General features: G+C 39.2%; 6 protein-coding genes across 7 annotated transcripts; 1 reads left to right on the top strand and 5 right to left on the bottom strand.

Annotated features, from left to right (window-relative positions):
- Positions 1 to 475: 475 nt before the first annotated feature.
- Positions 476 to 12790, bottom strand: cers3b (ceramide synthase 3b). The gene is made up of 13 exons (XM_020934726.2): positions 12652 to 12790; positions 12450 to 12532; positions 11770 to 11819; positions 10529 to 10708; positions 8209 to 8326; positions 5772 to 5890; positions 4189 to 4246; positions 4007 to 4057; positions 3844 to 3936; positions 2864 to 2992; positions 2258 to 2364; positions 2025 to 2178; positions 476 to 1551 (listed from the first exon to the last, which is right to left on the bottom strand). Exons 4-13 carry the CDS (start codon positions 10699 to 10701, stop codon positions 1429 to 1431), a joined length of 1125 nt encoding a protein of 374 aa, XP_020790385.1. The 5' UTR covers positions 10702 to 10708; positions 11770 to 11819; positions 12450 to 12532; positions 12652 to 12790; the 3' UTR covers positions 476 to 1428.
- Positions 12791 to 13864: 1074 nt separating this feature from the next.
- LOC110169185 (anoctamin-1) lies at positions 13865 to 42264 on the bottom strand. The gene is made up of 28 exons (XM_055155422.1): positions 42116 to 42264; positions 39326 to 39489; positions 37980 to 38276; positions 34893 to 34988; positions 34051 to 34223; positions 32822 to 32876; positions 32693 to 32744; positions 32562 to 32617; positions 32423 to 32470; positions 31883 to 31947; positions 31671 to 31805; positions 29475 to 29635; positions 28695 to 28777; positions 27518 to 27529; positions 26694 to 26768; positions 26224 to 26277; positions 24856 to 24930; positions 24163 to 24364; positions 22694 to 22805; positions 22555 to 22612; positions 21740 to 21840; positions 18738 to 18901; positions 18143 to 18295; positions 16926 to 16978; positions 16179 to 16357; positions 15405 to 15510; positions 14640 to 15162; positions 13865 to 14509 (listed from the first exon to the last, which is right to left on the bottom strand). Exons 2-28 carry the CDS (start codon positions 39449 to 39451, stop codon positions 13881 to 13883), a joined length of 3843 nt encoding a protein of 1280 aa, XP_055011397.1. The 5' UTR covers positions 39452 to 39489; positions 42116 to 42264; the 3' UTR covers positions 13865 to 13880.
- Positions 42265 to 53006: 10742 nt separating this feature from the next.
- On the bottom strand, positions 53007 to 137146 carry igf1ra (insulin-like growth factor 1a receptor). Its single transcript, XM_055155615.1, is given in 22 exon segments — positions 53007 to 53490; positions 57935 to 58069; positions 59037 to 59166; positions 59716 to 59875; positions 61321 to 61425; positions 62138 to 62367; positions 62641 to 62711; positions 64016 to 64115; positions 64195 to 64360; positions 64982 to 65124; positions 65681 to 65946; positions 69649 to 69856; positions 70502 to 70669; positions 71512 to 71741; positions 72066 to 72192; positions 72780 to 72988; positions 76479 to 76623; positions 78897 to 79033; positions 80785 to 81068; positions 81071 to 81105; positions 121967 to 122515; positions 136198 to 137146. Coding segments are annotated over 22 exon segments (4176 nt in total). The 5' UTR covers positions 136292 to 137146.
- Positions 137147 to 142158: 5012 nt separating this feature from the next.
- Positions 142159 to 146137, bottom strand: cfap161 (cilia and flagella associated protein 161). The gene is made up of 8 exons (XM_020934700.2): positions 146032 to 146137; positions 145224 to 145313; positions 144637 to 144854; positions 143957 to 144038; positions 143806 to 143841; positions 143584 to 143706; positions 142641 to 142714; positions 142159 to 142525 (listed from the first exon to the last, which is right to left on the bottom strand). The coding sequence occupies exons 1-8, from the start codon at positions 146095 to 146097 to the stop codon at positions 142273 to 142275; spliced, it is 942 nt and encodes a 313-aa protein (XP_020790359.2). The 5' UTR covers positions 146098 to 146137; the 3' UTR covers positions 142159 to 142272.
- A 7652-nt stretch (positions 146138 to 153789) lies between these two features.
- synm (synemin, intermediate filament protein) lies at positions 153790 to 169912 on the top strand. Its single transcript, XM_020934699.2, has 6 exons — positions 153790 to 154313; positions 154864 to 155215; positions 160032 to 160156; positions 162698 to 162774; positions 163708 to 164951; positions 166590 to 169912. The coding sequence occupies exons 1-6, from the start codon at positions 153853 to 153855 to the stop codon at positions 167145 to 167147; spliced, it is 2817 nt and encodes a 938-aa protein (XP_020790358.2). The 5' UTR covers positions 153790 to 153852; the 3' UTR covers positions 167148 to 169912.
- A 95-nt stretch (positions 169913 to 170007) lies between these two features.
- Positions 170008 to 194739, bottom strand: ttc23 (tetratricopeptide repeat domain 23). 2 transcript variants are annotated; one of them, XM_055155956.1, is made up of 11 exons: positions 194323 to 194739; positions 192911 to 193059; positions 192374 to 192497; positions 192174 to 192312; positions 191210 to 191335; positions 183300 to 183471; positions 181512 to 181620; positions 180519 to 180646; positions 177318 to 177467; positions 171567 to 171649; positions 170008 to 170751 (listed from the first exon to the last, which is right to left on the bottom strand). In XM_055155956.1, exons 2-11 carry the CDS (start codon positions 193049 to 193051, stop codon positions 170664 to 170666), a joined length of 1260 nt encoding a protein of 419 aa, XP_055011931.1. In that variant the 5' UTR covers positions 193052 to 193059; positions 194323 to 194739; the 3' UTR covers positions 170008 to 170663. The 2 variants fall into 2 exon arrangements, with proteins under 2 accessions (XP_055011931.1, XP_055011932.1); XM_055155957.1 differs by having other exon boundaries at positions 192374 to 192479.
- Positions 194740 to 243793: the final 49054 nt, after the last annotated feature.

Genomic DNA, 243793 nt, shown 5'->3' with positions numbered 1-243793 from the left:
AGCCTTACAGCTACTCACAGTGGGAAAAGAGTAACCAAATTTTTTTTTAAGAGTACAGTTTCTTCAATAAGGAGTATGCTGCTAGAAAAGTACTCTTAAAAGTACTTTAAAAGTAAAAAAAAAATTTATCTGAGTAAATGTAAGTGTAACTGAGTACTACACACCTCCTCATTCCACAATTACATATGTTCATCCCCTCAACCCACCCACCAGCAAACACAAATAAGACCAGTCTAACAGTCCTCAAGTCATTTTTCTCAATTAAATAGAAAAGGGATATCTGGATGGGCCCTTTGCAGTTAGAAACGGCTCTGTGTACTCATAAAACATGTGTATGTTAAAATTACTACCTGGAATCCACTAGGTTAATAAAAAGAATGGTTTCTTTCTGGATCTGAACGTCTTTTGATTCTGAAAATATAATATATGCATCAGACTTGAATCTTTTAGCCCCAAGCGAGCCAGAAGTGCTGAGTCAGATGAAATCAAGGCAAAATGTACAGTTACACCTTTGCCTATCCATTCTCATTTTGGTCTAAGAAGTTAGTTACTTCTTATACTAACAGACCTGCCTCTTCTTTGCCCTTTAGTTTTCCAGGTACTGCCAAGTTTAGCAGCTCTATTTAAAATGTGGTTAAAGTCACAACAATCCTTTTTTATGTTTACGTACTCCCCAAAAATGTTACTGTCATCTGATTTCTGGGGTTATCAGATTACTTAAATTACATGTAAATAACAACATCTGAATGATTTTCTGTCCATGTAAATTGAGGCTTCCCGATGTCATATTGTTTCCACAGTGTTCATGGTGGGCTCCAGTAACACCTGCATCTCTCCATACAGTGCCTACTTTGCATAGGCAAATACCATACAAAAGCAACCACTACAACAGCTGACACCTGTAAGACAAAATCTATTTATTTATCACTCTAAATCTCCCATTTTAAACTCTCTTCAATACTTGTGGAGACATCCATGTACTTCACATTTTACAACTTGAAATGCTAAGTGTATTCAGTCATGATTGCAGTGCATAAAAAGCCTGGTATTGTCCCTGTGTCCTCTGCTGACAACAGTGGGGATTATGAGGCAGTTAAAAGAATGCTAAAAATACTAACAGGAAATGATTAGTAGCAAAGGTAGTTTGTTGGAATGATTGGAGAAAGTCCAGGAGGAGGGGAGAGGTAGTGTGGTAAACTGGTGGCCAAGTAGATGTCAAAATGCACACCTTAATTTGCAGGATTACTCAAATATAAGCAAACAGAACTGTTGATTTTGAGGTTACAACCTTCAAACATGGTTAAACATCAGGTAGCGTCATATGGCACCTTTAAAATAGTTTGCTGTCAGCTTCCTTCATATGTAGTGGTTATTTTACATGATATGGCAGTTCTTATATAAAGAATGTGTGCAGTGGTCCATGTGGGATCAGTGTCCAGTGGCTCGGCCCCGGGGCCCGGAGCCGTTTATGTGCCTGGGTTTGTGATTTATCTCTTTGGATGGGTCGCTGCCATCCTCCTCCTCAGCATCGCTTCTGTCATCCCCTTCCAACTACAAAACACAAACACAATACAATCAGACAAATGTCTCTCTGACCACTCTGGATTTTTACAGAAGTGAGTAGTTAGTTAGTGCATAAATGTTGTGTTTAAGCTCTGAACAAGAATCAAAATCAACCTAGAAAACAATAAGTATTTAAAGATGCACTGTAACTTTTCTCGTGGAGGCTCTACTACTTGCTTGTCTCTATGGAGATGGTATAGCTTTGTCTGAACTTATCTATCATCTTGGAGAAAAGCAGGTGCTGTCACCAGGCTGAGTTACAAGTCAGATCTGTGTGTGTTTGAGAAAAAAAATACTTGTAATTGAATAAATGCATGACACATATGTTTATTGCTATTCCAGGCCAAGCTATAACATCTCTATGTAGATAAAAAAGTTACACAGTGCACCTTTAATGGCTCTATATCATACCTTTTGTGATTGAGTAAACAGTGCCATTACAATAGGTGTAATAGTCTCACCGTGCTGAACAGTGCCTTGTAGAGCATGCGATAGATGAGCACAGCCCAGTATATGTGCAGCCCCTGCAGCACCACTAACATGAAGTTAAAGAAGTAGTACCCGAAGAAGGGAGGGTACAGCTCCAAAGGGTACACCCAGGTGCAGTGGATCAGCCTGGGGGACAGAAAGCTCATTTAGAAACTGTGTCAAACATTCACCAGTGTTAAGTATTTTTCATAACTGTTAGACTTACCAAAATGGAAAAATGACAAGTCGACTTAGCGTAAACAGAGCTGTAAACACCACAAATATGACATTAGCCGCCTTGTTCCTATTGGCGTAGTTGACCACTTTTGCAAACTGAAAAAAAGAAAGGACTTAAGAGAGTTGAAAAAAATATAACAATTCTCAAATTTCTACTAAAGGTTGATTCTTTGTGCCAAAAGTTGCAAGATGTATTATGTAACTTTTCTCATGGGGGGTCTACCACTTGCTTGTATCAGTATAAGCAGGAGTAAAAAAGAAAAAAAGAGTGCAGTCTGCAGTGTTGACACATGAGAGAACTGTGTCACCTCAAGCGCTGTGAGATCGATAAATAAAGCCTCTTGTAGGTACAACATTTGGTGTCGTCACATAAAAATGGCTGCCAAAACCTTTGTAATATACTAAAAAGTACATCCCCAAAAATCTTTTTCTCAGATATCAGAGCTCCCTTTCTAAGTATTCTATCAAGTCAGTATAATAGTCTAAACCCAGCTGCATGTCAGGGTATATCAGAGTTATGATCCCTCCAGCTCAGATTTGCATACGTTACCTGTGTGTAACTTGACCAGCCTCACCTCTCTGTGCTAACACTCACCTCCAGCAGAATATCGGCCGAGTCGTGCACAGCCATCACCAGAGTCCCAATGCGGATGTAGTTGGAGATCCAGGAGAAGCTCAGGAGGGTCAGCGTGGCTATGTGGTGGATCACCTGCTCATTAAAGTCCTACAGGAAAAGCATAACAATGATCAAGTGAATAATAAGGATTTTAAGCTCTGTAAATTAAAGCTTTCAAGTGGAGCGTTCACTTCCTGAATAATTTAAAACTTTAGGCTTTTATTAAATTCATTTTCATGCACACAAAGCTTGTTTGACATATACAGCAACAACACAGCACAACAAACACAGACACATTAAAATAGACATTACAATACACTCAGCAGCTTTGGAGTTGTATCAGAACAAGTATAAGACCACACAGACTAGTAAACGCCCATGGACCACTGCATAGCCTACCTGGACGACTGAGGTATATATAGATAAGATACTGTATATAAAAATTAAGTACTATGATGGCATTCTTAGTGTTTAAATAAAATGGTCCCATTTCTCTACCTTCATAGCACTTTACATCAAGGAACCATTCACCCATTAACACACCCATTCATAGACCAGTGTATGCAGACATTGGGGACAAGGTGGGTTAAGTGTCTTGCCCAAGGACACAACAACAGCATTCATCTGTGGGAGCTAGAATCACACCGCCAACCTGTGGGGTGGGTGAATCTGACCGCTCAACCATTGATGTTTTCGAGTGTGGTATTTGAACTTCCAACCTTTGGATCAGTGAACAAACACTCTACCAACTGCACTACTGTGTTTTTATTATAGTCATGGTATCAGAATCAGTATTGAGTATCAAGTCTATTTCTTAGTAGTGAGTTTGAAATTTTTGTATTGTGACAATACTACTACCAATACATATCATATATTCTTGTACTCTACATAATGATAAATCAATACACGGATAAAAGCTCAAACCTTTATGTATATGCCTCTTGTGGGAGTTGACTTACTTTTCTTTTAACGTCAAAGGTGAGGCTGAGCAGCAGGGAGAAGTAAAATCCCATCTCACAGTAATAATACCAGTACTGTGAGGGCAGCAGGGACTGGAGAGACACAATAGGACGTCAGCTCATGTTATCACAGGGACACAGCGCAGAGACACAGACTACAGACCTGTTTGGGAAAGCCAGCCCACACCTTCCTCAGGTCATACACCCAGGGTTTCTGAAAAGACAAAAAATGATTCAAAGTGGTGAGAATAGGAAGTAATCTGATATATAATGGCCCATATATCAACTAGCAACAAGAGTAAAAAAACTGAGAGGCCGAAAGTGAACAGCCATAGTTGAACTTACATCATAGAGAGCGAGCACACCTCCAACAAAAGCACAGAAATAAAAAGCACATCTCCAGCTGTAACAGATAAAACATACTGTCATCATGCATATATAGGTAATATTTAATCCTATATTTGATCTATGGGAATGCTGAGTGATGATGCCACTTCTGGGTCCAACCAGCCATTTCACAGCTGATCTCTAGCCGTGCCTTTTATCCAACAAGAGGCATTTAACTTTCAAAAACAACTGTTTAACCATAAATTGTATCAAATGTTTAAATAATTTAGTAATAAACCACCTGTGTGATTATCAGTATATCAGTATATCTATAACTAGCTGTCACTGCTTAGTTTAGCCTAGCTCCTTACCTCAATCTCATACACTTTTTGTCTTTTAACATAAATTGTAAAAGTTAATTATTGTAAAATGTTCACTGTTTTCAATCTGCTGTCGTGCCTTGGACCTAGAAGTGACGTCACACTTAACAACTCTTTATTCAACAAAATGATAGTACTATAGTACAATTACTTTAAAAAATTGCATATTTTATAGAACTTAAAGCACCACTATGTAAAGTTTCTACAGAGATGATTACCACCTGCTTACTTGACTGAAATTAGTAATACATATTTTGCATTTATTCAATTACAGTTGTTTTCATTGCAAATAGAAAAAATGGCCCTGTGGCATTACTTGCTTGTCTCAGTGGAGACAGATGAAGCAGAAACAAGCAGGTGACAGATCCTCCACAGAAAATATCAACAGTGCACCTGTAATTAGGGCAGTTTTCAAATTCCCAAAAAGAAAGGAAATCTTGTAGTAATCTATACAATGTCTGGTAACTATTTCTAATATGCATGTAGCAGTATATTTGGTGCTTTCTTTGTCACTAGTCATGCTGCTGAGAATGAGGTAACCTGGCAGTTTTCTAATGATCTGTAATGTCTTCAATGTCTGTATGTCAGTAACTTATTTTATATAATTCTAGAATCAGAAAACAACACGTCTGGGTTTAGGTGACTGTCAGTCCATAGGTCTATAGGCCTATTGTTCATTTGCAAATGTTTATGTTTAAGTTCAAGCGCCTAGTCATTGATGAATGACCAAGTGCAACATTTGAGTTTTTTTCCTCATATGAAAATATCAGTGATATATTGGAAGCAGGCTCTTGTCCATGAAGGAACATGATATCACTTTACAGAATATGAAAGAAAATAAACGAGGTTATCTTGTACAATTAGTATCTCACAATCTATGAGTTGGTTTTGTATGAAATGATGTAGTACAATGTGAACGCCTAACCCGGCTCATACCAGATTTATATGTATTGTCTCTGGATTGAGTTCTAAACATCAGTCTGGGATGGCTCTCACTGAAAGTGATCCAGGCCTATCGGGACATTCAAACTAATACTCCAAGCTGGTTAAAGCGGCAGAAGAGTGGAACAAACTGAAAAATCAATTTTGTTACATTCAGTTGAGAGAAAAGCACAGGCATCTTACTCATCCACAAATGTACAAAGTAAGTGCTTCCCTCTGCTTTGTGAACTCACAAATAGCATGAGAATTCATCTTGCTGCCCTCTTGCCTCAGGCTTACCTAGCCTCAGAGAACCTCTTGCGCAGTCCGGGCCGGTCCTGGTTCCTCCTCCTCCTGAACCAAAACTGGACCTTCCTCTCAGACCAGCTGCTCTTCTTACATAGAGACAGCACCTCCACCTGACAGGGGCAAACAGCTGTTAATCAAACTGTGAGAGCAACTATGAGCTCTGCGCTGGTTAAAATAACTGGAATTCATAACATGATTTAATTAATTTGATTATAAATGTAATACACATTGAGCAGAGTAGAAAGATAATCATATTTGAGAAAAATGCTACCCATATTTTGATATTACTAGTAAATTTTTAAAAATCAAATCTAAAATCTAGTACATCTGAAGAATAGCCCATGGTGCAATTTGAAAATTCAAATTATGTCTTGAGGTAAGGTGCATTTAAATACATTTGCCACAGATTAAAATTAAAAGTACAACTTAGAACTAACTGGTTTCAAAATATTTCTCACGCAGGACAGAAAATTATGGTATAAAAAAAACTAAATATTATGTATATAAATATATATACATATATATATAAATGTCCCAAAGTGACAAATACATTTATTTAATTTTTCATTTCATATTTCAAGATAAATTATCAACCAGTAAGGTTTTTTAAAAGGCCCTTGAGTAGTACAAAAAAAACCCCAAAAAACATGGCAACCTGGCAGTAAACATAAGTCAGATACACAGGCTTGCTATGATAACACATTTTGAAGCATGGTATATTGCTGTGTGATAAATGATAATACTGAAATTACTTTATGAAACAAAGCAGGATCCCAGTAATCCAGTTTTTAAATATACTGTATCATTAAAAGACATGAGCTGCAACAAATAAATAGCACTAGGATATGACCATAGAAGTTATTTATTCTACTATCTACAGCCTTGTTACATAAAAATAACAAAAGTCTCCACATTATTGCAAAGAAATTGTCACAAAACACTTTCATACACTTCCAGTCAAACGTTTGGACCCAATTTTTACATTTATGTTTCTACTTTATTTCCATGATTGTTTTCATTGTAGATTCTCACTTGAAGGCATCAAAACTATGAATGACACAAGGAATGTAGTAAACAAAATATTATCTCAAAATAACTCCAAACTTGCTTTTGATTTTAGTTTGTTAAAAATAGCGTTTACCCTTTGTTTTGAACCCCCGTTTCCACTTTTGGCTTTACTCGACCCAGACAAGGAACAAATGTAAGGTGAAAACCATTTCCAGAGACTTCAACAAAAAACTGCTTTAGAAAAGGCCCAGGCTTTGCAGACTTAAGCAAAGGGTGGCTATGTTGAGCATTTGAAAAAATAAAAAAAATAAATATATATAAATATATATATATATATATATATATATATATATATATTATATATATAATTTTATTTTTTTTTAGCCGAGAAACTTCTTTACTTCATAAATGTTTATATCTTCCATCATGAATTTGATGTCTTCTCTAAGTATATAAAATGTAGAAAGTAGTAAAAACAGAAACAAGCGCAATCAGAGATAGCAACCTGGTCCCCCATGAGGCATTGGTGGGGGCAGTTCATCACCATGGAAGTCAGCTTATGAGGAGCCCAGCCCATATTACATGATCGTTTTATGCACAATGCAGTGTGTCTAGCTGTACAGTGCCCATGATCATTTATATGATACTGGTCACACATGAGAATGTCTGTGTTTACTAACGTATAACAAAAATGTAATTTTTCATGATTTCCGTATATGTTAGTTCTGTGACTGTAAATCAGTGTGTTGTGTATCACCAGAAAAAGAAGAAATGTTAATTATTTTAGTTCCAATTAGAATTTTAACGGCAAACACTGAAAGAGAAAGGAACTGTTATAATTGGTGATTATCTCGAAAACTATTAATATTTTAGTTTAGGGGTTATGACCAAAAACACATATTTGACCTTTGTTACCTTAACCTTCAAGTGACCTTGACCTGTAACATCCAGTGTACTCCGGTAATGTGTGTACCAACTTGTGTGATGATTGGGTGAATATTTTAGGCCGCAGAGGTTCCGAAATTAGTGAAATTGCCAATCCTTTATAATAGTGTGACCTTTCAATTGACCTGTGTGACCTCAAATGACCTCGGATTATCATCAAACTTTGTTTTGCGGCATCGGGCGTGGGGGCTTGACCCACGTACCAAATTTGGTGACAATCGGTCCATAAATGGCGGAATTATCGCGGGTGGTCTGACACACAGACACACAGACATACAGGGTGAATACAAACCCTGGTCAATCTTTCGAGGACCAGGTAAAAAACATTGAAAAACAGGGTGTGTTTAAACTTTTGATTGGTAGTGTATATCGAATGATAAATCAATCTAGTAATTATCGTGACAGGTCTTCACATCATTCTCACTCATTTCCCTTTTCATAATGTAGTGTTGTCTTTACATTGTAGACTGCAGACCTGTGAGGGGAACCTGGTCCTGGTGCAGTAGTATTCCTCCAGCACTGGGTGAGGCTCTGCAGAGACTCGTGCTTTGTCTCTCACTCCCCAAGCATTAGCCAACGGTGCAGCCACGAACCTGCCACAAAACACATGGACACAAGGATCCCATTGTAAGAACAGCGGGAAGAGCAGCCAAAAATGTCTGCTTGTCTCCATGGAGATGTTCTTGCTTTGCCTGGAAAGTTATTGGTTAAAGTCCAAAGTATATGAAATTAAACCTATCTGTCTCCAAGGGAACAAGCAGATGATGTCATTAATAAGTTACAGGTCAGATCTGTGGAGAGGCAACCCTACTTACAGTAAGAATGCATGTTTTTCAAGGTATTTTTGAGCAATATAAACATCTGTAAATAAACAAATACAAAAAATATGTATAAGTCTAACGGAATACTGGGATCTTCCATCAAACAGTTACATAGTACAGTTTTAATTAAGAGATTTGCACATATATAACTAATAATATGGTAACAAGTAAAAGTATCTGGTGATAAAGCTACTACTAAGAACAAGTGGGTAACTGTTTGGAATTGAAGCTTGTTATAGTGTTGATAAGAATGTTTACATGAGACAAATTTGCTTGGTGTAGTTGTAAAAAATAAACTATAAATAGAGAACATAAAATAATACTTTTTTACATTTTACTAATAGGGCTATTCTGTTTGGGCATTGTTGAATTAAGAATCAAGAGAAGTAAAAAGTCATGTGCTAAAAATACTACAAGTAAACAGTGAATGCCACTCATGACCACCTCCTGTGCTTTCCTAATCTAAAGCTTTGAAAGAATGCAATAAAGGCTTATCTACTTACAGTGGCGATAAAACTCTGTAAAACACGCTAATACTTCAAAATAATAATACAGAAATACAGTATAACTAAACTAATCTTGGAAAGAAATGTTACAAAAAAACCCCAAAACAAAATAACTGGACTGGAATAAATGGACACTTTTAAAATGTCAACTTTGAACTGAATTTTTACTTCTCCAACCTGTAGCTCTCCATTCCCTTCCAAGTAGCTTGCCAAGTGATTTCGGAATTGTACTATTGTGCTGAATAACAAAAATGTGGTTAATTACATGCCTATTACTATTATACATGTGTCAGTTTAAAGCCCAACTGTGTGCACTAATGAATGGACAATGGTTTATGTTTTATCGGCATCCAATTGTTCCCGAAGGCTCACCCTCTTTCTTAAAATCGTCTCAATTTCTTGTGGCACTGAGTAGCTCTCTGGCATTTTTGTTTTGTAAAGTAGCTCACAGGAAGAAAAAGGTTGGAGATCCCTGACATAGTATGACAAATCTACAGTACACGTACACTTCATTAAAAAGAGTAGTTAATGATGTAAGTAATTGCTACCTCTCTGTTTACTCATAAGCTCCAGACGCTGACTCCCTCGTTAGTGGCAGCTTGTGCAATGCTATTTCTGCAACTCCCAGCACACCCACACCTCCTCTTTCTTAGTCATGTCTCATCTCTCAAGCAGGATGCTAACCAGGAGAAGGTTCATGCTACCTAGTAAATCCTTGGTCTCATCTGAGCTCTGAAGCTCAGCAGGGCTGGGCCTGCAAAGTGCTTGGGTGGGAGACCACTGGGAATACCAGGTGCCACAGTGGCTCTAGTGGTCATTACTGTCATTACAGTTTTTTTCAATTGTTTAAGCACATTTTTTTGAAACTTGTATTTGAACAGAGGCACAGGTGGTGAAAACATTTGGAACATTTCTCATCAGTTCACACAATTCTCAGGCTCTTTCTCACAACATTTGACACAACTCTCATTCAAAAGTATTCATGTGTTTTTATTCCCCAACATCTTTCAGTTTTCTTCAGCATAAATATGTAAATCTACTTTGCAATTGGTAATGTGTACAGTTATACTTCACATACAATACAGACAGGTCTAGACAAAAAAGCACAGCTTTTCCAGCTTTTCATCTGTGTAATGCACAAACTGCACTAGATCAGTGATTCTCTATGGTCACTGAGAGAAGAACTAAAACTTCCAAGATGCACTGGCAAATGAAAGAAAGAGCACGAGTTTGAGAGGTTTGATGGTAAAACTTGCTTTTGGGAGATGATTGATCAGTTTTGAATGTAAAACTGCATTTTACTGAGATAATATAATAGTATTTTGTGTGAACTATTTTGCAAATGTCAATTTTCAACTGATAAATGTGCCAAGAGATTGAAAAAAACTGTAATTTAGGTTGTCTTACAGGTTGCCATAAGTCTGCAATGCTGCAAGGCGTTATTACTTCAGGGAGAATGGTGCCGTACCTCTCAAATAGGTATCGAAGCAGCAGCATGCCCAGGGCGAATGGGAGGATGTGGTAGAGCTGAGAGGCTTTGGCGTACACTCTGTCCTCTGTGTCCTCCAGATCTGACCACGACACGTTCACTGGTAACCACAGCCGCTCCCACCAGAGCCACTCCTGCACTGTCTGCAACATGCTGCTGCTGTTGGGGGACAGAACATCATATTACATATTAAAAGTGAACTATGCCACTTCTGGAGCATATACACAGTATAACAGTGGAGACAGGCAGGTGACGCCACCAGTCCAAGTTATAAGTCAGACTTGTGAAGAGGCAACCTCGCTCACAGTAAGATTGCGTGTTTTTCTAGTTAGTTTTGAGCAGTTAGAATACTTGAGGCTAAGTTTAAGATATACTTTTCCCCATAGGGAAATTTGTCCTCATTCTTCAATGTCACTGAGGCAACCTGTCAGTAACGATGCTGCAGTGTGGCGCCCGGGACTCATCTCCAGATCTTAGCTGGAGGATTTAGCTATTGTGCATGTTTTGAGTTAATGGGGGGAAGGAAAATGTCCAGAGGGAACCCACCCAAACACAGGGAGAATGTGCAAACTCCACACACAAAGGCCTTGGGTGATGTGAGAGTTGAACCCTGAACCATTTTGCTGTGAAGGTGTAATTTTGTTTATTCATTTATTGTTTATTTATTTAAGTGAAACAGCATACATTAATGGAGAGCAAGTGCTGTAAATACACTAGGCCACTCAAGGCAAAGAAATATCATCTCCATGGAAACAAGTAGGTGGTGCATCCCCTACTTAAAAACTGACATAGTACATCTTTAATGTAATTTTGTTACAATGGTTGTAGTTAGAAAGAAGAAAATAAAATGGAATTCTTATTAATTTATTTTTTATTACTTTTAAATAAAAAATAGCTGTATAGGTTTTGCAATTATGCTTCAAAAATATTTCTTTCTAAATGAAAAAAAAATTGACACGCTGAACTTCATGACAAAATTAAACTTGAGCTCCATTAGTAACACACATCGCCCATGACAATATATATCAAAGGGCGTTGCAGATAAGTGCCTTGACACCACAGATAAGTCCTCTCCTCTGGTGGACTCTGCCCAATGGAGTGATAAACTATTTTTGTCCAAACATCATGAAAATCTAACAATCTCTCTTTGAGACGGATAAACTGTGAGTGTATTTCATTGTGCGGTGGGTTCATAAGACAGAATGGGAAAGCTCACATACCTGCAGGCAGTCTTGACAAGTTGCAACAAAGGGGAGAGGAGCTGGGAATCCTGAGTAAGAATGTTAGACTGTATTAAAACACACATCCGCTATAAATGAGTAATAAGTAAAGTATTACACAATAAATATTTTGTTTTTTCAAATTGAATATGATACGTTCGTGGTGGTTCAACATTTAAAGTTTTTCAATTTGGTAATTTCTTTGAAAAACAGAAAATTTTGCTATATCTGGTAGGTTTGTCAAAAGTATCAAAAATCATATACTAGTCAATACTAAAACTAGTATTGAAACTAGATACTTATTTGAAGTATTGATACTAAAAAGTCACATCAAGAGGATAGAAATGAACCTTTCCTGAATAGCTTGAGTATGAGACCACATATACTTATAGGGATATATATATAGGGATTACACAGGTATAAAACCATGTGGTAAAATAAAAGAAAGTGCTATGATTTGATGTCCAGAATCACATTCATTCTATTCTATTGTCTAAATAAAAAAGTGTTTTTATTATCATTGTGGTATCAGAATCGGTATTGAGTATCAATTCCATTCCTTAGTATTGAAATCGAGTTTGAAAGTTTAGTATCGTAGCAACACAAATATTACCCCCTGCAATCCAAATTAAATTATGAAATTAAAAGCAACATAATCATTTCAAATCGCTTTGCCTTACCTTGCTAATAATCTTGTTTGTAACCTTGTAGTTGTTCTGGCTGTCCCCTGCCCGCTTCCTGCTTTATCTAATGAGTGTCCATTCTTTGTAGGGCACATGAAACACACACAGGCAGAGCAAATATTGACTCGCGTCCTAGCTTAGCTCTTCTCCAAATCTGCATCATGAGAAAAGCTATTAGCCGCAACGTAACACTGCTCACCTGGATAGCAAATGATCCCACCCTCTCATTCTCTTTGCACAGATGATCACTCCTTCACAGTTGGAAAAAAAACAAACTTTTGAATTCTATAGCTGTGGTTGTTTAAGGAAAGAAACAAGTCATCTGAGAATAGGATTTAGTGTGCAACCTCACCTGCGAGAATTCACTTGGAATGCTGGGAAGCCCCCACAAAGCACCCATTCAGAGGGAGGAAGGGGGGAGGAGCCAGCAGAGGTCCTGGGGTATAAACAGCAGCACAGGGGAGAGTAGACAAATGTTTACAAATGGTCTAAAGACACAACTGTAATGCAATCGTCAGAGTAAACATGGACTGAACTAAAAAAGTGCTGTTCAAATGAGAGGTGGTAATAAACCAGGAAATATGCAAATGATCTGTTAATATTAACTCATTTAGGGTTAATATTAACAGTGTTGAAAGAGGATGTGTGTTAGTACTACTATCTACAGTAGAGGGCAATAAAAGCACACAGACAGTGAACCAATGCAATGTGGAAGTAGTCAGTTAACCATGGCTAAGGATCAGGTCATTATCTGATTATTAAATGTCATATAAACAGTTAATACGATGTGAGTAATCTGATTTCTTTCTGATAGTTCACACCTGTGCAGGTTATGGCAAAGAAAATTAGACAAAGAAAAGGGCAAACTAATGAGGCAAAGACAATACAACAGTTCCTATACAACAGTTCTTCTAAAAATCCACTGATTTACTGACACATGTCACCAGATGCGTTTCAGATTTCTCCACACACTGAAAATAAGATCTAATTATTGGATTACCTGATTATTATACTTTATACTGATCTTCCCATGTAAATGTACCCACTTAGAATCAAAAATATTGAGTTTTATTTATTTTGTACATTATACATACTTTATATATCAAAAAACCATAGTCAAACAGAGCAGCGATCTATTTGATGCTTTGTAAATTGTAATAAATGTATCAGTCTCCTCTGTTCTACAAGGCAGAGCTGTAGCATAAGAGCATTAACATTACAAAGCAGTAAAACCAACACATGTTCACATGATCATGTACAGAGAGGTTTAGTGGGCGTGGCCCACACAATCTCAGCTCAGTCTGACAGTTCTGATAATCTCAGAGCTGAGCAGGTACAGGACCCCGCCCATCTCCTGTATGAGAGTCAGTCTGACAGTCCTGACAGCCCTAGAGGAGGTACAGGACCCCCCCACCTCTAGTATGCCTATCAAACAGGGGTGTTGCGCTTCAGTTCACTGGGAGAGGGGGGCACACACTCTCCCAGTGAGGATAAGCTGGTAGAATGAGTGGGTCTGGTGCAATGCTCCTCTGGCCCTGGCGGTCTCTGTCGGGGAGGGAGAGTGGAGCAGCGGCCCTTAGCCCTGGAGCGTGGGGCCTGGGGTGGGGGTCCTTTCAAACAGAACAGTTCAGTGGAGCCTCTGGTCTGGAGGGGGCCAGAGCTTGGGGACCTCGAGGCCTGCTCTGGGGCTTGTGTTGGTGTGGACACTGGGCCCAGTGGGAGCAAAGGAGTAGGGGTCTGCTGCAGCCTAGAGAGGCTGCTGGAGAGGCTGCTGGAGTAGGTGGGCCGGGGCAGGCTGTAACACGCCTGAACCCCTTGGTGGCGGGAAGGCAGGGTGGAGCAGCGACCCTTTGCTCGTGGAGGAGGAGGGTGGATCAAGGTGTAGGGTTTCCAGTCAGAGGTGTCAGATGGTGAACTGGAGGGCTGCAGACTGTGGGATGAGTTGGATTTAGATGGGACATGAACAGGGGACTGGGGCTCACTCTGGGGCTCACTCTGGAGCTGCTGAGTGGAGGCTGAGTGAGGAGGCTCTGCTGTGCTGGACAAAGGCGGTTCATCTGCAGGACAACAACAACTGATATTAACACAAATTTCAATAAACTTATACATTCAGTTTATACATTCACTCATTATAAATTGGAACATAAGGGCATTATAGAAGTGTATTTATGCCATATTCCACCTTACCTGACATACCCAGCTCTGTCATCAGAGCATCTAGATCCACTGTTCCAGCCTCAGGGTTTTCTGTACTCTCGTCTTCTTCCCTCTCTGTATGCTCTTTCTCTTGCTCCTTTGTCTCCTCACAATCCTGTGTTTGGTCCTCTTCTCTGTTTCTTCCAGTGTCTTGCTCTATTGTACTGTCCTGTGATGGCTCCGTGTGACCTGGCTGCTCCTCTGCTGCTTCAGCGAATGACTTGACTATGTCTGGGTCACTGTCTGATGGGTGGATGTAGTCATTGCCAAAGCTCAGTGTGTCCTCCTCCAGCACGTTCTCGTCCTCCTGGTCTTCAGCTGGAGGCTCTATAATCACATGGATGTTGGGCATGGACCCTGGGGAGAGCCTGGGGCTGCGGTCGCGCGCCTCTTTATCGTGGTTCACCAGAAACTCCATCAGCATCATGTTCTCCTTCTTCAGCTGGTCCCGGAGTGAGCGTGGCACATCGGGAATGATCCACGCCACCACCAGGCTCAGGAACATGGCAAGGTTCTGGGCAGAAAACAGTGGAGGTTTTGCAAGCTGTATAGTAAAAAAATAGGAGACTGTATGGAACTTGGGAAAGTCAAAAAAACAAATTAGAAAAATCCACCATGTTTATGTAAAATAGACCACAATGTCCACTGAAAATGCATTTGCTTAAACAACATTAAAAAGTAAACAAAAGAGCTGTGGGGCAACCCAATAACCTACCTAAGAACTTAAGTTGTTGTTGTTCCAGGATGTGTTCTTACCTGGAAGAAAATTACAAAGGCGAGTTTGGCAGCCAGCATTGCCCAGTACTGTTTAGAGAAGGTGTATGCTTCAGGTGCCCAAGGAGGGTCTCTGTAGTCCTTATACCTGAGAGACAAGTTGCACAGCTTCAGTACTAGGGCTGCAAAATTTAGCAGAACTGTCTCAAAATCACAATTTGAATGGGCGACATTAGCAAACCCAAAGGCTGCAATTTCTGAAGTGACATAATGTCCTACACACACAAGACCAAAATCTCCTGTCTTATTTTGCATACAAAATGCTAACCCTGTAGATTAGATCTGTACAAACATGTTGTGAAATATATGTGATTAGTTTTTGCTTATATTTCAGTCTTTCCAGCATTTTTTTCTTGACGCGTTTAAATGTGTTGAAACATTAATTGCAAATCTAATCGCAATTGCAGTGCTTGTCAGAAAAATAGCAATTAGATATTTTTCTCAAATCATTCAGCCCTATTCAGTGCACCTATCCAGCCAAATACTAGCTTTAACTTTATGAGCCACCTGAGGTCCAACTGGTATTTACTTACTGTATTACTATATTACATTATTACAAAGCATTTATTACAGTATTACAAACAAACAAATTACAAACTTATTCAACACTTTCCTAATGGATTCGTAGCATGATGAGTTTCTAAGCACTCATTACAACTTTCAGAGACCAGAGCAGAGTTTTGCTAACAACAACTAGCATGACAACAGGGCAACAGCTTTGCTTTACCAGGTTTGCTAAAGACAGACACTTCTCACCTGCACATGGACACTCCGGTGACCAGAGTGGAGGTGGGAGCAGATCCTGGGGCAAAGTTGCTGACGTTGAAGTAGGACAGCGAGTGCTCGGTGTAGCCCGCCATAGTGCCATTCACACTGTACATGTACTGGTACACCATCCGCGGCACAAACTCAGATGTGAAGGAGATCACAAACGCCTGGCACACAACACATCTGTCAGTAAAGTACTGGTAGGGAATGAGGATTAGCAGACTACAGAATGGTGCTGAAACCAAACTTAATAAAAAGAATACAATTGTAATAGTACTGTATAGTGTATATGTTACTAATTTCGTATGATGTACCCGAATTAAAGACCTAAACTCTAACTACAACCACATTTCAAATAGAGCTGCTAAACTGGGCAGTGCCTGGAGGACTAAGGAGTGAGGTTGGCAGAGGGGCGGGGTCTGAAAGTATTATAAGCAACAGTGTGATTGGTCTAACAGGTGTCCACACTTTAAACCCCGCCCCTGCAGGCAGGTGTTTGTAATCATAAACACCTGGCAATCAGGGCAGTCCTATGTGATGTCACATAGTACTTGAAATTGCAGTGGCAGTATGCACTCAAATTTTGACAATATTGAACACAAAGCTTCAAATTTACATAGTTTGCACTAAAAATGCCAAGAACAGGAATAGTAAACAATGCTATTAAAACACAAAGAACACAATTTTGTGGCAAAATTAAGGCTAAACTAAGGCTACACCAACACACATGCTTACATTGGTAATAACAGCAAATTTGCTTATTCCACTCAGAATGTGGTACCAAATCCCTGAGATGCCATGGAAAAAAGAAAGTGGGAAATATGCAGTTATGTAGGACAGTGGAAAGCAAGAGAGAAACATATAGAAGGAGACCTGTTAATGCTTTAATATAGGACTTTTTAAAATATGTTTGCACTTCATTAATGACTTCAAATAATTAGACTAAAGAGTCAGCCATTGCAACTTTCTGGGCTCATGCTCACAACAAATCATTTTTTTGTCAAATTTGATGGTGATCCAATTTATTTATTTATTTAGCTCAGTGGGACAGTGTATATTAATAAACATTACAATAATGTAAATGTACCCAAATTAGCCAAAAAGCTAGTTTTTATCAACACTCCCCCTTGCCAGATGGTAATAGGCTCCCTAAAAGTTAATACATTCATGTAAAAATCAAAAAGCTTGTTCATAAAAATGAGGGGAATAATTTCTCTCAACTATCAAATAAATGAAAAATAATGATAACTGACACAAAATCACCACAATCTATAGATTTCCCTATTGATTGCATTTTGCTTTGTCATGAAATATCCAAAAGGTAAATTCACAACTGTTAAACCATCTGAAACCCCTCAATAGGCCACTCCCTGGCTTTAACTGTGTTGAACAGTTGAAACAAAGCCATTTAGCCCATTAAAGACATACTAACTTGATAATATATATATTTTTTTTAATCACTTTATTTTTATTGTATTTGAACATAACAGGAAAATATAAAAAAGAGGATAATAATAATAATAATAATAATAATAATAATAATAATAATAATAAAAGGAAATAAAAACAGAAACAGAAGCCTAGGTGACACTTGAATATTCTACTTTTGCATATGTAATGTCAATTTTTCCCATTTCTTATTCATTTGTGTCTCTTGCAATCTCAGTCTATGAGTTATTTTTTCCATTAGATACATGTCTTTTATTGTAGATGTCCACTGATCCTTTGAAGGCACAGAAGTTGTGCCCCAGTTCCTGGTTATTGATTTTTTGGCAGCTAATGACATGACTTTGAAAAGATATATATCACTTTGGTGAATAATGTTTTCTGAGAAGTTGCAAAGATAGACCAGTTCAGGCGACAAAGGGGAACTTGATAATAATTTTAAAGTCCACAATGCTATTCATGTCTCCTTTAAACACACGCATGCATAAACAGTGTAGTGGCCATACCTATGTCCTTACACCGGACTGCGTCTGGCCGGCGGATCTCCGTCACAAACTTGGAGGCATCCAGTCGGATTTCAATGACGTTGTTGAGCAGAGCTAAGGCTGGAGCCAGAGGGAAGGAGGCCACGAAAAGAGACACAAACCCGAACTGGATAACTGGATACACAGAGGGAATAAAAATGTGACCATGACCATGACCATTTTGTTCTAAACGATACGAGAATATTCAAGAGGAGATGTCTTCTGCATTAGACAGCTACAAATAGAGTGCTACAAATAAGTGGCTATGACTGGAACGTCTCAAGTAAGTCACACTTGTCACACTTTCTGATCCAATTCCAGACCCCCCCGCATTCAAACAGAATGTATGAGGGACTGGCTGATCAGGCAAGAGAAGACTGTAGTGCAAAGAGGAGATCTTGACTTGAGATTCACATTCAGGAGTACCTAAACAAAGGATTAGACATTTGTGCAGGTTATGGGCATGTTGTACAGGCAGAGTAAGGGTTAGGATAAGGGTCTTGAGTTGGTTTAAAAAAATTTGAGTATGCAAAGCTGTGTGTATATAGGATCATAGAAAGAGTTGTATTGGACCCACTCATCTCCATGTACTCGGGGGTGACTCCCTCGTATGGCTCCAGCGTGTGGTCCTTGTGGTACTGCTGCTTTGGTCTTTTGCCCTCCGCCTCATTCTCCTCCTCCTCTGCTGCTTTCCTCGCCCCCTTCTGCTCCTGGAATGATCTGTACATCTTCTTCATTTTGCTGCATGTACAGAAATCATAATCAGTGAGAAATCAGTGATTGGTGTAGTGTATTATAAGAAAACATTTTATGCTTTTTGGGGTATTTAGTAATCAACTATAACATATACATCATGATTTTATATTTTGTTCATTGCAAGCTGCAATATTGATCTAAAACAGCTTGATAATAGAAACAAGACCACTGACTTCTGTAAAACGTCATAGCAACATTTCACTGGAACAAGTAGCATATTTTTATTTATCTGGTGTGCTATTTAACACTTTTGAAACCTACATCCTACAACCTACAGTTGACACTGTGACTAAAATTTTAGAATAATCACAATGGGTGAAGAGAAAGGGGGTAGGTGAAAACAGACATTTTCTGAGCACTCAAGCCTCAGATTAGAACAATACAGGATTACTAAAACACGCAGGAATCAATCAAAATGCTAGTCAGGCTGGCGCCACCTAGTGCTGTCGCTCATTTTCATTTTTCTCCAGCGACTAGGTCAGGAATCAGAATACATTAGATGGTTTGCAAGAACCCCGGAAGTGTGAGTTCAGGCACCAGCTAATCAGCGAAGAGCCATATATTCTGTGTTGGCAACGATTCTTGAGATCGACAATTTAAAACTGGAACAAAGAGAATGTTTGGTGAATTTTATCAAGGGGACATTATTGCCTTTCTTCCTATGGGATTTGGGAAAAGCTTAATATACCAGTTAGCCCCGTTAGTGGTGCATTACATACATCACGACCAAATAGCAGTGACTGGTTAAAAGGAAAAAAGCACCCGCCTACTGTCGAACGAATTCTAACGCTGCAAAATCCGTGTATCATTCGTTCATTCGTTTTTCAATATAAAACCAAAAATAAGAAAACGAAAAAAACAACAGTTTTCTTCATTATTTGTCTCTAAAACCAAAATGAAAAAACGGATAATGATTTGTTTTTTCAGTTTTCGATTTTGTGTTTAAATGAAGAATGGAAAAAACGGATAACGGCCGTTTCCTGTTTACGTGACTTCCGTGACTGCGATGCCAAACTTTTGCACCGGGTACGGACTGAACTAGGATTGATCCAGGTCCGAGACCAGACCGGGACTAGAGCGGGACCAGAGCGGGACCAGACCAGGACCAGAGCGGGACTGGGGCGGACTCCAAGCTTTGACTCTGAGCCTCCGTGGGTCCAAGCCTCAGCTTCGAGCTCCAGCCCTGCTGTGGGCTCTGAGCCTCCGGTCTGGTCTCGGTCTTGTCTCGGTCTTGTCTCTGTCTCAGGCCCGCTCTGGTCCCGGTCTGGTCCCAGTCTCAGTAGCGCTCTGGTCCCGGTCTGATCCCGGACCTGGTCCATTTGAACCAAAAGCTCTTAGTTCGGTTCGTTTTCGTTGGTGTGAAAGCGTCAGTTGGATGCTTTGCTCCACCTCAGAACCAGCCGCGGTTCTTGAGCGCGGAGGACTGGAGAATCAGTGTATCATTCGTTCATTCGTTTTTCAATATAAAACCAAAAATAAGAAAACGAAAAAACAACAGTTTTCTTCGCTATTTGTCTCCAAAACCAAAATGAAAAAACAGATAATGATTTGTTTTTTCAGTTTTCGATTTTGTGTTTAAATGAAGAATGGAAAAAACGGATAACGGCCATTTCCCGTTTACGTGACTTCCGTGACTGCGATGCCGGACTTTTGCACCGCATACGGACTGAATCAGGACGGATCCAGGTCCGAGACCAGACCGAGACAGAGCTGCTCTGGTCCTCCGCGCTCAAAAACCGCGGCTGGTTCCGAGGTGGTGCAAAGCATCCGACTGACGCATTCACACCAATGAAAATGAATCGAACTAAGAGCTTTTGGTTCAAATGGACCAGGTCCGGGACCAGACCGGGACCAAAGCGCTACTGAGACTGGGACCAGACCGGGACCAGAGCGGGCCTGAGACCGAGACCGAGACAAGACCAGGACCAGACCAGGACCAGACCGGAGGCTCAGAGCCCACGGCAGGGCCGGAGCTCGAAGCTGAGGCTCGGACCCTGTGGAGGCTCGGAGTCAAAGCTCGGAGTCCGCCCTGGTCCCGCTCTGGTCCCTGTCTGGTCCCGGTCCACAGCGCATTCTCACTTTCCCCGCACGGAACCAGCACGGAGACGATGACATGGAACCGCTCGGACTGCTGGTCTCGGTCTCAGTTCTGCTCTGATCCCGCTCTGGTCCCGGTGTGGTCCCGGTCTCAGTCCCGCTCTGGTCCTGGTCTGGTCTCGGACCTGGATCAGTCCTGGTTCAGTCCGTACGCGGTGCAAAAGTTCAGCATCGCAATCACGGAAGTCACATAAACGGGAAACGGCCGTTATCCGTTTTTTCCATTCTTCATTTAAACACAAAATCGAAAACTGAAAAAACGAATCATTATCCGTTTTTTCATTTTGGTTTTGGAGATAAATAATGAAGAAAATTGTTGTTTTTTCGTTTTCTTATTTTTGGTTTTATATTGAAAAACGAATGAACGAATGATGCACGGATTCTGCAAGGTCAGATGGTTTCCACGAAGTGAAACCAGCTGGTGAATCAAGCTATCAAAATGCAACTATTGAAGATAATGATGAGGGAACACTATAATAACATGGTTAAAAGCTCATAATGGTTGATTTAACATATTTTTCCACTTTAAGGATTTAACAAAAATATGCAATATTGGCCTATTGCAATAAAGTAAAAATGTTACATGACAAAAGCTGGAGTTTAGAGGATACTAATGGCAAAACATGGGTTTAAAAGTGTTGCAGCAGCATGACAAATTAATGTAACTAAATTAAAATGAAAACTATAAATAATTTGTACCAGTGATAAACTGGTGTATAAACTTACGGTATGAGGATCTCAAAGATGTTGTTCTGGATAAGCTGTTTCCCGAGCATGATCATACTGAGCTGGATGCACAGCTCAATCAAACAGCCTGGAGGGGCACACTAAGACACAGGACATGGATTCAGTCATAAGTGCGCAATCAGAGGCATAGACAGAGGTGTTCAGAACTCCAACACCCACCTCTTCATCCCTTCCATACCTCACTGACCATGTTCAGCTGCACCGCCCCTCCCGCTGCATCTGATCAGATGACTCAATCCTCCTCACTCCCACAGTTAAATCAAAGCACTGGACCTTGGGGGGATTGAGCCTACAGAACTCTCTCACATCTTCAAAAAACAGCTCAAAACACACCTTTTCCTCATAGCCTATAACCCCCACACATGACTGCTTTCTCTTGTTTTGTCTGTCCTGGCCTTGTTTTAGTGTTACATTATTGTAAAGTGTCTTTGAGTTACTGTGAAAAGCGCTATAAAAAAACTGTTTTAATTTTTTTCAAATTTTTGTATCTATTCTAGATTTTTTGTAGATTTTTAAAAAGTTTTGTCCTTCCAATTACAATCAGATGTAATGTCTAGAGTACTCTTACTTTTAGTAACTTCTAAAAGTACTTCAAAATAATATTACTCAGAGAACCTAAAGTTAAAAATAAAATAATGCACTTTTGAACATTACAAAGGAAGAGACCACAAAAAATAAATGTAGTGGGTAGTAGAAGGGTAGTATTCAGTTACTTTTATTTGTTGTGGTCTCTTCCTTTGAAATGTTAAAATTAATTATTTTCAGCTTCACAATACAATATGAATCCAACTCACCTCCTCCATGCGATAATCACCAAAAGCGTAAACATAATCACCAGGGCGCCCAGAAAACCTGATTGATAAAAAAGGTTATTAAAAAATACACATTGCTGCAACCACATCTGTCCACCAGGGGGAGAGCTAGAGCACATACCTGCCCTTAAAGAAGGCCACATAGAAAATCGGTGCAAATGCGTTCATGGATTTGAGGAAAAAGGACTTAAAGATGAGACGCTCTTCAAACTCTTCCTTTGTCCTGGGGATTTCTGTGGTAATAAAAACACAACAAGCCTGTTTACACTACAGTACCTCTTAACAGAGTCCACATGTATCTATGCATCTACTCGAAAAAGTAAGGGTCTGTGAAACAACACTTGTGTGAAAGCTAATTCCAGTAAAAGCCTTGTCAAATCCCTGCCCAAATAGGTTTCCTATTATTTTAACAGTGTATCGTTGTGGTATTGTCACTTTATTAAAACTGTATGATTTCAAATTGATCTAGATTAATTTACACTTATCATAAAGTATCTTTACAATATCTACGATAGCAAACAAAGCCATCTACTTTGGTTGTTGGTAAAATCTACCTGTCACTCACTCAAAGCCTTTCTGGAGGCTGACCAATAAGAGGAGTTTGTGTTTGAGAAATGAGCATAGAGCTGTACTGACAGAGAAGCTCTGAATAATCATATGAATAAAAATGCTATAAATAATGATATTATCAAAAAAGTTTATCAAAATCAGACCATAATTTTTCATTTTTTTCCAGTGCTTGGGTGCCTATCCAACATTACGTTATTTTTTTTTGGTATTTTGTGGTGTTCTATGCAATTATCAAATTGCAAATGCTGCAATTATTTACATAATAGAGTGTCATCTACAAAGATTAAAATCACTTTTACAGAAAAAAAAACTGTACCAAAGTTTAGACCTCTACAGACATGTTCTGAAATGCATGAGATTCTTTTTTATTTTGAGCCCTCTCTCAAACATGAATGCTTCTATAGTGGTTTACTATAGTGGCCACAACGGATGGAGAGAAATACTCTGCTTATGAGAGAAACAGAAAATGGCCAACTGACTATAAACTACAGCGGAAACAAATTATTGTTACGGTATTGTGGCTTTTATTTTATTATATTCATATACTGTGTTTAGAAATAATATAAATATTGCTGTACAACGTTGTACAGCGATATTTAGCGGTGTGTCTCTCCATTGAGCTGTTACACTGAGAGCACTCCCTGCAGGTTTGAACCACTTCTTTATGCAGCGTTTTTGGTTTGCAGGTGTTTTCTTGGTTTTCATCATTTTTAGCTTTGCATCATTTCTCTATTTGCATTTGATGATGATACATTTGTCTTTGGTCCTTGCAGCATGTTTTTTTCAACTGCAACATGTTCTTTGTTTGTACCTCATTTAAACTTGTGTTTGAGTTTGTGAATTTGCATCGTTTTTGTACTTAAAGCTATTTTCTCTAACTGAGGCACATTGGGCTGTTGCGGTGCATTTGGCCTCCATCAGCCATCGTAGTTTACAAAGTGCACTGTGCGAGGAATCCTACTTATTAAAGATACATATATCAATGGCTGATCTAATGTCAGTCCTACATTATGACAGTACCTAGCTCTGTCAGCCAGACTGCGATGGCTCCGTACACCTCCTCAAGCACCAGGACCACCAGCATGTTGACCACAATCCCAGTGGTGGTGACCGTCATGCGGACACTGGCTTTGGCCTCAGGGTCTGGGTTCATGGACCACACACTCAGCATACAGATCCGGTACACAGCCACGCCCACAACCGCAGAGAAGGTCACCAGGATCTGAGCAACATATCAACATTTAATGATTCACAACGCAACGCTGTAGAATCCCTATAGTTTAAACTGAGCGTGACAAGTCAAATTTATACAATCGAATTTGCTTTTTAAATATCAGATTGCTGATTTGTTGACCTGAAGCTCTGACAATAGCTTCAAAAAATGGTTCCACTATTCAACCCCAAAGACATGATTGTTGTCAGTTAAAAGGACTTTAAGCCAGAAGATTAATATTACAAGTTTGTGGAGCACTCTGAGTTGAACATATATCAATGGCTCTTGCTGAAAGCAATTCGGAAAAGGTGGAACTTCATGACGATTCTTTGTATCTGATTAGCCAAAGTGTTTCAAACAGAGAAACAAGGTGAATATTAACTCCAGAAGGTGAACACAACCTATTGTGGATATATACATAGCTACACTGATAACAATAAATGTATTTTTTCTATGTTTGGGCAGTGATGATGACACGGGACTTAAAGTATTCTCCATACCAAAAAAATGAACGTGGACACATTGATGAGGTATCCACACAGATGATCTTCAATGTTCAGTGACTCAACCTCTTGCTGTAGAAAGAAGTCAGAAAGATACAGATATTGAAGGCATAGACATATTATAGAATTGTAAAGCATTTGTATCAGGCAAATCAGCAAGTAAAGCTGCTGCCCTGTTAGCATGCTCAAGAGAGTCCAGTTGCAGTTGCTGTGTGGAGCAGAGTGTTGGCATTGAATTTAATTATTTCCATGGAGAGCAGGTGGTGCCACCAGGCCAAGTTACAGGTCAGATCTGTGGAAAGGCAATCCTACCCCCAGTTGATATTTGCAGTGACATCACGCTGGGGGTGTTCTAAATGTGTGTCTATATAGCAGAATGCTCAGCAGTTAACATGGTGACACTATGCACACATTAGCAAACACTGCAAAAAAACTAAAACAAAATGTTTTTACACAACAAATTTTCAGGAGCCTGTGATCAATACAAGTGTTTATGGTTCTGTTTAGATGTCTGATTTTCAACAAAAAGTTGAGAATGAAACTGTTGGCTAATGCCAGCTGGCTTGCCACTGTCATTTTAGTCAGGAATGTATATTTCTCATTTTTCAGCAACAATGAATAAACTCTTCAACAGGAGTTAAGCAATAAACCTTTAAAATAGTTAAGATGTATGAAATAACTATAAGAGTAATGCCTTAATCATGAGAGTGGGGCTCAGGTAATTCTGCTGTGTACGAACATGTATTTAATCCATTTAAACCTCACATGTCAGCACACATACAGTAAATATGGTGGTGTCTTGCTTTATGTCGACACAGAGAGGTGTGATCCCCCCTCCCTCTTCATCCTTCTCTTCCTCCTCTTCTCTCTATCCATGTGTAACCAGGGCTAATCTCACCAGGTAAGCTGCTTTGGACTCAACTACTGCCTGTAGAAGCAGGGGTTCAACTGCATGTGACGTGCTCACAAACAACAGTATGGTGTGCAGAGAGAGAGATCTAGGATCATTAAAATGATTTAGGAAAGGTATTTACATTTAGTAGAAAATGTTAGCATTCTGTAATTATCTTAACACAAAGAGCCTATATTATGTAAATTTCTGATCTATGCTCAATAATATCTTTAAAAACATGCATTCTTGCTGTGATTGAGGTTGTCTCTCCACAGATCTGACCTATAGCTTGGTCTGACCTTTGCTGCAATATGGAGTCAAATAATAAAATCCAGAAATGCACCTTTATATGATGTGTAATTTGAGAACTGATTTTAGTGCTTAGTCACAGTGTCCAGTGTCTAGTGTGGTTGACCTGAGTGGACCCTGGTATGTTTGGGGACAGCCCTCCCCAAACCATCACATTGTCGTACCTGAAGGAAGAGCATTCGATCTGTCTCACCATCCAGCTCATATGCATTTTTCACCTGTAACATACAATTAACACAACAATTAATATAACATAACAATTAAAATATGTAATATTTAACATAACTATTAAAATCTGTCACATTCAAACAGCTGGGGACCCTTTAAAATAGTCATCATCAGAATTACAGAATGGAGGCGACTAGAGGCAAAATTATGTAAACTTTAATACATTTTTAATGATCAACTGACATCAGATCTAAATGATGTTGTTCTCTCTTTATAACAGTAAATAAGCAAGAAAATTTCCAAGGTAGAAATGACAGTTATATATTTGACGACACGAAGCCTTATCACTATTTCTCCTTTGGAATTATTCCCTGCATTCCAGGATTTAGAATGTATTTGTTTACAAACTTCAAAGGGATCTATATAATGATACTTTTCCAAAGAGCTTAGAGGAGGTCCTACTAACCTTTTCTTTGGTCTGAGCTTTCATCTTGTCTCTTTTCTCCTGCAAAGCTGACTCGTACTCTGGCCTCAGCTCCTCCTAAAACACCACACACAAGCATGGTTATATTCATAAGCAACATTAGCTGCAACAATTCACATGTACAGAAGAAGCTGGTAACAAATAGATGTTACTAGCACATTCATGTTCTGTAGTGGACAAATGATCAGTTTGGTGAAGTTTTAACAAACGTTGAATTTGCGCTATTTATGTAAAAGTTTGCTAGACTCAAAAATTCCTATGATGTGTTGTGATTTGAGGCTGAATAAAATAAATAGAATTGTACGAATTGAACAACAAAATGCATTATTTAAGCATTCGTATGTGAATGAACTACTGTTAAATTAATGTGGATTTGCAGTTTGTTTTGTAGTTATTATAAAATGGTGATTTTATAATAACTACACCTTAATTAGCCTAATTAATGTATGCACAAAAACGTATAATATTCATACTGATGAATGAAGCTTAGTAACTACTTTAAGCCAAATGTAACGTTTCAGCAAAATAATTTACCTTAGAAAGAATCTTTACTTTTATGTCTTTACTGAGAGTGGGCTTGCATCTTCACAAGCCCTATTTGACCTGGAGGAGGGTCTCCTCCTGCTAATGCTACTATTTGTTCATTATGAATTAAGGCTTTGTTCATGGTTTACTAAGGCTATTAAAAGTGCAGTTATTATTAAGTGTTGCTTTGTGTTTTCTTATAAGGCGTTCAATTAAACCTGATGTTATGGTTATTATAACATTCCACTATTATTAAGTAGCACTGGATAGAGGATACATACCTGCACACGCTCCTATAGACCGCAGCATTTACAAACACACACAAAAAGAGAGAGTTCAGTTCATTAGATGTATGCTGCTGTATACCTCCTTTACCCCCCTCCTCCTGCCCAGTGTTTTCAGAACAGGCCTATCCCATTAAAGGCCCGGCCATAAGTCTGAGGCTGCACTATTTGAGTGTTTGTGTTTGTCTATATCAGGCACAGGGGGCTAAGACATGAGCCATAATCTCCAGTGCAATCTAAAGAAGCCCTCCATAACCAACTCCAGCGCAGGTCAAAAGGTTGTCTCACCCTACATGACCACAGACCTCAAACACACTTTTAGAATGCCACATGGCTAAGATTATGTTGTGTTATTGTTGGAATATATATCATTTTTGTTCTGGTGGGTGTCCAACTGGCAACCCTCCAGTCCGAAGGTAGATGCTTGGCCCTTGCCCCACTGTTATCCACAAGGTAATTTTTTCTGCTTTTCTTTCATATGTCTGATTGACAGGCCCTATATTACACAAAATGGACTCTTGTGAGCTTTAAGCCATGTTATCATGTTGTACGTCATCAAAAACAGGAGCTGTGTTTTGTTTCATTCACACGTATGAACAATCCTTTATTATTAGTCTGTTTACATCTCCAAAGCTGAAAATGCTCTGTTCCACCTTGTGGTGTCAAAAATTGGCAGTTAACAAGGGAAGTTAACAGCTACTTTTTACCTTTAGTTCAGTAGAGACTGGTAATTCCGGGGCTGAAATTATCCAAATAATTCTAGTGAAGGTGTATGGAGATACACCTTCATAAACAAAAAAAATAGTGGAGCACTTTCTGTGTTATCATATGACATTACAGGGTGAGTGAGCCTAAATATGCAGGGCTTGCGTGTTAAACACTTCTGAATGAATAAGAGCACAACTCCAGGTATGTTTCTGATGAGAAAACAACATCATAACAGAGATCACAAAACAGCGTAATATGGGCCCTTTAAACATTATCCGTCTGCCATGTTTGCATTTTAAATAGACATTTTATAAAAACACACATACATATTTCTGCTCTGGTGTTATTAAATTGTGCAGATATGTATTCAGACATACTGGAGATGAAATATACTGTACTGAAAATATTTGACAAGCTCATTTGAACTGCACCATCTACAGTCAGCTGTTCGTGTGACCCAGCTCACCTCCTCATCCTGCATACTGGTCAGGTCCCAGGCATGTTTCAGATACATCTGACGCCTTTTCCAGTGCTCCAGGAAGCATGCAGCTACAAGGAAAACAACATCATTGTGGTCAAATATTTCCCCTTTTACTGTAAACTAGTACACAATAAAAGGACTATCATTTATGTCCTGACTGATCAAAAATTAGTGAGTACACCCATAAACCCTGCCTGTTCTTCCCCATGCACTTAAATGCCTCTCCTTGTAGGATTGAACTGTACTCTGTGAGTATAATCAGGTGTGTTTCTGCTGTTTTGGAAAATCCCCCCAATCATGTTCATATGCATTTTAGACACTACTAAACTGCTAAACTAGGCCAGAGATTTGGTTTTCCTGGCTCACAAACATGCACAATTTCACAAATGTTGCAATCGTGGTGAAAAGGCAGAAGATTATTTAAGGTTTTTGGCTTTTAAATTTCTTTTATGTTGACTATTTTTAAACAGGCCTATTTAGAGTATACCTAGTCTTAGAATAAATTATGTAAATATATTCACAATATGTCTGTCAGATTAAATTTGATCATATTTACAATAATCTTAATAATAACCTATGCAGATTTATCTGTATTTTCCCAGCTAGACAAGTCTCTCAACACACTACAGTAGCCTAGCCTTTGTTAGGTGATAACATTCGGTGGTGGACAGCTCTCTCTCTGTCCATCTCTGTTTTGCTGTAATATTGAGGAGTACTTCTGCTATGGGACCAGCTGAGAAGTGAGACAGTGTAAGTGATGCCTACCCCACAGAGACATGAAGATGGCGAAGAGGACGGTGGCTCCATTGTCAAATAGGTACGTGGCTCTGGCCAAAGAGCACACAGAGCTGAGCTGCCAGTAGTCACAGACGCCATCACACAGAGGACACATAGTGATGTTCAGCTTGTCATTACAGGTCTCCTCACTGTCAGAGCAGAGGGAAGAGCCAAAGAATTGAATGAACATGCACAGGATATTGAGGGAGGTGCTATGACGTACTAAGTAAGTACTAAGAACTGGGGCTCCTCTTATGTCTGGAATTAGTACCACAGTGTACATTATAAAAGCAGCATCTCAATTTTCATTCCTCTCTTTTGAGGAATTTCCCTAAGACCTATTTCAAATGAGCATTGTTCTAGGCGGGATACAGAGATTTAACATATTGTAGATGTAGGCTGGTGCTGGACCATGAAGTGCTTTAAAGTGATTAAAAGAACTTTAGACCCTTCTACAAGACACATGTTTAGAATTGTTATTATAACATGCTATCACATTAATTTGAATAGGATAAATAAAAACATTCATTTTGATGAAGACAACACAGACAATTGCCAATTGCCAATGAATAACAACAGTCACTATCTAACTTCCAGCTCCAGTTTCTAAACCTCATTAATGTGTGCAAGATTTGAGGTGCTTTGATGAAATAAAACAAATATTTTACTGTCAAATTGTTATGATTCGCTATACACTTTTGGTGCATATTTGTCCAGTATAAAGTAGGGCCCGACTGATATTGATTTTTTTGCAGCCGATATGATACCGATAAAATGGGAGTTGGAGGTGCCGATAGCCAATATATTTATATATTTATTTATATATTTAGTGATGTACAAATTCACTGTAAATCTTTAACAGATTACAAAACTTAGGTCTGGCTCTATTGGATTTTAAATTGGGTTTGTTTAGGCAAAATTTACTGTTATTCTAAATCTTTACAGTCATATTTAAGGACAGTAGGTCGGTCTTATGGCATTTTTCCATGACTTTCTAATCTGTAAAAAAAGTCAAAACTACCGCTATCAGCCTTTAGCGGTAAATGTGTATGGTGTAGCGGTAATTACTTATATGCGGAAATGGTGATCATGCACGCCTCTTTTCACAGCTCATTTACACATCAATGCAGGTCCAGTAATGTGCGTACAGCCACTGTAGTCACTTTACACTAAGCCAGTGGAAGAGAAAACAGCACGTTTATGTGTGGTAGCTACACCAACTAAAAGCTAACCAGTGAGAAAGAGTGAAAAGTAGCTCCAAAACCAGCACATTTGCAACACTCCCCGCTCACACAGGGACCTCTCAGATCACAAGTCTTCACAAATAAGTGTACATTTAATCTTGACTCAAAACAATCATCTATAAAAATATTATAATCCAGCATGTTGACAGCAGCTGTGTGTGTGTCTTCTGTCTGTGGAGACAGTCCTTTGTTCTCCACACTCGCACTGTGATAAAACGAGCAGTAATTTTGGCCGAAATTGCACTAAAGTTCACTTTTATTTATAGTCAATATCGCTGATCAGACTCAAGAGCATTTAAAGCAGGCCTCAGTGTTTTGCACATGGATCTATGGCTGCGTGCAGGTGTAAACACACGCACGTGAGTGACGTGACTCTGGGGGTGTGTTCAGGGGCAGTATGACATCACAGACACGAAGAAATTACTCTGCAGATAAATACTGATGCGGCGGCACATATTAGGACATTTATCTGTAAATTGGACATAATATAGAGAATCTATGCTTTATAATGAGGTATAACATGCCTACGTAAACTATCAGCCCATATCGGCAAGATGAAGGCCAATAGCCAATATGTCTCCAAGTGCCCAGATCAGCCGATAATATCGGACAACCAATATATCGGTCAGGCCATTGTATAAAACTAGATCAAAGAAAGGTTTAATATTGAGTCAATAGCACGTATGCTATGCTAATTCCAGTGATAACTGCTAACTTTTAATAAATACTTTGAAAACAACTACTACTGCAAACTGACAGAATAACTAACTCTAAAGCAAGATAAAATCTTTTCCAAATGTATCATATTGTTAAAGAACAAGAACTGCAACAAATACAAAACTAAATGCAACACTTAATAACACTTAAGATCTTCAGCGGAAGAGGTAGCAGAGGCAACAGTGGCTATGAAAGGCAGGTGCCATGAGTTATGAGGACTGACCTGGGAATGTTGGAGTCCACAGTAAAGATGCCATAGAGGAAGACGATGATGCCGAGCAGTGAGGGAGGGATGAGGAGCTGAGTATATACTCCCAGCCATGCAAAGTATAGGCCAATCTGCTCTCCAAAGTATTTTCTGTCACACACACAAATACAGGACTGTGTTTCAAAGTCCTTAGCCAGTTCTGTCAGTTTAGACTTGTTGCTAAGTACCTGATCAGATCCACAGGCTGGTATTTGTACATTACTCCATAGTTGGCCCATTCTTCATGGAGAATCTGAGAGACAGTTAGAAAAAAATTATTTCTAACACTGCGAATACAAGACACGTTTTCAAGGATAAGGGCTGGAGAAAAAAAAGACACAAAGTTGCACAACAACAACTAAAAAAAAATATTGTCTAGGTGACATGCCCTGAACAAGTTTTGAGAATGTGGAAGGAGCCTAGTTCTCCTATACTAAAAATGTGATAATAGACACTGCTGAATGTGAAAACATTTTGGGGAATGAATGCGATTGGGACGGTTTTTGTTTATTTGTGTCTGCATCAGTTTAGATGTTGTAAATACTATGCATTTTATGTTTATTTGGTCTGTACCCATCACTGGTTTTGTTTTTTCATTTTTAATGTCAAAGAAAAACACAAACATTTGAATTATAAAAAAAAGGCTGTTCTAGGGAATGTTACTGCTATATTGCTTTGTAAAATTCTCATCTTTGTCAATATTGTCAAACACGGTTTGGTGATCTCACCTGTCTGTCATTGCGCTGGTCCCTGCGCCCCCTCCTGGTGAATGACCCCTGTATAAAACAGTACAGTGAATGGTCCTGTGTAAAACATTAAACAGCGAGCTAACAGCTGATCCCCACACACAATCTTGTTCAAACTTACGTCATGTAGAGGGAAGGCAGACTCATATACTCCTCGAGCCAGTAATGATTGGATACCTGTGGAGAAGACCAAAACAAGTTACTATAAATGAGACATTACAAATGCTTTAGCAGTGACAAATCTGTTCTTACCAGTGGTTTGGCAAGTTTGTGTACAAGTAATACGAGAAATGATCTCAGCCACCTTAAAAAGAGGAAAGACTTGTTATTACTGGATATTACCAAATGTGTGAAAAACAAAGGGAAAAGCTTTGTACGTACTATTCTGCTGCGCGTGGCGTTGTCAAAGAGGGTCTCTGTAGATTTGATGTCATACCTGTAACAGAAGACAGAGCAGTAATAGTATGCACTGTGTAAACAGACTAGATTTTTTGTTTCATGACATTTAATTTATTTCTTTGATAAACTTTTTTTTTTTTTTTTTTACCTTGAAACGAAAGGTGAACAATGTAACTTTTCTGGTGGAGTGTACACTACCTCCTTACATATTTATTTAGCATTTTTTTAACTACACACATTTTATTGCTATAAATATATTATAAATATATTGGGAGGAGGTACAGGAGCCTCCGTCCCTGCACCACCAGACTCACTAACAGCTTCATCCACCAGGCTGTCAGGATGCTGATCTCTCTCCCCTCTCTAACCACCAGGCAGCCAGGAAGCTAAGAATCTGCGTTTCCCCAAAGAAGAAAAGTTAGACTTTTCCATTTATAAATATTATTATTATTTATTTAGAAGACTGGGAGTGAGGGACACGATTTCAATAATTCATATGTTTCATATGAAAATTGACTGTAATCTTTCTGAATTGAATTGAACTGAATTAAAAACACCGACTCTTATTGTGGGTAGGATTGCCTCTCCACAGATTTGACCTGTAACTTGCCTTCCTTCATTAAAATATGTAATGCTATACTACAGAACATTATAAAGCAAAGAACATCTCCATGAAGACCAGAAAAGTTACACTTTACACCTTTACAATATATTTTTGAATGATGTCATGCTTAATAATCAAGCCAAATGATCTAAATACTAAACTAAATGGATCTATTCTATATTAATATATACAGGTATTATTAGCCATGTTAAATGAACTGTATGTAGCCTTTGCTTTAACAGTTTTAAAAAAGTTACTACAATCACAACTGAACTTGGGTTACCAGTGCCTGAACCTGTAGATAGAGGAAACATAGATTTTCTCATTCTCAGTACATGGACAGGCCATGCCTCAGGCTGCATTAGCACTGATTAATGTTTGGTTGCATTTGCTGTAGTTTAGGTAGTGACGATTCAGATCAGAATAACTTTTTTTAACCAACTGGATTTCAGCATTGAAACTGGCAACCCATGTAAGAGACTCATGAAAGGCTCATTCTGCTTTCTGATTGTAAAATTGTCTTGATAACCAAGACACCATGTCCAGTATTTTTTGTAATTAAGAGTAATAATAAACAATACAATTGTTATCAGGTAACGCCACTCACAGGTGGAGCTTGTCCCTGATGAAGGCGTGTTTGAGGGTCTTAAAGCGGATGCGGGTCTGGGGGTCTCTCTGGATCTCCAGGTCAGGGACATCCGGTTGGAATGGAGTAGACATTTTGGCTATAATGTAATCCCACACACCAGCGATACCTGTGCGCTTACGCAAGTCACACTTCTACTCAAAACAAACAAAAGTATATTAATTTAATACATTTAGATTTCTAAAGTCACAATATAATCATAAGAAGTAAATATTGTGAGAGTAATAATGAGAATTCTAGAAGGAAAAAGAATAATCTTTTTTTTTTCAAGTTCACCCAAATATAAAGTGCTTTTTACATGACTTCATAAACATTGATTGGTCACATACTGAAGACTGCTGATCTATTGGCAGGACTACAACTAACTAGTCAAACAATTATTTCTATTTTACATCTAGACTTTTTGAATACATTTTCAACTGAAATATGGTGCCTGAGCATGAAGACCATTTATGAATAATTCTAATAATTATTATTGAAATCAGGAATTGTTTATTCTTGTGATTCCTTATATAGTCCAGATAATGATTATGATTATCAAAATACAATTTTTTTTTTTTTTTTTCTTTTCTTCTTTAGTCAATTAATTGTTGCAGTCCAATTTATTAGATAATCTGACATAGAGATAATAATAAATAATTATAAATCTCTGAGGTTTCTTGTCACAATCAAACATGTATATGATTCTGTATCATGATAAACAAACACATTATGAAAACATATACAGACAAAAGCATGTATTTATTTTTCCGACATTCTGTGAAAAGTTAAGCTGATTAAGGTCACTTTAAGTAGGTCCTGACCTTTTTGACAGCAACTTTAATCTTCTGGAGTTCTGCCTCGCGGCTGAGGAGGGGCCAGGGGATGTGCAGGCGCAGGAACCTGATGCCATGTGCCCTCTGTGACAAACAACACAGCACCATACAATGCATGGGATAATAATACTTTGTTATGTGATTGTGTAAATATATAGGCATATAACGCTCTTCTATTTCCATTTTTACTCACGAGTCCGCTCAAAAAGACAAATCTGATGGGCTCACAGAGACTGGGCTAGCAGTTAAAATATTGATAAATATATTGGCCAATATTGAAACTGATATATCACCCGCCCTATCTCTTTATACCAGTTCTGAGACACAAGTCCCACAAGATGAGACATGAGATCAGGTCCACAAGAAATTTCCCTATAATAATATGATAAATGAATTGTGTTGATGAGTTCATAAATTTGGACAAGTATTATTTTAATATCTTTTAAATTTTAAATTGCACAAGGGAACATTCTTGTGGTAATTTTATGTTGTTAGCTCATGTCCCATCTCTAAGTTGTCACAAATCACATCAAAATAACAATTTGAGTTGAAGCATAATTCATAATGAACAAATTGTTTATTAAAATGTTTAGTAATTACTATGTATTGCATGAATAATACAAGTTATTGTGAATGCTTTTAGGTTATTAAAAGTGTATAGATGTGTTACCATGTTCTGTAATTCACGGTATTCTTATATTGGATTCAGTTCATATTTTAGTCTTCAAATGTCACTGCTCCTGGAGTTATTTACGATGTGCACTCTGAACAGAATCCTACTTTTTAAAGATAAATCACAAATGAAATCGCAACCAAAACACTTACACAAAAATTACAGTTAGATATTTTTTTTCCAAAATCATGCAGCCCTAAACAGTATGTAAATTGTCACTTTGCCTTATGAGTGCTTGACCTGAGATGCTCCTCTAAAGCTGTAAGTACGCTCTTATATAGTAAGTGCTCAATCCTATTAATTCAAAACCAGGCAGCAGCGACCAACAGAAGCCCAAAAGACCACACATGACACATACATAACAAATACTATCCCTGTACCATGAAGTCTGGGTGTGCAGAACTCTGTTAGTCAAACTAATGTTGCAGTAGCGTTGTCATGATGCTAAAATTTTAAACTAGATTTCAAGTAATAGACTTTATAATACTGACACTCAACCAATACTGATTACACGGTAGAAAGCGATTTTCAACATTAAATCATAGTACTTTCTTTTATTACTATGTGGCCTTATAGAGTATATGTGTAATCCCTCAGTTGTTCCATGGGCGTATACTAGTCTATGTGCTCTTATACATGTTCTGATATAGCTCAAGATCATTCTAAAGCTGTTCAGGAAAGGTTCATTTCTGTCCTGTGATTTGTCCTTAGTCAAGTAAGTATCTGCTAGTAGTTTCAATAACAGTTTTAGTAGTTATTTCTTTACTGGTTTGGCAACCCTATAGCCTTGTTTCCAAAGGACTGGTACAAGGCGGAACGGTGTGGAACCTGAATGTTTCCACTGAGTAAAGAGATCCGTACTGCCCCCTTTTTGGGGTCCAAAGTGGACCGCTGGAGGTACTACCTTCCAAAGCAGTCTGGAATGATTGAGACCTGAGACCAGCTCATAGGGGGTGGTGCTAGTCATGCCTCCACGCAGTCATTGGATGACCACCAGCATGCCAATAGTGATGCACGCATGGCAACAAGTAAATAGTGTGAATCATATTAACTGTTTTTTAACAATGGTGCAGAAGCACTTACAGGTAAAACAGAAGAGTTGAAGGAACAGCATGAAACTTACATCCACTCAAAAATGTCCAGTCTCCAATGCGGGGCTTTTACAGTGTCTGCAGTGTTGCAGTATGAGGTGTTATTATGAGCTCGGGGCTGAGACTGAACTATCACATGTTACCACAATGCAAATAATGAATATAGAAGATGTTTTATCACAATGTAAAAGAGACATGTTTTAATCCATTTTCTCATCTTCCAAAGTTGGAAGAAAATATAAAGCCAAAAATATTCATTATTAACCAATTGTGTTTCATCATTTCAGCAGTAAAATCACACGAAAAGCACTTGCACACTGACTAAAAAAACAGTGTTTAAGGACATAACAGCAACAGCAGTCGTAGTAGTAATAGTTGAGTGTTTACTACAGAATACTACATCTTGGTGAAGGTTCTGTAATCTGGCCTTTAGCTTCACACAATCTTAAGCCTGAACCAAAACAGAGTGATTTGAAATGCCGACATGCCACAAACACACATACACAGGGCACTGAGTGATCCATCCTCTCTAATGCAATGCTCTCTCTAATGCTCTACGATTGACTGGTTGGGAAAAATCTGTAATTACGATTTTATTTGACAAGCATTGTGATTAGATTTACAATTTGTTTTTAAATTAGGATTATGTTTAAAGTTCGCATTTTAAACACCAATAGAAGAATTGAAAAAAACACTAAAATATGAACAAAGTAATACAAGAATCACGCTTCAGAAAATGTTTGAACAGATCTAAACTACAGGGTTAACAGTTTTTATGCAGAATAAAACAGGAAATGTTGTTGTTTATGGAGGAAATTATGGTACTTCAAAAATAATGGCCTTGTGATTTGCAAATTGTGTTTATTCAGATTACGATTTCAATTTGATTGCAATTAATCTTGCAGCTAAGGCCGTCAAAAGTATACAAAATCAGATACTAGTCAATACTAAAATTTGTTTAAAACTAGATACTCAATGGGTCAGGTCAATACTAAAAAAGTCACATTCACAGGACACAAGTGAACCTTTCCTGAATAGCTTTACAATGAGCTTGTGCTGTATCAGATAAGTGTAAGGCCACAGACTGGTACACATGGATCTGAATGACTGAGGAATTACACAGATATAAGGGCACATGGCAATATAAAAGAAAGTAAAATCATATTCTGTTGTGTTGAGTTTAGGATCTATTCCTTTGTATCAGGATCAAGTTTGAAATGTTAGTATTATGACAACACTACTTTCAGCTCTGCGTAGAACAGTATCTGGTCTATAGACATACAGATTACAGTGCTCCCGTGGCTCCCTCACCTCCTTGTCCCTCTCCAGTTGCAGCCCAGCTTCCACTAGTTGAGCCTCAAACTCCTCCCTCATGAGCACCTTCTCCTCCTCCGTCAGCCTCTGCTCTTCCGGGTCAACCGTGGTGGCACATTCTCCGGACTCCCCCTCATCAGACCTGGTGCCCGGGAAGGGGATGCTGCCATTGGACGCGATGGACAGGCGTGACTTGGATGCTCGTCTCTTCTTGCACTTGAAGGACAGGACGTAGTCCACTTTACGCTTCCCATCAGCAAAATAGAGCCCCGGGCCCAACTCAATGCCTGTCACCTATCAACACATACATGTACTTTACATTTACTCTTTGTTTAGTTTGGGTTTACTGTCTTTTTTGTATTTTGTCTACTTTCCTGATTTTCCCTTTATAACGGGGGACAATTTAGATGCTTTAGGTTTACTCAAAGAAGCATGCATTAAAAATAACTACCTTTAAAATGTATTATTCACACGGAAACACACAGGAAAAACAGGGCAACCACAACATTACGAAGAGGGTTAATCACAGAATGATTCATTCATTCAAGACTTGAAATGTCCATTGGATTTGGTCTTATTCCAGTGGCAAAGGATAGTAGCTCAGCTGCTCTTGCTATGACCATATATCAATTCTTGTTCACACACATGCCAAATACTGAACCACTTTCACCTCATAACCCTAAAGTCTGATAAACTCAGTAAACACTTTCCTAAATGTAAAATATAGCGAAAAAAAGAATGGGCTGCAATAAATAATAAATAGCAGAATGTATCTATAATGAGTCATGGTATTGAAAAACAACAAAACATTCCCCATTCATGCAAAAAAAAAAGTACCTAAAATATTGTTCCATCCTATCATATATTAAACGATACATCAATATACTGTAGTTTACTGGGGCAAATTTACTGATCTCCAGAATGCAGCTAAGGTGTGCACACTGGCCCAAGCTCACTCTCAGATCGAAAGCTCTTTTACTTTCACTCATCAGTGTCAGTGTGAAACTCACATAGCCTCCCAGGACCTAGCGTCCACATATGTGGACATATATGTCCAACAAATTTTGGGTTGTTTAGGCACTTAATAAATAGTTTTTGCAAATCACTATTAAATTTTGACTTTAGTGAGTTCCATCAAAATGATTAAAACATAAAATGAATGTTTTATATTTCATATGTGGACATATAAATATAAAATATAATAAAAATATAATTCTCTAATGCTCTATATTTTTGCACACATCAGGTCCCAATCAATCCAAATAACAAAAGAGAAATCAAGCATACCATGCAAGAGTTCAGGTCCTTGGAGGTTTTAATTAAACCCACAGCACAGTGCTTACCGGAGGAGGGGAGTTGCTCCGGTCTGAAGAGGGGAGGGTATCTCCATTAGTTAAGTCAATCCCGATCCCAGACAGAGAGCGGGCCAGAGACACTAGCGTGGACGAGGGGAGGGGGGGGTCACTCATGGTTGACACAGGACAATGCTCTTTTACGTTTCATCCCTCTGTGAACAAAGGCAAACATCATGACAACACTGTGGCACATTCATAATCGTGTATTTTGAAAGCATATTTAAATATTTTCAGGTGATGCTGTGAAGCTGCGTATTAAATAATCAATAAAGGGACTTCCTAACTTGAAAAATGTTTGTTTATGATATATGATATTTATGATTGGTCTTTTGATTATGCCCTTTCACAGCAATTATCAGTCAAAGTGAATATGTCTGCCAGTCTACTAGGACAGTCATGGACTCAAATACTTCAGACTTTCCTTCCTGGATGGTAATACTAGTTGTGAGGTATACATAATGATAAAAACTAATCATTCACTCAGATATACTGTAAAAAAGTGCTGTCTACATCTAATATAATGCATTCCAGCATGTGAGACTTAGTATTAAGGAAGGATGTCATAACTTACATCATATCACACATTTTACCATGATATATCTGTGACATTTTTGCTACTTAGTCAAATTTAGTTTTCATTCCAGGAAACTGCAGTGCCTTAAATTACATTTGATGTAACTCTGGTCAGACTCAAATACTGTACATCTTAAGCCTGTGCTTACATGTCTCTGTGGTCATGGAGCCAACATGAAAATAGAGAAAATGTGTCCGGTAGTTCAAAAGTTCAGTTACAATGTTTACTCTGTATCAGATGATCCCGTCTTATCAGGGTCAGACACAAAAACACAGCAGTAGAGATCTACTTTAAATGTCCCTACTGAGAAGGTTTAGTGATTTGCCTACTAAAATGGGCATAGGCAAGTAAGATTACTATTATGTACTTTGAGTAAGAGAACTGAAGTATTTGGGGAAGAGAGTAATTGCAAGAGTAACTAACTAGATAATAATTAGATACAAAGTCAGATTTATACTTTGAACTTAATTTAATTGAGAGGACATTATATTAAATCATAATCTGGTATTTTCAAAAACCACGAGGGGGTTGCAAATAACACAAATTTTCAAATAATTTCATATTGTCATCTTATGTCACTTGTAGACGTACTCACAGTGGGAAGAGGAACCAAAATTTTACTCAAATAAGAGAACTTAGCACTGTCAAATGTATTGACAGTGTCAAGTGGGAATAAAAGTATGGTGTCTGAAAAGTACAGTACTTGAATATTTGCAACTGAGTACTAACTATATATTTCCCAAGTCTAGCTGTAGCTGAACTGTGGTTTTCTCTAGTGAATATTTAATCTTACTTATTTCCTTGTTCAATTGTGCAATTACACTATGTAACTGTTCTGATGGGTAGTTTGCCTCCTGATTATCTCCATGGGAGTAGATAACTTTAATGCCATTCTATGGAGTATCTTCATAAGACAGAAATGTTAATGTAGCTTTAACACATTAAGAAATATTGTTTGGCATGTATTAAATGAAGTGAGCAGTTCATTACTTATTTGTAAACATTATTTAAAAATGTACGCTCTGTGCCCAGCCTTCTGTCCAGTCACACTGGGTTAGGTGAAAATGGAAAAAGAAGATGAATGAATACAAGAGTGATAGAGAACAAGGCCCTATTATACTTCTACACAACTCTTTGCAAAAGGTCTAATGAAGGCTTTCTAATTAACCAAACTGACACTGTTGCTGTTAGGCTTCCTTGGCAGTAGACATACCTGTCTGCTGCATGTTTGTACACAGACAGTGCTAGTCATAGTGCAGTTTCTATGTGGAGCTTAGCATTGTGTAAGCCAGCTAACAGCCAGGGTCAGGAGTACCCTCACAGCGGGCAGAGGGTAACAAGGGAGAAGATTATACACCGCTAATTATAACTACAGCCTCTTTTACTCCATACGGTTGTTTTGGAAATACAAAAAAATTATAATAATAAAAATACAATTATATTTAATAGACTGAATAAATCAGATAAAAAAATACAAATAAGACAAAATTGACAAATAACGGTATGAAGTGATAATTCTACATTTGGAGGTAAAGTTGAAAGTTTAATCTCGTTTTGTGCGGTACTTGAAAGTGTAGTAGCTCCGGGCAAGCATGTTTGCTTGTCCTTTGTGTTACTTTTTCATCTTTAAACAGGGTAGAAAAAAAAAACGTATTTTTAACCTATAATGCATTTTTGTGTTCTGGTCATTTACAAGCCTGTTGTTTTAAGTGTATTTTGTCTAAAGGAAAAAAATATTCCACCCTTTAGCGTTAACGGGTATCAAACTGGTCCAAAGTTGAGACACTTGGGACAGTTTTTTTTTATAATAACTGAGACAAATCAGTGGTTTTAGATCAGTCCACTAGGACACGAGACACAGAGTCCAAAACAAGTACTGTAGGTAGGCTACTGTACTGTATACCTACCTACAAGTATTTCACATTATTTTCTGTTGTGAAACAAAGTTTAACCTGGTATTCCCACTTCTCCATTTGAACTAATTAATCCCAGACAGGTGTCATCTGGAGCGGCTTAGCCCACTGTACAAACTCTGCTCAATGACATACATCGGAGCGCAGATGGCGAGGAAGTGGAAAGTGTCTGAGCCTAATCGTCAAGCGCAGAGCTAGCAAAACAACCATCTTAATAATTAAACTTGGTCTGCGCAGCTATAACTCCACGTGCGCGCGTTAACTGAAGTAAAAGTGAAATATGTACTGTACCAGAGCTCTGGAGTAGTTGAGGCTTTTGCAGGAGCATGGATCGCGGCTGGAACATGGATGGACAGGCACCCTCTTTCTCAAACGGGAGGACGCTAACGAGCTGAGCAATGATCCGAGCGCGCCCCCGTGAGAAGAAGGATTAGTGCGCGCCACACGGAGACACGGCTAATTCCCACCCACCTCCTGAACACAGCAGCGTCCACACTGCGGACATGTCCACACACATCTCCGGGCTCACCCCCCGACCATGGTGTAGTACAGTCAAGGACTGGAGGAAACTCATAAAACAGGCTATGTAGGCTTATGTAGTTAAATCATTTTTGCAAACACTCTCATCTCAACTTTACAGTGGAAAAACTTATTATTTTGCTAGGCCTGTATTTTCCGTTTTGAATCACTTTTTTTTCATTTTTTTTTAAACATAGGTATTTTACTCTGTGGTTCACTATGTACCTGCAGGGGCCATGACATGAACGACCAGAACACAACAGTCTACAGTTAGATTAGATCAGACATGTCAAACTCAGACCCGGGGGCCAAATTTGGCCCGCGATATAATTATATTTGGTCTTCGAGATTATATTAAATATGTATTAGAGCTTGCCCGCCGGCCATAGAGACATTATTTATTTAAAATGTTGTTATTATTTTTATATTACACTTCTTCTGGATTCAATGTTTAAGCAAAACTATTATTAAACATTGATTTGAATATGAAAATGTTTAACATTGCATATCTCGAAAGAAGAGAAAACATGCAGATGTTGAAGAAATTTTTCAATAAATATTTAGTTTGGCCCACGATTTAGTCCCAGTTTAAAATTTCGGCCCTCTGTAAATTTGAGTTTGACACCCCTGGTTTAGACACAAACATCAAAATAACAAATCAGCCTTGCAAACTCTGACTCCTCCAGATGTACACCTTAGGCCTCTTCAATATGTTACTTAAATAACTGTGAGTAGTAGTAGTGTAAGTCATTACAGCCTGTGATACTAGTCTGACTTACTCCAGCTACAATTTAAAGGGTGTTTAACATTGGGAGATTTCAGACTCTTCTGACGAGGACCACCAGGGTGAGTTTTACCACCTTCAACCACTCCCATCATCCCCTTTCTTGATTGATTTTGTGATTAATTGATTTTAAAAAAGGAGTAGATTGAAGTTAAGGAATACTATGTAGGGTTTCATAAAACAAAAATACTTACGATAAAAACATAACCTTTTCTTGTTGAGTTAACTGTCATTTTTATTCTGAATTTGAATCTCAGTTCTGCAGTTTTACAGAAATTCCTGCATATTGCACCTTATACTTTCTGGGCATAGGAGGATCAGAGGTGAGAGTGAAAAAGCAAGAATTATTATATAGGATTTCATAAAAAACTTTGATGTATGACAAAATGCAACGTTTTGTCATTGATTATATTTTAACTGAATAATTGTTAACTATCTAAATTATAATACTATAATACATATGACACGTAATTGGGCCCCAGGTTAGTTTGTATTGAAAAAGTGGGGTACTACAGTCTGCCAGAATTTGCGTTTACTTTAAACTTGTGATTTTTCTTTGCATAGGAGGGTTAGAGGTGTTTTATAGTATTACTACTGTAGTACAACTACACATCAAATTCAAGAGTGTTAATTCAACTCATATATTGTTAATTTTAACACTTTTACCATGTAATATGGGGTCCACAGTAAAATGAGTTAAAACTAAAATTTTCAAAGTGAAGACGGCTCAACACTGGTAAAGTAATGTAAAAACACTCCTCATAGTTGAATTTGACACTTATAAAGATTTTATTTTTTTTACACTAGTAAGAAAGTAAGTCTTTATTTATATAGCGCTTTCCACAGACATTTTTGTCACAAAGACGCTTTACAGAGCATTATTCAGCGTTATTCATTCACTCTATACCTGCTGATGGTAAGCTACTATTGTAGCCACAGCTGCCCTGGGGCAGACTGATAGAAGCGCCTGCCATGCCAATCACTGCCATCAGTCCCTCCGACCACCACCATCACTCACGTACACACCACTTTCATACTTCCTTTTAACTTTACATTTAATTTGAGGAGAGAGCCGCTGTAAAACCATGTTAAAAAAAAACATGTAAAAAACATGTAAAACCCAGACAACAGGTGACAACAATGAAATAAACGTAGGAGGCATTATTTGACCACCAACATTTTTGTATTTATCACTTGAAGTAGCTCATAAAAAGCTCATAACTGTCCTAAGTCATCGTGTTACATACACTGAGTGTAGGGCAGGCCTGTCACAAGCATTACAATGACCTCATGTATTAGGACCTCATACATTTACTTGAGTCACTATTTACAGATATTGTGCTTTCTTCCCACTGGACATGAGTACTATTTCATGTTTCATTCTAACAATTGCATTAACTTTAAATGACAAATCAGATGTTTCGTCCAGTTACTTTTAGCTTAAGTTACTTGAGGAGTAGTGTCTCCGAATACTTTTACTCGTAGCTACTTAACACATTTTTTGGACTTCTGCTTTTTACTTAGACTTGAGAAATATATTTTTTAAGTAATGTTACTCTTAATTTAGTACAATTTGTGGCTATTTTACCTAATTTTCATGGACATCAGTGATGGCAACATTGACTGTCACAGGTAAGTTAGTTAGCTTACTACTACTTAATACTACTACTAATTAAATTAACTGTAGAGTGTCCTACAAAGGTAAAGTAATCTGACCCGGGGCAGATGTATGTAACTTTTCTGATGGGTGTCTGCTACCTGCTTGTCTCCATGGAGATTATTCCTTTAAACTGGAAACTTCAACTGTTATATATAAACGTATCTATCATATTTATGTCTGTTTTAAGCGCTCAAAATTACTGTGAAATACATTGATTCTAATAAAACAATCTTTATTTATGCAGCACTCTGTGTCAGAGTCAAATAATCAAATCAACATGTAACCAGGGTCACTGGTCCTCTAGAACCCTCAGAACGTGATGCATGATTCATAAACGGGGGTGGAGCCATGTCCCCTTCACTGGTCCACTATCAACAAACCTGGAATACAGGTACTTTTAGTTAACAACTACAACTTAACAACCACAAATCTATGCAGTTAGGCTATGGACTGTATTCATAATGGTTCTTTTAAATGAGTAAGTACATTTAATTCAGTAATATAATTCTCTGTGTGCTGAGAGTTGTCTCCATCTAGTGGACAATGTGCAGAATGATTAGAGTCATACCTGGAGCTTCAGCAGGACAGGCACTCATCACTTCCATCTTGTATTTGATTAAATAGCACTGTCCAAAATATTGATGAGTTTTGGAGTTTACAGTTTAGTCCTCTTCTAGTCTTGGTCAGTCCTAATTTAGTCTTGGTCTAGTCCTGATTTAATCCTGGTCTTGTCCTGGTTTGGTCCTGGTGTAGACCTAGACCTAGTATAACCCTACAATGAAATCTCTAAATGACAGATCTATTCATCTGATATTACCGATGACATTAGTTGTATTAGTTAGTAGTACTCTCCCTAAATAAGGAATAACAAATAAATGTTTTAATGGAAAAAAACAATCTTATTAATTTATTCATGAGTTGAGAAAATAAATAAATAAATGAATACAGCAAGTTGTGTAAACCACATTTGAAGATGGAGGCTCAAAATCCCCCACCTTCTCTATTTGAAATAGTTCAGGCCTCAGGTACAGAAGAGTATAAATAAACACAGTATTATGGATTATCATAAAAATAATTGCTTTTCTCAAGGCCACAGCGTCCAGAGATCTAGGAATGCAAATAATAATGCACTGCAAAACAGCAGTTGAATAGAATAGTTTATTGCAGTCAAGGCATGGTGGCGTCATTTGTACTCTTAAGGCGGGCAACAGCATGGAGAGTTAGCATAGGGTATGAAAGATGAAGAAAATATGTTAAAGTTTGTTAGTTAAAGTAATATATTTTTCATGTTAGACTCCTAAACTCCTCATAGTCCTATATAATCAGTTTCTTTCATAAATGCTCTGTTCCATGCTTATTGTCCCCAAGTGAAAGTTATCTTACAAAATGATGTTTACTTTACATTATAGAAGTGATCAGACTTGGACCTACTTGAAAATCACTATCCAGTGGTTATGGTTTAGCTTTCAATAGAAGAATTAATGTTTGTTCTTTATTATAAATATTAGTGTTGTGCATATAATAGTAGCTGTAATTAGTAAGTTAGAGATCTTATATTCAACCTGCAGCCTGCTTGTCATATTCCCTGGAATTCACAGTATAGCATTAAACCTATCTACCAGTCAGGTGATCATCAGGTCAAGTAACAGGTCACATCTGTAGAATGCATCTATGTCTTTGTGTGTGTGTTTTTTGTTTTTGTTTTGTTTTTTACATTAAAAGCTTCTATCTTGCATTTACTATTGGCAAGGTAAATGCCATACTGGAACCTTATGTTGTCATATCTGTCTTACCAATTAAGCAAAAATCTCAATTAGCAGATGGATATTTGGTTACAGAAGCGAAGTGGTGTATTCTGTTCATACCTCGCAAATTTTATCTTCTTGTGTTTTGCTCTAGTTTAAATTTTGCATCTAGTTTATTTACCATCATGGGACCCAGCACCTGGAGACATGACAGTACGACAGTGTTATCGTTTCCACTCTACTGCAGTCTAGTGTGGTTATGCTTCCGCTGTAAGGAAGTATTATACCTCTGATGACGCAGGCTAAGATGAACCCTCAGTACAGTTTAGAAATGGAATTTCTCTTACACTAATAAATATAATTTCTATTTAAATTTCTACAAAGTCTCTTCTGTTCAACTGCAACTGCTGCAACTCATCGGCTTTTATTTATTGGAGCGCAATCAAATAAATTGCATATTGCACAGAATCTCATTAAAGTTGCACTATATAACTTTTTTCCTCTGGAGGGTGTGCCACCTGTATGTCTCCATGTTATTGTTGACCATTGCTTGGAATGTTTCACAGAATTAAACTTAACGATCTCCATGCAGGTGACATAAACAGGCCAACTCTAGGTCAGATTTGCGGAGAAGCGACCTCACTCACAGAAACGATGCACGTTTTTCAAGGTATTTTTGACCAATAAAAACTATAAATTAATAACTCCAAGATAGATTTAATGGCATACAGCAGAAAATTTCAGGCAAAACTGTAGTCAAAAATGTACTACTAAAGTCTACTAAAATCAGTTACTTATCCAAAGTGTGAAATAGGTGTAATATTATCTGTATAGTAGAGCTAGTTGTAGACAGAGGTGGGTAGTACTTAATTACAACTGCTCAGTTACATTTACATACTTTTTAAATGAATTGGCCTCTTCAGAGTAATTTTCTAGCAGCATACTTGTAGTCCTACTTGAGTGTTTTCTTTTAAGTAACTGCAATAAAGATCTACAAGTCTACAAGTGACAAAAAGCTTTATGTTGGTAATGTGAAATCATTTGTGTTATATTTAATGTTTTTACTTCCAATTACATAAGCTTTAAATTATAAATCAAATGTTACGTCTTACTCTTAGTTACTCTTTAAGTTACACTTACTTGAGAAATTTCTTGGACCACTACCTTATACTGCTACTTGAGAAATATTTGGATAATTTATTTTGAACATGACTCTGGCTTCTCTACCAGTGAAAAGATGCTAAATAATAATGAACATCCCCCATTCATGACACCAAAAAAGGTACATAGAAAAATCCAACTTTATGCTGAATCAAGGGCTGTTTATACAGTGATTGAAACTGATATCACAAAAAAGGAAAAATTAAAAAATAAATAAATAACACTCCTACAGAAAGAAAACTTCAAAAGAAAAGGAAATAATAATAATATAATAACAATAATAATATAAGAATCATCATAACCAAGCAACATTTGTCCAAAACAGAAATAGTGAGGCGATCCTTCAGCGCGTGTCCAGCCGGGGTTAAGACCATTGTTTGAAATGTGTTCCCTTCTACGAATAGCCGTCCTCTTTTTGGTTTTCAAAAACACACATTAAACGATAAGAAGAACAGACAAAGACAGAGAGTGCCTGGGTTTGGTGGTTAAGGCAGAGGCAGCAGACCAAACAAGAACTGCAGAGCCAACAGTGAAAACAAGGGGCAGCGTAGTGGGTTTACATGAGGAGGGATGAGAGTCAGCGAGAAAGTTCCATTTTGGGAAAGTTATTAAAAAACAGTGCCAAAAGTACATATAACATTGAGTAGTGGAATTATTATTACTATTATTTAAATTACTGTTGTACTTTTAGCTCAGTTGTTTCCAAGTGTGACTTCTTCTTCACAACATTTTTTAACTGGATTAAAAAGGACAAATGTAACATTTGTGAATAAGGACCACATATTAAAGGCTTGCCATTTTCAATGCTGAAATCCACTGGGTTTAAACCTAAAAGGGCTCTCTGATCTGGATGGTCACTACCTAAACCTAACCCTGCAGCCAATAATCAGTGCTATTGCAGCCTCAGCAGCTCAGTGAGTGATTTCTGGAGATTCTAAGCTTTCACATGAGGCATGGTCTGTACATATACTGAGAATGAGAAAACCCGCATGTGTCCTCTATGTGCAGGTCAACCCAGCTCCTGTTGTGATTCTAGTACCTTTTTTTAAAGCTGCAAGAGCCCACACTACATACAATTCTTAACTTAACAGTGAAGGTGCTTAATTATATCTGTTAACATTCAGTTATGAACTATCTTCTCCCCATTTAACTAGTTTTCATTAGCATTATTTGCAGCTGATGCTTTTGTACATTCACTCTAATCTTAAAAGCAATAATTAGCATAACAGCTACCACTTACCAACTAATATGTGGTCCCTAAACTAGGCTGAAGTGTTTATGTTTTAACCTTTTTATTACTTACTTTCTACATAGTTTGACTTGGGATTCTGATAAAATATGTATTATTATTTTTAAATAAATTGGGTTTTAGAAATTCATAAGCAGATGTTTTCCGCTCCTCAGTAAGGTCCCAGAATGTCACTTTAGATACTCTTGATATTCTCAGCCCTCAGTGTTTATAGTTTATACTATGAGGAGGCACTAGAGGGGTGCAATACTTTGCTCTGAAAAGGAGGGGGCGGTAACACAGATGTAGAGGGCATAAATGGGAGATTACAGTTCTATGTATTCTTCTTATGAGGAACTAAGAAGAGAACAAGAGAAGGCATTGATGAGGAGACAGGTTATTGGGTAGGACACATAGGACATAGACTACTGTCAATGGGTAAGACACTGGGCGGAGGGGTAGGAGATAGGAGAGGAGGCAGGCGGGAGGAGGGCAGGTGTGGGCTGTAAGCGGAGCAAAACGTGGCAGATTTCAGTCTTCTTTTAAATTCAGGATGTTTTTAAAGTGGCACTAAACACTAAATCCACTTTGTTTCGTTACTGGGTATATGGTGTTTTAATATTTCAACTGCTCCTAGTTTTGGCAACTTAGGTGCAAACTAGGTACATTTGCAGCTTTCTGGTCCAAAAAGTCTAAATCCAAATATTGATGCCTTCAGGAACTTCCACAGTTACTAAGTACTAGATGATATCACGAAAAACTGTACCTCTAGACCACGACCCTCCTCCTCTCTCACTCTCTTCAGTCCTCCAGGTACTGCCCAGTGAAAGAGCTCTAGTTGAAATGTGGTTGTGGGTGGAGTTTATGTGTTTAGTTCCACTTTAAAATGTGCATTAGTTACAAAATTTGGGTTTTAAAACATAATTACAAATCTAATGTCACCCATAAATAGGACGAGCACCTGACCCTCTTTTGGTTATCTCACTCACCCACTGTCAGAACCAACATATTTAGAGAATGCTTCACTTATCAGTTAATGCCACATAATTTTAAAAAGTGAGATTTCCATAGAAAACATTATCTTTTTTCTCAAAGAAACCAAGACTTTTTGGGTGGACTGTCTTTCAGGGTCGTAATCTATTCAAATCTCATTCAGTGCCATACAGTTGATAAAACTGAAAACCATATAGTGTTATTGCAGTTATTATCTTAAAGTGCATATGTCAGGTTAGTTAGATTACCAACTACTTCTACTAACTACCATTTCCGTGTTGATGACATAAGTAGATATATTCCATATTTGTGCCACATAACTGATGTAAAATCATGATAAATATTTACCACAGATACTATCCTACCAAACCATGTCATTATTAGAAAAACATGAAAACCTGTCATATGCACTTTAAGTTCGTCTCTCCATCACATTCAGTAACCCTCTTTTTCTACAACTTGAGGTGATCACCCTACTCATAAATAATTATAAATCTAGAAATGTTTCCATAATTGTTCATATGTGATTCATACAATACGTAATTCATTTCATACCTAGTTTTGCTCCTGTAATAATTAACCCACAGCCAGGGCAATACCAGAGGAGACCAGTGAGGGGCGATGGTGAGAATGCACAGAGAAAGCAAAAAGCTTTGACTTTGACCTGAGATCGAACTGCACCTAGAGGGGCTATGCTAGGCGCTAACGCTAACAAGTACAAAATTTAAAAAAGGGTGCCGAAAGTACACGCTTGCACTTTGAGCTAAGGTGTCCATTCCAAATAATAATTATAATATTAACATTAAAAATAATATCAGACATCCACAAGACATGTAAAGGAACTTTTCATCACAAAACGAAAGGCTTTGACATAATTTTGGGGCAACAGAAAAAAAAAAAAAAATTCAATATTTTCTATAAACAGGTATAAGAAAATGAACTAGTGGAGACTGATAGCAAACCTGAAGAGTTTCTTTGTAACATCCAAAAAGAGTAAAAAAATCATAAAATAGCAGCTTTGTTCTGTACAGACATAGAGGCAAACATTTTCTGAAAAAGTTTACAAAAGTGACCAACCAAATGATGTGTATAAAAAGCGCCACGCAGTCTAAACCTGCACAGGCGTATAGAATAGAATAAATCACGTGAAATGTACTAGAGAGGCCTTTCCAAACAGAGCCGCCATATTGGAAAGGTAACATGTCTTTCCTTCTGGGTTGGAACAGTGGTCTATTTGGTTCAGGCTAGTCTTCATCAGCACAAAGATGGAGGGTGGGCTAAAAACAGAGGTGATGTGTCCCTTGATTGTAATATTCAGTCATTTGTAGATAAATGTAGACAGAATAAAGGCTGTGATGCAGAGATGATTAGATAGAGCTAATAGGGCTAATATTCTGAAGAGGGGCAGACACGAGAGTTGGGGAAACGTCTGGGGAGAGGGAGGTACAGGTCACTATGCATAATTGTTATTTTTAGCTAAAAAATGTTTGCAATGGGTTGAAACATGGATGGGTCTAGGCATGAACTGCTGAAAAATATTATTGCAAGATTTTTTTTTGTCTCTTTTGACAAATGGTAAATGAAGGTCTTTAGTCGATTAATCGGTTAATGGTGTCTTAGTCAATCAAAGTTTGTATTAGTCGACTAAGATAAGCATTTATATGGGATAACAGTGAGAGAGTTAGCTGAAGATTTGGTATTCTTTGGTATTTATATGTAAAAAGGCAGATTCATCTCATAATTCACAAGTATAATCTGTCTTTATATAAATACATTGTTTCCTAGTACTTTTTTGCATAAATAGTAATTTCTGCTTGAACTCCCATGCAGGTGTAGTCTTGTGAGTGCAGTTTGGGTCAGATGCATAGATACGGAATAGTTTTGAGAGCTTCAGCCACAATTACCTGCAGTAAAAGGCCTCACCTGCTGAAAGGAGGTTAGTTATTTTTAATCAATTGTGTTCCAATATTAAGGGCACTGGGTATATGAAATTCTAATATAAATTTAATTCTCAAAAAAATAAAAATAAAAATCTGTATATTAAATCTGAGTATTAGAGGATCAGAGTATATTTCGTATTGTGGACACTGGCCTGTATCTGGATATTGTATCATAAAGTTCTCAGCAATATCCAATCATTTGTACCATTCTGTTAAAATTCAACCAACCTGCGATCTATCTGTTATTGCGTAATACCTCACAATTGTATTATCTAGCATTGTTTCAGTTCAAATCCATCTCATCTCTGAATCACAGCCTTGAAGCGCCATTTAAATCTGTACAAAGGAATTAGCAAAAAAAAAAAAAAAAATCAAACATTTTAAAAACAGATTTGGCAACAGTTTGGCAGATGCAGACTCTCTCATTGACCAATAGAAAGGCTTAGTTTGAGGCAACTTTTCAGCTCGTACAACAGTCACGACCTATTGGAAAGTCAGAGCCGCGCCAGTCAGGAAAGTGCTCTTCTGTTAGGGTGCACTGGCGGATATGTGTCTGTAGGGGGGACTGGCAGATATGTGTTTTGTAAAAAGATTTCAGTTTCTTTCATAAAGTCTCAGAACGGGCTGCACAAGGAGTCCCCAGTGTCAAGTGTGAAATCAAAACAACACGGAGGAGTGGAAATCAGCCCGCCTGATGCGTACCGCCAGCTTTGGAGATGAGGCTCTGGATACCCTGTATGAGTTTTTGTTTCCAAGATGCGCCTAAGACACTGCAAATATCTATATCTATATGAATTCAAATAGCAAAATTCAGAAGCTTGATTTGAGAAGTTTAGACTAGTTTAGATTTAAAATATTTGAAAGTAAAATACAAGAGTTTTGTGTTTTTAATATAAACTACAAAATAATACCCCAAACAAACCAGAAATTTAGGAATTTAGAACTAAGTGCAACCAAATCAAATTCAGCATCAGAAATTTCAGAGGAAAAAAAAAAAGGATTATAAAAAATATATAATTACTATGAAAATTGGCTATATTTTTCAGAAATCTTTTAAAACCAACTAAATAATCTAAAATTGAACTTGTAAAAATTACTCAAATCAAATTCGTGAATTCATTTGAACCCATACAGATATCCGTTGCCGTGACATCAGCATGCGGAGGACTGGGGCAGGGGCAGCGTGCGTTCGTTCTTGCGGCCTCCGTTCATGTGCGCATATGGCTGCAGCTCATCAAAGTTCGGCCGCAGTACCACCACCGGCCCATTGGCGGAGAGCTGTCCCGACTGTTTGTCCGGGGACGCGGCTGGGCTCTGGGGGGTGGCGGAGGAGGGCGTTGGGGGGGTCCCGGCTCCTAACAGTGGGGTGCTGGGGCTCTGCTGTCCCGTGGAGGGAGTGGAGCAGGGTGTGGGTGGGTGCTGGTGGGTGGAGGAGGGGTCCAGGGGGATGTTCTCCATGGTCTCCACGTCCATGTGCTCCAGCTCCTCGGTGTCGGGGGGCTTGTTATCCTCGCTGTAGAAGAAGCTCACGTCCCTGAAAGGGGGCTCCATCTCCTCCTTGATGCTGCTGATGATCTCCAGGAAGGACGGGCGCATTTTGGGGTTGTACTGCCAGCACATGCGCATCAGCTCGAATCTGGGACATAGGCAAAAACAGCATGTTAAATTAAAGGCACTGTATCTGATTTTCACTGTATTAAAAAACTTGAAAAACAGAACTAGTTTTAAACAGTCCTTAATTACCAATTACCAAACTTAAGGATTCTGAGGTTCCTAATTATTCACTGCAATGAAATTATAAGCACTTTTAACAATTCAAAATTACAATAAAGTCAGATGTCACAACTTCTTGTTAAATTGATATTTGTAAACATAATGTAATGTAAACCTGATTCATGTTGACTCTCCTATTTACAGAAAACAGTTTGCCTGAGCAGCTAGCCCCTCCTACATCCAGTTCAAATACAAAAGCTAACTTGGGATGGTCCAATCACAGCGGTTAATTTGTAACACACAACAACAAAATATATAATTTGTATATATAATATAAATAAATAGTAAATAATTTCACCACACAAAAATGAGAGTTTAGTGCTTTGATTATGCTTGCACTCAGTTTCTCAGGCCTCTGCATTATTTTTTTTTGCCTTTGTTAGCCTCTATACTTGTTTTTACCCAAATGGACCATGCATCTCTCTGTTTGGTTAATCCACTTGTCAAACATCCCCTGTAAATTTGGGGAGACAGGACATAGTTCCAGACCCCCATGTCTTTGTAAAGTATAGTCAAAGTGTGTGGTTTTGTTAACAGCAGTAAACAACCCGTTCTTGTTCCATCCAGCAGAGGGCAGAAGACACTAAAGAACTGAACCACTCCTGTTTATTTGACCTCATTTCAGAATCAACAGCTTTCACACAAGTACAACATCCCACTGTTATTTGTTATTAGGACATCAATTTTCTATTTTTTATTCAATCTTTAAAAAGTTTGTGCATCAAAGATTAAATATTGTTAGAAGTTTAGTTTTGACTTTGAGGTGTACATGTACCACTTCAGACAAAAGGTGCATTCACAAGCGGCAACATTATGATCATGTCCAAACTAGGTCTAAACAGCTAAACAGGAACTAAACAATAAAAAAGACCCAAGTACCAGAAGAACCAACACAACACTATAATAACTATAATAAATCTGTTGTAAATTAAAGCATCAATAAAACAGAATTTACTGCAGTGTCAAATTCTTACAATATAGAAATCTTCTCGAGACTGTGCTATTACCATGGGGCATTCGCATGTGCTCAGCAGTCAAGCTCCTATAAAGGTGCACTATGTAACTTGTGTGAAACAAAATATTGTTTGTTCAACAAAAACATTTTGAGTTTAAGAATAAAAAATAAGATGGAAAATGAATAATCGATCATATCGTCAAGGTTTTTTTTTTTTTTGATATTCCCAGATCTGACCTGGAGCTTGCCCTTATGGCATGATCTGTTTGTGTCCATGGTGAGATTAATGATATATACTGTAAAACATTCTTGTAAAACATGCACATTATCTTGACGCTTGATTTCAGTATATCCAAATACCTTCACATAGGACTAAGGACCCCCCCCACACACACTCACACACTGTATCCAGGACATAACACAAGGCTGCCATGGCAACGCACGCTTGTGTCTGCTCAACAACGCTCTGCGTCTGCCTTTTAGGTGAGCTCAGCCATGGAGATAGACAAGAGAGAGAGGGAAGGATAGAGGAAATAAAGGAGAGAGGGACTAAGAGAAAAGAGAGGGAGGAGAAGGGGAGGTAAGGGAAGAGGAGCAAAAGAAGTGACAGATAGACATGGAGGGGTGAGGTGTAGCAAGATCAGGAAGAGAAGGAGAGAGAGAGAGAAAGAAAGGAGGGGAAGAGAGGAAGGAGAGAGGGAAAAGAGAAAGAGGGGGAGAGAGACGGAGAGAAAAGAGGGAGCAGAGAGAGTGGGATGCCTTCTCATTGAGGTCAGAGAGGGACTGGACAAATGCACTGACATGGACAGTCTGCTCTCCGCCTCCACAGACCTTCAAAGACAGATGAGGCTACTTAAGGTCATCGCAGCATTGGTCTTAAAATAATGTATGAGTAAAAAAGTAAAACGACTCTGTGAACAAGTCTAAAAGAGTCCCTGTGCCCTCTGCTGGCAAGAAGGGGAAGTGTTAAGCAATTTATACAAGGTTAAACAGCTTAGCTGCTGGTCAGACAAGAGCACATGGTTTAAGAAAAACTTGGAAAACCACTACATGCATACTTTTACTGAAGCAACTTGGCACAAACAGATCATGACTGACATCACATCCTACATAAGTCAAAATTATCTCAAGTTTATCAAAGGTGTGTGGAGCAGCACTGGCTACCAAACGATTATCAATTAATGCCTCAACATTGTAGAATCTCTAGAATTTATAGGTGTATTGTGTAACTTTTCTGGTGGAGGGTCTGTCTACTGTTTTTCTCCATGAAGATATTTTTGCTTTGACTGGAATGTTTCACAGTATTGTATGTTTCTAAGTATTTTTGAGCTATTAAAATTCCTGTAATTGAATAAATGTAAGGTAGATGTGTTTAATGTCATACTGTGGAACATTTCAGGCAAAGCAAGGGCAAATCCATAAGAAACAAGCAGGTCGCAGACTCCCAACCAAAAAGTAACACAGTGTACCTTTAAACTGAGCTGAAGGACAGGTCAGAATTAAATGGTGGAATTTCCTGTTTAACTGTCAGAGTGCAGATTTGTTATGATTAGTATCTGTAATTCCTTGGCCTAGGCACATAAAGCAAAACGTTTTCAATGTTCAATGTTTTCTCTGATGTCTTATTCATATGCATAGGTGTGACTGTTAGATGTGATAGTATTATGTCAAGTGATATGTCAAGTTTGTGCTGCGAATCCTAAACAAGTAATGAGGTTCAATATTTGTGGATCAGACAGAATATTTCTTTCAAAAATATATCTCCTAGAGTGTTATAATGCTGGGACATTACAACATTCTCTCAGTAATAATTCTATAATAATACTGAATACTAATGGGGACAGTTAAAATTCATGTTGTTCAAATGCAGATTTTGCTGTGATACATTGAGTTTGTGCGTCTAGTCATTCATGGTTAATTGGTGAATTTCATAGCAAAATACTGTCTGAAAAGCACTAATACACACATGCCCTCCATTTCAAACTATGACACACTTAAATCCTAGAACATAAACGTGAACCACCACTGAACTACTGAAACACTTTCTAAAATAAGAATTAAATAAACAAAACCCAGCCCAAGTATGCCATAGGTAAAGAAACAAAATCACAAAACCATTAACACCTTTGCCAATCTGTTTGCTTCATAAATCACAATTGAAGACACATTCCTGTGGCGTGTGCACTTGCTTGGTTGACCATACTGCCCTCCTCTTGCCCTTGTAGACAGCTGGAATGAACAGCATCTGGGCCTGTCCCACTCCAGCCAGGGCCTCCCATCTATGGGCCGTCACAGGGGACACTCACAGGGGCCTACAGCAGGGGCCCGTGCTGACGTCAGAGCCCCTTTTAAAAGCATGACGTGAATGTGAGCCCTGGTCTTGGCTCGGCCTCAGCTCACATCACATGATAGCGCACATTCGCACCAGAATAGACCAGAGCCTGAGTACTAGCGAGGCCAGAGTTGTGTAAGCGGTCCTGGGTAACAATGTGTCTGCAGGGGGCCCGACATAGGAGGCCAGGGGAGGGTTTCTCAATCAGTGGGACAAGCACAGTTTGTGTTAAAGTGCCTTTACCATTAAATTACCATTTAATTTCTTCTTGTTGAGATCAGTTGTAGAGTATTGCAAATGCAGATAACTGAGAAAAAAATTACTGAAAGACGGCCATTTCACGAAGCATTATATCTGGTACTAACTACAGAAATTACAAAATGGTTCACTATGATCATTGCTAAGAATCATGGGAAGCAACTGCCTGACACAAGATTAGACATCTGATTCTCTGTCATGGTGCATTTTCAATAGTGAGAAGAAAGCACTATGAGGTTAGACATTGATAAGAAGTGTGCAGAAACAGCTACATGACACTATCACTATCACAGCAGCAGAAAGGACTGAGCAGCAGTTCACACAAATATGTTTCATGTCATGGTTTACCAGCAGGTACAGGTCCTTTAAGAAAATAAACGATTTGCTTTGAACTATTGAAACTACGCAAGTACAGGACCAGATGTTGCAAGAAAATACTGTTCAAACATTCTGTCTCAAATACTATTTATTACAATTTTTCAAAAGTTTAATTTATTCAACTTTTATTACAACACAACACAACATTCTGCAGCAACAGTACTTTAGGTGGTAGAGTGAGCCTTTTTCTGTACCTGCCATTTTTGATTCATTGGGCAGGACATTTTGCACATAAATAAATGTAAATAAATGAACAACTTTAAGCTCTTTGAAAACCTTGCAAAGCAATCCTTACAATTGTTATTATTTTTGTCCCTTGAACTTTTGCACTATTCTTATTTTGGAGTATTTGGGGTATACACAAGTGGGAGGAGGTGTACTTACAGCATGTCGGGGCAGTTGTCGGGCTTGTCCAGCAGGCCGCCCTCCATGACGAAGCGCAGGACCTGCTCATTGGACATGCCCTGGTACGGCTGCTCCGCTAACGTTGCAATCTCCCATAACACCACGCCAAAGGACCTGTGACCGGACACACCAAATGTCAGCTAGTACATACAGCAGAACTTGTTTAAATAACTAAGATAGAACCAATTTTCTCTTTGAATTGAATTTGTTGAGGCAAAAAAAATCATAATGTAATTTTTAGTGTTAGTGTGAGAAATAAATATAACTGTATTAGAGGCACTGTAGACCGTAGATTTTTATAAAAATGTGAAAAACAGAACTAGTTCATTTTAAACAGTTTGCAGTGGTCCAAACTTCCCCCTCACTTACTTTATGCATTCTGAAAATCCTAAATATTCACCACAATGAGTTTATAAGTGCTTTTTACAACTCTCAGAATATACTGTTCACTTCTTGATAATCAGACAATAAAGTGCTTTATAATTACGAGTAGACAGCAGGGATGTCACAATAACTGAAATATCAAGATATCGTATTGTCAAATATTTCACAATAATACTGTGGGCTGTCACAATATATCGAATTACAAAATCCTTTGCTTAAATGCATTGTTTTATAGTAGCACTAGCTAATAAACATCGGGAACTACATTTCATTTCAGCTCAGACAACATGAAGAAATATGTTTTTACTTGAATTCTTGGGATTATGACAGTAATAATTCACATCAAAATCTTGTCAGGGTATTTTAAAAGTAAAACGTGTCCTATCTACAATTATATCAGCGTCTCCAAAACATCACAATAAATATTGTACTGTGAGATGCATATCATGATAATATCATACAGAGAGCTTTGGATATCGTTACATCCCTAATAGACAGTACACAGCCGACTTATTATGACCTGCTTATACAATATATCTGTACTGAGGCAAAACCCATTTTGCTCAAACACATGGAAAAAAAAAAATCAACTTGCATTGTGGTTTATTATTTTGCTAAAAGATGGTTGCTTCTAATAGTATTCTAATTGTAGATAGTCATTACTAGAAATAGTAGCAGCACAATAGTGTGAACTTACCACACGTCGGACATGGTGGTGAAGACTCCGTCCTTCAGAGACTCAGGGGACATCCAGCGCACAGGCAGCAGACCCTTTCCACCCTTTCTGTAGTAGTCTGTCTCGTAAATGTCTCTTGTCATGCCAAAATCTGTGGAACAACAAAAACAGAGAGGTTGTAGCGAGGGACTCTATATAAATGAATACTGTTAGATTAAAGCTGAAGTGGTTGTGACTCAATGGTAGATTCTAGCTCTGGTCAGTGCATGTTGTGACTTTTGGCAAGAGACTTTACCTGGACAGCATTTGTGTCTGGGTCTGATAAGTACTTAGATGTGAGACCACTGGAAATACCAGGTGCCACAGTGGGGAGCCAGTGGCAAAAACTTTCAAAAAAGGCATTTCACCTACCTTGCCTAATATGAATGTGGTGTGTGTGTGAGTGTTGGTGGTGGTCAGAGGGGATGGTGCAGATTGGCAGCCTTGTTCCCATCAGTCTGTCCCAAGGCAGCTGTGGTTAGAATAGTTCCTTGCCACCACCGAGTGAGGAATGAATGATTAATGCATGATATTGTAAAGCATTGAATAAGACTCATGAACTATATACAAGTGTCTTCTTTAACCCCTTTCACGGCTAGCCACGGCATAACATCTAATCCAGTTTTGATATGTCATATTTCTGTCCTTTAAGAAGTCCTACCTCCTATCTTGACCGTGAAGTCCTCTGCCACCATGCAGTTGCGTGCTGCCAGGTCACGGTGCACAAACTTATTGGCATTCAGATAAGCCATGCCATCTGCGATTTCTCCCGCCATCTGAATCATCTTCTTTAGAGGAGGCAGCACCTGTGTGGTGGAGTTCTGACAAGAGCAGAGGTGGGAGAGGTCAGAATTTGGATTTTCTTTGTATGACTATGACAAGTGACAGTGTCACTTCTTATTTGTCTGTAAAGCGTCTTTGAGTGTCCAAAAAAGTGCTATATAAGTCTGATGTATTATTATTGTTATTAAATAATGCTTCAAAGAGGAAACAACAGACTTAACATCAGATTATAAATGGGAACTTAAAGGTGCTGTACCTGATTTTTACTTCTGTGTTTAAAACATGAAAAACAGAAATAGACTTGTGCTGGTCCAAAGTTATTCCTCACCTTATGCATTCCACGCATTCAAATTATTCACTGCAATCAGTTCATAAGCGTTTTTCACAACTCTCAAAGACCAGAGGCGAGTTTTGCTGTCATGGTAATGCTAACAACAATTAGTAAACCAATGCACACTTCCTGATAATCGCACTATAAAACATTTTATATCTCTACTGGGACAAGACCATTTTTGCTCAAATACAAGTGAAAAATCACGTACAGGGTCTTTAACTAAGAATAAACTTGAGCTAGATCAGAACTAAACCAGGGCAAGAATAAGACTGAACCAAGTCTACCACAGGACTAAGCAAGGCTTAAACCTAGAATAAACCAACCATTTTATGTTCAATAATGCTGTAAACAGCCATCAGATATATGGAAAGTAGCTTACATGGAAGGTAACTTTCTTAAATTTACCACTTACAACTTAAAAAAAAAGTGTATTAAAGCAATTTTATATTGGTATTGAAAAAAAAAAAGAATCTATGGCGCCAAATGTTGACCAAAGTGTTCTGAATGAAGACTCAGAACACGTTAACATCTTGTCCTAGTCCTTGATTGTATTGTTTTATTTTTCCCATAGCTACATGTGGCCTTGGCCTGGTCTCAGTCTGGTCTCTGGACACTCACATCCTGTTACAATGGCCTTGGCTACAACATGCTTCATTATCTACAGAGGAATACAATGAACTCAGTGTGTTCTAGCTCACATTTGATACATAAAAAAAGAGTCCTGTGTTTTTGGTTTCAGAGGTTGACACAAATTGTTTTAAAATTTTTGCCATTTTGCTTTTCTTAAAGGGCCTATACTGTGCTATTTTCTGATCTATGTTATAATGTGTCTTCGTCAAAAACACACCTGGAGTTTTGTTTCATTCAAACATGTTTAACACACAAACCCTGTATACTTAGGTTAAGTTCTCTCAAACTGAGACTTGTGATGTCAATCATGTGGTAATACAGGAAGTGCTCTATATGCCTTCACTGGTATCATTTGGATAATTTCATACCTTGAATTGCAAAATAGCTGTTAACTTGAAAATCAAATCGCTTTATGACATCACAAGGTGGAACAGAGCATTTTGAGCTTTGGAGATGTAGATGCAGGGTATGGAAGGGTATAGTAGGGTATAGTTTAAGTCTATGGTATAGAATACTCACTGGTTTTCGTAGAGAGCGCAGGTGGCTCTTGAGGTCTCCTCGGGTCATCAGCTCCATGATGACCAGAGTGGGCTGTCCCTGTGACACCACACCCAGCAGCCGCACCTGACCAATCACAGAGCAGATCAGTCACAACACATGATTTTGACTGACAATCCTCTCAAAGCTGCAGTCATCCCTCTTGCTAGTGTACCTTTTCCTATCACACTTTTTTCTTCCACTCAAGTTTTTATGAATATGCTGTAATCTAACACTGAACAGAGTGTATCACAGCTTCTTCAGCAATGACCTTTTGTGGCTTTCTCCTTGTGGAAGGTGTCAATAACTGTCTTCTGGACATCTGTCCAGTCCACAACCTTCAGCAGGATAGTATAGTCCACTGACCCAGACTGAGAGACCATTTAAAGGTTCAGGAAACCTTTGCGTGTGTTTTCAGTTAATTAGCTGATTAGGGTGTGACACCATGACTTCCCAATATTCAGCTTTTTCACACTATTCTAATTTTCTGAGACACATGAAATAAAGGCTTGAAAGCTTCACTCTATGGGTCATGAATCTATACAATATATGGGCTTGAATTTCTGAAAATAGTAACAAAAATATTGAACTTTTTCCATGATATTCTATTTTATTTTTGATGGACTAGTACATCATGTTCTAGAGTCTAAACTCTGGGAAGCAAGGGGGACAATTACAACTGTCAATACAACTTTTGGAAATGTATAACCAAAACAGAAAATCTATATGTTGCTCTATTTGTATGACATGACATACACTCCACATACTAACAGTAGAATATCCTTAGCTTGTCTCTTACCACGTGATGACAGTTGAACTCCTTCATGACCGAAGCTTCATTCAAAAACTCGATCCTCTCCCTCATGCTGGCTGTCTCATTCACCGTTTTGATGGCCACCCTGGTCTCTGGCTCGTCCTTGACCACCCCCTTGGCCGTGCCCTCGTACACCATACCGAAGGAGCCCTGGCCCAACTCACGGTGCATGCTGATCTTCTCCCGTGCCACCTCCCACTCGTCCGGCACATACACTGTCATGCACACAAGCGCACCTTCAGGTCAGTACAGGCAGCACGGGGGAGAAGAGTAAAAGTAGGACTAAACGCCTGCATGATGTCATCTAGTACTTGAAATTGCAGAGGCCACTGGAGGCAGCACACACTTAAGATTTTGACTGTTTTTGAACAAAGTAGTAGTAGATAACAGTAGATAATACTATTACAACACCAGGTACACAGTTTAGTAGCAAAAATAGATTGATCTTGTTTAGTTCCACTTTAAAAGGCGGATGCATTAGATCTTACTCTCGGCTGCACTGAAGTACTCTGGGTTCACAGAGGTGTACAGGACTCCGTTGCCAAGGCGATCGTTGTTCCTGTGGGGAGAAGCACTCTGGGTTAGGAATGGTATGAAACTGAATGGCATACATGTCGTAATAAAAAATACACATAATTACTTTTAGGCATTTAAAACACTGTAAAAAAAACTGTAAATTGATAGGATAAATATGGTAGGATATAGATTTTTTAAACATATACTGTATATATAATTTTATTTATTCCAAAACTTGCCGGAGGTCTGGTCAAGACAGATTAAGAAAATAAAGTTGGAGAATGAAATAACTGTGTCATGGTGGGCGTGTATCAGTGGTGAGGAAAGTGGGGGTAGATCGGAGCAAAGACCTTGAATGAGTATAAATATTACTGAAACATGAATAAATAACTTAAGAGAAGAGAAAACAACTGTGACATGGTTAAAAGCTCTGAAAAGTTGATAGGTCTTTAAAAATCTATATATCTATATATGCAGCTTTGAACTCAATTCTTTTTAACAAATCTATTCACATCTATGAGTAATCCTGCACAGTTCTTCAAGAGAATCCCAAACACCTTCCACCATATCTTGGCATTGTCTAGCTTTCCGACCTACATAACACAACCAACAAACATGAATTCTAACAGATATTGTTTTTAGCTTGAGCGTCTCTCATCTCTCGAGGTTTGTCTCTCAGCCAAACTTTATTTGATCGAGAGACCATAATCATTCAGGGCCATAAGGGGCACTTTCTCATCTGTGCTGGTACACAAAATGTACCAACAAAGACGAACGACCAATAGTGGACTTCAGTCTGCCGTACATCTCCATCTAAAAGCCTCAGGCCACTCCTTTGAGGATAGTGAGGTACAGATCTTAGGCAGAGAAAAACATTGGTTTGAAAGGAGTTAAAGAAGCTATTTTTGTTAGGAAAGACAATGCATCTTTGTACAGGAATGGGGGAAACAGACACCATCTATCTCCTGTTTACAACTCCATCCTCAAACTGAAATCAAAACAAGGAAAGAAAACAATAGTGATAGCCAGGTCAGGCCCAGAGGTGTGAAAGCACCTCTTATGGCCCTGAATGATTATGCTAATAAGACCCCACACTCAGTGCAAGTTCAACAGGCCTAGCTAACTAACAGAAACTATAAACAAGTAGGTGTGTTAGTTTTAGAGTTGTTTCATTGTAGTTAGCTCCTCCCTTCAAGCAGATATAAGGAAGTGTCCACCAGGATTCCGACCAGAAATGAAGAAGCAGCTTGGATGAGCTGCGAAACGTATTTGACCAAATAAACTTTTGTACAGTTGACAGACTGAATTTCTCCTTTTGCCATTTATCAGAGCTGTGCCTTCAATCACCTCTTCTTGCTCATGTAGAAGACCCCGGTGATGATGGCTGCGATGATCAGAGTCACTATGATGGGCAGGATGATTACCAGGTACAGCTTCTGGATGTCCCCTGTTCACAAGACCAGCACATATGAGTGTAAACATGTTTGTGACCACAGAGAGGATACTGCCTGATAAGGGGTGCTCACGTTTGGGAGGGGGCACATAGAAGGACACACTCTCTGTCCATGACCCGTTCCCAGCCAGAGATGTGGCTCGGACTCGGACAGAATAGTTTCCCGGGCCCAGCAGGGAGAGGCGTGCCCCCCTGTGGATGCGGTAGTGCTGTTGTGACACACACTCATGCTTCTCAGGCTGCAACACAGGAGAGACAGTATATCGGACTCTATTCATCTTTATGCATCAGTTATCTGTATTAATTTATCTTCTGGGTATTTTACAATGACTTATCTTAGCATGTGTTGAATTTTTGGTTACTGGCACAGCAATAAAGCTTAATGTGATTGTGATTTTTAATAAATGCGTGAAAGCCAACTCCATGAAACCAGTCCTACTAGTCAAATGAACAAAACTGTGACCTGATCGGGCTGAGGCCAAAATGCATATAACATCACATGCTATTTTATTTACCCATTCACATTTAACTGCATATTTTAACAGTAATGTATGTCATGTGTATTAGTCACATAATGCAGCAATATCATTAACTAAAGAAACAACTTTTTTCATATACAATATATATAAATGTGTCTAAAACTGATGTTAACTTGAAACAAGTTTCAACTCTCCCCTCTCTGTCAGACATGACAGTGAGTGCATGTGGTTGTTGCTCTGAACTCGAGGCCCAGTCTGTACTTGTCAGTATAAAACTTTCTCTCCTCTCCAGTAAGGCATAACAAGGTGTATATGTAATAGTCCCAGTCTCCTTCTATGTATGTATGTAACTGAGTGTATGTATGTGTTTGTTGCTCTGACCTCAGGGCCCAGTCTGTACTTGATGTCATACACCAGCACCAGTCCGTTGGGTGAGACGGGTTCAGGCCAGTGCAGCAGCACACTGCCCTCCGCCTTATCATCCATCTGCACCTGCACGCGCCCGGGGATGTCATCTGCCTTCTCTGTTTCACAACACAGATACCAGTGAATCCACAGCACTAACTCCATATGCACATCCATACATGTATTATAATGTAATGTAATGTTATGGAGGGTACAGTGGGAGAATTACTTAAATTTGCAGAAAAAAGTACTGCCTATGATTCTTCAGATAGTTTCAACAGAAGGCCTGTGGACTAACAAAAATGGTTTAAGGGCTACATTTAGCTCCTGGGCCATGGTTTGGATACTTGACTAAGTATTCATACAATGAAGGTCTGACTGACACCATTTTAGAAAACTCTTGATACTGCCTGATTTCATCTTGTTTTATCTGAATTTTTTTTTTACTTTTCATATGTAGCAAAAGTCTTATTATCAGTTTGTGATTCTATAATTGTATTCTGTATTTTGTCTTGATAAGAATTTTCAAAGCATTAGAAAGCAAATTGTAACAATAAAAAAGATAAAACTAACTATTATTGCTATAAAATTGATCTAAACTAGTCAAACTATAGAAAAATAAATGAATATACTGAATTTAAGCCATTTTAAACAAGCTTAACAGTGTGCTCTTACCTGCTGGTTTGGTCCTGGCGAACACAAAGTCGGAGGCGCTACAGCGGCTCACCTCCTCGTTGCAGGCGTGCACATCTATCCTGTACAGGGTGAAGGGGCGCAAGTGAAAGATGTCCAGGTACTCTGAGGTACTTTTGTCCTCTGAGAACAGGTACTCTCTGACAGGTGGTAGGCCCTCTGTGCTGTTGTCCCCCACACCCAAAGACACGTTAGCCTGTGTGCTGTTAGCCACACCGAAGACATCTCTACGGCGACGGTCTGGAGGTCTGAAACACACATTAGTTTAAGTTTAACTTTATTCAGGTTGATGACATTTTGTTGGTCACTTCAGCGTTTTATATAGTCTCTAGTCAATTATAAAACAGTTTGCAGGACTGTATCTCTGACACAGTGAAAAATAAAGCAGTTTGTCACAAGCTAAAAACATGTCTACTTGTAATTATCTGGCTGAGCTGCTCAAAGTTTGGTGAAGATTTATGGACATTAAAAACCACAAAAGAAGACCAAGGATTAGGATGACTGGATTTTATTTTAGTATCAGGAAGTGCACATAAGCATGCTAGTTGTTGTAACTTTACCATCACGGCAAAACTGCGCTCTTGTCTCTGAAAGTTGTGAAAACTGCTTACAGTCTTCCCTGGGTAAACTTTGAGTATTTCCATAGTACTGATCACAAGTGGAACTGTCCCCAGACTCAGTCTTAAATGCAGAAGTCTATGTGTCTCGTAGGAGCGGGCGGAGGGATATTGCTCCCGGTGGTGTAGTGAGGAGTGATGAGGTCAGACAGATCAGTGGACACACACAGATACATACAAATGCACTGGGCGCGTTTTCCACCACAATGTTACTGGACTGGAAAAGAGGACAGCCAGACAGAAAATGGTTAAATATAAAAATAATAAGCAAGTTTTCTTGGCTAGACAGTCTGAGAGCAGTGACAGCGACCTACATTTTATGTAACTGCCATACACAAGGAGAAGCAAAGATGTAACGCTCACAGCATAAGTCTCTACTGAATGGAAGGGCATCTGACCTAGGCCTACATGGTGATGGCTAGATAGACTGACACTACATCCAAACTTTGTCAAGGTGGGTGAAGTGTTTAGCGTAAGGATACAACAACAGTATTCATTGGTCAAACCTTTGGGTAAATTGGGTACGAGGTAGGGTTGTTAAAAGTTGAAAATTGAAAATCAGATCCTAAGTAATACTGAAAGTATGGTATTGTCAAAATTAGATACTCAATTCAGCATATATTGATAGTTAAAAAAAAAAACTTCACATTCATAGAGTAAGACTTTAGAATGAGCTTTCTGTAGAACCTACATAGAACATAGACCAGTACATGCCCAGGACCACTGTGGAACCTACCTGGATTACACAGATATAAGGCCACATGGGAATATAAAAGAAAGTACTATGATTTAATGTTGTAAGGGACATTCTTTTGTCTGAATAAAGAGTGTTTTTTATAGTCATTGTGATATCGGTATTGAGTATCGAGTTTATTCCTTCAAATCTGAAATTTTAGTATCATGACAACATTAGTAGTACATGGGTTAATGCAATCTATCTGAAGTTCAAATCTTGAACACAGAAGGAGCAGTGCAGGAAACACAAATGTTCAAATCATTTCATATTGTCAACATGAAGCTTTTGTCATTTGCAGACTTACTCACAGTGGGAAAATCATAACCAAAACTTAGTTTTCAATAAAAATATTATTCAAGTAAGAGTACAAGTCTGCTTCTAGAAAAGTACAATTTCTTTAAAAAAGTGAATATAAGTAAGAGTACTACCTTCTTCTGCTACTGTAAGACTATTAGTGAAAACCACTATAGACACCGTCCTCTGATGTGTTGCTCAGAGACAGTGGGTCCTGTGGTGTGGAGGAGACCTGATCCCCCAGTCCAACACAGGGACCGTGGGAAAGCCCAATCGCACAAGTACACTAACACACTAACACGCTAACATGCTAACATTCTTGTGTGACAGACAGAAGAGGAGCCGTTGTAAAAGCCAAAGCCTATCAGTGAAAAGTGAAATCAGCTAGGGGTTTTCAGATGGTTAGAAGAGTAGACTTTAGCTGCACTCAAACAGTAGGTGGAGGCCCAGATGTTAGTAACTTTAGAAAGTCAAATATCTTAGTAAGCCTCTTTTTGTGTATCATAGCAAAACATCTGATCCAAGGATCGGAAGATCATCATACAATGATCAACCGAGAGATTAGAAATGTAAGCATGCTGATATGGTACATAATATGTACATGTAATTTTACAGAGCACCCAGTTTTGTAGGATGCAGTTATATCCCTTGTCTAAGTAAATGTCGGACAATACATAGAAAAAACCTGACTCTTACTTGGCCCAGAAGAGGGCTTGTCCTGCTTGTTTCTATAGAAATGTAAACTTTATCTAACTTCATGAAGAATGTTACTAAGTATGATTTTAACTTTCTGTTTCCATGGAATCATGAAAGCCACTTTCCACCCCAAGAAACTCCCGCACTGTACCTTTAATCTTAATCTTAACACAATTAACATAGGCATCTGATGTCATCAACATTCCCTGGGGATTAAAAATTTATCTAATCTTGGTTTTAACTAAATCTAACCATAAATAACTGACTTACCTGGAACTTAAACAGGTGAGCCGATTTTGTAGTGTTAAACACATAAAAAGTTTATCCAGTTAATCACATTTTTTCCTAAACAGAATCGAGAAAATGAACACTGGCTTCTGAATGTGTTGTTTTTGTATTTTTTCTTGAATTTGCAGACAAACTTTTTTGACATTGTTGGCTAATGTGTGTGCATTGTGTCTCCCTGGTAACTGCTGAACATTCCACCATAGAGATACATATTTAACACCCCCAGAGTGGTATCACCAAAAAGTATCAATAAGATGAAAAGAAAATATGAACGAACATACACAAACCACTGAGCACACATCTCTGTCAACTACGTAATTAACACTCACCCCTCCAGAAGAAGGTTCTGGGTGTGAGTCCAGGATCAGACCAGATCAAAATTGAGTTTACAAGATCTGCCTGGGTGTTTTTTTTTTGTGGCTTCTACAATCACCACAAACCATACAATAATGTTTCTGCAAGGTACCATGACAACCTAGTTTAGTATTAGCACTGAAATATGGATGACATTCAGATGACAATCTTATTTCTAACTCACAAACTGAGAAGTACTGAGAGACACTAGAGCAGTGATCAAAAACACCCAAATCAAACCCACTTATCTACTCTGCTCACCACGCCCTCCTTCAGGTCATCTCCAGGATTACACCCTCCCCTGGGCACTATAAGGCTGCTGTGGTTTTATTAAAAAATCATTAAAAACATATAGACCATGACATTTGCACACAGGAGAGAGATCATGAGAGGAGGGGCCGATATGGATATGATTACAATGGAAAGTTATGATTTATTTTTCTTATTGATACTGTAATATTTGGAGCTGCCAAGTGGATCACATGACAAAGATCATATTACTGATAACAAAAGCTCCATATTTTAATAAACAATTGGCGTACATTTGTAGCCCTATTTGTATGTGAAAATTGTATTTTAAACTAGGGTTGAAAATCAGATACTAATCAATATTAAAACTAGTACAAAAACTAGATATTAACTTGAGCGGCTATCAATGCTAAAAAAAAAAAAAAAAAAAATCACGTTCACAGGACAGAAACAGATTTTTCGTGAAAACCTATAGAGGGATTTTGAGCTGTATCAGAACAAGTAAAATGACGACTAAGGGATAACACAAATATAAGTCCACATGGCAATATAAAAGAAAGTACTACGATTTAATGTTGAAAGTAACACTCTATTGTCTAATAAAGTGTTTGTTATCATCATGGTATCACAATAGCTACTGAGTAACAGTACTAGAAATCAAGTTTGAAATGTTATTATCGTGACAAAACCAATGTGGAGCCATGTTGGTGTTGTACCTTTGATAGAAGATGGCATTATGGAGGAAGTTCTCAAACATCTTGAGGAAGAAGCGGTTGGCCTTCTCGCGGTCCTTCTCCTCCTGGGTTTTCGGGCAGCCACAGCACGGGCCCTTCTCACCCTCTGCTGCGTCTGACTTGGTGGGTTTGGTGTTCTCCTCCTGTTCGGTCAGGCCGTTTGCCGGGACGCGGATGGGGGTCTTTAGTTCTGTGTAACAAAAAAGCAAGATTACTGACTTACTAGATTTTTTTCTTCACTCACCTGTATATGTGTATTTCTTGCCCCAGAACAGAAATATTGTATAAGCAGCTCTTGAGGTCAACATAAGTCGACTATGTGCTGTCTGTATCTAATAAAAAATTTTCTTATTGTTGGATAATCAAGGAAATGCGTGTTGGCATGCTAGTTGTTGTTAGTTTTGGCATCACAGCAAAACTCTTCTCTGGTATCTGAGACCTGTGAAAGTGCTTATAAACTGATTGAGGTGAATAATTAGGATGCTTGGAGTGCATTAAGTACATGAGGAATAACACCGCTGAAAACCATTTAAAATGAACTAGCTCTGTTTTTCACATTTTTAAGATGGTAAAAATCAAGTACACTCTAATGTATGTGAGTGTGTCAGTGAACATATTGAAAAAATATAATCATTAGCAATGTTATTATTGTCAGCATGTGGCAAAAAAATAGATAGACTGACATGCTTTCATGTGAGGCATGGTCTGTCCATATACTGAGAATGAGAAAAACTTGTATGTGTATCTGCAGGTTAAGGCATTTGATATTTGAATCTCTCCTAACATGTCTTCTTTAGCCTGTTCACTATGGTGTGTGTGTGGTGGGGGAGCAGACCTTTGGAGCAGTAGTTGTGTAGGTAGAGTTCGCGGTCTTCATGCTGTTGCTGCCAGCGCACCAGGTAGTAGCTCAGGTTCCCGTTGGGGAAGGCCGGGGGCAGCCACTTCACCAGGAGACGGGTGGAGGAGTTAGCGTAGGCATGGGTTTCTTTAGGCATCGACGGCACTGCAATCACAAAGGAGGTTGTTGTTTACGTTAGCCCTCTAACAGGAAGAATTAAAACAGGGTATGAATGCAAATAGAAAACAATAAAAAAAATATTGTGTCATTGTGTCACTGGGCAAAATATGTAACCTGGTGTAAGAAAGGATAAACTGTTATTTAAAGATCCTATTCAGCAAAATGCAGCCATTTTATAATGCTGTTACCTCCTCAAAAATATACCAAGAGTTGTGTTTCGTTTCATTCACACATTTGAGTAATTATGCAGTATTTGTCTGTCTGCATCTTCAATGTTCAATATGCTCTCTGATATTATGTAGTGGTAGTTTTAAGGTTAACATCTATTTTTAGCCTTAACTGAACTAGTTTAGTCTACAATACACTTGAATAACCTTCAGCTGTTGCTTTTATTTTGAAGCTTTTTTTGTTTTACATCTTGTACAGATGAGATCGTCACAGAAAGTCTAACATCTGCTGGTGCACCAAGGAGTGAAGCAGATTCAATGTGGCTAAAACAATAGCTGTAACATCAAAGTTTGGCAAATCCAGGGCTAAAATGATCAAAATTATTCCTGTGAAGGTGTATGGATTTTAAAAACACAGCAGAGAACTTTCTGTATTACCACTTAATGACATCACAAGCTGGAACAGGGTGTTTTCATTTTGAGAGAGCACAGAATAAAATGCAGGATTTTATGAATAAAACAAAACATAGCTCCATCCCTGTTCATGATAAGGAAAATTTATAACATAAATAAAAAATAATGTCATATATATTAACTTGTAACTTGTTTTGAATGCCTAATAAAAGTAAAAAAGAACATATTAGTTAGTGGTGTACTGACTGGAGGGGCGTGTGCGGATGTAGACGATGTGGCTCTTGGCCCCTGGGAGGCGGTCTGCCTGCAGAGTGATGCCCTTCACAAAGATGGCGTATTGGGTCCAGGGCTTGAGCTGCTGCAGAGTCACTTTAGGGTCATCGCTCTGGTCACCAGGGAGATCCACATCCACCATGTTCCAGCTGTTAGAGCCACATCCGTCCAGCCCATCAAACTCTGTGATATTCTGGAAAGGACTGAAGAAGACACATGTAAGAGGATGGAAGGATGGACAGTATCAGTTTATGTAGAAAGTAAACTACCAGTAGAATGTTTGGATACACCTTTTCAAGGAATACCAAAAGCACAAAGAAATGATCAGTGTAAAAGGTGTTTATCTAAAATAAATCTAAACCATTAGTTATTTTTAGTTTATATATTTTGCTTACAAGATTCTATATGTGTCATTCATAGCTTTTATGCTTTCAGTGATAATGTACAATGTAAATAATCATGGAAATAAACATAAGTAAAAAGTGTGTCCAAAGGTTTGACAGGTAGTGTATGTAGGGACGCCGTACGCTTCTTTGTAGTAGACGACGAAGTTGACGTGGTCTGAGTAGTTGTGAGGTCGATAGTGCTCCCAGCTCAGCCAGATGGTGTAGCTTGTGGTGTGGTTGGCCTTGAACTTCAGAATGTGGCTTTCACCTGTGGACAAAACATGAGAGTTACATCAGGCCTGGATGGTGAGTCCATAAGCAGAGGAGCTGTACTGGAAGGACATTTAGACATTGGCCTTGTGTTCAGGTATGTGTTTTGTTACCAGACAGAGGCTTTAGTGCAAGTTTGAAGAATATGCTTTATATGCGCTGTATTATCACTGCACTGAATGTGGTTACTTTTATCAATGAATGACACAACAAATTGTTATAAACATGAATTCCACACCAGCTAATGAAAACACTGTGCAGGTTTGTGAAATCGTAGTGTATTGTTTTCTTTCATGCTTTTGCATATTAATGGAAATTTTCATATGGAAGCATGGGTGATGTAGGATTGTAGGCTGAGTCTTGGACAGGATCGTACTCCTAAACATAAGAAGGTTTGAACATGCATAAAAGCCTCTCTTTAACATAATATTATATTAATTTTGTTCATTTTTAGTAACAGTTCACATCAGAAAAACTGTTCTGTTTTGGTGTCTTCACTGTGATATGAGCTTTTACAATGACATATGCATTTATATGTAGGACATATGGTTTAGCAGTGTTAGAGTAGTGTGGTACATTACTCACAGCTGGCTCTCTGTCCGTTGTTGTGGAAGTCGCTCTCCTCTTGCTTGACCGTGATGCCTGTGCGCTCCACCATCTTGTGGATCTCGGACATACACAGTTTGGGGTTCATGCGGAAGAAGAGGCGCCCCGACTGGATGGTCAGGTTGTGCTGTGTCCAGTTCCACAGGTACTGCAGGTTCATGTTGTTAATAGCTGAAAATGCATACATGCTGGGGGAGAAAGCGAGAGAGAGACAATACATTATAGTCACATTTCTTCTTCAGTAAGGGGTGGGCAATACATCAATACAAAACTTAAACTGATTGCCATCTACTTTTCTGTTCCCACTTCTCTCATTGGTCAGCTTCTCTAATGTTCTGAATGAGTGACAGGTGAATTTAATGAATCACAGCAATGGCTGAACACTCAGAGGAAACAGACAGATTTATTTATTTGAGGCAAATAAATGTACCTGAATTATATTTGATGAGATATTTCTTGCCATATTGTCCACCCCTAATATCAGATGTATTGTAAGTATTTATGGTACTTAGAGATACATATGGAAGTAAAGAGCTTTGTAAAATATAAAAAAAATAGGTAATAAAATAAATAAATAAATACATACAAATAAATGCAATTTGGTATTGCAAACATAAAACATAATGTTGATTTTAAATACATGTATACTTTATGTCATCTATTTTTTTACAACATAAATGCAGTGTTCTGTTTTAGTAGTAGTAGTAGTAGTAATAATAATAATAATAATAATAATAATAATAATGCATTTTATTTAAAGGCGCATTTCTGGGCACAAAATTTAGTTAAGGAGAATCTTTTAAAGGTCCTATATTACACAAAATTCACTCATGAGCTTTTAGACATGCTAGACTGCTGTTACATTTGAGTAACGCTTTATTATTAGTTGAATGCTCTGTTCCACGTCATTGTGTCATAAATGGCTAAAATTATCCAAATGATTCCAGTGAACATGTATGGAGTTTCAAAACACAATGAAGCATGTCCTGTGCTCACAGACTGCACATAGACTGTATAAAGAAGCAGACTAAGAGAGTGTGATGCCACCCATAGAATTCGGCTCCTCTCAAATGAAGCTCGCGATGCTAATAGTTACGTGGGTGAATTTGGAGCCAGGCTCAATATGAGGAATAGGATTTTTTTTTTAACAGACAAAATAGCAAAATAAAAACACTAAACACATAGATCGGGTTAATACAAACAAAATGACAAGTCTCAGCAGTTGTAAAGAGAGGGGCCACAATATTCCAATGCAAGTGAATGGGAGCCGGGGTCAATAGGAGATGGAAGCACCGGCATTCAAACTTCATATTTGACACGCGGCGGCTAGTGTGTTAGCTATCCATTTATACGGGCCATTTAAAATCCAATTATTTGTTTTGGATTCACATAAAAGAACTGAAAGGGAAATGGTTGCGTCACTGATTTACTTAAAGTCAATATTTACTTTTTTGTAGTAGAGGCATCAACCTTATTTTGACCTTATTTTTTTGCAGTTAACAAAACTAATTAAAACCAAATTTCAATGTCTTCATATTTCCTCATTGAATAATATGTGTTTCATTACAGCAAGATGATGTCAGTGCATTCCTTGATATCCAGTTCATGTGACAAGTGACATTTGAAAGGACATGTGCTGTACTACACCTCCATATTAAATACATGCCTTCCTTATGGGCATTCCTCGGGTGTAACCTAAGCCTGGGAGAGAGCGGGGAGACGGGCACTGGCTTTCCCATGACCCCTGCCTCTGACCGACAGCCAAAAGTCAGGCTCGTATCTGAATGAGCTGCTGATCCAGGCTAACAGGACACTGATAGCACAACACTATCTGTTTAGCTAACTTATCAGGCTGCACTCTTGAGATGAAACAGTCATGTGTAAAGTGCACCGTGCTTAAATGATTTATATTTCATTTATCATTTAAAGTGCATGCGGCAAGTTTTCATAATTATGACTCCGCGTGATGAGACAGTTCCTGTGGTAAATATCTAGCATAGTTTTACATCAGTTAAGTTTGTGGAAAACAAAGTTTGAAAAGAAAAGTACAAAAGTAGTGCTGAGTAAAAAAAACACAATACTTCTACCTCTATGTCATCATTACGGAAAATTCCTTCCAAAATGCAGAGACGATTGTACATACAAGGAAGTCAGTTTTCTGAGAGTTAAACAATGATCCAACTGTCTAATCATCACTATTGTGTAATTTAGACAAGTTTTGGCCCTTGCTTAGATTGTGGTTGCTAGGTAACCAAGATCTAAACTTCACCAAATTGAAATAAAAAGAAAGAACATAGCAACTCTTAAATATAATTATTACATAATGTTTTTGTGAAATTCATATTTCAACCTGTCATATGCACTTAAATAGCCTATTATTTTATTTCTAGGATGTATCTATATTATTTTATTTAGTATAAATAAATAAAATTGCACAATAGAAGAGAAACATTTTCATGGGAAATTCTTTGTATTATTCATGCAGCTTTGAGTTTAGGAATGACAAAAGCATATAAGCGACATAAATACATAAGGCTACTCCATTATTTTAAAACAAAAATCATAATCATGAATATGATTTGAGTCATTCCAAACATTTTGTTATTTTGAAAATACCATAATTATCAATTATATAGTTTGTAGCTGCAAACTTATATGAACAGGCTTTTTTGAACACCTTTTGGACATGCTTTGATATAAAAGATACTCAATTCAATTCAGAATTCTTTATCAATTTTAGCTCTGATAGTCAATTTTAATTTAATTTAATAATTAAATTTGTTTTGCCACCAAAACACAAGGTGGGCCAAGACACAATTCCAACTCCAATGGACAATAGGAGAAAAGGTTCGAAGCTAGTTGAGTATTCACGCCCAAGTATGCCAGAGCAAGCTGGAGAAACCAAGACAGCCAAGCCCCAAGGAACTGTCTCCCAAAGGAGAGGAGGAAAAGAGACAGAAGACAAAAGAAACACCAACTTACAGCCATTGTGTAGGCACCTTCAGCAACATCCAACCCTGAGCTGAATGGATCGTCAATTCAGCCCAAAGCTATCAAACCAAAGAGTGGAGGTTTGAAGCTACCATTTGACAAACCAAAAGTAGAAATGTCTAAAAGAATGTGTTGCCTCCACTGGCTACTGCTATTTCAAGTACTACACAGGACTGTCCTGCTTACAGCCAGGAGTTTGTAATCACAAAAGCAAGAGCAATAAGCAATTGCGAAGCTTGAAGTGTGGATACACATTATTCACACTGTTCCACCTGTCCTCAATAAATTTACAGTATGAACATTACTTTGGCAGCGAAAATGTAAAATTCGAATTAAATTATTTGAATAGTGAACTCAACTCTAATGATCTAAAAAAATGAATAACCATGATTACTTAGGTCATAATGGACATCTCACCTACTTTAATAATTTTTCACATAGAAGCAGAGGAAGAAGAGAAGAAAAGAATTTTAATAATTTGTAATGTTTTGTATTTCACAGTTTGTCTTTCAAAACAGATAAACAGGTTTTTGTTTAAATGTTTGTCTTTCATACACTTACAATTTTTATAAATTGAATGTTTTAAATAATGACATTTTTTAATCAATGTATTTATTTATTTTGTATTAATATATTTGTTGTCTACTCTACTACCAACATAAAAAGTAGTGGTGAAAGAGGACATACTTGTCCATGAGTTGGTGTCCGTTGATGTAGCGCAGGCTCTTGAGGAAGGAGAGAGAGTCCAGAGTGTGGGAGTGTCGGATCCTCACGTAGCCTGTCACCGTCTGGATCAGGCCCATGAAGCTCTCCAGCTCCAACGCAATGTTGTCTACGAAAGAGAGACAATCTATATCAGCATATGTCAAGGATTCTATGGAGGTAACCAACATCCAGCAGTTTATAACATCTATACATGTAAATAAGAGTAGGACTGTGTCACATGTTTCACCAATTAATTTCTTGAAATATTTGGTTTATATGTATGTGTAACTGCCAGGGATAAAATTACATTAGCATTACTGTCATTTTGTAATATGAAAATCTCAAAATATTGCTTTGTTGCAGTGGAAATTATTCAATATTTGTCTACACTGTCCATTTGAGTCCACTAAAGTTTCAAGCTAGTTTGTCATTTTTATTTTATCAAGAAAAAGTTAATCTCCATTAAATAAAATATAGTTTATAAAAATTTAACTTGACTTGAAATGCTATCTGAAAAAAAATCTCATCCTCATACCACAATTAAGTGGTTAATCAGATAGACATTAGAATATGATCAATATTAAAGGTCCTATACTATGCAAACCTGACACCTCTGCCAAAACATACACAGGGTTGTGTTTTGTTTCATTAATTTCATTTTATTTACTGCTTGAGTAATCTTGCATTATTAGTCTGTCTACATCTCCAGCGCTGAAAATGTTCTGATCCACTTTGTGATGTCATGAAGTGGTACTTCAAGTTAACAGCTAATTTTGTTCAGTAGAGACTGGCAATTCCAGGTCTGAAATTATCCACATAATTATGCTGAAGGTGTATGGAGAAAAACACAGTACAGTCAGGTACTTCCTGCATTATCACATGACATGACAACATGGAACAGAGTTTCAGAGAAGAACAACTAAATATGCAGGAGTTGTGTGTTAAACATTTGTGAATTAAACAAAACAACTCCAGGTATGTTTTTGATGAGGAAACAACATTATAAAATAGTTCAGTAAAAATGCCCTTTAGCAACTTCTTTACCTCTGATGAAAAACATAGAAAATCTGGTCAGCTGACAGAACCAGTTGTAATGTATGGCCTAACCCAGACTGATTCCATACGTCCCCTCAGACAGTCTCTTAATGCTCACATCCACAGGCCTCATATGCATGGATTATGCTCTGATCCAGCCCGCGGAGTGAGAGCTTACACTGTAATGTGATAATTGGGTTAGCCTAAAGGGGCTGGAGGTCCTGGTGGTTCTGTTGCCCTCTCTCTACCTCCCAGCAGCAGCTCTCAGCGGCCTCCAACCACATCCACCACAAGTGAACAGAGAAGGGCTGATTTCCAACCATATCCACAAGCGTTTAGAGATATTGTATGGTGAGATACCCTATACTTAATATAAAGTAGTGAATTTAAAGGGCCCATATTACACTATTTTCTGATCTCTGATAAAATGTTGTTACCTCATCAAGAAACATGGAGTTCTATTTTGTTTCATTCACACGAATCCTGCATATTTAGGCATATATATACAGGAAGTGCTCCACTGTGTTTTTAAAAGTCATACACCTTCACTAGAATCATTTGGATGATTTCAGCCCTGGAATTGCCATTCAGCCCTGGAATTGCCAAAAAGGTAAAAAGTAGCTGTTAACTTGAAAACTACAACTTCATGACATCACAAGTTGGAATAGAGATGTCGACAGACTAACAATAAAGGATTACTCAAACATGTGAATGAAACAAAAGACAACTCCAGGTATGTATTCAATGAGGTAACAACATTAGAATATAACATTGCAGGCTTATATATTTACTGAACCACGTTCCAACTCATTTGTATTAAGACATTTCATTCATATTTTGTGTGTGCTTGATCGTTACCTCCGCCAAGGAGGTTATGTTTTTGCCGGCGTTTGTCTGTCTGTTTGTTTGTTTGTTTGTTTGTCTGTTAGCAACATAACTCAAAAAGTTATGGACCGATTTTGATGAAATTTTCAGGATTTGTTGGAAATGTGAAAAGGAAGAAGTGATTTCATTTTGGGGGTGATCCTGAAGAAATCCTGGATTCTGGATCACTTTGAAATTTTTGTTAACATTGTGGTAAATGGGGCCAAAAATTTTGTTTCTCAATATCTCGGTTAATTATTGACCAAACCCCATGAAATTTGACTCAGGGATGGACAATGGGATCCTCTTTCATATTCCAAATTGAAAGACACGAGACAAATATTTATGGAAAACACAATTAATATGAGGGGGACTGTAGTCCTTGGCGGAGGTCTGCACTCTCTGAGTGCTTTTCTAGTGTTCTGTGTGTTATTATTATTGTTAAAACTCCCAGGAAGTTGAGTTGTTTGGATGGTGTGTATGTGTAGGGGTGGTACTTACTTCCATGGCGAATGTTGATGTCCAGGTTGCCTTCAATAATTGTGCAGTCTTTGAGGGACTGGGCAGTGTCCACAGAGTCGATAACCGCTGATGGACAATGCTTATCGCATGGGCCGTTACACGCACTGCACAGCGTCCTGCACACACAAACGGACATGGTAAAATTATATAAAATGATATGATTTGGGTTCAGTGCTGAAATCCAGTTGGTTTAAACTTAAAAGGCCTCTCTCTGATCTGAATGGTCACTACCCAAACCTCAGCACCTTCAGCCAATCAGTGCTAGTGCAGCCTCTGCAGCTCAGTGAATACTGGAGGTTCTGAGCTTTCACATGAGACATGGCCTGTCCATATACTGAAAAAAAAACTTGTATGTGTGCAGTGCAAGCTACAAATAGTTAATTTCATGGTGTACTGTGTAACTTTTTGGTGGAGGGTCCGCCACCTGTCCCTTTGGAGATGTAAATGCTTTCCTTGAATGAAAATAAACTTGGTTATCACAGTGGGGACAAGTGAGACAAGTGAGGCATGCCTGCATATAGTATGAATTTTATTTTATTTTTTTTCAGTGTATTTTTCAGCTACAAAACACCTGTAATTGAATACATGCAAGGCAGTTTTGTTTACTGCCATACTGAGAACATTCCATGCAAAGAAATAACATCTCCATGGAGACAAGCAAGCAGCTGGCAATCCACTTTAGAAGTTACATAGTGCACCTTTAAAAATTTAATCATGTGAAGAGTCATGGTCAAAGCAACAGCAGATCATACGTTACACAACCCTATAAGTTTGCTGATATCAAATGAATGTATCTTAACTGATCAGGTTTGAACTGAAAAATTCACATTGACATTCTGCACGCACATATGTCCCACTAACCATCTGCTCCTTATAAAGCCAGCTAAATAGTTCATCTGATGTTTAAAAACGTATTCTAGAGCCAATTTCCCATACTACTTAGACCTCAGTGTACAAATACATGAAGAATGCATGTTTTTTTCAGTGCAGTTTGGGTTGTGCCTGAACTTTCCCTCGGCCCACTCCTCATTCCAGACTGATAAGTTCACTGCACACACAAGGTGCTTGGGTCTTTCCTGGGCCTTTAGTCTGCACTGTTCCCACCTCCGGGACTGCACTGGAGACAGAATACTGAGAGCCTTATAAAATCAGACAGATAAACTACGGACAAGTCGAGTAGAACAAGGCTTTCTGAGGAGAGAAGGTCTGATCAAGTTTAGGTCAAGAATAGGCTTGTCAAAGAACAATCACACATTTTGAAGTGTGATATACTGCTACAAAAACATCACAATATTTTTGAACCTGTGAACATGACAGGTTAGGCTACTCATTTCACTAAAATATAGTTAAATTTGCCTAGTCTTTTATTAAATTTGGTGACATTTATAATTTTACTGATTGGACAGATGTGGCTTATGCAGAGGTAATTCCATAACTTACCAAGCTATAAGATTGTAAACAAGGGCCAAATTTAATCTAATTTATGATTTATAATGAATTTTCATATGCAAAAACTTTTTGATGTTGTAATGTTAGTAGACATGAACAGACTCATAGTAATAAAAGAGACATTTACAAAACAGCTCCTGTGTTTATGGTGAGTCGGGATGATGAGTGAGTTATGGTGAGACAGGATAATGACATGGTTACAACAGTTATCAGAAAGCAGCTTTGTGTTCTGTTAAAGGGTCACATCTAAGAGAGGAGGACCTAGATCAGTGTGAAAGTTTTCTCTGTATCTGGGTGGGTGTCCTTTGGGTTCTCCAGTCTCCCCATCAAAGCAAGCTAATCCTCCAGCTAGGTACTCCCCGCTCAGAAAGTCATGTTATCACAAAATCTGCTCATATTGCGTGTTATAGCCTCTTACCGGTCAGAATCGTTGCGCGTGAAGCCTGATGGGCAGTCAAGCATGCACTCCCCATCATGGATGACAAAGTGGGCGTCCCCAGGCAGGTGGGCGTGGGTACACTGCTCCAGCGTCATGCACCTCCAGCCTTCAAACATGTAGGTGTCTGGGGGGCACTGAGGCACACAGCGGCCCTCGTACTGGTAGTGCAAGCAGGCAGAGCAGGCCCTGTCATTGTGGGGCTCCCAGCAGCTGCCCAGGCACTGGCTGTGACAGCACTCGCCCCGCTGTGACAGCACTCGCCCCGGTCTGTGCAGGCGTGTTTACACTGCTCCGGGCACACTGCAACAAAGAGACACAGACAGGTTAGTCACTGTGAAAAGGATTATGTTCATAGACAGCCTGTGAGTTTATGGAAATACAGAAATCCATATGCATTGCAGGCACACAACTAGTGTCTCTAGTCTCTTTTGTAGCCACAGCTGCCCTGGGGCACATTGAGGGAAGTGAGGCTGTTGCTCCTCCAATCCCAACAAACCAAACACACACACCACATTCAATCAAGGTGGCGAAGTGGCTTGCCTAAGGACACAACAATATGCACTGGTCCAAGTGGAGTTTGAACTTTTGAGCCACATGAGCCAAGGCTGTGGTTGTTATTCCATCATAAATCATTAGGTTTACACCACAGACTGTACAAAAAGTGGACTAAGCGAGTGTGACATCACCCACAGTGTTCAGCGCCGCTCAAATGAAGCTCGCAATACTAGCGGTGAATGCAGAGCCAGACTCTATATTATGAATGGGATTTTTAACAGGCAAAATAGATGGAAAAAAAAACACATGTAGAGTGAGTTAATACGAACATTTTAAGACCCCAAGGATCACTGCAGCAGTTACATAGAGAGGGGAAACAGTATACCAATGTAAATCAATGGGAGCCAGGGTCAGAAGAAGCAGGAAGCGCCCGCATGCGAACCCTATATTTGGAAGGTGGTGGCTAGTGTGTTAACTATGTCCATTTATATATACAGTTGTTGTCTGATTATAATGTGATTTCTGAGTCTACATACAGTTTAAATCAAACCATGATTAGTGAGTGGGGCTAAGGCACTTCAGAGGTGTCAAGTATTGCATTAGCACTCAAATCAGGCATGTCTATACAAAAATGGTCAAAAAGATACAAAGTATTTATTAAAAAAAAAATCTAAACATGAATCAAAACCAAACATTATCTACATCTACACTTTTGTAGTTCACTTTTTATGCAACAGTACCATTACACCTAAACACAGTAAAGCAGTAAACTTGTTCCTCATGAGTTGTGACCAAAACAAAGAAGCCTAGAGCGTGTGAACATACATGAGGAACAGACCTCCAGAGCTCTGTGTGGAAGTACAGGTTTATTCTAAAATCCATCTGCGCTCTTTGTTTGGGGCTGAGTGAGGACAATATGTGTTTACTGTTCAGGGGGTCACAGAGGAGGAGAGTCCACTGAGTCCTGTGCGCTCAGGAGAGGCAGGGCGCCATGGCAACAGCCTCCCGCTCCCTACGACTGGAGAATGATACTAGTTGGTCTGGTTGTGTTATGTTTATTTTTATGGACAGATATGGATTTTAAAAATTAATTTAATTTTAATAAAATAATTATTTGAATTCATGTCCTTAAGATGACCAAATCTGACTTAGTTTATTCTTAAATTTAGTTAGGGGTTTGTTCAAGTTCAACCTTGCTGGTTTAGTCCTTGTTTAGTCCTAGTTTAGATCTGGTTTAGACCTGGTTTGGGTCTCTACGTTAGATCTGGCAATAGACTTGGTTTAATCCTTGTTTAGTCCTAGTTAAAACCTGGTTTAATCCTAGTATAGATCTTCTAGTCAAAGTTTAGGCGTTGTTTATTCTTAGATTTGTCCTGGTTTGGTTTTCAAATCCATTTACACATCCTGTATGAAGGTAGGAGTAGCACTTTAGCCATGTACAAGTACCCTGAGTATGACCTCAGTCAGTGTGAGGTGTTTGGAATCTGACCAAAAGGGGGCAGCCAAAGCAAACTGTACACTCATTTATTTGGATCAAGTTCTCTCTCTCCTCTATATCTCCCCTCTCTCTCTCACTCTCTCGCTCCTGTCTCTCTCTCCTCTTCTTTACTCTCTCCTTCTTTCTCTTTTTCCTGTCTTTCTCTTGCTCCTCTCTCTTCTCTTTTCTTTTTTCTTTTCTCTTCTCTCTCTTCTGCAGCATTTTAACAGATTCCTCAATGAAGAGACATTCCAAACATGTGTTCTTTTGCCAGCAGACAGAGGAGGGAGGGAGAGAGGGAGAAGAGAAGAAAGATAGAGGAGCAAAGACAGGAAAAAAGAGGGAAGAGGAGAGAGGAGGAGAGAGAGCCATATAAGTCTGCTTGTTTTCAGGGGGCGACCATACAACTTCAGTATCAAGCCTCAGATCAGCACTATTTATAGAAGAGCTCAGTCCACAGACTGCCTGTAGTCCAGGTTTAATCCAGGTCTAATCCAGGTCTAGTCCAGATTTAGTGCAGGTCTAGTCCAGGTCTAGTCCTTGTCTACTCGTAGTCTCGTTCAGGTCTAATCCAAGCCTAATCCAAGTCTAATTCAGACTGGGAATGGATTAGACCTGTAATATAATTACTTACAATAAAAGGTTAAACAATAATGGTCACAAATCTAATTAGTGATGTTCTGGACTGGATCATTGTTGTTTTCACTCATAATAATGCACAATCCCCCAAAAAACTGTAAGCAATTTTAGTACTTATGCTGATATCATTGTTAACTGCAATTTTCTGGGTCATGGTCATCATGACACAAAATTTCATCATTGTCCCATGCCCGGCTATCCACCAAATCCTCCACAAATACAAGTCAAACAGCCACATTAGCCTCGATCTTGCATTTGTAGCTCATGCAAAATGCTAGGAACTGATTAGAGTAGAAAATCAGAAAATAATTTTTGAAATAATCTTGAAATTTTGGTCTACTCATATTTTGTTGCAACAACTACAAGTAGGGACCAAAACAAGTATATTGTAATAGAAGTCAACTATATATTTTTTTGGTTTTCTAATTGTAGATTTATTGAGAACTAGGCCTATCATGATAGATACTACATCAGCTTATCGTTCAATACATGACAGATGGAACAATACTACTTTGGGGTCATTATACATTAAGGGAATTTTTCCTTAGCACTAGTGGGGAACTTTTTGTAATTTTTGCTGTTCTACAATAAGATTTAAGGTAAGGCAGGCTGAATGAATAAGTTCTATGACTCATTATAGATACTAATTTATTTATTTATTGCTTTTTTTTTTTTAACAATACTGCACATGTTGAATAGTCTTTTGGGATAGTCCTGTTTTAGGGTTACTGTGTCAGTGTCATAAATTAGCTTCAATATTATCGTCTATATTCTCTTCAGCAATATATCATACTTAAAAATGTGATATTGTGACAGGCCTGTTCAGAACTATTATTTAAGAGGATCACTTTCACTTTCAGGTATCAAAATAATTACATAACAGGGACATGGCATTTATACAGTCTGTTTATACAGATGTGGGATTTCTTCAACCCCCGTTCCCCCCCAGCATCTCAACAACCATGCAAACCAAAACTTGATGCCATTTAACTTCCGCTCTCCCTCACTCTCCCTCTCTTCCTTTCTCTCTCCATCCCTCCATCCCAGTCCTGACACTATGAGAGGAATCCCCAGAATGTTCCGGGGCCACAGACGCCTCAAAGCGGAGAATGTTAATCCTTCGTTCCGCTGCAGATCCACAAAACAACTCGAGGAACCAGCACTGAAACCCGAGAGCACTCTGACATGTTAGCTTTAGCAGCTAACAGATGCTAACAGACGCTAATAAACAGAGACAATGGGATTCTATAATGTTGCACGTGCATTATACAGGATAGAGGTTTAGTCCTCAATCTGCGTTTAGATTTTGTCCTGGTTTGGTCCAGTTGGTTATTCTTATTAAATCTGATAGAGTCTGGCTTTAATCCCGGTTTAGCACAAATTTAGCCCTATTTTACTATTTTACCAGTCTAGTTTTAGTCCAGGTTTAGGCCAGGTTTCCTTATCTCTTTTGTGCTGTACTGCTGAATTTCTGGTTTACTGTTGATTTTAGACCTGCTTTAGTCCTGGTTATCTTGGCTTAGTTCATGTCTAGTCTTTTTTTTTTATTCTGTCTTTGTTTTGAATTGGTTCAGACATGTTTTAGTCCTGGTTTAGTCCAAGTTAACATCTAGTTTACTCCTTACTTAGTTTATTCCTACTTAATATGTCCTAGTTTAGTCTTAGTTCAGCCCTGGTTTAGTTCTGGTTTAGTCCTAGTCAAGTCTCAGTTTAAACCTGGTTTATTCCAAGTTAGTTAGTCCTGGTTTAGTCCTAGTTCTATCCATGTTTAATCTAAGTTAAGATCTAGTTTATGCACGATTTAGTCCATCTCAATGTGTCCTAGTTTAGCACTAGTTTCACTCTTGATTAGTCCAAATTAAGTACTAGTTTACCCCTAGTTCAGTCCTGGTTTAGTTCTGTTTTAGTCCTAGTCAAGTCTTAGTTTAGTCCTGGCTAAGTCCTAGTCAAGTCTTAGTTTAGGCCTGGTTTATTCCAAGTTAGTTAGTCTTGGTTTAGTCCTAGTTCTATCTGTGTTTAATCCAAGATAAGATCTAGTTTATGCACAATTTAATCCAACATAATATGTCCTAGTTTAGCCCTAGTTTCACCCTTGATTAGTCCAAATTAACTACTAGTTTAGTCCTGCTTTAATCCTGGTTAAGTCCATGCACTCATTGTAAACACAGTAGATAGACCCTTAATAGTCCCCCTCTGTGTGTCCTTTTGTGTCTCCTAAGTGAGGCTACACAAGAACAAGATGGCTCCTTTCCCCCTGTCTGCAGAATGGACCCTTATGGCCCTTGAGTGTACATGAGTGAGAGAGTGTGAATGAGGGAAGTACATTTAGATAGAACATAAGTGAATCAAACCAAGTGCTCATGACGCAGAAGGAGCCAGAGTTATGTCCTTCTGTTTACAATGAGCAGAAGTGTGCATTCAAACCACAGCTCAAGATTTGACTTTATAAAAACTATTCTCTACAAAGAAACTGTGGTGTGGAATTTACACATTTTTAGCAATACAAAGCCTGAAAAGAGACAAGAAATATTAATAAGAAAATATTTTTGGATTGGATATTTCTTTTTGTCTTGTATTTTCAAAGTTTGGAAGCTGTCCTAACCACTTGTACTCAGCTATCTGTTTTAACTCAATGACCTACTCTAAAGTTGTGTTTCAACTTTAGAGCAGGCTTTTTGTGTAGAGATGGGACAAGATCTCGTGCCACAAGACAAAATTGCTACAAGACATACATGCTGAAAATGATCTTACAATGAAAATGACCATGCTGAAAATGATCTTGTGAGATTTTTTCTCCATGTTTTTACATTTGGATTGAATAAAAAGTTAAGTACTGGTGCGATACATTTTTTGAGAAGCTGTAGTCACAAAAAGAAATTAAAAATGGTGAGAATAAAATTAGGAACTTCTTTGAACAATTTATTTATAGTAAATAACATGTCTTGTTTGTCTCATTCTTGTAGATCCAGTATCGTGTCTCATTTCGTCTTGTGGTAACTGTATCTCGTCTCAACCCTACTATTGTACATTAAATATAGTTGTTATTTTATTATTAAGGACTTAAGGCAAACTATAGAACACAATGCAAATGAGGATCCATTATAGCATTGTGGATATAGAATGAATGGGTATAGCAGTGTGGGAATAATGAGGCTTTCTGTAAATTCTGTAAGTTCTGACAATTAAAAAAGTAATAAAATAAATAAAAAAAAATATTTTAAATTAAATCTGTACGGCAGGTAAGATAGCTAATACTAATCTTTTCTTCATTTAATTGTTAACTAATTACTACAGCTTTCCAGAACTCTCATAGCCTTTTACTAGCCTCAATTGCAGTTACCGGAACTGTCCCTGCTGGTCATGTTTTCCCCTTAACTCGTGGTGCGTGCCAATGGAAAAGCCGTGCTTAATCACCATGGTAACACCCCCCCACACCCCTCCCACCCCCCTCCCTCCCCCCGCACAGGCCTCTACAGTCTGCGGCCCTGGCGCTCGGGAGCAGAGACACTTGTTTACCGTCTCGGCTCCAGACTCAATAACATGTCACTCACGGGGATTAGGACCCGCCCCCCATTCTCCTCCGCTCTCCCATTGGCCGACGGCTCGGAGCTCCCAGACAAACAGCCCCGCCTCCCCTTCTCCTCCTTCTCCTCCCCCCTCTGAGTGTGTGGAAAATAATGAATGATTTCCCTGCGCTGTCTGTCAGGCTGACGGGCACAGGGAAATCCACTCTCACCGACATTTTGACACCATATTAACTCTGGCTCACTTAGGGTTTATAGTGTAAGGCATTCTGACAGTATAAAACCTGTCTTTACTCTATTACCTTGTCAATTCATATTATTCCATGCTAAGAAAAAATGTTAGGAAAGATTTAGTAATATGAATATCTAAAAGAATGGTTGGTGTTGGAGATAGATCAACTAAACACAGTCCTGCACCAAGAATTTTTGGGGAATTAACATGAAGAGACTGTAAACAAGAACCTAAACCAGGACTGAACAAGGGTTAAACCAGGTCTAAACCAGGTCTAAATCAAGACTAAAGCCAGAACTAAAGCCAGGACTAAAGCCAGGACTAAAGCCACGACTAAAGCCAGGACTAAAGCCAGGACTGAACAATCAAATCTAAAGAAGAATTAAACCATTACTGAACAAGGGTTAAACCAGGTCTAAACCAGGACTAAACCAGGACTAAAGCCAGGACTGAACAATCACATCTAAAGAAGAACTAAACAAGGACTGAACAAGGGTTAAACCAGGCCAAAACCAGGACTTAACTAAGACTATATCCAACATTTATTTACATATATAATACATTAAATGAGTTAAATTCCAAAGTAACCACTCAGAATGTATATGTCCTGTGTAGGTCAGTGGTAGAGTCTCACTGGATATTGTGAGGTCTTGTTCAAAACTATAGACAAAATACTCAAATTTCAGTACTATGTCTTTCTATCTTTACTCTTGTTGCTCAGATATACAAATCGAGTCTTCTGTAATTATAGGCTACATGCAATCCAGGTTAAGATCAGGTGTCGAACCAGCTAGTCACTCAGCCAGCACCTCCCAGACATTTCCCATTACTATCCTAAAGGCTCCACTTTAGGTAGAACATTTCTCGGTCCATCTCTGCTTCTTGTCCACATAGTAGAAGTCTCTCTCCATTCTCATACGATTGAATTAAATTGAGCGTGCTCCTCTGCACTCTCCTCAACTCAATGGTTGGGTTTATGTTACTGCAGACAGACGGACAGACTGAGAGAAAGAAAGAAAAAAGAGAAAGAGATACAAATAGAGACAAACGGACAGAGAGAGAGACCTACAAAGAGGGACAGAAAGAAAGAGACAGACAAGCAGAGAAAGAGTGATACACAGAGCAAAAAAGAGAGACAGGCAGAGATAGAGAGACAGACAGGGAGTGAAAGAGACACAAAGAGAGAGACAGACAGACAGACAGAGAGAGAGAGAGAAATGAGAGAAAGAGAGAGAGAGAAATGAGAGAGAAAAAGAGAGAGGGAGACAGAGGGAGAGAGAGAGACACAGAGACAGGGACACACAGAGAGAGAGAGACACTGAGAGGGTGAGATAGTGAAATAGAGAGAGAAAGAGAGAGAGACAGAGAGACCAAATGAGATTGACAGGCAGACAGAGAGAGAAAGATACAGGGAGTGAAAGAGAGACAGACAGAGAGAGATGGAGAGAAAAATAGACAGGCAGACAGATGAAAGAGAAAAAGAGAGAGGGAGACAGACTGACAGACAGGGACAAAGAGAGACAAATGGAGATAGAAAGGTAGAGAGAAAGAGAGAGCGGGAGACCGAGGGAGAGACAGAGAAACAGAGGCAGTGACAAGAGAGAGACTGAGAGACAGCGAGAGACAGCGAGAGACAGCGAGAGAGAGACAGGCAGAGAGAAAGAGAGAGAGGGAGAGACAGAGAAACACAGGGAAAGAGAGAGAGACCAAGACAGAGACAGACAGAGAGAAAGAGAGAGGGGGAGACACAGGGAGAGACAGACAAACAAAGAGAGAGAGAGAGAAACAGAGACAGAGAAAGACAGACAGAGAAAAACACACAGAGATCAAGACAGACCGACCAGAGAAGCCGCCCCTCAGACCAACTATTGTTTTAGCCATGACCCCAGATGCACGCTCCTATCCTCTCACTCACTGTCTTCACACTAACATCTCGTGATGAAGCTTTATCAGAGGGGAATACAAGAAGTCTGTGTGGCTCCACAGAGCAGCATTCACAACACAATAGAAACATGTATTATTCAGAGTGAACTTCTTACCTGGAACCCTCCACTCAGAGAAACAGACTTTTCACTATTGACAATTAGATGTGGATGATACTGACAAAAACATCTTTATCTATATCTATTGCTGGCATTACTCAGGTGGTATCTGGGCAATCTATCAAAAAATTACCAAAACACATCTGTAAATCGCTTGGTTGGGGTTAATTTGCAAAAAGTGAATCAACAGTCAAACTAAACAGAATTTTTTGAAATGTTAAGACTACACTTTTTTCAAGTTTGCATAAATCTAAACAGCAACTACAATTTTGTATATTTTTTCTATCTCTCCCATCTCTAACTACAATCGTAAAGTGATTAACCATGATATTTTCTTAAAAATATTTTTAAAATATATTTAATTTTAAACAATTTGCACTGGTTATTCCTTTTTCCTCACTTTATTAGCACTACTCACTATGAAGGTGCACTTTTCACAACTTCCTCACGCCAGAGTGGAGTTCACTAAACACTAACAACAACTAGCATGCTAACCAGCCTGACTTCCTGGTTCAGCTGCAGAACTCTTGCCCCTCCATAGAATGTTTTGGGGCTGACTGCTGAGTAGGGCTATGGTGTTTTTCTCACCGCTATTTGCTGTGTTCAGGCATGTGTGGTATTTCCCCTCACACAATCACGCAAATACACACAAACACACACACACACACACAAACTATCTCTGTGGCAGAGCTGGAGTGGCTTGTTTTTGTTGATATTGTTGTATGTTGTTGTTCACTGTTGTTGAAGTCATTGGTCATTGTTGTGTGTTGCTGTTGTTGTTTGTTGTGTGATATTGTTTACATTGGTGATGATGTTGTTGCTGTTGTGGTCGAAGTTGTTATATGCTGTTGCTCATTGTTGTGCATTACTGTTTCTCGTTATCCTGTGTTGTTGCTGTTGTTGTGTGTTATTGTTGATGTTGTTGTTACCGTTGTGCGCTGCTGTTGTTGTGTTTGATGTTCTATGTTATTATACGCTATTGCTTGTTGTTGTCTTGCTGTTGTTTGTTGTTTTATATTGTTATGTGTTATTTGTTGACCTTCCTGTTTGTTGTTGGTTTTGTGGTTGTTGTTGTAGTTGTTTGCTCTTGTGTGTTGCTAGGGATGCACAATCTGTGTTTATCATTTATGGTACAAATTTCGATACTTCTAAATACCCGGCGATACGCGATACCAACCAACACCAGTGTGGAAGCTGAAAACAGCATTTATTTTCTTCAAATAAAAAATAAAATAAGACTAAACTGATCCAAATATGTAGCCGTTATCTCTCAAGTAACCACCGAACAGCTTTGTATACATATAACTCTGACAAGTAGTTTTATTTTATCAAATTATATGCCCAACCAGGATATTGGTGAAACAGATGAGGAAGACGATATTTGATTTAGCAATTTTTTCAGGATACCAATAATAGATTGGTGCATCATTAGTTGCTGCTTTCTGTTGTTGTTGTCATTGCTGTTTATTGTGGTGGTTGTTGTGAGTTTTTGTTGTGTGCGGTTGAGCAAGAGCAAAGCAGATGTACGCACTGGGGTATACATGTGAGAACACTTTAGTTCACTCAGACTTCCTCACAGGGGCATTAGGATTTCATGACAACCTTAGATCAGAATACAAGCACAAAGCAGTCCTCTTGAAACAATTAGACATGTACACAGTATGGGTTTTGTTAGGAATGTGAGGGATAGCAATAGCCTACAACAAATCATGGGACTGTTAAGTTTAAGGTTACATTACTGTCTGTAGTGAAATCTATCTCTGATGGACCTATGCTTCAATACTCTTCTGTATAAGTTACCACCTAGCAACATGCCAGATCTGCTTTGCGCTGTCTATGCAAATATCCAAACTGCAGTATAGATATAGGCCTACAGTACATTTACAACTAATGACAAAACGGCATTGCGCTTTCCCTGGTATGAGAAGGTTGCGTCCCACCTAGTCTAAAAGGCAAGATTTTTACTTGCGTTGTTTTTTGTTTTTTTAAAATCTATGTTATAATGTTGTTTCCTTATCACAAACATACCTGGAGTTTTGGTTTGTTTTGTTTCATTGACACACGTTTAACACACAAACACCGCATATTTAGGCTGAGTTCTTCTCTCAAATAGAAAACACTACTCACCACCACTGTGATGTCATACGGTTATACAGGAAGTGCTCCACTGTGTTTTTAAATTCCATACATCTTCACTTGAATCATTTGGATAATTTCAGACCTGGAATTGCCAATCTCTACAAAACTAAAGGTAAAAGGAGCTTTTAAATTGAAAACAACCTCTTCATGATATCACAAGGTGGGTATCACAAACATGTGTGAATGAAACAAGACAAAACAGGTATGTTTTTGATGAGATAGCAACATTATAAACATGACTAAAAGCTCACAAGAGTAAATTTTGTATAATATAGTACATTTAAGATGTGGGCTGTGCAGTTGATTACATTTTAATTGAGGCTGGGTCATTTCTAATAGTCAAAGATCATCTCTGGTGTACAGCCAATCCTCTGTCAGGAAAAGTGTGTGGTTTTCAGCAGTTGACTTTGGAGGAAAAATTTGCCTATTTGCTGTGTTTAATGGGAGTGACCAGCCATGAGCTGTCAGACCTCAAGGCGCATGTGTCCAGATGGGTTAGGTTGACCTCCACTAGATCAGACAGACTGTCCCAGAGCCTGTCCCAGAGAATGTCCACAGCTTCATCCAGCCAACTGGGGCAGAGGTCTTCTAGTGTCGGACCAAAGATTTCAACACATGTCATAAATATTAGGTTCATACTTTGGAGAAAACAGGCTACACTTGAAGATAGTGTTGCAATATTAATCTAAATAGAATCGAAATTTGAATGGATATGATTAGCAAATCGCCAAGTTTGCAATTTCTGAAGTACCATCATTTACTCCACAAACAAAATATCCCTTTTTATTCTGCCAAAAACTGCTAACCATGCAGATCTGTTCTGATGTGCTTCTTGTCAGTTTAGAATTCAGTCTTGCCATTATTTTTCTCTGGATGTGTTTAAAATGTGTACTTTGAACAGAATCTTATTAAAACAGAAATCGCAAATCTATCCTAAGATATTTAGTTCAGCCCAACTCGAAGACACTCAAGTCTCTATATTTCACATAGAATTACATTTTCTTGCATCTTGTTTATGAACTGCTACTACTGCTACCACTCAAATACTACTGCTACCGCTACTACTGTTACTCCTGCTGCTGCTACTGCTAGTACTCAAAAACATTCAAATTCAAATACTTCCATTACTACTATTGTTATAGTGTCCTTAGAGGCGCAGACTGTAGAGCCCACACTAGCATGCACGTTCTGGTGGTTTCAGTAGGCCCTGCAGATTCCGGGTTTGTTTTGGTTGTATTTTTTCTCCTCCTCAGGTTTTCTGGAGTTTCCTTTATGCAAAGGTATGGCAGTCTAAAAATAGCGTCCTTCCCAGATTTGCCTCATTAACGCGGCATGTTTCCTGGCACTCTCTGGCACCCCAGCCTGTCTCTGGTCTTTGGCTGAAGGTAGTGACAACATGCTCAAGTCCTGATCCAACAATGAGGACTGCACGAAGCAGCGTTAGACCTGGTTTAGTTGTGGTTTAGTCCCTATTTCGGGTCCTGGTTTAGGATTGGTTTAGACATACTTGAAGTCTGGGTAATTTGTCAAGTTTTTGGTGCTCTCAGATCAAAGCCTGGTTAAGACATTGTTTAATTCCTCATATCTTAAGTCCTGGTTGAGTCCAAATTATGTTTTCGTCTTTGTCTAGTCCTGCTGGTATAGTTCTGGTCTAGTCTTGAGCTAGTCATTGTTTAGTCCTGGTCTAGTCTGAGTCAAGTCCTGATCTATTTCTGCTTTTGTCCTGGTTTAGTCCTAGTGTAGTCCCGGTCTAGTCTGCGTCAAGTCCTGCTCTAGTCCTGGTTTAGTCAGCGGTCCAAATTAGTTTATCCTGGTTTGGTCTTGCAGCTCTGATCTGGTCCCAAATGAGACCTGATGAAGTTGATACTTGCTTTAGACCTGGTTTAGACCTCTCTTAGACCTAGTTTAGTCCTGTTTTAGTCGAGGCAGGCAAACTGACTGCATGTGTTGTTCATAACGCTGTGCAGAAGTATGTGCGTTCAAAGTAAACAATCTGCTCCTATTTTGGTCGGGACCTAGGACCAGTGCAGTGGGCTGTGCTCAGGCCTGTTTCACTGCAGTGGTACGGTCCGGGCGCGTTTGGTACTTTCCACTCAGATGCCCTGGTACTGATTACAATAAACCAGAGGAACGTAACCGCTGTACAAGATGGAATGAGCTGAAAATGTGTCTAAATGCAAGACACTTTTGATGTACAGGCAGGCTAGGACACAAACTAATTACAAATACTGACCGTATTGTAACTGATATTTTTAATTTTTATTTATTATTTTTTAATAGATATTTTTTAGTAGATTTTTAAACTTAAACTAAACTGAGTAAAATTCTAGCATGTAATTGTAAATTCAAATCTTAAAAGTTACTGGGTTACTGTACAAATCTCTCACCTCTGTCTCTGCTCCTCTCTAAATCTTAAAACACACATCACCTGTCCTGATGGAGTGTTCCACAGGAGCTGGGTAATTCATCAAATTAATTTGATGATTTCATGTTATTAATAACTGAGATTTTGAAATTTTGCTGAATCATGAAATCAAGGGTTATTATGAAGTTTATTCATGAATTTCTTACTTGCAAAGCAGAGTTATTATGGAATTACACAATTTGGCATTGTAAAGCAATCTACATAAATGTAATTGAAGGCAGTTTACAATTTCTTAAATAATAGGATCTGATAAGAATGAAAATATAAAGTACTTCCACTATTTTGAAAAAGAAAAAAAAAATCATTATCGATTTTGTTTTGTCGGCCATATCGCCCCGCCCTGTTCCACAGTATGGCATTAAACACAACTATCTACAAAGAGACAACAGGTGACACCAACAGGCCAAGTTACAAGTCAAATCTGTGGACAGATCAGCCCGCAAGTATGACTGTTGTGTGTTTAATGCCATACTGTGGAGAATTCCAGGAAAAGCAACAGGATCTCCATGGAGATCAAGTTACGTAGATCACCTGCACATGCAATAGTCAGTGAACAAAATGTACTGTGACAGTTTTATCTTCTATTGTTTTGTCCATTCCTGACATTTCAGGGCTTGCTCAGTTGGAGCTTTGTAATAATTGTATTTAAATGAAAAAATAATAAAGAAAATAAAGAAAACATTTCAATGTAGTAACATAATTTTGCATAAATTTCCTTTAAAAAAAAAAAAAAAAAAAAAAAGGAAGAAAAAACAAACACAACACACAAGCTGTAAGTCCTATAAGCTATAATGTCCAGCGGTTAGCTATTAGTCGGCCCCTCTCATGTCCCTCTCTTTTACATGTCTGCACTGTGCGGTGTGGAAACAGGGGTCAGAGGTCAGGGCGATGGAGCGTGACAGCTGACGGCCCTTAAACGCACCCCTTAAACGCACCGCCCGGCCCTGCGCTCTCATTGGCCAGCAGTGACGTAATGGCTTTAACCCTGGAGCGAGGGCGGAGAGTTCACCTCTTCTTCTCCACTTCAGAGAGTCAACAACACTATACATGCCGTCTTTGTGAACCTTTTACGGAACTCCAGCACAACTGGTGGCCATGTTGGACCAAGAGGGAGAGTTAGGGAGGGAGAAGAGGTGGCAGAATAGCCAAAAACTGTACTAAAGTAAGAATAATGTTACTTCAAGATTATACTTCTACTTGAGTAATATTAAGTAGAGGAAGAAAAATAATCAAGTAAGAGTAAAAGTATTTGGGAAATTACTACTCAAGTCAGAGTAACTTAAAAAGTAACTGTCAGGACACAACATATGATTTATAATTTAATTTAGTTAAAGTTTAAATTTCAAGTTAATGCAATTGGAAGGACAAAACATTAAATGATACACAAAATCAAAGGATAAACACAAAAATGAAAGAAACTAACTCATAACTGAAGGAACAGGGTGAGAAACACAAATATTCAAATCATTTCATATTGTCAACAAGCTTTTGTCACTTGCAGACTTACTTACAGTGGGAAGAGTAAAAGTACAGTTATTTACACAAGTACAGTTATTTCAATAAAAAATATTACTTAAGCAAGAGTAAAAGTATGCTGCTAGAAAATTTCTGTAAAAAAGTTACTCAAATAAATGTATCTGAGTAATACCCACCTGATAACAATTTATGACATTATTACTAAAATAATAAAGCTTGCCAATTCAAAATCTAAAAATTTTAATTAATTTGAGCATATGTTGATAAATATCTTAAAGTGAAAAAGGATTGTTAAAAAAATAAAATAAAAATACTAATTTGAAGTATCGTGAAAAATACCACACAGTGTAAAATTTGAAAATGAGTAAATAAATACATTTTTTAAAAATACATATAAAAAATGCATTATCATTGTGGTATTTAAATCAGCATCAAGTCCTTTCCTTACTATCAAAATTATAATATAGTACTGTAAATATAAAGTTAGCAAAAAGTTTAAATTAATCAGGTTAACAAAACGTTCCTCACAGTAGAGCAAATAAAAATAGATCAATGGTCAAATGATTGGGGAAAGAACGAAAGAAGAAGAGTGTGGAGGGACAGATGGAGGGAGGGATAAACCATAGGGATGTCCTGATACTTTGTGTGTGGCATGTGGAGTGTCTTCTTGAGTGTGTGGGACCATCCACACGACATCAGACACAGCCAGAGGACACAGCTCCACCAGGACAAGACATCATATTCAAATTCATATGTAAAAATTGTTTCAAATGCAAAAGAGTTGGCTGAATATGTCATATGGCGGGGTCTGCTCTCTGTGTGGCGGGAGGGGAGTGGTCCTCATGGCACCCCACATACACACAAACAGATTAGCATTAGCAGGATTACAGCAAGAGTTGCACGCATAACTCACAACAAATGTCAACAACAACATCGGTGTCAAGGATTCAGGGGACGACTACACTACTATTACTGCTACTGCTACTACTGCTAATACTACTACTAATGCTACTACTATTAGCCGACTACTACAACTACAACTACTACTATTGCTTGTGATTGTACAACACACACATGTAAACAAATGACATCTGAAATAGCCGCAGAGGTAATGAGTAAGGTTAACACACTTTTCCAGCACATTTCCAAACAGCAGATAAGCATGTGTGTGTATAATGTGTACACAGTGATAAGAAGGCCTTTATGACAGACATAGACTACAGCACACTACTGTCTGACAGATAGGATCCATGCGGACCAGGTTTTAAGCTATTTGAAATAATGAAGCAGTGTCTGGTATTACACATGGTTGATATATGGTTGTTTATGTCAAAATGTGTTGTTTCCAGGGTTTGCGGAGTAAAGATATCAATTATACAGTTCAAGATGATAAGGATCTGATCATCTTTCAGTGTTGTAGTACTCCTAAAGTGAGCATAAAAGAGAATTTGTATTAATCAACTAACAATTTTGTTTAGATTATATGGATTTATATGGGACAGCAGCAGGAAGGAGAAGTTAGAGAGAGTGAGTTGAAGATTTGGGAGTGAATCATAAGTTTAATCTGCCCTTTTACAAATAATTACACCTACAGTCAAGTACTTTTCTATACTACGCTTGTTTTTGCAAGAACCTTGTGCAGGAGTAGTCACTCTTGTGAGTGCAGTTTGGGTCAGACACAGAGATATGTAATAGTTTTGAGAGCTTTTGTTTTACCCCCTTTCACCCCTAGATCAAAAGGACGAGTGAATCTATACGGTATTAATTGTTAACACATATCACCATGTAACCTTTTATATTCATCAAAAACAACATGTTTAATAAAGTTCACTTTTGTTTTTGTCACTTTGAGTTCCCATTGGTCCAGTCACAATCAGCGTACATCCCACTAATGAAACTACTGCACACTGGGTCTATTATACTATACTGTTTTGTATCATGATTTTGTATTTATTTGAAAAATGGCTGTGTGGAAGGGATTTTAAGATAGAAAGCTCCAAAAAGCTGATTTTGCATAATACCCCCTCTTTAAACAATCATTCACAGCTGCAAGGTAAATACAACTTTTGCAATATTCTCAACTAACATTTGAATCCATAACACCAAATCTGAGCCATGAATTTGCATGGCCAGAAGCACCTTGCCTGTTATGACCAGCATGCAGAGAAACTCCTCTCTGCTGTGTGGTGCGAGGGCACAGGGGACACATGCCAGCACTGAGGCCGAGAGAGGACCACAGAGGAGCAGAGGAAGTACTCAGCCCCCTCTGGGTCAAACTTGAGACTTCCAGAGACGAGCGAAACTAAACACCCACTCTCGCTGCCCATAACAGACAATAGGGCCCATTGTACAAAGCGCTGGTAAACTTCACAGCCGGGGACGCACTCTCAAAACATGTCCCTGTGTCCCCCTGTCCTCTCCAGAGCTGTGTGGGGAAATACTTAGAGGAGAAAGGGGTAAAAATATGCCCCTGTGTTCCTCTAAGGAATAGACTCGATACTCAATACTGATTCCGATACCACAATGATAAATAAAATGCACTCTTCCTTTAGACAATAGAATGCAATTTTCAACATTAAATGATAGTACTTTCTTTTATATTACCATGTGACCTTATATCTGTGTATCTCAGTCATCCAGATAGGTTCCATAGTGGTCCATGGGCTTATACTAGTCCATGTACTCTTATACTTGTTCTGATACAGCTCAAGATCATTTTAAAGCTATTCAGAAGAGGTTCATTTGTGTCCTGTGAATGTGACCTTTTTAGTGTTGATACTTGTTCAAATGAGTATCTAGTTTCAATACTAGTTTTAGTATCAATCAGTGTCTGATTGTGTGTGAGTGTGGACTGTTAAATCCCAAATGATAATAGTAATTCAGTTTTTGTTTTTTCAGTTATTAGTTTTTTTTGCTAATTATAATGACACAAAAGTATCTTCTTATTCAGAGAGTCCCTCCATGTTTTTGTGTGGAACCGTTAGACCTCACCAGATGCACCAAGCCGTGAGAGCGCCAGGTCACCAGCAGGGGGCCTTCACTCTAGTCATGCAGCACAGATCAGATTAGAGCAAAATACACTGCCCTTACTCTGTCCTCCTCTCATGCCAGCTCAGGTTTACTTTGAGTTTTTACTATTTCAGGACAACATAACTTCGGTATCCCATATTTTACATACATAGTATGAAGTACACATTTTTGACACTATAAAATCAAAACAATATGTATGCCCCATTTTAAAGAGAGGGTACTATGCACTGTTTGGTACATCCTCAAAAACATTCCTGAAGAGGTTTTAGAAGTCATCCATACATGTTTGAGAAATCTAATATTCTCTCCTAGGCCCTATTCAAACCCTCCATACGATTAGCAGTACAACTCTGTCCAAAGCTCTGCCCACAAGTCTACGTCACCCATGCCCCACATGGCAATTCTCCATAAATACATGACAGCAGGATACAAACCAATACACTACAACTTCACAAACCTGATGTGCAGTAGTTTTATCAGTGATAGCACCCTGAAATGGATATAGCATTTTCTGAATAGGACATAGCATTTTCAGATATGTTATATGTTAGCAATTAATATCCCCACAGAAGTGTAATAAAACCTCTTCAAGTCATGAAATGTACAAATAAAAGGATTTCATTTTGTTCTCTAATATAAATAACACATGTAGTTATTTAATAAGAAAATTTTAAAAATACAGGCAATACATTGCAATGTAAACCTTAATTATTAACATTATTAAAATCACATAAATGTTTAGTACAGCAAGAGTAACAATGGCATCTTCTTTCATCACAGAGCAGCTGACAGGCTGAGTGTGAGAGTGGCCTCTGCGTCAAAGCTGATGTCAGACACTCACTTAGAGACAGCACACTTGTACTGTACGTCAGCCTCTTGTACTGTCCTCTCTAAACCTGCATTCCTCTATAAACAAACACACACACACACACACATTACAACACATACACAACGCAAGCACACATCAGGAGCAGGCCTTTTGTGCAGGCCAAACCAGTGTAACGTCACGATACGACAATTAAATTCACTACTCAATTTTGATATTAAGGAATAGTCTCCATCTTTCTTCAGACAACGGAATGTGATTTTCAATATTAACTCTTAGTACTTTCTTTTGTATTACCATGTGGCTTACATCTGTGTAATCCTTCAGTCATCCAGGTAGGTTGAAAAGTGGTCCATGGGCGTATACTAGTCTATGTGCTCTTATACTTGTTCTGATACAGCTCAAGATCATTCTAAAGCTGTTCAGGAAAGTTTCATTTCTGTCCTGTGATTACTACTTTTTTTTTTTTTATAATCGATACCTGTACAAATGAGTATCTAGTTGCGATACTAGTTTTAGTATTCAGTAATATCTGATTTCTGATACCCTAGTACCTACGGACATTCACAGTAGAAATAACCTGTCACACACAGTGCAGCTCCCATCACTGAGGTTAGATTTTTCGACAGACTTTTTAAAACAATGTATTCTTTATTCTTTTCTTCGCCAGGGAGGAGCCCATCATGGGTAGTTCAAAATAATGGAATACTCTGTCTTGTGAAAATAACTTTATGAATAACAAATAACAAAGAAATATTGTGCTATGCTATCGTCTGCACACAGGCTACAGGGATGTAGCATTGAGGTGGCAGGTTGTCGGTTGAATTCCCAGCAGAGACGTGAAATAAAACATGTCATTGCGTTTGATATAAATCCATGTTCTCAGTTCCGATTGGCCACTCACCAGGAGGAGGAGGGGCAGCAGAGCGAGAGGGGAGGAGTCATTCTACAAGCCTACGTGCAACAGGACAGAGCAGTCATCCCCAAATACAGTCAAAACATGGCATTCTACAGTGGTGAAATACAAAAACGTGACATTACTGTAAAAGTATGTAAGCAATTTTTCCCATGTATTTGAGCAAAATGTGTCTTGCCCCATTACAAATAGTCAAAATAAGTCCACTTTGTTATGTCTGCATCTAATGAGTAAGCTTTTTATTGTCCAATGATCAGGAAGTACCAGTTAGCATGCTAGTTGTTGCTTTCTGACAGGAAAACTCTGACTCAAGAATTGTGGAAAGAGCTTATGGCCTCATCATGTTGAATAATTAGGATGCTTAAAATGAACAAGTTGTATTTTTCAAGTAAAAATCAGGTACCACGCCTTTTCTTTTTATTTATTATTGACTCATGTGACTTTTACAGTAGTTTTGAGCTTGAGGTATATGTCAGTCAAACGTGAGGAGGCTTAATGGGCTTAAGATGGACAAGACTGCCCACTGCTCTGTGTCTGCTTGAGCAGCTGTCTGTGGGTCTGACTGGGACACGCACACACACAATCTTACACACACAAGAAACACCCCAAAACAGAGAACTGCACCATCGTCCCACCAACTGCCAACTGTAATCCAACAACAAGCAACCAACTGGAAAGGCTAAACAAGGACACAATCTGAGGCTACAAAGATGATCATCAGATCTGTGGAGAGGTGACCCCTCTCACAGTAACTATGCAGGTTTTCTATGGTATCTGCGGCAATAATAAACACTTCAAGTTTAATGCCATACTGTAAAAAACTTCAGGCAAACCAATAACATATCCATGGAGGCAAGCGGGCAGTGGACCCCTTGCCAGAAAAGTTACACAGTGCACCTGTAAATGTGTAATTGCTAAAGGAACTGTATGTAGTCTGTGCTCTTACAGTTTAAAAGTTTACTACAATTACAACTGAACCTGGGTTGCCAGTGCCAACACCCTGGATTTCAGCATTAAACTTGGCAGCTCAAATGAGAGATCCATGTGAGGCTCATTCTGCATTCTGATTGGCTAATCGTCTTGAGAACCAGAACACCAAATGAAAACATAACTTAGCAACTTGGCCATCATGTTTTTGTAGAATAAATCAGCATTATAATTTACTGTTATCAGTAATACAAGCTTTATTTGATTTGAACATGTTACCTCATATCTCGGGGACATAGGTCGCATTTCTGAAATTTGAAATCAAAATCTTATATACATTTCCTTTAAGGCGGTATGTGTTCTATGAGTTCTTAAGCCTGTGATTGGTTAACATCTATAGTAGAATGTATTATTACCCTCGTCATTGGTCAATCCACTTAACCCTTTATAAGACTCACAAGAATGTTGTACAAATATGTGATTAGGCTCTAAGGCTAAAGGCACATTCTCCACAGGATCATCCCCCTGGCATTTCACAGCCACAAATTCTCTGAAATTAGTGGTACTAGTACTCTACTACATAAGGAATTTAGACACAAAATACAAAATTGCAAATATCTGCTATATAGTTATAATTTAAGACACCAGTGGATCACTATGTTATAATTTGGACAATTTAAATTGCAATATTGATATAAAATGACTTAAAAAAGAAAGAAGGCCACTAATTTCCGCATTAGAAAACTACGCTGCCCAGTGGGAGCTCACATCGCTGCAAACGTCATCATAACACAAAGACGTGCAACTATCGACATCTCTTATGGATAGCTGCACATCACTCCAGGAAGCCACAGATTTTTTTTCATTTGTACCTAAATTAAACCACAACACAGCCACAACAACAGCCAAATCCTACTCTTATCACAGAAATTTTAGAGTGAAGTAAGTACATCACAACACAGAGAGGGGCAGAAGAGAGCAAGAAAAGAGGAGAAAGGGGGAGAGGAGCAAGAACGACAACAGAGGAGAGGATTCATGGTGAAAAAAAAGAGAAAAATGCAAGTGCTCTAAACAACCATATACAGCTTTGCCTTGTCCCAGTCTACAGCACACCAAAAAAGCAAATAGGTGTGAATGGGGCTAAGAGATGTTCAGGGGCTGCTAGTAATTTAGGATTAGCACTAACACTTTGCAGACATCCGAGGAACTGCGTCACTCACAAGTTATTTGCTCTCTGCAGCACAAATAAACAAATTAAGTCGTTTTTAATTTCACATTTAACATAGCAGACTAAAACAATGAAACGTGTTATATTTGGAGGTATTAGGTCGTATATTGCACAAAATTGATTCTAGTGAGATTTTAGCCATGTTAGAATGTTGTTACCTCATCAAAAATACAACCGCTTTAGTGTTTAGTTTCATTCATACATGTTTGAATAATCCTTTATTATAGTCTGTCTACATCTCCAAAGCTCAAAATGTTCTGCTCCACTTTATGTTATGTAGTGGTAGTTTTCAAGTTGACAGCAGCCTTTTAACATTTGTTAAATTGAGATCGGCAATTCCAGGGCTGAAATCATCCAAATGATTCTAGTGAAGGTGTATGGAGTTTAAAAACACAGCGGAGCACTTCCTGTATTACTGCATGATTTCACAAGGTGGAACGGAATGCTTTTAGTTTGAGAGTGTGTGTTAAATGTGTGCGAATGAAACAAAACAGAACTCCAGGTTTTTGATGAGGTAACAACATTATAACATAGATCAGAAAATAGAGTAATATGGACACTAAATGCAGGGTTCAGAACAACAGTTAGCATAGCAGACGTGACATCACCAGAGAATAGCCACAGTGAGACAGTAAATGAGACGCAGCAGCCAATACAGTCTACCAATGCCCTCCTGCCCCCCTCCTCCCCCTATTTCTCTTCCTCTCTCTCTCCTCCTCCTCCTCTTCCTCCTCAGCATTGCTCTATCTATCTCCCCATTGGTCTAATGAAGTCAGGAATTTTATAACTTTATAACTCCTCTCTAAAGCCTTGTTTCCACTGGTTCGCTTTAGAGTGGATCGGCAAGGATAAGGTGTGGCTACACAAGAAACGAGATGATTGGACCAGAGAGAAAAGCAGATATAAAAGGAAAATAACAATCTCACACCAAACGCTGACCTGATCTTCTGATAAATTACCTTATTTCCAGTTATGGCAAGTTATGTTAAGCCTATATGCTTCAGAAAACAAAGATAGCACGTTTCCAGCAGCTGTTTCCTGCTTATCGATGCATGGCACATTCTGATATTTCCAGAGCATAATGATTCTAACATGAGCCAAACCCAATGCATAAAGAGATGTGAAAATGTGCCTTAGATTTGCAGAGAAGTAAAATAAATGCAGAAAAAAATTGTTGATAAACCAGAAGTAGTTTTGTGTTTACGCTAGCTTCAGCCACAAACGTGAAACTACTAATGGTCTTTCTGTGAATTGCTGAGATCGCCCCATAATTATGAGTATAATTTAGATATGATTTAGATTGTTTATTCAGAAAACATGAGTTATGTTTGGGTGACGTCAGTGTATCACGGAGTAGAGCTCTGCCCCTGGACCTGGAGCTCAGAGCATGGAAACACAACCGGGCTGGAGGGAGCCGCACCAAACAGACCCACTCCAAGGCCCCAAGAGAACCGTGCCAGTGGAAAAGAGGCTTAATGCTTTTGAACTACCGCTGTTGTGTTTACTGTGTATGAAGCAGGACCCCTGCACTGGCACATAGGTTCCCCATGAGTGTCTGCTCTAAAGAATTATGTATAGAGCAGAGTTTACACAGCGGAGATGTTGAGATTTGAGTCAGTCCCTCATGGCTTTGATCTGGTCAGTGGCAGATATTTAGCAGGCTGGACAATCAGTCTTCATTCAGCAATATGAGGCTCTGAGTGAAAGGGGCAAATCAAAATTAGCCAAATAGCAGGATGTTGGCAAACCTAGTCAGTGGATTGAATCGGAAAACTCTCAGTGGAAGGGCAGCACATGCCATATCAGTTCAGTTCAGTTTCTGCAATCTAAGCATTATTAAATATTTGATTAAAGACATCGTATGAACATTCTAATAACCCAGAATCAGGTGGGGCAGTGGCTCATTGGTTAGTGCTATGGAGAATGTAGGGCACCTTTCCGTCACTCTGCCCTCGGGCAGCTACGGCTACAGCTAATAATAACGTAATGTAAGGAAATTGTGTGTACAGTGTTTGAGGGCGTCTGTGAAGAGATGCCCAAAGCAAACCTAATCAGGACCCATCCGCTGTAAACCTCCTGCTCCGAGAATCTGGAAGTGTTTTTATAAACTGGAAACTTCTCCCCAAATGTCGGTGGGTTCAGATGGAGAGCAGGGACAAAGGAGCCCATTGTAATGAGAGGAGCCGAGCTAAACAGGGACGCAGTTCGCATGGGTGGTGCATCTAAACAGTGCCTTGAATGTTACACAGTAGAGCATTAAGCGATTTTTACAGTCTTAAACACGTGAAAAATATAACTTGCTCATTTTATAGAGAGGTCCAAAGTTTTTCCTCACTTTCTTAACACATTCCAAGCAAGTATTCACCACGATGAATTTCTAAGTGCATTTCAGAACAGCTGTAAGACTAAGCTATTTTCTGATCTCTGGTACAATGTTGTTTCTTCATCAAAACAGAGAGACTAATGAACAGACTAATGATACGGGATTATTCATGTGTGACTGAAACAAAACAGGTATGTTTTTGAAGAGGTACCAACATGCTAACATGGCCTAAAGGCTGCTCACAAGAGTCAATTTAGCATAATATAGGACCCTTAAACCCTGATTCCGGAGCTCCTGTCCTCCTAGTACAGCTGGACGGTCTGGAGATCATTAGCAGAAGGAGGACGTCCCACAGGTCTGTCTCTGTGAGCAGAGGTGTGAGACTGCTTTGATCAGGACTGTGTCTCCTGCACATGTTCATGTGTCCCCCTAGAATTCTGTCCCCCTGTTTGTCCTCCTGCACCACTGTCCCTCCATGCTCCTTTCACACATGTCCTCTTCTCTATATTGACGCTTTACAGCTGATGTCATCAACAAACAATTTCTCTTAACTGATATTTTGAAACTGATTCATCACATACTTGATCCCAGTATTGATATCAGCGCAGTATTATTTACACAGTGAAATGAAAAAGTTACACAAGTGTTCTGCAGCCAGCCTTGAAATGTTTTTGAAAATCACCACCCATTTTATCCCTGAAGCTAACACGCACTAGATACGGCTGCCGATACTACTCCAGATAAGAACAGATAGCTTTGTAAACACTTTGTTTTGCTTGGCACGCTTTAAGACGCTGTTGTGGCATGACATTTCAAAACAACCTGCCAATTTAGCACGCTCCTGGATCAGTACGGCGAAGTGAGTCAACATTTGGGTCATAGAGTTCGGAATACGCTAACATCCAATTAGCAACAGTAGACACAGTTAGCTTAAGTCACCGCGCAGGCTAGAAATGTTGGCAGTGTTTGTAACTTGGCCACGACACAGTGCAAACAGCTCAATATTATTGATGTGTGCGTGTGTGTGCATGTGTGTGTGTCTGGTATCCTGGGGAATACCACAAAAGGATCGGCGCTGAAGAAGTCACAGTCCTGGTTTGGTGTACTGTCTGCTGACATAACATGGGAGTAACACAGAAACACACTGTAGTTAAAGTATTTCTTAGGAAGAAACTTACTCAGTTCTTACTTGATGATTCCTAGGTCTGCCACAAAAACTAATTCTGAAGTGTGATATATTGCTGAAGAAAATATAGACAATAAACAATACCAACTCATGCGGCTGACACAGTAAACCTAAAATAGCAATAAGGAATGAAACAATAATTAGTTTGTATCCAAGAAGAAAAAAGTAAGTAGAAGTAGAAGTTACTTGGTCAACCCTAAAATGTTCCAATTTTATAGTACTACAAGCACTAAGAAAATGCATATGTAATACATATTGAGCCTCAAAAATACTTCTTCAACTTTCACATCGATATAGTAATTATCATGATAGACCTAATGATTCCTGGGACTAAACCTGGGACTAAACCTGGGACTAAACCAGGGACTAAACCAGGGACTAAACCAGGGACTAAAGTAGGACTAACCCTGATAATACACCAGTGACTAAACCAGAACTAAACTAGAAAAGCACTCAGAGAGCGCAGACCTCTGCCAAGGACTACCCCCATTTTTTATATAAATTGCGATAAAATCAGTCTTCTGGATCAGATCCGGATCAGCCTTTGGAATATGAAAGAGGATCCCATTGTCCATCCCTGAGTCAAATTTCATGGGGTTTGGTCAATAATTAACCGAGATATTGAGAAACAAAATTTTTGGCCCCATTTACCACAATGTTAACTAAAATTTCAAAGTGATCCAGAATCCAGGATTTCTTCCGGATCACCCCCAAAATGAAATCAGTTCTTCCTTTTCACATTTCCAACAAATCCTGAAAATTTCATCAAAATCGGTCCATAACTTTTTGAGTTATGTTGCTAACAGACAAACAAACAAACAAACAAACAAACAGACAAACGCCGGCAAAAACATAACCTCCTTGGCGGAGGTAACCAGGACTAATATTACCCTGGGACTAAAACTGGGACTTAATGAGATGGTACAATATGGTTGTTAGGTTACATTGTGAAATCTTAAATATAATAATCTTAACTGTGTTTTAGTAAAATTAGTAGTCCAACCTGTCATAGTCACTTTAACAATGTCCAAACCAACTAAGTTGCACAATAGTTATGATTAGATTAATAAAAACAAATTACAACTCCTTGAAGGTTTAAACTGCCAGAAAAATGTGTTCATTGTGCATGAATGTATTTTGTGGCATTTTAGATTTCACAGCTACTTCCTGTGTTTTGTACTCATCTTTTATCCACAAACTGCCACTCAACTGATGCAAAACTATGATAAATATCTACCACAGGTACCAAGCCAAGTCAGAATTAGAAAAACATGAAGCCTATCTGCATCGTCAAAGCTCAAAATGTTCCACCTTGAGATGTCATGCAATGGTAGTTTTCAAAATAACAGCTTACTTTCACCTTCAGTGGTGAAGGTTTATGGAGTTTAAAAACACAGTGGAGCACTTTCTGGATTAGCACATGACATCACACGGTGGAAGAACACAGTGTTTTCAGATTGAGAGAAGAACTCAGCCTAAATATGCAGGTTTGTGTATTAAACAAAGAGTGAATGAAACAAAACACATCTCCAGGTCCATTTGTGATGACAAAGCAACATCACAACATAGATCACATCTTGGGCACTGTAAATGAGGTGAAAAGTCATTAAATTACATTAACTTCAGTCTGACCTGAGGAGTCTGTTGTCTTGTCTACGTAAACCGGAGGCTGTTGTCAGATTCCCGGGGTTTTCCTGAATGCATCTCCCCCCTCCCCCCGGCCCCACACACACACAGGAAGCACATAATAGCAGATATTACACAGGAGGTGAGTGGAATGCACAACAGGCCCATGTACAAGCAGCTACACGCCTGCACCGGGACACGCTACAGGGACACAGGACAAAGACGTGTTTACCTGTGGGGCTGGAGACAATGGAGGACATTTGGGGATACTTCTGGGTAGGGCTGGGAGATTTGTGAAAAATATCTAATTGCTAATCTTTAAGACGAGCATTGTGATTGCGATTAGGTTTGATAATAATAGGATTCTGTTCAAAGTTCACATTTTAAACGGCTGAAATTTCAACTGACAAACAAATACGAGAATCGCATTTCTGGACATGTTTGTACAGATCTGAACTACAGGGTTAGTGGTAGAGATCCGCCGATATGTTTTTTTCATGGTCACTGCCGATACCGATTGTTTAGAATACAGAGCAACCGACAGCCGATGAGCTCTGCCGATATTTTGGGGCCGATATTTTATATATATATTTTTTTATTTTACCCAAATTTACTACAAACTCCCTCTAAGTGCTTTTTTTTACCACAAATCTATAAGAGAGCACTGTAGTCTCGTTTTATGCCGTTATCTCTTTGTATTGAAGATGATAAAATAAAGCTTTGGGTGTATTTTTAGGCATGATTTTGACCAAAACAATATATCAGCCCGTGCTGGAGATTTAAGATACTGGCATTGGATATCGGCACTGATCCTGAAAACATGCTGGATCAGATATCAGCTTCTAAATATTGGTTCTGCTGATATACTTTGGTTTACTAGTCAGTTTTGTCTTATTTTCTTTTAAAGGAGATAAATTCTGTTTTCAGTCTATGCACCAGTATCGGCTGATATCCGGTATTGACACGATACTTAAAGCCATATGAGAGTCGGTATCAGAATTGAAAAAAGTTGGAGTGGTGCATCCCTAGTTAGCAGTTGTTATGCAGTGTTAGAAAGGATATTTTGTTGTTTGTGGAGGAAAGTATGGTAGTTCAAAAATCACAGACTTGGTCATTTGTGTTCATTCAAATTGCAATAATCTTAGCCCTACGTTTGACTACCTCTGTGTTCATATTTCACATTTTATGGGCTTAGATGTTCCATACAGCTGCTGCTCCCTTATCAAAAGCAAAGCAGGGTGGTGTTTTGATTCATTCATGTGTGAGTAATCCTGCATGCTGGGGCAGATAATGCACTGATCAACTGGTTTATGTCATGTGGTCTTAGCCCTGGTTTTCCGTGCAGAGCTCCTCTATGGAACCCACCTTCAACACACTACATTATCCCCTGCATCTAATGTTTTAACCTTACTTAAAATGTGTCACTCTTTTTGCCAGCAGTGGATGATTCAAGCCAAAATTTCAATTAGCTAGACTGTCTATTATCTATATACTTTATATTTGGGCTACATTACATTACATTAACCTGATAGTGTTGTTGCCTAGGTAATGAATAACTTTAGACGATTGGAAACCGTTCAAAATGAGCTAGTTTTGTTTTTCATGTTTTTAAGACAGTAAAATCAGATACAACGCCTTTAAGGGATCAAATCTGTTTGAACTCACATTGAGCTTCAAGGGGAAAGTTCATGGTTTGGCTAACTAAAAATAATACTTTGATTACATTTTACACAACCAAACAGATTACTCAAAGCACAGCTTGGGTCATTGTGTAACTATAACTAAACCAAACACTCTGAGTGCACCGTTGAGACCAGTTTAAAGCTGAGTCACGGTGCGTCACTTTTCACAGAACCACCACATCTGATGAGCTACACTTAGATTAACATGTATGTGGATCCTGGAAGTCCTGATTTAGCAAAGCTTAGCATACACCGGTTTATATTGGCAGATGTCACAATAATCCTCTATGACTAACAAAGTATTTACTCACTTTAATTGGTTTGTCATTTAAATCGATATCCCGAGGCAATGTCGTTTAAATGATGACACTCATTTGTTGATCAATAAAACTGAAACTAAATAAATGCTAAATTGTTATGTGACATCACACCTCGTAGAATTTTCACTGAACCTCATGTTAAACCAATGGAGACTTTAAGATACTAAATACTAGACTTAGCGTTAATTCAAAAGTATTCAGACACTATAAATGGGAAATGGTCATATTTTTATATAGCACTTGTTCACCTTCAAAACACTCAAAGCGCTTTACATCAAGGGGCCAGTCACCGTCACTCACCGTTATGGGATGAATATTTTAAAAATGTATTTAGTTACAAAACACGGAATACCTGCTTCAAAATGTATTTTGTAACTGTGCAATTCTGTAACATGGGCCAATCAGAGTGCTGTATTCTGATGACTTAAAATAATCTGACACAGAGTTTCATTTAAATTATACGGTAAACACGCAATGTAGAATTAAAAACAGATTTATATTTGTTTCACTGTTTGTTCTGCATTTCCTGGCACTAACGAGTAATACAAGTGCTTTCTATTTTTCTGTACAGTTTTAAAACTAAATTGTGTAGTACCACCATATATTCATTTGATTTTAGAAAAGTAATTATATTCAGTATCCCATCAAGTGAAAAAGAACCGGAATACTCAAAATATGTACAGTATTTTTGGTACACGCAGTCAGTTACTTCCCAACACTGCACACACATATTCACACACCAATGTACGCAGAAACTGGGGGCAAACTGGGTTAAGTGCTTTGCCAAAGGACACAATGACAGCATTTGACATCACATTGCCAACCTGTGCGTCAGTGGATCTGTCCACTCAAAAAATTATGTTTTATGTCGAGAGTGGAACTCAAACCACCAACCTTCGAATCAGTGGACAAACACTCTAATTGAGCAACAGAATGATTTATTTAAGTGACCCAGCAGTTTGTCACATTGTTCCCCCACACTTTCTTTAAATTTTTACCCTTGTTTTGGCTATTATATCTGTATGAGTGTTCTGTACTGCTGCCACAAACATGGCAGATTTTAGCGTTCCTTCCCAAACTCTACAATATCCCCTTGAAGATAAGCAGGAGGCAGAACCACTAGAAAAATTATACTGCAAAATATTATTTAAAAAAAATTTAAATTATAAATAAAAATATAGCAGCCACAACAAAAATTATTTAAATTTAATATGAATTAGAGAAACTACTCTTATTGGTTTATATATGGCACTACAGTCACAGTTGCTTGACCTTTGACAGTAGAAGTCCCTTCTACTTTCTGTTTAAATCCAGAAGGGACTGGAACCGGACACCTCCTCTTGAAACTTCTCTAATCATTCAGAACTAACTTCTTTTACCTGAGATAATTAATAGTTTGGTGGTTTGACTAAGCAAATCCATACTGTCTCTTAGTACTTAATGTTGTTTTTTTCTCCATCTCTTTCATTGGTTAATCCACCTGTCAGTCACACCCTGTAAAATTGGGGAGACAGGATACGGCTCCAGACCTACTCATCTTTGTAAAGTTTTGTCAAAGTGTGTGGTTCTGGTTGGTCAGGTAACACAGCTGAACCATTCTCAGGTCATGTTCGTGAAAAATGAAATATTAATTCTAAATACCTTCCCTCTAACAAGCTAGATGAAGTATAATGAACAAAAGAGCAAGGACACAAGGACACAAAGAGGCAAGGAGAGAGAAGAGGACACTGCTGCCAGAGGAGTAGCTAAAGTTCATTGGGGTCACACAATCTCAGCCGCTGTGTCTCCTTGTTGCTATTTGCTAACGTGTTTATCATTAGACTTCCGCTTAACTTCACTCCACTGCTCCTTTTAAGCGTGGAAAAGCTAGCGTTGTGGTTGACTTGAAGATGGTTGACAGATGCGGCGAGTGGGTGCTAGCGCTTTGTGTACATTATGCACGAAAGACGGATCCGGCAGGTCTCAGCGTGTCATCTCTGTTAGCTGTCTGCTCCTTTTTGCACGTGTTAGCTTAATGACGAGATCAAAGCGCAGCTCTCATAAACTTACAAAGGATATCTGATGAATGAAAACAAAGATGGCGCTGCCTTCAAGTCTCGTCAAAATCACAGCGTCTCCTCTAATAAATCTTCAGCGCTATTGTAGGCTACTGAGAAATTTCTGTTGATTTAAATTCTGCTAAAACCCTGTTCTAAGCCTGACCCTGAAGCCACCAAACCTTAGCCAAATACCTGTCCATAAACTTGACCCTAATCCTGATCCTAATCCAAGTCCTAATCCAAACCCGACACTTGATTTTTACATGGTCAGAAAATGCACAAAAATGCCCATTCACACCCAAGCCAATTGAAAATGAAGTTTATTTTTAATGTTTTGTCTGGAAAAATCAAGTTTAAAAGTGCAATGCGTAACTTTTCTGATGGAGTGTCCGTACATAATTGTCTCTATGGAGATGTCATGGCTTTGCATGGCAGGTTGAACAGTATGGCATTACAGTTAAACACGCTGCATTCATAAGATTAAACGGGTGTTGTATTGCTCAAAAATATCTTTAAAGATAAGTATTTTTATTGATAGTGGGGTCACCTCTCCACAGATTTGACCTGTAACTTGGCCTGGTGCTGTCACTGGCTTGTCTCCATGAAGATGTACATGTTTAATGCCATACTGTGGAAGAATCCAGGCAAACTAATAACATCATCACAGAAACAAAGCAGGTGACGGACTCTCCACCAGAAAAGTTGCACCTTTAAAAAAAAAAAAAAATACCAACACTCATACAGTAACAACAACAATTCAAATGTGAAAAGAACCCATTAAGATGAGCTCCTCTCCTCCAGGCTGCACTCTGCACTGGCCCTGCCTGCACAGGACATCAGATTATTGGGTGCAGAAGTGGCACACAGGGTGAGCTGAGGTGACCGCTACACTTTGGCACTGTTTTCTGGGCCTGACCGCGGCGTAGGCACACAGCATGATGCAACCGGATCACCACCGGATTTGGGATTCTACCAAAACTGCTTCCGCTTACAAAACTTGCCTGGACCAAAGCTGGACTTAAAACACATTCTATGGGAATAATATAAGAATAACTAATTCAGGAAATTTACTGAACTGGTTACAACATTTTACTTGCTGTACAAAAATTGTTAGCTTAATCTTTGCACATGTCTGCAGCTTTTCATTATAATTTTTTTTTACGTTACTGTAACTGAGAAGATATTTGTTTAATTGTACTTTTTTGATAGCCCTAATATTTACAAACTCACACAACAGCATCTCCACTATCATCTACTGACCAAAAATGCAGTTAAAATTGTGATTAAAAGAAACTTGCACATTAAGTAGTGTTTTTCATATGCATTTTTTACTTTCACTTAAGTACGAACTTATCAGCAGTATTTATACTTGTAATTAGGTACATTTACAGCCACTTATAATAGGGCCGAAAATCACAGGGTCCCTTACGATTCGATACGATACACAGTTCACAATAAGATATTATCACGATACGGTAATAAATTAAATAACTGATAAATTGCGCATGATACTCTGTGATATATTGCTGTTTTTTAAGAACCAAATCCATTTTAGCAACAGTAAGTCTTTGTTAAACCACTACCTTTGCAAACTTAATATGAAATATGTCTATTTTAATCATCAAAACCAAGAATTTGTCAAGTGTATGGCATAAAGACGCTTGGTGGTGGTCTAAGTGAGTGACCTATGGGAGGAATGTAGCAGAGGGCAGGAGGAGGGGGTGTACAAAGGTCAGGCACTTGTCTGTTTACCATGGCTCACTTTAAAGAGATATCCAGAAAATGGCATGTGGTTATCCAAGAAGTCCATTTCAGAAGTGGTAACCGGGGGTGGAGATACTTGCCTTTACAGTAATACTTCATTAAGTACATGGAATTTTTAAAGGGCTCATATTACACTATTTTCTGATCTATGTTGGAGTTGTGTTTTGTTTCATTCACACATGTTTAACACACAAATCCTACAGATTTAGGCTGAGTTTTTCACTCAAACTGAAGTCACTCTTTTCTACCTTGTGACTGTTATGTGGTAATATAGGAAGTGCTCCATTGTGTATTTAAATTCCATCCTTCACTAGAATCATTAGAATAATTTCAGCCTTAACTCCAGAGGGCATCAAATGTTTGAAGAACAGAGAAGATTGGCGACGTTTAGCAATAAAACAAGTATTTTCATTTTGATGTAAATTACTAAATAAATATTAGATCACAAAAAGTTCACAGATCCAGTCTAGATGCTTCATAATACAATTCCACAATAACACCGAATAGTTGAACGACAGCTAAGACAAATATCCCTAATTCTCAATCACTACAGCAATGTATATGACCCCATGTACTTCTCATAGTACTTAAACACTACACGCTTTGTTTGTACTTCGCTGGTGATGCTCCGCTCCTCTTCCTCTTTTCCCACACCCCCCTGCGCCGACGATGAGCCCGCGTTTGGCACTCCTCTGCTGGGACAAGGGCATGAATGAAGCGCCCTGGCCTGGTGCCCGAGAGCCTGTGTGTGGAATGGGGGGAGGAGGAGGGAGGCAGAGAGAGAGGAGGAGAGGGGAGGAGGAGGGGGGGGCGGATGTGAGCGGAGAATCACTGGCCGCGGAGCCTGCTTCCTGCCCCCAGAGCCACGGATACGAGCTGTTAGCGCTTAAGAGCTTCCGACCGGTCTGGGAGCACGGGCCACGGGAGAAACACCAGATAGTGGGGCCATTTGTAAGAGGAACAAAGGAATACAACAAAATGCCTATAGATTCTAAAGACTGAATGGTGGCTTTGGAAAATGAGCTGATCAGAGGCATGTCTTTAAAGGAACTGTATGTAGCCTGCACTCTTACAGTTTAGAAATAATACTATTACCACAACTGAACCTGGGTTGCCAGAGTCTTAACCTGCAGATAGAGGACACATACAAGTTTTTCTCATTTTCAGTATATGGATACCCCATGCCTCATGTGAAAGCTCAAAACCTCCAGAATTTCCTGACTGAGCTGCAGAGGCTGCACTAGCACTGATAAATTATTAGCTGCAGTGATGATTCAAATCAGACAGAGCATCTTTAGATTTAAACCAACTGGATTTCTACACTGAAAATGGCAACTCAAATTTGTGAGTAAATAATAAATTATAACAAACAACTTAGTTGTCAGGTCGCCTTGATTTAAAAAATCTTGATGGGAGATTTTTCCCATGTATTTCCCATGTATGCAAAATGTGTCTTCTCCCCGTACAGGTATTGCTCTTGAGGTCAATATAAGTCTGCTGTGTATTGCCTGCATCTAATTACAAAGTGTTTTATTTTCTGATCATCAGGAGTGCAGTCTATTTGTTTTTAGCTTTACTGTCACAACAAAGCTTTACCATATCTCACAGTTGTGAGAAGTGCTAATCATCATGGTGAATACTTAGGATTCTCAGAATGCTTACGTAAGGAATAACTCTGCTCTGGACCTCAACAGTTTGTTGAGGTCCAGAGCAGAGAACTAGTTCTGTTTTTCTTACACCTGTCTCCAGTTATCTTTTTTGCTACTTATTTAGAATGTATTATTACCATTTATTATTACCTTTTTTATTACCATGCCAAATTATTCCTCTTTGTCATTATATTACTGTAATTTCTGGAATATAAGCCGCTACTTTTTTCTCACACTTTGAACCCTGTGTGTTGTACAACGATGCATCTAATATATGGATGGATTATTTGTTTGGCACATAATCCATTCATATATATGGTCTATGGTTTGGCACCACAGCGGAGTGCAGAAAGCGCTGCTGTCTGTGCGGTTAACACATTGATCTAGGGTTAACATGAAGGTGCAGTGTTAGCTAAAAATAAAATAAGTTAAGTTAAGTTATAATAAATTAAATTAACATTAGTGAGGGGGATACATCTGCTTATGAGTTAAATTGAATGAGTGCGTAAATGATGAGAAGAAACGTCCAATTTCAGCAGCCAGACATCCCCTCATACCTGATCAACACAACTAACCTAGACCCTGGGAGAGCCTGAAATCTGCTGAAATCCTATAAGACACTGACATGATACAAACAGGACAACGCTCTTTCTGCAGGAGACATGCACAGCAGAGCCCAGGGAGAGACAGGAATGCTCCGAGGAAGGTGTTCATTTGATTGTGTTTTGAACAGTTATTTTGCGCTTCATACACACACCCTCCTCATGAAAAATACACAAAGAAATGCAGATGATGCAGCTTCTAAGTTAAAGGCGATTGATGTGGCTGTGGAAGACGAAAATCGAGCTGCTGCATGTGAGCTCGGCATCAGTGAGTTGATGGTGAGACTTTGGCGACAGCAGCGTGACAAACTAGCTCAATGCAAAAAAACGACAAAAGCTTTCAGAGGCAATAAAAGCAGATGGTCTGAACTTGAAAACGTTCTGAAAGACATGGACACCTGCAGCTTATATTCAGGTGCGGCCTATATATGTATAATTTTTTAAATTTCGTTAAAATTTTGTTGATGCGGCTTATATTCAGGTGCACTCAATAGTCCAGAAATTACAGTATACTGCGATGAGTGAGCTACTCTGTCCAAATAATTTCCCTTGTGGATCAAGAAAGTTTGTCCAAGTTTGTGTAAGTTTTTCATGTTTTTAAGACTCTAAGAATCAGGTACAGCTCCTTTAATTTACATTTGCCTGCAAACCTAACCTTGACGATAAATGTCTTGCAATATAAATGTTGCAATGACTGTTACCATGAAAACTATCATTTTACACCAGATGCACAACCTAAATATACCGTTTTTGTATCAAGCATTTAGTCTTGACATACCACAGTAAATAAGGAGCTGATGACCCCAAAATCTAGGCTAACCACATTAGTGACACTGGCCTCTTGTACTGTAACTACTGTATATATACACATGTGTGTAGCCTATAGCTTGGCCTGCAGTTCCCCTCTTTATCCCTCACCCCTGCTCTGACTAAGCTCGCAGGAATTTATACCTTCTATACTTAAAGGGGCAGGCGCATTCCACGGCTCGCACGCACGCGCCCCCACGCACACGCCCCTTTAAGCAAGTACGCAAATCACAAACAGTCTGCGGACGCCATTTTCTATGACCGCCCGGTGACAGGAGAAATAGTGTACAGCACAGGGAGGGGAGGGAGGAGCAGGAGGTGGTGAGGGGTATTCAAGTTCTGGCATCAGATTCATTTGTATTTCGTAGTTTACATTTGCGGTCCACCAACTATAAGCAAAAGCAAGCATGGATTTCTACAGTGTTAAAATGCTAATACAATAAAGCCAGGTCATTCCAACAAAAATAAATGCCAAGGTTTGCATAATTAATGAACAAATAAGAAAATCTTTTATGAATTGTGCCTTAAAGGTGTTAAGTGACACTGTGTAACTTTTCAGATGGAGGGTCTCCCACCTGCTGTTCTCCATGGAGATGTAATTGCTTCATGTGAAATATTTCATTTCGTATGGCATTAAGCCTTCATCATCATGGAGACCAAACCAGTGGTCAGATCTGTGGAGAGGCAACCCCACTCACAGTCAGAATGCCAGTTTTTGTAGGTATTTTTGAGCTAAAAAAATGTAATTGAATAAATGTAAGGTAGATCTGTTTATTGTCATATCATGGAACATTTGAAGCAGAGTAATGACATATCCATAGAAACAAGAAGGTGACGGACCCCCAACTGAAAAGTTACATAGTGCACCTTTAATAAAGCATGAACAAAGACTTCAATTCATAATGAACAGATTTTATTAAGATTAAGAATATTTAAGGCTTAGAGAGTACTTAGAAACCAAATCCCTAACTCCTTTAAGTAGTTACTAAGCTTGAATTATTCTTAAAGACACACTTTTTAGCCAAAAACAAAAATTAAGGCATGTTTTTTTTTTCATTTTGGTTGTCTTTATTGCTGAAAAATATAGAAAAAAATGTGACCTTGTGGGCTTGCATCTCCCCAAACATGACACTCTTTCCATGGAAATGTTGTTCCTTTATCTATAATCTTCCAGAGTATGGCAGACAACATCTAGCCCCACTGAGAATGTTCTGAAGTATGATTTTAAGTTTTTATTTCCATGCAATCACACAGGTGACGTGCCATCTCCAGAAAGTTACATACTATATCTAGAGAGGGAGAGAGAGGGAGAGAGGGAGAGAGAGGGAGAGAGAGGGAGAGAGAGAGGAGAGAGAGAGAGAGAGAGAGAGAGAGAGAGAGAGAGAGAGAGAGAGAGAGAGAGAGAGAGAGAGAGAGAGAGAGAGAGAGAGAGAGAGACAGAGACAGAGACAGAGAGAGGTGAAGGGGGGGATAAGAGGGGAGGGGGAGTGCAGTAAACAGAGGTCCAGCCGGTGAGTCTGCGGTCACATTCCTCCGGTTAATGTGTCCTCAGGTTAGACACACCTGCAGTCCCTCCCTTCCTTTGAAAAGTATATGTAAATAAGTAGTAGCTGCTAGTATTTGAATGTTTGTGAATGAAGAATTCAGTCAATCAGGTGCACCTTTTTTTTTTTAACAACTACAGACAAATACTATGCACTACCCAAAGGACAAAAAAATATCCTGTCCATTTGACCCATCCGTCAGTGTCACTGGGGCATCTGTTCAGAAGTTGTGGCTGTGCAGAATCTTTTAGTATCTGATTTTTGATACTTTTGACAACAGTGATTATGATGAGAAGAGTTTTGAATGATAGACAGATGTTGACCCAGAGCCTGGATGTGCGGAAACATTAAGATATGTTCTGTTGGCTAAAATTAGACATGTGAGTAATTGATTAGTGTAGCTGTAAAAGATTATGTACTTGGGCTCGTGTACTTAGTCTCACTGATTTGATTTGCACATCCAGAATGGGCTCCTATCAGAATGATTTTCAGCTTTCACATGGGACGATTTAAAGGTCACTCAATGTCTAAAAAGTCATGGGACTGAAAAGACTTCAAGTTGTTCATTTCACTTCATCAGAACAGAGGCGCAGTACTCTGTACACAAAAAGTTTTAAGTTGACAATGTGAAATGATTTGAATATTTGTTTCTTGCAACTCTCCTTCAGATATAATTAATTTTCACTTGAGTTTTTCCCTTTGAAAATACCAGATTCTGTGCATTATACATAGACTGTAGATATACATGGACATAGCTAACCTGTTAGCCACTGCATTCCAAAAAGGAAGTGAGTATGGGCATGCTTCCGACTTCATGGTCTCTGGGTCCAATTAACCTTCTATGGAAAAATACTTTCACCCCTCTCTCTAACTGCTGGTGTCAGTCCCATCATTTTGGTCTTAAAATGTTGGTTTTAACCCGCTCTAGATGAACCTTGTGTTTTTATTTAGATTTTTGTCCACAAATCAACATATGAACACTAATAACAGACAAAACAGGTGTCTCAGGAAGAGAGGAGGAGGAGGGGAAGAGGAGGAGAGGAGGGTGTCTGATGGGGTTTGCCACTGTTCACTCTGCAGTTTGTGTACTTAACATTTGGGTGACATTTCCCCTCAAAGGCCCTCCCCCTTCCTTGCTCCAGCCCACCCCTTCTCCTTTAGCCCCTCCCCTGGCCTTTACCCTCACACACTTACGCATTTATATTTTTCTTTGGTGTTTCTGAGTTTTTATTTTTTATTTTTTGAGCTTTCTACCATGTTATAATGTTGTTCCCACATCAAAAACACACATGAAAATTTTTTAGATGGATTCATTCATGTTTGAGTAATTTAGCGTTGTCTTGGCACGATTTGAACCCTCCTTACTTTCAGCTGCAAGATTCTGTGCAATGCTTAGTCTACAAGCCTACATCACCCATGCTCCCATATGACAATTTTCCATGAATATACTGTACACAGCACCTTGGCAAACCTGATGCAATGTGCAGTAGTTTCTGATTGTGTTGTGATGTCACTATGAAAGGGGAGTGACTTAGCGTGGGGAGCAAAGGGAGGGGGGACCCAAACCGAAATACGTTGTTTTTAACTACTTCCAAAAAGTTTTCCGAGTTATATAATTTGAATGAAGACCACTGGAATTCCTTGGCTGATTTTTTGGTTTGGGATTTTTTGTTGTATTGTTTTTAGAAAGCATTCCAATAAGCGTATGACCCAGTATGGAAAAAATAAAAAATATAAAATTAGCTATTACTACTATACACTACTGTGAAGTGGATTCCTCAATGTACCTTCTTGTGTCCTTCTAGTCCAGCTTATCTAAGGTTGGAGGTAGGATGAAGGAGGTAGGAGCTAGGAAGTAGGAGCTAAGACGTTGGAGAGAGGCGGTGGTGGGGGGGGCTTGTTTGTTGTCGCCCTGTGAAGTCAGGAAGCCCCCGGAGGCAGCAGTGAGTAGTGCGCGCAGACAGACATGTACTGTGGTGTAATTAGAGAGAGAGAAAACCGCTCCTCGCCCGCCCGCCCCTTCACCAACATCTGTACTGCACGAAAACAAGGCAATTATGCAGCAGGGGGAGAGGAAGGAGGGAGAGAGAGAGAAGGAAAGAAGGAGAGAAGGAGAGAGACAGAGGGCAAGAGAGAAGAGAGGGAGAAAAAGAGAGTAGAGATTGGAAGAGAGGAGATAGAGGGCCAGAGGGAGAGAGGAGAGAAGGAGGGAGTGAAAGAGAGGAGGGATGGGGAGAGAGCAGGGAAAGGAGAAAGAAAGTGAGAGAGAAGAGGGACAGGGAAAGAGCGAAGGAATAAAGAAAACAAGGAAAGGAAGGATCATAGTCTTTGAAGAAAACAAACCAAAGAATAGTGCTTGCACAGATCCAGGAAGTAAACACAAAAAAGATGAAAAAAAAAAAAAAATGTAACAAAACGACAACATAAAACACTATAAGGCAGACTTATTTTGACCTCAAGAGCTGCTTATACAATCTATCTGTACGGGGGCAAGTTACAATTTGCTCAAAGTTTAGCTCCAGTTCAGTGAACCAGTCTTCCACATATTCCCATCTCAAGTGTATGTAAGTGTATGCAAACACATGAGGAATGTGCTTAAGCAAATGCAAGGAGCCTAGTCCGTTCACCTGAAGGAAATCTCAGCAAGAACATAGTGACCATAGCAACATCATGAATATGGAACTTTTTAGTCCTGGTCTATCCTTATCCAGGTTTTGTGCCGGTTGAGTTAAGAGCCAATGAGTTCAGAGTAGTACTGATGTAGTCTGTGTCTGTAGTAGGGCTGGGTATCATTAAGAAGTTGCCGACACGATACATACCTCGATATGTAGGCCACGATACAATACATCTCGATATAGTGCACTTTCGATTCGATAAAGAATAAAGACTAAATCGTTAATCGGCTATGATACTAAAAGTCCTTGTTAAACCACTTCTTGTGCAAAGTTCATATGAAACACACCCATTTATCATCAAAACAGTGAAAATGTCAAATGTGTTGCATAAATGAGTTTTCTTCCTCTCAACAAGTAACAATACTGTAGCACTGTAACAAAATAATTTAGTAAAATACAACAAAAAATACTCTTGGCGATAGATCGATACAGCAGCAGACAATATCAATAGTGTATCATCACATTAAATGATATGATATATCGATATGTTGATATTTTTGCACACCCCTAGTCTGTAGTGTAGTCTAGGTTTAGTCCTGGTTAGTACAACTACAAATGTTTTTGGATTTTAGCTCCAACAGCAGGTGTTATACCCAGAACTCGACAGACCATAGTTTTTGGACCAGACAACTGTGTCCCGCAATACACAACAAAACACTCTGCACAACAACCAATAATCAGCTCTTATATCATTCTGCCCAACAATGCCAAAATACACAGAAGCATAACTAGCATGATGTTTAAGATTAATGACACACCTATTTGGCCATGTGATTGCAAATGTTACAGGGAAATTTGTGCTGTATACAAAATGAGAACATAAGAATATTAGTTAAACGATCCCTGGCTAGTACTACAATCACAACTGAACCAGTGTTGCCAATGCCTTAATCTGCAAATAGAAGACACATGCAAGTTTTTTCTCAATCTCAATATGTGGACAGGCCATGTCTCACGTGAAAGCTCAAAACGTCCAGAATTCCCTCACTGAGCTGCAGAGGCTGCACTAGCACTGATTAAATGTTTGGCTGCAGGAGCTGGGGTTTAGGTAGTGACCATTCAGATCAGAGAGAGGCATTTTATGTTTAAAACAACTGGATTTCAGCATTGAAACTGGCAACACAAATGAAAGACTCATGTGAGGCTCATTATGCTTTCCGATTGCATAATCTTCTTGAGAACCAAAACACGCAATTATAACATAAACAACTTGACCATCATGTCCAATGTTTTGTACTTAAGGATAAATCAGCATTACAGTTGTTATTAGTAAAAACTATATTTGATTTGAATATGTTTATCTGGGGACAATGAACACTGGTCATGTTTATGGAAATCTAAATCTTACAGTCCCTTCAGAGGATAAAGCATGAAAAATTGTGACTCGATGATCCACAGACAGGCTAAATAGCAGACAAAAGTATAATATACAATATCTGCCTGACACTGTGCATTTTGTCCACTCCTAACTCAAACCTAAAATTAATACATTTAATTTAAATAACTTTAAACTTCATGTTCTCCTTGAGAAAGCAGGCAAAATTGCTGACCACTGCACATCCTCTTACCTTTCTGACAGTGGTTGGAAGTCCAGCAGCGATAGTTGAAGTTGTCCAGACCGGTCCTCTTGCAGATGGGGCTGTCCTCCATGACGGCCAGGCACATGTTGTCACACTCTTCAGGGTCCTTGTTCCCGTTGATAATGTTGTTGCTCTCCTCCTCCATGATCTGAGACCAGTCCAGCGAGTCCACGTAGCACAACTCATTGTTCTTCTCCACGCGGATGGCTCCTCGTGTGATGTTCCTTAGGTTGTACAGGCCGATGTCCTTCAGGCTGGTCATCTCGTAGATCACCAGGGCATAGTTGTAGAAGAGGTTGCGCCCGCGGATGACGGTGAGGTTGGGGAACAGGCTGCTCAGGGTGGTCAGTCCGGACACGCGGAACAAGAGGAGGTAGTCTGTGATCATGGTGAGTTTGGGGAAGCTGAGGGACCGTAGCTCCTCCTGGTTGGTGTTGGAGATGAGGAGGATCTGCAGGTATCCCTCCACCACAGTGCAGTTCTCCAGGCGCTGCAGCTCCGTGATGTCATTCCGGATGTCAATGCTCGGAGCGCAAACTGGAACACAGGAGAGGAGAGTGGTTAGGGGGTGTGAGGCAGGGGAGGTACTACTTTTTAATACAATTGTCTTTTATTTCAGGCATTATACTTTTAATCCTACTTGAGAAATCATTTTGACAGTGTAGCAGTACTCTTACTTGAGTAACAGTTTTGGTTACTCTTCCTACTGTGAGTAAGTTTACAAGTGACAAAAGCTTTATGTAGACAATAGGAAATGATTTGAGCATTTGTGTTTCTTGCACTGCTCCTTCAGTTATGATTTAGTGTCTATCCTTTGAAAATACCAGATTTCATGCATTATTTAAAGCAACTGTTTGTAGCCTGCGCTCTACATTTAAAAAAAAAAAAAAAAGTACTGCAATCACAACTGAACCTGCCAGTGCCTTAACCTGCAGATAGAGGACACATACACACTCAGTGTTGGGAAGGTTACTTTTAAAATGTAATCCCCTACAGATTACAGATTACACACCCCAAAATGTAGTTTGTAACGTAATCCATTAAATTACTTAAAGTGAGTAACGTAATCTGATTACTTTGGATTACTTGATATTGTCATGTTTTTTTAAACGACATGAATGTAGCAACCACATCCTGAAAATTCTTGTTTGTTGTCTTCAAATTGTCTGAGCCCAAGTCTCCATGAATAAGCAACTGTTTGCTGTAGAGAAACAAAGACCATGATATCTTAATATAAGAGGTTTTGTCTGATCAGCTTTTCCTTCACCATATTAAAAAATATTATTGATAGAGAAATAATTTTTTATATGAGATCACCTTAAATTATGTCAACCTACTGTTAGGTGTCATGTTGTTTAGACCTGGTTTAGTCCTGGTTTAGTCCAGGTTTAGTCCTGATTTTTAGACCTGTTTAACTCCTGATTTTAGACCTGGTCTAGACCAGGTCTAAACCAGGTCTAAACCAGGTCTTTAGTTCTGGTTTAGTCGTGGTTTAGTCCTAGTTTAAACCTGGTTCAGTCCTGCTTTAGTCCTGGTTTAGTCCTGGATTAGTTCTGGTTTAGTCCTGGTGTTAGTTCTGGTTTAGAGGCGCACAGGAGGAAGCGCGGTTTACGCGAGAAAACACGGTCCACACGCGGCGCACGAGACGGCGGTGTCCGCGCTGTAACTACGGAAGGAGACGTGGTCCGCGGGTTCTCAGGTTGATGACGATGATGAAGGTGTGTGTTTGTGTGTGTTTGTGTTTGTGTGCGTTTGTGTGCACGTCCACTCATGTCGCAGGTCACTATAGGACAGTAGTGCAGATATTATGAGTCTATGCAGGTTGTTTTCACCAGTGCCAGTAGCTCCTGTTTCACATTTAAGTTGTAGGCGATTTTATATATATATATATATTTTTTTTTATATATGTATATCTCACATCGGGAGAAGAATTTCTTTTTTACCACTGCACTGCTGCTTCCACTGTGTGACTGACACCGCCAACTTTAACATGACGTTTCCATCGGTCTTATTGCGCGCGTTCTGTTTGGGTTTCCGGCAATGAGTGAAATTACCGAAATAAAAAAATAAATAAATGCGAGGTAGCACAAAATGTGAAAACAGGAAAATACCGCCTTGTAATCCACTTATTTCAGCAAAGTAACTGTAATCCAATTACCACTCATTGAAACAGTAACTATAACGGAATACAGTTACTCATAATTTGTACTCTGATTACGTAACGGCGGTACATGTAATCCGTTACTCCCCAACACTGTACACACTCTTCTCTTTTCTCATCCTTCTGCTTATATCCAGATTTAAACCAACTGGATTTAACAATATCCAACAGAACATTTTAAAATAATTCCTAAATGAATGCATTGCTCTGTGGGGAAGTGAAGACTGACATACCATATAATTCCATTTGAATTTGAAACAATACTCAGGCCTCTGGATAAATGTGTATTTGTACTCTCACCTTCCTATAGATTAGCATGTTAAGATTTCCATTATACTAATCTCCTTTGCACTATTTAATCCTGTTAGCTGTGATTGTACTAGAGGCATTTGGTGATTGCCTCTTTGATACACTCACAATGCAACTCAGTGACAAAAATAACTAGTTGCTTTTGAGTTACACTTTATAATAACACTGTGTATTGGAATGCCTGTTTTTTTATCAGCAGAATAACTTTGCTCAGGGTCAGAGGAGGTAAGTATGTGACATTACACCGGAGGGATCTGTTATTTCATTTCACATCACATTTTTTCTTTGTGAAATTGTATTGTGATCACCTTAAATAACCCGGGCATTTGAACACACACTCCAAACCGCAGCACCAGCGCGTCCCCGCACTCCAATAAAAGACATGTATTATTAATTCTAATTAAGTGGAGAGCACTTGAGGGAGCAGCAGATTCACATCGTGTTTGGCTATTAGCGCTGTAAACACAATCCCAAGGTAAACATCAGTGTACGGTAGTTTCACCTGACTGCAGAGAGAAACTAGGGGTGGGCTGATATGGATAGTTTGAGGTGATTCCGATATCTGCAGTTTGGTCTACTCTTGTGGCCAATAACTGATATTGACTTTAGATTTTAGTAAAGATCACACATTTACTTTTCACTCTTATCTGGAATAGCTTGTTGCATGATGTTCCTTTCTTCCATAGTTGCTTAAGAGTCTGTTCAAAAAGATAAATCTGATGCACTGAGGACAAACTCAAAATGACATCTTACAGAGAAAGGGGCAGTGCCAAAAGAATATCGATATCGAATATAATTATCAGTTGATACCGATAGTGACAAATCTGTATCAATAACAGTCGACACTGGAGCCAAAAAGAAACAGAAGGCACTAAGGGTTGGGCAAAATGGCAACAAATATTGATATAGTGATCAATCTCAATTTTCTTAGATGATTTCATTTTTTAATTTTCAAAAATAAAACAAAAATGTCTTTAAATAGTGATTTGAAGTACTGTAGAAGCCTTTAAAAAGGGGTATAAAGCATTATGTTTTAAAAGTTACAGAGCTTGAACTATGCATTCAATTTTGTTTGTTTTTATTTTTCTTTTGTCATTTTATACAGTAAGTCATAAGTGAAATTGTAAACGCAAACTTGCTGTTAATGCGCTGCTTTTCCTTCTCGGAATTCTATCATTGTTTAACAGGGTTAGGCATGATAAGTACTTTTTACTTTATAGCCTAAACTCTTTCAGACATGATCCACGAGGCTGTAGTCTATGTTTTTTGTAGTGCTGCAAAATGACCGAATGAACTACTACTATTACTACTATTTTAGCTCTGCAAAATTAATCACAATCAAATCAAAATTATAATTTGAATGGCCTCAATTAGTAAATTGCAAAAGCTGTAATTTTTGCAAAGTGCCATAATTTCCTCCACAAACAACATAATCTCCTGTCTTATTCTAACCCTGTAGTTTTGTCCGAGCATGTTCTCAAATGGGATTACAGTATTAGTTTGTAGGTTCTTATTTCTTTAAAACCTCTGGATGTTCCAAATAGTGCATTTTGCATAATACCTCCTCTAATGATTATGAAATGGTCTTATAAAGCCGTTTTCAGGCTTTCATGTTACTGTTCAATGCATTTTTTATTCACTCCTCACACAGTCACACTCAACAGTGCCAAGACATTTTTGTGGCCACAGCTGCCAGGGGGCAAACGGACAAGGCTATGGTGCCCATTTTGCAACCATCATAAATCATTTACTCAAACACTCATACTTATGGTTGTAAAATGTATTGCTCAAGGACACAAGAATGGTATGAATTGACAAGAGTGGAATTCAAAATGCCAAACAATTATAGGACTTCTGCTCTATCACCTGAACCACAGTCACTAAAAGACACAAGAAGAGGGCATAACCTAATACAGTTTTTGGTGTTTTCCACATTTTAACATTATTCAAAGCGATAGCAAGTGAATTACCAACAGAAATGACAAAACACTTGATTTAAAACTGTGTTGACCAAAAGCCAGTGGCATATGAGCTCCTTGGTTAAACCTGTTAAGTGCTTACACAGGCTTAGCTGTTCACCGCAACACGAACCGATCAACTGCCCTGTGCAGAGGAGAGAACTACAGAACTATTATACAAATTACAAAAAAGAAGAGAATGTACATTTAATTACAAATCTATGACATAAATCTAAATATTTATAGGTGCTTTGTGGAATCCTGGTGGGAGATTGCTTTGCCTGAAATATTATACAGCTTTTAACTTCTCTATTTCCGAGGGCGGACTGGCATACAGGGATATTGGGGATTTCCCCGATGGGATGCTGGGTCAGTGGGCAGTACTGCAGTCCAGACAGCTCATGCTGGGACTCGAGCCTCTCCATGTGCAGCAGAAACTATTCTCTATCTGTGTCTAGTATAATGGCATAATGTTGGTGATAGTGTTTACCACATGAGTTTTAAACATGAGCTCAGACATCCTGCCAAAAGTGTGTGCAAAAGTGTGGTGTTAAGGAGCACTGCTGTCACTGTGGTGTTCACGGGCCTCTTAAGACCACTAATGTGACTCTGGTGTGAGCTTCACAGGCAATGCACTCTAGGTCCTACAGGGGGACTCTGATTTTTAAAAGTACAGAATTTAATTTTGATTTCTGCCAATCATTATAATTAAAAAAAACAACAACATTTAATTGCAATTAAAAACAATACTTTATTAAAAATAGCCAAACTCTTATAAATAATTGGGCTCTGCATAATAATGATACAGGTCAATAAAATCAGGCCAGTAAAAATACCACCAAGTACTATTAGGACAAATCTAAAAATCTGTTTTGAAATCCCTCCAGTTATATTCAAATCAAATTACACAAAATACTAAATTAGTAAGGTTAGCCGACTGATAATATCGAACTGACATTAAAGAAAATGAATGGACATTTAAACCGAAGGGGCATAAGACCGCAATCCCACAGGGGCTCATCCAGCCAAAGTCCAAGGACGATTTCTTCTTTCAGTCTTGCCCTGTCTATCTTCATGGAGACAGCTATCACATACAGTATGCATGTTTTAAGGTATTTTTTCAGCAATAAAAATATCAGTACTGAAAAAAACAAAATAGACTAGTTCAATGTCACTGTGGAACATTTTAGACAAAACAATAACATCTCCTTAGAGAAAAGCAGGTGGCAAGAGAAGCCAGGCTCAAGTATACACCGTTCCCACAGCTCCCATACAGATGTGCAGATGGAGCTCCGCCCACAGCAAACAGGAAGCCCCAAATAAGGAGTGTGTTTACTAACAAGCTCTTATGGCCATCTCACGCTCACTCAGAAGGTCCTTGCACAAATGCCAGAGTTGCACTGAGTTTGAGCTTGCTCTGTTTTTGTCCTTGGATCAGATAGACAAATTAAAGCTACATTTTACTCTTCTGGACCAGTACAAAAGAGCAATTATATTCCACTGAGGAGTAAGGAACAACTAATCATGAAAAACTGCATGTTGTCCACAGTACTGACAATAGAATATGATTTTCAACATATAATAATATAGCACTTTCTTTTATATTATCATGTGCCCTTATATCTGTGTAATCCCTCATCCAGGTACCATAGTGGTCCATGGGTGTACTGTGTACTATATGTGCTCTTATACTTGTTCTCATACAACTCAAGATCATTCTAAAGCTGTTCAGAAGAGTTTCATTTCACCTCTGTGAATATGTGACTTTTTTAGTATCAATACCTGCTCAAATGAGTATCTAGCTTTGTGATTAGTTTTATAGCAAACAGTGTCTGATTTTCAATACTTTTGACAACTCTAGTTTATAGAACACAATAGTAAGCTTGACGTTCATGAAAGACTATACAGAATAAAGATAACAGTTGTTATCAACTCATAAAAAGTGTTATTTGCTTTTAACATTGACATTAACATTTGACATGCTTGAGAATTTTTCATACAGCCATAAGACCATAGATTTTTAATTTTATGACTTGTATTACTTGAAAATAGTGTTTAGTATTTAGAGAACTTACAAAAGAACTCAACAGTTTCAACAGCATCCTGATTGTTTTAGTTATTTGTCCTTCCCTTCACTACAAAACCTGTGTTAGGATCACTGACAATCGCCCTGCTGCTATGTTGTCTTTTCTAAATGCCTGACTCCACACAGTTACCAGCAGGAGGCAGCAGATATCTTATCCAAGCATTCCCAGTGAGATACAACTTCCTAACCAAAAACACATTCTATTCTAACATGTGAAACACAAATACCAAAACGGAAACAAAGTTACTTAAAGTAGAGGTCATGACAATGATAAAATTTTAAAGTGCGCTATGTAACTTTTCTGATGGGGCTGCGACCTGGAATGTTTCCAATTCACAGTATCATTAAACTATCTACATAAAACATATATCTCTGTGGACACAAGCAGCGCAGCCACCAGGCCAAGTTACGGGTCAGATCTGTTGAGAGATGACCCTGAACACAGTAAGAAAGAATGCATATTTTCTTGTGTCTTACCCAAGTACAGACAACAATATTTACAGCTCCTGGGGTAAAAATAAGTCAACTACGTACTGTCTGCATCTAATTATAAGCATATTTTTGTCCAATAATAAAGAAGCGCAAATTAGCATGCGAGTTGCGCCTTTACCGTGACTGCAAAACTCTGAAAAGTGCTTATAAGTTTATAACCGTGACTAATTGGGATGCTTCGGAATGCTTATGGTAAGTGAGGAAGAACTTCATGTTTTCAAGACAGTAAAAACCAGGTACAACACCTTTAACACCATACTATAGAAGACTTCAATCAACGCAACAACACATGGCAGTTCCTTCCCCGGAAAAGTTACACAACTCACCTTTTAACTTTCGGCATAGTTTGACCTCCATTTTGAGTGCGTTTGTTTACGCGCTCGAACCCTAGCTCCTCCCCAGGTTAAAATTGTCACTCTAAAAATAGCCCCAGCCGCAGTTGTATTGTTTTAGCGTTGGACCGGCTCTAAATCGTCACGTTTGGCTCTTCCCTGCTCCAGATTTAGAACGGAAACTATCAGTCGGCCCTGTGTACTGTTTGGGATGGCCTCAGGGTCCCTAGCGAGTCATTGGTCTGCTACTGCCTTTGTTTCATTCACAAATTTCTACTCCACAGACAGGGGGAGGGGAGGAGAGACGGAGAGACGAAAGGGAGAGATGGGAGGGGGGGTAAACAAAGAGTAATTTGTGTGTTAGTAAAAAGAGAAATCCTAGGACACACTTCCTGATGGGGGCGTGAAGAGGCCTGGGAGAAAAGGAGGGGGAAGGAGAGAGAGAGAGAGAGGGAAGAGAGAGAGGAGAGAGAGAGAGAGGGGGGGGGGGAGAGAAACGCAGAGAAGTATATAGAATTACATACAAACTTCTGGTAAACTTTTGAATGAGCTGGGGATTTCTTTCACACCAGTATGACAACTATGACAACTATAGCCTAAATTGTACCTTATTTATTTCACACGTTTTTCACTTCTAAATAAAGCAAGACTACACATGTACGTAAGCGCAAGCAGTTTGGTTACTAGGAAACAAAATTCTGTTTAACTTCTAAAAAACACTTTGAATGTGTGAAAACTTTGTGGTGTTTTAGGTAAATCCCTTGAAACTAAAATAAATGTGACTTTACATGACATGACTTTACATAAAAAAATTGTCATCCATCTCTCTGGAACTGCTGCAATGAGCCTCATCTTTTTGGTCTTAAAATGTTTGTATTAACCTTCACATGATTCTGCTGTTTTCATTTCAATATTTTGTCTGTAAATAAATTCCTCTTCCTAATACAGGAAACACATTTGCCCCTATAACTGCTAGCCTTGGGAGCTTCATTGGACTGGAGTTGAGCTCTATGGGTAATGTCACAGTCCCTTAGATGACTTCTTTACACAGTCTATGGCAGTTAATCTCCCCAAATTCAAACTGACAGGTGGATTAGCCAATCAGGGACACGTATGGTCCCTTTGTATCGAAATAAATATGGCTGCTTATGACGAAAAAGGAAACATACCACAGCGAACTGAAAAACATGGCAGATTTCTTCAGAATCAATGAGCGAAGCACTAGGGCTGGGTATTATTAAGAAGTTGTCGATACCATACAGTGCACTTTTGAGTCAATACAATATATTTCACATTGATTTGATATGGTTCAATAAAAAATAATGGCTAAATTATGACTGTGATTCTAAAAGTAAACTTCTTGTTCAAAATGAATATGAAACACACCCATCTTAATCACCAAAACAGTGAATGTCAAATACGTCGCAAAAAACAAGCAACAAATCTATAGCGCTGTAACAAAATAATTTTGTAAAATAGACAAAAAAATACTCTTGGTGATATAGCGAGACAGCAACCCACAATATCGATGCTGTATCCTCACATTAAACAATACCATATATCAATATTTTGATATTTTTGCACACCCCTACGAAGCACTAAAGTAATTTTGTTTGTTAATGATGGGTGACCAATGAGCTCTTTCCTTCACACATGTTCCTGAAATAAACAAATCTGACTGCGATCATCTGGCTTCATTTTGGATTTGCCAATACAATAATAATATTCTAATGATAATACAACAATAATATGTTAATACAAACACAACTAATACAATTTGCCACCCATTTACACTGCTCTAATGAAACCACCAGGGTCAGGAACCAAAACTTCAACTGAGATAAGATATGACACATTGCCTCATGCCACACACCAAGTAGGTGCTGCTTTAAATGTGTCATGGGGTACTCTGTGTGGAGTTTGCATGTTCTCCCCATGTCTGGGTGGTTTCCTCCAGGAATAATCCCTCAGCTAAGGTACTCACGATCTCTCTTCTCCACTTTCTATTTACCTTCTCTGTCTCTAGCTATCTTCACTTCCCTTTCTCTCTCTTTCCTCTCCCTCTCCCTCTCCCATGCTGAGTAAACAGAGTTGGACACCTGATGCCCTCCCTCCCTCTCTCATATTGATGATTGATAAACTCTGGCCTCTTAGAGAATGCCGGTGCTGTCCTGCTCCAGAGCAAACAGAGCAGCACATTAATGCGTTTACTCAGATAAGCGCCACACTTTATTTACACCTGCGCTAAACAATATTACAAATATAAAGGCCATTCTCTCCACTCCATTCATTTGTGTATGTACGCCCGGTAAAATACCCACTTAAAGTTCACCTGACCTGACTCTGCAGAGTTAAAGCCCGTTTCACATGGTCAGTAAACTGAGAATAATCCTGTGTGTAATATTAAACATTTTCAATAACACATGTCATACCACAACTTCATCGAAACAATTGTAGTGTTTTAAAAGGGGGGCTAGTTTACATCTATGAGATATTAACTGCTAACACATCTCTCTCCAACTATCTAAGGATAGAGGGATGGAGGTAAAGGTTAAGGTACTGTCCCCGTAGGAGACGTATCTCAGTGATCTTGTTGCCAGGCTTGGTCAGGACTACCTTAGCTGGAGGATTTTACTTATGGTGCATGTTTTGGGTTGATGGGGAAAACCGGAGTGCCTGGAGGAAACACATCCATACATGGGAAGAACATGCAAACTCGACACAAAAAGGCCCAGGTGACCCATGGATTGAACCCGGAACCTTCTTCCGGGACAGAGATGATTCAGTCTGTAGTCCACTGACACACTTTCTTCACTGACTCAGCCTGACGTGTGCTGATGTATCAGACAACACAGCACCCATGAGGGACAGACAGGGAGGGAGGAGGGACGGAGATGGAGGGACAAGGTAAAAGGATGGAAATAGAAGGACAGAGATGGAGGTATAGAGAAGTGGATGAAGGGATGGATAAGAAGGGATAGAGATGGAGTAATAGAAGAGGCACGAAGGACTGGAGGGATGTAGATGGAGGAACTGAGATGAGGGATGGAAAACCAGGCTAACCAGCTCTGTGGTAACTAAATCCATAACACGGTTGATAAAAGTCCAAAAAGCACATTTAGAACTTACAATTTCTCTCTTATCTTATCTTATGATATATTTGGTAGCATCACGGCACTTCGTGGGTAGTACTAGTAGGCAAGTACTGTAGCAGTACCAGCCAGGCCGTCTCCCTCTGCAGTGACCCCCCCACCCCAGGGCCCGCAGGTTACACGGGTGGGCTTATGATGAGTTTCGATTATCCACTCCACCATTCAACATTCCCAAAGCTCTGTCTCCCATTCACAGACCCAGAGTGGAGCAGTGTACCCGTCTGACCTGCTCTCCCAACCCACTCGATAATAACTATGGGACTATTTTTAACCAATGAAATAATACAAACGCTGAGTGACATGGTCTATATAAAACTCTTATCTCTCTATCAACAAACAGTCGGATTCCCACATGGTTTATTTTAGAAAAGGCTATTCTCAAACGCGCGATGTGCCTGTTCAAAAAGTGTGGGCGCATTCCACGGATTCCTTTCACTACTGCAGAGAGGAGGTGGCTGATTGGACAGTGGTTAAAGTGGGAAAGATATGTCATGTGTGTCAGATGCCCTCCCTGTGTCTTCATGGGGTCTTATTGTAAAAGCTGCTAATCATGTAGTTTAGACATTCACAAACATGTTCTGAAATGTCACTATGGGTCAGATGCCCTCCCTCTTTCTCTATGGGGTCTTATTCTGTGTAAAAGCTTTTAACCCTGTAGTTTAGGCTTCTATAAACATGTTCTGAAATGTGCCTGTGTGTCAGATGCCCTCCCTGTGTCTCCATGGGGTCTTATTCTGTATACAAGCTCCCAACTCTGTAGTTTAGGCTTCTATAAACATGTTCTGAAATGCGTGGGATTCTTGTATTAGTTTAGGATTAACAGTTAAGATTTCAGTCTTCTCTCAAATCTTGTTAAGATGTTAAATGTCCTGTACCTGATTTTTATTTGAGCAAAATGACTCTGTCCCAGGCACTCCAGATATATTGTATAAACACTTCCTGAGGTCAAAATAAGTCAGCTGTGCACTTACAAAGCGTTTTATTGTCCGGCACTTATTAAGTGTGTATTGAATTGTTATTCACTATGGCAACAGTCCTCATTTTTCATCACTCTGAAACCCATAGATAAGCACAAGTCCTAACAGAAGTTCTAAGATAATAGATGTGGTATCTGTCCACAAAACAAACCTAAACCTGGACTAAACAGGATTCAACTGGGGCCAATGTGGATTAAACCAGGACTAGACCTGCTTATATCTAAACATTGACTAAACCAGGTCTTAAACCAAGTCTTAAAGGTGCTGTTCTAATACCTGTCTTAAAAACGTAAAAAACAGGACTCGTTCATTTCAAATGGTTTGCAGTGGTCCAAAATTATTCTTCACTTACCTTATGCATTCCAAGCCTGTTAATTATTCACCTCAATGAGTTCATAAGTACTTTTTGCTGTTACTTTAAAGCAAACAGCAACAAGCATGCTAATAGCACACTTCCTTATTATCAGACAATGAAAGGCTTTATAATTGGATGCAGACAGTACACAGCAGACTTATTTTGACCTCAAGAGCTGCTTATGCAATATTTCTGAACTGGGGCAAGACATATTTTGCTAAAATACAAGGGAAAGAATCGAGTAGAGCGCCTTTAAGTAGGACAGAAGTAGACTGGCCCCTATGCACTCTCCTGGCCTGTAGAGCGTGTCGGGCCCCTGCTCCTGTGAGGGCAGCAGTCACAGTCTGTCACTCAGCCAGAGGAAGCTGTCTGAGACCGGAGATCCATGTGCTGTGTTCTGGCTAGTGTTGTCACGATACTAACATTTCAAACTCATCTTCAATACTAAAGAATAGACTCAATACTGATTTTGATACCGAAAAGCTCTTTTAGGCATAATGTAATTTTCAACAATAGTATTTGTGCCATTCAGACTTTCTTTTATACTATCATGTGGCCTTATATCTGTATAAAAACCCTCAGCTGTCCAGGTGGGTTCCATTGTGGTCCATGGTCATATATAAGTCAAGGTCTTCTACTTTTTTTGATGCAGCTCAAGATCATTCTTAAGCTATTCTGGAAAAGTTAACTTCTGTCCTGTAAATGTGACTTTTTTAAAAATATTGATACCTGCTCAAATGAGTACCAAGTTTGGATACTAGTTTTAACATTGATTAGGATTGTTAGAGTAACTGTTGTATACAGAAAACAAAGTAAAACGTATATCTCAAATATATATCAAAAAATATCTCAATCTTTAACATTTTGTCTTTCACTTGTCTCTTTACCATTTTAGTTTGCTCTTTATGTTTTCCTTGTTAAAATATAAAACATTTACATGACATTTATATAATCTGATTACTCCAGAAATCAGATAATGATCAGATATTGGTGTGCATCTAAACATAGCTGATGTCACGGCATGTGCATAGGAATAATCTGGATTTTAATCAACTTTAAAAAGGGATAATTTAAGATAACTTTGCCAATGTGGATGTATTAACTGACAGCGCATTTATTCTAGAAATGTCAGTGCAAGAGAAATCAGCTGTCAGAACAAGTTAGGATAAAGTCACAGTGTTTCAAGCCAGTACTATCAACTGTAAAATCTCCTGGATGGGAGTTGAAACATCTTGATTGCAAAATCCCTGTCGAGATGACCACTGTTGTAACTGTCTCTACACTGAATCTGGACGAATGAGGGATTCGAAGTATCAAAAAATAATGCTGCAATTTATATTTTTTATTTAATTCATATATATTTAGATATTTATTTATACATTTCTATTATTTATATATTATTTTATATTTTGTCTGCTGGATTACATCAACACCAAAACATTACAATAATTACTATAGGATATATATTACAATAGTTAAGTGTACATTTTATTCTGCTTGGGTAATATATTGGGTTATATTAAGTTTTTAATGTATATTTATGACATTTTAAATTTAACCAAAACAGTTTGTTCAAATGGCAAGTGTCTGCCAATACATACTAGGCAAAAATAATCTATAAAACGAGCGAAACAAGTTTTTTGACCATTAATACTTTATAAATTGATTATGGTATTTTTTGTTTTGTTTTACATATACATTCATGAGCAAAGCATCCCTATAACTTTATTTTTTAACTTGGACAATTTGTACAAGATTCTGCACAAGTTTACTTTGCACTGAAATATACCCAGTCGTGAAGGACTGAATAGATATGCATGTTTTTACATTTTTAAAGCGCCATATAATGTAACATAATAGGTAGGCTGCATTTAAAAAAATATAGCAACCTTTGTTTTTCTACTGTTGGTTCATTCTAGCACTTTAGACCAGTCTGATAAAGTAAAATCCTATACTCAAAAGAGTGTGCCGTTCTCAGTAAAGCAATCCTGTACGTGCGTGAGAACACTGCTGGCGACTCGCTCACTCCCGAATGCAAAATGGCCACATGGTCGTAGTAACCTTCATCTGTGATCTCCCGATCCCTCCGCAGCTCTCCATTACAAACGTTACGCACACGAAAAATACATTTCACAAATATTTAGTTGTATTAAACTGCTCAGCACCGACGTTTACGTTATACGACGAGACTGAATGTTCTAGACCTAGTTTTGAAGGATCGTGTCCACCTCCGCCACGAAGAAGCCTACCACATGGTCCTGTAGCATCCCAGGGTACATGCAATCCACGCTTTAGCCGTCAACAAGCACGGCAGCGTCATTTTAATAAATATGTGAAGATTTTCGATCAACTCTGAAACCTTTCACGCTATAAACTCATATTAAAATTATTACTTACTCTCGCCATATGATGTCAAAACGCACAAGCTGGAGATGGAGAGGAGGAAGCCCCAAAACACCGTCTGGGTGTACACCGGTGCGCCAGCTTTCATGTTCCTTTGCGTAACTCCCACGTAAAATGTATAGAATTATAAAAAATGTATAAATCCAGGTATCGATTTGAGATTAAAAAATAAAGATCCAATGCGTTAAAAAATGTTACTCTCCGCTGGTAGCCTCCGAAATCGCGTGAGACAATTCCAACTAAAACAGGCTATATAAATTAATCTACGAACTAACTGTGGCAAAAAATGAGAAAAATAAGAGATATAAAAAAACAAAAACAGTCTGCTATTTTTGCCAATCGCTGCATGCTCGGGCTGCTATGCCACACGAGCCCGTTTTTCTGGACAAATAGTGATAATCTGCGTCGTCCGTCTCCATCTCGTAATTCCAAATAACAGCACTATGTCCTGTCCTTTTTTATTTTTTGAGGACAACTTCCTAAAAGGTTAATAGCCAGTGAGGAGCCCCATACACGCGAGCCAGTGTTGGGGAAAAGGGGGAGGTGGGGGCGAGGAAAGCCAGCTACACAGGGGTGGTGGCTGGGAACCTCAAAAATGAATGATAAAAGCACCAGGTTACACGCTTTAAATCCAAAGTGCCCAGTCGTTATAGAGGCGGTGCGTAGTAAGTGATCCGAACCAGGCCGGGCTGCTCCGTGCTGTGCCGAAAACAAAACCAGACTTCTGCCACGCAATAGAATGGGTCTCTCCAGCTAAACGCGAAGCCGGGGAGGGAGAGGAGACGTGTGCTGGTCCTAAAGGCAAACACTACCATCCGCCGTCAAGTCTGCTGAGGTTTTTCTCCGCGTAAAAAGTAGAAAAACAAAGCCAGCTGTAGCCCGTACTCCCAAGGCTATCCGACGGTGGCTCGCCCTCGCTCGGTGTCCGCTCCTCCGTGGAATCTGTGCCGTAAACAGAGTCGGCTTCGCTCACTCAAACGCGCAGGGTCCGGATAAGGTGGCGGGCAGAGGAGAGAAAAACCCGGGCTGGATCAGGAGCGAAGAAGCGGTATTACGCGCGCCTTACGCACACTCTGATTGGCTCGCTGACTGTCGTTATTCAGCCATAAGCTTTGTATTGTTTTTAGTTATTCTAGCCTACGTGCGTTGAATTAAAATATCTCGAAATGAATAAACATTTTAGTGCATTAACACGGTGAATTCGAATCGACGCTTTTATTTGCATTTTAATAAAGCCACAGCATACTAGTGTAACTTTTTTGTCAAAAATATCTCCACAAGCCTGACTGTATGCACTAACCTTTCTGATGATTTTATGTAACCTTCCTGATGGGAATTACGCCGCCTGCTTTTCTCCATGGAGAGGTAATCGCCTTTTGTGAGGAATATTCCACTGTATGGCATTTAATATATTGTATGAGTATTTTGTTACAGGTATTCTTATTGGAAAACATTCTAGCCAAAAACAGCTTCATGGAGACACGCATATAACAAGTGTACAACTAGAAAAGTTACTTGCGTTTTTAAATCAGACATTAGACACTGGACAGGCATATTGTTTTCTGTAAAGTATTATCCATAGTGGTGGTTGTCAAACAAATAAACACACACACACACAAAATGTATTAGCAGTTTCGACCTATTTTCAATCTTAAGTTCAATCAGATATCAAAAAGAGTCTCACACGAGTCTCTCATTTGGGTTAGTTTCAATGATGAAATCGAGTTGGTTTAAAATCATTTAGGCGACTAAAAAGGTGGCGTGGCAAAAGCTCACGAAACTATTTTGTATCTCTTTGTATCTTACCCAAACTGCACAGACTATTCCTGCACGGGAGTTCAGCAAAAACTATTTATGCAGAAAAAGTACCAGGAAACAAAGTAAGATAGATTAAACCTGTGAGTCATAAGTTGAATCTGTTTTTATATATAAATAACAAGGAATACCAAATTTTCATCTAACTCACTCCCTAGCTTCTCTTTTCTGCTGTTGTCCCATATAAATCTTTCCGGTAAAAGGATTAGTACAGTACATTAGGACTAATACACATTTTGGTTGACTTCACTGACTGATTAATCAACTAGGACTAGAACCCTAATTTAAACCTAAAATACCTCTCTCTGATCTGAATGGTCACTTCCCAAAACCCCAGCTCCTGCAGACAATCATAAATCAGTGCTAGTGCAGCCTCTGCAGCTCAGGGAGGGAATTTTGGAGGTTCTGAGCTTTCATATGAGGCCTGGTCTGTACATATACAGAGAATAAGAAAAACCTGTATGTGTCCTCTATCTGTAGGTTAAGGCACTGACAGCACAGGTTTAGTTGTGATTGTACAATTTTTTTATAAACCGTAAGAGGGCATTCTACATACAGTTCTTTTAACTACCTCCAAAACATAAACTTTAGCCTTTTTAACATACATTATTTATTTGAGGTGCAGTGACTGTACACTCAAGAAGCAGAAGATAGCTGGTTTTATTCCCACTTTACCACTTAATGTTGTGGTGTCAGTGAGCAGGACACTTGATCCGCATTGCCCAGGTGCTTTTCAGACATATAAGACAAGGCTGCTGAGTGCTTAGTTTGTACATGATATGAGACAGTTGAAGAGCCACTTCACATCACCATTGTGCTGTTTACAAAAGTTTAACACATTCTTTTCAAGACATCCAAACAACCTCTGCTGTGGATGGCTAAATATATAGCCACTCATATATATATATATATATATATATATATATATATATATATATATATATATATATATATATATATATATATATATATATATATATATACACACACACACACACACACACACACAAACATTTCTGGTTTGGTCCTGAATAAAAGGTATTGGTGGTGAGCTCACAATAAGGCTACCTATTTAAAAGGCCATATATGCACCTGTGATATACTAAATGAAAGATAATTTGAATGCCATACATTCCCAGAAAGTAATAACATCCCCATGAAGACAAGCATATAGCAGTTCCCCTATTAGAAAAGTTTTTTTTTTACTGCAGCTACTTCAGACAAAACCTACAAGCAATATATGCACAGTGTTGCATACTTAGACTATAATAGTTTTTTGCTAATTAAAAGTAAAACTCTGCCTTTGTAAATTAGAAGTCATCAATGAAATTATGTGCAAAGCAAATGGTTGGAATGCAATTTGTTATCCAAATAAATGAATTTTAAAAAATCAGCACACTTGTTTATGACTAAGTTAACTTTAAAACTGTAAAAATAAAATTCCTTTAACATTTTTCTTTGTTTAGGTTATAAATAAGCCATAAAGAATCGTAGAGTAAGCAGACTTGAACCGTTGCTGCTGCGTGGGAAGCCTGCACGAAGCTGTGTCTGTGTGTGTGTCTAGGTGCGTGTCTGTCTGTGTGTGTCTGTGTGTGTGTGTCTATGTGTGTGTCAGTATGTGTCTGTGTGTCTGTGTCTGTCCTGTGTGTGTGTCAGTATGTGTCTGTGTGTCTGTGTCTGTCTGTGCCTGTCTGTCTGTGTCTGTCTGTCTGTGTGTGTTTCTATGTGTCTGTGTCTGTTGTGTGTGTTGTGTGTGTGTGTGTGTGTCTGTGTGTGCGTGTCTGTGTGTGTGTATGTGTGTCTGTGCTGTGGCAGACGCTCTACTCACACATCGTCATTGGGCCGGTGGAAAGCCTGAAGTGGATCCGGAGTGGGGACCGACACAACGGACGGGACCGAGCCTGGTTTATCCCGTGTACCGCACTGCAGCCAGCAACCGGGAGTCAGGACAACAGCAGGGGAGAGGAGGCTGTGAAGAATATGTGTAGTCTTTAAATATTACAGATACAAGTAAAGACATCAGATTAACTACTGCTAGAGTAAAAAAGTATCTGGGGAATGTCAGAATGTTGTTACCTCGTCACAAACATACCTGGAGTTGTGTTTTGTTTCATTCACACATGTTTGAGTAACTCTTTATTATTAGTCTGTCTGCATCTCCAAAACTCACAGTGCAGCACCTTTTACATTTAATTCAGTAAAGATAAAAGATAAAACACAACTCCAGCTAGCTTGTGATAAAGAAACAACATTAAAACGTAGATCAGAAAATAGTACAACATAGGCCATTTAAGTAAAAAAAAATATGTGGTACAAGTGTAAATTAATGGTGTACTTCAAGAGTAAAAAGTAAAAGTATTTGGGACAGATTTTGAGATCTATTAAAGTCTTAAATGTAGGTTAGTGATAATGATGAAGAATTGTGCTGAGGTTTGTTCCACAGCAACAATTGATTCGATTTCGTAATTTTTATTTATTATTTTATTTTTATTTTTTTACATTTTTTGTAGGCCTTTGTTTTTGTTTGCTTAAACTATTAACGTACTAAAACCCCTCAGCCTAAAAAAAAAGTAAAATTAAAAAGTATCCACTTTTAAAACTTAAAACTTAAGTATGAATCTTTGTTTTGTTTTGCTTTCTTTTTTTTTTTTTTTTTTTACGGTTAGGTTATCTGACAGTACGTATGTGTTGTAATGTAGAGTACAGTTAACCTGTGCAGATCCAGCGAGGTCACGTCAGTTCATTTTGTATCCGTTTGTATTTGGCTCCATCTAGAGGTGAATACGGAAAACTACACATGAATCCAAAAGTGTTATAATGGGTTTAGCAATAGTTATATAGCCTCCAAAATGGCTTTTCTTTTAGTACATTTATAGTGTTGCAAATCTGTTAATTAATTCCTATATAATTTATAAATTTATATGTGTATGATTATTAATAGGGCTAGATGAGTTGAAAGTAGGATTCTGTTCAGAGAGGATATCTGACACACACGGGCATTTCAGAAGATGTTTACAGAAGTCTAAACTACAGGAGTACAACAAGTTTTTCCTATCAACATTTTGACATTCTCTAATCTAAATAAATGCAGCCTTTGCAATTTTTACAACTCAGCCTACACTTTTGATTTGGTTGTGATTAATTGTACCATTATTATTACTATCCATTTGAAATATATCATTACATTATTTATCATAGCAGTGGTTTAAATTCTCATTTCTAACACTGGGCACATTTACACGTTCAGTCGAAACCAGATCACTAGAGTAATCAGAACTGTCCTCTGATTACTTAAGAGTTCTTTTACACCAAGTTACATTATATTTGAAAAAAAGTTGACATATAATACAAACAGCTTGCATTAATTTATGTTTAATTAGAAAAGGAAAATTTGCACAAGCTCTCAACACAAATGAAGCTGCGTTTTCTTGCCAAAATGGCTTGAAGCACAGGCATGTATTACTTTGATCCGGAAAGTACCATAACTATTCTGAATATCACCAAATGAAAGAGTAACTGTACCTGGATACTCCAAATTTGTATTCTGAATATGTATTTTTGATGCATTTATTGTATTTAATTACTGACTGTATTTGGAAGACAAAATACAAAACAACTCTTTCAATCTTTCATTTTTATTTTTTATACCACATTAGTTGGCCCCTTATGCATCTTTTTCCTTGTCAAAACCTGCACGACTGTGAACAATCAGAGAGAAATCAGATTACTCCCATCACAGTAACTGTTTACATACTCTATGTAACAATATACACTACCAGTCAAAATTCTGGACACACTCTTAAGTGTTTTTTTTTCTGTTTGTTTGTTTTTTTACACTACCTTCTACATTTCATATACATGCAGAAGACATCAAATATACACTGCCAGATATATGGAATTTTGTTGCAAAGAAGAAGACTCAACTAAATACTTTTCATATTTTATATTCAAATCCTAAATCTGTCCACCCTCTGCTTTGTTGACAGTGCTGCAAACCCAACTGTGCTTTGACACTGTCAAGAAATGCAAGGCAGAGATCAAATCAAAGGGTGTTTTTTTTTTTTTTTTTTTTTTAGATATTGTGAGTGTATTGTTTGTTTGCTACATTCCACATGTGTCCAAACTATAATAATCATCCAATTTGTGGTGTATATGGAACATAGTTTAGCATATTTTTTCAATATGCTCAATTTATCAGTCAATCAATATCATTCAAATGTCTCTTTCACTTTTTGATATGATTTTGCTCTGTGTTCAGACTCCACTGTTTCTCTGCTGAAGACCTCCCACACTCGGGGCAGGTTGTTCGGGTGGTTGATGGTCGCTCGGGGCAGAGTGCTGAGGCAGTTGTTGGGGCAGTTCTTGGTCACTGGGGTGGTTGAACAGCACTAGCCCCTCCTGTCCCGGGTCAGAGGTACAGATCCACCAGTGGTTGTTTTCCTCTTCAGCTTTATGAGAGTCCAGGAAGGTGTGTGCTGTCAGCTCAAACTCCCTCCCATATATGGTCCTGTGAGGAGGCAGGGGCAGGGGGAGGTTGTGGGTCAAATGCCGATCTTATGTGAGGAGATTAGGCAGAGGTTTCACTGTACATGTCAGTAGCATGAGTAGCATGTGTGATTTACCAAAGCACATGGTCTCCCAGAACTGCAAGGGCCTGGTTTGTCTTACAGTGGATGATTAGCACCTTAGCGTTAGCCTGGAGGAGAGCCAATGAAGTAATTAAACACAGAAATACGTTTTGGCCCTAGGTAACAGTAACGTCTACCCATGCCATATCCAAAGGTAGGTAGAGTAGTCAAAAATATACTCATGTAAGAGCAATGTTACTTCAACATAACATAATATCACTCAAGTAGAAGTACATTGTAGTAATAGTAGAAATTACAAAATTAATAAGTAAGAATAAAAAGGTGTTTGGGAAAACTACTTTAAAAGTAACTATCTGGACATAACATTTGATTTATAATTTGTAAGGACAAAACATGAAATAATGCACAAAATCCGGTAATTTCAAAGGATAGAAAATGGGACAAACTAAATCATATTTGAAGAGCTGCAAGAAACACAAATGTTCAGATCATTTAATATTTTTGTCAAGCTTTTGTCATTTGTAGAAAACTTTCTCAATTAAGAGCACTGTTACTTCAATAAAGAAAAATACTCAAAAAGAAGTAAAAGTGTGCTGCTAAAAAAGTACCATACTCTGAAAAGGACAATTCTTTTAAAAGTTACTCCAGTAAATGTAACTAAATAAATATAGCTAAGTTCTACTCACTTTTGGTCATATCTGCTGCCCGTGTCCAACCAGGAAGTAAAATTATTAACAAAATTATTAAACCAGAAAAGCCTGGGCAAGATTCTAAATAAAATCTAAAATGTAATGATGTAATCTATGTTTGAGTGAAATGTGTAGTCTACCATGGTGGTTGAGGGAGCCAATGGTGCAGACTACACTCAGACTCATGATTGTTTTTGTAAGAAAACCACAAAGGTATTTAAAAATTTAAGTAACAGAAAAATCAAATGTGTAGGAACCAAATACTAGTGTGCTGTCTGTAGACTCACAGGTACAGGCAGGCCCTCATGCTCCAGCCGCTCCTGAGGGTCAAAGTGCACGACTTTCCACCATGACAGAAACGAACCCTGTGTCTCCAGGCTCACCTCCTGAAGGCGGGACTTCTTTGCACACTACACAGTCAGGAAATACACAGGAATTATACACAGGTCAATGCAGCTATAGTTTTAGATGTGTAGGACAATATCAAGTAGTATGACAAGTACAAGTACCTTTTGAAAGGTGCTGATGTCACTGGTAAGGAAAAGCTGAGGAGGAAAACAAAGGGCAGATGAATATATATTATTTATCAAATTATTTATGATGAGAAAATGTATAAATGCTTCATAGTACAAAGTAAAGAGTGTCTGTGCTGTTACTTACTCCTCCTGCAAAACCGCTGGTGGTTCTCAGGGCAAAGCTTTGCTCATAGTGAAGACTTGTGCCATCGAAGCTTCCATCCACACTACAGATAAAAAATATGAATAATATCAGTCATAGACACCTTAAAGTAGACCTGGGTATACTGTGGCCCGTTACATTAGTGAAGAAGAAATGTTTATGAGCAGTGATGATTTCGGCCCAGTCCTACACCCATATGTGGCACAACAGAGTGACAGACATCATAAGGTACAAGGTGCTTTTGAAAGAATAAATCAACATATTGCTTTCAGTGATGCTAGTTTAAGTGGTAGGTGCTTATACATCTAACGATACAGTGCACTATCTTGCATTTATTCAGTTACAGGTGTTTACTGTGTGCACCTTGACAGTCCATAGATCTGACTTTTAACTTGCCTGACGGCCACAATATTGCTAAGTTCCAGTTCTGTATTTTTGTACTTTTCCTCTTGATGTTTTTCCACAAACTGTCACTTATCTGATGTAAAACTATGATACATATTGACCCCAGGTACTATCCCACCAAACAAAGTCAAATTTAGAAAAACATGAATACCTGTCATATGCACTTTAACTATATTTAGTACCCGAGATATGAATACCAGTAAATACATACACTATGCACATACACTACAAAGGCTTATACATTATGCAGTACTGACCTGGTGATGACAAAAGCAGTGCGTGTGCAGGGCTGTAGTGCTGGCCCTGCACTAACCTCACAAGGGGGCAGCAGACCTGGAGTAGGCTCTCTGGTCAGCCGGGACACCTCTGCGTTTAGACTGACCGCGGTGCACTGTCTCACAGCACTGCCCATGTTAACCAGCATCACCGCGTCCCCGAAGTGCACACCGCCATCTCTGGACACGGACAGAGGCACCTGCACGAGGACAGGGGGACAGTGAGAGAAATTCAGTGAGCTTTATTTCTATATCACATTTATAAGCAAAGACTGCTTCCAAAGTGCTGCACATATAGAAATAAAACATCGACAATCTAATACAATAAAAACATAAAAACAATAGAGTAAAACCAGTGAAATAGACCCATATGAATAAAAAATCAAATCAGTAAAACAAAACAATAAAATACAACAGAGGATCACACAACTCACAGGGTGTTAAAAGTCAGAGAGTAAAACTGGTAAAAGAAAGAAACATGGGAACAGAGAACAAGGGGGCAGGGGGACAGGTGTCAGGCCTCTACATGTACACTCTGTTAGACATTCTGGAGGCAAAGTGACATTTACCGGTCTGAGAATGTGCTCCTTTAACAGTTGAGTTCTCTGCCCAGCCAGCTCTCCCCGCTCCTTTTTCTCCAGATACTCTTTCAAAGCATCCTGTGGAAGTATAACTGAACTCATCAAACTCATATTTATATAATACAACAAAAATATAAGTTACCTATTTACTAATTTAAACTTTTGCTTTTCTTTCATGTCTGCACCACCAGTTTGTCTTTACTCCTGAAAAGTGCTCTTTAGTCTATGTGACTCTTAACTTTTCTTTTCTGTCTTTTCTGTCACATGGAGACAAGCAGATGACACCACCAGGCGAAGTTACAGATTATCTGTCTTACAGATCTGTGGAGTGGTGAACCTGCTCACACTAAGAATGCATGGTTTTTCAAGGCATTTTTTTTTTTTTTTAGCAAATTGGTTTAATGCAATACTGTGAGACATTCTAGGGAAAAGAAATGACATCTCCATGGAGATGTGCGAACAGCACAACCCCACCTGAAAAGTTACTGCACTTGCTATTTCTTTTGACTGAATTAATTTCTCATTATGTCATTGTCATTGAAGAAAAGTGAACAAAAGTAGACAAGCAGCAGCAGTAGTAGTAACAGTAATTGTAGTAATAGTTAGTAGTGGTAGTAGTAGACCTATAGTTTATTTTTAATATTTATTCATTTTTATGTAGGCTAAAAATGTATCTTTTTGTAAACATATGAGGACCCAGTTAGTTAGCTAACATTAGCCTTTGTGTACATCAGTTGCTTTGGAACACAGCCCTAGTTACGCATGGCGGTAAAAAAAAAAAAAAAAAAAGTCAAACCTCTTCCAGGCGCAGGTCTTCGTACCAGTTCCCGACCTTGGCACGGCGTGTCCTCAGCAGAGCCATATCTGCAGCAGTGAAAACCACAGTGACGGAGATAAATAGTTTTACAGTTTAAAGATTAAACTTGTGTGGTTTGTGTGAGGCTCAGTCTGTGCTCAGGACTGAAGCAGCGTGGTGTGGACGTGTCTCTATGGCAACCCACGTCGGCCACTCACACGCGACCAAACAAAGCACGTGACTGGTGAGACGCTAATCTTGTGCAGGAAATAAAAAATAAAATAAAAAAACAGGAATTATTAGTTGTAGTAATCATGAATTAATTGTAATTATATTATTGTTAATTATTATTTTTGTTATTATTATTATTATATTGTTCTATGGTAGCAATTTAGTGTTTTAAATTGAATTAACTATTATTGTTAATGTATTTTATACCTTGAGAAAGACCAATATAATCAAGGGTAGTTATTATTATGTATAGATCATGGATACAGTCTATGGACCCATGTTGCTTGCGCAGCAGATGACTGTATCCTGCCACTAGATGGGGTTATTGTACTCGATGTACAAATGTAAAATTTCTGTAACGTTAGTTTTATATATATATATATATATATATATATATATATATATATATATATATATATATATATATATATATATATATATATATATATATATATATATATATATATATATATATATATATATATAACTTTGTTATATAGTAGTCATAGTCATTTTGTATCAATATTCCATCAATATTTCTATTTATAACTAATTCTAGTTTTCCTTTTTCATTAGGATTATGTGGGAATTTCAGAAAGTAATGATAACCTGAGGGTATGGCATTCAAAATGTTTAAGTGACAAAGAAAAATTCACTTCTCAAGTCTTTTAACTGTCAAATAAATAATTATTCTAGATAAATAATTCCCCTGTCAACACAGTTTTGCAATTTTTGGCTGTAACAGTTTCATTATTTCAATTGATTCAATTGATTGTTGTGTATGGAGAGAAATTATAGACTTATCAGTTTCCAAGCTTTTTGTGTCTGCTTATTGCAAATAACATCACGTCGTGATGTTTATTTTCTAGAATGCAGAAACAAGACTGCCAGTGATGGTTACATTGTTTTGGAGCCCCAAGTATCATTGTTGTTTTCTTTATTTGGGGGTTTAACCAAGTTGATTTCCTGCTGCAATTAATAATTTCTACAAATTTGTAGCCCAAGATATTTTATTTTGTGTTTGATTGGAATGATTTTAATTTCTGACTCCTCTCTTTTAGCATGTGCAAGCTAGTTTAGCATGGCACCAGAGGGTCCTCACAGTTGGAGAAATAAAGCTTTGATCTTATACTCAAATGAATCTCCACCACTTTGCTGTGTTTTAACACTTATAAACACACCTCTACAACCCTTACCTCTGCACAGATTTGAATTTTCAAACTACTTTAAAAACATGCATTTTTACAACGACAATGAATGTGGTCACCTCTCCACAGATGAGACCTGTAATTTGGTCTTGACCTGCTTGTTTCCATGGAGATAGATGCCCTATGGCCTCATGGAGACCAGGGAGTACAGCACTGGTCCTGTGGGTACACTCACATCAAAGGCTCTGGAAGGAGCACTGTAATGGTTCATGGCTAAGAGGAAAGAGGTGCATATTCATCCATTTGTTCACTGACACTGGCAATTTTTTTGAAAAGCATCTCCATGGAGACAAGCAGGTCTCCCATCCCATCAGAAAAGTTACATAATGCCCCTTTAAGTAAATTGTAATAAAAAATACAATGTACATGTACTTGAAAAATATTTAAAAAATAACAAATGACATAGGCATTCCAAGTTGACTTTCTGTTTATTGAATGATTTCCATCCATTCTTTCAGGGTGGTCTTCTGATCAGCTCCATCTTGTTCTTCATCTTCTGGAGACATGGTTGTCAAGTCTTTAACTGAGGAATGCAGGTCCTTGAAATTAAAAAAATCAGGACAGACACAAGACTCAACTCAGCTATAAGACTTTTATTGAAATTGTTTAGCTTTTATTGAAATTGTTTAGTTAAATTAAAAATTTCAGTAATTTTAGTAATTTAATCTATTTGTATTATAATCTATTTACATTTTAATTAATAGTTATAATATGTATAAATATACTCTTTCCAGATTAACTCAAATAGGCTACAATTTTAAACAATGTAACATTTTAACAATTAATTTTTAATCTTAAATATAACTTATTTTTTTAAACAATTTTAAATGACTAGATATATTAAACAAATTTAATATTTTATTATTTGAAATCAATTTTTAATGAATTAATAAATAGCTTTTGATTGCTGAATAATATAAACTTTTTAAAATTAGTGCTACTTGGGAAGACTAATACATTTTATTGACTTTTATTGAAATTGTTTAGTTAAATTAAAATTTTCATTAGTAATTTAATCTATTTGTATTATAATCTATTTACATTTTAATTAATAGTTATAATATTTATTAATATACCCTTTCCAGATTAACTCAAACAGCCTACAAGTTTAAACAATGTAACATTTTAACAATTAATTTTTTATATTAAATATAACTTTTTTATTTTTTTTTATTAGTATTTTATTATTTGAAATAACATTTTAATGAATTAATAAATAGCTTTTTATTTCTGAATAATATAAACTTTTTAATATTTGTGCTACTTGGGAAGACTAATACATTTTACACCATTAACCATAAATTGGATTATATTTAAACAAATGCCAATTAGAATCAATTATTCAATTTAACTTTTAACATTTTAAGAACTTAAATTTTATTTATTTATTAGCCTCCTTCTTAACTTAAATTTGAACATTTCATAAAATTTCTTAAGCCTTCTCATTGTACTACTTAAATTAAACAGAATATTAATTTTACATATAAATTAAGACAGATCATATTTTATATGGGTCTTAACACCATTGTCACTCTACTTAAAAACTAATTTTGCAGGTGAATTTCCTCACTGGTAGTGTTTCTGTGTGTTTTCCCTGCCTGAGTGTGATTTGCCTGCCTGAGCACTTGGGCCTAAGTAACTAAGTGCAGCACGACACTACCAGATAACCTGTATTTGTGGCGCCATCTACTGGCCAGACTAGTAATAAACTAATAAACTAATAAAGGGGGGAGGAGAGGAGAAGTGAATGGATTTAGGAGTGGAGGTGAAGACTAGGAGCAGAGGGACTGGGCTTTTTGACTTGACAATGGTTCTTCTCCTCAGCTTCATCACATCAATGCTGATCAACTTCATCTGTTGTTCTGGAGACAGGTTTTTCTCGACAGCTTCATCAAATCTCAGGTCCACCGGGCTCAGCTGGCCCCTCCAAACCAGTCACCATGGGAACAGAAACAGAAACAGGGTTAAGGCATGTGCACATTCAATATAAGATACTATTCAATAATTATTTCTTACCTAAGGTTTGTTTATTATCATAAGAGTCAAATAATTTTAATAATTTAAGATGACTTAGAACAAAACATCTAAACCTAGAGAAGCAGGGACTGGTCCACCAACCAGAGAGTCAGTGAACACACTCCCATCTATGCATTTACAATTCTTGACAGTACAATTCTTTACAGTACTTAATTAAAAACAAAAACAAACAAACAAAAATACACAATGTAAATACTTTCTCAAACAAAACAGCTATCATTCAGTTACAGTTGAGTCAGAACAATTACAGTCATTCAGAACAACCAAAATCACAATTTCTGAACAGTATTCACATACTGTTTACAAAAGCTTAGAATTAATGAAGTACATGTTTCATTATGTATTTTTTTTACCATCACATAAGGCCATTTAAACAAACAAACAAACAAAGAAACAAAAAACAAACAAAAAACAAAAAAAACAAAAAAACAACAACAACAACAAAAAACAGGAAAAGGGAGTGTCCCACTAACCTGTGAGTTAGTGAACAAACCCACATCTCCATTTGCAATCTTTCAAAACAGTACAAGTCTCCAGAGAGGCTTATAGTAAAATACATAGAGCATTTGATTTGATTTGAAGCAGCATGTTACAATCCAGCAGTACAATGTGAACATCAACAGGAGATATGAGAGAACAAAACCACATCTCCACACTTTATTATTATTCACTCTTAGTTATTATGATGAAATGTGCAGTTGTTGAGAATATGGCCTCACTGCCTTAAAGCTCTATATAATATACTTTTATGGTCTTTTATTTTTGTCTTTTTTTGTCTTTTTTGTCTCACACAGTTAGCAGTTGTACTACTTAATACTATAAAACACACCATCCTATGCCCAGAAAAGTAAAAGTTTAAAGTAAATGCAAGGTGTACTATGCAGGAATTTCTGTCAAACTGTAATAGTCAAGTAAAATTTTACATTAATTAGATTTTAGTTAGTAAAAGAAAGTAAAATGTATTATTATTATTATTATTATTATTATTATTATTATTATTATTATTATTGTTTGCTTGTTGAAATCCTACATAGTATTCCTTTATTTTTTGTACTTTTTGCCACACAAAGCTATTACTACTACTAATAGTAATAAAAATAAAAGACTATAAAACACACTCTCATTTCTGACCCTCCTATGCCCAGAAAGTATAAGGTGTACTATGCAGGAATTTCTGTAAAACTACAGAACTCAGATTCAATTTCAGAATAAAAATTACAGTTAACTCAACGAGAAAAGGTTATGTTTTATCATCATGTTTGTTGTTTTATGAAATCCTACATAGTGATCCTTAACTTCAATCTATTCATTTTAAATCAATCAATCAAGAAATCAATCAATAAATTAATCAAGAAATCAATAAGAAATTAATCAAGAAATCAATCAAGAAATGGGATGATGGGCGTGGTTTAAGGTGGTAAAAGTCGCCGCATTGAGCCAAGCCCTGAGTCTCAGAGGCTGAGTTCAGTCCTCGTCCGACTCAGAGTCTTGGGGCAGGTGGAGCTGGTGGTGGTACCAGAAGCGTCCAGACGTCCCAGAAGAGGTGGAGGGGCCTGGGTCGGAGGTGGAGGGGCCTGGGTCTTAGGTGGAGGGGCCTGAATCGGAGGTGGAAGGGCCTGGGTCCGAGGTGGAAGGGCCTGGATCGGAGGTGGAGGGGCCTGGGTCCGAGGTGGAGGGGCCTGGATCGAAGGTGGAGGGGCCTGGGTCCGAGGTGGAAGGGCCTGGATCGGAGGTGGAGGGGCCTGGGTCCGAGGTGGAGGGGCCTGGATCGGAGGTGGAGGGGCCTGGGTCCGAGGTGAAGTGTTGGAGGTGGAGAGGCACAGTCGCTTGGACCGGGGGTCTTCCTCGTCTTCATCATCTTCATCCCTGGCACACTTGCATTTGCGGAGGGGAATGAAGTCCAGACCAGGACTCACAGGAGGAGGGCAAGGAGCAGGAGAAGAGCCAGATGTGGTGGAGAGGAGTTCTCTGAAGGCCAGGGAAGGTCTCCCTTCATTCCTGTCATGCTGGCTAGGAGCAGGTGCCAGATGCTGAGGAGACAGGACCAGCTCCTGCTGGAGACGAACGAAAAAGTCTTCATCCTCCTCCTCTTCAGAGACACTTCCAAAGCCAGAGTCTGCATCGCTCCAGTCCTCTCCATCACACCACCTAAACTGGGGCCTAGGACCACCTAACTCAAACTCACCCTCGTCCTCGTCCGAAGAGTTTGCTTTCCTCCACACCCGATCCAGAAGGTCCACACGGTCCTCTGGCACAGATTTGACAAAGTTAAACACCCTTTAAAATTGTAGCTGGAGCAAGTCAGACTAGTACCACAGGCTGTAATAACTTATTCTACTACTATTACTACTACTACTACTACTACTACTACTACTCACAGTTATTTAAGTAACATATAACATATATGAAGAGCCCTATGGTGTGTATCTGGAGGAGCCAGAGTTTGCAAGGCTGATTTGTTATTTTGATGTTTGTGTCTAAACTGATAATAGGTTTATGACATTTGGGGAGGTATGATTGGGAGGAACGGCCTCAATGATCTGAACCCGAGCAGTGTTTTGTTATTGGACTTCTGTGCTAGTCACGGTTTGTCCATAACGAACACCATGTTCGAGCACAAGGGTGTCCATAAGTGCACGTGACCCTAGGACGGAGGTCGATGATCGACTTTCTAGTCGTGTCATCTGATCTCCGGCCGCGTGTCTTGGACACTCGGGTGAAGAGACGGGCTGAGCTGTCACCTGACCACCACCTGGTTGTGAGTTGGGTTCGCTGGCGGAGGAGGAAGCCGGAAAGACCTGGCAGGCCCAAGTGTGTATTGAGGGTCTGTTGGGAACGTCCGGTCAGTCTTCGTTCCTACTCTCACCTATGGTCATGAGCTCTGGGTAATGACCAAAAGGACAGGATCGCGGATACAAGCGCTCGAAATGAGTTTCCTTTGCAGGGTGGCTGGGCGCTCCCTTAGATATAGGGTGAGGAGCTCAGTCACATGGGGGGAGCTCGGAGTAGAGCCGCTGCTCCTCCACGTCAAGAGGAGCCAGTTGAGGTGGCTCGGGCATCTGTTCCGGATGCCTCCTGGGCGCCTCCATATGGAGCTGTTCCGGGCATGTCACACTGTTTGGAGGCCCCGGGGAAGACCCAGGACACGCTGGAGGGACTATGTCCCTCGGCTGGCCTGGGAACGCCTCGGGGTGCCCCTGGAGGAGCTGGAGGACGTGTCTGGGGTGAAGGAAGTCTGGGAGTCCCTGCTTAGACTGCTGCCCCCGCGACCCGGCCCCGGATAAGCGGAAGAAAATGGATGGATGGATCATTAAATTAGGGCCGGGTCCGTGCGTGGTTTTACGTGTAGCCTCAAAGATATAGTTTGGCCAATGAAGAACAATACTATAATCCTTTGAAGTGAATTTATTCAAAAGGGCCCTGCGCTGCGTAAAGCACGATTATTTGGGAGTGGCATATAGCCTACTCCTCGAGCGTGTCTTGTTTGTCCAAACTGTCATTGATGCACCATAAATTGACCAGAAATTTACACCTTTACCCACTAGTCTAGGTGCACAGGTGCACAGTAGTCTATGTTAATACTTATTTGCCTAATCTAACCTATTTGTTATAGGCCTGCCATTAAAACTGTCACTCTAAGCCCACTAAAGTAGCTTAAGGTGGGGAACGTGGAAGATTAATTGATTAATATTTTATTTCAAGTTCATTTAGTATTAGTGTGTAAATTCAGAAATTTAAACTTTACTGATTCGTGAGAGAAATCAATCATATAATAATAATAATAATAATAATAATAATAATAATAAAGCGTAAAAATTGCCTTATACATTATTTCAGAATAGGCCTAATTAATGTATGATTTTAATTGATTTCACCAGACCACATCTCTGCCAACACCACTACAGAGACCAGCACTTTAAACAGCAAGAATGAGCCGAGTCATCATTTATTTTCCATTATCAGGGATCAATATGGCCTATGGGAGCCTATAGTCAATATTGTCCTGTCAGCTTTACCAAAACACTGCTTCGTAATACATTCCTCCACTTCGTTCCTAGAAAACAGCACCGCTCCATCCTTCGGGCCGATGTTATGCCATAAATGCCATTAATGTTCGGAGCAACCTCGTCTCTCTTCGGGGTTTTCCGGAGACACTCGGGCCTCGCCTCTGCTCCAGACCGCGCCCTCCTCCTCCGTCTCCTCCCTCTGCACTTGTCCGAGCCAAAGCGCGCTGACCGTGAACCGCATCCCAGATTCGCCCCTGCTCCGGCGCATATGAGGACCGTCACCTCTTCTTCAAGCTAAATCTCTTACTCCTAACTATTTTTAAAAGCCACATTTCAAGATGCTGCCTTTTAAGCGAACTTTCGAGCCGGAGAAGCGCCAACTGCAGGAGCTCAACTGCAGATTGGCTCAATATTTAAACCGGACAAAGCAACTGGAGCAAGAAAACGCGAATCTAATTAGAGAAATAAGCGAGCTGAGGCAGACTAAGACCGCGCAATGGGAGCCCCAATACAAAGCCGAGATGCGGGACTTGAGGCGGACGGTGGAGCAGCTGTCGTTGGAGCGGTCCCAGGCGGAGATGGAGAGGGAGAAGCTATGGCTAGAGTTGCAGACCGTCCAGGCACTTTGCAGCGAGCAGACGGGCGTGTGCCGGGACATCACGGGGGAGCTCCGGGGATGCGAGAAGGAGCTGACCGTGGCCCACAAAACAAACGCGGAGCTGCAGCAGAGACTGGTCCAGCTAGAAGAGGAGTGCAGGCGGTTGGAGGAGGCGCACAAGCAGGAGATACTGCGACTCAGGTGGGCCGGGAGTCACTGGGACCATCATTGGGTATAGTTGTCACGATAACACGTTTTGGAATGAGATAGGCCTATATGCTACAGAAAATATCTTGATAAATGAACAGATTAAAACCACTTGTTGCCACTGACGCAATAATTCTAAAGCAAGATAATCCCATTAAACCACTTTAAATGTCCTGTATTACGCAAAATTGACTCCTGTGAGCTTTATGGGATGTTAGAATGTTGTTACCTCCTCAAAAACATACCAGAGTTTAGTCGACTATACGGTCCTAATATGGTATCAAAATGATCTATCTAGCCTTTTTTCAATTACAGACACAAAACAATAGCCTATGCTGAAAACATGCATTCTCTCTCTGGTCACTGCTCCACAGACCTGACCTGGTGATGTCTTCTGCTTGTCTCCATGGATATGTTTAATACCTCACTGTGAAACTTTCCAAGCAAAGCAATAACATCTCCTGAAGACAAGCAGCTGGCAAACACTCAACCGAAAATGTTACCCAGTGCATTTTTAACATGAAACATTGGTCCATCTCTCTAGGCAACAGGTGGAGACCCGGATGACCCCCTCTCACTACATGAGTGTCCAGAGCTCCCGTGGGCCCCTGCTCCCTTCTGTCACTGTGGAGGACGTCCAGGACTACGCCTTTGGGCTGTCTGAGGGCTGGGTCAGGACCTTTGACATGTACCAGCAGAAAGTGGAGGAGATGGAGAGGGCCATCAGAGAGGACCAGGCACGCATGTGTGACCTCCAGAGAGAGAAAGAGATGTACGCCACTCAGCTGGAGAGGCTCCGAGCCCAGGCTGAGCAACAGGGGCAGGAGCAGATGAGACTGGAGCAGGAGATGGTCAGCATGCAGGAGAAGTTCCACCTGGACTGTGAGGAGTATCAGGTAAATGAGAGGCCAGAGCAGGGCTTGTACTAAGGCTGCAGTCATATTTGTCCTGGTTTGACACTGACATGCACTCACTCTGTCACACGTGCAGACGCACACAGGCACACTGTACAAATCCCCTCTATGTGTTGATAGATAGACGGGGCGTTGTGAGGGAAGACTGAGTGATTGGTCTCTGGGTTTTCGCTGGCTGTGCTGGCACTGCTGGCACTGCTGCTCTCCCTCTCTTCACAGAGTTGTTAAGTGTGATGTCACCTCAGGGTCTAAGACAGGCAGAATAATGGGAAAAATAAAACAAAAAACAAAAACAATGCTAGAAAAGCTGTGAAGTTGCCAGTTGAACCCAGAAATGACATCATCACATAAGAACTCTACAGGTTTAGAGTGCTCACTCTGTCACAGACTAGAGCTTGTGGAGAAATAGCCCTGTATTCACTGCAAAAGTGCAGAATTCTCTCACTGAGGTGCAGAGGCTGCACTAACACTGATTCATGACTGTGTGCAGGTGCTGGGGTGTAGGTAGTGACCATTCAGCTCAGAGAGAGCTTTTTTGGTTTAGGCTGGTTTAAACTGGATTTCAGTATTGAAACTGGCAACCCCAATGTCTGTTTGGGCACTGCTTCTATGGAGTCGTATTGGCTTCACCATCTGAGACATTGACATATTCATAAAAATAAACTCTATTTAAAGCAGTGGTCAAGGAGGATGGTGAGAATCAGCTCTAAATGGAAACACATGGTTACATAATAAGCACAATGTTCCTTTACCCTTGAGCGGAGAGAGGGAGGGGCCAGTCCCTATGAGGACACACCCACAGATGCTCCACAGCTGGCTCCTGCTCCAACTCAATAATATTCAAGAAGACATTTTGTGGTTTATGAAAGCTTTTTAAAATATTTCAAAACCTTTGCATTCATATTTAATGTTCTATACCTCAAAAGTAAAAGAGAAAAAGTTGACCAGCAGTTTTTCTTTCCTACAGGGCTAAATTAAGGGAGCAACATAATAAGAGCAGCAGGTAGACACTCTAGACTGAAGGCAACATGATCTATTAGGGCCTGATATGGATTTTACCGATAAGATGGGAGCTGGAGGTGCTGATAGCCAATATGAAAGCCAATATATTTAGTGATGTAAAAATTCACTTTAATTGATTGTAAAACTTAGGTCTGGGCCTACTGGATTTTATATTGGTTTTATATTGGTTTTGTCTTTACTACATTTACTATTATTCTGCCTCTTTACAGTCATATTTAAAGACAGTAGGTTGGCCTACTGGCATTTATGCATGACAGTCTAGACAGTAAAGTAAGTAAAGTAAACCATTGCTATTAGCCTTTAGCAGTAAATGCGTGTGTTCCGTGGTAATTAATTATATGCGTAAATGCCGATCATCAGCCACTACTGTCACTTTACACTAACCCGAACCATAATGTAAGAAAAAACAGGCTGTTTATGTGTGGTATCTTACAGCAGCTAATTGCTAAACCAACACATTTGCAACATTCACCGCTCACATAGGCACTTCTTAGATCACAAGCCTTCACAAATAAGTGTCCTTTTAATCCTGACTCAAAACAATCATCCATAAAAATATTATAATCCAGCATGCTGACAGCAGCTGTGTGTGTCCTCTGTCAATGGGGACATTTCTTTCTCTATGGGACGGTCCTCTTTTCTCCACATTCACACTTTGAGAAAAACAAGCAGTAGTTTTGTTGCTGGCCTAAACTGCACTGAAGTTCACTTTTATTTTTAGTCAGTATCTTAGATCAGACGCAAGAACATTTAAAACAGGCCTCAGTGTTGCGCACGTGGATCTCTAGCTACACACAGGTGTAAACAAGTCAACGTGAGTGATGTGACTCTGGGGGTGCTTTCAGGGGCAGTACAGCGACACAGACAAATTACTCCGCAGATAAATATTGATGCAATACTACATATTAGGACATTTATCTGTCTGTAAATTGAATTAAATTGACATAATTTAGAGAGTCTATGCCCACGTAGGCTATCAGCCCATAATTGCAAGATTTAAGCCGATAGCTGATATGTCTTCAAGTGCCCATATTGGCCAACTGATAAATTGATTGGGCCCTGTGATCTATACTGTTGTTTTGTTAATTTCTTTCATGTTTGAATAATCTTTTAGTTTGTACTTTGTTCTGCTCTGCTGCTCTACATAAGACTACCCCCATCTCCAAGTGCTACTCAATTTTTTTAAAGAGGGGTGTGGGGTGAAACTACTGCACATTGCGTTAGGTTTGTGAAATTGTAGTGTATTGTTTTGTATCATGCATTTGTATATTTATGGAAAATTGTGTGGAAGCATGAGTGACATATGCTTGTGGGCTGAGCATTGGACAGGATTGTACTGCTAACCATAAATCGCTCAGGCATACATGGATAACATCATAAACCTTTTCAGGCTTGTTTTTGATGATGGAACAACATTATAACATGGTAGGAAGTTTCCAAAAGTCTATTTTTAAAGTCTACACACCTTCACTAGACTCTCAGCCTTGGACATAATGTTGCCAGTCGAGACAGTAGTAGATGTTTATGAGTTAAATACAGACAGCACACAGTCATCTAATTTTGCCCTAAGAGCTGCATTCATAATTCATAAGACAGATGTTACTTTATTAAATAAAAAATACTGAATACTGGTGCAGCTCTTATAACTACTCTACAAATGTTACTGGGGTGCAAGATTACTTTATACAATATGGCAAAGTCTCATTGCTAGTATGAGTTAATAATATGAGTAATTCCGGTGGATTTGGGGAAATGGAGACATCCAACATTGACCTGAGCTACTCCTCCTTCTCCTCATCTTTCTCCTCCTCCTCCTTCTCCTTCTCCCCTTCTTCCACATCCTCCTGCTTTACTCTTTACTGGCCTCTACATCGCAGCAGCACTTGTTATTAGAAATCGACTGATATGGGTTTTCTCATGACCGATGCAGTACGGATTGTATAGAATCCAAGCGCAACTGATGGCCGATAAGCTCTGCCAATATTTTTAGGCTGATATGTAGGGGCCGATTTTTATTATTTTGCCCAATTTATGCAATTTAAATTTACCAAAAACTCACCCACAGCTCACCGTAACTCTGTAGTAGAGCAGCAGTTTTCAGCAGTTATTTCTTTGCAATAAAGTGTTCAAATTAAGCTGTGTGGGTAAATTTAGGCAGCAGGTCATCCAAAACAGAATACTGGCCTGTGCTGAAGGTTTAAGGCCGATAGCTGATACGCTAAAAAGTCAAAATATTGGCACGGTAGATCGGCCAAGTGGTCTATCTCTACTTGTTATGTGAAATGGAGGTGTCCTGGAGTTGACCTGAGCTGCTAAAAGGCACCTCCTCCTCTTCCTCCTCCTCCTCCCATAGTTCTGCTTTTTACTGGCTCCTCCATCTCAGCTGCACTTAAACCTATTAGCCCCGCACACACAGACTGACAAATCCCCATAAGCTTCACCATAGAGCCAGGCAGGGCAGGGCAGGCACAGGCAGGAAGAGAGGCTGCAGCTAAGAAGAGAAACTATGTGATTAAGATATTGTATAGCTAATAATGTACAAAAGAGGAAAAGCAAGTATTGAATGTTTTGAAGTAGGTTTTGTAAAAGTGACATGGTGGTGTAATATAACTGGACATTGAACAGAGGAGTCGTAGTGAATAAACAGGCAGAAAGCTAAGAGTGGAGCTGCCAAACATCTGATGTGTAGGTACAGAGCTGTAAAAGGCTTTTGTAATTTGCCATGGACTTAGTATTCTGCACACATAATAAAAAAGATGTTTCAATATACATATTTAACACTTTAAAGAAGACATTGTGCATGTGTCCACTATATAGTTATAATCTATGTCATCATTTGAATTTTTTTTTTTACTTTGTGCAAAAATGGCTACACAATGCTGACAAATCCTATGTGTATCACTGATTAAGAAAATAAAGCTGGAGAAGGAAGTAAGGACATAGCAGTGTGCTTGTAGCGGTGGCAGTGAAACAGGGGTAGATCAGAGCAATGACGCCTTATACATATATAAGAGTATAGGAATACAGGAGAATATATGTTACTCAAATGTGCATGAATCACACTTTCACAAATACAACATCAGGGGGTAAATGATAAGAGAAACAATTATAACCTGGCTAAAAGCTCTGAAAAGTTGATTTTGCAGAATAGGCCCACTTTAAAGCCCCACCGTGGAAGTAAAAGTGTTTTTTCATTTCAGATATTTTTATTGCACTGAAAAACATATAAAAACTTGCATCCTTGCTGTGAGTAGGCTTGCATTTCCACAAATCCTATTTGGTCTGGAGGAGGGCATCCTCCTACTTGTTTTCATGGAAGTATTGTTCTTATGGCTATAATATCACACAGTATGTCATAAAACTTTTCCATCTCTATGGAGAATGTTCCAAAGTATGGTTTTAACTTTTTATTTCCACGGGATCATGCAGATGTGATGATGTGCTGCCTCTAGAATGTTACACATGAGTATGTGGAAAGTCCTTGTCCTTTTTTACATCTGTGTTTCTATATTGTATCAACTCTCAAAAACATTCAAAACAGATTGGCAATTCCAGAGCTAAAATTAACCAAATGATTCTAGTGATGGTGTATGGAGTTAAAAACACAATGGAGAATTTCTTGTATTACAACATGACATCAAAAGGTGGAACAGATTGTTTTCTGTATGAGAGAAGAACGCAGACTAAATATGCAGGGTTTGTGTGTTAAACGTGTGAATAAATGTTCGGTATTGTACTGACTCTAAAAACAGGTCTGTTTATTTGTGCATGTCAGATGGTGATCGATCGGCTGCAGAGGGAGAGAGAACTGATGGCCCACAACATGGAGCAGAAGATGCTAGAACATCAGCAGCTCCTTCAGCTTAAGATGGACCTGGGGCTGGAGCTGGCTGCATACAGGTCAGAAGATACACCACACAGCTCATACATGTGCAGGTTTACTTCAGGTACAAACAGGTCAGTGGTGGGAAAGTACTGAAGGTGTATATTCCAGTAAAAGTACAGTTACATGGCTAAAATATACTGCTGCCACATATGCACTCAAGTAAAAGTGCAAATGAAAAATACTACTCATTATGCTAGTTAGTTTTAATGCAATTTTAGTGCAGTTGTTTCAGTCAAATAAAAAAGATGATTTAAACAGTTCAATCAAGGTGTTTTAAACCAACTCAGGGTTTTGGTGATTTGGCAGTGCAGTGCTGTTTTGTGTTTATTGTGCAGAAAGGAGCAAAGACAGATGGGCCAAATAAGAGTGAGAGCTGTATTCAGTATGGGTGATTTTCTTTGAGCCAGATTCGACTTGAGCGAGATCGATTCTACCATGATTAATTTAGATTTAGTTATTTTACAATACCTTTAAGTTGTAAATAAAGTAATCTGCTTATTCTGAGAGTTCATACTTCACTATGACTATTACTATCCTTAGGGAGGCTGACCAATAAGATTCAGTCAGTAAGAGGTATGGGTGGGAAAGATTGTTGGTGTATTAAACAAAATTATACTAACTAGTACATGTTTAACATTCTACTCAAAAAAGTACAGCTACCCCCAAAATCTACTCAATTAAAGTAACAGGAGTATTTGAGTTGCTTTCCACCCTGCAAATGATACACAGAAAGGGCACTAGTCTAACATACAGGTCACAAGACAAAGGACATTTAATCCAGATGCTGGTTATTTCGGGAAGGGCATCTGACGAACTATAAATGTTTTGGTAGAACATTTGTACGTGTAGTTAGGGATGGATGACATGGCAAAAACATATTCACAATCTCCTTTCTCATATTGATCAGTCCCATTTTTTGGATTAGATGAAAAACAAACAAATAGTATAATAATATTTTACATTAACATACAAAACACATGCTTTTACTGACAGAAGATTGGCTGTAGACCTCACCATTAAAAAGACATTGACTGATCATATTGAATCTTGATTTGATTAAAATGTGACTAATGGCACAGCCCACCTTGTAGTGTCATAGGCAATATCTCTGGACTGTTGCTAATCCAGAAAGAATGACATAAAACAGTAGGGCACTAAAGATTGATTTCAGTCCTAATTAAGGCTGAAACTAATTGTTCTGTCAATAATTCATGATTCATGTGTGAATGGCAGCTGGTCATGAGAGTCTACATGAAGCTGCCAGTTCCATAGATTTACTGCTCTGTGTTGGTCATGTACTACTACTCTCCGGGCACAGTGCATGTTACAATATCTGTGTACTGTATATGTAATTACAAAGTCCAATCAGTTACTTTTTACACTGCACATGTTTTTGGGGACAAAATATGAAGTGCACATTAAAGGCCCTATATTACACAAAATTGACTTTTATGAACTTTACGCCATGTTAGAATGTTGTAACCTCCTCAGAATAGACCTGGAATTGTGTTTTGTTTCATTCACACGTTTGAGTAATCCTTTATTATTGTCTGCCTATATCTCCAAAACTTAAAAGGCTCTATTGCACCTTGTGATGTTATGAAGTGGTAGTTTTCAGGTTAACTTTTTACTTTTTGTTCAGTAGAAATGGGCCATTCCAGGGTTGAAATGATCCAAATGATTGTAGTGAAGATGTGTGGAGCTTAAAAACACAGTGGATCCCGTATTACCAAATGACATCACAAGGTGGAGTAGAGTTTTCTGTTTGAGAATTTAGCCTAAGTGGTCAGGGTTTGTGTGAAACAAAACACAACTCCAGGTATGTTTGTGATGAAGGAACAACATTATACTATAGATCAGGAATGATGACACTGTGTCCATATATATATATACAGTCAGTGGTCTCTCAAAGTTGTAAAAAGCGCTTTTAACGTCAGTGCAGTGAGTTCAAATTTGTTTAATTTGTTTTAATTTAACTATTCACATTTTGCCTAAGTTGTGTACATTTATACTGTAACTACTGCCAATACAAAAATCACTTTACCATCTAGAGGTAAATGTACGTGTGTCCTAGCATGGCACATTCCTTGTTTATGGAGTTGTTCAGTATTGGGACATGCCTTCACTGAGTTACGACCTCTGCTCGTGTGGTCTGCGTCAGCATGGGTCTATATGGAATTCACACTGACCTGTCAACTGACCACCCCACTGCCCACAGTACTGCCCAGTATATACTCCTGTCTACCACAAGCACGCTCAGTACTGCCTGTCGGACTGCTTCATGGGAATCTAGTTTGGATTATTTTGTTTAATTTTGTCATATCCAAACACGGTGAGCTTGTTCAACCTAATTACAACATCTATTATTCGACATTTGTTATTGTGAGAGCATATGCCTTAAAAGGTGAAATTCTTGACTTAGTAGGCGATAGGGGGAGAGGGTTGAGATGGCCGATGCGGATGAGATACTGCGATTTGTGAGGTAATCCTTCATGTTTGAGGCACTGCTGTAAATTTTAAGTTTGTTCAAAGTATATTTTTGTGTGTTTTTCCAGGGCGCTTTTGGAGGGTGAGAGGGTCAATCTGGAGGAGTCTCAGAGGAGGGCGAACCAGTCGAGAGAAAGAGTCATAGGTATTTATGAAAGATTTATTTGTGTTTATATAAATGATTGTTCATATTAATATTTGCTAACTTAAAGAGAGGGTATTATAAGATTGTTCCTTCATCAAAAACATGCCTGAAGAGATTTTAGATGTTATCCATGCGTGTTTGAGTAATCTAGTGATCTCTCCTGGTCACTATTTGAATCCTCCTTACGGTTAGCAGTACGAGTCTGTACAAAGCTCAACCCACAAGCCTACGTCAAATAGTTTTCCATAAATATACAAAAGCATCATACAAAACAATACACTACAACTTGGCAAACCTGATGAGATGTGCAGTAGTTTCATTTGTGGGATGTACTGAAAGCGTTCTGAAGGGCGAGTGACACTGAAAAACAAAACTGAACTGGAAGGACATCAAGATGCAAAAATCAGCCAAAACAAAACAGTTACATAGAAGAGCTTGTTCCTGATGCATAGCTGAATCTAAAAATAGTGCTAATTTTCAACTCAATTTTCTATTGTAGTACACTTCAATATTTAATACTAAAACTAGCCTTCCATTCACATTCTATATAGTCTATAGACTGTATTTAAAAGTAGAGGTATAACAACAGTGCGAATTGGTGTAACAGGTATCCACACTTCAAACTCAGCCCATGCAGTCAGGTGATTGTAATCAGGGCAGTCCTGTGTGATGTCACATAGTACATGAAACTGCAGTGGCCACTAGAGGCAGCACACACTCAGTTTTGGACTGCTTTTGAACATAAAACTGCAAATTGGCACTAAAATGAGAGGAACAAAAGACAATGCTATTAAAACATCAGATAAAAACTTTAGTAGTTGGTTTAGTGTTTAGTTCCATTTTAAGCTTTTAGCCTTGTTAGAATGTTTTCTTGTCATTCTGATATTTTAAGTACTTTCTTACTAAAGACAAATTATCTTCTTGTCATCTCAGAAATCAAGATGCCCTCTCAGGCTTACTCACCCAGAACCCCCCCCTCAACTACCCGGCTCCACACCGACTTCAGGTCCTCCCCAGCGGCTTCCTCTTACAGAAGACCCCCTGTGCCTAGACCCAGCTCTGGAACCCTCAGCCCCTCTAGGATCGTTCCCATTTCAGTCGCCCGCAACCAGAGCCCAGCTGCCAGGAGGGACATGATCTCCTTCACCAAAGCAAGGGCTGCGCAGTCTTCCACTTCCACTACCCCCTACACCACCAAAGACAAGCAACCAGAGGCTAAACCTGTACCGAAAGTAGCTATACCCACCCACCAAAGTTCAAAAACCCATACAGAAACAAAAGTGCTTAGTGCTACGACAAGCAAAAGGAATGTATCAGAGGGCAGAGAGGAAAGAAAGGCATTTGACAATAGCTTGATGAATGGCAGGCCAGAACAACCAAGCACCAAGAAGATACTGGACACTGTGTCTGTTGAGGAGATGATTGAGAGGGCCATCAAATCAGAAGGCTCAGAAGATTCCGGAGAAACCAAAGTCCGCTATCACATCGAGAAGACCCAGGAAGAAGATGGAACCACCAAAACGCGAATTGTTTTAGAATCGAAGGTCGAAGAGGAGTTGGATGTGTCAAAGGATTCTGATTTGGAGGAATTTCTGCACCAAGGAACCAAGAAGATGTCTCTGGAGGACATCAAGGATACAGCCACAGCAAGTATGATCAAGAATCTGCTAACTGGGATGAAGGAAGGAGAGGATTTGTCGAACAAGTCGATCAATGTTGAAATTATTGAAGAAAAGGTGGAGAGTGTAAGTGATGATGAGGAGGAACCTGAGATCAAGAAGTTAGAGAAACGTTATCAAGAACAAACGTCAACGTATTTTCAGATTGAGGAGTTGGAAAACGCGCCAAGAAAAGATAGCAATGAACAGTGGAAAGAAGGATTGGGTCAAGTTGAGGAGGTTTCCAGAGAAAGCGATTCGTCTTTCATGTCACAGGATAAGGAACAACGAGAGTATTTTGTCTCCACTCCGGATGAGTTCTCGGAGACGGAGGAAGGTGGTGGGATAACATCGTACGGCCATTACGGAATTGTGGATGATCTTTCCGATGAGCGATATTATCAAGACGAGCTTCTCCCACTCAGAGCCACACCCGATGAGGGCAAAGACTACAAGTTCATGACAGGTGATCGCCCGTCGTTTAAGGAAGGTTTTCCGGAATGCATCATTGAGGAAGAGGTTGGTAAAGGATTTTTTTATTTTATTTTATAATTATGTGTTGGGGTTATCCTCATGAAGGTATATTCTGACATTCTGAGTAATTTTCTATCTACTGCAGCACTGTACTCAAAAACATGTTCTCATTTCAAAACGGACTACCTGGCCTTAACCAGGACCAAACCAGGACACAAGAAGCCATAAACTAGGAACGAATCAGGATTAAACCAGGACTAACCCAAGGGAAAACCATGGCCAAAACAGGAATAAACCAGTCTTAATGCAGGACTAAAGAAAGTCTACTATAAACTAGGACAAAGCTAGAACCAAGTCAGGATCAAATCTGACCTAAAACTGGGTTAAGACAGGTCTATACCAGAATAACAGAATAAACACAGGAGCAAACAAATGCCAAGGTCTAAACCAGGTCTAAAGGAGCTCTAGACTGCTTAACCAGGAATGAACCAGGTCTAATCCAGTATTTAACCTAAACTAAACCATAGTCAAACCAGGGCTATACCTGAACAACTAGAGCAGGACTAAAGCAAGATAAGACCAGAAATGAAGGACTAAAGCAAGTTCTTTGAACATTTTTTTTTTTTGACTAAGCCAGGTCTAAAGCAGGATCTAAGAAGAACTAAAACAGGTGAAGACTATAAATCCGAATCATGTAGTAATCAGGTCTAATCCAGGACTAGAGCAGGTCTATACTAAATCAAAATGAAACTAGAACCAAAGCAGAACTAAACCAGGTTGAACCAGATCTTAAACAGGTCTCAAGGCACCACAAACCAGGACCAAACTAAAGCTAAACCAAGATTTAACCCAGTCTAAACTAAGGGTGCGTTCATAAACCACATCAAAATTGGAATTGAACCGGAAACTAAAACAGGACTATAACAGGACCAAACAAGGACTACAACAGACCACAACTTATCTTACAGCAGGCCCAAATCTGCACATAGACTACGTCAAATTTGCTACTAAACTACTAAGAGTCAAAATTTATAACAGGATTAAACCAGGATTAGAACAAGACTAACTCAGGTCCATATCTAGAGTAAACTGAGCTCGAACCAGAACCCAAAAAGGACAAGTGTGAACATACCCTAAATTGGAGCTAAACCTAGAACATAACCTGGACTTGACCTCAACTAACCCAGGAGTGTAATAAGAGTAGTGTTGTCATGATACTAAAATCTCACACTCAATTTCAATACTAAGGAATAGGCTCGATATTCAATACCAATGCTGACACCACAATAATAATATAAAAAACACTATTCATTTTTAGATAATAGAATGTATGTTTTATTAAATAATAGTACTTTCTTTTATATTCCCGTGTGGCCTTATATCTGTGTAATCCCTCAATATTCAAGAAACTGTGAATGGGACTTTTTAGTATGGATACTTGCTTAAATGAGTACCTAGTTTCAATACTAGTTTTAGTATCGATTAGTATCTGTTTTTCATTACTTTTGACACCCCTACAAATCAGGAGCAAACCTGCCACTCAACCTGTCATAAACCAGGACCAAACTAGATATAAACCAAGACTAAACCCAGTCTTAACAGGACTAAATCTGAACCAAATCAGAGTAAAACCCTGTATGAAATTTGAGAGTATATAATGACAGAATGCCTTGTCTGCTGCAGGTTCGAGTCTCACCAATTGTGCAAAATTCTGTTCTGGAGTTTCTTCGTGAGGACTCATTGGAACCGAAAGATCAGCTGCAAGGAGCTCTGGAGACGCTGCAGGAATCCGTGTCTGGCCCTTTGAAGGAGGAGCTGGCCTACCTTACCAAAATCAGCCGCGAGAGCCCTGACAAAGTGGCCGTAGATGTCCGCAAGGTCTCACAGTCCAGCGATGACGGCACCATGACCATCGTAGCGGAACTCAATGTCTCTCAAACCTTGGAAGAGTCCGGCTTGCTGGACGAGAGTGGAGATTTTTCGGAGGAGCAGCTCATGGCAGCTTTAAGAGGAGCAGGTCTGGAGAAGGCGTTGCAGGGCGGAGCCAGTGGAGGGTACAGCATCAAGGTGTCCACAGAGGAGGAGGAGTTTGGGGGCATATCCGAGAAGGACATCATGGAGAAGCTGATGAAAGGAGAGACATCCTACAGCTACAAAGTTGAGGGAGGTTCAGAGGAGGATACGACTGGAGGTGTTGTGAAGGAGCAGAGGATTGTGTATCTGGAAAGTCCAGATGATTAGGAGGACACTGTGGGTTTGTGATAGCACTTAAGGGAGAAGTAATGACTGTGAGAAAATGTTAGCTTCCATGCATTGGAGTTTTTAGCTACTTTGTCAGTTGATGTACATTTTAAAGGTGCACTATGTAACTTTTCTAGTGGAGGATTTGTCACATGCTTGTCTTTATCTATGGAGATGTTATTGCTTTGCCTGGAATTTGTGGATAGGGAACCCAGATCACAGTAAGAATGCATGATTTACAAAGTGTTTTTGAGCAATAAAAACACCTTTAATGGAAGAAAGGCAAGATAGATTATTTTGATATCATGGACGTTTACAGGCAAAGCAATAACATTTCCATGCAAACAAGCAGGTGGCGTAACCTTCACCAGAAAAGTTCCATAGTATACCTTTAATATATCTTAACATTATAGTAAAATTGATCGTTCATAGATACTAATCAGTGTGTCTGTGTCAGTCAGAAAGTGACAAACAAAAAGGCAATATTAAAATAAATTTAAAAAATAGCAAAAGTGAATTAGTAAAACTGGCATACTTAAGATAGCATCTTAAATAATAGAATTTTTTAATCTGGTTATTGAGTGTGATGACATTGCATTAACAATAATTTGATAATATATTGTGCAGTCCTAATATGTAATAGCATGGTTATTAATGGGACAACTTCTAAAATACAGTATGTGATTGCTTTTCAAATCAAAACCAGACCAAACTATTCTTGATTTTTTTCTAACCCTTTTTTTTTTTTTTTTAAACAAAATATAAATTATTATTTTAATTTGCAATAAAAAGAAACATTTCTCAGCTACACATTTAAAAAAAAATATAAATTCAAATTATAAAATGCAGGCAATGGGCAGTTGGTTTGGTAGGAGAGACATGCTGTAAAAAAGTGATGTGTAAAAAATCTTTATTATAGCTTTAACACTGGTGCTTTACTAATGCTCTGAATTTGAACTGACTGTGGCTACTTTTGTGGTGGTGGTCTCCTTGGTTATTGCTTTGCCTGGAATATTCCTCAGTATAGCATTAAACATATTTTTTATGGAATTTATGGCAATTAAAAACACGTTTATTTGAATAAGCGCACTTGAGATACATGAACACAAGCAGGTGGCAGACCCCCTATTAAAACATTAAAAAAAGTTACACAGTTCACCTTTAAATACAGATATTGTAGCAATGCCACATTCTATCTGCTGACAACTCTATGCAGGGGTCTTAAACTTTACTTGGTTCTAGATCGCTAATATATTTTTCTACTAACCTGGTGTACAGCTTAACCTCTGCCTCTGTCTCTGTCATGGCTGCCACGTTTTGATGTCTCACCTAAGCACTGTGCAGCACTTGTAATCATTGTTGGAATGTTATGCACCATATCCATGTCTTCTTATGAGGTCGATTAGTACGTGTTCACTTGACATTACAGCATTTTAGTCTCGGTATAGTTTAAACAGAGCTGGAGGAGAGGTCAGAATACTATGGTGGAATTTGCTGTTCAATAGTCTGATATTTTGACCTGGTTTACGGGTTGTGTCTCTGTAATTATTGGACCTGTCTTCATGAAACAATGATAATAGCTTCAGAAAGTGTGTTCAGAAAGCTTTTTGTCAGTTGAAAGGACCAGAAGATTAATGTGACAACATTTGTGGATAATAATTTTGGAAGTTTCTTTCAAAACAGTGAATCTACCATAGAGTTATGTAGGCCCTGCCCTCCATCTGAAATCATAACAGCAATTCTTACACAACTTATTTCAGTTGAAGTCAGCACAGTTGGGGTCTTAATATCGCTAACACAGCTGGATAGAACAAAATGCAATATTAAAGGTCCCATATTATGCAAATTCAATCAAATCAGACTCTCTTGGAAGTGCTCTTTCTTGCATGTTTTTCAAGTTCATAGGGGGTGGGCAACTGACTTTATCTAGTTTTTCATTATATTGTCTATTGTCAATGTGTGAATTTTATCATCAATGTTCCATATCACTGGATCTGACAAATAAGTTGAGTTTTGGATCTCAATACACTCTATTCTGCAAATCTGCAAAATGAACACTCTGGTATATTAAGTCATATTTGGCTAAACCAAATACCAGAAAATTATTATAAGCAGTAGAGCATAATGTGATATGATATTTCTGGACTGTTTTATAGTGAGATATTAAAGCCACAGTATGTAACTTTTGCCAAAAATAGACTAAAATAAAAACATGTTTATTCATTATGGATGTCTTTATTGCACTGAGCAGGCTTGCATCTCCACAAACCTGACTCTTATTTGGGCTGTGGGAGGGCCTCTACAAAACTAAACTATACAAATTTAAAGATATTCAGTTTATAATTACCACCTCTTTAGTCCAATCTCCCCCATGTCTATCACTGCCTGCTCATGTGTGTTGTCAGTTAGGAGACTCAGCTTTGGTCTTGGACTGGCTCCGGGCTGGTTCCTGACCTGGACTATTTCTAGCCCTCAGGAGCTTAGAGCCAGAGGGACGAGGACTTGATGTGTTTGTGCCAAGACAGATACGTGACTGCAGTCTGCTCCAGTATCATGTAGTGCCCTTTCACCATTATCACCACTGTTCACTGTGTTCACTATTGAAGACAACGCCTGTATGTCTGACACTGATGTGCTCCACTCCTATTCACACGGGATTGTGTCTTTATCATGTTCATCTGGATGTAGAATATATGCACACCATGTTCCACAAATGGTGCCATTTCAGAATGTCTTTAATGAGAATAAAACATGAATGTACACAATGCTAGTTTTGCAGTGTCCTTTTTACATTTTAAATCAATCGAGAATATATTTACATATTGACATAAAGGAACTGTATGTAGCCTGCACTCTTACAGTTTTAAAAATTGAGTCTGGGCTGCTGGTATCTTAACCTGCAGAGGACAAATACAAGTTTTTCTCATTCTCAGTTTATGGATAGGCCATGCCTCATGTGAAAGCTCAGATTAGCTGCAGGTGTTGGGGTTTAGTGAGAGCCAAATGGTTTTAGTTGTAAGATCTGGCAGTAAAAATCAGGCTCATTCGGCTTTAGAACCTAAATACCAATTTATAACATAAAACAGTGTGTCCATCACGTGCAGCGTTTTTGTAACACAGAACAAAGCAGCATTAGAAATGTTATCAGTAAAATCAATATTTGATTGAGTTTGATGTTTTCATATCATAGACTTGGCACACACATATTAAAGAGACATGAAAAGAACATCTGGTGGTGGATCTTTTTGAGTTGAACATTAAAAATGAGGATGTCTGTGCAGTGGGGACATTTACACCGAAAACAAGATAATATGTTACATCTACATTTGAAATGTATATGTTACATCTACATTCATGGTAAGGTGAAAAATATGAAACCGAGCTCCAGCCACATGTCCTCAGGTGTCCTCAGATGTCTTCTAGTGTTCCCAGGTGTCCCTGAGGTGTCCTTAGATGTCCTGATCCTCAAGTGTTCCCAGGTGTCCTTGAGTATACTAAAGTGTCCTTCATATGTCCTCAGATATCGTCAGGGGACAGAGCAGAGGAGTTTAGGTGGACTTTGGTTTGGCCTCGTCTCCGCAGTCTCTCAGACACCTCTGGAGTTCTGCAAATGGAGCAGGACAGTGCATTAGTTGTGGCACTCACACATTCAGACAAAAGTACAACCTAAAGATGTAAGACTATCCAGGTTATCATCATAATCAACTAACTGATTTCTAATTAGTCAAACTTTCTGCATGTGCTCTTTTAAGGAAAGTGCAATGTATTTGAAACAAATACAGTCAAGTATTGTATAGTGTTTGTGTAGGAAAATGTAACCTCTGCCTTTGACCCATCCATCAATACTATAGGGGCAACCTGTCAGCAGCAGTGAGTGATAGAGAGCAGCACCTGGGGACCTCTAGATTTCGGCCTAAGGTGGAGGATTAGCCTGTTGTGTAGGGCTATATTCGACTAAAGAAATTCCTAGTCAAGAATGACAAACAAACATGACTGTGCATGCAACTCTAGCCTATTATAATTAAATAAAGACATGCCCTTTGCATTTATTAAATTACTAAAAGGGAGCATTTTGCCCCCAGTGCATTTAATCATAAAGCATTTTATTGTGCAATAATCAGAAAGTAAACACAAGCAAGCTAGAGGTTGACAAATTTACAGTCACAGCAAAACTTTGCACTGCTCGCTAAGAATTGTGAAATGCGCTTACAAACTTGAAATGAATATAAGGTAAGTAAAGAATAACTTTGTGAACTAGTTCTTTTTTCATATTTTTATGTAAACATCATTAGAACTAAAAGACTACAGCCCTTGTGCTTGTTTTACTTAAGTTCATATTGCCTAAGAAGTTTCTAAATTGATTACACTTTTACACAATGTGCCTTTGTAATGCACTTAAACAAATGCCAAAAGACGTACCGAGCCAACATGTCCACTGCCTTCTGAGTGGCTCTCGTTTTCTTGTGCTGTGGACCGAACAGGACACTCTGGATCTCCAAGCACTGAGGAGAGGGAGAGGAAAAGAGAGGATGGGCGGAATAAATAAGGAGAGGGTGGGAGAGAGAGAGGAGGAGGGAGAGATAGAGGAGGAAACAAGGAGGGAGAGACAGAGGGGGAGGAAGAGAGAGAGAGCGTAGAGGGAGAGACAGAGAAGTGGAGTCAGACAGAGGAAGACAGCAAGGAGGTAAAACAGAAGGGGAGGAAGAGAGAAAGAGGGAGAGACAGAGAAGTGGAGAGATAGAGAGAGAAAGAAAAGGGGAGAGTGGTGCAAAAAGTAAAGTAATGTTGATGAGAATTCATAACTTTAATCTTAATTTGAGTTAACAAAAAGATTATTATCACATTATAAGTTCTAGTAATGTCACCAGTGGAGCTAGTTTATTCTTTCTTTAGTGCGACACATGAGAACTTCAATACACATGGAGGGAATAGAGTGTTTCTATAGCAACACATTAAGCACCAAACATCCCAGTATAGCCTGACTCCAATCCAGAGTGTAGATCTCTCCTGTCTCCCGATTCAATGTATTTTAGGGACCCAACCATCCTCCCTGAGCCAGTGTAACCAAAACTGAAACTTAATTTGTCAGATAAGCTAGCAGCTACAAATAAAGCTGTCCTTACTGACTCATTATGTGGTTCAGACTGTCTTACTTTAAAGCTTTATTATCTAGAATCATAATTTATATTAATCCATTTCATATGTGCTGTGACATGTGAAAACCAATGATGTCACAATGTTGGCTAAACAGTAAGAGAAAAATATAAATTTAAAGGATCCATATTATGGTATTTTCTGATCTATGTTATAATGCTGTTTCCTCATCGCAAACATACTGGGACTTTTGTTTTGCTCCATTCACACATGTTTACCACAGAAACCCTTCATATTTAGACTGAGTTCGTCTCTCAAACAGAAAACAGTCTGTTCCTACTTGGGATGTCATGTAGTAATACAGGAAGTGCTCCACCGTGTCTTTAACTTGCAGTATAATCATCAATCCTAAAATAGCCAATCTCTACTAAATAAAAGGTAAAATGTAGCTGTTAATGTTAAAACTACCACAACATGACATCACAAGGTGGAACACAACATACTGAGCTTTGGAGATTTAGCCAGATTTATAATAAAGGGGTACTCAAAAATGTGTGAATAAATCAAAACACAACTCTAGGTATGTTTTTGAGGAGGTAACAACATGGCTTAAAGCTCACGAGTCAATTTTGCAATATAGAACCTTTAAACCCTTATGTAATCACAGAGCGTTATCTAAAATCATAATTTACAGTAATCCATTTCACATGTGGCGAGCAGTGATACGTGAAAAACACTGATCTCACAAAGTTGGCTAAACAGTGGGAGAATGCTCTAAATTTAAAACAGGTGGGTTCTGTTACTACACAAGTCACACCCACGAGTCACTGGGAGACCTAATGCACACAGTCTGTGTGGGACCAAAACAAAGAATAAATTATCATGTTTTTGTATTCTTGAGAAACTGTGTGGTGGCAGTGACTCAGCAATAAAGCATTCAAAACTCAGTTCAAGCAGTTCAATCCCAGCTCATATTGTTTGGCAACTTTGGGCAAGACACTTCCAAATTGTAATGTATTCAAAGTGCAATACACTTTTACTGGTGTATGTTATTAGGAACCTAATAACATAGAATATTGGAAGACCAAATGAATCTCATTGGACTTTTACTGGTGCTACTTTTACTCGCTCGTCTCCATGAGAATGTTATTGCTTCACCTGGAAAGTTCCACGCAATGGCATTAAACATGCATGTTTACAATGGAGACAATCAGGTGACACGACTGGGCCAAGTTACAGGTCAGATCTGTGGAGTGGCGAGCCCACTCACAATGAAATTCACAAAATGTCAGATGTTCAATTCCTGCTCAGACCAAGTTCTGTTTTTCACTTCCCCCACACTGCCTGATATCATAGACTGTATAAAGAAGTGGACTAAGGGAGTGTGACGTCACTCATAGCATTTGTCTCCAGAGAAATGAAGCCCATGAGAATTTGAAGCCAAGTTCCATATTAGGAATAGGAATTAATTTATGGACAAAACAGAGAAATAAAAACAGCATCATCATTTGACTAAAATGACCAGGCTCACTGCAGTAGTTATAGGGGTTGTCAGCAGGGCTGAAAATTTTAGTGTAAAGTCAATTGGCGCCAGAGTTGATGGAGCCGGAAGTGCCCCCATATTCACTTCCTATTTGGAATGCAGCGGCTAGCAGGTTAGGTTCATGTTTATAAACAGCCTATGCCAAGTATGAATGTGGTGTGTGTAAGAGTGTTGGTATTGGTGGGAGGGGCTGATGGTGCAGATTGGTAACCTCAGTCAGTCTGACCGCAATAGTAACCGCTGAATGAATAATGATTACAGTGTAGATCTTTGAGAGGCTGTAAAGTCTGTAAAGCACATTAATAAGGCTAGTGTAAAGCATTATTATTTTCAATGTATCTTTTAAGAAATAAGAAAACTGTAATGAAATAAACTAGATCTGCAAGCAGGTGCTGGACCCCATAGAAAAGTTACACAGTGCACCTAAGTACTAAAAGAATCTAAAAATACATAGTTTTGTTATGATTTATGGGCTACTTAGTTTCGCGTTTAATAGTTGTAGAACTTTTCATCCTAATTGACCGAGTAACAATAAGTCAATCAGTAACTAAGACTAAATCAAAATAAATTTCCATTAGTTTGGGCTTTTATAGTTGAATAAAGCTTTCACATAAATCACAACAGGTTTCAAAATGAAACACAAAGTTGCTTTCTCTCCTGGCCTTGCTCCATCTGGCTCTGCTGTGTGTCTCTGTTACTATGGGCGACGTGGAAGCGCTTTTTTCCTCTGCACCAAAACAGGAAAAAGTTTGGAACTAATGTTAGCGTGGTGGCACAGTCTTTTGTCCCTCACAGGCTTCCTTTGGCCAGGCCCAGATAGTCCCAGTCTCAGAGGGGGACTTCTGGACTTATCAGTGCTGGGTCAGGGGAACACAGGAGGAGAGGGGTCATGTTGTTATACTTGGAGACCCTCTATGTTAAAGCATAACAACAACACTGTCTCCATAGCAACCACACTGGGGCAGGTTGGTACTGGTTTAGAGGGCCCCCTTCCCTCCCCTTCAGTGGGACATTTTGGAGATTTGATGTGGAGCAGAAATGAGCTCATAGTTCAAACATATGCAGTCATTTATGGAAAGAGACACATTACATAACCATCTCAGTGTTTCCACTCTACTCAAAGAAAGTGGACTTGTGTTTTCACTGCACTGTTGTTGGTGAGTGAGAGGATCTTATATTCACACTCATGTACATATACCTAAAGCAACACTGCGTAACTTTCTGGAGGAGTCACGTCACCTGCACTGTTCCATGGAAATACAAAGTTATAACCATACTTCAGAACATTCTCCATGGGTGGTGTATTTCTGTCTATTTGTGGCCAAAAAGTTTGAGAGAATGTTCCACACTTACACTTATGTTCCACAGCATGACACACACCAGGTCAAGATGCAGGTCAGTTCAGAGTGAGAGGCAAACCAACTCAGTACAAATGCATGTTTTCAAGGTATTTTTTAGCACTAATAACACCTGTAATTGAATTGTCATTTGTAAATCAATAAAGCTTGCCTAAGTAAAAGGTCAGATCTATGAAGAGGCTATCCCGCTCACTGTAACAATGCATTTTTCAAGATATTTTCATAAGCAATACAGCACATGTAATTGAATAAATTCAGCATAGATGTGTTTCATACAGTGGAATATTAAGGATGATGCTATAACATTTCCATGGAGATGTTATAACAAGCGGGGCAGAACATCTGGCCTCTGCAATTTTTAATCCTGTAGCTGTCAGACTGCTGAACTCCCTTTAAATGTATAGGCACTTTACTAAGTACTTTTATCTCATGATTATTAAACGTCTGTCTACATCTCCAAAAGCTCAGAATTCTCTGTTCCACCTTGATCCACGAAGAGGTAGTTTTCAAGTTAACAGCAACCTTTTAAATTTTGTTCAGTAGAGATTGGCAATTCCAGGGCTGAAATCATCCAAATGATTCTAGTGAAGGTGTATAGAGTTTAAAAACACAGAAGAGTAGAAGAGTACTAACCCATGATATTACAAGAGAGAAGGGGAAAGTGGAGTGTTTTCCATTTAAGAGAAGTCAGCATAAATAGGGTTTATATGTTAGACATGTGTCAGTTAAACAAAACACAACTCCGGGTATGTTTGTAATGAGAAAACATTACAACATAGCTCAGAAAATAGCCTACTATAGGCCCTTTATATAACATTACTCCATCTGAATGACAATGAGTTGGACTGGTCTGTCACAGCACGTTTTTGATGAGGAAATGTGTACGTGAATGTACGTGAATACAATATAAGAACGTAACCTTTATTTTACCTGGAAAGTCCCATTGAGATGTGTAATATAAGCTTGTTTACCAAATGGACCTTATACTGACACTGATCCAGAGTCGTTATGTAACACTGGAGTGTACACAGGAGACTGCTCATAGAGAGTGTAGCACATGAAGCATGCCACACTAATGAGGTCACTGTTCTTTTGATTGACATCTGACAACTATTCCCCCTAAACCCCTCCCTGTCCACACACTGAGAACTGTGAGGGTGGGTGGGGGGCTCAGGGGGGAGGGTGAAGCACCCTCCACTCGCATACAGCACCCTGCCAACAGACACCTGACTCCGGGAGGAAATAACACAGCTCGACGTGACTAGAGTGCTCTGTTTATTTTGATCAGCGTGCTAACCTTTCATTTAAATAGACACTTATAAACCCTGGCAAATGTCGGTGCAATATAAATATACAACAAGCTCTTCTGCTGTCACTCGGTTAGCCACTGGAATGTAATCAGATCTATCTAATTAGCGAATCGTGTTCAAAATTATTATTAAATATGTAATTTTGTATTTGTGTTTAAAATGGTTTGAGGTTGTATGTTCAAATCTTTGTTTTATCAGACTTTCTTTTGAACCCTCACTGCTGTTCTTTTTATTTTTATTCTGCATTTCATTAAGTTTATGTTAAGCCATTCTAAATAAATCAATTAAAAACTAATACATAATAACTAATAATAAAGGCAACATGAGTGTACATCAACTTTTATGTCAGGATAGCTGCTATGATATTCCCCTCTTTAAAGATTTGGTGAGGAGTGCCTTATTTTCTCCATGGAGATGTTACCTGACCTGTAACTTGGCCTGGTGGCATCTCCTGCTGCTCCATGGAGATACACTGTACTTTTAATGCCATACTGTGGAAAATTCTAAGTAAAGCAATAAAACATCTCCAAGAAGACAAAAAAATGGCAGACTCTTCAATAGAAAAGTTGGATGGTGCTGCTTTAAATATTCACTATGCACTTTTCTGATGAAGAGTCTATCACGTGTTGTTACCATGGAGATATGATTGTGTTGCTTGTTATGTTCCACAGTATGGCATTAAATTAATCTTTTAGGCATTTATTCAATTACAGGTGTTGTTATGGCTCCCAGCTAAAAAATACTTTAACAACCACACATTTTTATTGAGTTTGCCTCTCCACAGTTCTGATCTATAGTTTGATCTGTAGTTTGATCGGCTTGCGTTGTCTCCAAGGAGATAGCTGAGTGAAACATGTGAGCGTACCTGGCTCATGCTCCTGTAGGCCTGGCTGAGCTCTCCTTTGCTCATCTCCACACTCGCGATGAGCTGGAGCGTGTCAGCCACCCCAGCACTCAGCTCACCGAACTGGGCACGCTTAGAGGAGAGAGAGGCCCTCTGGAGCTCCACACATTTCTGCAACAGGACAACACAGGGTAGAGTAGTGTGGGTCTGATTAAAATGAAATTAAAATAGCTTTCAATAATACATTTCTGAGAAGCACAGGGGAGAACTCACCTCACAGATGGAAATAATCAAGAAAAAAGCAAAGAATGTTGTGGAGCAGAAGAAGATTGTGAACTAGGGTTGTCCAAACTTGATTTTAACATTATACAAAAAAATTTAACCTACCTGGATGACTGACAGATTACACAGATATAAGACAAGGTAACATAAAAGAAAGTACTATGATTTAATGTTGAAAAGCTCATTCTATGTCTAAATAATTTTTTTTTTCTTCATTATCACTGTAGTATCGGAATTGGTATTGCGTAAGGAGTTTTCTTACTACAGAAATTTTTGTATCATGACAGTGATGTGGGTGCTCCACATGAGATACATGTCACTGAAAGACAAACCTGATGCACTGAGGACAAACTGGATCTCACATATGAAAAAAATTAGAAATAAATAAAAATCAGTGTCAAAAATCTGCAAAATTTCCAATATTGGACAGATGCATTCCTTATCCATACCTGTAGTGGGGATTAGGGAAGCTACACATGTTTTGGACCTAACAGATGGACTCTTTAACGTACACTTTACTGTCTACCTTTGACCCAACCTCCAACGCTATGGGGGAAAACTGTCAGGAGCATTGTGACCCATCTCCAGAGCTTGGTCCAAACCTGTTCAGGACTACCTTAGCTGGAGGAGTTGACCTTTTGACTGGGCAGTGTTTATGACCAGTACAGATAGTTTGGACGAGCACACGGGCTACTGTGACATCGTACATTCAGTTATATGAGCACAGTATCATGCCTACACGTACAAAGTTGAGTTAGAACAATGACAAGCCCTGGTTTACACCCTAACTCAGGCAGTTTAGGCAGGAGAAGGATGCAATGCTAGGGGGCCAAGTACAGCTTTAGCAAAGAGGTGTCAAAGAGGTGTCAAGCCGCACTCAGCTGATAACCTGTTTTTACTAGAGAGATTAAAGGGCCTATATTATGCTATTTCTGATCTATGTGAAAATGTTGTTCAACAAATATAACTGGCCTTGTGTTCTGTTTCATTCACATGCGTTTAACACACAAATCCTGCATAGTTAGGCTGTGTTCTTCTCTCAAACAGAAAATACTCTGTTCCACTTTGTGAAATCATGTGCTACTACAGAAAGTGCTCCACTGTCCTTTTAAGATCCATACACCTTCACAAGAATCATCTGAATAATTTCAATCAGAATTGTGAATGTCTTCTTAACAAAAGATAAAAGGTAAGTGAAATAGAGCATTTTGAGCTTTGGTGATTTGGAGTAACAATTAAAGGTTAACATGTGTGAATGAAACAAAACACAGCTCCAGATATATTTTTGAGGAGGTAACAGGTAACATGGCCTAAAGCACACAGTAGTTAGTTTTGCAAAATAAAGGACCTTTAAGTGTCATCCAAGGGAGGAGTGGCAATCTGTACGTTCTAGAAAAGCATAACCCCCACTCCCCCTCCCCGATGCTCAATTTTTTTCCATGGGTTGATTCGTCGGGGAAAAGTCCAGGGGCGTTTTTTGTATTCTTTGATTTAAATTAAGCCACAACAAAATGGAATACATCTGTTCTCCTGTTACTTTATCATACTTGTCAATCAATAACACCTATCATTTTATAAGACCTGTCACTTTAAACCACTCACTCCAACAATAATTTATGTATTTGGTCTGCCAGGTTTGCACTATTGTTCTGCCCAAAAATTTTTTTGTATTAGGTTGCACAACATCACCAAAGCACATTCCCAGTTTGCAGAGGTGGGTAGTACATTTACTTGAGTAAGATATTGTACTTTTCAGTGTATGTTTCTACCAACATACTTTTACTCCTACTTGAGTAATATTCCTGTTGAAGTAACAGTGCTTTTACTTGGGTAATATATTGTACAGTGTAACAGTACCCTTACTGGAGTAAAAGTTTTTGTTGCTCTTCCCACTCTGAGTGTTGACAATATGAAATCGTTATTAACATTTGTGTTTCTTAGACTGTTCCTTCAGATATGATTTTGTTTAATTTAGTTTCATTTTTGTTTTATTTAAGGGTTTGTCCTTCCAGTTAACTTAGTTACATCCCACCAATTACTCTCATTCTAAAAGTAATACATTTCCCAAATACTTTTTCACTCTTACACGAATAAAATGTTTGGCTATTCAACCCACCTCTGCTGGTTTGTGAATTTTGATCACTGATTTTGATTTTGAAATAAGGTTTGAGCTTTCCAGCCTTTTCAGCTTCAATACAGACTCTTTGGCTCTAAGTATCTGCCAATACCCGATAGTAACCAATGCCAGAAAGATGCCAGAAAAAAAACACAAAGTTTCTTAACTGATGCCAGTGTAGGGATGGAAAATGGCTTTTCCCCCCAAAACCCAGTTAACAAATCACAAAATGGACCCTATTGTGTTATGTAGCTGTATTTTTCTTGCAAGTAACTACTGAACAGCTTTGTATGAATTAAAGTTCTATATTATGTAATATAAGACACTTTCAGCCTAAGGCAGCCAGTAAATAGTCTAACAGGATAACGACTGAACCAATATCATGGGGCCGATACCAGATCCAGCCAAATTTCCTGAATTTCCTGCATCCCTAATAGGGTCAGTCACTAATCCAACAAGACTTAGTTTTATGAAAAGCAAACAGAGACATAAGAGTGGATGAAGAAGAAATTCAAAGAATAAAAACAATAGTAAGTACACTACAATAACATCTTATAAGTATCTTATAGGTATCTTTTCCTTAGTATAAACATGATCACTGGGGCAGGATGTTACTATGGCGATGCTCACTCAAGAGTACTACCCCATCTCTGTGTACAGGCAAACCACAGGAGCTCTAAACAGATTGAGTGTTGCCATGGCACTTATAAACATAGCTGTAGGTAATAGGATCCGACTGACAGCGTAATTATAGTTTACGTTGGGCTGATAGAATGTGATGGTGGTGTGTGTGTGGTGTGGTGGTGGTGGGGGGGCACTCTCACCTCATGTTGGCCTCTCAGGAGCAGATAGCGGCAGTAGTCGTCCTGAGCAGAGAGGTAAGACAGGTCCCTCTCTCCCGCACTGCTTCGGTACAAGGACAGGCTCTGCTCAAAGTAATCCCCAGCACTCTCTACACACAGTTATGGAAGGGGGTAACTTTAAGAAAATTACATTAAATCATCTAGAAAAGTAAAAAAAATTACATCTGCCTTATAATTGTTATGACTGGTGAAGGATAAACTCCATCCATTTCTATTGCTAATCAGACTTGAATAAAACTGAAAGGCTGCAAGTGCTATAAAGGAACCGTATGTAAGATTTTGATTTTAAATTCCATAAACATGACCTAACTGTGTCCCAAGATACGAGGTTCTGTTCAAATTAAATATAGAGTTTACTGATAACAATTCAAATGCTGATGTTTTCTTGGATTTAAAAATATTGACACATTGTTATAATTTGGTGTTTTCAACCTTAAGATGATTGTTCAGAACCAGTTTCAATGTTGAAATCCAGGTGGTATTAACCCATCCAATGCCATACTGAGGGCAATTTTCCCTATGGGGACAATAAAGTGTACCTTAGCCTACTGTAGTCTCTGCATCTCAGTGAGTGAATTCTGGAGGTTTTTCAGATTTCACATGATACGTGGCCTATCCTTATACTGAGAATGAGAAAACTTGTATGCTTCTTCTATCTACAGGTTAAGGCAATGGCAACTCATGTTCAGTTGTACATACATAATACATTTTTGCAGACAACTAATATCACTATAGAAAGAAAGTTTACTCCATATCCTATACTCCCTACACTGTGGAACAAGCATTTATAACTACTAATCTAATGTTCCAGTGTGACAAACAACATGTCACCAATACTATTCTCAAACTGATTCCATTCTATACAGTCTGACCTATAGAACACAATGGGAGCCTAAGACAGTGATAAACCCTCATGTGCTGGGTTCTGGACATGGCACTGGAGCATAGACTCACCATTGTGCTGGCTGTTAGCTGAAGTGGACATGAGCAGGGCCAGTCTGTGGGACAGGCCAGCTCCCTCCCTCTGCCTTGGGGGGGTCCGGGTCAGAGCTATGGAATGGGCCTGTTACAAACACACAGGGGGTGGGGGTAAGACAGATCACATATCAGATCAGGGATGTGGAGGGATTACACAACACATTTAGTGACACTGGTAAAGCCCCTGTGTATTTATGGACTTTAAGGAGTAATGACTTTTAGCAAGACCTCAAGACAACAACAACATCGCTTATGAGGTAAATACATGGATCCTATCATTAAGCATGTGTTCTAAAGCAACTCAATGCACATAATAAACAAACATGTGTAAGTGAAAACTTGACACGTATCTGGAGAATAAATATAGACATGAATGAATAAAGATAAATTAAGATGGAAAATGAGAAGGAAAGAGCTATAACATCCTTAAAAGCTCTAAAAGGTTGATATGGCATAATTAAGAATTATGTGAGAAGATAGGATATAAATAGGGCCCAGAGTTTAATTTAAAGGGACAGTTTGGAATTTTGGACATAGGGCCTTATTTCCTAGTTAGTCAGAGTGTTGAGAGACGTGTGGAGACACTTTTTAAACCATTCCTTCCAGTTCTTGTATTTGCAGAGGTCGCTGATGCTAGGCTAGTGCATGTCAACAGCCATAGTTAGCGTGCCCTATAAACAGTCTTACCCGCTGCATAAAGCAGAACACAAAACAATTATAACGCCAGATTGTCAATGTGAATGTCTGTGTCGATAGAATAATTTTAGAAATAAAACCAACCTTGCATTTGAAGGATTTATGTCTGAGCAGCAGCAATGATTTGTACTTCCTGATAGAAAGCTTGGCAGCAGCAGCGGACTGATATAAGAGAAAGTAGTTCCTCAACATGCGACGATTCATGTGATGCAAGATTAGTTTTATTTCAAACATTATTCTATCAACACAGACATTTACATTGATAGTTTGGTGTAATAATAGATTTGCTTCAGGTGTTTTGTGGAGTGGTGTTTTTAGTGGCAGGATAACTATGGCCATTAACATGCACTAGCCTAGCACCAGCGATCTCTGCAAATTCATGGACTGAATGGAACATTTAAAAAAGTGTCTCCACAAGTCTCCAACACTTTGGCTAACTAGGAAATGAGGACCTATGTCCAAAATTCTGAACTGTCCCTTTAAAGATTTACAACTTGTTTGTCTCTATGGAGAGGTTTATGTGGAATGTTCCACAATGGGCATTAATCACATCTGTTTATCTATATCTATATCACTTATTCCATGACAATGTTTTTATTGCTCAAAACTACCTTCACAAACATGCTTCATTACAGTAAATGCCATAATAAGGAACATTGCAGGCACAGCGGTGCAATTGTGCATGTTATGGATGCGTGTGTCCATAGAATAATTTGCTTTATAAATAGTCCAAAATATGTATTATTTCATCTTTAATGAGTGCTTTATATTTTATTAGATTACATTTGCTATACTTAATAGTTTTTTTCTATAATTATTAGCCAGATGGCAAAAAATATTATTCAGCAGTTGTTTTTTCAGACTATGCAGTGCCACCAAAATCTCCTCTATAAATCTCTCTATAAATAGAAACACTCGCACTACTGGTTGGTTATTCATGTCACAGGCCTTATAAAATATCTCCCCTGTGTGATCATGCTGAAACCTAATTTAACTGATGCATCCCATAATATTAATCACCACTATACTCCCCCTCACATGGACTACAGCCTTGTGGACACTTCTTACCTTGGACATTAGGTCTATGGCTGTGTCCACATTCCCCTGGTCCTCTTGGATATGGGACATGTCTCTGTACACAGACCAGGTCATGTCCTCCTGGTTCATGTCCCTCAGAAGCTGCAGAGAGCGCTCACACTGGGACAGAGCCTCTTTGGGTTTACCCTGTCTCCTGTACACCCTGCAAAACAGCAACAAGCTGGTTAAAGGAAACACACTCTGCTACACTGACTTTGACATTTTTCATGTTATGATGAAGTTTGGGCGTCTAAAACTTATTTGGAGTAGAGTTTAAGTAAATCAAAATAAAAAGGAAACTTGTTTTGAATCCACCATGCTACATCATCATAAACATTATCAAGTACTCTTATTAGTACTACTATTTGCTATAGATAGAAAGATAGATATTTATTTATTTATTATCTTTATTGATCACGAAGGAAATTCAAGTCTTCCAAAATTGAGAGACATTACCTATAAATGAACGGCTGTGATTGGACTGTCCCAGATGTAACAGTTGTCTGTTGTGCTTTATATTCTGGTCCAAGACCCTCAACTAGAGCAATCCCCTTCTTGTTGCTTAAGGTACCTTGTTCATGGATTCACAATAACAAAAGCAGTTGACATAATTTGTGCAGGTGTAACTGGTGTGAAACCATCTACTACTGCAAAGCAAATTTTTAATGTCACATTGACAAAAACTATGCAGCTTTTTGTTTTCAAAAGATGTGAATTCTCACATACTATACCATCATACAAGTTCTAAATATAATGAATTGACACAAAGATAATCCAAGTCCAAAATATTTAAAAGCTACAATAAAACAGAATTTCCTCTTCCTTCTCACTTAGTCTAAGTTGAATGACTGTACATGCTCCGGCCATAAAAGTCTACAGATCTGGTGTTTGTTTAGCCTGAGGAGGACAGCCTGTAGGCTCAGTGCCAGTGCTTCACATCACAGCGCAGAGGGCTATACTAAGATGCTTCCTCCCTCATTGTCTACTCACTCACATGCAACAGCGGGCCCCTGGCAGTGTCCCCTGGGGGCCAAAGTTTCTCCGCTCCTAATTCTCTGGCATATCCTTAACAGACAGCTGCAAGAGTATGAAGTCATTTAACACATGTATTTGCTTAAAATAATGAAACACCTACAGACAAGCACCATGTTGGCTGGATATTTTATTAGGTACACTAGAAAGAATTAAGTGAAAGTAACTGAATGTAAAATTTTGATTCCATAAAATGTAGCTTTAGCTGATAATAATTGTAATGCTGTTTTATTCTTAATTACAAAAGTGGAAATTCTCTTATCCAGTCAGAGTCAAATCAGAGTCTCTCATTTGGGTTGCCAGGTTCAGTGCTGTTTAAATTAACTCTCTGATCTGAATGGTCACTACATGAACACCATCTCCTGTAGACAATCATGAATTAATGCTAGTGCAGCCTCTGCAGCTCAGTGAATGAATTCTGGAAGTTCTGTGCTTTCACATGAGGCCTGTCCATGTAGTGAGAAAAAAAACTTGTGTCATATATTTAAAACTGTTCTTCTGTTTTAGAGCCATGCTGTTACATAAAAGTCAGCTAAACCCAGTTCAGTGACACTTTTTTAGGCACACTGTCTTAGTACAGATGCATGTTTGGGTTGAGAGACCCAAGCCTGTCCCAGCTCCATCAGCTCTGCTCTGTAACACTGTTATGGGTCAATATCAGATTCACTGCTGCACTCCACACACGTTAGCAAAGGCCCTGTAAACCATGTGTCCAGCAGTTAATAAAGGACATGATCAGCTGGTGTTTTAACAGCACAGAAGCAAGAAAAGAGCAGCTCCTCTCTATAAACACGAGTAAGTACAGTACAGTACACATGTGGTCTGTGGTGGGCAGAGGGATGGAGGTGTATGAGTGGATTAAATGGTAATGGGTGTGTTAATACTATGAAATACTCCAGGCAAAGCAATAACATCTCCATGGAGAATTGTGATTTTTAGATACCACAAACAATAACCATAAGCAAACACATTTACAAGTGAGGGGCAGATACACATGTAAGGATTAAACACAGAGGAGATATCTGTGTAGTTATAGAGAAATAATGCCCAAAACGTCACATTAGAATTCTCACTGACCATGCTATAAACTATAATAATAAGGTTTGCTTTGGATTGTATAGTTTTGATAGTAAATAAGAAATGTTTCAGTTTCTCTGCACATATGATCTAAGCCATTTAACTATGTTTCATCAGATCTTGAGCAAGGTTCTGGGAGTACCAAAGATTAGGGTTAAGGTGCACTTTATTATCATCATAGAAAATCCACAAAAGTACTATAATGTTATAATCCTAATGTTATAATTCCCCAGTGCCTCTGTGTTCACATTTAATTCTCATACTTTCCAACCTTTAACCAAACTGTAAGCCATGTCCTTCACCCCGCCCTTCTGTCTTTGTATATTAAACACTCCTTTTGATGAGCAACAAGAACACCTCAAAGTCTCCAACCACTCAGCAGCACAAACCACTGGCCCCGTCCACACCACACCAGCCCTGTCGTCTCCCTGACACTCAGTTAATGTCATTAAAGTTTAGTAACATGAGTCCTACTGAGCTCCATGGGTCTTTGGTGAGTGTCCAGAACACAGCCATGGGAAAGTACTACTAATCTGAAGGAAGACTACTTTTTTTAAAATTTTACTTTAATTGTGCACTGTGTAACTTCTCTGTTGGAGGGTCCATCAAATGCCTTTCTCCATGGAGATGTTAATACTTTGTCTGGAATGTTTCACAGTATGGTATTAAACCTTTCTGTCTTCATGGAGACCAAAGCAGTGGTTACAGGTCAGATCAGTGGAGAGGCAACCCCACTGTCAAAATGCCTGTGTTTCTAGATATTTTTGAGATATAAACCCCCCTGTAACTGAATAAATGTAAGGCAGAGCTGTTTATGTCATACTGTGGAACATTCCAGACAGAGCAATTACATATCCAGCAGATGACAGACCCTCCACCAGAAAAGTTACACAATTGCAACATTAATGAGCTCCAACTTACGTACACACCACTTTTTTTTTTTTTTTTTTTGAATTTTTGCAGTTTGTGCCACCTAGTATTTCCCATGGTCTCCTATCCAAGTTCTAGGTCCAACCCAGCTTAGCTTCCCATTCATTCATAAGCAACATCAGTGAAGTATCTTGTCTAAGGACACAGTGACAATATGTAAACAACTGTAGCGATGACCAAATTGTTAAAACCATCAACGTCATTCCCTGCTAACTAGCTATTAATAGCCCTAAAAACTGTTATTTTAGAAACATTTTTTTTTCTTTTTGTTACTATATACAGATATTATCAATGACAATAATGTATTGTGAATTGTGGATTTTATCAAGGAGGGATGGAATAATATTTTGATGGCAGTGAAATAAATTTTGTTTTTGAAAATATTACTATACTAAGCCTGCAAGCCTCCAATGACTTCTTCAAGTGGCCTTTCTGTTTTTGCTCTTCAAGTATACTTCTTATATACTATACTATATTTTCTAAGCATCCAGAGAGATCTTTTTCACAACAGCCAGAAGTACTGTGATGTAGGGTAAATGTCATTTACGTTAATGCTTTTCTGTGTCAAAATATCTGTGGAAATGTCTCGCGTATTTTCCATTAGCTTCATAAATCTGCCCTATCACCAAATCTTCATCCAACAAGGTCCACAAAGGACATACTCTGTCCATGAAGAATTTATCCACAAGACGAAAACGTAAAGGGGAACAATGACTAGCAGTAGTGAACTACTCCTGGGCAAAACTAAAATTATGGTCATGAAAAAAACATCCATAATGAATAAATGCTAAATGGATATGTTTAATGTCATAGCAACATTCCAGGAAAAGAAATAACATCTCCACGAAGACAAGTAGGTCACCAGAAAAGTTGCACAATGCACTTTTAAGTCTGCACAAGGTTGTCAAGCTTGAATGTTACAGATGTTCACAGATGACATGTTTAGCATTAAACTGCACAAATCTCTCTGTCTATGCTAATATCTACATCATGAAATAGATTTTTAATTTTAATTGTAGAATCAGTCTGAGTTAACAAGTTACTTATGTTTTATTCATGACCATAATTTTAGTTTTGCTCAGGAGTAATTCACTACTGCTAGTCGTTGTTCCCCTTTACGTTTTTGTCTTGTGGATAAATATTTATTTATATATATTTATTCATGACCATAACGTTAGTTTTGCTGAAGAGTAGTTCACTAATGCTAGTCATTGTTAGCCTTTACATAAATTCTTCATGGACAGAAGATTTGGTGATGGCGCAGATTTATGATGCTGGAGAAAAGTACATGAGACATTTCCACAGAAATATTGTCATAGAAAAGCATTACTGTAAGTGATGTTTACTGTACATCGCAGCACTTCCAGCTATTGTGAAAAAAGTCTATAGAATAGTGTGCTTGACAACCTAGTGCAGACTTAAAAGTGCATTGTGCAACTTTTCTGGTGACCTACTTGTCTTCGTGGAGATGTTATTTCTTTTCCTGGAATGTTGCTATGACATTAAACACATCCATTTAGCATTTATTCATTATGGATGTTTTTATTGCTCAGAAATACAGTAACTCCTTCTGTGAATAGGTGTAACTTTCCACAGATCTAAATAATCTAACTGTAATGGAGCGTAACCTGCTTGTCTCTCTTGTGATAAATACTGTAGGTGACATCTATACTGTGGAACATTCTGGACAAAGCAATAACATCTCCATGGAGACAAGCAGAAAAATTGCACAATGCACCTTTACACAAAGACAATAACATGACCTAATGTGGCTTCCTGCTGGTGTTTAATAAGTATAATCTTGAATCTAAGGATGAAGAGCTGAGCATACACTACACACTATTGTTTGAAAACTTCCACAATAGCCCCGAGCCACAATGTCGACATGACCGCTTTAGAGCTGGGCCAAAGTGTGTGTCATCACTCAACAAGAGAGAAAGAGGGGATGGAGGGAGTGGAGAGTGGAGAGGGAGAGATGGAGGGAGGGAAGAGGGAGAAAGAGAGAAGGCAGGGGAGAGGGAGTGGGAGAAGGTCAAACAGGAAGGGAGAGAAGCAGGGAGAGAGAGAGAAGGAAGGGGAAGGAGAGGGGGAGGAGTGAACTGAGGAAAGGAGTGAGAGGGAAGGAAAGGGAGGAAGAGAGAGAGAGGAAAAGACGAGAGAGAAAGAGAGCGAGGTGATGATATTTTAGGCAGAGAGAGGGAGAAAGGAGATAGGGAGGGAAGGAGAGAAAGAGGTGGAGGGAGAGAAAAGGAGAGGAAGAGAAGGCGGAGAGAGAAAAAGAGAAAGAAAAAGAAGACACACAGCACACTCATACCACCACAGTGTGCACATTTTTTTACACATCACCAAAACAAGTCAGCAACAAAAACAGTCACATTCTCTTGCGGTGAGTGCTTCTCTGCTCCGACAACAGGGCCTGGCTTGGTTAAAGACTTAAAGATGACGGGGTATCCACTGCTAACACATAACATTTAGATCACCATGTTACCTTTTATAGTTTATTAGCTTCAGAGTGTGATCACAGCACAGTCAGCGTGTATATTTATGGAGAATTGTCCAGTGGGAGCATAAATGTCAAAGGTTTGTGAGCGGAGTATCGGACAAAAACTAACAGAAGGGTATGAATAGGGTCCCTGAGAGACCGCTAAAATAGTCAAACAAGCATGGATGATGATATCTAAAACCACTTCAGGCATGTTTTTGATGAGGGAACAATGGTAACACGGTAGAAAGCTCCAAAAAGTCAAGTTTGTATAATAACCTCTCTTTAAGAAGCATATTATAGTAATGTATAAAATGTTTTAACAGTGTTCTCGCTGTACTTTCTGTAAATTCAAATAGTAGGTCATACTTGTAGGCTATAATAATGTTACGTAGCCATTTTTCAACAATATAAAAATGTAAGTGAAAATTTATGGTGAAATGCCACTACGAAGAGGCTGGGCTTCTCAGTGCTACAGATTTAAACAGGAAGTCAATATCCTTGTTTAGATTATTAAGCTGTTTTAGATCAATATTACAGTTTGCAGTGAACATTGTTATAGTTGAATTCAAAATATCCTCAAAAAAGGATATGTCTTTTTTAAGTCATGCTGCTTTTACAAAACATTGGACTTTCCTAAAATGAGCTACTGCAAATCAGTTGTATATGTATATTTCTTGTGAATGATATAAACTGTTCAAAATCATTTCCTCTCTTCTCACTTCACAGCTGTTTGTGGAATTGAGCCTGCTCCAAAAGCCCAGTGGGATTCTGACTGTCATTAAAGCCATTCTGTCTCTAATGCATTCTGTAAAGCACTTTAAACCACTGCAGATGAAAGAAGCCATATTGTGAAATGACACTGGCAACAGTATAAACAACAACTGAGCTGAGACAGAGAGACAGAGAGAGAGAGAAAAGTATAAACACAAACAAAACATAGAGCGAAAGAAAGAAAGTGGCTGAAGAGAGATGAAGCAATAGTATAAACATAACACAAATTAAGCTAGAGAGAGAGAAGAGGAGAGGGCAGAAAGACACATAGAGAGGGTACAAAGAGATAGGGAGGGAGGGAGAGTGAGGGGAAGCCCAGAGGAAGATCGAGGAAGAGACAGATAGAGAGTGAGAGGAGGCAAAGAGAGAAACAGATTGAACAAATAAAAAGAGGGAGAAGAGGCACAGAGAGACTGCATAAACATAGCACAAACTAAGCAGAGAGAAAGTTAGAGAAAGAAGGGCTGAGAAAGAGGAGAGTGAGTGAGAGACACACAGAGAGAGATGGGGGGAGTAGAAAGAAAGAGGGAGAGATGGACAGAGAGAGAAAAACAGATAGAAAGAGTTAGAAGAGGCAGAGAGACTAGAGAGAAACACACACACACAGAGAAAGGGAGAGAAATAGAGGAACAGAGAGCTCTGGAGCATATAGTGTGGTGGATTGTTTACAGAAACGTGCCCGAAGCTACAGCTCAAATAAACCTTGATGAACAATTTTCTTGGCAGAGCATTGTAACAGATTGTACAACTACGGAAAATCTGCATTGTTCACACCTTGTTCCAAACAGGGAATCTTCAGTTCCATTAGTGAGGTGTGGATAGCAGGGGAATACACTGGCCAATCACAGGGCTCAGCTATCTTTGAATCTCTATGCATAGTTTTCAGTGTTTATTTATTTAGTTTCATGTACAGATTTTGTGTTTTAAGTTTCTCTGTGCATATATTTATCTGTTAACTTGTGAGGACTGAAATCAGTTTACAATTACTTAACTTTTTGTGCTTTGTGAGCCTAAAAATCAGGTCCTCATGAGGAAAATTCTTCAATATTAGATCAATGACATAGTTCAAAATAAGATTTGGGTTGATTTAGATGAGGGTTTATGTTAGGATCACTCTACAGGAAATGAACGCAAGTTAGTGCAATGTCCCCCCAAAGTATTGAAACCAAACGTGCTATTTGGGGTCAACTTAAGGTCATGTCCTTTTTACTTTATGAGAAGACACTGCCCCCTAGTGGTGTTAGCAATGAAAGGCAACAAAGAGACAAACTACTTTATCTGTGCCTATCAGGTACTCCTGATGCTCTCCTCATGCTCTGCTGATTTATACATAATACAGTATGTGCAAAGTTGCTAAAGAGACAGATAAAACATGGAACATAAAATAAAAGATAAAATAAAATCATATCATGGTTTTCTAGACAAAATCATAATTTCAAATTTAGCAAGTAAAAAAAGTAAAATCCCTAACTTTCTTAAACCAAAAATATTACTTAATTGAATTGGGCTGTTTTTTTCTCTGCATGTATTCTAATTTTGTAATAAAGTAAACTGATATATAAGTATAAACTCACACAAATGTATGTTATAGTGCCTTGAGTCTAACCTGAAGAGGCCGGTGCAGACCTCCAGCTCAGTCTGGGTGCTTTGCTCCTGGAGAAGGGCCCTGCTCTCACACAGGGGCCCCAGCTGTTGCTCTGCCTGGAGAAATGCACTCTCTGCCTCACACACAGTGCACATGTCAAGGACAAGAGGCTGAGTGAAGATAGAAAAACTACTGCAAACAAGCAAACATGAAAATGTTCCATTTTCAACAATGCTAACTGCTGATAGCTATGTGATAGGAATTACGCTCTGCCTTTACCAAGTGCTTTCATTGTGTCCTTGGGAGACATGTCACCCACCTTTTCTAGTATAAATGTGTGTGCTACTTATAGTGACCATGAGCATCCTCTTTTCATCAGTCTGTCCCAGGGCAGTTGTGGCTACACAAGTATCTTACCACCAGCTGTGTGTGGAGTGAATGCTGTAAAAATCCAAGGCTTTTTAAAATTTATAACCTAAAGCTTTTATTTAGAATGTTGTTTCAGTGATCCTTTTAAGGTGATAAGGTTAAAGAAGACATTTTGTTTTCTGTCTGGTATATAGTTATAATCTACATTATGTTAACATTTTAAAAAGCAATATTCATCTACAATGACTTAATAAAAGTCCTCTGATTTTGCCCACTGGGGGCAGATGTTGCCGCCATAATGTCATCACACCAAAGTGTCGGCACCTCGGATTGATAGCTGCAGATCACACTAGCAAGCAAGTTGTAGATTTTTTTAAAATTTTGAACTAAAATGACTACACATATAATCAATTAAGAAAATAAAATTGGAGAATGAAGTAAGTACAGAGCAGAGGGTGCACTGAAAATAGGGGTCGGCAATATGGCAATTAGGTATTAAAGATTGCTCAAACATGTACAAATCACTCCAAATACAACTTTGGGTAAGAAAATGGTGAGGGAAACAATTATAACACATTTAAAAGCTCTAAAAAGTCAATTTTGCATAAAAGGATATTTGTCAGTGAGCAGAGCAGCTTGTCCCTGAATGAGGCAGAGGTTCAGGAGGCACAGTCTGAGCTCGTGTCTGTCCCCGGAGCAGAGGAGGAGGACCTGACGAGCTGAAGAGACGTGCTCCAAAGCCTGGACACCCCAATCTGACAACACAACAACACAAGGTTGCAACATCTAAGGACGATATGTGTAAAGAAGTTTTACCTTTAAACTGGAGGTAGGCTTTGGCCAGGCGGCTGTGAGCTTGGGCCAGTTTTAAATGGTTCTTTCCATAGACCAGCTTTACAAGAGCCAGGCACCGCACCAGGTCCTGTATGCAAGCGTCATACTGAGGAGACAGAGTGGACACAAATGATTCACAATGTGGTTATTAATCATGTACATCTTGTTTAGAATTGGTTGTTTGTTATTATTATATTGTATCATGTTCTGGCCTTAATACCATAGTGTCTAAGTGTGTACTGCCTCCAGTGGGCAGTGCAATTTCAAATGGTTTGTCACATCATGCAGCACTGCTCTGATTAAAGCCAAGGGTTTCTGATTACATAAACCTGGCTGCAGGGGCGCAGTTTGAAGTGTGGATACCTGTTAGACCAATCAGACTACAGCTCGTTTAGCCGCTTTATTAGCAATGTGGTTGTGGGAGGAGTTAAGGTGTTTAATACCATTTAAGGAATAGGGGAACTGTTGTAATTGAATTGGACTGTGTAGTAGACTGCCACACTCGCTTTGCACACTCACCTGCTTGCTGTCTTCATGTGCCTGAGCTGATATGTCATAGTGCTGCAGTTTTTCCTCTGGAGACATGAGGGCGTGTGTCTTGGAGGTTTGGGGAAGAGGGGGACTTCCACTCAGCTCCTCCCCTCCACTGCTGCTGTCCATTCTCAGATCTGACAGAAAAACCATTACTTAAGTATTAATTACATTTTAATTTGACAAGACTCTTAATCACATAAGAAATAAACTAGGACCAAACCAGAACTGAACCAGGATTAAACCTGGACTAAACCAAGACCACACTAAACAGAAGCCCAAATGTCTAAACTAGAACAAACCAGGACAAAACCAAGAATAAAGGTATATTATTAAGGTTACCCAGCAGCCTACAGATTTTTACAATAATATTGTGGACCACCACAATATACAAAATTACAAGTCTCTTTGAGTTGTAGCACTAGCTAAAAAAAAAAAAAAAAAGACAAAGGGAACTACATAGACTATGATCCTTTGCTCCATTTCAGTGTAGAAATAACAGTTCTAAGCACTGTTAAGTCTTAGTTAGTCTGTGTATGTTAAATATGACTGTTTGTGAATTAATGTCAAAATATATCTGTGACCGAAATAAATAAATAAATAAAATAAATAAATAAATAGTTCTTTGAATTAAGTCTTATCAAGGCATTTTAAGAGGAAAAAGTAACATATTCACAGTTCTGTTTAGCCTCCACAAAGTATCGCAATAAATATCGTACCGTGAGATGTATATTGTGAAAATATCGTACTGAGAGATTTGGATATTGTTACATCGTGAGCTTCCTCACCATATCGTGAGCTTCCCCACGATGTCGCAATAAATCGTACCGTTATGTTCATACCGTGACGATATTGTATCGTGAGACTTGAATATCGTTACACCCCGAGTTGAGTAGTCAAAAAATATACTCAAGTACTGAAGTAATGTTACTTCAAAATAGTCTTACTCAAGTAGATGTACACAGTAGTGGTCCAGGGAATTACTAAAGTAATGTAATAAAAGTATTAAATTATCAGAAACTTTAACAGTAATGGGATTTATAATTTAAAGTAATGTAATTTATTCCCTGAGTAACTCCCCACACACACAATGCAATGCAATCAACAGGTCAAGTTGTGTATTGTTTTGCATCCTGTTTTTTTGTATATTTATGGAAAATTGTTGTGTAGGAGAATGGGAGACGTAAGCTTGTAGGCGGAGCTTTGCACAGCATCATAACAAGGGTTCGAATATGGACCGGGAACGATCGCTAAAATACTGAGGCTTGCATGGATTACATCTAAAACCTTTTTAGGCTTTTGTTGAGGGAACAACATCATAACATGTTAGACTGCCCCAAAAAACATTTATTTTTTGTAATATGCCCTCTTTAAATTAAACACAAAAGCCTCATACTCACATCTTTAAGAAACCCAAGGATATTACTTCTGTATTCGATGACCAGTACATAATCATCAGAAACGCTGTTCAGTCGTGTTGTTTTCCGCTTAGCTCTGCAGACTTCATCCTCGGTTAGTTTGGGTTAAACTTTGACGCATGGTTTAGATCGCCATTGGTAACGCGCGCTCCACTCTCCACTCCTACACAACACATCGTGCACTCAGACCCTCCTCCTCCTCCTCACTGACTGCTGTCTGACAAAACACGCACATTCAAAGTCAAATATAGACTTTCTTAAGACATTACGATGTCAGATAAGTTAGATAAGGCGTAAATATATTAGTTCTTTGGCACCACAGAATCGTCAGTCTTATGCGCAGATGGAAAAGGCTGGAAAAGAGAAAACAGGAAGCGAGGAATATTAACCAGGCACAGACGAGGGATCCAAACAGGCTGTGTCTTTGTAATGCTGTTGTGTCGCCACTAGAGGTCAGAATAGTTCAGGAAAATACAGAACACCTATCAGCCATTTAAAGGTACAGTAAATAACTTTCTGGAGGTGGCATGTCGCCTGCATGATTCCATGGGAAAAAAAAAAGTTAAAAACATACTTGGGAACATTCTCCGTTCACTCTGAGATAGATACGTTTTCTGCCAGTGTGGATTATTAGAAATTAAGGAAACAAACAAACAAAAGAGAAGTCCACTATGCCAAATGAGAGTTTGTTTTTTTGTACACTTTTAAATGGAATAAAAACATCTGAAATATATATTTTTAAAAAAGGTTTACGTTTTGTCTTAAGAGTTTCATACTGCAGGTTTAAATAATTTAACACCCAGTTAGTGGCATAACACAAACCAAACGCATGTGTTTCAAGGTATAAAAACAATATACAATGATTATTTGTATTAAAGGCCCTGTACCCAATTTTGTCCCATGTGTACTGAGCAAAATTTGTATTATTCCAGTACAGATTTAGGCCTATTGTACAAGCAGTTCTTGAGGTCAGAATAAGTCCGGTATGTGTTGTCTGCATCTAATCACAGAGTTTATTGTCTGAAAATCAGGAAGAGCACATTAGAGTGCTAGCTGTTATTAGCTTTACCATGAAGCAAAACACCGCTCTGGTCTTTGAGAGTTGTGAAAATCATTCAGAAACTCCTCAATGTGAATAATTAGAATGCATAAGATAATTGAGGAGTTTGAGTATTTTAGCGATCTCTCCCAGGCCATGTTCAAACCCTCCTTACAGGTAAGATGCAAAATTCTCTAATGCTTTGTCTACAAGCTTTACGTCACCCATGCTCCCACACAACAATTGGTGGAGTGTCTTAGCGTGGGGAGCAAAGGAAAAAGAGGCTAAGAGCGTCAAAAACAAAACTGAAACTTTTAAAACATGTTAATACATTGTTTTAGCGATTATAGCATTTGGAAAACAGTAAAAGGTAACAAGGTGATCTAAATATGTTACATGTTAACAATGAATATCCCATAGAAGTAAAATACCCCCTCTTTAATAATGGTGATACTTCAAACTTGTACTTTTCAAGATAGCCATGTGAACTTTAAATATGAGACAAAAAACAGAAGGATAGGTTGACATTTGTTTGTTTGTAAAGTCCTGTTTATGTCCTGTTTTGATCCTGTTTGGACTTGGTCTGGTCCACAGTCACAGTTAGACTTTGACTGGGATTAGTCATGATTTACACAGAGTTTAAAAGTTTGTAAACAAAAACATTCTAAATCTGAATGGAGGCAGCTGGAACTTCCAATCTCTAGTGAATTAAAGGTAAAAGGTAGCCTGAGTCATCAGCCGGTTTCATTCGTGGAACTCCTTGCAGCATTAGGATTCATTCACTCGACAGTAGGTGGGTATTTTTTTTTATTTAACCAATCGCTGCAATTTGATTGTGACATATGTAATACGCCAAATCCCTTAGGAAGAAGGGCAATAACGTGTTTCCACTTGATACAATTCACCAAACATTCTCTTTGTTCTGGCTTTAAATCTCGGAAATCATTGCCAACACAGAATGTATGGCTTCGTCTACATCCATCTCGATCGCTTTGTTTACTGTTGTGCTGTACCACAAAAAGGACCTAGACAGGTGCTTGAGTTTGATGTCATGGCTTCACAGCTCTTCACTGATTGGCCGGTGTGCGGTCTACAACTTTCGGGGTTCTTGCAAACCATCTAGTATATTCCGATTCCTGACCTAGTCACTGGAGAGAAATGATATTGAGCGGAGGCACTAGGTGGCACCAGCCCGGCTACGTAAAAGGTAGCCATTAACTTGAAAAACACCACTACATGACATCCCAAGGTAGAACAGAAGATTTTGAGCACTGACGACAGACAGATTAGAATTGGAATAATAAAGGTTTACTTAAACTTATGCGAATGAAACAAAACACCACTACAGCTATGTTTTTATGCGGTAACAACATTCCAACATGGCTAAAAGCTCACAAGAATCCATTCTGTCATAAAGACATAGTTTTCAAGTCAGCATACACCTTTTACCCGTTCCTTAGTAGAGATTGTAAATTCCTGGTCTGAAATTATCCAGATGATTCTAGTGAAAGGGTACAGAGCATTTCCTGTATTACCACATGACATCACAAGTTGGAAAAGAGTGTTTTCCGTTTAAGAGAAAACTCGGCCTAAATATTTGTGTGTTAAACATTTGACTGAAACAAACATAATTCCTGGTATGTTTTTGATGAGGAAACCACATAATAACATAGATCAGAAAACATCGTAATATGGGCCCTTTAATCTAATCTTAGTTCAGAATACTGTAAGTCCTTCTTTAGATAACTCAAGAGGAATGCCTTTAACCCTTCAAAAGATTCAGGTCAGGATAATTTATGTGCAAATATGAATTAATCTGCACTTTAAAGTTTCAGAAATCAGAGCCCTATTGGTGGTGTATAATGTTTACAGTAGTCTCCTGACCACTGCTGTGTACAGTTGTGAGGCCAGGGGCAGAGTATGCAGAGGAAATGTAGTGTCCCTGTAAAAACATCCTCCTCCTTAGTCAGACCTCTGCCCACTAGCGACAGGACTTTCGGCTCTTTTACGAGTTCCGAATCTTTTAGATCATCATTTCAAAGAAATGTTCAAAAGACTGTCTGTTTTACTTTTGCCTTAGAAGCCAAAGTAAGAACTCATTTTAAAGAAGACATAATGTGCTTGTGTCTGCTATACAGTTATGATGTTCACATTTTTAAGCACATTTTTGATCTAAAACTAATTTAATAACAGAAAAAAGTGTTAAAAAACTGTGGTGTCCAATGGGAGCTAACGTTGGCGTAAACATCATCTCAACAAAGAGCGGTGCTGCTGGGACCTCCGATGAATAGCTGCATATCAAACTAGCAGATTTTTTTCATTTGTGCCAAAATGACTATATGTTGCTGCCGAATCCTATGAGTATCACCAATTAAGAAAACTCAATCAAAGTAAGTACAGAGGAGTGGGTGTGTACCGGTGGCAGTGTAAATGGAGATTAATGGGCAAAATGGTGTCTTGAAAATAAGCAATTAAAGATTACTCAGACATGCACGAATCACTCCAAATCATGAGGGTAAATGAGGAGAGGAAACAACTACACCATGGATTTTGCATAATAGGTCTACTTTAACAACAAACTAATCACCGGGAGAAATGACTAAGCCTCAAATTTGTTTAAAATGGTACAAACTGAGATTGGGAGTGTCTTTACTTGTTGAAATGATGCATGATCTATATACAACTTTGCACTAATATGTTTTTTGTGGACAAAGCTCTTACTTGTCTTTCCTAGTCTGCTTCTGTGCTGATTCTTGTGTTGGTTCAGGGTTAATCAGTGTAAAAATGCATACAAATTAGAAAGAAATCCGGTTCAAATTGCTCATGTTAAGAAACCATTGAAATGAGCTGTCTCGATGACAAACATTACATCACTGGTGCCCACAGCTCTGAGAGAAATGAGCTTCTGAGGACACCGTAGGCATAAGTAAACATGATGCATCTCAAATCAAACACTGTCTCTGTATGTGTTTCTCAAACACAGAAGACATCTCCTCCAATACTCTGGTGGCATTCAAAATCAAATATCTTCTTTTACCTCAGATTTACAAATCCTCCAGCTAAGGTAGTCTTGACCGAGACTAGCTTAAGATCTGAGATGGGTCCCACTGCTCCTGACAAGTTGCTCCAGCAGCATTACAGGATGGGTCAAATGCAGACACATTTCACTATATTTTTCGCTATATGGTAAAATACCTACCTGTCTGACCTAGGAGGGTCATTATGCCATGTTATAATGTTCTTTCTTAAAAAACACAAGCATGATACAAAACAATACACTCACAAACCTGATGCGATGTGTGGTAGTTTCATGACCGGGATGCACGCTGACTGTGTTGTGATAGCGCTATGAGGGGGGAGTGCCTAAGCGTGGAGAGCAAATTGAGGGGAGACTCGTCATAAAAAACAAAAGTACACATGTTAATAGGTTGTTTTCGGCCAATATATTTTCAAAACAATACAATTTAACATGGTGATCTAAATATCTGTTAGCAGTTAATACCCCACAGAGGTGTAATACCACCCCTCTCTGAGTCAGTGCTTCCGTAGTATAATTCTTGAAGAGTGTTCAGGCGAAATGAATCACAGGCTTAAAAAAACATCAACAAAACTTTTGGCAAGCTGGTGTTTATTTTTTTATAACCAAAGAATTTAAGTTTTCAACGCTACTGTCTGGGTTTTGGTCTTTCAAACACCTCCATGACTCTCTATATCAGAAAAGTTACATAGTGTAACATACTTGTATTATTATTTCATATATTTTGTATGATACAGCTATTCAATATTTGGCCTGCTGCTGTGGCCAATATCAATATTTAGCTTTTAATATCTGCAAGGCCCACACATGTAAAATACACATTGAGTAATAGTCACAACTTTTCATGTTTGTAAAAATAATAAGAAAATATATTTATCTAGAATAAAAAAAGTATTAGTTACACGTTTGAGAAATATACAGCTGTACAACACTCTTCTATTTTCATTTTGACTCATTAGTTTCAAATTGGTTAAGTTCAAAAAGGGCACACAGAGATAGCCTGATTCATCAGCTGGTCTCACTTTCATGGAAACTTTGCAGCATTAAGATTTGTTCTTTTTTATTTAACCAATTGCTGCTATTTGTTCGGCAGGTATGTAATGCGCTGCTAACGAGGCTAACTGGTATATTAAGCTTTTCCCAAATCCCGTTTGAAGAACAGCAATAAAGACTTTCCCCTTGATAAAATTCACCAAACATTCTCTTATTCCAGTTTTAAATCCTTGATCTCGGGAATAGTTGCCAACACAGAATGTATGGCTTCATGTACATCCATCTCGACCGCTTTGTTTACTGTTGTGCTGTACCACAAAAGGGACCCAGACAGGCTCTTGAGTTTGACGTCATGGCTTCACAGCTCTTCGCTGATTGGCCAGTGCACAGTCCACAACTTTCGGTGTTCTTGTAAACCGTTTAGTGTATTCTGATTCCTGACCTAGTCGCTGGAGAGAAATGATATTGAGCGGAGGCACTAGGTGGCGCCAGCCCAAGCATCAACATTGACCGATACTGATACAAAAGTATCTGTAATAATATCTGTCGACCGATATATCTACAATCCCTAATTTTGTATATAGTCAGTGATATGAAAAAATCTCAGCTCAGTATGCAGGGCCCTATGGAAGCGCTCCGGCCCCTGAGTCCCTGGCCCCTGGCTTTGGCACAGCCCTGCATACCTCAGATCTGGGCTTGTTTGCTTGTCCCTGGCTTTTCCGGCTGGACTTTGGCCCCGCAGTTTGGCCCCTGTCCCTGATGGCTGAGGGGCTCGTATTTCCGGACCCCAGAGGCCCTTAATGAAGCTGGTAGGGCTGGCACGGGGCCCTCAGACCGCGGCCGATCACAGCCCACAGAGTCCTGTCTTGGCACGGCTCTCACTCTCTCACTGCAGCCTTCCTAATTTAGTAACGCACGGTAAAAATATGTGCTAACGAACAAGGTCTGGTATGTCAGGCTGGAGTCCAGAGGAGGGAGGGAGAGAGAGAGGGGGATAGGCAAAGGAGAGAGCTCAGAAAAAATGGGAGGGGGAGATAGGGGAAGGGTGGCAGAAAGAGAGAGAGAAGGGGAGAGGGGTGTGAGAGAGAGCAGAAAAGGGGGAAAGGCGAGGGGAGAGGAGAGCGAGAAAGAGCAGAGAGGGAAAGGGGAGAGAGAGCAGAAAGGGGGAGAGGAGGGGGGAAGAGAGAGGAAGGAGGAAAAGTAAAGGAGAAGATGAGAAGGAGAAGCGGATTAAGAAAGAAAGGTGGGAGAGGAGGAGTGAGGGAGAGGTAAAGAAAGAAGAGAGAGAGAGATAGGACTGGAAGAGGAAAGAGAGAGAGTGAGTGAGAAGAGGTGTACTTAAGGTTAGAATCTGAAAGTTTGGGTTACATATTAATAATAATAATGACTTACACTTGTAGTACACTTGACAGGCTTGTCAAAGCTCTTTATTCACTCTGCACTGGTGCTAAACTGCTTCTGTAGTCACAGCTGCCATGGGGCACACTGACAGAAGTGGGGCTGCGAATTTGTTATGTGTTACATCTTTTTACAGGTTGTCAGTACAGTACATGACATCCAGGATTTGTGGTGATGACATTTAATGAGACATCAGCTCCCACTGGGCACCATGGTCCTTTTAGATTAACATTCTGATTTAAAATAACTAAATTATAACATAATAATCCATGGGTGTCATACATTATAACATATAGCTGACTCGAGAATAATACTCCAAGTATCTAAGTGGGCCTATTAATTTGCCAGATTAATGGAGGGTAATCAGTGGATTACATTCAAATTGTACTACAATACAAGCAATTCAGCAGCCTCATAGACTACTTTTGTAAAATACACTGTACATAATTCATATATAATATGCATTAAAAAACATCTAAATAGAAAAATCTCTCTCCCTCCCCTCTCACTCTTCTCTCTTTCAGTCTCTCCTTCTCTCCTCTCTTCCACTTTATTCCTAAAAGTGCTTGCAGTACACAGATCCATCCAGAGCAGCTTTCCCTTCTCTGCCAAACACTCTGCTTATCCCTGTCTGAGCCTAGTTCCTCCTCTTTTGGCCAATGGGCACGTCTCAAATCCACCATTCTACATCACAAAAGCACTAAAACTAGCATTATGAAGACGCGTACAAGCTGTTTGTTGTTTTCACTAACCATTGTCTAAACAGAGAATGCTAGCATCACCTCACAAAGCTCAGTTTAATCTTCTGAATACAATAAAATGATGTTGACAATGGACTTGTGTTTCAGCTAACTCAAGTTTGCTTCCTATGGGCACTTTGAATGTAGGACTTATCGTAAAGTGCAGAGGTAGGATAAGTAGTACACTAGATATATAGGCTAGTAGTGCTTGTTTTGACAAAAGTAGTAGTATTGTAGTTGTAGCATAAGGAGTGTTAGTAATCTGTAGTATTGGTAATTGGTAGTAGTAACAGCAGTATTTGTAGTAGTAGGTGCATGAGAAGGAGTAACAATAGTTGTAATGGTGGCATCAGCGGAATATAGCCTGTATACATTATATATCCTGTACAGTAACAGGAGTGCTGACAGAAATTTGGAGCCCGGGGCAAGAAGCCTCACATGGCCCCCCTCCTAATATAAATTAATAGGAATAGAATCCAATTCTGGGCCCTTAAGACCCTGGGGCCCGGGACAACAGACCCCTTTGCCCCCCCACCATATCAACTCCCCTGTATAGTAGTATAGTAGGCTACTTGTAGTCTCTTGTGTAGCTTGAGGGTATGTGGGTGCAGTAATAGTTGTAGTAGTAGTAATTTCTAAAGTAGCTACCAGGCATGAAAAGCTCTCACCTTTTGTCGAAATTCGCAGTTTTGAAGCCAAAACAGGTGACCTACATGAATTGAGTAGATTCGATGAGAAAAGTTTTAAGGGGGGGGCGCATCACAAACACACATGCTCCCAGTGCGCGGCTTGTCCGCAACAGCGTCTGCCCTTGTGTACCAGTGTGTATCACAGGGCAGGTTAAACTTTTTTAAAAACATCCTACCTGTCCATCTGCCTCACGTCAGCATGCCCCTTCTCACCTTTTCACGCTCTCTCTCCTCCCTGCATATACATCGGCTCAGTTGCACTGATTAGAAAGGCAAGATGAAACGCAAAGCAAAAACTAATCAAAACATATGCTACAGTATCGGCACAGCAGGCCTACAGCACAGAGCAGACCTAGTGCAATATGTGGGTTGAAGTTTGCCTAATAACATGCCACATAAATCTGTCACAATATGTGTTTGGTTTCGTAAATGTGCAGAGGATGCTAAATACCACTGCAAAACCAGTAAGCTAACAGAGCTCCAGTTGAAAAAAAAAACCTTCATTTGAAAAAAACAGGTTTAAAAATCCTACCCATTTTCTTCTCTTTGAAGCAGTTTTTGGTAAAGTGCCATGGGAAGTTCTCTTAAAGAAGGGGTTCTCAAATTGTGGGTGAGGGTCCAAAGTGCAGTACAGTTTGCTTTGCTTATTTTATGCCTAAATTAACATTAATCAGATAAAATTGAGATTAATTTATAAAAACATTGATATATATATATGTGCCAAAATAACTGTAAAATACAAATAAATGTAGAAAATGACAAAGATTTGGTCTTGAGGGGCCGTGGTCTTGGTCTTGTCTCGGCCTCGTCCTTTAAAAGTCTTGGTCTTGTCTTGGTCTAGACCCTCAGAGGTCTAGGTCTTGTCCCGGGACCCTGTGGTCTCGGACAGGTCTTGATCACGATTAGTGCAGTCTTGACTACAACACTAGTGCATATAACTGGTGAATTGCCATTCATTTAGTGAGGGCCTGGTTTTATTAACCTGAAATAAATGCCCCAGTGCACCCAGTTTGCCTCCATCCCCGGGCACCCTTCTCACCTTTTCCACCCCTAACCCGTTTTCATGCCTGAACTACATGACAATAGCACTAAATCTAGCATTATGAAGATGCGTACATGCTGTTTTGTTGTTTTCGCTTACCATTGTCTAAACAAAGAAGCTAGCATCACATCACAAAGCTCACTTTAATCTTCTGAATACAATAAAATTATGTTGACAATGGCCGTGCGTTTTAGCTAACTCAAATTCGGTTCCTGTGGGCACTTTTGAATGTAGACTTTAGCTTACAGAGTACTGAGAATAAAGAGACAATGACAGGGAGTTATCTTATCGCGCTGTAACTAGCATGTCCGCACACAAAGAGAGAAGGGCCGCTAGCTTAAGGCGCTTCTTCGTCTCAGCTCGGAGTTAGCGCACTGCTATTGAAGAGCGTTTAATTTGTTATCTGAAATGTAGCAGCTTGAGGACATTAGCATTTCACTGGTACTAGGACGAAGGTGTGAAGTTTGGGCTGGTGGGTTTTTATGGAGCTGCAGTAGTAGGTAGAAGTAGTAGTTGTGGCACAAGGTTGTATGTAGTAGAAACACATATATTTACTTATGGAGCTGCAGTAGTAGGTAGAAGTAGTAGTTGTGGCACAAGGTTGTATGTAGTAGAAACACATATATTTACTTAAGGAGCTGCAGTAGTAGGTAAAAGTAGTAGTGGTAGTACTAGTAGTAGTAGTAGTAGTAGTAGTAGTAGTAGTAGTAGTAGTAGTAGTAATAGTAGTAGTAATGGTAGCAGCAGTAGTAGTAGTCAGTTCCCATGTACGTGGAGGGTCTGTGGTTGTATTAGTATTTGTACTTTCATCAGTGTTAGTAGTAGTAGTCATTTCTGGAGTAACTAGAAGGTCTGTGGTGTAGAAGTAGTAGTAGCTGTTATAATTTCTCGAGTACCTCGAGGGTCTGTAGTGAAGCAGAATTAATAGTAGCGGTAGTGGTAGGAGTAGTTGTAGTCGTAAAGAATACGAGGAGAGTATATAGTGCAGTAGTAGCAGTAATAGTAGTAGTAGTAGTAGTAGTAGTAGTAGTAGTAGTAGTAGTTGTTGTAATTTCTGGAATATATGGACAGTCTATGATGCAGTAGTAGCAGTAATAGTAGTAGTAGTAGTAGTAGTTGTAGTAATAGGGGTAGGAGTAGTAGTAGATGTGGTAGTAGTAGTAGTAATTTCTGGAGTGCATGGAGAGTCTGTGGTGCAGCAGTAGTTAATAGTAGCAGTAGTAAAAGTAGTTGTAGTTGTAATTTCTGGAATATGTGGAGAGTCTATGGTACAGTAGTAGCAGCAGCAGCAGCAGCAGCAGCAGCAGCAGTAGTAGTAGTAGTAGTAGTAGTATTAATAATAGTAGTAATAGTGGTAGTAGTCATTTCTGGAGTGCGTGGAGGATCTGTGGTGCAGTAGTGATGATAGCAGTAGTAGTCATTTCTGGAGTACCTGGTGTGCATGTGTGTGTGTGTGTGTGTGTGTGTGTGTGTGTGTGTGTGTGTGTGTGTGTGTGCGTGCGTGCGTGCGTGCGTGTGTACGTGTGTGTGTGTGTGTGTGTGTGTGTGTGTGTGTGTGGTGCAGTGAGAGGAAGTGGGCACAGCTGTGAGTGTGTGGTCGCAGAGTGAGAAGAGCTCAGATGATTCATAACTCCAGGTCTGAGTGGAGACTTTCTGGCAGGTCTGATGTGGGGGTAGTGTTACTTTAGTTTCACCCCCCCACTCTTTAATGTGAAGTACTGCTATAGTATTTGCACCTCTCACCTCACCGCACCTCTTGACCTACTAGAGAGTAACCTGAGAGAACCTGTGGGAAGCATCTCTAGACCCTGTGCTTGGAGCTTAGTCAGAAGTACTTACAAGGCCCATATTACGCTATTTTCTGATCTATGTAATGTAAAATGTTGTGTCTCCTCTTCATAAAAACACCTGGAGTTGTGTTTTGTTTCAATTCACGCATGTTTAACACACAAATTGTGTATTATATTTAGGCTGAGGTCTTCTCTCAAACGGTTAACACTCTGTTCCACCTTGTGATGTTATGTGGTAATACAGAAAGTGCTCTATTGTGATTTTAAACTTCATACACCTTCACTAGAATCATTTGGACATTTCCAGTTCTGAAATTGTTCTCTTCTGAACTAAAGGTAAAAAGTAGCTGTTAACTTGAAAACTACCACTTCATGACATCACAAGGTAGAACAGAGCATTTGGAGCTTTGGAGGTGTAGACAGACTAATAATAAAGGGTTACTCAAACATGTTGGAATGAAACAAAACACAACTCCTGGTATCTTAACAGAATGCAGCCCTTACTGAAAAATGTAAAAATTGACAAGGTACAAACCTGATGCACACCGAGTGAATATATTAAAAGTCCTTTATTACATGGAGAGACGCCAACACGTTTCGACCAGTAAGGTCTTTGTCAGGGCAAACGGGTGAAACAGGACACACAGGTGTCATTAAATTACAGTTACATTGCCATCACATGACAAAATCACATGACTAAAGAAAAAAGAAACAAAGAAGTTTGGCCAACCATGAGGAATGTAAAGGTAATGGGCAAACCCACAGAACAGCAACAAGAAACACATGACATGATGTTGGATAGGCACGTGTGTCCATCACATATGCACAGATATCAAGTACACATTTATACAATAGGACACCACTGGAACACAGATCAAATCATACATTAAGGAATTGCCAAAAGAGTTTTAATAGTTTCAGAGGAACAATAATCCAAATAAATAGAATAGAATAATCCAAATTGTCATTTAGGCCCAGATGTTGTGTGGCCTTTAATGTTACAATCCAAAAAGTTTCTTTCGAGACAATTTACAGAAGGACTACCTCAGTTACTATGACTTTGCACTGAGTGGAGGATTGAAAATGTGGGGCCATTGGGAAATTGGGATTTTTAGTTCTAATGGCAATTTTATATTCACAAAAGTGAATTTAAGTCTCCAGGACTTAAAGAAATAAGTATGTTTTTACATTTTTCATTAAGGGCTACTATCTGTTAAGATTTCTAGTTCAGCCCTTGTAGAGCACTTGCACTGCTACTTTTGACTTTTTTTATGACCCAATGAAACGCTCTAGCTCTTCTCTGGATTTGACAAATCTAGGTATGTTTTTGAAGAGGGAACAGCATTATAACATGACTTAAAGCTCACAAGAATCCATTTTGTGTAATATAGGACCTTTAATTTAATATTTTTACAAAAATAGGCAACCTGTGAATACAGCAGGAAGTGAAACATTCTGAGATAACAGACTACTGACCCTCACAGATGTTTTAGCATAAAGAAAATGAATCCAGTTAACATACATTTGTTTAGCAGAACAATCTCCTTTAATGTTTTGCTTTTGTGTAGTGTCTCTTGTCTCTCTTGCCCCCCCTTACATTCCCCCCTTCGTACCCACATCCTCATGACCCTCATCCATCACACACACCTTTACATAACTCTGTGTGCATGATCTAGAACTTCCACATACAGTCACATTCACAGCACCTCTACAAACTCCCACCCCCCCTCACCCCCACCAAGGCCTCACCCCCTCTTTCACCTGATTATCACACCTCTCCACAAACAAGTGCTTCTCATGAGTCTTAAAGATGCACTCTGGAAATTTTTCTGGTGGATGGTATGGGGCATACCTGCTTATTAAACTGATAAAGAGAAGATTCTATTGCCTTGCCTATAATGTTTCATAATATGATATTCAACTTATCCAACACCGTGGAGACATGAGGCAACACCAACGAGCTAAGTTACAAGTAAGATCTGCGGAGAGGTAACCTTGTTCACAGTAAAAATGCATGGTTGTCAAGACATTTTTATCAAGAAAAAGAAAAAGAAAATTGAAATAAATGAAGTATGAATTAGTGTAATGCCATACATTGTAACTTTCTAGTCAAAACAAGAAGGTGACAAACTCTCCACAAGAAAAGTTACATAATGCAGCTTTAAAAAGAGGGTATTACGTTCTATAGGGTATTATTTGCCAACACATAACATATTTCGATTACCATGTTACTTTTTATTGTTTAGAAAATGCTATAGTTGCTCATACATTTTGTTTTTGATGCTTCAAAGCTCAATCCCATTTATAAAACTAGTGCACATTGTATCGTATTTGTGAAGTTGTAGTGTATTGTTTCGTACCATGCATTTGTATATTTGCAGGAATATGGGTGATGTAAAATTGTGGACAGAGCATTGGACAGAATCTTACAGCTAACCACAAGTAGAGTTTGAATAAGACCAGAGATCGTAAGATTGCTCAAACATGCATGGATGACATCTAAAACCTCTTCAGATATGTTTTTGATGATGGAGTAATGTTATAACATGGTAGAAAGCCCAGACATTTTGCATAATACCCCCTCTTTAATCTCCACCAGTAATCTTCTGACCTTTTGCCCCTCTCACTCTCTGTCCCCTCAGCACAGGTAAGCGCAGGTCATGTAATGCGGCGATTACCCACTCCCCCTTTTCCTCCCCCTCTCCCCTACCTCCTCCCCCCTTACCTCGTCCTCCGCAGCCCTTCCTCCCCCTCCAACCCCACCCACCCCCTACCCCCAAATCACCAACAGCCCGCCCCGACCATCTCCCCATGGTTTCTAAGTGGGTCAGGAGAGTCTCTGGGTAGATGGGGGGAGAGATTGATGAAGAGCACCGGGGAGAGAGGAGGAGAGGGGGGACACAGCCTACCTCCCCCCTCCTTCCCCCCTCACGCACACACACACATACTTATACACACACACACACACTTATACCCCCTACCGAGCACACACACAGCCTGCCGCTCTTTAAATGACCTTCAAATTAGCGTTATTTTTCACACCAGAAGATCTCGTGCCTGGCTGTGGTTGGAGTTGTTTCTGGTGATGGTGGTGGAGACGCCAGCGAGAAGATACACAAGTGTAACAGAACAGAATGAAGTTTGCAAAAGATAGGATTATTAGTTGTCAAGAGATGTTTTTGAACAGTTAATCTGACGGTTGGTGGTTCAATTCCTGCCACTGGCGAATATAAAGCTGTTGCATCCCTTAGCAAGACAATGCAGCCACCTTTTCACATATCTGTCTATTGCCTTTGGTTGTGACATATTTATATCACCATGTTATTTTATTGTTTCAGAACACTGTATTAACATGTTTTATAAGCTTCACTTTCATTTTTGGCGCTTCCCCTTTGCTTCTCATGCAAAGTCACTCCCCTTCAGAACACTATCACAGCACAATCTGTGTGCATACTAATGAAAATACTGCACAATGCATGATGTTTGTCAAGTTACTGTGTATAGTTTTGAATAATGTTTGAATAATGTTTATACCATATAGGAAGGTTTGAATAGGGCGTTGGAAAGATCACAAAATTACTCAAACATGCAAGGATCAATACATGTATACCCTCTCTTTAATGAAATATGACAAACAAATGTTTTCTTTGCATGTATTATTTTAAGTGAAAAATGTGATATAGCACAACAACTACATAAAAATACATCTTATTATTATAGTGCATCTTCAAACTGTTTTGAAGCATGAACTTTTACAACAATTTATAATATTTAACCCCCTATAATTTGTCTGGTGGGTGCTGCTACAGTTGGAAATAAACATTATATCTAAATGAATTAAAGTTTATTATCTGAAAACTCAAAACCTCATTTTCTGTGACTGATGACAATAGTTTGCTTTTATAACTGTCTGTTCCTGGAAGACAGGTAGGAGAGAGAGAGAGAGAGAGAGTGAGAGAGAGAGAGAGAGAGAGAGAGAGAGAGAGAGAGAGAGAGAGAGAGAGAGAGAGAGAGAGAGAGAGAGAGAGAGAGAGACAGGGGAAGTAAAGCAGACGGAGAAGAGAGACAGACGGTGAAGGTAGAAGAAAGAAGGGAGAGTGGTGAGAAAGACAGAGAAAAAGAGAGAGGACAGGGAGGAGAGGAGAAAAGGGAGAGGAAGAGGAGAGGCAGAGGTTTTGGAGTCACCATGATCCTCCTCTTCAGTCTGAGCCCGTCCTCCATCCATCAGAGCTCAGAGGTGATGTTCTCCCAGCAGGAGGTCCACTGTCTCTCCTCAACATTGTACAGACATCAGGACACTATGGAACAAGGCATTACTCAATACTGACTAATTATTTCAACATCATCATTAACCATTTTTCACACAACTCTTTTGCATTATAACTCCACTGCATTGAAGGTTGTGGGTTAAACTCTTATTCTTGTTAACTATAGAATTTATTTGATATCAGATGTTTTGCTGTGTTATAACAAAGATGACAACATTCATGTGAGCTTTTGTATATTCTCCCTGTGACTAGTGTCTTGTCGAAGGACACAGCAGCAAATTGCTTTGTTGGGCAATCTACGTTCCTACCCTCACCTTTGATCATGAGCTTTGGGTAATGACCAAAAGGACAAGATCGCAGTACAAGCTGTTGAAATGAGTTTCCTCCGCAGGGTGGCTGGGCGCTCCCTTAGAGATAGGGTGAGGAGCTCAGTCACATGGGAGGAGCTCGGAGTAGAGCTGCTGCTCCTCCACGAGAGGAGCCAGCTGAGGTGGCTCGGGTATCTGTTCAGGATGCCTCCTCGGGAGGTGTTCTGTGCATGTCCTATGGACGGAGGCCTTGGGGAAGAGCCAGGACACTCTAGAGAGACTATGTCTCTTGGCTGGCCTGGGAACGCCTTAGGGTCCCCCTGAAAGAGCTGGAGGAAGTGTCCGGGGTGAAGGAAGTCTGGGAGTCCCTGCTTAGACTGCTGCCCCCAGGACCTGGCCCCAAATAAGTGGAAGAAAATGGATGGGATGGATGGATAAATGTACACCCTCAGTATGGCATTAAATGTCTCTGTCTTATATTTGTGAATTACAATTCTTTTAAATGCTCAAAAATGCCCTGAAAAATAAGCATAGCTCTCCACAGATCTGACCCATAACTTAGTCTGTTGGCGCACCTGATGGCTCCATGGAGATAGATTGATTTAATGCTGTACTGTTGAACATTCCAAGCAAAACAGGACGTCAACTCTCTACCAGAAATGTTAGATAGTATAGCTTTAATTCTCATCAAACTTTGAAGTTAAAAGCCCTGTAGCTGATTTTTTCCACATGTATTTGTGCGAAATGTGTCTTAGCCCAGTACAGATATATCGTATAAGCAGTTCTTGAGGTCAATATAAATCCACTGTGTACTGTCTGCATCAAATAATAAAAAGCTATATTGTCAGAGAATCAGGAATTGCACTTTAGCATTACTTTGATGCAAACTCCACTCTGTATCCAGTATTCAAAAGCTGGTTACAGGAGGCTCTGGTGTGAAGCTCAGAGGTGACCCCAAACATCAGGCTAGTCTTTGGGGAGAAGTATATGGTCTCTGGTTTATTTTGAAGAACACCATGCATCTTTGCCTATCCTCCTGTATTTTATATTTTATTACCTCCAGAGGTGATTTGTCATGAAGCTTCTGCCCATCCTGACCTTGAGTTGAGGGAGCTTCAAACTTCTCTACAACAATAGTTTATTTCAACCTGGAGAGATGTAAACAGGCTGTAGATGTAGAATGATTGCAGTAAAAAGATGACATCCAGTATAATGAGAAGTATGGAGAGGAGGAGATGAGATGGAGAAGTGGAGGGCGCTGATGGTTCTTCTGTCACTGTTGTGATTTTACACCATGGTACAAATAAAAGAAATCACATGCAGAATTTTGAGAATGACTCAAATTCACATTTTATTTGTGTGGCAAGGTAGCTGATCATGTGGTCTCTGCCACATGACACCTGTGTCACGTGGCAGAGACTATAAAGGTCAGAGGGGTCACATGGCTATTTCTGGTAAGCCAAACAAATGTTTGTTTGTGCATTTTAATCTTGTTAAAAACAAATTTGTAATTTTGTAAATACATTTTAAGGGTTTTAACAGTCCAGATCAGAGGTATGCTTTTAACTTATCTTATTGTTTAATTCTGATTGTATTTTATTTTAACCACACTGTGTTTCCAGGCCTGCTGGTTGCTGTTTTTTTGAGTTTTTTTTAGTTGAGTTACTGTTGTTAATTTATCGTAGCTCTGCAGTGGGTGTAGGCTGGAGGTAGCTCGGCGTGGAGGGGGCTCACTTAGAGGGTGACCTTATTTATAGTTATTGGTGGTCGGTGGCACTTGTAATTGGGTGCTTTCAGTTGTGGTAATGCTTTTCGTTGCATTAACCTTGCTTGTTTTTCACTTATAGTATGTCTCCTTCACCCCAGCTTTAGGGTGGAGCCTCAGCCCTGCAGTGGCAGCCTCACCTGTTACACCAATCTTAACTATTTGTTTCTAAATAAAAGCTGCCATATGACTTAGACCCACACACAGACTGGTTTGCTTTGTTATTAAAGCTACCTGTAGATCCCAGGTGTTACATATGTATTCATAAGACTACATATAATTCCCATTTGAAGATAGGATTTGATTGTCCAATGCAGTGGTGGAACAGAATGAAGCAAAAGTAAAGTACTGTACCTAAGTATACATTTTAGAAATTTGTACTTTACATAAACTACTTTAAAGTGGATATTTTACTTTTACTTCACTACATTTGATAGCTGGTATCTGTACTTTTTGTGCCGCTACATTTTTTAACTGGACTGAAGAGTAAAAGGCTTTTTTATTATTGCTTGTTTATTTTTACCATGTTCATAATTAGAGCAAACAAAATATTGCTTCTGTTCAGCACAAATCTGTATCAAAATCACTTCATTTGAATGTGATGATGCAGGGACATAGGCCTCCTCACATGTACTGTGCAGTGTAGACATTGTGATGGAGGAACAGGACACATGCAGCTGACACACCTCTCTGTCCCTCTACTGCTCCTCTTTGAACACACTTCACACATGTCGCCATGTGCAGGGCATATGCTAACACTGGGCACCGGGCTAACCCAAGGGTCTCTGGGGTGTTCCCCGGCTCAGGGAGGGGGAAAGGTGGAGTGTGAGATTGTTAGAAGAGCCTGAAAATCCTTTAATTGATAAGATAAAAAAGGAATATAAAGGAACTGTTTGTAGGTGCTACAATCACCACTGAACCTGAGTTGCCAGTTTTGTTACCTGCAGATACAGTAGAGGACACATACAAGTTTTTCTAATTCTCGGGATATGTACAGTCCATGCCTCATGTGAAAGCTCAGAATCTCCAGAATACCCTCACTGAGCTGCAGAGGCTGCACTAGCACTGACTCATGTTTGTCTGTAGGTGATAGAGTTTAGTAGACTTATTTATTAGCCGGTTTCACTTAGTGGAAACCATCTGACCTCGCAGCATTAGGAGTTGTTCGCTCGATGATAAGCGGGTACTTTTTTATTTAAGCAATCACTGCTATTTGGTTGTGATGTATGTTAACACGCTAAATCCCGTAGGAAGAAGGTCAATAAAGTCTTTCCCCTTGATAAAATTCACAAAACATTCTCTTTGTTCCAGCTTTAAATCCTCGATCTTGGGAATCTTTGCCAACACAGAATGTATGGCTTTGTCTACATCCTCTACATCATCTCTACTTCTTTGTTTACTCATGGCTTCACAGCTCTTCGCTGATTGGCCGGTGTGCGGTCTACAACTTTCGAGGTTCTTGCAAACCGTCTAGTCTATTTCGATTCCTGATCTAGTCGCTGGAGAGAAATGAAATTGAGCAGAGGCACTAGGTGGCGCCAGCCTGGCCAGGAGTTTAGGTAGTGCCCATTCAAATCATCAGACTCATGTGGGGCTCATTCTGTTTCCTGATGGGGAAATCGCCTTGAGAACACAAACATCAATTCAACAATTTGGCTACCAATGTTTTTGAAATTAAGAATAATACTGCATTACTATTGCTACCTGATGTGATTTAGTCTAATAGATGTGATTTAATGATAATAGTTTAATCAGAGGGATGTGCCCTAATTGTGTTGTGGTAGTGCTCTGAAGAAAGAGTGACTTAGCATGGAGAGCAAAGGGAGAGGGAACTCAGTGTCAACAACAAAAGTGAAACTTGTTTTGTCCTTATATGTTGTTTTTGGCAAATATAGCATTTTTAAAACAATAAAAGATAACATGGTGATCTGTTATGTGTTAGTTAATACCCCAGTAAGTAAAGTACCTCATCATTTAAGATTTTGCCAGAAATCTGCATGGTTTTCCAAAGTTTGAACTGTTAACATTTCTAAATTTTTTATCATAGACTTATAAAATTCAAGTTTAAAAAGTTTGCTTGACTTCAATATGTACAAAAACAAACAGCATTGTCCCTTGTGCAAACTTGGATAATTATTCACTTAAAAACATGTACATTTTATCACAGTCTATCTCACGTACCTCACTAACATTCCCGTCTTTAACATCATCAGCTTTGTGGCTCTCCTGGGTCAGACATGAGGCTAAATGCTAACTTATATTCGCTAATTGACCACTGGAGTGTTTACTTCTCTCAATCCACTGCAGAAATCTTTAAAAAGTCAACTCTGCTCCCAGATTAGACCATTTAACACCTCCCGACACCAAACCCACGCGAGAATACCCCTCTTAAGTGCAGTCGCGCTGATGGCTAGCCCTCCGCGCGGGACACTAGCTCTTTAGTCACTCCTGCTTGCCCTGTGTGATCCCGGGCTCCAAGGCACCGCCGGTAAAAAGGCTTCTTGGCAGGGGGGAGGTCGCCCTGACATCTTCATCATAATTGCCCTAAATATCCCCATTAGAGCAGCTAGCCACTCTCCTCAATAACGCTAGTCAACCCGGGGAGTAGCAGAGCATCTAATTGACGATTTTTTCCCTGTTTTTTTTTTTTAAGAAGAAAGATTGCCTGACATCACACGACTCCCCATGGACTAGCCCTCTTCGTTCTCGGTCTAGCAAAGCATATCGTTATCGCGGCTAGCTAAGAGACCCTGCCTCCCTGCGCCGTGATAATTAACTGTCTGGCTTAGCGGCATAATGGAAAAAATGCTAACATTGAAGTGAGCAGAGCCGAGAAGCGGAGACAATGCAGGGGTCATTCATGCTTTCTCAGTGCTGATAATGGAGAAGAATAAGCAGTTATATGGATAGCAAGGCTGGCTACGCGGGATTGGTTTCATATGATAATTAGCACGTATGCTAATTGCGGCAGGCTTGATGAATTCTGCCTTTCTTGCGAGTGGTCCCATCTTCCTTATTCAACTGTCGGATCAGTTTTTCTCATCTTCTTTCAAAAGCGTTCCTCTGTCTCCTTGTACAGAGTCATTGAGTGGACTGTCATATATACCAGCATGGAGGCCCAGGGGGGTGAACAGGAGTTGATGATGACTTTGGAAGAGTGGAAAAAAAATTTCAACCTTAAAGGTTTTAATGTCTGCTTAAAACCACAGTATGTAACTTTTTTGCCAAAAAATGAACAAAAATAAAGCATGTTTGCTTTCTTTATTGTTGTGTTTATTGGGGAGGGTGCCTAGTCCTATGTTCCCTAATTTCAATTTTTTTTTCTTTCCAAAATTAGGCCCTGTATTTCCACATTTACTGTATCATCAGTTTGCATCAGAATTTACCCCCAGTTCTCCCAATTTGGATATCAGTTACACCCAACCTATTATCCAGCAGCAGTTAACTACAGATGTAATGTAGAGGTCAAGGTGCAAAGGGTCCTAGCAAATTGAAAAATTTAAAATTGGATATTGAATTGAAATTACTCTGAATCATCACTTTAAATATGATATAAAAATTAAAAAAAATTACTTGACTTAGAGTTTAATTTTGAGAAGAATCTTAGAAATAAGGGCACATAGGGCTGAGGGAACATAGGGATGACACCATTTATTGCACTGAGAAACACAGAAAAACTTGCATCCTTACTGTGAGCGTGAGTGCATCTCTGTAAACCTGAATCTTTGTTCTGTTAGAGGGCCTTCTTCTGCCCGTTTTCCATGGAAAAGTTGTTATTTTATCTCGCTCTAGCTTTCATAGTATGACTTAAAACTTACTATCTCTATGGAGAATGTTCCAGAATGAGGCTTTAACTTTTGCATGGAAACATGCAGGTGAAGTACCACTTGCAAAATGTTACATACTGTACATTTACCTATTTGGGTTTGTTTTAAGCCTGTTCCATGTACTTTCCTCATATTGTTTCATTGTTTAAAGATTCCATATTCCACAGAACTGACTCTTGTGAGCTTTAAGTCTGTCTACATCTCCAACTTGTGATGTCATGACGCTGTTAGTTTCAAGTTTACCGTTATAGTTGAGAACAGATGGGCAATTCCACAACTGAAATGATCTAAATGATGCTAGTGATGGTGTGTTGAGTTTAAAAACTCAGTGGAGCACTTCCTGTATTACCACATCACACATGATCAGAAGCTGAAATAGTGTTACCTGAACTCAGCCTAAACGTGCAGGGTTTGTGTGTTAAACATGTGAATGAAACAAAACACAACTCCAGGCCTGTTTGTGATGAGGAAACAACATTATATGCCACAGAAAGCCTTTCAGTGAAGATTTTGCATGTTCTCCCTGTGTCTGGGTGGCTTTCCAGCTAAAGTAGTCCTGACCAAGAGTAGCTGAAGATATGAAAATGAAAGCTGATTATGGAAGATTGGTTTCTTATGCTAATTAGCCAAGTATGCTAATGACTAACAGAGAAAGCATTGATGGATTCTCCTTCCTATGGCCCTGCTCTTCAAACACCCTTTATCATCCCACATATACTTCATCCCCCAACATTTAGAGCAGTTTCAGAAAAAATAAAAATAAAAATCTAAATCAGCAATCAGATTTTAGATTTCGACTCATCACTCATCTACCACGCAACCAGCAACCCAAGCACAAAGTGACATTTCCAGTCTGCTCCTGAGTCTGCGTTGGTTTGTGTTGACAGTAATCAGAGCGCGGCGTGCACGTGTTTGCCTTTCCGTTACCGGGTGGTTGGTGCCGCGCTGGGATCAAGGACACTGCATTAGCGTGCACCTGGACAGGAACAGCTTGTGCGTTCGTGGTGGAGGTGGGGCTGCGGAGGTAGGGTTGGTGGAGGTGGTTGGAGGTATAGGTGGTTGCCTGTGACCGCGGGCCGGGCAGAGACAGCGCGCCGGGGTGACTGATGGAGCTCCGGAGCGCTGTCAGATCTAGGCCACTCCCAGGAGCTGCAGTTTGTCTGGGCTGACAGCGAGGCTCACCGCGGGGCCGCCCCACTCCCACCCGTCCCGCCCGTCAGCTGCACAGGGAGGGGGCGGGCGGGGGGGAAGAGGGGGAAAAAGGAGAGAGAGAGAGCGTCCTTACCTCAGAACGGTGAGTCCTTTCTGCTTTGGAAGTTCGAGCACGTGCGGTGACTGAAGTTGGGGGAGTTACAGTAACACAAGAGAGGTACACACGAGTAGCTACCTGCTTATTTTGTCAAAATCGGAGCAACCACATAGGTAATACGCTCAACATGGGGACAGAGTTGGCACTGTAAAAGAACTGTATATTTACACTATTGCACTGTCAATAGTTCAAATATGTACAGTATGACAGCAAATAATCCAGGAAAATGCTGTCTTGGGGTTGTATATAAAATAGTAGTTTTATATAGAGGAAAACACAGCCAGCCAATCAGATTTGTATAGTTCACTGATGCATGTGAAACCAAGGAGCTCATTGGTTACCCATCATTTTGAAGAAAATCTAACTTCTTTTACCTCCAATTAACAGCTTTAAGGCCGCCACACACTACAGGATTTCTCGGTCTTAAATGATTTTTAAACTTGCGACAAAAAGCGCACACCACAGACACAAGGAGAATCTTATGAGGCTTAAAATTTCCCATCGCAAAAGACTTTTGAAGGATATGTCTGCGGACCACAGGCCATAAAGTTGTGAGCGTGATCGTGTCAGCTTTTTCCTGTCGAGAGAAAAATGAATCACTTTGAGATTCTTCTAAAGATTGGAGCACTGCACGTCTAGTTTAGATGCAAGTCAAAACTGTGTTAATATTATTTGTGAAATGTGGTGCAATAATTCAGGTACATGATTTTTAAAGCATAAAAGATTGGCAATCAAGTACACAGGAAGTAGAGTGACTATCGCTCATCTGCAGCTTCACCTCGATCCATGCGCTGTGTGGATGTAAATAGACACACGTGAGGAACTTTCAAAGAACACCTCAAACTGGATTAATAGCGCAGTTTTGTGGAATGAATGTCATTATTTGCACAGGGCAATTTCTATGGATAATGTGGATGAGATTCTGCACTTTAAATGTACAACTTTACAAGAGATGAGTAATGATAAAGTCTTATTATTTTTCCTGTATTCCAAGTTTAGATCTTGCACCTCTGTGTGCATCACTCCTCTGCCCCTGACACTCTGTTTTATTGGCTCTTTTTGTAGCATTGCTGATGTTTGGTGGTTACAATATCACCGCTCAGAGTCACACTGGCGTCACACTCGAGGAGCGCAGCAGGTTCAAAATCACACACGAAGACACAACAAAGTCAGGTCACGCCTCCCCAAACTCAGAGAGAAGCAAATCGCAGCCAAAATTGGGCAAATTTTCCTGTAGTGTGTGTGACGGCCCTTAGTCTTGATTTGTGTCCCTCTTTGGCTAATCCACTTGTCAATCACACCCATCTGAGAACAGGGAGATTCACCAGTGACCAGACTCACATTTTCACACTATTGACAAAGTGTGAATTTTGGAGCCCAGGCTTTTGAAGTTGTTTCTTTTATTTTTTGACTCTATTGACACACAAAAAAACAATAATAATAATGTTCGAATCCAGAAGAACTTCGTCCAAACTTGAGACGGCCAACCACACCCACTAATTTGTAGCATGTGTCCCTAAAATGCAGAAGACATCTCCTCTTGTAACATTCAGAACAAAATATATAACTTATTTTACCTGAGATAAGTGATAGTTTGGTACTTTGTTGGTTCTGAGACCATCCATGCTGTTTCTCAGTCCTTTATGTACTTTTTCTCAATTTTTTACTTGAAAGCAGTCATGTTTGTTTTTGATGTGAATGGAGCATGCGTCTATCTGATTGGTTGATCTGCTGGCCAATCACGACCTCTGAAATCAGGGAAACGGATTTGAAAAGGATACGGCTCCAGATCCACTTGTTTTTGTAAAGTTTAGTCAAAGTGTGTGGTTCTGGCTGGTCATGGTCCATTATCTCTGTACATTCTCTACTATAACTAGGGGTGTCAAATTATCGCGTTAATTGTGATTAATTAATTACAGTCATATTTCGCGTTAATCTCATTTTTAATCTCTAACTTTACTGTTTCTGTATGCGAGTTGCTTTATTATAAAATCTGTTTTTATGTGTTGTTGGGACAACAACACACACAAAAAAAACACATTTACAACTTTTTTTATTTCGGTAATTCCACTCATTGCCGGAAACCCACACAAAATGCGCGCAGTAAGAGCGATGTAAACGTCATGTCAATGTTGGCGGCGTCAGTCGCACAATGGACGAGGTCGAACAGCCAGTAGAACAGAGGCAGCAGTGCACAGGTAAAAACACATTCGTGTCTTGGAAATTATTCTCCCGACGTGAAATATAAAAGAAAATAACAAATATAAAATCGCCTACAACTTAAATGGTGAAAACAACCTGCATAGGCTCATGATGTCTGCATTACTGTCCTATAGTGACCTGCCACATGAGGGGACACGCACACAAACACAAACACACACAAACACAAACACACACCTTCATCATCGTCATTAACCTGAGAACGCGCGGACCACGTTTCCTTCCGTAGACACTGAGCGGACACCGACGTGCTCCCGTGCGTTGCGTACGTTTTCTCGGGTACGCTGCGTAAACCGCGCTTCCTCCTGTGCGCCTCTAAACCAGAACTAACACCAAGACTAAAACCAGGACTAAACCAGTCCAGGACTAAACCAGAACTAAAACCAGGTCTAAACCAGGTCTAAACCAGCTCTAAACCAGGACTAAACCAGGACTAAACCAGAACTAAAACCAGGACTAAAACCAGAACTAAAACCAGGTCTAAACCAGGTCTAAACCAGGTCTAAACCAGGACTAAACCAGGACTAAACCAAAACTAACACCAGGACTAACACCAGGACTAAAACCAGGACTAACCCATTCCAGGACTAAACTAGGACTAAAGTAGGACTAAAGCAGGTCTAAACCAGGACTAAAACCAGTGATCTTATATATAAAGCATTTCTCTATCAATAATATTTTTAATATGGTTAAGGAAAGACTGGACTTTTTATTGTCTTTAAGTAGACAAAAGTTATTATGTTCAGATTTCCTCGTCTTTGCTACTTTACAGCAAACAGTTTCTTATTCATGGAGACTTGGGCTCAACAGCCAATTTGGAGAGATTTGTTCAACAATAAATGACTTTATAAAGTCGCTTTTTTTTGTTCTATATCAGTCTTTTGATCTGCCACAATAATGTAATAATGAATTTAAATGAAAATACCTCAAATTGAAGGCTTTTCTCAGCAATTTTTAGGTGAGATTAAAAAGAGATTAATTAGATTAATTAATTACAGATCATAATTAATTAATCTCTAAATTTTTTTAATCGCATGACAGCACTAACTATAACATACACTATTTGTAGCCCAATCTCAAAACCTTCTCCTTTCTATTCTGTCTGATCTCCACCCATTTCAGACCTCCAGTAAACAGACCCTCATCTACACCATCACCATGCCCAGGCTGAGGCTCTGGCGGCGGGGAGCTTCTCCAGTGGGACTCCGGTGCTTCCCTGGCGCTTGTGCTGCCTTGGCCCTGTTTACCACCCTCCTCCTCGGGCTCTTTCCACTGAGAGAGGACTCCGGAGTCCCACCTGGATCTGGCATTTGTCACAAACAACCGCGGGACATGCTGCTAGAGCCTCAGAAGGCCCCACCCCCACCTCCCACACTGTGCCCCCCTCCACCCTCCTCCTCCCTCCCCCCTGAGTCCCTCGGGTGCTGTCATGCTCATCAGGCTGATGTCTCAATACATAAACCATATAAGCCACATTTAATTCAATCATGTCTAACCTTAACCTTAAAGGTCCTTGATACACAATACTGACTCCTTTGAGCTTTTAGCCATTCACATATGTCTGAATAATCCTTTATTATTTGTCTGTCTGCATCTCCAAAGATCAAAATGCTCTGTTCCACCTTATGATGTCATGTCGTGGTAGTTTTCAAGTTAACAGCTTTGATCTTTAGTTCAGTAGAAATTTTGAAGGTGTATGGAGGTTATAAACAAAGTGGAACACTTCCTGTATTACCACATGACATCACAATGTGTAGACAGTTAAAAAGTAGAACTCAGACTAATTATGCAGGGTTTGTGTGTTAAACATATGTGAATGAAACAAAACTCAACTCCAGGTCTCTTTTTGATGGAGAAGATATAAATGAGAAAATGGTCCCTTTAAACATTCTTTGTTCGGTTAACAAACTAGAGGAGATTAATATTTTCTGTCTAGAATTTTGTGGAACTACTTCTAACTAACAGTATTCCTAGCCACTTTTCCTCCTGAACTCCTTCTCTGACTGACGCTTCAGACACTGGTTTAAATGTGGATTTCCAGTGTCCATGACATGAGCAGGCTCAGGCTGTGATCATGTGGAGGTCACGTCCAGATAAAGAAAACGGAAATCACCTTCTAAGTTTAACCTGCTCAATGATCTCCGCTGAGGGACGCCAACACAACGCTAAAGCTAACAGAGTTCTGGAATGAATCATTCTTACTGTGAGTAGGCTCTCCTCTTCACAGATCTGACACATATATACAGCATGTCCTGAATTACTAGAATTTTTAAATTTGAATTAATACTGCATTTCATTTATCTAGCATATTTTTTAACACTCAAAGGTGACGGAAGCCATATGGCCCACCAACCACCACCACGCACAAACTTTCACACATGCCAATGTGTGTGAAATGTCTTGCCTAAGGACACAACAGCAGTTTCCAGTAGAGCCACTGTAGCGCTTCTGTGGCACATGGAATTCCCAGCAGACTCCCATCCAAGTACTAACCAGACCCAGCTCTGCGTAGCTTCAGCTATAGACGAGATCAGGCTTTGACAAGCAGGTATAGTACATTTGTGAATATTTCCTGTTGTTGGTCTGGAAAGAGCTGGTTTCAATCTGATTTAGTACAAGCCACCAGAATTGTTACAGAGGCACATACATAGTACCTGTTTAAAGTGTGAAAGAAAACAGTTGTAATCCTTTTTTCTTCCTTTTCTCTCATTAATCTGCAGTTACTCAAAATGTAAGTTTTTCACTCGCCCTGTTATGCTTCAACTGCCCATTTCACTGCACTCCATTATCTGCTCTCTCCTCTCTCTCCTCTTAACTCTCTCCTCTCCCTTGTCCCTCCTCTCTTTCCTGTCTCTCTCTCAGCGATGGCACATTTGGGATAGCTCAGTTTTATTGAGGGAATTATCTGCCTCATCGCTGCCATTTCTCATCCAGCGCCCATGTGCCAAATGGCTGTGTTACCATGGCTCCCGTGTGTGTTTACTGCGTCTCTCTCGCCTATCTCTCACTCCTTTCTCTCTCTCCCTGTATCCTCTTCTCTCTCCTCTCTCTTTCTCTCTGTCCCCCCCCTCACTTCACTTTTCTCCCCCATCTTTTTTCTTCAAATCTTTTATTGTTTTGAAAATGCAGTATTCACTGAAAATATGTTAAAATGGATAAAAGTTTGAGTTTAGTTATTGATGCTCTGAGTCTCATTGATGCTCTGAGTCTTCTCTCCCTTTGCTCTCCATGTTAAGTCATTCACACTTCTGAGCACTTGCACAACACAATCAGACTGCATCCTGCTAATGAAAATACTGCACATCGCATCAGGTTTGTGAAGTCAAAGTGTATTTTTTACCTCTCCACCAATCTGACCTGTAACTTGGCCTGATGAAATGTCACATTCCATGCAAAGCAATAGCATCTCCATGGAGACAAACAGGTGGCAGACCCTCCATCAGTACAGTTGCATAGTGCTACTTTAACCTTTTATGATAATTGTAATTTCAGTTATTAAACAGTTGAATGCCAACAGTTCATCTTATAGTCTTAATAGAAGATGTGTGCACAATTCATTAGAATGACACTATGGAAGAGACACATTTTGATGGTGGTACAAGTGTAATAAAACGCTCCCACAGACTGGTTAAAGACAGAGCACATGTTTGATCTGAGAGCAGTTTGGTTTATAAGCCGTCTGTTATGTGGTATGTTACACAAGCAGTCACCATGACAAAGAGCTGCAGCTCAGACACAGAAGAGCTGTGGAGAAGTGGAAATAATGAGCCTAAAGTTTTAAATCATCTGGTACATCAAACCATGTTAATATACTTTTAAAACTGACAGGCGTTGTGTGATGTCTGTGCCTGTGACAAACAGCTCAGTGACCCATACAAATATGATTCTCTCCAACGTTTGTGGGTCAGTAGTTCATATATTGCTTTTACACAGCACCATGCCAAAAGAGACACTGGTGTGGTGTGTGGTAATGTACTGGCACTTGTGGAGCACAGTGTGTATATCTGTTCAAAGACTGACAGCTACATTTAATTACTTAAATTTAGAAGTGCTGAGGCTGAGGTGGAGAACCTGGAAAATCAACATAATAAATAAATGTCACATACTGCTAACAGTAAGAATTAAATGAAACACCTATTTAAAGTAAATGCAAGGTAGACCAGTTTAATAACATACTATAGAACATTGCAGGCAAAGAAATATTGTCATGGAAACAAACAAGTGGCAGGCCTTTCACCAGGAAAGTTTATTTATTTATATGTTCAAAAACATCTAGGTAATTTCAGAAAGCTATCTATTTTCTGATCTATGTTATAATATTGTTTCATCATCAAAAACATATCTGGAGTTGTGTTCTGTTTCATTTTCACATGTTTAACACACAAATCCTGCATATGTACACCTTCACTAGAATAATTTGAATCTTTCAACTCTGGCTTGCCAATCACTACTCAACTTAAAATGAAAGGGAACTGTTAAGTTGAAAACCACCACTTCCTGACATCACAAGGAAGACATTTTAACAATGCCCACAGTTCCTAAAGTGCAGTGACCAGCGGAGCTTTCAAACTTGTATGAGGCGTCCTGCTGCCCACGTCTGATTGACAGATGCACTTGGACAGGCCCGCCCCCAGAGCACTGATCTTGCACCTGATTGGTGGAGAGGAGCGGCGCATTACCTGAAGACATGTGAGTCCCAGCTGATCCTGTGTCTGTCTGCCAGCTCCTATATTGTCATCTGCCCTGTCGTCTGGAGTCTTCACCATTCAGGGCAAAAATTCTGTGTGTTTGGTCTGTGTGTTTTGTCATTCAACATTATTAACACAGCAAAATTTTAAAGCAGACCTATAATGCAAAATTGACTTTTTAGAGCTCTGAACCATCCAACCACCCATTCTTATTTATTGTATCATTTGAGCATGTTTGAGCAATTTTTAATTACTTATTTTCAAGTCCCCATAATTTTTCATTGTCACTGGTATGAGCACACTACTCTGTACTTATTTAGTTCTCCAATTGTATTTTCTTAATCACTGATAATCAGAGATACAAATGAAAATTAAAATCCACTATTAGTGCATGTACTTGACTTTTATTTCTTCTTGTTCAGGAAAATTGCCTTATTTATTTTATACAGTATATTAAAGCAGCTATTTTCCAGTTGAACATTTCAATTAGAACCAACTTCCTAAACTGTTGTATAGTTGCAAATGTGTTTTCATCGTCCTACTTATTGTACAAAATGTGGTACAGGTCCCTGAAGTGAACAATGGGAACATGGAACTACAGATAAGCCACACATCAAAAGTTAAAATAAAGTAATTGATGCTTTACAGATGACTACATCAACATTCCTTGGATGTGAGGCACTAATTTGTCTGAGATTTTGTGAGAATGTAATTTTAACACAATCTAACCTGAAACTACAACAGGTGACATGATTTTGTACTGTTAAATATGTCCCTCCTAAATAACATTAGCCAACAGTCATTCTCACCATTTTGTTGAAAATCAAACACCTTAACAGGACCATGTTTGCTTGTATTGATCACAGGCTCCTGAAAATATGTTGCTTAAATCCATTTTGTATTTTTCTTGAGTTTTCAGATTTTTTGTGTTTGCTAATGTGTGCATTGTGTCACCATGGTAACCTCTGCCAATTCCACCAAACACATACATGCAGAACACCCCTGTAATATCACAGCAAAGCATCAATACCACTGTCAAAGGGGGATCACTGGTAATTTAACATTTTTGTGTCAACCATGATATAATAAAAACAATGCATTTATGAATCCTGCTTGGTGAGGCTTCCTTTGAACAAACTGTGTAGTCCATTCACCTTCACTCATTCTGATTCAGAGCTTTTATTTATCTGTCCGCAAAATGGAGACAATAGCCATGCTTCTAATTTCAAAACGCTTCAAGTATTCTATTCGATGCCTCACAGAGAGTTAGACACACAAGTATTCTCTCTGAAAATATATGATGTCTGTGCACTAACTAATCTAAACTTCCTTAAAATAACCAATTAAAGCATGCTCAAACATGTATGACCCACTCCAAATACAAATTTGAGTAGGTAAATGAGAGAGGAACAGCTGTAACATGATTAAAAGCTCTGAAAAGTCGATTTTAGGCTTTAAGGTTAGAACAGACTTTGTTGCCTATAGTTGGATTTTTCTCCAGATCTGAGCCAGGATTTTGATCGAGAGTACCTATCTGGAATCTGCTGTATATATTTTAGGTTGATGACCAGAGTACTTCAACAAATACCCAAATATCTCCATAAATCCTTGATAATCAAAATTTAGGCCACGTTTAGTCCAGGGACTTCACATTAATGACAATAGTATCAATGTCGATGGCACCACATTTTGCATAGAATGTGCACTAAAGCCATAATATTACATTTCTAATCTTGATAATATCAATTGTGATTCAAATCATCCCCTCAACTTTTTATGTTGTTAGTCCTTTAGGATTCAATGCTTAAAGACAAATCATTTCAGTGGATTTCATTTCAGTTTTCCATAAAGGGTAAAAAAGACCCAGGCAAAGGCACTTTTAATGGACAAACAAAATTGTCTTTTTTTGCGCTTTTAACCATGTCAAAACAATCCTTGAGTTGTATTTAGCTCCATTCAAGCGACAACATTTTGCATCTGAGGCTACGTTTATATGATGATGGTCTGAACAGAAGATGCTAAAGTGGCGCCGCATGTTCACTTTTTATTCCGCATTTAGAGGAGCATTTTCAGGAGGAAATCTGCGTGCATACGGTGACGCAAAAGTGTGTGGAATTCGATTGTATATGCATGCCAGGCGGCATTCATTTAAAGCAACAAGGGCATCTTTGGACAAACGCATTTTCATTAGCTACTCCTTCCACAAAATTGTCCCACCATCAACTGGTTCTCTCAGGTCTCGTCCATAGCCATCTGGCTCGCCTGCGACCAACTGGTGCATCCAGAATTTGACAGAGGTAATTGCAGATCCTTCTCTGTTCACTAATAGTGTCTATGCATATTCTGTACATTTGTTTCTGTATACAGTATGTATGTGACCTAAACGCGTACGAGACGTGAGCAGATCTGACCAGAGTTTTGCATCTTGCACAATGTAGATGGAAACACTACGACGGAGCGTATTCAACTTTTCCACTCTGGAAGGTGTTTTCAGATTTTTGCGATTAAATGAAAGGCACTTCCGATAAAATATTTGGTCATTTTTACCCACAAGCGTTCTCATGTAAACCGGCCCTGAGCCTCAGATATGCAGCTTGAATTTTCCCATGATTGTTGTATCACTGGTAGAAACCCTGCACAATTTAAGTCCATAAAGTTCATTTCAAGGTAATTAAATAAATTCCAGACAGACAGGTTTAATTCCATACAGTGGAACTGTATAGAGAAGCCATACGCCATCTTTCACCCTCAACCAAAGTTACATAGTGCACCTTTAATGTTAAGGCAATTAATATAGTTCATTTCAATTTCTGTGATCATTCAGATCTTGGAAAAAGAAATCTTATGTTCAAATGTATTATGTTTTAAACTGCGTCCACACACAATTTTGATCAAACCTTAACTAAACCAGAACTAGAACAAGAACAAGTCTACAGCAGGACTAAACAGGGCTCAAATCAAGTCTAAACCAGGTCTAAACCAGGACAAATGAGCGCAGCCTTAGTCTCTTGTAGGTAGACATCGATTGTGTGTGGGTGTTCCCTGGTGTCATGCATATGCTTTGTCTCGCGCTGTACTTAATACTACACTCCGGATACACTGGGCAGCTCTGTTCCACTGTGAGACATTCTTCAACTCTTTCCTCTGGTATAAATAGCCCCGCAATCTAAAGATAAAACAGGCTTCCTTCACTGTACAATGGCCCACAACCAACACAGCAATATGTCAACAAAAGCAGGGGCCTCAAAACTGCTGCTTGTGGGAGGACTGTTGGTGTAAGCAGGAGTGGAAAAAGATCTCTGAATAACTGTAACTGTGATTTTGAACAGCTGCTCTTGTGCATACAGTACATCGTCTTTTGATGGAACTGTAAGAACTGTAGATTTTAAATATCCAAATCAAATATAACTCATACTGTTGATAACTGCAATGCTGATTGTTTTTTAATTTGACTGAGGCCTGATCTGTCCATATACTGAGAATGAGAAGGACTTGTATGTGTCTTCTATCTGCAGGTTAAGGCACTGGCAACACAGGTTCAGTTGTGAGTATAGTAGTTTTTATAACAGTAAGAGTGCAGACTACATACAGTCCATTTAATGTAAGATATACACAATTTATATAATACTTTATTGTTGCTTTAGAAATTTGACCCATCCTTCAGTCAAACCACTGAGGTTGAAACTGTCAGGAGCTGTGAATGAGAGTCGTAAATTCAGCCTTGTGTGCATGTTTTAGGATAATGGGGTAACCGCCTTCCCTATTTTCCAAATACATGACCTTTCAAAGTGATAACCATCTACTAAATCATATGGTGATGTTGACATGAGGATCCCATAGCTCAGCCTGTGTGGCTTCAGATTGTGTTGTAGAACAATTGAGAATGACTTCAGGGGTTTTCCAGCTGTATCAGCTCAGCAGTGTCACAGAAACAATGTCTTTAGACTGGGCTGACCTAATGGTCTCTGGAGACTGGGTCAAAACTGGACTGGAGAATAGGACCAGACTCGTAGGAGTGATGTTATAATACTCCTCGAGTCTTGTTCTTTTTTTTTTACAATGAATTAAAACTGTATCCTGAATCTTCACTGGGGTCTTCTCCTCGTGGGACATCATCCTAAACTTCTCCCTGGTGAAGCAGCTCCTCAGCCTGTCTCTAAAGGAACATCCAGGAGCCCCGTGGAGCGTGGGAGAGTGGGTATTATGCAAATTCAAACTTTTTGGAGCTTTCTACAATATTGTAACCTTCCCTCATCAAAAAACATGTACAAATGCAGATGAATGCAGACGATGTACAAGGTGACACACTACAGCTTTACAGACCAATGAGGCGATGTGCAGCAGCTTCATTTGCGGAACTCTGATTGCAGTATGATAGCGCTCTGAAGGGGGAGTGACTTTAATTTAGATAATCAAAAACAAAAGTGAATAAATAATAAAATGTAATAATACATTGTTTCTGACAAATGTAGCATTTTAAAACAATAAAAGGTAACATGGTGAACTAAATGTTATGTGTAAGTAGTTAATACCCCATAGACGTAAAGAATAGAGATGATTTGATGATTATCTGTATTTAACTACAACATAAGTAGATCAACATTTAATATTTTCATTATAAACCATGAGGCCACCAACATTGCCTCACTTCAAACCCATAGTTACTGAGATTCCTAGAGTCTTATAGAAGTTCCATAAAATGCATGTCAGCCTGTACTTGTCCTCAACCACCTCCCTCACCTTAAAACCATATGGTGCGGATTTATGTTTATTAGGTTCATATGGATGATTAACCTTTGACCCCAGACTCTGCTCATTAACTCCTCCCCTAAACACAATCACCCTAAAGAGTGCCATCGCCACGGCAACATCCATCACTGTCAGGGCTCACATGGGACTGTCCATTCGACCAGGAGGGCTGCTTTTCTGTACCTGCCTGTCACATCTCCTTATGTATTACAGTTATGATCACGTACTTATAGACGTACATACCATCATGTAAAGAGCCTGTATAATGCAATATATTGATTAAGCCATACTCCACATAGGTCTGAGTGTGTGGTACATTCAAACACTTTCCTACATTACATCGTTAAAAGTACTGAGTAGTAATTATACAAGCAACATAGTACTTTTGAATCGATCAGAGGGAGAATGTATGTTGGAATAGTCTGAAAGTGTAATAGGGAAGTTGTAACACTCACAAACATGGTGATGTACGTCGTTCTTCTAATGGAAAAAGTTTCAAATGTAAAGCATGTTGGTATAGGAGATGAAACTTGGAACTTTTCTGGTAGGATGCCTGCCTCTGCTTGAATGCTTGAGATGTCAAAGCTTTTCCTGAAATGTGGCACAGTATAGCATTAAAGAAGACACATTGTGCTTGTGTTGGCTGTATAGTTATAATCTATGACACCTGTTGGATCATTGTGTTATCATTTTGACATTATAAACTGCAATACTTGATCTAAATAAAAAAAACGAGTCTGCTGATTTCCATGTTCAAAAACTGCAGTGTCCAATGGGAGTTGACATTGCCTTAAACTTCTCACAACAAAGAGCAGCTGTTGTTGATATGGATATGCTGCAGATCACTCTAGTGAGTATCAGATTTTTTTCATTTGTGCCAAAACGATTGCTGCAGTGCTGCTGAATCCTACGCATAGCACCTATTAAGAAAAAAAAAAGAAGAAGAATCATGTAAGTACAGAGCAGTGGGCACGTAACCTTGATTCTCGCGATATTTGTGACTTCCCAAACTCACAAGAACCCATCCAGACTCCTGCTCTAAGGTTAATTGGGTAGGTGGACCAATCAGAGAGGAGCACTGAGGTTTGTGCGAAAGCCAAAGACCAAGCGCCAAAACGAACCAAAACAAACGTGGCAACACCGACAGACGTACTTCAGCCTATTGTGCCAATACACATTTATAATACCCCTCGACCAATCAGTTTCAGATAATCATCTTTCAGACTGCTAGACATATCAATCTGGTGTGAAGTCTGGTTAGTGAGCATGTACTGGGGGTAGATTGGAGCAATAATATCTTGAATGTATGAATCTCTCTTTGAGTGCATATATATGCACATCAGTATTCCGGTTATTAGCCATATCCCGGTTATGTCAGTATTTGGAATACTGCCTATACATGTGCACTGAGAAACCGGGATACTCATATCCCTGTCTACATGATCAAATGTAGTATCCCGGTTTCTTGACATAATCTTACAAAAGGAAAAATACAAACCGTGAGCTCCTTTAGCATAGGAAGCTCGGGATTTAACCAGCGGTAAGGAGTTATGAGATAACCATAATCCACTGAGCAGAACAAACCGAACTGCATAAATAAAGTCAACTTTACAGCATATAAACCATAACCACTATAGAGCCTCATCAGCTCGTTTGATAATGTAATTCAGCTTTGATCACATATGTTTACGTTTTATAGAAACAAAACTTAACACTGCATGGCTAATTGGCATAAACTATTGCTGATAAAAACAGTTCGCTCCTTGTGCCGCTGATGTGATCAGCTTCTGTTGGATTAAAGGAGACACCTCAGTGGATTATGTGTGTTCTTTTTGTGACAGAGGAGGTGCTAATGATGGTGAGTCTGTTCTGTGCTATATTGTATAGGAGATAGTTCATGTTTTAACTGTTCAGCAATCATACATGTGCAGGTCTTATGAGTGCAGATTGTACATGTGAGGGTTTAGCACAGCTCTTTATTTTACAGTCATTTCACTCATGTATGCTCACTTTATTCATGCTGGTCACTTTGTTTATGTTGCTACTGTTGTGGTGAAGACTGGAAAGTACTTGTCTTTCGGACACATGTGCACTCAACTTTATGTTGCAGTAACCAGGTTACTGCGTATACATGCCACAGTATCCCAATTACTATCAGAATATACCAGCTACAGTATCCCGATTTCTAATAACCGGAATACTGCCATAACCAGGATACTGAAACTGGGGTACTGCGTATACATGCACCATGAAGAAACAGAAATACTCAAAAAACCAGATCATAACCGGGATACTGATGTGCATGTATACGTTCTCAAATTTTATACCACTTTCCTACTAAACTATGTATATGTAGTTTTAAAAGCATTGTCTACTGTAATGTCATTTTTTGATGTTAGTACAAACAAGGTCAACTTGCAGCTTTGTGGTCAAAGACATTCACAAATTTGAGTGTCCTGCCTTCACTGTCAAGTAGTTGGTAATATTACACAAGACTACCGTGATTACCCCCCCTTTAGTCTTCCAGGTAGTGTCCAGTTTAGCAGGTGTTTAGTTGCACTTTAAACATTCTATATATTTGTTTTGGGTGTTGTTAGTAGCAGTTAGCAGCTGTTTGCTCCTCTCTCACTCCCTATCTCCCTCATCTCAGTTGCTCGCCCTGCCACCTGCACACAGCCGTGCCCCCGCCTGCTGTTTGTGATGAATACACGAGTATATTTTAGACGCTGTAGTGTTTGTGGTACTCTCAAGGGGGGCTGCGGGTACTCCCCTCAGCCCAGTGGAGACATTACTCTGCTTAGACTGTTGAACTCCTTCATCATACGCAGTGGTACATTAAAGGAGCAGTATTCCTCTGTGGTTTGGGGCTTTGAAGTGCGGCTGTGCTGTCTGCTCCGTAGGCAGCGCTGGGGCTCACTCTCTAAGTTTACATACACTCCAGGAAAACCGGATAACTGACCTAGTCCAATTTAAACGGATTTATGAAAATGCATGTACATCCAGAAACTGTGATTAAAGTGCTGTAGTTTGATTCTTCCAGGAGAAGATAGGAAAGGCATTCAATTGCACTGGGTAAGAAACAGCCAAGGACAAGTGTTGGATTTATTCAATAATTTTGCATGAGCGATAAAACTCTGCAGCTATGACTACTTAATAAAACTGACTACCATATATATATATAATCACACAGGCAGAAATTGATATGACTAGAAATAGAATGACTTCTTTCTCATTGAGTGTATGATTTTCAGACATGTGAAGTACTGCATCATTACTTATATTTAAATTATTTGCTCTCCACAGCACAAATATACACTGAAGCTCCGCTAAGTTTCAGTTTCACTTTTGCGTAGCGGATCAAAACAAAACAACATGTGCTCCGCGGGTGCTCGGCGGAGAAGCCAGGACCTGACTCCAAACACATGTCTAATAATTCTTACCCCTTGCAGTTGAATGCGTCTCCTAGTCTGTGCTTAATTGTGTAAAGAAATTGTACTTTTCAGAGTACTTTTCTAGCATCATACTTTTACTTCTCCTTGAGTAATATTTAAAAAAGCAAACAATGAGCAAACGTCCAAACAGATGTCTAATATTCTTACGTTCCCAAATATCCCTTTCTCCTCCTCTCTCAGCCTCTCTCCATTTCTCCTGACCTTTTCCTCTCTTCTTCTGCTCCTCTCTGTTCTCCTTCTCTCCCAATGTTCTCCTCTTCTCTTTATCCCTTCTGGTCCTCTGTGTCCTCTCCTCTTCTTCACTTGTCTATATCGTCCTCTTCTCTACTTTGCCTCTCTTTATCCTCCTCTCGCTCTTCTCCTCTCCCCCCTCCCTGCTGTCCTCCTCCTTTCTCCTTCTCCTTTTCTTGTTCTCGCCTCCTCTTTGTGTCCTGCCCCCCTCTTCTGCTCTTCTTCTCCTCATCTCTCTATTTTCTTTCTCTTTCTTCTCTCTTCCTGCTGTCCTCCTCCTCTCTCTTCTTCTTCTTTCCTGCTGTCCTCCCCCGTCCCCTTCTCCCCCCCTCTCCTCTTCCTCTCCACATCCCCCTACCCTCTCCTCCTCCCTCTCTCCGGCCGCTCACACAATACAGGCGGGAGGTCAGTTGCAGTAGGAAATCCAGGGGAATTCCCAGTGATCGGTGATAAAATGGACTCTTCTGTTCTGGAGAAACACAAGTCTCTGTTATCAGCACAAGTCTGCAGAAGGAAGTTGTTTCATGAGCTCTAATATGCTCAGGATTTCAAATGTATGCAATGATCTTCACTCCAGTGTATGATTTTAGCATTCACTGACGGGCAGAGACAGAAGAGTGCTCAAAAATTGTGCTCAAGACTTCAGGATAATATTACTCAAGTACAGGGGTCTCAAACTCAAATCACCTGAGGGCCACATTAGATAAAGTCTGAGTGAGGCTGGGCCGCATTGAGTATTCGATAAATACTGGTTGCACGGAAAAAAGACAGAGAAAGAACAACACACAACAGATTTTCTTAATCTTTAATAACAGTTCAGAACATGAAAATGTATTCAGAACGTAAGTTTAAACTATTACGTCTATTCTTCTTTTGCCTACTCCTTGCTGGTTGAAACCTGGCTACGCTTCATCTTGCACAGCTAACAGATATTTGGCTTGCAGGAGGAAGCAGATCCTCAGGATAGATTGAAGATGCTCATCAGTGAGCCTTGACCTGTATTAGGTGCTTTCACACCGACAGTATTTGGTGCGCACCAAACGGTCCATTCGAACCAAAAGTGGTTAGTTCGGTTCGTTTGCGTTGGTGTGAAAGCGTCAATCGGACTCTGACCCGGACCAACTCAAGCGGACCGAGACCTCAAAAAAGAGGTGGTCTCGGTTCGCTTGAATCTGCACCAAATGACCAACTTTGGTGCGGTTCCTCTGGTGTGAACGTGAACCCGGGTCCAAACCATAGACAGCAGGTCCAAACGAACTATTCGAAATGCATCATGGGAGAAATGCGTCTCCTCTGCCTGAAATGACGCGCTGTACGACTCCAACGCAGTAACAGATTGTTGTCCAGACGCAGCCGCGATTCATTTTCGAATTATTTTACCAGCAATGGCCAATAAAGAGAATGTAACACACGAAGATCAGAACAAGTACGTGCGAACGTGTGGCTCCAGAGTGAGTCAAAATTGGGGTTGTGTACTTCTGTTCAGGACCTGCACAGAGGTCCCGGTGTTCCCCGTGATCATGTAGGAACCAGCATTTGATATTTTAGGCTTTAATTAACCAGATAATTTTATGGCAATAGGCAATCGCCCATTCAATTGATTCACCTTTAAAAAATGTCCTGCTTTTAGCCTAGTGTGAGAAATACAGTCGGACTAGATCCAAACCAGAGTCCCGAACCAGCAGGAGCAGCTCCGGTTCTGTCCAGACTCAGATGACGTGGAGCGGGGAGTGAAAAGCGCTTTCCCTGGGAAGAACCAAATGCGCGGAGGACGGTAGGGGCACGGTAGGGGGTGGGATTGTGCGTACATCTACCGCTGGCCGCACTGACATTATTCTTTGAAATTAAGTGGAGGGCCGCAAAAAATCCTTCTGAGGGCCGCAGTTGGTCCCCGGGCCGCGAGTCTGAGACCCCTGCTCAAGTAGAACAACAAAGTAGGGTTCATGAAATAACTCAAGTTAGAGTAAAAAAGTATTTGGGAAAAGCACAACTCAAGTAAGTGTAACTAATTCAGGCTACGTTTATATGATGATGGTCTGAACAGAAGACGCAGAAGTGGTATCATGTCTTCACTTTTTATTCCACGTTGAGACGAGCGTTTTCGGAGGAAATCTGCGTGCATACGGTGATGCAAAAGTGTGTGGAATTTGATTGGGTATGCATTCCATAGGTGGTGACGTGATGTATGTCATGTAAATGTGTACGCGATGTGAACAGATCTGACCACAGTTTTGCATCTTGGACAGGCACTTCCGATAAAATATTTAGCTGTTTTTACAAGCGGTCTTGTGTAAACAGGCCCTAACTAAAGGGACATATCATCTGATTTGTAATTTAGGATCGACTCAAAAGTGAGAAAAAAAATATCTGAAGAAGCAGTGCAAGAAACACAAATGTTCAAATCCTTTCATATTGTCAACATAAAGCTTTTGTCACTTGTCACAGTGAGAAGCAGACCTGAAATCGTTAGTCAAGTAAGAGCATTTCTCAAAAGTGTTACTCAAGTAAATGTACGAACACTACTCACCTCTGCTGATGGGCATGGTGGTGTATCCGGCTAAAGCTCATGCCTCACACAAAGACCTAAAGATGCACTATAACATTTTTTGGAGAAAGGGTCCTGCTTTTCTCCTGGGAGATGTTCCCCAATATAGCATTAAACATATATATATCAATTACTGATGTTTTAGAAATCAAATTTTCAAACATGTATTATTATTGTGAGTGCAGTTACCTCTCCACAGATCTGACCTGTAACTTGGCCTGGTGGTGCCTCCACAGAGATAGATAGCAATAACACTGTCATGGAGACAAGCAAGTGGTGAATCCTTTGCCAAATTAAATATTGCAGGTTAATGTAAAATAGTGTAAAAGAGCTCTCCTATTGATACTTTACAGAGAAATCATGCTGCACACATTAGAAGTTTTAAGCTCGTTTGAAACAATAATAATAATAATAATAAAAAAATGAATATTAAATTTATTTAAACATATTTTCAAGAGCAAGTGATTAATACAAGCTTTCATGGTCCTGTGAGAGTCAAATGAGAGTGACTAACTGAAAAACTCTTCTGTAAAAACTCTAACTTGTGACTGTAATTTTACAAGACTCAACAGCACAAATCATCTCACCTGTCATAATAAACCTCTTATACCCCCACACCCACACTTCCATGCATGCCCTGACCTCCTGCGCCCCACCTACCCCCTCTGCCCCCTATGTTTGATACAGAGGTGTAAGTATTACCCGGGCTCACATGAACATAAGGTGCTCTTGTTTACCTGCTATAAACATACCACACTGGTACATGATGTGATCAACGTGACACAGAGTGGATCAGGAAAGGGACATGGAGGTGTGCTCAAAGACTGCTCTGTGTGGAGACAGCTCTACACAGCGTTATTTTTTTATTTGGAAGGTTCCAAAGTATTGCATTAAAACTTATATTTCCCTTGTATAATCCTGAGATATTTTTATTACTTATTTCTTACTTTAACTAGTACATAAACATTTATATAATTAGGCCTATTTGACACCAGTTTCTTGCTATTTTTGCAACTTATTTAGAACGTATTATTACCATTTATATATTTTTTGCTCGTTGTTATTACAATATATTGTGATGTTTGAGCTGCTTTGTAAAAGTTATTTTCCTTGAGGATCAATAAAGTTTGTCTAAGACTATTTCTCCATGGTGACAAGAAGTGACACCACCAGGTCACGTTGCAGGTCTGATCTGTAGAGAGGTTACCCTGCTCATGAGTTACAAGGTAAGTTTGAACAATAAAAAAAAAAAAATAATAATAAATAAATCTGAATGAATGCCAGACAAAAAAAAAGTTTAATGCTTAATGTGTAAAGGCAACAACATCTCTTTGGAGACAAGCAATTTTGCAGTGATTTTATTTACATATTGCATGTATTCTTTTGGGCTTTTATTTTGAAATATTTTGAAATGTGTGTGCTTTGTGGTTTTAATTCCTGTTTTTAATAACCTAATTACCTGCACCTGGTGGACCCTTTTAACCAATCAGAAAGAGGCTGGCCTTTTAAAGGCGGCCATGTTGGGCTCAAGAGGAAGTACTCAACTATGCTGTGAGAGATTAGTAAAAGTAAATAAGTATTTGGGGGGAAAAGTACTACCCAAGAGCAACTGTGAGGAAGTAACATCTGATTTATTAATTCAAGGAAATGAAAAAAATGACAGAACATTGAAGAATGCAGTATTTTATAAGGATGGATACACACACACACACACACACACAAAATCATATTTGAAGAAGCGGTGCAAGAATCTCTCAAATGGAACACAACTTTTATTCAAGTAAAGGCTGCCACACGCTACAGGATTTTTCAGTCTTAAACTATTTAAAAATGTACAATAAAAGGTGCACACCACAGACATGAGGAGAATCTTATGAGATTTAAAATCTCTGATCACAAAGATTGCAGGGGGATATGACTGCGGACCACAGGCTACAAAGTTGTGAATGCACCTCACATATGCTGTTTTCTGTTTACAGTAAAACGATTCACTTTGAGACTAAAGTGTTCAAAAGATCAGAGAACTGCACTTGTAGTTTAGATGCAAGTCTAAACTGTGTTATTATTTATGAAATGTGGTGCAACACTTCAGAGACATGATTTTTAAAGCACAGAAGATAGACGATAAAGTACACAGGAAGTTGAGTCATGAGGAGCTACTTTTGCCATTTTACTTTTAAAGAACACTTCAAACTTCACAGCACAGTTTTGTGGACTGGGTGTCATTATTTGTGGAGGAATAATTCTCTGGATCATATGAATGAAAATGCAGCAGTTTAACTTGACAACTTTACGAAAGGTGAGTAATAAAGTCTTCTCATTATTACCTGGTCCCCGAAGGGTTGACCAGGTTTTGTATTCACTCTGTGTGTCTGTGTGTCTGTCCACCCTCGATAAATCCGCCATTTATGGACCGATTGTCACCAAATTTGGTACGTGGGTCAGGCCCCCATGTCCAATGCCGCTAAAAAAAGTTTGGTGACAATCCGAGTCATTTGAGGTCACACGGGTCAATTGAAGTGTCACGCCATTATAAAGGATAGGTAATTTCTGAACCTCTGCGGCCTAAAATATTCACTCAATCATCACACAAGTTGGCACACACATAACGCCTCATGGGGGACCAGGTTGCTATCTCTGATTGCTCTTGTTTTCATTTGTATGTAGCGCCTCTGTGTCCGTCACTCTGTCTGCCTCTGACACTCTGTCTTCTTCTTCTTTTTCTTCTTTTTATTGGCTGTTATTGTAGCGTTGCTGATGTTTGCAATCTCACAGCTCAGAGTCACACTGACACCACACACACGAGGACTGCAGCAGCTTCAAAATTGCACAATCACAAAGACACAAATCGCAGCCCAAAACGGACTGTAAAAAAATCTAGGGATAAAAGTAAAAAAGTACAATTTTAAAAACAGGGTATTACACTTCTATGGGCTATTAACTGCTAAAACATACCATATTTAGTTACCATGTTACCTTTTATTGTTTTGAAAAGGCTAAGTTTGCCAAAAACAACCTATTAACGTTTCATAAGTTTCACATTTGTTTTTGATTTTCTGAGTCCCCCGTCCTTTACTCTCCACATGCTAAGTGACTCCCCCTTCAGAGCGCACAGTCAGCATGCATTCCGCCAATGGAACTACTGCACGTCGCATCAGGTTTAACAAGTTGTTGTGTGAAAGCATGGATTACATAAAATCTCTTTAGGGATGTTTTTGATGAGGGAACAACGTTACACATGATCGAAAGCTCCAGAAAATCTAAAAGTTACTCTAGTACATATAACTGGGTAAATGTAACTGAGTACTACCCACATTTGGATTTACAGTAATACTATTTAACGTTACAGTTCGTTCAGTGTTGTACGAGAGCCCCAAATCCATTTCTCGAACACGTCTGTCTCATTAAAAATTGAGCGGGGTCAGAAATGAACCCGCTCGCACCATTCCTCATTGTGCCCTCCCTCTCCCTCTCTCCTCCCCCCTCCCTCTCATTAATCAGACCCGTGACTCAGATGAGGCAGGTGTCCGCTGTTGCTAGGTGACATTAGTGGACTGTACATACTCTGTGTTCACCTGGTGTTTGAGAGTGAAAGGAGCGCGGTTGGGTCAGAGTCGGTAGCTTCATTATGTCTGGATTTCATTGTTGGTGTGAGATTCTTGGTCTGCAGGTTAGAGCAGAGAATGTTCAGAACATGTCCTGATTTGACCCCAGATTGTTGTGGTGAAATTGGACACAAATAAGCAGTGGTGCAAGGTAACCAAGGACAATTTGTAGTTATCTGTACCAAAGTCAGTTTATATAGCACATACTTTTTACTTTTACTTCACTGCATTTAAGAGGGTATCTGTACTGATTTCTAAAACACTTGGCTGGTGTTCGTAGCATGTGCTCTTTCAGTTTTTTAAAAAGATATTTCATTCACAACTGAACCTGAGTTGCCAGAGCCTTGACCTGCAGATAAACACACATACAAGTTTGTCTCATTCTCAGTATATGGACAGTCCATGTCTCATGTGAAAGCTCAGTACCTTCAGAATTCCCTCCCTGAGCTGCACAGGCTGCACTAGCACTGATTCATGACAGGTAGTCCTTTAGGTGTAAACATAGATTGTACAAAAAGTGGACTAAGGGTCATTCCACACCAGATCTCAAAATACCAAAAATTCTAGGAGGTTCACACACTTTCCAATAAGAAAAGTCCCAAATTTCTATAAAGGTGGACACCACATTTTCAAAAATTCATTTTGCAAAAATAAGGCAGAACACCATCACAAATTTTGGATATGTTAAAAACAGACATCTAGTCTTTCTAAAACAGTCCATTTTATGTTGGTGGGTGCTGTCATTTTTTTTGGTATAACATGGTGAAGATGGAACAAATAGATTTTTCCCCCCATTTTTAACACTTAATATCTTCTAGAATGTTCATCACAGAGGCTCAATTTTAAAATACAAAGTACACAGCATGTATCAAACCTCCATCTTTGAAATTGCACTTTCCACAGTCCTTCAAAGATGCCCTCATATTTGAAGAGTAGAATTTTCGAGCAAATTCAAGCCCGCAGAAATCTGTGATAAACGTGTAAAAGTCCAGATTCTACAAGTACATTTGCCAAATTTTAACCCTTGAAAATTTGAAGGACCTACCTTAAATAGCTACTGCGATACAGCAATCTGAAAGTGGCTCCTTGGAAAACTCTGGTCAAAACAGGTTAGGGCAGATTTGACAAAATAAGTTTTAATGACAAAATTGTATAAGGAGTTGAGAGCAAAAATTTGGGACTTTTCCTTTTGGAAAGTGTTTGAACCTCCTACAATTTTTTCAGTTAGATCTGAGATGGCCGAGCGGGGGCATTCGGAGATATGGCGTGGAATGACCCCAGAGCGAGTGTGATGTCACCACAGCATTCAGCTCAGTTTTTGCCATGTATTTCAACATCCCAACCCATAGACAACCTGGTATTTCGACATCCCTCTATTTAGACATGTCGGTTTTCCGACACTTTAGTATTGCTATTCCGACATTCCGACAAGCTGATAATAGGCTATCACATTAATATAATTCTTGTCGGAAAAGAGGAATGATTTGAAAAAATAACAAAGTGCTGCTACTCCGACAATGAAAAGAAAAAATGTCGGAGTAGTGGGACGCTTGAAAGTAATGTTCACGCCGCTACTTCGACAATTAGATGTCAATGTCTAAATAGTGGCATATCGGATTAGCAGCATGTAACAGTTCAGCTCCACTCAAAGGAAGCGATGCCAACAGTTACGTGAGAAAAAAAAAAAATGCTGCCTAATGTTTTTGCACTTTAGAGTAAATCAGCATTAGAATTGTTCTCAGTAGATTTAAGATTCACTGTGAACATTTGTGCTTTTTCTACCTCACAGAAATATGACATGTCCTGCCTTTGATTATCTTGCAGGAAACACAGACCATACATAACAGAGAAGGTCAGAAATTTAATGGCGAACAAAGTTAAATTAAATCAGCAAGGCTTCATTTCATCCGGCGAACACCACTACACAGAATGAGTTTGTCCATTCATTTCTTCAGCCAACAGACTTCGCACTTTGCGTAGTACAGTCGGTCTGGGGGTCGTATGTCTGTTGACCTTTTGACCTCACGTCCATTCACACCACACAGCCTGCACACTCACCGCTCTGTGTAAATGTAACAGCTCACATGTGGAGGCCAGAACTGTTTCAAAATATATTAAACAAAGACACAGACGCAGAAGTGAGTGTCCGAGTGTCCACCCCCCAAGCAGGCCAAGAGCTTCAGCCAACTGTTCCCCCAGTTTAAGACAAAAAAGTGTCATTCTGTAGTGACTTAACTGACTTTTTGGCGTGTTACTATGTTTGTACTTCAAAAACTTTTATGCATTGGTAAGAAAGATCATTTTTGTTTTGCAAAGGCTATCATTTAGAAAAAGACCAAAACCAAGCAATGCTCTTTGGAATTTTTATGTTTTTCTAGTGGAAGTCTCCCGATTGTGTCTGTGGAGATGTTATTGCTTTGCCTGAAATGTTCCACTGTATAACATTAAACTTGTCAATCTCCATTAACACAAACGGACAATGTCACCTGGCGTATAGTTTCAGATTACAGATAAGTTTAAAGGAAGTGTATGTAATATATTGATTTTAAATTTCACAACCTTGGCCTATCTGAACACTGCTTTTTTCGTTTTCATATCAAATATAGCTTTTACTGAAAAATAATAATGCAGACTTATTCTTAATTACAAAAACACTATCTGTAGGTTACGGCACTGACAACTGGCAAAAGTTCAAAATTGTAAGAGTGCAGTAAATGTACAGTTCCTTCAATTCATATATATGACTACAAAAATTTACAAAATTCAAAATAGTCAAATTTTTGTCTGTTCTAAGTTAATCCTTCCTCATCTTGTTTGAGAGAGGTGAAGACAGGAGCATACTAACCCTCCTCTCTCTCCTCTCTCTCATTCGCTCTTCCTCTCACACTCTCACTCTGTCCCTCCTTCTTTTTCTCTTTCTCACTCTCCTTCCTTTCTCTCCTTCTCTCTTATTCGCTCTTCCTCTCTGTTTCTCCATCTCTCTCTCCTTCTCTCTCTCTTCTTTCTCCCTCCTTCTCTCTCTCATTTGCTCTTCCTCTGTCTCTCCCTCTCTCATTCGCTCTCCCTCTCTGTCTCTCCTTCTCTCTCGCCTTCTCTCTCACTCTCTCTTCTTTTGTCTCTCCTTCTCGCTCATTCGCTCTTCTTCTCTGTCTCTCCTTCTGTCTTTCACTCTCTCTTCCTCTGTCTCTCTCTTCCTCTCTGTTTCTCCTTCTCTTTTATTTGCTCTTCCTCTGTCTCTCCCTCTCTCATTCACTCTCCCTCTCTGTCTCTCCTTCTCTCTCATTCGCTCTTCTTCTCTGTCTCTCCTTCTCTCTCCCTCTCTGTCTCTCCTTCTCTCTTCCTCTCTGTCTCTCATTCGCTCTTCTTCTCTGTCTCTCCTCTCTCTCCCTCTCTGTCTCTCCTTCTCTCTCCCTCTCTGTCTCTCCTTCTCTCTTCCTCTCTGTCTCTCATTCGCTCTTCTTCTCTGTCTCTCCTTCTCTCTCTCTCTGTCTCTCTCTTCTCTCTTCTTCTCTGTCTCTCTTCTCTCTCTCTGTCTCTCTTCTCTCCTCTCTCTCTGTCTCTCTCTCTCTCTCTCTCCTCTCTTCTCTGTCTCTCCTTCTCTCTTCCTCTCTGTCTCTCTCTCTCTCTGTCTCTCCTCTTCTTCTCTGTCTCTCCTTCTCTCTCCCTCTCTGTCTCTCCTTCTCTCTTCTTCTCTGTCTCTCATTCGCTCTTCTCTCTGTCTCTCCTTCTCTCTTCCTCTCTGTCTCTCCTTCTCTCTTCCTCTCTGTCTCTCATTCGCTCTTCTTCTCTGTCTCTCCTTCTCTCTCCCTCTCTGTCTCTCCTTCTCTCTTCCTCTCTGTCTCTCATTCGCTCTTCTTCTCTGTCTCTCCTTCTCTCTTCCTCTCTGTCTCTCCTTCTCTCTCCCTCTCTGTCTCTCCTTCTCTCTTCCTCTCTGTCTCTCATTCGCTCTTCTTCTCTGTCTCTCCTTCTCTCTCCCTCTCTGTCTCTCCTTCTCTCTCCCTCTCTGTCTCTCATTCGCTCTTCTTCTCTGTCTCTCCTTCTCTCTTCCTCTCTGTCTCTCCTTCTCTCTTCTTCTCTGTCTCTCCTTCTCTCTTCCTCTCTGTCTCTCCTGCTCTCTCTCCCCTCTCACTCTCTCTTCCTCTCTGTCTCTCTTCTCCCCTCTCTCTCTCCCTCTCCATGTCCCTCTCTCCGTCTCCATGTCGGTCTCTCCTCACTTGTCGGGTGTAGATTGCATCAGAGGCGCTGCGGTGGCGGGCTGTTGGCGGGCTGTCGGCAGTAGGCAGTCGGCAGGTGCCATCACTTCCCATTCTCGCCGCTCTGATGGAGGAGGAGGCGGAGGGGCCTGGGGGGGGGGAGAGGGGGTTTAGCACGTCAGGCTAATGCTACGCTAACTTGCAGTGGCAGGGTGAACGGTGATGAGACTAAAGATACATGTGAGAGAGGAGAGGAGCTGTGGGCTGTGAGCGCTCCAGACGAGGTTTGGAGATCCTGAAGAGCCAGACACATGAGGCCAGTCCTCCAGATGAGTACTGCAGACTGTGTACTGCAGACTGAAAGTTCCTATTGATGCTTTGCAGTGACTTCATGCTGGGGGTGCTGCATGTATCTCTATTGGCAAGATGCTCAGTAGTTACAATGGTGACACAATTTATACATTAGCAAACAGACAAAAAAGTAAGATCTCATGAGAAACTTAAGAGAAAAAAAAACACAAGATGGATTTAAATAACATTTTCAGGAGCCTGTGGTCAGTACGAGAGTTCATAATCCTGTTTAGGAGTTTGATTTTTAACAAAAACGATAGTGTGACTAACTGAAACTGTTGACTAATTCTAGCAGCTCGTGACTGTAATTCAATGTGTGAGAGACCAAGTCAGTTCTTTCTGGTCAGACTGTGTTAAAATAGAACTCAAATTCAAGTCTAACTCGAGGAGCAGAGTTTCAGACAGAATAGTGCTTTCTGTTAGCTTCACAGTCCCCAGAATGTTCATGAGATCAGCTGCAAAGTCAGTATCAGACATTGTTAAAGGAAGTGAAGATGAGGAGACAGACTAACATCAGGTCAGAGGAGATCATTCTCCAACAGGCTCCTACAGCTTCACTCAAACCGTGAGAGATACAGGACTACAGTCATACTATAATAAATATAGTAACAGATAATACTCCCTACAACTGTACAACAACTCATCCTTATGTAACAGATAATACTCCCTACAACTGTAAAACAACTCACCCTCATGTAACAGATAACCCTATGTCCTGTCAACCATCATATCATTTGTACTGTCTTCCAATGATCTCTTGCATAAAGCTGAGATTTTATATTTTATTACTTATTTTCTATTTTATTTTGACTTGCACATATATATATATGATTTAATTATACCTTATTTGACTCCTATCTCTTGCTACCTTTTTTGCTACTTATTTAGAATTTATTATTACCATTTATATTTTTGCTCTTTGTTATTGCATTTATTGTGATGTGTGAGCTACTGTGTCCAAATAATTTACCTTGTGGATCAATAAAGTTTGTCTAAGTCTTAGTACCCTTTTGGAGAATTGACCACCTACTTGTTTCCATGATGATGTTATTGTATTTTTTTCACATAAACTTTATACATCTTGCATTAACTACCTCGCCTCCACAGATCTGACAATGTAACTGTAACTTGGCATCACCTGCTTGTCTCCACGAAATTAGAGAAGTTCCACCTGCCAGTCAGCCCGTGTCTCTCAAAAAAATTCTCATGACTTT

This window comes from Boleophthalmus pectinirostris, unplaced genomic scaffold (assembly GCF_026225935.1).
Source record: "Boleophthalmus pectinirostris isolate CB_2022bp ecotype Guang Dong unplaced genomic scaffold, ASM2622593v1 HiC_scaffold_2, whole genome shotgun sequence".
Lineage (NCBI taxonomy): Eukaryota > Metazoa > Chordata > Actinopteri > Gobiiformes > Gobiidae > Boleophthalmus > Boleophthalmus pectinirostris.
The sequence above is the reverse complement of the archived record's forward strand: the minus strand, read 5'-3'. Positions and strand labels throughout refer to the sequence as shown.

Excerpts from the sequence above, each read along its gene's own strand:
- cers3b (XM_020934726.2), bottom strand. The coding sequence starts at position 10,701 with ATGTTGCAGACAGTGCAGGAGTGGCTCTGGTGGGAGCGGCTGTGGTTA. Across the intron at positions 4,058-4,188 it reads GTGTGCTCGCTCTCTATGAT|AAACCCTGGGTGTATGACCT; the intron begins GTAAGTTCAACT and ends TTGTCTTTTCAG. Across the intron at positions 2,179-2,257 it reads CTTGTCATTTTTCCATTTTG|GCTGATCCACTGCACCTGGG; the intron begins GTAAGTCTAACA and ends TCTGTCCCCCAG.
- LOC110169185 (XM_055155422.1), bottom strand. The coding sequence starts at position 39,451 with ATGAGTGACCCCCCCCTCCCCTCGTCCACGCTAGTGTCTCTGGCCCGC. Across the intron at positions 22,613-22,693 it reads GTGGCCTTCTTTAAGGGCAG|GTTTTCTGGGCGCCCTGGTG; the intron begins GTATGTGCTCTA and ends TTTATCAATCAG. Across the intron at positions 16,358-16,925 it reads AATTTGCTGTTATTACCAAT|GCGTTTGTGATCTCCTTCAC; the intron begins GTAAGCATGTGT and ends GTTGTGTGCCAG.
- cfap161 (XM_020934700.2), bottom strand. The coding sequence starts at position 146,097 with ATGGCTCTGCTGAGGACACGCCGTGCCAAGGTCGGGAACTGGTACGAA. Across the intron at positions 144,855-145,223 it reads AGGAGCACATTCTCAGACCG|GTGCCTCTGTCCGTGTCCAG; the intron begins GTAAATGTCACT and ends GTCCTCGTGCAG. Across the intron at positions 143,707-143,805 it reads ACATCAGCACCTTTCAAAAG|TGTGCAAAGAAGTCCCGCCT; the intron begins GTACTTGTACTT and ends CTGACTGTGTAG.
- synm (XM_020934699.2), top strand. The coding sequence starts at position 153,853 with ATGCTGCCTTTTAAGCGAACTTTCGAGCCGGAGAAGCGCCAACTGCAG. Across the intron at positions 155,216-160,031 it reads TGGACTGTGAGGAGTATCAG|ATGGTGATCGATCGGCTGCA; the intron begins GTAAATGAGAGG and ends TGTGCATGTCAG. Across the intron at positions 162,775-163,707 it reads GTCGAGAGAAAGAGTCATAG|AAATCAAGATGCCCTCTCAG; the intron begins GTATTTATGAAA and ends TTGTCATCTCAG.
- ttc23 (XM_055155956.1), bottom strand. The coding sequence starts at position 193,051 with ATGGACAGCAGCAGTGGAGGGGAGGAGCTGAGTGGAAGTCCCCCTCTT. Across the intron at positions 191,336-192,173 it reads GCTGCTCTGCTCACTGACAA|TGTGTGTGAGGCAGAGAGTG; the intron begins ATATCCTTTTAT and ends TGACATGTGCAC. Across the intron at positions 180,647-181,511 it reads AGCTAACAGCCAGCACAATG|AGAGTGCTGGGGATTACTTT; the intron begins GTGAGTCTATGC and ends AACTGTGTGTAG.